Genomic DNA, 288,358 nt, shown 5'->3' with positions numbered 1-288,358 from the left:
CATAATTTGTACATTCCTAGCAAGAAATAGAGGATTATAATAAAAATTAAAAGTGAAATATACAGACAGAATGAGATTAAATAAAAGCCAATAATGAAGGACAATCTGAAGAAATTCTCTCCTAATTCACAGATTTAGGATCACCATACAACAAGAAATTCATTCTAGAACTGGAGTCAATCCAAGTGAGAGGATGATCAAAGACACCAGTATATTTGCATGAAAGGACTAAAACACTAGCCCTCCCCAGTGTGAAAAGACAGGCCAAAAGTAGAACTATTTTGTTGTATAAAATCAAGAAGGGTTTGGAAAACATGAAGACAGATTTACTCGCCATATCTTTTCATACTTGTACCAAGGAATAGCCCTAGTGGCTCAGAGATAATTTTAGGAAAACCAAAATGTACAGCTTTACACAGTAAGTGATAAACATGTAAACAGTTTCCCTAAGGAAAAAAAGAGGATTTGGATAAAATCATGAATGATACAGTCATTGGAGCTGAACCCTTTTAAATCCACCACACAACATTGGCACCACACTGACCTAAGTAGTTTCCTATGGGATCACCAGGAGGGTTTGCTGATCTGAAAGACTGTTAGTCTGCCCTAGCTCAGAGATAGAAAATGTCCCTATACAGTCATTTCAGTCAAATAAAATTAAGCAAGCTATAGTATTTTTCTACAGTCTGCAAAGGGAGCAAACAATTCTATGGTGATCAACAAAGACAAACAGAATTACTGATCTCAAACATTTCCCCTTTATAATTGCAAATGGTGCTTTGTCTTGGGTCATAACTTCATTTCTCCAGTCATTTAACAAAAATGTATTGGGCACCTTACCTACTAAGCACCAAAGACACAATTTATAAGATAATATCCATACCCTCAAAGAGCCACCAAGTATAATAAAGAGACAGATAATGTGAAAACCCTACAACTGAGGTGGTTACAAGCTTCTGTGGAAACTAACTGGAGTAGGGGATTAGGAGGAGCTTCCTGATGGCGTGTGAAAAAGGCGAGAGTGGCACTGAAGGAAAGATAACCCAACAGAGAAAACAAACCGTGCAAAGACACGGAGGCTTTACAAAACTTGGGCTATGGAGAAAATGGCAAGGAGTTGGATGATAAGTCGGGGGAAATGGTGGAAGATACAGCAGTGATGCAAGGAATTGTTCCCCAAGGTCTGACTAAAAAGGTCTCCTGTGTGAAGCTTCAAAGTGGAACACAAACCCCCAGGGCACTGTAACAGGGGACTTAATGAACAGTTCCCACCCGTTATGCCTCCAGGAAAAGGAAAGAAGGAAGGGACTGAGGGAGAGAGGGAGGGAGGAAAGAAGGAAGCAAGGAAGGAAGGAAGGAAGGATAGTTTTCTTTCTGATTTTCACTATGACCTGCTCCTTAGCACAAAGAATCCACACAGATTCCACATCAGGACAAGGACAGCATGTGAAGTTCCTCAAAATCCCCAAACAAGCCACTACTTATTACCTATGTGGTTATTCCTTGGAATTTTCACAGAGGGAAAAGTAAACCATGGTTCCAAAAGACGCATTAGTCAAATAATTCACTTACAAAGACACTCAAGATTTTATTTATTTAAAATCCCTAAAATACTAAGAATAACCCAATTGACCAAAAAAAAAAAAAAAAAAAAAACTAGCACACTCTTGAGCAAATTATAGGACACTTGAAATGTCTAAACTTAAACTGTAAAACATTTTCTTAAAATACTCTTTATTTTTATACACAGAAGGTTTGAAGTCATTGTCCCTTTACTTGAATTCAAACTGGGGGAATAGTAAATGTTATACTCTTCAAAATCTTAAACAACTATTTTTAAAACTCATGCTGTATCACGCCTTTGAATTCAGAAAGTTATATATTCAAAGGAAACTTTGGAGCACTGTTTGAAAAAAAGACTTTCTTTTCATATATTGTGTTCATGATCCAGAGTTACAGATTATCTTTTTCACAAAAAGAGATAAAATTGAAATGTCATTTTCATTCTTTTCTACTTAAATTTGGAAGGAAACTTAAGCAAAACCAACTTTTCTTCTGCTGTGAATTACATTCTAATAATAGGTTTATATTTTGAGGAAACAAAACAAAACCCTTTGCTTCTATTTCTAAATCTTTTTCCTAAAATATTATTGTTTGAAAATGTCTCAGGCTATGATAGAAATGCCAGGATGAATAGACTAAGAGACGTGGAAAAGGACACAATGAAAAGAAGAATGTGCTGAAAGACAGAAGGAGTAAGTTTTAGGGACTGAAATTTTTATTGACTTTTTTATTGTGTCACTTTTTTAAAGACTGCATATACTACTTACATGAAGACTTAGATATTTCCCCTAAACCTACCATTGCTAAAAAGGATTCACTGATATAAACTTAACTCTTCGTCTTCAGCCTAGATTGTGTAACAGATATAATGGTCAGAAATGCCAAATCCTAGCTCTGACACTGGCACAGCGAAGTTCACTTCCTGACTCCCACGGACGCTCCTAGATTTATAATAATTAGCCCTTTAACTGTCTTAAGGAAGATTCTTTCCTTTATTAAAGTCAAAGTTCAAACAAGAGTGGGCTTCTACTTTCCAAAGCTTATATCCCAATTATTCATTCAGTCCTTCAAGAAAGCTCACTGAGAACTTACTATCTGCCAGGAACTGTGCAAGAATTTGGAGAAGATATAAAATTAAGCAAGACTCAGTTCCTACTATTAGTAGGCACTGTTAATTATTTAATCTCCATCCCTCCCTTTTCTTGCTAACCAAACCTGGATTTTATTTGGGGTCAAAGTTTCCAGCCCGATTAACCTAGGCCAGTTGTTCTTAATATGGATGGTAGCAGTCCTAGGAGATGTTCTGTATATGCCGCGGCGGGGGGGGGAGCATTTTTGGTTGTCAGAAAGGTATGGAGGTCCTACTAGGAATAACTTGGCAGAGGCCAGGGACAGTAGACATACTGCTATGGGCGGGGGGGAAATCCTGTCTACTAAGAACTCTCCTATATTCCATAAAGATTTTTTTTAATGTGAAAACCTATTATTTGAGACTTGACCCTAACTCTGTTGTACATACAAATATGTACAAAAATGGTCCCTGTGCAGTTTTAATGCAAGTTGACTTTTTCAAAAAGCAACTACCATGTATATCAAGGGAGGACTATACGTGTGTTGTTCAGGATTTTACCAAGAGCTGTTCATCATTTCAGTGAAACACCGATGACTACGCTGCCCCTGGAACTGGAAACACTGTCACCACGCCCCTGGGCCCATCTGCATTTGTTGCTGTCACATTCACCCTGCAAGCATCTGACTACTTCATTATGTCAGCTAGTGCAGTCATGCCTGGGAATGTATGTTCTGAAGTACTTTATTATAAAGTACTTTCCTTTAATGGTTCCTTTACATGACAGTTAGGATAGCACACTGATTTACTTGAAAATATGTGGAAGCATATTACCTATGATACTTAATTCAGGATAATAAAGCAAGCATTATAAATTATTTGTTTTGCTTTTTTGTTTTTTAAAAGAGGCATTGCATCTAATAAGATGGAGAACTAGTGATTTAAGTGAATTCAACAATTCTCTTCCTCACTCTTCCAGCCTACCTTTTAGCCAGAGGAGGCCCTGTGACCCAGTTCTACTCAAAGATACTCAAATAGAAGCAGCTGACAAGAAAATGGCCACAATTCTAGAGCTGCATCAGCTACTTTGTAACCATGGGGGCAAGTCCAAGAATACTGGTCCTGACATCACTGAGCAGCTAAACCAACACCAGCACCACCAATTTGTCTGTTACACGAGAAAAATAAACTCCATTTGTTATAGCCACTGTTAGCTGGATTTTCTATTCCTTATAGCTGTGATTACATTTCCAACTGCTATAGTACTTTCAGGGCCTCTTGGGGATCCATAATTAAGTATAGTGTTTACACTAATTAACACCATAAGCGTAATAGGGAAGAACAAATCTGACTCCATATTGGATCTGTTTCTTTTACTTTAACCTTTGTATTCTATTGCTTTTCTTCAAGTTAAGAATGTTGCCTATAGCCTGAAATATACAGGATAGCCCATTCTCAAGGTTCTGCCCTTTAAAGGTTTAACACTTTTCCTTTCACATAGAGATAAAAAGTTGCAGAACAGAGAATAACACTTGTCTTGTTGGAGGTTTACAGGAACACTGTGACCTGATCTAAGAGGGCAGCTGCAAGGACAAAGGATTCCGACACCAAGAAGTTTGCAGCAACCAACAACACCCCCTCCCTTTTGAGTATAAAAGAAGTCTGAATTCTGACTCTGGTAAGACAGTTCTCTGGGACACTAATCCACCACCTTCTTGGTCTACTGGCATTCCAAATAAAGTCACTAGTCCTTGCCCCAGCAACTCTTCTCGACTGGTTGGCCTGTTGTGTGGCGAGCAGTACAAGCTTGTACTCAGTAACATAAGCAAGGCCTAGGAGCCGGCATCTGGTCTACCTAGACTTCCCATGTGCACCTAAACTCTAACTATCCAACACCAAACTCAGAATCTTCCCTTCCAAACCTGCTTTTGTTCCCCGCCTCTAGTCAGTAAGTTAGAAACTGCGGTGTGTTGTTGGAGTCTTCCCTCTCCCTCAGGGAAACAGGTGAAACAGCTGGCAAGTCCTGTAACTCCACCTTCAGATTCTTTCTTCACCCATTTCCCTCCTCTCCACACTTACTATCACTCCCCTAGCTCGGAACCTCATTATCCTTCATCTGAAACCCTTCCTCTTACATCTCCCTGCCTTAACCTCGGGTCCCTTTCCAATCCGTGTTTCATGCTGCCACCAGCTTTATCGAGGGAACCAAATGGAATGACTCTTTGGCTGAAAGCATCTGTTGCCCCGTTTACTGGTCAGTGCTCTCAATGCGGCTTTCCTCACAAGCCTTCCCTGTCGTTCCCCTCCCCTCCGACGGTGCAGCCCTAATGGGTGTTTACCATTCCTTGAAGTCACAGAACACTCTTTACACCGAATTTTGCTCTGCCAAAAATGCCCTTTCATCTTTTCTCCACTTGGAGAAATCATGATCATGACCAAGGTCCTGCTCATCTGTCCCCAGCTCCAGACAGAACCATTTGCTGCCTTTTCAGTAGTGCACTGCATGCTACATGTCTTTGTGTCTGTCACCCTGCTGGACTATAGACATCACTTAATAGCAATAATATTTTATTTTATAAAATTCACCAAGCACGTTCTCTGAAAGGAATGTGTTTTGTATACTAAGCAAATAGCACAATACCTGTCAATAAATATTTATAGAATAAATGAATAAATTCATCAAACAAGTAGTTATATTTCACAACAGAAGTATACGGCTCTGATTCATCACTTTAATGATTACTTTTCCTGCATTAGACACTAGAGTTTATAGTGTCATATAAAGTTTATAGTGTCACAGCATATTCACAACTTTCTTTCATAAAGGGAGTCAAGAGACCTGGGACTGGGTCCTGGCTGTCCCTCTCTAGACGCATGGACCTTGAACAATTGATTCGAAGTCTCTCTTTATGTGTTAAATAAAGGGTTGCATTCCAGCTCTAACACTCTATTATGGATTTTCTTAAATATTTAATATCAATCACACTTTTCTTTACACTCCATATTAGCACATGAATAAATCACCTTATCCCATTTTGTCTCCTCCCACCAGCCAACTGAAATTGAACTCACAAAGGTCATTAAGGATGCCCTTGTTCCTAAATCCAATAAAAACATTTCAGTTCCTTTCGTACTTAACATCTGGAACACTTAACATTGTGGACAGCCTCTCCTTTTCCAAATACTCTTCTTTCTATATTTCTACTCTCCTTCCCAATCTTTTCTGTAGGGTCCCTTTTTTCCACCTACCCTTTAAAGTTTATTATTTCCTAGGGCTTTCTCCCATGAGCCACGATAATAAGGCTTCATTAAATGTGTCTGCCACTTAACATGTCATCCTGAATAAGGTATGGGCATTGAGGAAACAAGGGAGGAGGACTGACGGAAGAGAGACAAATCCTAACAGCTGTGCAAAGAACCCAGTGTATGATGTTCCTCTTTCTTCTGGCAGTTAGTACAGTAACAGTGGGTTAGTGAGTTCACTATTAGAGCAGGGCAAATGGTACACTGACTGGCAGTCCCGTTCGCACAGGGAATCAATCCCAGGAGCTCTGGGATGGAAGGTGTGGGAGTAACAACCTGCTGAGAGAGGTCTACCAGTAGACCGTTCTCCTCCCACTGGCCACACTGAATACCCATGGCCCCTCTCTACAGATGTCAAGTGACCCTCCCTCTCTTATCCTGTCTCATCCCACCAGGATAAGCCACAGGGCTGACTCACTTTGTGTCCCTGACATTTTACGGCTTACCAGTGAGCAGTTTGGGGAAATTGTAAGAAAATTAATTGGGCTCACTTTGTTCGTTCTTTTTCCGAACTTCTTCGTCCCTTTCTTGAATATATAAAACAATGAAGCCTAAATTCCTACTGTTCAAAAGTAGGCATCTTTGTCACACAGCCGAATGTAACTGACTTCTGACCTACATCATTATGGGATGAAGAGGAATAAATATGAAGCTCCCTTACGTGCTACTTAAGTGAAACCATATGATTAAAATTCCAGTAACTGAAATCAACCACGAATCTAGGACAAACTTCGTATTCTTGGTTTGCAAAATCCTACTGAAACCCCAACTGTGTGTGCGACGGCTCCTGGTCCCTTTGTTAGCTGAGGATGCTGGGCTGACAGTGAGGGTGGATGCCCTTGAGAACAGAGGTCCCTGATCTGTGACTGCCACATGTGCACACGTCTGCAGTCGGTGGCCATACCAAGGACATACGGTCAACAAAAGTACAGACAAATCACGAAGAATGCAGTTCACACCCTTTGGGGCCGAATACAAAGTAGGTAACCACAGACGTAAGTAATTCTGAGGCCTTATGATCTGAGAGAACTGAAAAAGGGGACAAAAGGACATGGGATTTTAGTCTCATAAAGTCCCAGCTTTCTAGAACTTGGACCCCCAACATAAGAGTAATAATAGGAAGTGCTTTATTTCTGTCAATAAAACCAGTGAAGCATTTGTCTTCGATCTGGTGATATTACAAAACTAGTACAAGGCACGGCAGCCTCTTCCAGAGGCAAGGGAGAGAATACGGCCCTCCTTGAATCAGACAAAATACGGAAGTCTTCTAGAGACTCAGCCTCAGAAACCTATCAAGCTAGAGATATATAGATTTAATTACTCGTTGCCAATATAGGTTTACAGTAAATTGACTGTATTAATGTGTTTTTATTGCTAAAGAGCATGTTTCCCCCATGTATCTTCCCCTGAACTAGTTAATAACAAGTTCCAAGGAACACTCTGGTAGAGATATTAGTAATTTCCTTCAGAACATGCCTTTTAGTTTCCCTCACTTTAGCCAGGCTCCCCCATTCCATAAACACAAAAGCAGAAAGACCCTCATTGAATCCTGCTGCAAACACAGTTCTTATTACAGCCCAAGCCAGGGAGGCCTGTTCAGCAAGTCACTTACTGCAAAATTTGCTATTAAACCCGTCAAACAGACATGTATGAAAACGCGGCCTCGCTAAACAGCTGTTAAGTTTCACGAGCTTAAAAAGAAAATACCATCTAGCTATACACTGTTAGCTCAACAGAGACTCACCATTCGGTTTTAAAATCTGATCTGCCGGTACACTTTTCCCTAAATCCTAACATTTGCTCTCTGCTATGAGATGGCTGCCGCACGGCACCATCAGCAAACACAGGCTGAGAGTGCACACACACACTTGACAACAGTGTGTGCTCCCTCCTCCTGAAATGGGAGCACGCAGCATCTGTTACTTCAGGCTCTTGCACAGGGAAAAGAGCACCTCTCAGTCGTGTAGAGAGGAAATTAATGTACAGATCCCTTCCTGTCCCAATGGTCAGATATTGATCAAAGGTGGCAAAAGAGAAGAGTTACGCCAAATAGATTCACAGTAATGGAGCTAAAACAATTATTCAAAGTACTTAATCGGTCAATGTAAAATAAAACTCTTGTAGCACTCCATCAGTGCACAGCCAGCCAAATTATCCTGCGGAGAAGGAACATTCATAAAACAAGTTTTCTCCAAAGTGGAGAAAGCAAGGTGATACAGCAGATGTTTGACAGCAGGAAATGAAAAAGGTAGTTTTAAAAAATAAAAAAAGGAATTAGCGAAACACGTAGAGAGAGATGAGTTCGGAGTGTGGAACAAAGACAATGGGGAAAATATATCCCAGTCCAGAGGTGAGAAGGGAGGAGAAAGGAACCATAAGGAGGCATGGGACAACAGCTGAGAGTGACTTTTCTTAACAGGCAATTTCTAAATCCAAAGAGTATCTTTTTTAAAAGATAATCACACTTATCAGGATACTGTATGATTTAAAGGATCATGTAGACAGACTTAAAGGAAAGATTCTTGGATCCCAGATAGAAACTGCAGAAGAAAAAGGGAGAAGAGAACCAGTTACCTCTGGGGAGAGACGAAAACAGCTTGGGAGGAGGACAGAGAAATAAAAGGTACCACAGCTTGTCTCAATTTTGGTGATTTTTTTTCCCGATATCTGACTCAAATGATGAAAAACCCATAGTCAGGTCACTCAAGTCATTGTTATGGGAAATGAGGTGAGGAAACACTAAGTTGGGAATAATCGCCCATAATTGCCTAGAGGTCTACTAAATCCGTGAAGGATCAGACTATTTCCTAAATGCAGTGCGTTTGATTTCCCTCCAGAGGATGCAGGAAATTGTACCCTTTGAAACAGATGAGAAGTTTTGGATAACATCAGATTCTATTGGAAAGCCCCCGGGGTAATGAGTCGGCAGCTCTGCAGCCTGCACAATAGTGTCTGATACGTTTAGTAGCAGATGAGGGGAAGTTTGTTGTGACAGCTGTGCAGAAAAACAAGTCTGAAGGTTAGGTGGATTTGCAACATGAGAAGGTGGTTTGGGCTTGGAAAAAGCAAAGGCGTCTTCAGATGGGAAGAGCACACAGAAAAATGAACAAGAGAAAACGCAGAACAGCAGAAGTAAAGGTGCCAGTGGTATGGAGTTCTTGGCACTGTTTCCACATCAGAAAGGCCTGCTCACCAGTCAGAATGTCCCACAAACACAGTTAGTTGTACCATTCACTTTTATGGCAGTTAAGGCCTAGCCAAGCGTGGGAATAACGTACTGCTTGCAAGATACCTAGAAACAGAGTAAACTTGAGTTACACTCGAAGATGATTCTCCTCTCTGCTTGTCCTCCCCTGAGACCAGCATCCAGGCCTCTGTTCTCTCCCCTCCGTCCCTAAGGCAATCTCCTCTCACGCTCCGCATAGATGATGGCTGCTGCCTGCCCTCCCCGGCTGGTGTTCTGTTCAGCACAGCCCTCGGTGCTACATTTGTTTCCCATCTTCCCTCCGCCACCACCACTTGCTCAGAGGCCAGCCACTTCCCTAACGAAGTGTCACAGGCAGGACAAGAAAGACCTTGTGTTGTACATGAGGATGGTCCAGACGAGCATCAGAGGGAAAAGACCCTAATGAACTGGAAGCAGGAAGATAAACACCAAGTGACAGAGATGGTGGCTGAAAACCCTCCAGATATAACCTCTCTGTGGTCTGCTACGGAAGTCAAGTTCCTGGCTTGATGCAGGCAGGAGGGAGGAAAAAAGGAAGGAAGAAAACCATACTGACCCTCGCCCCAGCAAATGATTGGGCTACGTGTTTTCATATATATCATCTGATTTAACCCTCATAAGCAGCCACTGAGGGAAATAATAATTACTTCCAAAACGGAGGTTCAGAGAACGTAAGTGATTTGCTTATGTGATTTGAGTGATCTGCTCATTGTCATTTGGGTACTAAGAAGCAGAACTTTTCCTCTGCTTCTTTGAAGAGGTAACTCTGCCTCAACTTTTTTTTTTTTTTTTGCGGTACGCGGGCCTCTCACTGTTGTGGTTTCTCCCATTGCGGAGCACAGGCTCCGGACGCGCAGGCTCAGCGGCCATGGCTCACGGGTCCAGCCACTCCGCGGCATGTGGGATCCTCCCGGACCGGGGCACGAACCCATGTCCCCTGCATCGGCAGGCGGACTCCCAACCACTGCGCCACCAAGGAAGCCCTGCCTCAACTTCTGGAAAGCCTTTGCCTGACTTGAGAGTTTGGGTTGCGTGATCCTCCTACAGGTCCCAGTGCTACTCTGTCCCAAGTACAGAGTACATATCATGGTACATATCACTCTGCATTATAATTGCCTGCATTATAATTGCCTGTTTCTCAATCTCCACCTCTAGGCTGAAGGCTCACCGAAGGCAAAGGCTGTGGTTCAGTGTCCCTCAGTGCTAAATACAATGCCTGCTCGATACGTGCTTGAGGGATGCTGGCCAGAAATGAGAGTCCCCACCCCATGCTGTCTCTAAATAATAGTGCCTGGAATTTTAATTTAGCCAAGTGCTTAGCAAAATGAAAAAGAGAAGTTACAAAGACTAAATGTGTCCTACTTTCAAGCTCCACTGTATAGTCTCAATGGTACTAATGCTATTATGTGGAACATGGTTATGGACTTGTGAAAGAATAGGGTGTTTAAATGCAAGTGACTATACAATACTGTAGTACTTGCTATTCCCTGGTTGAAAATGAATGTTAGGTGGAAATGTTTATGTCTGACAGTAGGTTTTTTCCAGGTTCTTTTCTGTAGAGTACTAAGAAACACTGGTAAGCCCTGCTTTCACTCTTGGAGTCCCACAGACACCAATCATTCACACTCAATATCACAACTTCAAAATGTTTAATGTGCTCTGAAGTTTGGTGGGTTCTTTCTTTTAGAGATGGAAACAAGAAGAGAGCCAAATTACCTTAGCCCATGTTTTTGGAAGATATTCTGGTTTCTGCACTGTAGAACCCATGCAATTGTTCCAGCAATCCTATTCCAATGCCTGTTTCCAAAGTAAAAAATACATGACTTGACCACCAGGAATGTGTGTATGTACTAAGTCCAAGTCCAGAGCAGAGTGGCTCTGCCTGAGCTATCACCCCTGATGCCCCATCAATTAGTAACGTCTAATCAACCCAGAAAACCAGAGAAAAGAGGTCAGCCGAACAACTAAGTCCAGACTGAAGCAAATCTGCTTCTAGTTACTTTTCTCTCTTGTTCCAAACACATCTAGGTACAGACTTTAATAAAGGCATGTGCAAAGGCTGGTTTTACTGAATTCCACACCCAGTGGGGATAGCAAATCGTGGACTTAAGTAGTCTCTAGCAACTAGAACCAACGCTGAACATGCATTTAACTCAAAGGTACTGAACTCTACGAAAAATGCTCAACCTTTCTCAATTTGTCTTGGCATTTTGTGGTTCCATGCTGTATTCCAGGGCTACCAACACAATTAGGAGTCTCTTCTCAGTCTCCTGACTGCCTGGATTGGGTATTTCCTGAAGTGTACAAGAAAGAGTCACTCGAATGCTGCTGGGACAGTGGCAATTCTAATAGGCCTGAAAGCTGATTGCTATACTCTTGTATTTTTCACCTTATTCTTTGAGTCTTCATACCATTAGTCCAAGTGTTTTCAACCACTGTTTAAAGCAGGTTTGTTGAGGTATAATTAACATACAATAAACTGCACATATTTAAAATATACAATTTGATAAGTTTTGACATATGTTTAAATTCACGGGACCATCACCACAATTAAGATAATGAACATATTCATTCAAACTCCCAAAAGTTTCTTCATGTCCATTGATAACCCCTCCCTCCTACTCCACCTTGAACCCTTTTACCTTTGGCCCAAGGAAACCGCTGATCTGCTTTCTGTTAATATATATTAGTTGGCATTTCATAGAATTTTGTATAAATGGAAGCACAGAGTATGTATTCTTCTTATGTCTGGCTTCTATTACCCATCATAATTATTCTGAGATCCGTCCATGTTGTAACATGTACAGATAGTTCATTCCTTTTTATTGCTGAGCAGAATTCCACTGTCGGGATGTATCACAGTTAAGGTATCCAACCATCTGTTGATGGATATTTGGGTTGTCTCCAGTTTAGGGCTGTGACAAATAAAACTGCCATAAACATTTGTGTAAAACTCTTTATATGAATATATGCCCTAGCAACAGAATGGCTGGACCATATATGTATGTTTAACTTCTTTTTAAACTGCCAAATTGTTTTCCAAAGTGGTTGTGCCATTTCACATTCCCACTAATGATATATGAGTGTCCTAGTTCTGCCATATCTCTGCCACACTTGATATGGTCAGTCTTTTTTTATTTTCCTAATGGTGGCATTGTGGTTTTATTTTATATTTCTCTAGTGACTGACCATATTGAGTATATTTTCATGTGCTTATTTGCCAACCACATACCTCTTTTGGTGAAGTATCTATTCACATCTTTTGCCTGTTTTTTATTGGGTTATTTTCTTAATAGTTAGATCTCAGAGCTCTTTATATATTCTGGATATAAGTTCTGTATCAGATCTATGACTTCCAAATATATATATATATGTATATATTCCCCATCTGTGATTTGCCTTTTTATTTTCTTAGCAGTGTCTTTTGAAGAGCAGAAGTTTTCAGTTTTGAAAAAGTCTAATTTATCAATTTTTCCCTAAAACGTATTATAAAGCTAATGTAATCAAGACAGTATGGTATTAGAGTAAAGACAGACTAATAGAGCAGAATAAAGACTACCTAAATGAACATTTATATGGATGGACAGTTGTTTTTCAACAAAGGTACAAAGGCATTTCAGTAGAGAAAGGAGGTTATTTTCAGCAAACGATGCTAAAACAACTGAATACACATACACACACACACACCAAAAAAAAAAAAAAACAGGAAAAAAGAACCCACTTCAATCCATGTATTATGGGCTCAATTATTTCCCCCCCAAAAATTCATATGTTGAAGTCCTCACTCCCAGTACTTCAGGATGTGACTGTTATTTAGAGAGAGGGTCTCTAGAGGGGTAATTAAGTTAAAATGAGGTCATACGGGTGGTCCTTAATCCAACATGACTGGTGTCCTTATTAGAAGAAGTTAGTTCACAGATATGCACAGGGTGAAGACAGCCACCCACAAGCAAAGGAGAAAGGCCTCAGAAAAAAACCAACCCTGCATACCCCACCCTTGGACTTCTGGCCTCCAAAATTGTGAGGAAATAAATTTATTGTTAAAGCCACCCAGTCTGTGGTGCTTTCTTATGGCAGCCTTAACAAACACCGTAACTCTCATCATATACAAAACTTGACTCAAAATGGGTCATAGACCTAGATTTAAAACTTAAAACTATAAAAGCTTCTATAAGAAAATATTTGTGACCTCGGGTTATACAAAGATTTCTAAGATACGATACAAAAAGTAGGATTCATAAAGGAAAAATTGATGTTAGATTTCATCCACGTTTTAAGCATTTTTCCTTTAAAGAGTGTAATGCAGAGCACCTATATATATATAGAACAGGTATAAAGAGAGCTGCTTTTGAAGGGGGCAAGGATTCTGGGTGGTTTCCTTAGTCCTTCTTTCACCTTCCTTTGTGGTCTCTAAGACAGTTCTGCAGAACACAGGGCCCAAAGAATAAAACATGGAAACCACTGGATTTTATTAACAGGATGTTTGGATCTGCCCAAAATAATAACCACTAGCTTTTACTGAGAGGCTATTTATGTGTTATGTAATGTGATAGCAGCTTTTTTATATTTTTTCTCTTTTAATCCCATGAGGTAGGTGTTATTTACATTCACGCATGAGGAAAATTAAGGCTCTCAGAGCTGGTACCTTTCACAGCTGGAATCTGAACCCAGTTCTGACCCCCAAGTCCATGATCTTTCAGGGACACCTCACAGTATCTTGAAATCAAACATAAAAGATAAGAACCTGGGCTTTGTGTGGACATAAACCAGTTGTACAAAATAACTGTCAATTCTAAAAAATGAAATGATTTCCCTAGAAAAATAAACTCTAGCTAAAAATAATATATTATAAACATCCAGATATACTTCCTATAAAGCCACATCAGCACGTGATAGTGTGCTATAGGGCAAAGTTTTTTGGTAAGCCCCTCTCCCAGACACACACATGCCTTCCCTGCTATCAAGCAAGTGGTACATGGGGGGCTGCAGTTGATAAATTCCATTTGTTTAAAGGCCTGGGTAGTTTACTGTCCTCAGTTCAGAAGACGAGTAGGATAGTAGAACGGTTATGAATATATTAATATCATACAAAGAATAAAGAGACTGAGCCCTGATTAGGTTTGATGCTATTAGTAGAGGTAACAGTTAAAACAATATCTAGGGGCTTCCCTGGTGGCACAGCGGTTGAGAGTCCGCCTGCCGATGCAGGGGACACGGGTTTGTGCCCGGGTCTGGGAAGATCCCACGTGCCGCGGAGCGGCTGGGCCCGTGAGCCGTGGCCGCTGAGCCTGCGCGTCCGGAGCCTGTGCTCCGCAACGGGAGAGGCCACAACAGTGAGAGGCCCGCGTACCGCAAAAAAAAACAAACAAAAACAACAACAACAACAACAAAAATCTAATCCCTATCAAGTCCTAAGGACTTAATATCACATTATCTCATTTAATTCTCACAACTCTGTGAGCTAGGTATCAATAATGTTGTGTTATAGATGGTAAAGAGACTTAGGATAAATGATGAGGTCAAGGTCACACAGTAAATGAGGAACAGAGTCACAATTTGCACCCAGATCTGTGACTGCAGAGCTGGTTCTCTGAACAGCTGCTGTAATCTACTTCTGTCAGGTAGAGTGAGAGCAAAGAAAACAGAAAAGCTCTCCACCCTCTCCATTGTCCCTCCTCTCCAGTTCCCTGGGGTAGGGTAATCACTCCCCTGGTCATCCTACAGACCCTACAGAGGGGGCTCCCCATTGGAGAAGTCAACCCCGGGCTGCTGGGAGAGGAAAATGAGGGGTGCTGGATGGATGGTGCAGACAGCCCTGACCCCGGAGGTGGTGAAGTCACGTCTGTGGGCAATTTGTCTGTATGGCAGTTTATCTGCATATGACGGCATCACAGACTTCAGGCCGGCTTGTGCATATCAAGCAGACAGGCCGCCAAAAACCCAGCCTGGCCAGCCCTCCTTCTAAGCCATCTAAGGCCTTAGAAGGAACGGGGAAATGCTGGTCACCCATACTTCTGCACTTTGTCAACAGAGCGCTGGAGACTCAGAAGGGAGGTTCTTACCTGAGAGTCATTAACAGCTGCTTCTTCCCTATGAAGTTTTAGGCAAAATCCTCAGCCACACAACAGTTTAATCAACACACATCCTGAGACTTTTACGGCTTTAGTTTTTCTCGTTAGAAGGTTTCGCCTCTCTCCAACATAATTACAAGTTCCGTATTTTTGCCCTAAGGCTAAAATGTAAATCGTTTCCTGGTATACCACAACTTCCCAGCACTGACTATGTAAGGCAAGGCTGCATAGCATTTAAAATTAAAAACATCATTTTCCTGAGTGTGTGTGTGTGTCATTATGATGTTTACCAATGTGTTTTTGCTGGTTAAGTCCCAGTTCTTATGCATTTCATTTCAGGCAAAGGCCTGCTGGCATCAGGACATAAGCTAAGCAATTTACCCTAAAACTTGCCAGTTTTCCTTCTCTTTGGATTCTCTGAGTTCCCTCAGAGCATACTTTATGGGTCTCCAGAATACTGATTCTAACACCTATAACCCTATAACCAGCAGGGGCTAAATTCATCTCTGTTGGTTAAAGTCCTCCTTTGGTCCCTGAGAAATGCCGCTCCCACTCAATTAGCCCTGAGAGCATCGTCATTGACAGGGCTGGGTAAAAATCCTGACCCCTCCACTTACAAGCTTGCACAAACGTCTTTCACCTCTCTGAACCTGTGTCTCCTCCTTCACAGTGTGGGAATGATAATATCAGACTCACAGAGTTCTCAAAAGTGACACAGGTTTCTAACAGACACTGGGCATAAAATCAGTGCTTAGTAAATGTTAGCTCCTTTCACCTTCTCTGCGCTTCTTATTCACGCAGCTCCCAATTCTACCCCTGACAATAGACCCCAGATCTGCAGGAGTCGTAGGGAGGAGAATGAGGTTTGTCATCACAGCTCAGGAAATCATTAGAAATGGAACAGCCTTTTAAAAGCTAGACTGTGTTGAACAACCTCCCAGGCTCTGTCCAATAAAACTAAGAGGGAGCCACGTGGCTAAGAGTTTGGCTTCTGAAATCAGAGAAACCTGGGTTCAAGCTGCAGCCCTCTCAGGACTAGCTTTGTGACCTTGACCAAGTTACCTCACCTCTCTAAACTGCAGGTGCCTTGTGTGTAATTGGGGAGATAATAGTAGTGGCCTGCTCTGCAGCGTTAGCAAGAGTATTAAATGACAACATGAATATAAAGGGTCTAACACAGTAGCCAGCCTGCTGTAAATACTCAGTGTTAGTGAGCATTTCCTTTACTAACAGTGCCAGGCAGCACACCCTTGTCATACAAGCCAGAGACATGGCTCCTTGTCAGCATGCTGCCACCTTACTCGCGGCGTAACTGTTCTGCACCTCAGTCTCCTCATCCATAAAATAGTAATGAGATGGGCTTCCCTGGTGGCGCAGTGGTTGAGAGTCCGCCTGCCGATGCAGGGGACGCGGGTTCGTGCCCCGGTCTGGGAAGATCCCACATGTCGCGGGGCGGCTGGGACCCTGAGCCATGGCCGCTGAGCCTGCGCGTCCGGAGCCTGTGCTCCGCAACGGGAGAGGCCACAACAGTGAGAGGCCCGCGTACCGCAAAAAAAATAAAAATAATAATAATAATAATGGCCATAAAGCACCGTGAAAAATATGGTATAGAAATTTTAGAAGTTATGATTATTATCATACAAAATGCTATAGAAATGCTAATGGATGCTAATCATAAGGTTCTTAAGTTCATCCAAAAAGCAACTTGGTCTGAATAGGGCTTAACTGAGTGCGAAAATCAATCAATCAATCAATCAATCAATCAATTAACCCAGAAGCAACCGTTAGTCAGGAAATCACACTTCAAAGAAGGGTTTTAATGCTTCATACATATTTATGTGGTCTATTTCTGACTTTGGAAATCAACAGCCCATTTTTCTAATACTAAAATCTCTTCTCTCACTGGAGCCTTGGGGGAAAGAGAAGAAAGAAAACAAGAGAATAAATTGAGCCCTGTGAAGTCAAATTAAAGGTAGGACAGGGATGGAGCAAGGTGAGCCAGCCCACCCCGCAGAGCCCTGGAGCAGCACACTTACTGGCTTCGTCCCAGGAGACAGGATAATGCAACACATTGTTCCCCCACCAGAACACCAGAAAGCAAGGGGATGAGGCCTCCACAGTAGGTGCCTGGGTTCCAACTTCTCCTTAGGAAACATTACTCAGAGCTTTCCTTTTCCAGGGTTTAGCTTTGGTGGGAGAAAGAGGAGTAGGAGTTCATTTATATCCCCTTCAAGAAGCTTATCAGTAAGTATGTATTGAACATCTACTGTATGGGAAATATGGAGAGTTAACACTTAGCTCTCACCTTCAAGGAAGTAGCTCACAGTCTAATTGGTGATTCAATACCTGAGACAATCATCAATGCAAGTGATAAGCCGGGATGTGGAAGCAATAAGAAGACTGGTAAAGGAGTTCTAGCGTGAAAAAGTTGGAAGATAACCCAAGATGAGTTAAGTGAGAGAGAATTCAGCCCCTGAGAATGAATTAATAACACAAAAATAAATATAAAATATGAAAAGCTAATAATAATAGTAATAATAATAACTAAAGAGAAAGCCAAAAGCCACCTGAGATCCCTAACTCATCAAAATTTAGTAACAGGCTAATGACTGGTCTTCTTAGCATGGTAGTAGGCTAGATGTGCATAACAGGGCTTCTCCTCACTTCTCATTATAAAAACCACACACACACACAAACACACACACACACACATAATGACTGGCAAAGTACAGAAGCCAAAGATCAGAAGGAAGAGTCACTCACTGTGACACTGTATTAAATTCCATTTAATACAGCCTCAGTGGGAGTGGGTTAGGAAGAACATCCTTAGACCGTACATCACAGGCTTCATCTTCACAGCCGGACAGAAAGAATGGTCCCAAAGAACACAGGCAAAGATCTCAATCACCTCTAGAGTCAGCACCAAATTTCAGAATACAGGGGCTTCAGTGGTCAGAAAGATGGTCAGCAACAGCATCCAGTTCTATGAGAACTCTCTTTTCTGCAGTCATGGACTCCTACCCAAACCAGTCTTCCCGTCCTATCAGCTCTGCCTGCACTACTTTGCTAAGAGACCTCGGCTCTCCTAACCTAGCAAGATTATAGATATAGGTGGAAGCACAGTTTTTTAGAAAAAGTATTACAAATAGGAGCAAAGACAGGAAGAGTTCACATTCTGGAAGAGCATGTTAAAGAGTAGTTAACATTTTACACTATTTAAATAACTGCATATCGCATGTAACCTTATCGTTAAAAAAAATGCAAGGGTTGTATTAAGAGGATATTAACTGTCCATCTAAATCCTTGATAGATGAATGCCTGCTAGACATAAAAATAAGAAATAAAGAAAACATGAATTAAATTTTTACATTAAATCTGAGCAGAAGAATGGGAACAGTTAAGTGGAGTGAAAAATGATTCACCTATTCTTTTTGTCAATAAAAACAAAGGCTGGCTAGATCTCACACAATTCAAGAATAAAAAGTAGAAAAAGAGGGCTTCCCTGGTGGCGCAGTGGTTAGTAATCTGCCTGCCAATGCAGGGGACTTGGCTTTGAGCCCTCGTCCGGGAAGATCCCACATGCCGTGGAGCAACCGAGCCCGTGCGCCACAACAAGAGAAGCCACTGCAGTGAGAAGCCCGCACACCTCAACGAAGAGTGGACCCCACTCGCCACAACTGGAGAGGGCCCACGCACAGCAAAGAAGACCCAATGCAGCCAAAAATAAATTAATTAATTTTTAAAAAAAAGTAGAAAAGGAGCCAGTAATGGGCTTATGAAAAACAAAAAGCCTCCAGCAAAAGAAAAATGAATAATATCCTAAAACTGCAAAGAAAGAGAAACTAAAAACAGTTTTCTGCAAGTGAAAAATTAAATCCTATTTTGTCATCTTCATAAAGACATAAAAGGTCACCATCTCTATGAAACAAGATCAGAACACACGCTCAGATTAGAGAACAAGCTGCCAAAAGACTTGGCTAAAATATGAAGATATAAGAAACCCAAAGGGCAATCAGGGATGTTAAAACATACTAACCACAATGAAGAATAGAATGACACTGCAGAAAATAGAATTTGTGACAGAGTAGCACTTCTCAAATTTTCAAGTGCTCCTGAATCCCTTAAGGGCCTTGTTAAAATATAAATTCTGATTCAGCAGTTTTGGAGGGGGACCCAAATTCTGCATTCCTAACAAGTTCCTGATGATGTTGAAACTGCTGCCGCATAGACCATGTACATGGCAAAAATACAGAGGACAAGCTTGAAACATTCTCCCAGAATACAGAGAAACAAAAAAATACACAAAGGAAGATGGTAGGTAGGACGAACACAGAATATATATCCAAGGTACTGTAGTTACGCTAGATTTTAAAAGAAAAAGACAGTGTTTTGGTTTGACCCAAAATCATTGAGAAAAATCATACCTAAATAAATTACACACACACAGACATACACACACGCATATACCAGATCCAGGCAACAAAACAACTGCTACAAAGGCAAACAGGGAGGGAAAAGGAAGGAAAGAAGCAAAAGGCTGCTCTTAGACCAGCCCACCCTAAATATAAGGAACAAAAAAGGTATCAATTTACACACAGATTTTAGAGAAAAAAACTGTGCCCAAAGAATATGACACCCAGACAAGCTACTGTGTGTGTCGCAAAGCAGTAGAACAATATTTTCAGATGTGAATATGCTTAGCAAAAGCATGACATACCCACACTCCCTGAGAATGCTACTTAAAGACATTCTGGGGCTTCCCTGGTGGCACATTGGTTAAGAATCCGCCTGCCAACGCAGGGAACACGGGTTCAAGCCCTGGTCCAGGAAGATCCCACATGCCGTGGAGCAACTAAGCCCGTGCGCCACAACTACTGAGCCTGCACTCTAGAGCCTGCGAACCACTACTACTGAAGCCCGTGCACCTAGAGCCCACATTCCGCAACAAGAGAAGCCACTGCAATGAGAAGCCCGGGCACCGCAATGAAGAGTGGCCCCCGCTCACCGCAACTAGAGAAAGCCCACGCACAGCAACAAAGACCCAATGCAGCCAAAAATAAATAAATAAATTATTTTTAAAAAGACATTCTGCCTTAAGGGTCTAATCAAAATTAAGAACTGATTAATAGGAAAATCACAGTATTAAAGGACTGTTAGCATTAATCCAACTCAAGGCTGCTTACAAATCTAAAAGAAAATGAGGTATAAACTAATAGGCTGAATAAAGCTATACCAGGCAAAAGTAGAAAAAGAGAAGGGGAAGATGGTATTGTACATACAAAACATAAAGGAATTCAAGACAAAAATTATTAACTCGAAAGAGGGTTACTTTCAGAAGGTTTTCTTTTCTTTTTGTTTATGGTTTCCTTTGCTGTACAAAAGCTTTTAAGTTTAATTAGGTCCCATTTGTTTATTTGTATTTTCATTATTCTAGGAGGTGGATCGAAAAATATCTTGCAATTTATGTCAGAGATTGTTCTCCCTATGTTCTTCTCTAAAAGTTTTATAGTATCTGGCCTTACATTGAGGTCTTTAATGCTTTTTTTTTTTTTTTTTTTTTTTTTGCAGTACGTGGGCCTCTCACTGTTGTGGCCTCTTCCATTGTGGAGCACAGGATCCAAACATGCAGGCTCAGAGGCCATGGCTCACAGGCCCAGCCGCTCCACGGCACGTTGGATCCTCCCAGACCGGGGCATGAACACGTGTCCCCTGCATCAGCAGGCGGACTCTCAACCACTGCGCCACCAGGGAATCCCCCTTTAATCCATTTTGAGTTTATTTTTCTGCATGGTGTTAGGGTGTGCTCTGATTTCATTCTTTTACATGTAGCTGTCAAGTTTTCCCAGCACCACTTATTGAAGAGACTGTCTTTTCTCCAATGTATATCCTTGCCCCCTTTGTCATAGATTAGGTGACCATAGGTGCATGGGTTTATCTCTGGACTTTCTATCCTGTTCCATTGAACTATATTTCTGTTTTTGTGCCAGTACCATGCTGTTTTGATTACTGTAGCTTTGTAGTATAATCTGAAGTCAGGAAGCCTGATTCCTCCAACTCTGTTTTTCTCTCTCAAAATTGCTTTGGTTATTCGGGGTCTTTTGTGTTTGCATACAAACTATAAAATTTTTTGTTCTAATTCTGTGAAAAATGCCATTGGTAGTTTGATAGGGACTGCACTGAATCTGTAGATTGCTTTGGGTAGCACAGTGATTTGCACAATATTGATTCTTCTAATTCAAGAACATGGTATATCTCTCCATCCGTTTGTGTCATCTTTTATTTCTTTCATTCCGTATCTTATAGTTTTCTGAGAGAAAATATTTGCAGACAAAGCAACCGACAAGGGAATAATCTCCAAAATATACAAACAGCCCATGCAGCTCAATATCAAAAAAACAAACAACCCAATCAAAAAATGGGCAGAAGACCTAAATAGACATTTCTCCAAAGCAGACATACAGATGGCTTCAAAAGTACATGAATAGATGCTCAACATCACTAATTATCAGAGAAATACAAATCAAAACTATGATGAGGTATCACCTCACACCAGTCAGAATGACCATCATCAAAATCTCTACAAACAGTAAATGCTGGAGAGGGTGTGGAGAAAAGGGAACCCTCCTACACTGTTGGTGGGAATGCAAACTGGTAGAGCCACTATGGATAACAGTATGGAGGTTCCTTTAAAAAATGAAAATAGAGCTAACATATGATCCAGAAATCCCACTCCTGGGCATATATCTGGAGAAAACCATAATTCAAGAAGATACATGCACCCCAATGTTCATTTCAGCACTATTCACAATAGCCAGGACATGGAAGCAACCTAAATGTCCATCAACAGAGGAATGGATAAAAAAGATGTGGTACATATATACAGTGGAATATTACTCAGCCATAGAAAAGAACAAAATAATACCATTTGCAGCAACATGGATGGACCTAGAGATTCTCATACTGAGTGAAGTAAGTCAGACCGAGAAAGACAAAAATCATATGATATTGCTTATATGTGGAATCTAAGAAAAGGGTACAAATGAGCTTATCTACAAAACAGAAATAGAGTTACAGATGTAGAAAATAAATGTATGGTTACTGCGGGTAAGAGGACGGAAGGATAAATTGAAAGATTGGGATTGACATGTACACGCTACTATATATAAAATAGATAACTAATAAGTACCTCTTGTATAGCACAGGGAACTCTACTCAATACTCTGTAATGGCCTATAGAAGAAAAGAATCTAAAAATGAGTTGACATATGTATTTGTATAATAAGTTCACTTTGTTGTATACCTGAAACTAACACAACATTGTAAATCAATTATACCCCAATAAGAATTTTAAAAAAAGAAAAAAGCTCACTTAATATTGAAAAAAAATACAATGCAGATTTATTTCCATATCAGAAAGCACACTAATTACTTACAAATAACACTTTTTCCTCCTGCAAGCCAACTAAAATGACAATTTCAAAAAGCACAACAAAAGCAAATAAAAGCAAAAAGTAACTGAAGAAATAATAGAATAAAAACTTTCAAACCTGAAGATATCTGTCTTTAGGTTAAAAGAATTCAGAAATGTTCACCAGGATAAATACAAAAAGCAATTCTTAGTTACATTTGACAAAATTCACAATACTGAAGTTAAAAAGAAAATATTAGAAACTTCCAGAAGGAATAATTCAGGTTACCTAGAAAGTAAAGACAATCAGAGTGGCATCAGACTTTTTATCAGGAATGGTACATGCTAACAGACAAATGAAAAGATAAAGGAGCAATACTTTCAAATTGCTAAGAAGAAATTATTTTAAATCTAGGATTCTATACCTAGCAGAATATCAGTCAAGCATTAGGTCAAAACAAAGACATTTTCAGAAAAGCAAGGACCTAGAAAGTTTATCTTTGATGTACCTTTCCTGGAAAAAGCAAATCACTTGAATATGAACCGCAGAGGGAAAAAATGGAATAAAAAGAGAGGAATGTACAGGAGGTAAGGAATAGTGGAACAAAGTATGGAAGGTTTATTATAACTAGAGAACAAAATGCTCTAAACCTTCCCCAACTAAAAGTGATAACATAGTTGGATGGTAGAGAAAGAGAGACAAAAAGAATGTTAAATTGGGAAATTCGTTTCTTCATCTTAAATAACAAGTCAAAAAATGTTTAAAAATAATGAATCAAGAAGTTTCAGTTTAACTATTTTTTTAATTATAAAGGTTGTTTAAAAATTAAAATTAGGAGGAATTTGAGGAGAGGTAAAGGTAGTATAAATAATTTAAACCTTAGTCTTTTATATTGAAAAATCAATACATAATATCAACAGTTAATAAATTAAGAATGAAAGATAAAAACATTATTAAAGGTATGGAAATAACCACTAGAAGAAATAAAAATAGTTTAAAAATATTCAAAAATAATTACCACTTAAGTGTGACATTGCAGGTGGGGAGTCTGAAAAAATATTTTACTTTTCATTTGATGTCCTTCTCTATTACTTGACTTCTTATTTCCAGGTAAAGGTATTACTTTTAGGATTTTTCTAAAGAAGTAAAAGTTAGAATCTAGAATAAATATATAGGAATCATTAAGCTTTATGTGCCAAATATTATGGGATAAAATATAAAACAAAAATTATCAGGAATATAAATAAAAATTGACAAAAGTTCAATTTGAAAAAGAAAGTAATTTACTACTCTCTATAATAATATATCAAGTAAACCACAATAAACAAAAATTGTTTTGAATTAATAATTATATACTTTGGGCCTCTAAAGCCAATACAATTTAAAATATCTATGAAATATTTATAAAAATTGACCATGTAATTGATCATATGATGAATATCAGGACTTTCCAAACAGTATAAATTATAGACTACATTTTCTAATCACAATGCAATAAAAATAGAAATTAATAACAAAATAATTTAATATCTTGTGAAAAAAGAGTTTTAAAACCATAGTCCAATTATTGTACCAAATGAAAAATTAAATTAAAAGTAGATCCTCTATGAAACAGAAATAGAGTTACAGATGTAGAAAACAAACATCATTACCAGAGGGTAAGGAGAGGGGGGATAAACTGGGAGATTGGGATTGACGTATATGCACTACTATATACAAAATAGATAACTAGTAAGGACCTACTATATAGCACATGGAACTCTACTCAATACTCTGTAATGCCCTATATGGGAAAAGAATCTAAAAGGAGTGGATATATGTATATTTATAACTGATTCACTTTGCTGTACACCTGAAACTAACACATTATAAATCAGCTATACTTCAATAAAAAAATTTTTTTTAACGTAGATCCTATTTAAACCTAATGAAAATAAAAACTAACTATAAATTTATGCATTCCTGACAAAGCCACTTAGAGTAGCTCTGGAACAAAACATAAGGAATTGGGAACTGTAGTTGTTTCCTGATGAGCAGATGACTGGGGCAGGGGAAGGAAGGAGACTCAATTTTTTGTGCAAGTCTTTTTGTAAACTTTGAATGTTGCACCATGTGTATAAAGGAACACAAAATACGTAACTATTTCAAAATCAAATTAATAGACTTAAATATTTTTATTACTAACCAAGAATTTTGTTTCAATGAACTATTCAATCAACTTAAGAAGCTAGAAAAGAAAGAAAAAAACAACTGCAAGAAACACAGGAAGAATAAAATAACAATCTAAGCAGAAAACTAATGAATTTTAAAAGAATAAAATAAACAGATGGATAGACAGGTGGGTAAATAGATAAGTAGAAGGGGTGATTAGTTGGGAAAAATTGACAAAGTTCTGACAAACCTAAATAAAAAAGAAAGAAACAAAATTAGAAAGGAAATAGAAAATAAAAGAATTCACCATTTACAGAGTGCCATACACTGTGTTTCAAATATTTGGCATAGATCATTTCTTTCTATTGTATTTACCAACACGTAAGTAAACATGTCTTAAGAATTAAAGAGAATTCTACACATAATTACATTTTAACAAATTTAGAAATCTCAATAACATGAACAATTTTCTAGAAGTATGAATTAATAAAAAAATTTATTCAATGGAGTAAGAAAGCTGAATATCCATGGAAGACACTGCAAATGTTATCAAGAGATAATTTGTAAAACTGGCTCTAGAACCAGACAGTGCTATGGGCAAGACCTTGAAAGTTTTCAAGAGACTGATTAACGTCCACATTGTATAATCTATTCCAGAGCATATAAAATTATGAAAAACTATCCCAATTCACTTTACAAGGTTAACATAACTCGAATGCCAAAATACGAAAATGACTAGTATATTCCAAAGACGGTTCTGTGGACATTAGTGTCATTTTCTGAGAGGGAAGGTCCATTGTGGACTAGTTTGGAAAACACTCTCTCAGAAATTTACAGCATGTATTAGCATATTGAAGTCTTTGAGAGGCCAGAAGCAAAGAAATTCGTTTAAATGTTTTTATCTGTCTTTCTCAAATGTGTTTGACCATCGAACCCTTTTTGTTCCTCATAATATTCCTTTTTAGAAAACACTTCAATTAATGGTACTCCAGACATGATTCATTTATGGATACAGTTGTGAAAATCCTAAATGAGGAACCAGCGAAATTAAGTCAAGTATATTAAAACAATAAGCCAGCACAATCAAGTAGGGATTACCTCAGGAATACAGGATTATTTAATATGAGAAAGTATGTTAATATAACACATTAAACAACACTAGGTGAAATGAGAAAGAGCGCATAATTATCAAAAAGGACAAAAGATCATTTGATAAAATTCAACACCTTTTTTTCTGATTTTTAAGCCTCCTAGTGATCTAGGAAGCAAAGTGTATTTCTTAATCTCTCAGACCAATTGCCAATCCCTTTTAGCAGCAAATTACTAAAATTGCTGTCATTAAAATCAGGAAAAGGTAAGGATGTCCAGGATCACTACTAACATTCAAGAAAAGAAAAAAGATATGTAAATATTTGAAAAGGGGATTGCACTCCCTTCAGCAGCACATATACTAAAAAATTGAAAATAGAACAGAAATTATAATTATTTGCACAAGATGACTGTTTTCCTAGAAAAATAAGAGAATCAAAAAACTATTGAAACTAATAATAACACTCAACAAATTGGCTATTATATTGGCTAAGTATAAAATATATATATATTCAAGATTATATATATATATAAAATATATATATATTCAAGATTATATATATATATATATATATCAAAATATATATTCAAGATTCAGTTTTCTATATACTAGCAATAACCAATTAGAAAATGTAACAAGGGGAAGGTCTAAATTCACAATAGCTACAAACTATAAATTACTTAAGTAAAACCCTGAGAGATGAAACAGAAAATTTTAAATGTTTTGGAGGGTAGACTAAATAATGGAAAATGTCAATTATTCCCAAATAAATGTATATTTCTGGAATAATGCCAAGCATTGAGTATGGCAAAACTTGTGCATGAAGATAGTTATGGTAAAAAAAGAAAAAGTAAAATCAGTGGAAATGTACCCAAACCAGATATTGAATTGTGTAATTATCTTTTAATTAATTAAAACAGTATAATACCAATGTAAGAATCAATAGACAGATCAGTGCAACAAAACAAACAGGCCTGAAATAGACTCATATATTATAACTTAATATACGACAAAGTACACATCACAAGCCCACATGGAAAAAATGGATTACTCTATAAGTGATTTGTGTAAAACTATTTCGGAATTAAAAAAATCAACTTATGGTCTCACTTCAAACCATACAAAAATGGATTTTCAATAAATCTTAGAATTATGAAAATATATTTTTGAACAGAATAGATAAATATTTGCCAAATTTTAGAGAGGAAGAATATTCTAGACCTTATAGCCACTGGAAGGGCTCACAGGATGATGAAATGACATGGGATCATGAAACCTGACTCTCAAAACCTTTAATGAAATGAGCAAAAATAATTTAATGACCAGCCAGAAATCACCAACAACACCCAGAAAAAGGAAGCGGCACAACCTCACACTAAGGAAGGCATGGAACCTCATAAACTGGTGTCTGAGAAGTGAAAACCAGGGAAGGAGAAAAGATCTCAAGAAAAACTAAAAACAGCTGTCCTGCAGAAGCAGTTCCAGTAGAACAAGATGAAGGAATAAAATTCAGAAAAATCTCCCTGATATTACCTAATAATGCCAAGTTGGGAGTAAAGTTGCTTTCCTACTCTTTCACTCATTTAATTTGCTAATATATACGATACATTTATTCTATTCCAAGTACTATTCATTCAATCCAGAGAATACCAATCTGAATGAATTATCCTTTCTATAGGTAACAATTTTGAAAAAAATTATTATCTCTTTGTAAGTCAAGCATTATAGGCTCTCTGTAGAAAATTTGTAACATTAAGATAAATCAAAAGAGGACTTCCCTGGCAGTCCAGTGGTTAAGACTCCGCACTTCTACTGCAGGGGTCAAAAGTTCCATCCCTGGCCAGGAAACTAAGATCCCATATGCTGAGCCACAGGGCCAAAAAAAAAAAAAAAAGATAAATAAAAAGAAAAAATTTCTCAGTGTACAACTCCCCATAACTGTTTGGTCCACATATACATAAATATATATGTTTTACAAAATTTAATCATAATCCGGGCTTCCCTGGGGGCACAGAATCCACCTGCCAATGCAGGGGACACGGGTTCGAGCCCTGGTCTGGGAAGATCCCACATGCCACAGGGCAACTAAGCCTGTGCGCCACACTACTGGGCCTGTGCTCTAGAGCCCGCAAGACACAACTACTGAAGCCCACGAGCCACAACTACTAAAGCCTGCAAGACACAACTACTGAAGCCTGCACACCTAGAGCCGGTGCTCCGCAACAAGAGGTGCCACCACAATGAGAAGCCCACGCACCGCAAGAAGAGTAGCCCCCGCTCGCCGCAACTAAAGAAAGCCCGTGCACAGTGACGAAGACCCAATACAGCCAAAAATAAATTAATTAATTAAAAATAAATTCATCATAATCTACCCACGGTTTCATGGACAGCTCTTTTTTTTAAAATATTTATTTTATTTATTTATTTGGCTGCGCTGGGTCTTAGTTGCGGCATGCAGGATTTCGTTGTGGCATGTGGGATCTTCGTGTGGCATGCAGGATCTTTAGTTGTGGCATACGAACTCTTAGTTGTGGCATGAGAGATCTAGTTCCTTGACCAGGGATCAAACCGGGGCCCTCTGCATTGGGAGTGCAGATACTTAGCCACTGGACCACCAGGGAAGTCCCCATGGACAGCTCTTTTTAATATATCATGTACCTCTTTCCTTTTCAATAAATATAACTCTATATTATTACTTAAATGCCTGTGTAACATTCCCCTGTATAAATCCATTTATTTGATCAGTTCTCTATTTTTGGACCTTTAGATTGATTCCAAATAAATATATTTATACAAACATCTCAGATTATTCCATTAAGAAAAATAGGGAAAAAAAAAAAGCAAAAGAAAAATTCTTAGAAGTGGAATTGGTGAGAAAAGTAAGTGTAAACATGCTTAAGATGTTTAACACACACTGCAAAACCGCACTCTAGAAAGGCTGTACCAAATTACACTTCTGTCCTCACCAACAGTGTAAACTGCCTCTTCCCTCACACCCGAGCCAACCCCCAGTACTAAGATACTTTCTTGACCACTGTGCCCTTACATTTCCGTCGTTCTCAAGCTCTTTACCAGACCTGAACTAAGCCTCTTTCCTGAGTTCCTCACTGGCAGCGAGCACCCCTTCCAAGCTGTAGGCTTCCTCCCTCTTCCTTCTAGTCCTAGAAGGTCTGTACTGTTTACTGACAAATCATCTCAGCAATTTTTCAGGTCAGAATGAAAGATTATGAATTCCTGAGTTCTGGTACTTACTAGTTGAGACACTCAAACACTAGCCCCAATCCAGACTTGAGACAGACACAAGTCTATTAAATTAAGAAGGTAGTTCCAAGCTTTTCAAATAGCCATCATCACATCACACTCAATATGTGAATTTTTCTTGATTGCTCTTTGACAGAGTTAAACTATTTCCCAGAGCAAGGAGAGAAGTCAGATCACTTGGCCGGTCTGTCATTGTTAAGTGGGTCCCTATAAGATCCTGTGTTCCAGGTACTACAAAATAAGGTAAGAAGGATAAATTTCTTAAAGAACAAATATCTTAGTCAAAAGAAATTTTTCATTTAACATCAGTTATTGAACATCACTTTATGCCAGACCCCACAGAGGCACTTAGGTATAAAGCAGAATAAAAAACATAACCTAGCAAGAGAGACAGAAACAGAATAATAATAATTATAGTTAGTGTTATTATGTTCAATATGAATTATAAAAAAGTATAGACAAATATCCCAAGTAACATGGAAAACATATAGGAGAGAGTACTTCATTGGATCTGTAGGCATCAGAAAAGGCTTCACAGAGAAGGTGACAAATCCACTGAGTCTTGAACAGTGAGTAGGAGTTCTTCAAGAAGAGAAGCTTCAGAAAGGCATTCGAGAAAGAAAAAACCACAGGAACACAGACCCTGCTACTTCACAGAGAACCCTGGTGCTGCACAAACTGAATCAAGGTAGTTTATTGTTTAAGCCATGAATGGCAATCTGGTACAACAAATCTTTTTCCTGAAGTAATATATAGGATATTCTTAATTTTAAGTTATTCTTGCATTAAAATGTTTTGGTACTTTTTTCCTCCAGTTTTATTGAAATATAATTGACATAAAGCACTGTATAAGTTTAAGCACAATGATTTGACACTACACATACCATGAAATGATTACCACAATAAGTTTAGTGAAAATCCATCATCGAATATAGACACAAAAGAAAAGAAAAACTACGTTTCCTTGTGATGAGAACTCTTAGAATTTATTCTCTTACCACCTTCACATATAGCACACAGCAGTGTTCATTATATTGATCACGTACATTACATCCCTGGCACTTATTTATCTTATAACTGGACATCTGCACATTTTGTCTGCCTTCATCCAATTCCTTCTCCTCCTACCCTCTACCTCTGGTAATCACAGATCTGATGTTTATTTGTTGAAGTGTAATTGACCTCAACACTGTGTTAGTTCCTGGTGCACAACACAGTGATTCAATATTTCTGTACATTTCAGAATGGTCCCCATGATAAGTCTAGTTACCATCTGTCATCATACAAAGATATTACATACTCTTTGTAATATCTTACTCTTTGAATATATTACTATACTCTCCATGCTGTACATGTTATCCCCACAACTCATTTATTTTGTAATTTGGAGGGGTTTTTTTAATTTTTATTTTATATTGGAAAATAGTTGATTTACAATGTTGTGTTAGTTTCAGGTGTACAGCAAAGTGACTTAGTAATACATATACATATATCTACTCTTTTTCAGATTCTTTTCCCATAAAGATTATTACAGAGTATTGAATAGAGTTCCCTCTGCTATACAGTAGGTCCTTGTTGATTATCTATTTTATATATAGTAGTATATATATGTCAATCCCAACCTCTTAATTTATCCCTCCCTCACCTTTCCCCTTTGGTAATCATAAATTTGTTTTTTAAGTCTGTGAGTCTGTTTCTGTTTTGTAAATAAGTTCATTTAGATCATTTTTTAGATTCCACATATAAGTGGTATGATAGGATATTTGTCTTTCTCTTTCTGACTTACTTCACTCTGTATGACATTCTCCAGGTCCATCTATATCTCCACAAATGACCCAATTTCATTCCTTTTTATGGAGGAGTAATATTCCATGGTATATATGTACCACATCTTCTTTATCCATTCATCTGTCAATGGGCATTTAGGTTGCTTCCATGACCTGGCTATTGTAAATAATGCTGCAATGAACATTGGGGTACATGCATTTTTTTTTTTTTTTTTTTTTTTGCGGTATGCGGGCCTCTCACTGTTGTGGCCTCTCCCGTTGCAGAGCACAGGCTCCAGACGCGCAGGCCCAGCGGCCATGGCTCACGGGCCCAGCCGCTCTGCGGCATGTGGGACCCTCCCGGACCGGGGCACGAACCCGTGTCCCCTGCATCGGCAGGCAGACTCTCAACCACTGCACCACCAGGGAAGCCCTTCTGCCCATGTTTTGATTGGGTTGTTTGTTTTTTTAATATTGAGCTGCATGAGCTGTTTATATATTTTGCAGATTAATCCTTTGTCCATTGATTTGTTTGCAAATATTTTCTCCCACTCTGAGAGTTGTATTTTCATCTTGTTTATAGTTTCCTTTGCTGTGCAAAAGCTTTTAAGTTTCATTACGTCCCATTTGTTTATTTTTCTTTTTATTTTCATTACTCTAGGAAGTGGATCCAAAAAGAGATTGCTGTGATTTATGTCAAAGAGTGTCCTGCCTGTTTTCCTCTAAGAGTTTCATAGTATCCAGTTTTACATTTAGGTCTTTAATCCATTTTGAGTTTATTTTTGTGTATGGTGTTAGAGAGTGTTCTAATTTCATTCTTTTACATGGTGCTATCCAGTTTTCCCAGCACCACTTACTGAAGAGACTGTCTTTTCTCGCTTGTATATTCTTGCCTCCTTTGTCATCAATTAATTGACCATAGGTTCATGCGTTTATTTCTGGACTTTCTATCCCGTTCCATTCATCTATAAGTCTGTCTTTGTGCCAGTGCCATACTGTTTTGATTTACTTTTCTGAAGTCAGGGAGCCTAATTCCTCCAGCTCCATTTTTCTTTCTCAAGATCGCTTTGCCTATTCAGGGTCTTTCGTGGAAGTTAATTTTCCTCGTCTATTCTTTTGTACTTGTTTCCAATTTTCTAATAGCAAGAAGTAGCAAACAGTAAAAATAAATACACAAAAATATTAAGTAAAAAAATTAAAAAGCCAAAGCAAGCACTAAGTCTAGTGCTTGCTTTCTTATAAATAAATCCTCATGGTTTAATGTTTTAGCATATTTTCTATGAATAAGATTGTCTCTGGATCCAATGATGAAGTAAAATATAAAACTATTTCATATTAAAAAGAAATTAGGAAAAGGATGACTGACTCTAGGTAATCAGCTACCTGCACTAGTTTGAGAACCAAAGGATTCCTAGATGGATGAATGGTGAAAATTTGGGAGATAAAACTACAAAGGTAAGGTATGAGGCAGTACTTGAAAAGTTCTAGTAAGTCATGCTGAGAAATTGTGCTTTATAACACAAAGAAATAACATATCAATTGTGTGAGGGACTTCTTTGCGTTTGTTATTTTACAGACAACAAAACCCCTGCAGATAATAGCATAAAGGATGAGTTTGCGTGAGAAGAGATTGAAAGTCACTGTAGTTATGCAGGAAAAAAACAGGACCAAAGCAGATAAGTTGGGAGAGACAGACATAAATAATGAAAATTATATACTGTCATCACATACTAATTAGATGGTTTCTGGCAAATCTAAAACAACTAGAGTCTTTGACATTAAAGAAGAGCGATCAGTTATGGCCGACAGGTACATGAAAAAGTGCTCAACATCACTAATCATCAGGGAAATGTAAATCAAAACCAAAATGAGATATCACCTCACACCTGTTAGGATGGGTATTATCAAAAAAGACAAAGATAAATGTTATCAAGGATGTGTAGAAAAGAGAAACTTCGTACACTCTTGTGGGAATGTAAATTGGTGCAGCCACCATGGAAAACAGTACGGATTTTCCTCAAAAAACTAAAAACAGAACTACCATATGATCTAGGAATTCCACTTCCGGGTATTTATCTGAAGGAATTGAAATCAGGATCTCAAAGAGACATCTGCGTTCCCATGCACTGCAGCATTTTTCACAATAGCCAAGATATGGAAACAACGTAAATGTCCATGGATAAAGAAAATGTAGTATTTACAGTCAATGTAATACTATTCAGCCTTATATAAAGGAAATCCTACCATTTGCAACAATGTAAATAAACCTGGAGGACATTACACTAAGTGAAATAAGCCAGAGACAGAAGAATGAATACATGATTCTACTTATATGAAGAATCTAAAATAGTCAGACTCATAGAAGCAGAGAATAGAATGGTGGTTACACCAGGGGCTGGGAGAAGGGGGAAATGGGGCAATGTTGGTTCAAGAAGACAAAGTTTCAGTTATGCAAGATGAGTAAGTCCTAGAGATCTACTACTGTACAGCATAGTGCCTATAGTTAACAATACTGTATTATATACTTATAAATTTGTTGAGAGTGTAATCTAATGTTGTGTTCTTAGGAGGGAGGGGTGAAGGAAGAGAGGAAGGGAGGAAGGAAGAGAGGAAGGGAAGAAAGGAGGGAGGAAGAGGAAGCTTTTGGAGGTGATGGATACATTTACGGCACTGACTGCGGTGATGGTCTCAAAAGTGTATGCTTATCTCCAAACCCACCAAGTTGCATACATTAAATATATTCAGCTTTTGTATGTCAGAAGAAAAGCTTTATACACAAAAAAAGAGGAGTAAGGAAACCTCTGCCAAAATTAAATCCACAATTGCTATCTTTCTTTTTTGTCTTTCTCACTCAGAAAATCATAGGACGTCAAAGGTAGAAGGAACCTCATTCTGAGGTGCTCAAACTTCAGTGCACATGCTTGGTCAGCTTGTTAAAAGGAAGATATCTGAGTCCCACCCCCAGAGGTTCCAATCCTGTAGGCCTGTGTGGAGTCCAGGAATCTCGACTTTTAACAAGCCACCCTAGTAATTCGGATACGTATTCAAAGAACATATTCCGAGAATCGCTGATCTGGTACAAGCCCCTCAACCGCCAGATGAGAAAGCTGAGGCCAGGACAATAAAAGTCATGAATCTAACCTCAGGAAGTTCCAGAGTTCAAACCCTACGTTCCCAATTCCCAGTAATCTTTACACTACACATCTCTTACTGCCCCAAACAACCCAAAGTCAGTGTGGGCCAACTAGATGAAACTGGAATAACCAATCTATAAGAGACACAGGGTCAAATTCTGAAAGCAAGAATTTTTGGGGAGTGGCTTTGGTCTCATGCATGCAGGTGACAGCACATTCACCTCAGCAGGAGACCCTTCTCAAAGTGTGTTCACATTCTGGTAGGCTGTTCACAGCCATTCTTCTTTCCATGCCTTGGGCAGCACTTGGTTGGCCCATTCCAACAATGAGCTCAGAAAATTGCAAATACCCCAAACCCCAGGTATCAGCCATGTCACATAACTAAACTCTTAAGAGTAAGAAACTGGTGGGAAATATTTTGCAACACAGCATTTGACCCCCACAGCATTAGAGCTGTGGGGCTGAAAGATGCTAACTACTTACAATTCACAACCTCCTTATGCCTCAGTTTCTTCACGTATCAAAAGGCCATAATGAGACCTTTCCTACACACCTCAGAGACATGCTGTAGGAAGCAGGTAGCTGTGAAACTGCTTTTACAAGTTTTAAAAGGACTATACGAAAAGGTAAAATCCTTTCTTGTCTACTTCAGCTGCCACTATTGGATACTTTGAGAGGTCCAGGCACAAGGAGAAGCATCTGGAAGAAATTTGCTTTTGGCTGGGCTTTGAAAGGAGAAGTGATTACTGATGGAGTGACGGTGAGGATAAAGAAAATAAGGTGGACAGAAGCAGAGACCACAGGGTGGGCAGTCTGATAAGACTGCTGACAGAAATTAACTTTTTTTTTTTTTTCACTCCTATGGGCTCTTGGCCTTCATAAGGCAGAATGTACCAAGAAAGTAAGACACAGAGTAAAGACCTTTTTTCTCTAATTCCGGCTACTTACTAAAAGCTATCTATAAGATAATATTTCGTTTTTAAAACATTGTATTTAAAATTAGGTATAGCTTGATTGTTAAAGGTTTTAATGTGAGGAGGTGTGCTGATATTAAAGGGAGTTTCTCAGCTATTGCATCTCTTGACTCCAGCATTTCAAATTAACAAACCTTATGCTGCATTCATGTTTTCACTCTATAAAATACATGACTTGTTTTTCTCCTATCTAAACAGGCCAAGTCAACTTTCATCAAGTCATCATCAAACAGCATTTTATTAAGCCACCACCTGTGCACATCATATAACACTGCAGTGAGTTAAGGAGCCTGAGTGAAGAAAGGACAAGTTCACATCGCAGCTAATTCCCAAAAGTAGGGAGAGTTTTGAAAAGCATCCACTTGTTAAGCTTTGGCACAGTTTCAATAAGATGATGGAAACTGAACTAGACCTTACTGGTCATCTAATTCAAGCATCTGTTCTTTTATTTTAACATCTTTATTGGAGTATAATTGCTTTACAATGGTGTGTTAGTTTCTGCTTTATAACAAACTGAATCAGTTATACATATACATATGTCCCCATATGTCTTCCCTATTGCATCTCCCTCCCTCCCACCCTTCCTATCCCACCCCTCTAGGTGGTCACAAAGCACCGAGATGATCTCCCTGTGCTATGTGGCTGCTTCCCACTAGCTATCTATTTGACATTTGGTAGTGTATATATGTCCATGCCACTCTCGCACTTTGTCCCACCTTACCCTTCCCCCTCCCCGTGTCCTCAAGACCATTCTCTAGCAGGTCTGCATCTTTATTCCCGTCTTGCCCCTAGATTCTTCATGACCACTTTTTTATTTTTTTTAGATTCCATATATATGTGTTAGCATACAGTATTTGTTTTTCTCTTTCTAACTTACTTCAGTCTGTATGACAGACTCTATGTCCATCCACCTCACTACAAACAATTCCGTTTCGTTTCTTTTTATGGTTGAGTAATATGTCATTGTATATATGCGCCACATCTTCTTTATCCATTCATCTGTCAATGGACACTTACGTTGCTTCCATGTCCTGGCTATTGTAAACAGAGCTGCAATGAACATTGTGGTACATGATTTTTGAATTATGGTTTCCTCAGGGTATATGCCCAGTAGTGGGATTGCTGGGTCGTATGGTAGTTCTACTTTTAGTTTTTTAAGGAACCTCCATACTGTTCTGCACAGTGGCTGTATAAATTTACATTCCCACCAACAGTGCAAGAGGGTTCCCTTTCCTCCACACCCTCTCCACCATTTACTGTTTGTAGATTTTTTGATGATGGCCATTCTGACCAGTGTGAGATATCTCATCGTAGTTTTGATTTGCATTTCTCTAATCATTAATGATGTTAAGCATTCTTTCATGTGTTTGTTGGCAATCTGTATATCTTCTTTGGAGAAATGTCTATTTACGTCTTCTGCCCATTTCTGGATTGGGTTGTTTGTTTTTTTGATATTGAGCTGCATGAGCTGCTTGTAAATTTTGGAGATTAATCCTTGGTCAGTTGCTTCATTTGCAAATATTTTCTCCCATTCTGAGGGTTGTCTTTTCTTCTTGTTTATGGTCTCCTTTGCTGTGCAAAAGCTTTTAAGTTTCATTAGGTCCCATTTGCTTATTTTTGCTTTTATTTCCATTTCTCTAGAAGGTGGGTCAAAAAGGATCTTGCTGTGATTTGTCATAGAGTGTTCTGCCTATGTTTTCCTCTAAGAGTTTGATAGTGTCTGGCCTTACATTTAGGTCTTTAATCCATTTTGAGTTTATTTTTGTGTATGGTGTTAGGGAGTGTTCTAATTTCATTCTTTTATGTGTAGCTGTCCAGTTTTCCCAGAACCACTTATTGAAGAGGCTATCTTTTCTCCATTATATATTCTTGCCTCCTTTATCAAAGATAAGGTGACCATATGTGTGTGGGTTTACTTCTGGGCTTTCTATCCTGTTCCATTGATCTATCTTTCTGTTTTTGTGCCAGTACCATACTGTCTTGATTACTGTAGCTTTGTAGTATAGTCTGAAGTCAAGGAGCCTGATTCCTCCAGCTCTGTTTTTCGTTCTCAATATTGCTTTGGCTATTCGGAGTCTTTTGTGTTTCCATACAAATTGTGAAATTTTTTGTTCTAGTTCTGTGAAAAATGTCAGTGGTCGTTTGATAGGGATAGCACTGAATCTGTAGATTGCTTTGGGTAGTAGAGTCCTTTTCACAGTGTTGATTCTTCCAATCCAAGAATATGGTATATCTCTCCATCTATTTGTATCATCTTTAATTTCTTTCATCAGTGTCTTATAATTTTCTGCATACAGGTCTTGTCTCCTTAGGTAGGTTTGTTCCTAGGTATTTTATTCTTTTTGTTGCAATGGTAAATGGGAGAGTTTTCTTAATTTCACGTTCAGATTTTGCATCATTAGTGTATAGGAATGCCAGAGATTTCTGTACATTAAGTTTGTATCCTGCTACTTTACCAAATTCATTGATTAGATCTAGTCGTTTTCTGGTAGCTTCCTTAGGATTCGCTATGTATAGTATCATGTCATCTGCAGTGACAGCTTTACTTCTTCTTTTCCAGTTTGGATTCCTTTTATTTCTTTTTCTTCTCTGATTGCTGTGGCTAAAACTTTCAAAACTACGTTGAATAAGAGTGGTGAGAGTGGGCAACCTTGTCTTGTTCCTGATCTTAGTGGAAATGCTTTCAGTTTTTCAACATTGAGGATGATGTTGGCTGTGGGTTTGTCATATATGGCCTTTATTATGTTGAGGAAAGTTCCCTCTATGCCTACTTTCTGCAGGGCTTTTATCATAAATGGGTGTTGAATTTTGTCGAAAGCTTTCTCTGCATCGATTGAGATGATCATATGGTTTTTCTCCTTCAATTTGTTAATATGGTGCATCACGTTGATTGATTTGCGTATATTGAAGAATCCTTGCATTCCTGGGGTAAACTCCACTTGATCATGGTGTAAGATCCTTTTAATGTGCTGTTGGATTCTGTTTGCTAGCATTTTGTTGAGGATTTTTGCATCTATGTTAATCAGTGATATTGGCCTTTCTTTGTGACAATCTTTGTCTGGTTTTGGTACCAGGTGGCCTTGTAGAATGAGTTTGGGAGTGTTCCCCCCTCTGCTATATTTTGGAAGAGTTTGAGAAGGAAAGGTGTGAGCTCTTCTCTAAATGTTTGACAGAATTTGCCTGTGAAGCCATCTGGTCCTGGGCTTTTGTTTGTTGGAAGATTTTTAATCACAGTTTCAATTTCAGTGCTTGTGATTGGTCTGTTCATATTTTCTATTTCTTCCTGGTTCAGTCTTGGAAGGTTGTGCATTTCTAAGAATTTGTCCATTTCTTCCAGGTTGTCCATTTTATTGGCATATAGTTGCTTGTAGTAATCTCTCATGATCCTTTGTATTTGTGCAATGTCAGTTGTTACTTCTCCTTTTTCATTTCTAATTCTATTGATTTGAGTCTTCTCCTTTTTTTTCTTGATAAGTCTGGCTAATGGTTTATCAAATTTTTTTATCTTCTCAGCAAGCATCTGTTCTAAAGTACAACTTCTCACTCAAAGTAAAACACCCACTGCCATAGCCTTAATTTATGACTACCCTCTCTCTGCTTGGAAATGTCCAAAAATGGGATGCTTACCACCCCAAATGATAGGCCATTATATTTTTTATCAATTTTAATTAAAATAATGTTCTTTTATTTGCTGTTTACCTGTTCACCTCCCTGCAATATACCTTAATGAAAAAAGCAAGAGTTTTAGAGTCATACTGGATTGAGTACAATCCCCAATTCTGCCAATTACCAGTTGTTTGACCTTGAGTATCTTCTTTAAGCTCTCTGATCCTCGATTTCCTCACCTATAAAATGAAAACAATAACCGCCTACCTTAGTGGTTTGTTGTGTGAAGTAAACTATGTATGTGAAAAGTAAATTATATGTGAAAAGTGTTTAGCACTGTACATGGCACTTAACAGCTGCTCAGTGAACAAAGTATTATTCCACTCATTTGTTCTAGCTCTGTCATTTGCTGCTAACGTTTTAATTCCTCTTTTATATGCATATAAGAGTTGCTTAAACATATGATGATGGTGAACTTCTTCTTTCCTAACACTGGTCCTTAACCATCTCCAGTTCCTGCCTTGTGTTCTGTTGCCATTTAATCCCAAGTCACTACCCTGTTGGGGTCATAGGGATAGTCCAACAGAATGGGCTATAGGTAGGGGATTGGGTTATTTAGTGACTTGGAACATCTTTCAACCAAAGGATATGATACAATCCAGATAAACACTTCAAACCATGACAAGACGGAAGAAATAAATCCAAATACAGGCATAACTCATTTTATTTTACTTCGCTTTACTGCACCTCACAGATATTATATTTTTCAAAATTGAAGGTTACTCTGCATCAAGTAAACTCTATCAGTGCCATTTTTCCAATAGCGTTTACTCATGTCATGTCTCTGTGTCACATTTTGGTAATTCTGATAATATTTCAAACTTTTTGAGTATTATTTGTTACGGTGATCTGTGATCAGTGACCTTTGATGCTACTGTTATAATTGTTTTGGGGCACCACAAACTGCACCCACTTAAGATGGCAAACTGACTCAATAAATGGTGTGTGTGTTCTCACCGCTCCAGACTCTCTCCCTTTCCTTGGGCCTCCTTATGCCCTAAGACAAAACAATATTGAAATTAGGCAAATTAATAGTCCTACAATGGCCTCTAAGCACTTGTTCAAGTAAAAGGAAGAGTGGCACATCTCTCACTGTAAATCAAAAGCTAGAAACGATTATTATGCTTAATGAGGAAGACACATCAAAAGCAAAGAGAGGTCAAAAGCTAGGCCTCTTGCACCAGTTAGCCAAGTTGTGAATGAATGCAAAGGAAAAGTTCTTGAAAGAAACTAAAAGTGCTACTCCAGTGAACATACCAATGATAAGAAAGTGAAATACCCTTATTGCCCATATGAAGCAAGTTTGAGTGATCTAGATAGAAGATAGTATCAGCCACAACATTACCTTAAGCCAAAGCCTAATACAAAGCAAGGTCCTAACTCTCTTCAATTCTGTGAAGGCTGAGGAAGGCGAGAAAGCTGCAGAAGAAAAATTTGAAGCTAGCAGAAGTTGGTTCTTGAGCTTTATGGAAAGAAGCCGTCTCCATAACATAAAAGTACAAGGTGAAGCAGCTAGTGCTGATGTAGAGGCCGCAGAAGTTAGCTAGAAGATCTAACTAAGATCATTCGTGAAGGTGGCTACACTAAACAACAGATTTTTAATGCAGATGAAACAGCCTTCTATCGGAAGAAGATGCCATCTGGGACTTGCATAGCTAGAGAAGAGAAGTCAATGCCTAATTTAAAAGCTTCAAAGGACAGGCTGACTCTCTTATTAGGGGCTAATGAAGCTAGTGACTTGAAGTTGAATGAAGTTTAAATGACCATTTCAAAAATCCTAAGGCCCTTAAGAATTATGCTAAATCTATACTGCCTGTGCTCCTTAAATGGAACAATAAAGCCTGGATGACAGCACATCTGTTCACAACATGGTTTACTGAATATTTTAAGCCCACTGTTGAGACCTACTGCTCAGAAAAAAAGATTCCTTTCAAAATATTACTGTTCATTGACAATGCACCTGGTTACCCAAGAGCTGTTATGGAGATGTATAATAAGATTAATGTTGTTTTCATGTCTGCTAGCACAACATCCATGCTGCAGCCCATGGATTGAGGAGTCATTTCCACTTCCAAGTCTTAATTATTTAAGAAATATATTGTAAAGTTATAGCTGCCATGGGTAGTAATTCCTCTGGTGGATCTAAGCAAAGTAAATTGAAAACCTTCTGGAAATGATTACCATTCTAGATGACATTAAGAACATTCGTGATTCATGGGAAGAGGTCAAAATATCAACATTCACAGGAATCTGGAAGAAGTTGATTCCAATCCTCATGGAATGACTTTGAGGGGCTCAAGACTTCAGTGGAGGAAGTAACTGCAGATGTGGTGGAAATAGCAAGAGAATTAGAATTAAAAGTGGAACCTGAAGATGTGAATAAATTTTTGCAATCTCATGATAAAACTTTCACAGATGAGAAGTTGCTTCTTATGGATGAGCAAAGAAAGTGGTTTCTTGAGATGGAATCTATTCCTCGTGAAGATACTGTGAAGATTGTTGAAATGACAACAAAGAATTTAGACTGTTACATCCACTAAGTTGATAAAGCAGCAGCAGGGTTTGACAGGATCAACTCCAGTTTTGAAAGAACTTCTACTGTAGGTAAAATGCTATCAAACAGCATTGTATTTTACAGAGAAATCGTTCCTGAAAGGAAGTATCAATCAATGCAGCAAACTTCACTGTTGTCGTATTTTAAGAAATTCCCACAGCCTCCCCAGCCTTCAGTAACCACCACCCTGATCAGTCAGCAGCCACCAACACTGAAGCAAGACCCTACACCAGCAAAAACATTACAACCTGATGAAGGCTCAGATGATGGTTAACATTATTTAGCAACAGAGTAATTTTTAATTAAGGTAGATACGTTGTTTTTGGAGATATAATGCTATTATTGAACACTTAACAGACTACAGTATAGTGTAAACCTAACTTCTATATGCACTGGAAAGCCAAAAATTTCATGTGACTTGCTTCATTGTGATATTTGCTTTATTGCAGTGGTCTGGAACAGAACCTGAAATATCTCCAAGGTATGCCTGTATAACGTTAATCACAATCAATGTAAATGGACTTTACTGTCTGGTTAAAAGACAAATATTGTCAGACCGGAGTAAAAAATAAAATACAACTCTAAGTTATTTGTGAGGGACACACCTAAAGCTTAACACACATGAATTTAATGTAAAGTTTATGAAAAAGATATATCAAAAAACACTAATTAAAAAAAAATTGGTAAAGCTGTATCAATATCAGACAAAATCGATTTAAAGGCAAAAGGATTATTGATATGAAGAGAATCATTACCAAAAATGCTCAGTTCACTAGGAATATATAACAATTTTACATGTATATGCACTTAATTACATGGATTCAAAAGTATATAGAGCAAAAGAAAATGTCTGAACTAAGAGAAATGGGCAAATCCTCATAATAATGGAAGATTTTAACATACCTCCTCAGTAACTGACATATCAAGCAAAAACAACAACAAAATCAGTAATGATATAAAAATCTGAACAACACAACAAACTTGATCTACTGTGTACGTATGAGACAATACATTCAACAACTTGAGAATATACATTCTCTTCAAGCACACATGGTTATAAAAATTAACCACATTCCGGGCCATAAAATAGATCTCAACAAATTTCAGATTCTCTTATCTCACATACTATGTTATCTGAAAGCAAATAGTTAAATTAAAAATCAGTAGCAAGAAGAACTATAAAAGGAAATTACATATTTGAAATCCAAAAACACCCTTCTAAATTACCCAGTGGTTATAGAAGAATTAAAATTAGAAAATACATAGAACTGAACGATAACAGAAATACTACTGATCAAAACACATGAAATGCAGCGACAGACATTCATAACTTTGGAATAGTGTAGAATGTACTTAAATGAGATTTTAGAAAGCAGAAACCATAAAGGAAAAGATCAGTTAATTTACTATGTCAAAGTTAATCATCTTGATTCATAGAAAGACCATAGAATGACTGAGGAGGAAAAAAGCCACAAACTGGGAGAAAATAGTAGCAATACAAATACCATCAAAAGCATTAGGACCTAGAATACAGAAGAATCTCAAAGAACAGAAGAGGAAAAGATGAACAATCCAACAGAAAAATGTGAAAAGTCACTTCGTAGAAAGGGAAACAGGAATGGTGAATTAAAAGATGTTCACCTTCATTAGGAATTAGGAAATTGTAAATTTAAATCACAAGATACCATTCACACCATAATACTGGCAAACACACAAAAGTCTGATAATAAGTATGGGAGATAACATGGAACAAAAGAAGAAATCCTACACTCTGGAAAACAATTTGGAATTATATGGTAAATCTGAACATGCACATACCTACAACTCCCTTTCTGGCATGGAAAACTGAGCAGTGTTACTGAACCAGTACCACTGCATACAGCAGTGTGCCTTGTAATTAGTACCTCTTAGAGGTACACAGTATCCCTACATGTAAAAACATACAGAGCAAGCCTGTCAGTGACAATTACTGAACTGGAGAACACCAGAGAAGACTTGGGGAGAAAAATCATCAGTTTATATTTCAACATTTTTCACAGAGAATACAGTCTAGTTAAAATTAAACCTTAAGCTCACAATTCTATACTCTCCTTACTCAGAAATTTTGTCTACGAATAATATAGTCACTAGCTACATTTAGCTACTGAGCACTTGAAATATGGCTACTGCAAACTGAGATGTGCTATAATTGCAATCTACCTCCTAGATTTCAAAGACTAAGTACAAAGAAGAAAAAAAGAGTATGAAATACCTCACTAATTATTTATATTGATTACATGTTGAAATAATATTTTTACATTGGATTAAATAAAATATATTACTAAAAATGTATTTCACCTGTATTTTATTTAAATATTTGTTTAAATATTAAATAAATACATTTCAATACATTTAAATATTAAATGTATTTTATTTAAATAAAAATGTATTTTATTTTTATTTTTTAATGTGGCTACTACAAAATTCAAACTTAGTATGGAGCTCACATGCTATTTCTATTGAACGGGGCTGTTCTCAGAACTATCTGAACCACGTATTCATTATTATCCATGTCTTCATTAAGTAATGATGGATTGAAAAAGTTCATTGTTAAAACTGGTGAAAGGGAAATAAAAATGTGCCTCACACTGAAAAGTCAGGACCATAACAAAGGAAGTCATTTGTCTGCATGCAAAGTGAGGAATTGAAATCCCTGTACTCCGCAAATTTCACCTCTTCACCAACACAGAGAATAGTCACAAGTGCACAGACATTGAGACCTCACCAATGTCTTATCTTTGGTAGGAATGGAAGGGACTTTTAAATGTCCTGGCAATGAGGAGGTATAACAAAAAGGGAGTTTAGTGATATTAAGCTGAAACTTAAGTCCTGTCTTTAAAACAGGTTTGAAACAGAAGCCTTGTGCTGAGATTTGAAGAAGTCTATATAAAACACTCTGTACACCACTCTGCCCCAGCCATCCAATCTGTACCTGAAATTCTGAAAATGCCTTTGTTAACAGATGGATGCATTAGTTGGGGTTCACGGGGGACTTCTTTTCAAATGTATATACTCATAGCGCGATAAAATGAGTCCTACCATTGATCTCACATAGAACTTGATCTGAGCTATCTTCATCAGATTCTTTCCTCAGACAACTCACTAACACTGAGGCATTAAAAAAATATTTTTTTCTGGAAGGAGGAATGCTAAAAAAAACATTGCCTTGCAGGGGGTGCTCTCACTGGGACACTTTGGGCAAGTGAACTCTGACAGCAGAGCCACATGGGGGCCCTGCTCAGAACCTGGATGTGAGTGGAGGTGTGCCAGACAGCACGGGGATACAGGAGGATAACATGAGAAGAGGCCGCCGTAGAGACAGCAACACATTTTACCAGAAACTGCCTTGGTTTCAATTTCAAATTACCAAAAGACTGTATTGCCCCAAATAAGCATTTTCCACTTTTTACTTCTTGGAAGTGTTCTTTGTCATCTGTTTGTTAAGAACGGAAATAAAAAATACAACTACTATGTTAAAGTGGGTTAGCAACCAAACTTACATATTTTGGATAATAACATGTCAATAAGATAATTCAAAAAAAAAATTTTCGGGGACTTTCCCTGGCAGTCCAGTGGTTAAGACTATGCGCTTCCACTGCAGCGAGCACGAGTTCGATCCCTGGTCGGGGAACTAAGTTCCCACGTGCCGCGTGGCACGGCCATCAATAAATAAATTAATTAATTAAATTAACCATTCTAAAAAAAAAAATTTTAACATACTAAAGATAACCCACAGTGAGCCCGCCAAACATCCTAATTGGCTCAAACACCTATTTTAATAGGGTGCTATTCCTCCATTTATCCAGAGCCAGAAAGAAAAGGTTCTTCACTGTGAACGCTGAGGAAACTAAAAAGCATTTTTCATTCTGTAGAGGTCGGGGGTGTGCAAAGAACATGATGTGGAAATTGATGTCAGCTTGTGAAAGATAAACAGGAAATACCACCTATGGCCATGTTGAGACTTGAGAAACACTAGTTCAGTGTCATTGAGATAGGGCCAAACCCAAATGAGTTTTTCCTTTAACAGATTTTAGATACTTTTGATTTGTGTATTCTACTCAACGTTATTCAATTACAGATCATCTAACTCTGTAATTCCCCAAGCCTCTGACTTCTCTGTCATCTCCCCGAACGCGTCCAGTCATTTCACTACTTACCAAAGTCTGGCTGGGAAGAATGAGGGCGAGGAGGAAGCTAAATTCATATCAGTCAATTACACTTCTTAGCAACACTGAAAAATATTCACAAAGGAAAAAGTGAGGTGTCTATATGACCTGGGAGTTTTGTTTAACCACACTGGAATACCAAAATGGGGAAGAATATGTTCGTGTTTTTACATACCTGCTTCAAAATCCACTGTTCTTTTAACAAAAATATTTTCATCAAAAAATGCTCCCTCGGGCTTCCCTGTTGGCGCAGTGGTTGAGAGTCCGCCTGCCGATGCAGGGGACACGGGTTCGTGCCCCGGTCCGGGAAGATCCCACATGCCGCGGAGCGGCTAGGCCCGGAAGCCACGGACGCTGAGCCTGCGCGTCCGGAGCCTGTGCTCCGCAACGGGAGAGGCCACAACAGTGAGAGGCCGCATACCGTAAAAAAAAAAAAAAAAATGCTCCCTCATCCATGAACCTGCACCTCTGTCTGGTCCACAGAGATCTCCTTCCCACATCAAACCTCCCAACCCCCGGCCCATCCACCACCGCTATTTACAGACCCTCATACCATTTTCATTCTCATGAAAACAGGTTTGTGCCTGATTCCCTCTCCACTGATTATCTCAGTTCATTCACGTTACAGAGTATTTCCTGAGACATTTCATGGAAGCTCCTGGCTCCTCCTTCGTCATTCAACAAGGAACAACTCCTCCCCCACCCCGTCTGGTCCCGTGATGCTACAAGTCAATCAAGAAGTTTGGACCCATCATATGTAGAGGAAATCCCTGTTCATCCTACAGTACAAGTACAATACAAAGGTAACTGAAAGTTCCCAGATTAAACCAAACCATCAATCCCACGCCAGAACAGACCTGAAAGCTTATGGTGGATTCCAGGAAAGCCTGAAGTATCCAAGGAGCCAACCTGTATTAAGAGTACACTAGCTTATATCCAACGTTCATTTTCATTAACAAGTTGTGAGACAGGTATTATCTCTAACTAAGAGATAAAGGAACTGAGGCTCAGAGAGTTTAGCTATAGTTGTCCAAAGTCACACAGTTAATAAGTGACAGAGACACGGTTCAGATCAAGGTCTAGATGGTTAAAATCCAGTAAACTCTAGATCAGTGATTTTTTTGAACAGTCTTCCTCTTTGGAGCTTAGTTCTAGGCAGATGCTGCTATAAGAAGGAAGTGAGAGTTTGGAAAAAATTAGTAATGCAGGTGGTAAATGGTGCCCAATGAGCAAGGTTTCAGAACTATCTTAGATGAAGAACCTCCACTTTTATCTTTTTTATGCACTGGAATTCCATAAAGTTTAATGGAGGTAGGAAGGACAATTGAATATGTCTTTTCTTTTTTTAAAGTTAATGTATATACAGTTTATTGCTCTAGGTCAGTAGGTCTCAAACGTAGATGCACATTAGAATCACCTGGGGAGCCTTTAAAACTCCTGTTGCCATGGCCACATCTGAGACAAATTACATCAGAATTTCTGAGGGTGGGACCCAGGCATCAGTAGCTTTGTAAAGCTTCCCACGTGACACCATTCAAGTTTCAGATCCCCTGCTCCAGGTTAGGAATGCTAAGGATTGAGTAGTTTTCTAAAACCTTTAAGATTAGAAAGATTTTACAGGCCCTCTGACAACCACCAGTCTTTTGGGGGAAGGAGAAAAGAGATGAGCTGGACCATCTCACTGTTTCCCTCCCTGTACTAAGCTTTCTTCTTTGGCTGTGTTCATCTTCCCAAGTCTAATATCCTAATGTCTGTCATCAGCTTCTCCCAAGACACTTGGTCCTCTGCAGTTGTCTATTCCAAATTTGGTTTCTTGCTACCCCCAAGAGAGATGAGCTGACTTCAGGAGAGGAGAAGAAGCTCAAGCTTTCAGGCCACTGGTAATTTTCTATGGCCTTCTCATAGCTTTAGTTTCCTTTCATCTTCCCGTCTCTTCGTTTTAACTTGTTCTATTCAGGATATGTTATTTAAAATATATGTCCAGTAGGGTCATTATATCCTCAAGCTCTGTGCTAGCCTAGCAAAGAGAAAAAATTAGCTGATTCCTTCTGAAAGGACTATGGTCCTGAGTGTTCACATGCGTCTGTCAGCTCTGACAGGGGGCAAGACACGGGAACATGGAACACTGCCACTGCCTTCGTATTTATCCTCCTCATTATCCGAGGCCCTCTGTGTACAGGGTCTCCCAACTGCTAACAATCTCCGGACCCAAGGCCATTTTCAATATCAAATAAAGCATCAAAACTCATCCTGAAATATCAGACAAATTCAGGAGATGAGACATGGTATAAGCCAACTGGCTTGTCTCTTCAACAAGTCAATGTCCTGTGTTCACACAAACAAACACACACATACACACAAAAGCAAGGATGAGGAAAGACTGTTCTAAGCTCAAAGAGGCTGAAGAGACATAAGAATGAAGTGAAAGGCACTGGCCCTGATTAGATCCTGAACTGAACAAACCAACTACAAAAGATACTTTGGAGACAAATGGGAAATTTGAATATGGATCAAGTATTAGATGATATTAAGGAATTTCAGCACATTTTAATAAGAGCAATAATAGTATATGGTACTGCAGGAAACAGTCATATTTTTAGAGAAATATGTAGGGATGATATAACACTAGCAATAAAACAAAAATGATGAGGCAAATATGGCAAAATGTTGACAATTATTAAATCCAGATGATGTGTATATAGATATTCAGTATTATATGCTAACTACTTTGTTTGAAGTTTTTCATAATAAAAAATCATTTTTTAAATTCTCATCCCTGAAAAATAGGCACAGCTAGAAAATACTCTTTCCTATAATGAAGACTTCCATAGGAAAATGCTCAGGAGATGTGAAACCAGGATGTCCAAATATACAAGGTGTGTAAGGCAGCCACAGGATGAGTGTCTACACTATGCCCAAGACAACTCTCTCCACCCTTTTACCCACCCTGCATGGGAAAAGTGTTGTCTCAAGGTGCACACGCATGGCTTCACACCTAACAAGGAATCACACAGAGCTCTCTAGCATACTCAGAGTTCCATGGAGGTCCACCCCAGCTCCGTCAGCTGTAAGACTCCCTGTCATTTCCCAGATTTCTTGGAAGCCATTGGTTTCCACTGGTTATTTAAATTTGTGTGACGGGTATTACATCTGTTGTGATGCAAACGTTCTCCCCATATGTAGGTAATCTAGGTGCTGATTCCATCCACAAATGACATAATACATCCAACAGGACACGCGCTTTGAGTTCCTTTTTCGCCTAGTGATGAAGGATTTCTCACTCTCTAATCTGATTTTTCTTGAGCCTGAAACCGTACATTTGCCAGACAGGCTGAGCCAGGAGTCCCTCCTTCGGCTTAGTTAACAGACCTGTATGGGGATCAAACATATGACCCTGTGCTCTAATGAACTCCACTAGCTCAATCTCAGGGACCACATCTATAATCCCACACCTGGAAGACCAGCACAGCTGGCTCAGAAAATATTTCTGAAACTGACTTAAGAAGAGAGAAAACTCTGTGATTTATAAAGTGCTTTCTTGGTTTCCCAAGATGATACTGACCACATCTACCCTCAGAATGTGTCAAATAATCCCAAGGAAGGCAAAGGTTTTCTGTTTCAAGGCTATGCCCAAAATGCTCAAAAGCCTAAAATCCACCAATCAAAAGGTAGAGAAAATTCTAAGACGGTTAAACACCTTTTTTTATAAATTAAAAAAAACGGACTGCTCTTTAGCCTATCAATCTATTAGGATAAGAGGAGGGAAAATCCAATTTCTAATTACACTGGAGTCACCTGACTCACATTAGAGCACAATGAAGCAGAGAAACCCTAAAGCGCAAAGAGGTTTAAGAGTCACTGAATAATAAAATGCTGGCCTTGGGCTTCCCTGGTGGCGCAGCGGTTGAGAGTCTGCCTGCCGATGCAGGGGACGCGGGTTCATGCCCCGGTCCAGGAAGATGCCACATGCTGCAGAGCGGCTGGGCCCGTGAGCCATGGCCGCTGAGCCTGCGCGTCCGGCGCCTGTGCTCCACAACGGGAGAGGCCACAGCAGTGAGAGGCCCGCATACCGCAAAAAAAAAAAAAAAATGCTGGCCTCTTTTACTTTTTCAACATAATATATCCTTCCATATAACATTTCTCTTCTACTAAAAGTATCAAAACAAGTCAGGCCTCCCAAGCACCAGCATTTGGTAAAAGTACTTAAGACAAGCAGTAAGGCTAAGAGCTCAGACATTGTCCTGCCTGTTCTCAGTACCAGATGACTGGGAAGTCAAGGTTAACATGACAGCCATTTCAATGAACTATCACCCCAAGAGGTAGGTGACACCCGGGTAGGAACAGCAGATAGGGGCTGAGACCAGGCAGTAGCCAAAGCACAGGGCAGATAAGCCAAACTTTGAGGCAGAGGTGACAAATGAGTGATCTGTGGGCTGCATCCCGGTCAGATATATTTTGTTTGGCCTGCACAGTGTTTTTCCAAATATCAGAACAATTAGCGACATTAAAAGGTCAGGAGATTTCACATAAAAATCTGGATTTCTATTTTTTTTCTGGAAAAATCAGAAGACATGGGAGCAGCCCCACGAGAAGTGGCTAACCGGTCATCAGGTCACCATAGTCCCGCTTCTCCTGATGGTGTCACACGAATCCTGGGTCACTCATTAGTGTTCCCATCCTGGATCAAATAAGCATTTGAATGTGTCATCCCTGGTTCAAGGAGCCCTCAGCTGCCAAAGGTGAGAAAAGACCACGTATCTGGAAGTCAGTGAGTCTGTGAGTTACCTTTTTACAACATTTAGCTGCAAGCTAGGGGTCTTTTGAAGCCGGAAAACTAGGTGAGATGTCAAAGAACTGTCAGGACTCAAGGAGCTAGAAAAATCAAGACAGCAGCACCACAGAACACAGCAGTGAGACTAACTCTGAACAGGCACTAACAGTGTTTTTATACCTATGTCAGAAGCAGGACCTGCTAACCAGACCAATTCAAACTTCTGTCCTGGAGATGCCATCAACAGCGGTTTTCACTCTTCAAGGATACTACAAAGGTGCCCATACAGAGAGGGAGGGATGGGGTAATAAAACAGGGACCAAGTAGATAGGGATCCAGCGCTAGCCCTCTTAAACCACAGCTGCTCCCTTTATGTGTTTTATAAATTGAGCGTCCTCCTAAGATTTCATTTGTTGGAAAGACTTCATTGCTTATAACAAACAGAATGAGGGGAGGAGAATTTCAAAGCCACCAGTCTAAATAACACTCAACTAAGAGGATAAGTTTTCAGTCTACAGATCTTCCTCAACTTCCTCAGCTTGGGTTTAGGTCCTGATAAACCCATCGTAAACTGAAAATATCTTAAGTCAAAAATGCATTTAATATACCTAATCTACTAAACTCATAGCTTAGCCTAATCTACCTTAAAGGTGCTCAGAACACTTACATTAGCCCAGAGTTGGGCAGAATCATCCAACACGAAGCCTATTTTATACTAAAGTGTTGAATAACTCATGTAACTTATTGAATACTATACTGAAGGTGAAAAACAGAATGGTTGTCTGGGAACAGAATGACTGTAAGAATATCAATTGTCTATCCTTGTGGTTACATGGCTGACTGAAAGCTGCCCATGCTACCGCTGCCCAGCATCACCAGAAAATATTTTCCACATATCGCTAACCTGGGAAAAGATCAAAATTCAAAACTGAGTGTATGGTTTCTACTGAATACATATTGCTTTCACACTACTGTAAAGTCAAAAAATCATAAGTGGAACCACCATAAGCTGGGACGTACACATAAGGATTAATAAAACAATCCCCTGTGTCAGGGAGATCATTCGGGTCATTTAAAACACTGCTGTATTTCATTTAATATGCATGACTGGCATATTCTTGGCCAATTGTGTCAATTGAATATTTTTAAATAAAATCAATTTTTAAAAACCATTAGATCCTGATTTTAAAAGAAAGTGATTGAATTATTTACTTTAAAAAAGATATGGACTATCTGTAAAGAATGGGCATGGCTGTGTTTCAATAAAACTTTATTTACAAAAACAGCCAGCCAGCCAAATCTGGCTGCAGTTTGTCAACCCCTGCTATAGACATTTAAACTTTTCTTTTATGATCTCTGGATACATAGCCTGAAGAAGTGAAGATTAAGGAACCACAATAGCTATTCTGTATATCTGAAGAGCAGTCAAATGAAAAAGGAAATAAGCATGATCTGTTTATCTATTCATTCAACAAATAAATATTAACAGAATGCCTGTTCAGGCACCAGGCATTTTATAAGCATTGTGGATACAGCACCAGACAAGACAGATCAAATCCCCGCCTTTATACAGCATATTTCCTAAGGGAGTAAAGAGGAAAAATAGAACTGTTAAAATAATTACACTAAGCTAGTGTATGAAGCATAAAGAAGGGGTTCTGTCCTGGTACAAGGATCTCACGCTTCTCAAAAGTTCACTTTATACCACTTTGCTTTTACAAAAGACCTACATTAGTACCGGTTTTTGCTAACCAAAAGAAATTCAAAGAGGAATTTCACTTTTACGACAAAAGGCAAAACGAAAAGGTTCAGCATTTGTTTTGCAGCAAACTGTTACAGAGGCAGCACGCACCCCAAGCAGCGCACGCGGAGCAGTGAGTGGCAGCGCCAAGCTCCTTCCGTGGGAACTGCACTCAGCATCTCAGCATCAAGCCGCCATAGCTCTGAACCGTGTCTGTGAGCCTGTGTGCTTTATCTCAATTTACTTTGTGCATCTGTTAGCAAGATACGCTGTAACTGCCTTTTCGCTTTACGTCATTTTGGCTTCATAGGTTTCATAGGAATGCTCTACTTTCAGAGAGCAGGAAACCTATATTGGCCTTCCAGAAAAAGATAATTCTGTGCTGCAACCTAAGGGAAGAGCAAGAGTTATAGCCAAGTAAGGTGGGAAGTCAGGGAGGTGGGGATTCCAGACACAGGAAAATAAACATACAAAGGCAAGTGACACCAGTGCACAATTGACAACTGGAAAAGATCAGTGTGCCACATACGAGCGTTCAAGATAGGGCAACAAAACCAAAGGTGGAGAGGAAGATAGGGGATGAGTCAAGGAGGGAGGACCATGAGTCACTTTAGAGATTCTGAACTTTATCCTAAGGGTAACAGAATTCCTAAGAAGGGTTTCCAACAGTGAAATTACAGAAGAGACTGGTGTTTTAGAAAGCTCCCTCTAGAAGTTGTATGGGGGCTGAAAGTAAGGAGACCAGGAGACCAGTTAAAATGCTATTGTTTTAATCCTAGGGCAATGATTATCACCTGTACTAGCTATGGATGGGGACTAAAAGAGGTAGAGGAAGGATTTCTGCTTCCAATAGAAGTCAGAGAGACTGGAGTTACTGGTACAGGACTAACCCTCCCACCATTGCCATAGAACCATAAAACTGAATAAGGGCAACAATTTTCAGACATTGGAAAAGAAGCAGTGCAAGCCTGCAACCTCTGAGAGAAGAAAAATTTGCAAGGTGACCCCAACTGTCCAGCTCTTTGCCTAGGAACAACTTAACCAAAAACAGCAAAGTGAGCTAGAATCCAAGCAGAGCCCAGCAGGCTCACTGAATTGAGAAAACAGAGTTCTGAATTTGAAGAGTTGGAATCTGCAAGGCAGGGCACTAGAGAGAAGGAAGCTGTATAACAAAGGGCCCTGGAAGTCCATGTGGTGTCCCTGCAAGTCCTTAGCTGAGGGCTGGACTGTACAGCCCAGGTGAGACTACCTAAAGCTTCCCAGAGAGGGGCTGCCATAGGTTTGAAAAAGGAACAAAAAAACTAGAGTTTGAGCCTTGGTGGAAGACACTGGCATTCTGGTACAGCCCCGAGAGGAAAAATCTCATTATCACCTCATAAATCCCCTGGGCATCCAGCAGAAACACCAAAAAGGCTTCACCTTACGAACAGGGACCACACCCTCTGACATGTACGCTCAACAAGGATGATATCACCAAAAGGGTGAAAATTAATTCTGGGAGGAGAGAGGGAGTGAAAAACATCTTAGATGTTACACAGCTCATAAGCAGGTATATAGTTATATCTGTGGTATTAAAACTTCACAAGGGCAGTGGGGAAGTGGGGGCAGGGTCAAAGATGGGGGGAAGGAGTGAAAATGTCTAAAAAGTCTCCTTGACGGGTAATAATTTTAAAAAGATTGAGAACACTGCCTTAGAGTACAGACTACTCTAGACCTTCCCAAGAAAAGCCTAAAAGTAAACCTTAACAAGATCTTCAAAGGAAACAGAGTTTATAAATGAAGTCCCAGTAAGTTAGAGAGGCTTAGGTAAACACATAGAGCTTTCCAAAGAACCATTCTAGCAAAGCATAACCCAAGCTTATCCAAGTTCAAGGTGATCAAGTGACTTCTAAAAAAAACACTGCAACTGCCTTCAAAAAAGAAAAAATACTCCTCAGAGGAAGATATTTTCAGAGGAAGATAACAGACCACATAATATCTAAAATGTATCACCTGCAATATCTAGCATACAATCAAAAATTGCTAGATCTGCAAAGAAAAAGGAAAATGTGGTCCATAGTTAAGAAAAGAGTAATCAATAGAAACTGACCCCAAGATGGCCCAGGTGTTGGATTTATCAAAAACTTGTAAATAATTATTATAAACGTGTTCAAGAAATTAAACGAAAATATATATGCTCAGAGAATTCAAGAAAAAAATATGGTTTTCATTATTAAACAAATGAGACTATAAGTAGAGGAATGGAAACTATTAAAAAATTTTACATTCTAGGACTGAAAAGTATAGTTACTAAAACGAAAAACGTAGAGAGACCTGAGGGATATTTTAGGAGTTGTATATTTTAGGATATCTAATAGTGGTGAACAGAGAGACAGGACTCTGAAAAATTTTGCTCAGACAACTGTGTGGGTGGTAGCACCATTTCTTGAGATAGTAACACCATAGGAAAAGTATGTCTACATTGTTCCAAAAGTCAGAACCAGAGGGCTACTGTGTAGAGATGATAAAGGACCAGATGATAGGATGATAAAACAATTAAAGCTATACAACAGTGCAACTGATTTTGTTGCTAAGTAGGGAGTACCCTTCATAGGAAACTATTGACAGACACTAAATGAACTATAGATTCTACAGAATAGAATAATACTTTACGGGATAGAAGATTGGGCTAGGTATCATATGAGGTTCCTTTTAAAGTTAAATTTCTATTGTTCTCAAATCATTATGAGAACTGTACTGTGGTGAATGAAAAACAGGTGTAGGCTCAACAAATAATGTGAAAAAGATGTATAGGGCTTAGCCTGCCCTTTCACTAGATGGCTCCATATTCACAAGACGTTGTGGTATGCAGAATAAAGCACTCCTAAAGATGTCCAACTCTTAATCTCTAAACCTATGAATATGTTAGGTTACACAGAAAAGAGGAATTAGGGTTGCTAACCATCTGACTTTTAAACAGGGAGATTATCCTGGATTATCCAGGTGAACCCAGCGTCATCAGAAGGGTCCTTAAAAGAGGAAGAGAGAGACAGAAGAAGAGAGTCAGAGGGAGACAGAACTATGGAAGAAAGGGACAGACAGATGTAACATTGCATTAAAATGGAGGGGGGGACCCATGAACCAAGGAATGTGGGCTGCTTTTAAAAGCTAGAAAGAGCAAGGAAGTGGATTCTCCCCAGGGCCTCCAGAAAAGAAAGCAGCCTTGCCAGCACTTTGATTTTAGCCCCGTGAGACCTATGCCAGACTTCTAGCCCACAGAACTGTAAGAAAATAAAATCGTATTGTTTAACCCACTAATTTTATAATAATTTTTTAAATGCAGCAGTAGGAAGCTAATACAATGATCTAGAATTGTGCCATCTAAGATAGTAGCCACTATGCACATGTGATTACTTAAGTTAATTAAAATGAAATAAAAATTAAAATTCAGTTTCTCAGTCACAACAGCCACATGGCCAGCGGCCACTGTACTGGACAGTGCAGACAAACACTTCCGTTATCACAGAAAGTTCTACTGATCTCCTCAGTGACTCTCTTCAATTATGCTTTCAGGCCTATAACTTTGTGCAGGGCTGTTTTTAAAGCCATAAGCCTCCTTTTCTTTCCTAGGTCAAAAGTAAAAACTATATGTATCCTGGAGAAAATAAATAAAATGTCATAGATATAACTAAATCAAATAAGTTCTGGGCCTATTACAAAAAAAGAAATGCCATTCTGGTTCTACCGAGTCAAACCATGGGCTTTGTGGAAGATATTTTCATTGAGCTCAAAGGTTTTTATTTCAGTTTTCTCCTATATTTGTGGCTATTCCAGAAGGTTATAGTTGTAAGAAATAGGCAAATTGAGTAGCAAGATCACTACTGCAATTTAAAATTTGCAAAAATGTAAAAGGGATGTAAGTAATGACTATTGAATAAAACAAAATCAAAATCACATCCTCCTCTATAACTTTGCTGGGTTTTATTCACAGTACTAATATAATGAAACCTGAAGACGTAAAGCAAGTTAGTGTCGATGAATGAGGTCATGTTATTCAAAATTATACTACTGCTTATCAATCATAACTTCCCATTTTAACATTAGGCTGTCATCTTAAATGTATGCCTTCAAATGTTTTAAAAATTGGTCTTCACTCGTGTAGACAGAACTTCATATTCATCTTGATTTGAAATCAGTGGAATTTATTTTGTTGAAAGTCCCCCTCCAAAGTAGCCCCTAAGACTCTCTACCCCCAGGGCTTCCCTGGTGGCGCAGTTGGTTGAGAGTCCGCCTGCCGATGCAGGGGACACAGGTTCATGCCCCGGTCCGGGAGAGGCCACAACAGTGAGAGGCCCGCGTACCTCAAAAAAAAAGACTCTCTACCCCAACACCCTCCACACACTCACCCCCCCCAACCCTCAAAAGCTAAGTCCCACTCTTTCCAGTCACACAGGTCATGCTGATGCTTTTCACCAAAGCTAACAAAATGCCCAATCATCCAAGTCACTCTGGAGATGAGAAACATAACAGGCAGAGGCTGAAAAACACATAGCTGGCTTAAAAGTACAGAGGCATTGGTTCAAAACCAGGGACTTAAGAAAAATTCCCCAGGTCAAGTAAGCATAAAATTCCACAGGTTAAGAACAAAACAGTAAGTCTCGAGAAAAGAAAATTCAGGCAGCAAAGATCACGAATTAAAGCACGGTCCAGGCAACAAGGACTGGATCACTAGCTGACAGCAACGTTTCAATATTGCAGCTGTTGCTTCAGCCCAGGAAAAAGAGCCAATCTCCAAACATGGACATGGCAGGCTATGCTAGCACAGACACCCCCGCAGGAATGAGGAATGATGGGAGGGCAGCATGGCCCACTCACCTTCGCACATCGATCATATTAGCATCGTTAGAGCCATTATCACAGAGAATACAGAAACCTCATTCGTTATCAAAGGTAAAAATTGTATGAAATGAAGTAATATATTTCAGAATGGAACATGGAGAAGAGCATCACTAACCATACAAAACTATAATTAAAACCTGAGTAAAATAACGCCTATAATTGTGAAACATACCCCTGGGATTCTTTGGGCAAAGGAAAAAGAAGGATCCATACAGTTAGGGAAAGTGGCAGTACACAATCAAGAAGGAGATGGAAGACTTCCCTGGGCAGTCCTGTGGTTAGGACTCTGCACTTTCACTGCAGGGGACATGGCTTCGATCCCTGGTCCAGGGAACTAAGATCCCTCAAGCCACGCAGCACAGCCAGAGAAAAAAGAGGAGATGGAAAAGAGAGAAAAGGCCTACTGGTAGACCTGAGCAGGCCAACGTTCTGAGATGGATACCAGACTGTGATGCAGCAGCTTCTGCAAATAACTTCTAGCAGCCACAGGTCTTAGAATAGGAGCAAATCCATGCAAAGGCACCATAGATGAAGAATTTGGATTCCTCTGCCCCCAGAAAGCTTCCCATATGCTTGCTGATACCTGAAAGTCACCATTTCAGTTATAGACAAAATTCTTAAAATTAAGTGTCTACGGTTGCCATACAGAGAAGCTATGTGAGAAAAACTCTGCTTTCCATTCTTACTCATCTTTCCTAAGGAGGATCTTTATTCCCACTCACACAGACATATTCCTTGGCTACTAAGCTGTCAGTGTGCCAGATGCTAGGGTCTCAAGCATCTAGTTTTAAAAGACAAAGTCCCGGCTCTCAAGGACAATAGAAGGAATGGACAAGAAAATGAATCATTAAAATATGGTAAATTAAGTTGAATTCCAGTAGAGAGATTAGGCTCGAGGTAGATGCAACTATCTTTGGGCAACTGACAACAAAACTGTTTAGAGAGGCTATAGAAATTGGTGTCAATAACTCAGCCCCCCCTGCTTTTAAGATTCTTCCCTGTTCATCCTTTTCGTCAAGTCTTTAAAGTTGAAGTTCCCCACGACTGAGACTCTCTTTTTTGAAGTCTATACTCTCTCCCTAACCAATTCATCAATACCCTTGACTTCAAATACCATCTACAGTGCTGTCACTCAAATGTGTATATTCACTTCAGACCTCTTCTCTGAACCCAATAACATGTATACACAATCGTCTATTTGACATCCCCAACTGGAGATGTTTTACAGGTACTTCGACTTCAAGATTTCCAAAACTGAATGCCTGATCTTCAGAACCACAAAAGGTCACACTTATTTGTCTCCCTCCAATCTACAGAGCCACAAGATTGATTTCCTGTTTGCAGTTCTTCAATTGCTTCCCACTGCTCATGGGATAAAACTTTAAATCCCTACACACAGCCTGAAATCCCTCAATGTCCTGCCCTCTCCTGCCTTTATAGGCTCTTCTCATGTATTCCCCTACTCTTGAACTCCAGATATGTTGACTTTATCTCACACACTCCAACATGCCATGCTTTGTCCTGATTCCTCTGCCTGGGTTATACCCTCCTTGCTGCCTTCAGTCTATTCTTACTTCTTCAGAGTTCAGTTCAATCAGTATTTTCTTAAAGACACATTCCTGATTCCTTGCACTAAGTCAAAATCTCTAGGAATACACTTCATAGCATCACCACAATTATAATTAAATAAGGACAAACATTTATTAAGCACCCACTATTAGACCAAACACTAGTCTAGGTGATGAAAATTCAGCAACAGGAAAACAAGGTCTCCACTCTCTTGGAGCTACATATCTATATGAAAAGAGAGACAGACAATAAGCAAATAGACCCCCCCGAAAAGCAAGATAATGTTATGTAATAATATGGGGACAATCAAACAGGTGATGTGAGAGAAACAGGCTGGGTTAGGAACAAGGCCAAAGGAGAGAGTACTTCTCTAATCGGATTGTTCAGGGTCTGCTTTTCCTGAAGGAATGTAAACTTCAAAGGGCAGAGGCTTTGTCTGTTGTTATATCCCAAGTGCCTGGACATAACAGGTACTCAATGAATACTGAAGGAATAAATTATGAAATGTATTGCTTTCTACGTAGGACTATTTTCCAATATGCCACAGAACAGCTGCAATCTCAGGGAAGTCACATTTTTTATATTATAAATGACAGCACCGAAATACTTGTTCAACATACTTGTTGAACAGATGAATAAATGAAACAAAAATTTCCAGTTCCATAGGTCCCCGGGCATTTATAAGGTTCTTCAGGGGCCAGAATCCCTTACATAATCTACCTCTCCAAGTCGGTGATTCTTGACCTCTGAACCCAACAACAGCCAAACAGACCACAGGGTATCCACACAAGTAGCTGATAACCTCCTGGTTTATCAAAGTGCTCTTGGTAAGTGAATAGTGCACTCTTATCCAAGCCAAATGGACCTTAATCTTATCAGACAGGACTGAGGGAAATAAACAATCTATACGGCAAACCATAAAATTCCACAGAAAGTCCCAATAGCCAGATTGGGGAACTGGACTATATACTATACACGAATAGCATATAATCAACTAGAAGGCAACTTAAAGGTTTTATGGCTTACCTAAAAAGAAAGAAAACACTGATTCCCAGATCAATTCATGTATTTCTCAAGATGTCGAATACTAGACTAGGTTACCTTGTAGATATGAAGCATTCACTTATTCATTTATGCACTCATTCATTCTATAAGCATTTACTGAGCACCAACCGCTTGCTAGGGACCATGTAAGATATTGTGTATGGGATTTTATGAAGTGAGGAAACAAAACCTGTATAGCAGAGTGGCAGTGTTTAGCAAATCGACAACATGGCTTAGAATGATGGCTGTATGTCTAGCCAAACTTAGATGGTAAGGAGATATCTGTTATCATCTTTGCCAGAAAGAGATATATAATTGAGTCTCATTATTCATGGTAGTTACGGTCTATAAAGTCGCCACAAACACTGAACCATAGCACACTAAATCATGGCTCCTAGGGAAATACAGGGTTAGATTCCCGTGACCCTCCGGTTACAATGTTTTGTTTGTTTGTTTGTGTTTTTTATTTTATTTTATTTATTTATTTTTGGCTGTGTTGGGTCTTCGTTTCTGTGCGAGGGCTTTTTCGGCGAGCGGGGGCCACTCCTCATCGTGGTGCGCGGGCCTCTCACTGTCACGGCCTCTCCCGTCGCGGAGCACAGGCTCCAGACGCGCAGGCTCAGTAGTTGTGTGGCTCAAGGGCCCAGTTGCTCCGCGGCATGCGGGAACCTCCCAGACCAGGGCTCAAACCCGTGTCCCCTGCATTGGCAGGCAGACTCTCAACCACTGCACCACCAGGGAAGCCCTAGGTTACAATGTTTTTGTCAACTTATCAATATACAACTTTGTTTTATGTGTGTTTCTTTTAAAGGTACCACATATAACACCTATGGATTCATTAACATCGAACTTACAGCCAATAGCACTGTAACTCATGCCTGAACGAAGCTTATCTAACACGTGTACTTTCCACGTAAGGCCTCCTTGCACTTAGGAACACTGGACAGGACTTCAGCACTATACTTGAGGGCCATTTTAAACAGTGTAATCACCCCCCAAAAAAAGCACAAAAATGTGAAAAATATGGCATGAAATAGACCACAAAAGACACTTGTTTACAGTATGAGTGAAGAGGGAAGGAAAGAGAGGGGAAGGGAGGGGAAGGGAAGGAAGCGACCATCCACAGGCAGAAGGAGCCTTCCTGTGAACTCCGCAACTCTGCAACTGCCCCTTCCCATGCCAGCCAGGGACTAGAGCGTTGCCATCTTGCCAGCACTTCAGTTTTCAGTGGGTCACCAAAGAATCCAGGCTCCAGACAAAGTAAAGAGAGAGACAAGGATCCAGGCGAGAATGACAATCCCAAAGCGGGGGTCTCCTCAGAGCAAACCTCCCACGTGCATGGCTGAGCTAGAGGATGAGGGGAGGAAGACTGGGCCCAGGCCAGTGAGTAGAAGGGGACAGATACAATGGCCACCACACAAACAAAAGCTCCTTGGGTTGGGGATAGGGAAACAGTCGGGAGCAAAGACACTCAAGCCAACCCCAAGTGGCAGGGCTTTAGCTGGCAACATGAAAACCCCCTCCTGCCAAGGTTGCCAAGGAACACGCTTGCAAAGCTGAGAGCACGCCATTCAGAGCATCTTCCCAGTGAAACGTGTGGGGCACGTCTGCAGGCTGGCAGCAGCCTGGCCTCAAATGTCCTCTTTCGAGCTTCCTCATCGTTCTGATCAGGACAAGAGGCCCTTTTTCACGGTCTTCATGGTATTAGATTCCAGTTAGATACGTTTAAACTTCCAAATTAAGCAGAAAAATGCTTTGAAACTGTACTGCCTTCATTGAAAAAGATAGTTTGGGATTTAGAAAACATTAAAAACTTAGCAGAGGCTTCCCTGGTGGCACAGTGGTTGAGAGTCCGCCTGCCGATGCAGGGGACGCGGGTTCGTGCCCCGGTCTGGGAAGATCCCACATGCCACGGAGCGGCTGGGCCCGTGAGCCACGGCCACTGAGCCTGCGTGTCCGGAGCCTGTGCTCCACAATGGGAGAGGCCATGACAGTGAGAGGCCCACGTACCAAAAAAAAAAAAAAAAGTCAAAAAACAGAAAACCCCCACCAGATTCGACACAGTCTAACTAACTGCAAACGACATTTGACAGCTACCTTGGCCGTTAGTTCTTGACTTATCGCATCTGTCTCGAGTTATAGTAATAACCACCTTTCAAGGATCTATGCTGGGGCCATCACGCGAGACACTTCCTAGAACTTCTTTCATTTCATCTTCCCCCAAATGTCTGGGAGGTTGACATTCCAACCCATCCCCATTTCACAGTTAAGAAAACTGTGCGGAAAGTAATTTGCCAAAAATCATGTGGAAAGTAAGTGGTTGAGCAAGGTCCCAAGCCCAAGTCAGCCTGACTTTAATATCTATATCCTCTCTGTTATATTGTATATAACCAGGTAATTGTATGGTCTGCACTCAATGGAACACGGACTTGAGATGGTTTTATTTTCCCCAGTCCCTCCTGCCACTTGTGCTACAAAGCACCATACCTTACGGTCCCTTAGTAACATCTGGGTGGATTCCACAACTTTCCAATCACTTTCAGTTATTAGAAGAGTCTCATTCCAGTTTTTAAGATTCAGACCTATTTTATTTTTAGTTTAAAGCGCTCCCTCTTCCATCTCCCCAGGGCCAGCCCCGCTTCAGGGCAGGTAGGGGCTTAGAGGGAGCAGAGGCCCTGGTCTGCTCCTCCCCCCTCTCCACGCTCCTGGTAGAGAGGAGACATGCTTAGCGTCCAGGGTACCTCCTCCCTTCCCCACCTCCCAGGCTTCCGTCAGCCAGTGCTTCGGAGCAGAGAGAGTGAGATCCATGAGGTGGCGGGGCTTGACCTCTCAGGCCAGCTGCCTGTGAGAGGCGGACAGCTTCAGGAGTCTATTCGAGTGTCCTCGTGGTCTTCGCTAATTTGCCAGTTTCTACCAAGAAGGTGCATGTGGTTTACTTGCAGAGATGCCTTGCTTCACTTCATCTCCGTCCGGGAATGAGAATGCTCTCAGAGAGTGGGGCAACTGTGTTTCCATGTTGTCTCTGTCAGAGGTCCATGCCCCCAAGCATCTGCCCCATCCCCTAACTAGATGTCACCTGATCATCCCCATGCCTCCCATTCTGCATTCTATGCTTCTTCTGTGAAGCCACAGGAACCATGAAAATCCTCTTCTGGGCCTTCCAGGTAGGGTGGGGGAGTTCCTCTGCCTTCTTAGACACCTTACTTACCCTGCGGTGTCTCTATCAGCTTTGGCAGACTACCAGAGCCAGGCAAGAAGCAGCCATCGGTCTCCAAGTTCACATATGCCCCTACACTTCAGGGAGCCATGCCAGCCTCTCTCCTTCCTTCCCCACACTTAGCTCCACTCCATGCTAATGACAGCACCAAGGAGGGCCTCTGCTGCCCCATCTCATCCACCATCTAGCCAGGGTGAGAAGCCAGTCTCCTGGGACACCCCCAGGCTCTCATCAAGTAGTCCACATTTCACAGGGCTTTGAGGTCAGCAGGAAGTTGCCATGGGGAAGGGAGGGAAACACCATAACATTCGGATATTTGGTCAGCAACTCATAACTGTAACTTTCTCCTCTCTACCCCGTATCTTCTTTTATCATTTGGGAAGGGATGGGGGAGGTATGAGGTGATAGTTTAGAATGGGAACAGTTTGGCCACCTCTTACTGAGCTCTGGGGAAGTGTCTGACTCCACTTATTTGCATCTCACTTTAAAATAAGAGGTGTGGGGCTTCCCTGGTGGCGCAGTGGTTGAGAGTCTGCCTGCCGATGCAGGGGACACGGGTTCGTGCCCCAGTCCGGGAGGATCCCACATGCCGCGGAGCGGCTGGGCCCGTGAGCCATGGCCACTGAGCCTGCACGTCTGGAGCCTGTGCTCCGCAACGGGGAAGGCCACAACAGTGAGAGGCCCGCGTACCGCAAAAAAAAAAAAAAAAAAAAAAAACTCTAGTAATCAAATAAATTCAACCCATATTTTCCCTCAATATCTTCCTTGGCCTCCATTCTCTACCAGAATCATATCTCCCAAAAGATTAAACCTCTTCCATACAGCAGAGCCCAGAAGACCCTGACCCCATACTTTACCGGTTCTGGGGGTCAAGGCTCTGCTCTCCCCTTCTCTGGCATTTTCGCTCACGGAACCACCCCTGAAGGAGACATCCAGAGGGAGAACGTCCCTCTTCCTGCCAAGTAAACTCAGCCCTACTTGTCCAGATCCTGTCTACCTTGACCAGTGTCATGGCACCCCTCACTCTTACATCTCTAGTCCCTGTCTCCAAACTGTTTCCTTCCACTCTCTCACCTGGTGCTACAAATCTTCTCTGCCTGGTAACAGAGTTCCTTGACTGGACCACCTGCTCGACTTGCCATTCATTCCATTCCTTCCTTTTATTGCCACGCTTGTCACTACGGCTCCATTTCCTCCCCGCCCTCCTCCTCCTAATTCTCTGCAATGTGCCTTTCAAGGCCCTCCAACCAGTCACACAGCCACAGTGCTGCGATGTGTTATTTAACATCAGGAACTCCAGGTGGCCAAAAGGCCCTTCTCCTGACCTCTCTGAGCTATGGGTTTTAAGGGTCAATCATGCTTCTCAAAATTTTCTCCCACTTTCACCCCCATGACACCAATCTATCCTGGTTCTCCCATCTCTGGTGGCCCCTTCTCTGTATTCTTAACAGACTCCTCTCTGTCTCCTTCCTTCCCTCCTTCCTTCCTTTAACCCTATTAAGGCCAAGTCTCACAACAAAATGAATGGTGGCTCTCACTGTGACGTATGGTAAAAACTCACAGGCTATGGAAGGCTCACCCTTTATTAAGAGCTACAACTTCAGGACTTTCCTGGCGGTCCAGTGGTTGGGACTCCAGGCTTCCACTGCAGGGGGCATGGGTTTGATCCCTGGTCGGGGAACTAGGATCCTGCATGGCATGCAGTGTGGCCAAAACAACAACAACAACAAAAAAAAAACTACAGCTTTATTCAGAATAGTCCTAATATTCACTTACAAGTAAGTACGCAATCTTGCACTTCTACCGAAAGCCTGAAGGAGTCAGCCAGACCAGAACACTCATTTGTTGTTTCAAGCTTGTCTTAGGTACATTCCTGCCTTTACTAATGTCATAGTCACTGTTGGAATGCCCTCTTTCTCAGTCATATTGTACCCTTCCTTTCAGATTCAGCTCAAGATTCATTTCCCAGAGACAACTCCAACCACAGAGACCTTGCCCTTCTCCAGAATTATAGGACTTATTAATAGCATCACTGTCTTACATTTAATCATATGCAATTGTGTGTTTTTATAAATCCCAGCTCCTTCACTGGTTTCCAAAGGAAATCCACTCCACAAACTTTTATCGTGAGTTTTATGGTTTTACTAATATAGAGAAAGAGAATAAGGAAGGGTCACATTGCAGAGAACACAGAATTTCACATGAGAAATACCCATTTGGCTTTCCTCTCCCTAAAGCCACCTCTCACACCACCATCGATGACCCTCTTGGCCATCCTGCCTTTTAAATTCATTCTTGCAGAAACTTGAGGACTAGCCCGGCCTTGGAGCCTAATTCTTGCCCAAACTTATCAAAGCATCATCTCAAAAAAGACATTTCTCCTAGCAAAGTAATTCTTACACCAGTTACCAAGATGCTCCACTTTTTTAACTTATTTTTTAAACTTGTATCATTGTTCAAATGCAGTTCTTAAGTCCGCAACTAAATTATAAACATATTGAGGAATACTGATAATTATTATTATTAGTAGTAGTAGTAGTAATGATACTAATAGTGATAGTAAACACTCTGAAACCTCTAGAACAGTGTTATTCACAAAGGTAGTATTCTGTAAAGGTCTGAACGTACGAAGGGAGGTGAGGCAAATAGAAACACCAGTGTAGTGGATTAAACCCCAAAAAGTTTGGTACATATCTTAACACCCAGAACCTAACTGAAACCTTACTTGGAAAAAGGACCTTTGTGGATATAAAGTTAAGGATCCTGAGATGAAAGCAGCCTGAATTACTTGGAGGGTCTTAGATTTAATGACAAGTGTCCTCATAAGAGACAGAATAAGAGATGCAGAACACAAAGGATAAGGCCACGTGAAGATGGACGTAGAGATGGGGAATTATGTAGCCACAAGCTAAGGAATGCGTGGAGCCACCAAAAGCTGGTACATGCAGGAGGATTCTCCTCTAGAGTCTCGAGAGGGAGCACAGCCCTGCCAACACCTTGATTTGAGACTTCTGCCCTCCAAAACTATGAAGGAATAAATTTCTGTTCTTTTGAGTCACCAACTTCGTGGTAATTTAGCAGCTCTAGGAAACAAATACAACCAGCTTCTACAGATTTATTCTTCCACTAGAAAAATATTCCTCAAGAGGTTGTTATATACAAAATAGACACTGTGCTAGCATTTTAGATACATAAAGATGTCTTACACATGGATCTTGCCTTGGGAAAGTTTATATTCCTAAAGCAATTATGGTTACCTCCTGGATTTGGGGTGTCAGTTGCTAGCAGGACATTTTATTTTGTGTTTCATAAAAGGCCACAGATATAGTCATATATTTATGTCATGAGAACAGGAAGTCATAATGTGGCTCTTAAAAGATACGTGGGAAGAGTACTCTAGGCCAGCTTTTCCTAATTCCTGCCATTATCAGGAGAGACCGTGAGAGTCTGAACAAGTCAACAACTCCAGCATTCAAAAAAGCATCATTCCCCTTGCATTAGACATGTCAACCTGTGTCACAGCTCAAACAGGGGTACAGAAAGATGTCAAAGGGAGCACTTGTGGCTACAGATCTGAGACAAAATCAGCAGAGGACAGTTTTCCAAAGTGCCGCACGCTGATAGAAAAAACTAACAACCTCTTGCTTGTAATGAATAGTAGAAGCATGAAGTGGCAGCGGATTTCCTGGACCAAACTTAGCACAAAAGAAAGAAGGTGGCTGGGAATAAACAACAAACTAAATATACAAGCCATATTTTCAGAAAGCTAAAGATGAAGGATTGGGGAAGAAAGTAAAAGCTAAAAAACCATACTCACCCATAAAATCCCATGTCACAAAGGACAATAGTTGTTAGCCTGGAACATGGCATTAGTCCCTCTCCCTTACAAACCTTATACAAATAACTGATCCAGAAAGTACATGCCTCATTTAAAGATGACTATAAAAAAGAAGGGAAGGGAATTCCCTGGCATTCCAATGGTTAGGACTCAGCACTTTCACTGCCAGGGCCTGGGTTCGATCCCCGGTCAGGGAACTAAGATCCTGCAAGCCACATGGCACAGCCAAAAAAAAAAAAAAAAATTACATAAAAGCCACAGAGGAGGAAAAAAAAAGTGACATAAAAAAAATATTGCCACAGAACAGATAAAAACCGTGGCCAAATATAATGTCACAAAACCAAAACTAAGCAAACGCCTCTATAAAACAAAAACTCAATGTAAATATACAAGAGCTCAAGTTAAATAAAGGAAATAGAAAGAGATGAATTATATATTGATAAAATTCATAAACAGAAGAGAAAAATCAAACCATCAGAGAAATGAAAATCATATTTGAGACAGCCCAAAGAGACTGCTGAAAACAAAGTAAGGATCATGAAGGACACAAATGAGAAAAGTGGTAAGACTGAACTGTAAATGCAAGTTAAAAATAATTACGACAAAAATAAAAATTTTAAATGGTTACAGCTAAAATGAAATATATGGAATTCAAAAAATGGAACCGAACATATGCATAGCTAGTGTCCCCAAAGAGCATAATCAAAACAATGGAACAGGATTCAATCCATATTTATTTCCCTGTCTAGAGAAAAATTCTCAAGGAAAGACATTAAGACCGAGTATTTTGTATCCCACAAAACTGTTGCTGAAGTATAATGACAGCTGACATTTTCTGAGCATGCAAGGACCCAAATAATTGATTCCCTCCCTCCTCTTCACCATCCCTAGAAGAAATGCTAGTACATTAACTTCAGCCAATCAAGAAATAAATGAAAAAACTCTGGCAAAAATGACGAATAGTAGTACTGAAGTCACAACAACTAAGACCAAAAAAATATATACAGATTATGGTTATAGTATTGAATGAATAAGTTATAAGCCCTAATATGTAGCAATTTATAATCAACAAGTTAAGAGAACAAGGGGGCAAGAAAGTGGTAATATCCTTCTGCTGGTTCCCTCATCTTAAAAAGGCAGGGATAGCAGACACCAATGTGTAGGTCCCACCTACACACATCTATCCTCCCCTGCTTCTTTGTTGGTAGAGCTAGGAGGGGCTCTCCCCTGACCCAGGGAACGGATGTAAGCCAGGCTTTGTAAGTCTATTTGCCTTAATAATAACGCTTTAGCATGAACATGTGATTCAATTCTAGCCAATGAGGCATGAGGAGTCATTTGTTTCTTTGCTCTTATGAAGAAATGTGAGAAGCCAAAACAGCACATTCTTCTCTCTCTTGCCATAGCTTCATAGCTACCCCATGCCTATAATCAAACCAAAAAGAGATAACCATGAAGATAAAGCCTACATGCTGAGAACTGCAAAGTGGAAAGATGGAAAAACCTAGGTACTGAAGACACTGTTGAGATACTAGAACTATCCTTCCTCTGGACATTTATTATTGAGATAACAAATGTCTTTATTGATTAAGCAATGGATTTTTAGTTACTCATTGATGAAAACATTCTGATATACTAGCAGTCAAAAGATATCATTTAAAACCGATAAATCAAGCATTAGAATTATACATTTTAAATATATGAAATGTATTTAAATGTAGAATTATATTAAATGTAAAGAGATAGACACAAAGAAATATAATGCCATCAACTTGGGGGTGGAGGTAGTGGAAAGAAGTGGGAATTGCCAAGTTCATCAGTGTTCATAGTGAGAAGAGAAAGAACTATGTAAAGATATGGTCATAAGGGTAACTGTTAGAACAAAAATACAAATCTTCCAAATTATCATAAAATACACACATACCCATAAAAGCAGAAATACAGTTCAAATTGTAAATTTAAAAACAAACAAAAAATGACAGAACTGAAAGCTGACATTTATTTCCAAAAATGCACATGGCCCAAACCTATTAAAAGAAAAAAAGGACTCAGACTGAATCTCAAAGCAAAATCCAACTATCTGCTGCATATAAGAGGAGGTTGAAAATAAAAGGAAGGGCAAAGGCTCTAACAGGCCATAGCAAATAAAAGAAAACAAAGTTCATGTTATTAACATCAGATGAGTCTGAATGCAGAGTAAAATGCCTTAAATGAAAAAAAAGAAACTCTATAATGTTAAACAGTACAATCCACAATGAAGACTAATTGTTACAAATATCTAAGTACCCAACAATATAGCATTGCTATAAAGAAAAACCTACAAAAAATTCAAGTTTTAAACTAGAAAATATAATCTCAGCAATAGGAAACTTAAATTCTTTTCTTTCAGTACATCACAGAACAAGCAGACAAAATATATCTCAGAATAAAGAAAACATAAATAAGATAATGTATTCCTAAGTGATATACTCTGAAAATAGAGAATACACCTTCTTTCCAAGTTCCCATGATACATTTACAAAACTGACTGACTATCTGGAAACAAAGAAAACTTTAGCAAGTTCCAAAAAAGGAGAAGCAATATAGACATCTGTGTCCCAATGCAGTAAAACTTTAAAATAACAAAACTAGAACATAAAAAATACCCTACCATGAGATATTTTAAAATTCTGTTAACTTTTGGAACCTTCCTACACTGTAGGTGGGAATGTATGTTGGTACAGCCAGTACGGAAAACAGTATGGAGGCTCCTCAGAAAACTAAGAATAGAACTACCATATGATCCAGCAATCCCACTACTGGGAATATACCCAGACAAAACTATAATTCAAAAAGATACATGCACCCCTATGTTCATAGCAGCACTGTTCCCAATAGCCAAAACCTGGAAACAACCTAAATGTCCATCGACAGATGAATGGATGAAGATGTGGTACATATATACAATGGAATACTACTCAACCATAAAAAAAGAACGAAATAATACCATTTGCAAAAACGTGGATGAAACTAGAGATTATCATACTAAGTGAAGTAAGTCAGAAAGAGAAAGACAAATACCATATGATACCACTTACATGTGGAATCTAAAATATGGCACAAAAGAACCCACCTACAAAACAGAAACAGACTCATAGACATAGAGAACAGACTTGTGGTTGCCAAGGGGGAGGGGGAGAGCTAGAGGGTTGGACTGGGAGTTTGGGGTTGGTAGATGCAAACTATTACATTTAGAATGAATAAACAACAAGGTCCTAATGTATAGCACAGGGAACTATATTCAGTATGCTGTGATAAACCATAATAGGAAAGAATATTAAAAAAGAATGTATATATGTATAAAACTGAGTCACTTTGCTGTACAGCAGAAATTGGTACCACACTGTAAATCAACTATACTTTGATATAAATAAATAAATAAATAAATAAAATTCTGTTAACTTTTGCATCAAAGATGAAATCAAAACTGAAGATGTAGAATATCTAGAAGATAATGATAGAAAAAGAACTACATAGATTTAAAACACTATATAGAAGAACAGGATAACTATATTATTTAGAGGATATAGCTAAAAATATTAAGAAACAAGGAAGAATGAAAGAGATGATTTAAGCACTCAACTCAAGAAGGTAAAATAAAGGAAAGAACGAGAAGACAGTAGGAAGAAATTAATAAAAATAAATATTGAAATTAATGAATTAGAAAAACAGAACATGGTAGAATTAACAAGTAAACCAAACTACTGTTTCTTGGGTGAAGGGGAAGGGGGGAATACAAAAGAAAACCTTTAACTTGCCTAATTTTTTTAGTTAGGAGGAAAGAAACAATGATGAGAAAAATCACAAAACATAAGAAATTAAAAGAATCCTAAAACACCATTTTGCTAATTCCATGTGAGTAAATTTGAGAACTAAGATGAAATAGATTACTTTCTAAGAAATCTCACCCCAGATGGGGATGAAAATTTAACAGACTAAAGTCCATAGAAAAAGTAGGACAAGTTGTCAAACATTTACTCCTACCAAAATAGTTCAACACACAGCTGGTTTCACAAGGGGAATCCTGCCAAATCCTTAAGAAACAGATAATCCCAAGGCCATTTAAAGTGTTTCAGAGCACAGACAAAGAAGAAAAGCCCTCAAAATTATATTTATGAAGATATAAAACTCCAATAAAGGTAGTATAGAAAAAAGAAAACTACAGCCCAAACTCATTTATGAATTCTGATGAAAACTTCTAGATGAATACTTGCAAACAGAATCCAGGATCACATTAAAGTATATTAATACCATTACCAAGTGGAGTTTATTCCCAAAATAAAAGAATAATTCAAAACTTAAAAATTGATTCAATAATTTTCCATTTTCATAATAAAAAAGAAAATTAAATGACCATCTCCATAGACTGTGAAAAAGCTTTTACTGAGGTGCAAAGGAAATCCTTGGAAAAGGAGCTCCAAACAAGAAAGCTCAGTGTAGTCAAGCAGAATTGGTAGCAGCAACAGGACCCAAAGTGAGCTTCTAAAAGCATTCAGGACAATGAAAAACACAGGAATGGTGCCCTGAGAACCCTCTTGAGTTCACTGTTTTCTCACCAGTTTGGAGGGCCATTGAACCAAGGCAGCCCTAGAGCCCCCGTGGAAGGGACCTTACCAAGTGGTCATGACCCTGACACTGCTGTGAAACTAGTGGTCATGACCACTGATACTGCTGTGAAACTAGAAGCTTTGTGTACACATCTCACAGCTAAAGAAGGCTTCACCTGACACCTATACAAACTCTGAAGACCTCCGAATCAAATGATAAGGAAGAGAAGTAGTTGACATCAAGGTAGATTGATTCTACCCAAGATTCTGGGTCAAATTTTCATACTTTCACTAAACACGAAACCCTTTCTTGTTCTTCTTTCCTTTATTCTGGCACTGACCTGGAAAGATAATGCCATCATCTGTATCTCCCAGGGCATTGCTGGGGGATGGGGGAGGGGTAACCTCTGGAATTTAGCATAACGCTTTATTTCAGGCTAGGGAAAATCTAACTGACCCCAGACTTGAAGGGGCAATTATGCCCTGACAGGATTTATCTTTGTCTGGGGTGGTTATCATTCTCCTTGAACCTAGATGGTTAGTGCACAGCTGGGCAATGCCTTTTAGGTTATCTAGCTGTGCCCCTAACTGTTCTAGAAAGGACCCATTGGGATGCTTTCCATGATTCAAGGTTCACTAACCTTGGTAGGGCCCTACTTCCCTGGTTAGGAATTAATACAAATGACAATATGATCAGGAACCCTTCCTTAACTCTTAGAGACATTGTAGATTCTGTTGCTAGGCACTAGCTGCCCAACAAAAATCTTTAAGATTCTCTGGCTAAGGGTGTTCTTGATAATTAGATAGCCCTTGATTCTCTTTTAGCTGAGCAAGGAGGTGTCTACACTGTGGCCAACACCACCTGCTGTACCTGGATTGACACTTCTGAGGAAGTTGAAACTCAGTTACATAAGATCATGAAACAACCTACTTGGCTTAAAAGAGTGACTTCTTCAGTAGGGTCTTCCTTTGATTGGTTTGAGTCTTAGGGACCATGGCTCCAAAGTGCACGAGAAACATAGGGAATTATCCTGCTTATTATAATCATGATAATCTTCCTGGAGCACTGTATTCTCTCAATAATTTTAAATCTATGCTCACGGCCGCTAAGCAGCAGGCAATGATCTCCCTAAGAGGGGAACATTGGAAAAGAAATGAAGAGAATGACCAACTTAAGACATGTGAACCTGGAACTGTGGTCTACGGATGTCATGGGAATTAAGCAAAAATACCGTGCCACACCAAGGAACAACAGAGCTTCAGAGTGGTAGCTGAGAGTGATGCTAATACCTTAATTTATCACATCTCTCAATCAAGCTGAGAGTTTGACCAAAAGGGAGGAATTATTAAAGAGAAAACCATAGGCCCAAAATGGTGTTACTTGTGCCAAAGCCCACGTCAGCAAACCAAGACTTAATACCTGATTTAATTGCAGTTTCAACCTTCCCCAGGAATGTAATCTTAATCAACCAGTCTGAAATTTTCCTGTGAGAACCAAGAAGGTAATCTGTCACACGTGAGCCCTTCCGCATCCACCCCTCGCCACCACCACAGGAAGAAGAGTCAATCTGCATGACAAAACCCTTGACAATCCCTTGCCCCACAAAAGAAGGTGTCCTGACCTAAAAATAATCCTTTCTTTTCTTTTACTAATAGCTCCCCGTGCCCCACCTTTCCTGGGAGCGCTCTTCTAGTTTGCTAGATGGGATGCCATCAGATTCATGAATTGTTGAATAAAGACAATTAGATGTTCAAAAAAAAAAAGAAAGGAAGAAAAGGAAGGAACGGAGGGAGGGAGGGAGGAGAAAGAAAAGTTTTTGCTAAAATTCAACATCCTTTTTGACAAAAATTCTTACTGTATACTATACTAAGAATAGATGAATTCTCACTTAACATGATAAACTATCCCTATTGCATCTCAAAAGCCAGCATATCATGCTTAATGAAAACACTATTAGAATTCTTATTAAAGTCAAGTTGAAGACAAGGATGTCTACTATGACCACTATTAATTTTTTGAGGGTCTTGGATAATAAAATATAAAAAATTATTACCCAATATTTGTAGACAATAAAAAATAATTAGGTATAAAATTTCAAAGGATAAGGTAAAATTATCATTATTTTCGGATAATATGATTAGTTACCAGGACAACACTGGAGAACCAACTGAAAAACTATATAATCAACAATTCACTAAAGTAGATAAATATAAACATAACATAGTGACATAACTACTCTTCATATACACAGACAAGACTGATAGGAGTTTTAAAGAAAGAGTACATTGCAACCAGAAGTTAAAATAGCTAGTTTCAGGTGTACAGCAAAGTGATTCAGTTATACATATACATCTATTCATTCTTTTTAAGCTTCTTTTCTCATATAGGTTATCACAGAATACTGAGTATATAGTAGGTCCTTGCTGGTTATCTATCTTATACATAGTAGTATGTGTGTGTTCATCCCAAGCTCCTGATTTATCCCTCCCCCCTCACCTTTCCCCTTTGGTAACCATAAGTTTGTTTTTGATATCAGTAGATCTGTTTCTGTTTCATAAATAAGTTCATTTCTATCTTTTCTTTTTAATTAGATTCCACATATAAGTGATACCATATGCTATTTGTCTTTCTCTATCTGACTTACTTCACTTAGTATGATAATCTCTAGGTCCATCCATGTTGCTGCAAATGGCATTATTTCATTCTTATTTATGGCTAAGTAATATTCCACTGTATAGATGTACCACATCTTCTTTATCCATTCCTCTGTCAATGGACATTTAGGTTGCTTCCATGTCTTGGCTATCGTAAACAGTGATGCAATGAACATTGGGGTGCATGTATCCTTTCAGATCATGGTTTTCTCAGGATATATGCCCAGAAGTAGGACTGCTGGACCATATGGTAGTTCGATTTTTAGTTTTTTAAGGAACCTCCATACTGTTCTCCATAGTGGCTCCATACCAATTTACATTTCCACCAATAGTGTGGGAGGGTTCCCTTTTTCTCCACACCCTCTCCAGCATTTATTGTTTGCAGACATTTTGGTGATGGTCGTTCTGACCGGTGTGAGGTGATACCTCATGGTAGTTTGGATTTGCATTTCTCTAATACTTAGCAATGTTGAGCACCTTTTCATGTGCATTTTGGCCATCTGTATGTCTTCTTTGGAGAAATGTCTATTTAGATCTTCTGCCCAATTTCTGATTGAGTTGTTTGTTTTTTGACATTGAGCTGCATGAGCTGTTTGTATATTTTGGAGATTAATCCCTTGTCGGTTGCATCCTTTGCAAATATTTTCTCCCATTCTGTGGGTTGTCTTTTCATTTTGTTTATGACAATGCTTCTAAAAAGAGACAAAAGATATGAACAGACAGTTCACAGAAAATACAAATGGCTCTTAAATTTAGGAAAAGATGCTCAACATCATTCATGATGAGATAAAAACCAAAACAGTATACAATTTCCCTCCATCAGACTGCTAAACATCATAAGCTTTGGTACACATGGTGGTGACAAGGGAATAGGGAAATAGGCACAGTTACATATTGCTGCTGGGAGTGTACAATTTCTACAGAGAGCATGCACTTTTTAACACAAGAATTCCTCTTCTAGAAATTATCCTATAGATATACTCAAACAAAATGATCTATACACAAGGATATTCATTTTGATATAGCTTATAATAGCAGAAGTTTTTGGAAAAGCCTATATGCCTGTGTATAGTAGATTAAGTAAATTAGGGTGCATCGTAAGGTAAAACATGAAGCTATTAAAAAGAATGAAGTGCTCTCTCTGAACAAATATTGAAGAGCCTCAAGATGAAATGTCAGAAAAACAAAACAAGGCACAGAAAAAAAGTGTATAGTAAGCTACCCTTTAACTACCAAAAACAAAAGAATATGCTGTCTCCTGAAGGATACACAAGACACTGATAACAAGGGGTACCTCTTAGAACAGGGGCGCCTCTCAGGAGAGTAACCCAGCAGCTTAGAGCAGGAAGAATAGGAAAAGTGACATTTCACTACACACCCTTTTTGAGTGGTGTTCCACTTGCATATATTGCCTCAAAAACTATAAAAATTTAAAGCCTTCTTTACATGCTTTCTTGTATCTGGCATGTATCTTCTCAAATTCTCAACAAATCTGCACTTAGTGTCTGTTCTTCTAAAGAGGGTGTCACCTTTGTGGGTATTCTTGTTTTGTTCCAGGGACAGGCCAGATAAATTCCATGTTTAAGGGTATCAGTGTTTCAATTTTCAATGTGATTATGATCTCGAGGATAAAAAAACAAAACAGATGATACCGCCTCCTTTTTAAAAGCCCTTTAAACCATTTCCGTTCTTAAGCAAATCTGTTGCCAAACATCAAAAGGTGTCTTTCTACCTTTACATCCAAAGATAAACTGTTTTTCAAGGGCACTCCTTATTTTACTAAAAACAAAATAAAAATCAAGATTCCCACTTTTGTGGGATGGAGCTGTATCAGGGTACAAAGGGAATGTCTCCTTCTTCAAACAAAAGAAAAGAAAGATTTTGTTCACATTTTGTTTGAATCTCTTTCTTCTTTAGAACTGCTATGCCAAGTTTCAACCCGAAAATATGTGCCTGTCATGGATGTGCTGACAGACCTTTATCTAGAGAAACGTTTATCTAATGCAATAATTCTTAGCCAAGTAAGACAGGTAGTTTTCCATCATTTTAAAGTCTCTGCAAACATTCCTTAAGGAAACTGATAACCTTGGTACCACTAATTTAGGGTAATATAAAAGTTTGACTTGGGTCATGAAGTCTTAGAGACTACAAAACAGTACTATTCGGCCATGTAGACCTGCCTTTAATGAGATTAAACAATCTCCATAAATCCACAAAAGTGTTTTAAACACAACATCATTAAGGAAAAAACAAAAAGTTCAGAAAATCCAAGCATTTCAGTCCCTTCTACTTCTCAGAATCCTTCCTCTTACAGAACCTCTTCTGTTTCCAACTGGTTTTTCCAGTTGGAGGAATCCAAGGTGTAACAGGTATTCTGGGTATTTCGCCATGTTGAAAATTTTAAGATACCATGGTAATGGTTGGTATATTATTGCTTTACCTACTAAAATAGATCTCCTATGATCAGTTTCATTGTTTCTAGTCCAACAATTATTTTAGATACAAGACTGCTTTCATTACAAGACTCTTATCTCCCACTCCTCCACCTCCACTATCTTAAAAGTAACAGAGGGCTTCCCTGGTGGCGCAGTGTTTGAGAGTCCTCCTGCCAATGCAGGGGACACGGGTTCGTGCCCCGGTCCGGGAAGAGCCCACATGCCGCTGAGCGGCTGGGCCCGTGAGCCACGGCCGCAGAGCCTGCGCGTCCAGACCCTGTGCTCCGCAACGGGAGAGGCCACAACAGTGAGAGGCCCACGTACTGCAAAAAAAAAAAAAGAAAGAAAAGAAAGAGGGCTAGTTCAGCTCTGAATTCAAACAATTGTACAAGTGCTTGTTCTCAAGATAGCCTTCGAAGTTTGGCTCATAGTCTAGGTGGCCTTTCCATTTTGTCACATAGGATATTAAAAGGATGTGTACTCAAGGGATGAGAGTTAAGAAAATCAGTAATTTTTACAGTTTTGTCAAGGATATTCTTAAAGGAAAGTGGATTAAAATCTGGTGGTGAAGAATTCAATGGCTGTGAGCACAGGTGGGCACCACGCCGGCTGAGTGTCAGCAGCTCATGCCCACTTGCTTTTGTACCGTCCGTGCACATGTCAACAAATGAAAAAAGCAAACACCACCTTACTCTTATTAAGAAGAGAGAAGACCCCTGGAAGGGGTTGTGGGCCACCCTTGGGGTCTGCGGATGGGGAGATGCCTGGGCTATTTCTACCTGTGCTACCAGTGAGAGTCCTGCGTACCGCAAAAAAAAAAAAAAAAAAAAGTAACAGAAAAGTCTCATCCGGTGTTGTGTACGTGTGGTTTGGGGTTTCTTTTCTTTTTTTCAGCCTAACCACCCTTTTCCCCAGTTGCAGCCCTAACTTAGCATTTTATTGCTAAGTTGCTTCATTGTGGTATTTGAGCTGCTTCCTTACTAGCAAGGCAATGTGGTACTCACACCAAAGCTAGCTGTCAAACAGGATGTTCCCCTGCTTAAAGCCCTCAAATTGTTCCCCATCTCGCTCAGAGTAAGAGGCAAAGTCCTCAGGATGCCCACAAGGCCCCTGCTACTTTCAGACCTCTTCTCTACTACTCCCTCCCTCTACTCCAGTCACTCTGACCTCCTTGCTAAAGTACAAGGTTCCCAGCTCAGAACCTCGGTACTAACTGTTCCCTCTGTCTGGAACACTCTTACACAGAAGGAACATAGTACCTTCAAGGCTATGCTCAAAATTCCCTTTTCAGTGAATCTTTCCTTGACCACCAGATTCAAAATTCCCATGACTCCCTGCTCTAGCAGTCCTTTTCCTCCTCCCTCAATTTATTTTCTGCATAGAACGTGTCACTTCTCAACATACTATAAAATTAACGTACCCATTTAGCTTATAGTCCATATTCCCAGTCTAAAATGGAAACTCTATGAGGGCAGGGATTTTCATCTGTTTTATTCACTGCTGTATCCGCACTACCTAGAACAATATCAGGCACATGGTAGGTACCAGGGCTGTTACACAGAACGGAGCTGACTATGTAATACACGACCCCAGAGGACATCATTCACATGGTCTAGGAGTAGCGCAATGGTGCAGTCCTGTCCAGGCACCTGGAGTTTGTTAACTACCTGCCTTGTCATCTGTAACACAGCAGCTTTCACAAATGGCTTCAGATGTCCATAAAGCTTTATTTTTGCCTCCTTTTTACTTTTACGGTTTCATTTTTATTATGTAGTAAGCTGGTATTGGATACTGCATAGAAAAACAATTATCTGGTTCTATAAAAGCAAAAATCTTCATCTATTACACCTGAATCTGTAAGAATTACTCTAAACCATAAGATCTGATAGAATCTATTTTTCTGCCACATCCCTGAATACCAGAGTAGTGAATTACCACTCTAGCTAAAACTTAGTTGTTTTAACTAGATCAAGAAAATTAACTAATAATTAGGAAAAAATCTAAAATGCTAAACTTTCATATATTCCATAAATACAAGTCAAGAAAAAGTTGGCAAGAATTTTAATTTCTTTTTTCCCTAATTTTTGGAAATGAGTTGTAGATTCTTCATTCATTTCAAGCTCTAGAATTACTTGGAAGAATTCTTTTAAATGTAATCCATTACAATAAACCTCAAATCGATAGGTTTCTTGTTGCAGCTGCCAAACCTTAGCTACGCCATTTGTTTTTCTTTTGTTTTCCATAATTCACATGGATTTGACAATACAATGGTTAGTAATGTAGTGAAGCTACATATCCTGAGAGAGGGTATTCTTCTTGGCAAGCTAAGAGCTGAATAGGATTACAAATGCCACTTTACACTACCGTGTAGCTCTTACGGTTTACAATGGAACATTAGAAATATTGAAAAAGAAGAATTATGTCCAGTCCCTAAGACATACTTGCACATGCTTTTCACAAACACACACACAAACACTCACTCACACTTTAGTTTGTATATACTGTATATTGGATGCTTCTATATTGTATTCCTCATCATTCCAGCCACCACAATGCTGATTGATTTTCAAATACTGAACTAGTCTTGATTCCTGGAATAAACCTTCCTTGGTCATGACGTACAGTTTTTTTTCTGTGTTGCTGAATTCTATTTGCTAATATTTTGTTAAGGATTTTGTGTCTATATTCATGAGGGACATTGGTCTGTAGTTCTCTTTTTTGTACTGTTTTTGCCATTTGGTATCACAGTAATACTAGATTCATAAAATGATTTGGGAAATGTTCCCTTCTATTTTGGGGACTGATATGAATTCTTCTTTAAACATTTGGTAGAATTCTCTATAGTGAAACCATCTGGGGCTAGAGATTTCTTTCTTAGGAGTTTCTAAATTATCAATTCAATTTCCTTTATAGTTATAAGGCTATTCAAATTATTTGTTACATATTGAGTAAATTGTGATAGTTTGTGTTTTACAAGGAAGTGGTCTGTTTCTTCTACACTGTCAAATTTATGTATGTAAAATTGCTTGCAGTATGTAGTCCCTTATTAACCTCTTACTGTCTACAGATTTCCTGCTTCAGTCCCGGTACTGCTATCTGTGTCTTCTCATTTCTGTGCTTTTTGTTGGTAATTTTACTGTTAAAATGGCCTCAAGCATAGTGCTGAAGTGCTGTCTACTCCTCCTAAGTAAAAGAAGCTATGATTTGCTTTACAGAGAAAACGTGTGCTAGATAAGCTTTGATCAAATATGAATCACAGTGCAGGTGGCAGTGAGTTCAAAGTTAATGAATCAACAATATATACTCAGTAAGGTGTCTTTAAACAGAAACACATAAAACAAGAATATGTATTGAGCAGTTGACAAAAATGTGAACACAGGCTCACAGGAACCTAACCCTGCATTTCCCTTAGAAGCAGCAGTTCAGTATTTGCTAATTCAGCATTCATAGTAACTTTATTAGCTACCAAAAATAATGATAATCAACTGTTTATAATTTTCCATCCTTTTATTTTCAACCTGCTCATATTGTTATATTTGAAATGAGTTTCTTGTAGACAGTATACAGTGGAGCACATGTTTTTAATTGTCCCTGCCAGTCTCTGTTTTTTAATTGCTATATATACACCATTTACATTTAACGTAATTCCTGATATGTTAGAACTTAACACTGCTGTTTTACTTTTTGTTTTCTATTTTTCCTCTCTGCTTTTTGTTTCTGTTTTTATTCCCCCTGCCTGCCTGTGAGTTACTTGAACATTTTTTAGAATTCCATTTTTAATTATCTGTAGTGTTTTCAAGTATACCTCTTTGCATAGCTTTTTTAGTGGTTGTAATAGGTGTAACATCATATATATATATACATCACCTATATATCATATATATCATATATATATCATCACTGGTAAAATATTTTACCAGTTTGAGTGACGTATAGAAAACTTACCTATTATGTCCCTTTACTTCTCCATGTTTATAATATAATTTTCTTAAATATTTTCTCTACATACATTTAGAATCACATTTAGAGAGTGTCAACAGTTTTCACCTCAATCATCAAACATAATTAAGAAAACTCAAGAGGAAAACAAAAGCCAATTGTATTTACTGACATATTTGTTTATCATGTTCTTTCTTTCCTTCCTAATATTCCTTATTTTAGTGTTTCCTTTCTGTTCAGAGAACCTCTTTTAGCCATTCTTTTAGGGTAGGTCTGCTTAAGGTTGTTTCTTTTACCTGAGAATGTCTTGATTTTCCCTTTATTCCTGAAGGATATTTTTGCTGGATATAATATCTAAGTTAACAGTTATTTTCTTTCAGCACCCAGAAAATACTGTGCCATCATCTTCTGACCTCCATAGTCTCTAGTGAGAAATATACTCTCATTCTAATTATTTTTCCCCTAAGGGTAAGGTGTCATTTTGCTCTGGCTGCTTTCAAGGTTCTTTTCTTTGTCTTTAGTTTTCAGAAGTTTAATTATGCTGTGTGTTGGCAGAGATCCAGTAGAGTTTATCCTGTTGGAAGTTTACTCAGCTTCTTGAATCTCTAGGTTTATGTCTCTTATCAAATTTGGGAAGTTTGCAGCCATTATTTCTTTGAGAGTTTTTTTCAACTCTGATTTCTTTCTCCTCTCCTGAAACACTGACAGCATGAACGTTAGAATGTTAGAATAGAATGTTGAATGTTAGAATAGAATGTTGTACTATCTTTCTTATAGTACAATGGCCTCCTGAGGCTCTGTTCCTTTTTTTTTCCAGTCTGTTTTTTCCCTGTTGGTCAGATTGGGCAATTTCTATTGCTCTATCATCCATTTTACTGATTCCTTCTTCTGTCGCCTCTGTTCTGCATTGAGGCCATTCATTGAGATTTTTATTTTGCTTACAGTATTTTTCATATATAAAATTTCCATTAGATTTTTCTTTATATCTTCTATTTCTTTACTGAGACTTTCTATTTTTCCCTGAGGCTTTCTATTTTTTCATCTGTTTCAAGCATGTTTGTAATTGCTCATTAAAGCATTGTTATCTGGCTGTGTTAAAGTCCTTGTCAGATAATTCTAAAATTTCTGTCATCGTGGTATTGGCATCTATTGATTTTCTTTTTTCATTCAGTTTGAGATCTCCCTGGCTCTTTTGTTATGACAAGTGATTTTCAACTGAAACACAGACATTGTTGCATTATGAGACTCTGGATCTTTTTGAAACCTCCTATTTTAGCTGGTTTCTTCTGATACCACTGCAGTGGAGGAAGTGGGTAGGAGATGTTGCTGCTGCAACACTGTCAGTGGAGGTAGCAGTACAGGTTCCCCACTTGGCCTCCACAGACACTCAAAGAGCGGGGTCTCCTTATAAATTCTGAAGGAGGACTGGAGTTTCAGATACCCCACGTGGTCTTCACTAACTATGTAGTGAGATGGTCTCACTACTGCTGACAATGGTGAAAGTACTGACTCTCCAGGATATCCCCTCTGACACCATGCCAGCAGGTAAGTGGAGGGGTACATTGTTGCCGAATGGGTCATAGTCCCTGCTCCCCACATGGTCTCTACTTACTCTACAGGTGGGGCTGGGGGTGGGGAGGCTCATTAGTGGCTGGTGGGTATGAAAGTCCTGACTCCCTGCTTGGTCTTCTGTGACACCAGCCAGGAGGCATGTTGGGATACCCTGCCTAAGCTATCCACTCAGTCTTTTTTGAGTGGATAGATGGGTAGAAGTCTAAGCTATCCACTCAGTCTTTGTTGACATGGGTCACACAGTGGGCTACATATTTTTCTGTAATGTTTGACTGGAATAGAGTGATTACTTTCTAAAAATCTTCTGTCTTGCTAGACTCTCCCTTTCCTGGTCCTTTGACTAGAGAGAGCCAGCTTTTGTTGGGTTTTTTTGTTTGTTTGTTTTTTGTCTGTACTCATTGGTATTTCCAAGTTGCCAGCTTTTTCAGCTCCAAGTCTGAGATATATGACACAAAAAGAAAACCCAAGGAACTCGGGTCCCAATGTCCCTAGCTGGTCTACCTTCTTTCCACCTTTCAGAGTCTTATTATGTTTGAGTAGGTAGGTAGATAGATGGATAGATAGATAGACAGACAGACATAGGTTTTTAGATTTTTTTAGTTGTACGCAGCAGGATAAATAGGAAAAAGTACATCTACCCCATCTTCCCAGAAGTGGAAACTCTCCAGCATGTTAATTTTTAACAACACACTGTGTAAAATACAAAATTGTAACAAAGCGAACAAGAGTGTCAAAGCTACCTCCCTGCCCACTTCATTTTTTTCCTGAATGTTATCTCCTCTGTGAATCCTTTCCTGAACTATCAGGTCAGAATGAATTGCTCCTTTCTTTGTATGCCCACAGCATACTATTTACTTTTCTATAATGCCTTATAATCAACCAATGATGTCATCGTTGGTCATTTAAGCAAAGCAAATTAAGGATGTGGACCATGTGGACTTCCCTAGTGGCGCAGTGGCTAAGAATCCACCTGTCAGTGTAGGGGACACGGGTTCAACCCCTGGTCCGGGAAGATCCCACATGCCATGGAGCAACTAAGCCTGAGCGCCACAATTACTGAGCCTGTGCTCTAGAGCCCACGAGCCACAACTACTGAAGCCCACATGCCTAGAGCCCATGCTCCGCAACAAGAGAAGCCACCACAATAAAAAGCCCGTGCACAGCAACAAACAGTAGCCCCCACTTGCTGCAACTAGAGAAAGCCCGCGAGCAGCAACAAAGACCCAATGCAGCCAAAAATAAATAAATAAATAAATTTATTAAAGAAAAGGATGAGAACCATGTCATAGTCATGTTTTGATTCTCAATGTCTGAATGTCTAATAGGTTACATGTATTACAATAACTCACGCAGTGTGGGGCATATAGAGGATACTCAATAAATATTTGTTGACCGAATAAGTGAACAAATGAATGTTTATTGAGCACTTGCCATATGTTCCAGAACTCAATAAGGGTTTGTTAAATTGGACTAAATTGTTTCCACATCTGTCAGTCTAATCAATGCACAATTATTTCTTCCTATGGGGAAAAGAGAAGCTCACTAAGCATATCCAAAGTGCAATTATTGCAGGTTAGCACTTTTACTTAATTAACAAGTAATTAACTACCAACTATTTATTTAAACCTATATGACCAGAACTATGCATGGTATAAAGATAGTGAAAGTCAGGATTCCTGTCCTCAGAAGTATAAAATACATCGTGGAGACTGAAAGATAAGCAAAAATTAAAGAGTAAATAATCAGTAGTGAAAAATGAAGTATAAGAAAAAAAAGAGAATATAGGTGACCTGAATAATTAAGAAGGACTTCACAAAAGAGGCAGGACTTCAGTCAGGCCTTTAAAAAAAATGGTTAAGATTTAGTTGCCAGGAGAGAAAAGAGAAGGGCATTTCAGGTTTAGGAACCGTAGAGAAAGATAGAACCAAATGTGGGCTAAGCGTGGGGATAGAGAGGAATTCACTTTAAAAGAGGAGATAAGGCTGAAAATTAGAGTTTGGAAAAGACTTAGAATTCATACAGCATAGAAAGAGAAATAAAGAAACCACCATCATCTGAACATTACAGTTTACAAAGATTTTTCAAACAAGCACTTTCTCATTTAAGCCACAAAATGTCTCTAATGAAATGCAGAGGAGGAACATGAAGTGACTTGAATTTAGATTCAGACATTCACCCTTGTGCCATGTACACACCATTCTCTCTATATAATGTTCAAATAACTGGGGGTAGGGGGGTGATCCTGGGGAGTAGGAAGATACTTAGCAGGATGACCTGGTTCCTCTTCTCACAGGTTGTGTTGAATGTCCTCTTCTACAACTTTCTAGCACCCTCTGCTTACCCCCTTCAAAGTTTACCACAATCTGAATCAAAATTATCCAGACTATCTCACTAGTCTTAAAGCTTTTCAAGGGAAAGATCAATGTCTTTCCACCCAGTATACAGTAAAAGCTCAATAAAATGCTTTTGAGCTTTTAAAGTGAACTGTGTTTTCTTCATCCTTGTATCCCCACCACTCAGCACATGTGTGGCACAGAGAAGCAGCTAGATAGACACTGGCTAAGTGAAGAGCCTCCTGCAATAGACTGAATGTGTCCCTCTAAAATGCATATGTTGGAATCCTATCCATAATGTGATGGTATTAGGAGGTGGGACCTTTGATAGGTAATTAGGTCATGAGGGTAGAGCCCTCATGAACGGAATTAGTGCCCTTATAAAAGGGCACCTTCTTCTTTTGCCATGTGAGGACACTATGAGAAAGTGGCAGTTTGCAACCCAGAAGAGGGTCCTCAGCAGAACCTGACCATGCTGCTACCTTGAACTCAGATTTCTAGCCTCCAGACTGTGAGAAGTAAACTTCTGCTGTGCATAAGCCACCCAGTCTATGGCGCTTTGTCACAGCAGTCAGAACTAACTAAGACACTTCCTCGTCTCCAGTCTGACTGTACTTCTATCCACCCAACTCACCATTGCAGATTAATCTTGGTTCAAAACCTCAATTGGTAATTAATGATTCCAACAATGCTTTCATTAGCACCTTAGAATACCTTTGCTTTTCCTCCTCACCCAAGTTGCCAATTCTTCAAAACTAATTTTGAACTTTCTCTGTACGTGCTGCATAACACCATCATCGACATTTACTTAATCATGCCAAATATCTCCATATGAACTAAAGGCTGTCTGATCTCAGCTGGGTCCCTTGCATTGCCCAGCAACCCTTATATTTATCTTCAACTGACCCCTATCAAATTCCCCACAGCAGCTGCTACAAAGTTTTTCCACTCTCCTTAAGCCCCAGATTCAACCCCTACTCCCCTCATGCTCAGCAAAAGCTCTCCTCTTCTACATAACTGAGAATACGATATTATGACCATGAGATGACTTGGCTTTCTTCGTCCTCAACTCGTAACCCTTCTATCCCTTTATCTATACCGCTCTTCTCAGCTCACGTCCCAGTGAAAGAAGTGCTCACCCTCCTTTCCAAAGCCAAATTCTCTCTCCATACTGTACCAATTATTGGGAGGCAGAGATACTGAATAATATCCTCCAAACTGACAAGGAACTTTGAGACAGAAAAACAAAGCAGGCAATTCCATAAAGTGCAATTATGAAGTTTGTCGTGGGTAACGTACACACAGGCAGGAAGGATCAGGCCGACGGGATGATCCAGAGGCATTCGCAGCTGCACTTTGCACCATGGAAAGGGGTACCGGGGGATCTAAAGGGGCCAGAGCTAAACACGGAATCTGACTACCAAGTGAGAAGCATGACCACACCGACGGGGACCGGGGATTTTCCCCTCCCCCAGGGATCTCAGGACCATTAACCATCTGTGTCAGCATAAGGCATTCTTCCAGTTTCCACATCAGATGAAGACAAGGGTAAAAGTTGATGGGGAACATACCCTTGTAAGTTAAGCTAATGCTGAGTCACACAGAAAGGGGAGGGGGGAGGGCTGTGGACCTAAGATGGAGATGACAAAATGGAGTCAGCGTGGTTCAGCCACACACGGCCATGCCACGTGGCTTGCGCACCTTAGTTCCCCAACCAGGGATTGAACCTGGGCCACGGCAGTGTAAGCACTGAGTCCTAACCACTGGGCCACCAGGGAATTCCCTTAAGAAGAATTGTGTCTGAACAAGAAGGACAAGATTGGGTCCAGAAAGGAAGAGCATACAACAGCATCAGCTGAAACTCCTTCCCCGTCAGAAAGGCCGGGCTGACACCAGGTCAGCTGAGGAAGTGTTTAATTGGACATTTTGAGAATCTAATGTCATGTATGCAGATGCCAATGTTTGAAATGTTTGAGTTGTTTACAGTGTAGTCTGTGCCAGAACACAGCCTCCCATTATTCCGCTGGGCCCAGTTTCTAAAGATGTTTCAGGGCTCTCTGAGTCTTGTCAATTTCCACATCCAAAGGCTCATTTGTGTTTTCAAGGCAGCGTCATTCTTCCCCTCACGAGCAGACATCAGTCCTTCCCCTGCCAATATCTGTCACTGCCTGCTCTGGTTCAGAAAAGGCTTTGGAGAAATGATTTGAGAGGCAATTACTCCATCTCTAGAAATTTTAGTAGTTTGGGGAAAACTAACACAAAGGAAAAGTCAGACTCTTGATCCCTGCCTGGAAGTTGGGTCTCAGCTGATGTAATTATTTCGAGAACTGTTTCTGTTATTCACTGACCCAGGGAAACACAGCTTATTATTAGCTCAGCGAATAGACAATTCCACCTTAACATACCCCCTATAGGGCAGCAGTTCTTGATCGGGAGGATAAACAAGGATACACCACAACTGGACACTAGGGAATCCGTTCATCTTTAAGAACTGAACCATCCACACTCTGCCTTGAAAATGCAAAGCAAAAAAATATTGTCATTATCACAAATTGTTATGATGCCTTCACTATATCCTCTTCCTATTATCAAATACCTTCTTCAAGAAAAAATTTTACATGTTTAAAGTCCTAAATTGGAAATACACATGAAGACTATTGTTCATGTATCATGTTAAGGATGCTCAATTCAAGAATAAAAATTTGCCACTAGTTTTACATTGGATAAGCTTATTTGTTTTATCCAGTGGTCTCCATTGGATAAAAAGTCATAAGAAAATTATTAGCATTTATTAATGAGTTCATTCATTTATTCATACTACAGACATTGATTGACTACCTATTATGCTCAGAACAACTGCAACTGTTTCAGATATACAGAGATAAAGAATATGTCGTCCTAGGCCTTAGGAAGCCAGTGAAAGAGGAAGGCAAATGACTGCGATACAGAGACAAAAGGAAACAGGTTCTCAGGTACTAACAATAAAGTACAGTTGACCCTTGAACAACACGGGTATGAACTGTGTCTGTCCACTTATATGTGGATTTTTTTCAATCAATACTGCAGGTACTACAGGATCGAAGGTTAGCTGAATCTGAGGATGCAGAACCACAGACGGGTGGGGCTCACTGTAAAGTTACTCTCGGATTGCCGACTGCTGTGGGGTTGGTGCCCCTAACCCCCAAGCTGTTCAAGGGTCAACTGTAATGATAAAGTATTGCAGGATGATCACAGGAGAGAACAAGGAAGCAATAACGGAGAAGATGATATTCCAGCTCAGCCTTGCAGGATAGATGAATTTGCATAGTTGTATGGTGGGAAGGGTATTTAAAGAACAACCATGAGCAAAGATGTGAACATTTATAATATGTTCCCCAGAAATGATTTAAAAAAAAAAATTCTGGCGTATAAAAAGCTGAAGTATTATAAAGCACTAGGGAGAAATTTAAACATACACATGCATACAAGAAGTGTATTCCCAGTCCCATTTCAGACATAGTGATTCAGAACCCACAGGGTTAGGTGGGGGCCAGGAATCAGTATTTTTCAAATCTTCCCAGGTCGTGATGTGCACTCATGATGTGATCTGATACACAAATATAGAATACATGGAGGGATCTAGTAGGTGTTATGGGCTGAACTGTGCCCCACCACAGTTCATATGTTTAAGCTCTACTACCCAGTACCGCAGAATGTGACTATATTTGGAGATAAGGACTTTAAAGAGGTAATTAAGTTAAAATGAGGGCACGGGGGGTGGGGCTAATACCATCTGACTGAGGTCCTTATAAGAAGAGGACATTTGGACACACAGAGACACCAGGGATGCACATGAACAGAAAGAAAATGACCATGTGAGGAAACAGCAAGAAGATGGGCATCTGCAAGCCAAGGAGAGAAGCCTCAGAAGAAATCAAACCTGCTGACACCTTGATCTTGGACGTCCAGCCTCTAGAACTGTGAAAAAATACAGTTCTACTGTCTAAGCCACCCACTCTATGGTATTTTGTTTTGTCAGGCCTAGCGAACTAATACAGTAAGTGAATGCACCAGGAACGTACCGAGAAATACCTTTCAATGCCATATTAGGAGTTTAGACTTTATTAGGAGTTTAGACTTTATTCCGCAGACAATTTCTCAAAATGTAGGTCTTTTGAGAAGGGAAGTAATATGATTCAGCCTATGATCCAGCTCTTGAAGCAGTGTGGAAGACGAAGTAATTTAAAAAATTCTGCCTGGCCAAGGCAAGAGACAATAACGGATATGACTAGAGTCGTGATAGAAAGGATGGGGGAATAAAAAACAAAACAGAAAATTTCAGGTGCTATCACAGGTAGGCACAACAGCATTTGGTGACTTGATAATGTGGGAAGATGAGGAAAAGGGAAGAGTTAAGGCTAACCTCCCAGATTTTGATCCTGTTTTGTACCCTATATTTCAGATACATCACATTACCTACTATCTCATAGACTGAGATGCCATTAACCAAAATAGAAAACCCAGAAAGCATATTTGGGAATGAAATTGATGAGTTGAAAACCAGAGAACAGAAATCAGAAGAACGTCAAGTGTAGAGCTAGAGATCTCTTGAGAACAGAGGAGCTCTTTAGAGCCACATGGCAATGAGAGCACTGAGCTCACTTCCGTCATCACTCCTGTCCTTACAGCAACGAATAAAATGAGCAAACGGAAAACCAATGACTCTCCTTGGAGCAGAGACGTGAGAGTGCAAAGCAAACCACCACTCTAAAATCTAGAGAGACAGGAAAATCCAGAGAGTCACAGCCCAGATCTGCTTATCTGGAGCAGAAGCCACTGGACCCATAAAGTCTAGGAATACCTAAACAGTAATTTTGCCAAATTGCTGGAGACTGAGTATGGCCTACCTTGAGAGTGAGAAACTCCTAAGGCCACAGTCTTGGGGAAGGAGGGGGGTGATTTCCAACAATTTCAGGTAATCACAAAACAGCTATTACAAAGGTGCAAAGACAGGAGGGAACATACCAATGAAAAAACTAATGATGATAGTGGCTAATATTGACTGAGCAGGCCTGTCCTAAATGTTTATATTTCTTAACCCTACAGCAAACCTAGAGGATAATGCATTGGTTTTCTATTGCTGCTGTAACAAATTACCACAAAATTGGTGGCTTAAACAATACAAAGTTATTATCTTACAGTTCTGTAGGTCAGAAATCCAGCACTGGACTCACCAGGTAAAATCAAAGTGTTGGCAGGGCTGCATTCCTTCCGGGGGCTCTAGGGAAGGATCTTTGCCTTTTTCAGATCCTAATGGCCACCCACATTCCTTGTCTCATGGCCTCCTTCCTCCATCTTCAAAGCTGACAACATTGCATCTCTCTGGTCATTCTTCCATAGTCACATCTCCCTAACTCTCTGATCCTCTTCTGCCCCCCTCTCCCACTGTTAATTAGGCCCACCACATAATCCAGGATATGGATTTCAAGTCAGATAATGAGCAATCTTAATTCCATCCACAGCCTTAATTCTCCTTTGCCACATAACCTATCATATTCACAGGTTCCAGGGATTAGGGCACGGGCATCTTTGGGGGAGGACATTATTCTGCCTACCACTGATAGTTATAATTAGTTTTCCCATTTTACAAAGGAAGAAAGTGAGGCATAGAGAGGATATGTAATTGGTCCAAGGTCACACAAGCGTTGGTGACAGAGCTGAAATCTGAACCCAAGAAACTGACTTCCGATCCTATTGTCTTAACTGTTAAACTACAGCAAATACAGGGTGCTAGTGATGGTTAGTTTAAGTGGTAAACCCTAAAATTCAGGCTGAATAAGTAGTGGAATGAAGTCTGAAGAGTGCTGGCTTCCACGATTTGCCCTCTGCTTCCCAAAGAACTAAACTGGGGTTTGGGATCCTCCGTTCATTCCCTCGTCTTCCTATGGCCCCCGGTTTTCTATAAGTCTTATCTCAGAAAAGCTAATGAAAAGAAAAACCCTATAAAAGAACAGCCAGATGCTTCAGATGGTAAATTTTGCGATACAGTACACACGGTATTAATGATTTAGAACATTAAGCAAATGTAACAAATGCATCTTCAGATGAGTCACCGATAACATAGATCCAAAGTATTTTGATAATAGTAAAAGAACCTCAAAACGATGTTCTGGGAACAAAAGGGACATATGAAGGTGGAAGATTCATTCTATGAGCCACTTGACAGCATCGTGAAAGAGAAGATGTTTTCTCTTTACCATTTCAACCAATTACAAAGCTAACTGAAAACATGGGCTAAACCAGAGGATCAAGGCACAAGACCAGCAGGCCTCTCGAATTCACTGAATTCTTCGTTAAACGTTTTTTACAATCTTTCATAAAGGCTCGAAGAAGAAATGAATTTTCTGTGAATAAGAGACCATATATACACATATATAATCATATATCTTACACATATATATTCATATATAACATAAAGAATTTTTTGATAAACCTTTAATATACCATATTATTGAAACTTTCTATATCCCTGTTCACCCTTATGAATTATATTCCTCAACCTCATGAATTACATTATTCAAATCTTACCATTTGGCTTTTGTCTGCTTGATTTGTCATATAAACAACAGATCTTAAAGTCTCCTATAAATTGTTTTGGTCAAGTCAGACAGAGAAAGACAAATATATGTTATTGCTTATATGTGGAATCTAAAAAAAGGCTACAAATGAACTTATTTACAAACAGAAATAGAGTCACAGATGTAGCAAACAAACTATGGTTACCAAGGGGGAAGGGAGGAAGGGATAAACTGTGAGACTGGGATTGACATATACACACTATTATATATAAAAGAGATAAGCAATAAGGACCGACTGTATAGCAAAGGGAACTCTACTCAATACTCTGTAATGACCTACATGGGAAAAGAATCTAAAAAAAGAGTGGATACATGTATATGTATAACTGATTCACTTCGCTGTACAGCAGAAACTAATACAACATAGTAAATCAACTATACTCTAATAAAAATTAATTTTTTTAAATTGTTTTGGTCATTTTCTCATACTTCTGACCATTTCCTTTATATTCTTTGAAGATAAATATGTTTAAATGCCTGGCCCATAAAATGTCACAGCTATTCTGTCTTCCTTATAGATTTTATCTTTTATCAACTCTAGATCTGGTATAATGCTCTTTGCTTTGAATTACACTTGGTTTCTTTTTAATAATGATGTGGAACCCAAGGTCCGTAAAGGTTTCTGGTTTTCCCACCCCGGCCCACTATGTTGATAGATTTACACTGATGACTGTCTCTTGTGGGTCCCACCAGGGGCAGTGCCAGTGCTGGGCTTTTCTCTCCATTTCCCAGCTGAGCTGTGGCCAGTGTCCTACCTGTAGGTGCTTCATAAGAAGCAAAGGTAGCTAGATGGATTTAATTGAAAATCATTACTTTCAATGTGCTGTAAATGGCCTCAAATAATTAGAGGATCCAGGTCCAGGTCCCCATTTTCTTACTTGATACTCAACTTGGAAAAGTCTTCACATATAATACGATCAATGTAGACATAGCTTACTGCAGATGTATCTTGCTTTAAGCAAACCCCATATTGAAAGTCTGGATTTATCCAGATAATATGTTAAGGAATGATTAATAGTTCACTTTGTAAAGAGGTTATTTGCCTCTTGGAAGATTTAGTCCTAAGATTTTTTTATATTGCAAACTCTCCTATTACATTTTAAGTATTATTTGGTTTCCACAGCAATTCTCTATATACAACCCTTCATAACCATCCCTACTGCACATAGCAGAGTTGGTGCTAAGGATCCTTTCCACCACTGCCTGTCTCCCCAGAGATCTTGGCTCTGTTGGCCTTCAAATATCATCTGCTTTAGCCTTACTTTTACATGATGGACATGGTGGGAGGTGGAGGGGACTCATCATAAAACGCCAAGGTTCCAAGGCAAAGCAAGGTTCCGATACAATGGACAGAGCAGTGGGCTGAAACTCAGAAGGCCTAGAGTTCTTGCCAGTTATGGGATCTGAGGCAAACTACAGCCCCCTTAACACCCAGATTTTCAGTTTACAAAAGAAAGATAATAGTGCCTGCCTGCACATGCTTCTGAGGGTTCATATAAAAATTATTTTTAAATATAAGGTGCTATGCTAATATACCCTTTTTTCCAAGCAAGTCTAATGCCACGACCCTAAGAGAACACTACATCAATCTAACTTTTTCTGTTAGCAGCTGTTTCTCACAGAATTCGTTAAAAGTTCTGAAAATTCCTCCTAATCATTATCCTTTTCATTTTATCTCACTCTACTTGTTATTCTTCCCTTAGTTCAAAGTCTCCCAACACCTTCTCTGCAAAATAAGATCAAACCCTCTGCACAGCACCTCGAAACAATCACCTATCTGTCTCTCCCTGACAAGGTGAATGAGATGAGAAAGCAAAGCTTGTGATATTCTTACCACTAAAGAAATACGTTCTTTGGAAGAGCCAGCTCAAATTTCCTCTCTGTATTCCAAATCTGCCTACACCTGTGCTTTAAGCAACCAGTCCTCTCTGCTACACTCCTGCCATTTGCTCATCTTTGTGCCTTTCAACCACTCCTGTCTGTGTTGCTCTGTTTTGGTTTCTCTTGGTGGTTTATAATAACCCCTCATTGTCTGAGTATCTAACTTTGTTCCTTCACTAGAACTTACATAATATTTAGAGTTCTAAAGATCTCACCTGAAATATAAGGGTCATTAAGTCTAATGTGGTTTTTTTCCTTCTTTTTAACTGTTTTATTGAACTGATCTGTCTTTTTAGACTGTGGACCTGTCGTAAAGTTTGGCCAGTCTTGGCTATATATGACGTCACAGTACAGCTACAGTCAAGGTTGTACACCAGGGCTCTCCCCTGGATGTTCCAAAGTTGTCTCACTGTCTTTCTGCCAGAACCTCTTCCTCATCTGGTGTTCATTACCCTCATTAGTGGCATCTCCATCCACCCAGGTAAGCAATTCCAAAACCTCAGAATTATTTTCAACCTTATTTCCCATATGCAGCTAGTCATTAAATCCTGCCTTCCCTATATTCTGAATATCTCTCCAACTTACACTAGTTTACACCCTTATCCTATTTCATTTGGACTATAGCAACATCATCCTCACTTTCTTCTGGCCTCCTTGGCTTTTCCCTCTCTAGCTCCTCTGAAATACTATTGCTGGAGCTATTTTCTAAAGGAAATCCAATCATAGCACTCCTCTGCTTAAAAATTCAGCTTAAAAACTCTTAAAGATTATCTAGGCTGTGATAAACCCTGAAAAACATGACATTCAAGGACCTTCCTTCTCTGGCCCCAACCTCACAAGACCTCTTTACTACAGACGCACCCAACCTGTCTCCCCCTGGGAGTGCCACGCTCAGACTGCCTCCATTTCTTTGCCCATGTAGTTCTCTGTGCTTAGAACAAACACCCTTCTCCCTCCTCTTGGCTTTCAGCCTTCGAAATCCAGTTCAAAATTCACCTGCTCTGCGAAGTCTTCCTAAATTCTGACCATACCTCTCTCCTGGGAGAATGAGTGGCCACTACTTCCACATCACCCTGTGCTGCAATTATTTGTGGATGGGTCACTTTCCTACGTAAACTCGGTATCTCATTCATCTTTACCTGGCACACAGTATGCACTCATTAAATGTTTACTGAAATTAATATGCGCTGAGTAAAAGAACAACTAAAGAAAAATTCCATAGATCTAGAAGCACACCAGTCCTCCTTCTTAGCTGCATTAAAGAAACAGGGCCCAGGGATAAAGAAAAGGACTAATAATCTGATGTAGCAAACACATGAATGGGTTGTTTGTTTTTAAAACCTAAGTGGCTTAGGGAGGGCAGGGGGAGAAGAAAGTATATTTTAAAGCTCTAGCTCCAGGGCAAGTAATAAAAATTGTTGCTTTAATGTTTTTTTTCATAATATTGTGAGCAATGGGAAGGTCTATTCCATCACACCGGCCTTCAGGGCAGAAAGTTTCAGCCTCCTGAGCTAAGTCAAACTGGCACTGGCTCTCTGTTTTTCGAGCAGCCCCAACTGGTCTCTGCCTTCTATGAGACTAAACTTGACTGACAAAGAAGAAACAAAATAATTTCCCAGTTACTTTATGGGCCTCTCTTTTCCGCTTTTGCACTTGTCAATTAATTATAAGCGTGCTGGAAATTCGTCTCACATTTCTGCCCCTACATTACACTGAGGTAGGCATTGTACTCTGTCTGCGTTAGGAGTTGTCATTAGGTTGGGAGGCAGCAACTAGCCCAAGAAACAACACTGTTTAGTACTCAGAGTTTGAAGCCCTTAGATGCCACTCACTCACATAGCTTTTGATGTCATCCTTTTTATACTCCCTGGACTGTTAAATCTGAACACGTTTAAAATTAGGATGCATGTGCATCTAGGTCAAAATATCAGAGTCTAGAGTACCAATGGAACTCAATAATTTTCAAAATGATAAAACAAACAATTCTCTACAGTTCAGTCTTAATCATTCCACCCCTGAGCTCCCATTCTAAATTTACTTACCCACAATGCCCAAGAGTTTAATATACTACCTGGAACACACACAGAGACCACATTTGACAACATTACAAGGCTTTCCTAGCAGGGATTGTCTGTATTTCTGGCAGAAATCCTGCCTCCATCTACCTGTGTTTTGAATGCCTGACTTTCCCATTTCCCAAGCACTGTTTCCATTTAGGAAGGTTGAATAGGGATTACAACTGTACCTAGCACTTAGGTTTATAGCGAGGAATAAAAGGGGCAATACAAGTAAAAAGGTTAAATATAACGGTGCTTGGCGAGTGGTCAGTGCCCCATAAACATCACCTCTGTTACATTCCATGCCGGAACCACATGTGACCCCATAATTGGATCTTTGAGAAAAGAATCAGAGAAAGTTGGTCTTTTTCACCAAGCACCATGTTTGACTTCACTTCTCCCAATAGACTTGAAAGAACTGAAGTAGGTAACATTAATTTTACTTTACTTAACATGTTTGGGACTTTGTGTTTGTGAAATGTAGCATGCAAGAAATATTCCAATATGTACGTAAAATGACTTTTTAAGTGCCTTTTAAAAATCTCTAAGGTCCTTCCGTTTCCAAAATGTTGTGATCTATGATAACTAATCTCAAATGCAGGCAAATTAATAGTGATATAACTCCCTAGATATACTGAAAATATATCAGGCTGGTTGTACTGGAAACAAGTTAGACCCAGGACCAGGAACCTGGGGCAATGCACAAAACAATCTTGCCCTTCTTTCTCCCCTCCAGCCCACAGTCTATAATTCTCATCTCAAGCTCCCAGGTCCTTTTGTAGCAGATGTGGAGAGGATGAGGAATGAGTTGGAATTTGCAGAGAAAACAGTGGAGCCAAAATTCTACAGAATCCCAAGAGGAGCAGCTGAAGTGAGCAGGCTTCATGAAATCACCTGCAATTTCACCTTTTAACCGATAAAAGAGAATCCTAGAAGTCTAACTCAAGAAGGGGCCCTACCTAACCTCCTGCATCTTGGAGATTAAGAAACTGAGACCTAAAGAGATCAAGTAACACATCTAAAGTCATCCAGCTTTTCTGAAACCTGGGTCTGGAAACCTAGAAGTGATGCAGTGACCAATCGAATTAAAGCAGTCTCAACCTATGTCACTTCCAAAGTGTCTGCACACCGATAAATGTCTCTCTTTTCCTCTCTGAACTATATTCAACCTTCTACGGTCACCCACAAACCAGCCAGCACTTGTCTCAGGAAGACAGACAAGATCCTCCACAATCCTGAATTCAAAGAGACATCTGGTTTTACAAACAAGTTACTAAAAGCAGAGTCATGTGGTACTACCTTCAGATTCATCCTTATCTTTCAGAAATACATTAAATAATATTATAGTGACAATGATTCTCCAAAGTAGAAAACAAAACTCAAGAAAAAAAAAAAAAAGCCTAGGCATACTTTGCTTTAAGTAATGCATATAGGAAAATCTACTTAGAGTGGAAATATGAGGGGGTGCTTCTGGTGATTATTTTCTTTTGAAACAGCATAGAATAAAACTTTTAAGTAGCCACAGTCAGAATGACTCCATTTACAAGAGTGCCACATTCACACAGCTTTTGGGAAACTACCAGAAGATAAGAGTTGTAAGCCCGTGTCTCCACTGCCTCCTTGTCGTGTGTATTTATATCCATTCATGTATTCCTTCATTCAGCTCTACTTCATGTGTACTCATTCATTAATTCACCAGTTCTCCCTCATAGAAACTCACTCATTCATTCAATTGCTCACTTGAGTACTACCGAGTACCTGAGAAGTCCGACAGGGGCTTTGCCCTCGTGTAACTTAAGAGCCTACGTGGAGCCTAGACGTACACACCAAAAATGAAAGTACAAGATAAAAGGCGAAAAGAACCACAAAGGAGACCCGATAAAGCAACCTGGAGGCTCAGGGGAACTAGGTACTGGTTCCAGATGCAGGCGAGGGAAGCTCCTGGGCGGCTTGGGGCGGGGCACCTCCCCTCCCCGAGACAAGAGAGAAAAGGAGACATCACGCCTGGCTCACGGCTCTCCGTGCACAGCATCTCCCTCTATCCCGGCGGCCGCACGCGCCCCCCCCCCCCGCCCCATTGCTTGGCCCTTGTCGCGGAAGCCGCACGCCCTGCCCGTCTCCCGGTGGCCTCCCTACCCTGTCCGTCAGTCGCTCCCACGAATGGGTGACTTGGGAAGTCCACACCGGTGCCGGCAACGCCTAGGCCCGCCCGCCGGGAGGAGCCGGGCCCAGCAGCCCGTGGGCAAGGCCCGGCCCGCGGCGCACGAACCTGGTCGACCGTTCGGCCTGCGGCGGCGGCGGCGGCGGCGGCGGAGGCGGCGCCCAGGGTCACGCTGCCGGGTATCTGCGGTTCTGCCCGCTGCGCACTGAGCGGGAAGGCGGGGCGCAGCGGCCCGGGACGCTGGGCGCGGGCGGGAGGGCCCGGCGGGGCGCCGCCCCCACCACGCCCGCAGGCCTCGCTGCGCCTCGGGAGACCTGAGGGCGGCGGGCCGACCAGCTGGTGCCTCACCTTCTGGCTCTGGCTCCCGTTAGAAAATCAGTGTCCCACCCTGGGTCCTGGGCCCCGCGGCCTTGCTTCTTTATTTAGGGGCCAAAGCGCCCGAGCGTCGCTCTCAGGCCCTCGCGGGTCTCTGGCCGGCGGAGGTTTCAAGAGCTGTAACCTCCGGTGGGCCGAAGGTTTTGGCCGAGGTGTCCTGTGCTTTCATGAGTGGCCGTGCAGGTAGGGAAGGAAGGGGTTGTGGAGCTGGAAGGAAAGCGTGAAAGGTGTTTTTCTGTCTCTGCGCCTGCATAAGGGCGTCTGGAAACCCCATGCTTTGTAAGCGTGGATAGGACACGCGGTTATTAAACCGTTATTGTCCCATCCTGCCGGGCAGGATTGTTAAGAGGTGGTGATGATGGAAGGTGGACAAGAGGACCCGAACTGGGAGATCAGAAAGAGTCCTGTCTCTTTGGTTTATGCGTTAATTATATGAGGGTGCCCAAGAAGAAAGGAGACTCACCTGATTACCCGGCGTAGCTTATCTCAACGAGTCACTCGCATCGCTGGTCACAAAGCGTGTGCTCACGTAGTTTCAATGTTTTCTGTTTTGATAAATTTGAATTCCTTTGTTTAACCACACTTTTCTCAAATACAAACAGTTATCTTTGTGAAACACGGAGCAATTCAGGTCTCCTCTTTAACCAGGAAAAAAAAAAAAACCTTTTAATTAAAAGAAAAAACACGTGCTCACTGGGAACTTAAAAAAGTACAAAATTTGCAATGTCCATTTACATGCATACACTTGACCCCCAGTTAACAATCTCTCTAAACTTTAGTAACCCCGTTGCCCACCGAATAAAGTGTGAACTCAGACATTCAAAGTAGTTCCTCACAATGTGACCCTGGCCCACCTTTCCAGGATCATCTCTATGGTGCTATAACCAGCTCCATTGAATTACTTTTTTCTCAAACTACCTGAGGTAAAGGACAAGTTTTATTATTTCCGATAAGTTATGGACTGTCATTCTTGTAATATAAATTAAAAACTTGCTAGAAAAGTGAAAAAAGACATAAAAAACTACAAGCCCCAATTTTCATTACAGGTATATAACAGGCATACAAAAATAAAATTACTGTCAATTTATTTTTGTGTTCTTTTAATTTCTAAGTGTTTACTCTCAATTTCTATATTTATCTCATCCCAGGCCAGTAAAAACAGTTCATAGATTCACACTGATGACCATACTTAAAAGTGCCTTTTGACTTTGGGGCCTTTTATTCCTTCAGTGCCAATCAAAGTTCTTCTCACTCAAGGTTCAATTCGTAACGTTATAATAACAATAATGGCTTCACATTTATTGGGTACTTTATGCCAAGACTTCACATGCATTAACTGTGAATTCTTATCAACTCTATGAGTTAGGTATTATTATTATTCCCACTTTACAGATCAAGAAACTGAGGATTAGGGAAGTCAAATCACAAAGCTAGTGAGGTGCAGAGTTAGCACTCTGACCTAAGCAGGCCTATACCGTCCACCTTGAGGTGAGCCCTCCTCCATAAAGCCTCCGCATTTGCTTTGGAGTTGAAATGAATCACCCCTTGGTCCCTCTACTACATTTTTCCCCCACTGGTTTGTGTTTATTGTTTTTTGGGGGTTTTTTGGCCACACCACGCGGCTTGTGTGATCTTAGTTCCCCGACCAGGGATTGAACCTGGCTCCCGCAGTGAAAGCCTAACCACTGGACCGCCAGGGAATTCCCCTCCACCCCCGCACCCTTGTCTTTTATTGATGTCTGGCGTTAAGCTTTAAGATCCTGAGTCACTGTCATTTGTGTATCTCCACACCTTTCAGTGCTGCTTTCTCCAACTGGAATTTCCTTTATGCTTTATAAAAGGTCTGGCAGAGTAGGTATTATTTGATCACCATTTAACCCATGAGGAAATTGAGGCACAGAGAAGTCACTAATAAGATGCTAGTAAGTCGCGGAGTCAGCCTTCCAAGCCAGGCGACCAGGCTCCAGAGTTGATTTCTGAACCACCACGCTATAATGATTTTCCACTGCACCATGAGGTCTTCCTGATCAAAACACTTCACTGACTTTCCATGACTCTTAGGATAAAGACGAAACTCTTTGGTGGGACCTACAAAACTCTGGGTGGCCTCCACTCTGCAGCTGCCTCTCCCAGCAAGCTTCCTGGTTCCTGTCTGCCATGCTTGTCCTATTTCCCTTGCCCCTGGGGGTCATGTTCCCTCCAACCATAGCACATGTTGTTCCCTGAACCTGGAATGTCCCCTCATCTGGTTCCTACCTAAACCTAAACTTATCCTTCATCCAATTTTAGCTCAGGAAATCCTTCCTAGACTAGGTCAAATATCCTATTAAAGAGTTTTAAAGCGTTTTTAGGTCTTAACATAATTATCATTTTAAATGTAGTTTATGTGGATATTTGACTACGGTCAGTCTCACACATTCAACACTGTCAGCTCCATGATGGCAAGGATTATCTTATTTTCCCACCTTTATATCCTCAGCGACAAGAACAATATCTGACATATAGTAGGCAGTGGGTAAACATTCACTGAATGAATGAAGTAAATGGTGTTCCAAGTGTTATGAAAATATAGGAGGCGCACAGCGTTGTTCCAGTAAATGTTTATTGATCAGTTAAAAAAAAAAAATCCTGGTTTGTACCATTTGTCAATTTCCCTGATGCGAATACTCCCATGATGGCCAGTTTTGAGATGCCAACACTACGTCCCACAATGCTGAAACCGGGACGTGATGCGAACAATCGTCTTTGAGAGCCTGTTCCAGTTGGCTCCGGCACACCCCTGGAAGGGCACCAAAGTTAGTGGGACAGAGAGTGGCTCACAAAGCCCAGGCAAGCTGCCCAGAGATCTAAACTAAGACCTCAAGTATGAATAGAAGACAGGTTTGGGAGGTGGATGTGTATGTGGGACAAATAATTGGCAAAGTGGGTGGGACTAGAGAAGAAAAAGGAGAACAGTGTAAATTTATAACCATTGCGAGTTTTTTCAAGTATTTTTTTTAAAATGGACTGTGGTGAGTAGCCAATCACTGTGAAATTTAAATGCCTTTGGGTACATTTAGAAGAGTGATGTAACAGTTTTATTTTGAAATGCCAATATTCGCAATGCTGGAGATTGTATTCTTTGTAACTACTATACTTACAATGAAAACTATAGAAGTAATTTTTTTAATGTGCCGAGGAATACAGTAGCAAAAACATTTGAAGACCATGGGTTTACATGACCTAGAAGTTAAAGTCTGGCTCTGCCGTTTGTTAGCTGTTAGCCACGGACAAGTTGTTTAACTTCTCTAAGCGTTAATTATTTTATCTATAAAATGGGAAATAATAAACCTGCTTTGTGAATTAGATTGAATAAATTTTATAAAAATTCCTAGCAAGCCTGGCACTCCAGCCTGGTACTCAATAAATGGTACACAATGGTACTCAATGTTAACAATAGCTAATATTTCTTAATCACTTACTATATGCTAAGCACTGAGCTAATGCAATTTAATTTTCATAGGACTCTCTGAGGTAGGTTTCTATGAATCATAGGTGAAGAAACTGAGGCACAAAACAGTGTCATTTTGTTAAGTACTTTACAAAACAGTTGCTTAATGGTAGAGTCATCATTCAAAATCAAGTAGTTTGACTCTAGAGCCTTCCCTGGAAACCACTAGACCTTACTTTTCTTCCCTAGAGGCTCCTCTTGCCCATCCAGGAACCTGGGTTACTATCAGGATTTAAGAATAATTCTCATTTATAAGTGGAACTTTTCAGTGTGCTAGGGGTCTCTTACTATTTTTTCTCATTACTGACTTTCCAACCCTTTGTACATTACTTCACACAGAGAAAATGATATCTGCAGGAAACAATGGATTGAAGGATTGAGGTATCTCACTGTAGGAGTGACCAGCCCAGTAATCTCATTCTCTTCAATCCTGGCTTGACCACCCTTGAAGGTTGTGTAGAACCCACGCCTCCCTACACATGTAATTCATTCCCAGCATGCAGTGTGCCAAGGCACACAGATTGGGCAGCTCTAGTATAGGTACTACTGAAGAGAGTTCTACACCTTCTTTTCCCCTTGACATGGGCTTGCAGGAATAACTGTTGGGTCCTTATTTTGGTGGGTCCTGATCAACTTGGCATGATGGAAAAATGTTTTTTTGTCAAAGTTGGCACTATCAGAATATTGCAATTAGGGAAGATATTATAATCAAATGCTATCTGTCAGCTAGAAAAAGTCAATGTTGTTTTGATTCTTCAAAGAATGCAATAAGAAGCATTGCTTATTCTCTTTCATCACTCACTCCTAACTACTCTCCCAGGTATATGAAAAAAGAAGTCTACCTAAATATGAATGGCTGAAACTTATACCAAGACACTTATCTTGTCTACTGAGAATCCAATGGCAAAAAAAAAAAAAAAAAAATGCATGTCATAGTAATTAAAAGCAGTACAGGATCAATGGATTTTGATCATATTTCTCTGTTTCTATGCAATCATTTTTAAATAAGACTACATTAAATAGTATAAAGAGTCTGCTGGTAATTATGAATGCTAAATACCTGTATAACTCAATGACTTTTCAAAGTGAACACACCTGTATAATCAACACAAAGATCAAGAAACAATATTACCAGTAGCACCAAAACCCCCTTCTTGCCCTTTCCAGTTACCACCCATACCCACAAGGATACCCCCTGACTTCTAACACCATAGATTAGGTTATTTTTGAATTTTATGTAAATGGAATCATACAGTTTATATTATTTTCTGACTCCTTTTATTTAAAAATGTTTGATGGCATAGAGACAGACTTATAGACAAATGGCTTAGAACAGAGAGCCCAGAAATAAATCATCATGTATATGGCCAGATGTTCTTTGACAAGGGTGCTAAGACCACACAATGAGGAAAGGACAGTCTCTTCAACAAATGGTGCTGGGAACCTGGACATCCACATGCAAACAAATGAAATTTGACTATTACCTTATACCATATACAAAAATTAACTCAAGATGAATTGAAGACCTAAATGCAAGACATAAAGCTATAAAAATCCTAGAAGAAAACACAGGGAAAAAACTTCATGACACTGGGTTCGGCAATGATTACTTGGATATGACACCAAAAGCACAGGCAATAGTAGCAAAAATAGATTAATTGGACTTCATCAAAATTTAAAACTTCTGTGCATTGAAGGACACAATCAACAGAGTGAAAATTTATCCCTGAAGGACAGGAGAAAATATTTGCAAATCATATATCTGATAAGGGGCTCACACCCAAAATGTATAAAAATTCCTATAACTCAAAAACAACAACAAAACCAAATAGCTGGATTTAAAATGGGCAAAGAACTTGAACAAACATTTCTCCAAAGATAACGTACAAATGGCCAATAAGCATATGAAAAGATGCTCAACATAACCACAATGAGATTCCACCTCATACCCATTAGGATGGCTACTGTTTAAAAAAACAAAAAACTGAAAATAGCAAGTGTTGGCAAGGATATGAAGAAATTGGAACTGTTGTGCCATGTTGGTTGGAATGTAAAACGGTGCAGCCACTATAGAAAATGGTTTGATGGTGACTCAAAATGGTAAAAATAGAATTACCATAGGATCCAGATATCCCACTTCTGGTTATATATCCAAAAGAATTGAAAGCAGAGTCTCAGAGAGATATTTGCTCACCCATGTTCATAGCAGCATTATTCACAAGAGCCAAGAAGTGAAGCAACCCAAAAGTCCATCAAGATGAATAAATAAACAAAATTCAGTATATACATCCAATGGATATCATTCAGCCTTAAAAAGGAAAGAAATCCTGTCACATGCACAACATAGATGAACCTTGAGGACATTATGCTAAGTGAAATAAGCCACTCACAAGAAGACAAATATACGTAAGATTCCACTTATATAAGCTATCTAAAGTAGTCAAATCCATAGAAACAGAAAGTAGAATGATGGTTGCCTGGGGCTAGCAGAAAGAGGAAATAGGGAGTTGTTGTTTAATGGGTACAGTTTTTCAGTTTTGCAGGATGAAAAAGATCTGGAGACGTATTGTGCAACATTGCAAGTACACCTAATGCTACTGAACTGTACACTTAAAATGTACACTTAATATATTTTGTTACATGTTTTTTTACCATAATTAAAAACTTTTTAATGTATGTTTGGGAGATTCATTCATATTATTGTACATAGCTATGATTCACTCAGTCTCATTGCTATTCCATTATATACATATACCACAATATATTTACTTATTCTACTGTTGATGGGCATTTGGGAAGTATCTAGTTGGGGCTATTGCAATTAGTGTTACACATAGTATTTTAAAACAAGGAAAATAAAAACCTACCAGATTTTTAGGGCTTAGAAGGCATTCAGAGAACACTCATAATGTATTTTGAATACGTTAATGTATCCTCACTCTAAGTTTGTATATCCAACTGCTAACTACTCCACTTGAATATCCAACAGATGTCTTGAACTTATCGTGTCTGTATCTGCTTTACCTGCAACCTTCTTCACATCCGTTAGCAACTCCATCCTTCTAGTTGCCCAGGTCAAAAACTTTGGTAACATCTTGACTCCTTTCTTTCTCTCACACCCACATTCAAGTCATCAGTAAATAATGATGGCTCTACTTTCAAACTAAATCCAGAATCTGACCACTTTCTATTATCTCTGTTGTTATCATTCTGGTCTACACCACTGTCACCTCTTGCTTAGATTAACCTCTTGGATAGTCTGTCTTTGGCACCTGCCACTCCCATCCTTCCCCCAACCACCCAATCTATTCTCATCGCAACAGCTAGAGGGACTCTGAGGCACATTATATTTTCCAAAGATAGAAATAATAATACCTCCCATACCACATACTCTTTTGCAGTGTGAGCTTTGCCATTCCCCCACAAGAAGTGGAGTCTACAACACCTCTTACGAATCTGGGCTGACCTCAAAGACTTGCTTGAACAATGGCAGAAGTAACATTCTGGGATTTCCACAGCTAGTTCCTAAGAACCCTTGCTGCTTTGGTCTTTTGGAAGTCTTGCCTTTGGAATGCTTCCCCTAGGAACCTACCTTCCATGCTTGAGAAGCTCAAGCCACATGGAGAAGCCACATGTGGGTGTTTCAGTCAATACTCAAGCTGTGAGAATCAAATGTGAGAATCAAATGTCATCTGACTGCAAGAACTCAAGGCAGAACTGCCCAACTCAGCCCAGTCAATTCACAGAACCACGAGAGATAACAATAAATTGTTTTAAGTCACTACATTTTGGGATGGTTTGTCACAACAGTAGATAATGGGAACAGAACTTCTAAACAGTGAAAGTCAGATAATGTCATCCTGTTCAAAATCCTCCAGTGGCTTCCCATTGTACCCGGAGAGTAAAGGTTCTTATAACAGCCTACAAGATGCTGCATGATGTAGCCTCCATCCTCGCTTCCTTTCTTCAGGGTTACTCTGCTCCATCCATACTGCTTTCATTTTTGCCACTTCTTAAACACTCCCACATTAGGAACTTTGCGCTAGTTGCTCCTCTTTCCTAGACATCTACTTAACCAACTCTCCTCGGTCACTTCCTTTAAGTTTTGGATCAAATCTCATCTTCTCTATGAGGTTAACCCTGACCACCCATTTAATATAGTAACCAGCCCCCAATCTCCCTTACCCTGCTCTACTTCTTTTCCCATAGCACTTATCATTTTCCAACATACTATATAATAATATTTATTTATTATGTTTATTGTATACCTTCTGAAAATTCCTCAAGGGCAGGGAGTTTTCCTTTTTTCCTTTTTTACCTACTGTATTCCCAGCGCCTAGACCACTGTCTGACACACAGTAGGCACTCAATAAATATTTGTGTTGTAAGTCCTAGTAATAGTTGAGACTGAGCTGGCCAGGATAACCGGGAGAGTAAAGTAAGTGGACTTGCAGGCCATGTAAGAACAGAGAGGTAAAATTAAGTATAAGGGAATGGATTATACTTCCAGAATCCTAATCACCAGCTGTTCCTCCACTCCCAGCAGAGTACCGCACTATGGTAGAAACCATGCTTGAAATAAAGCATTCAGCTCATGTAAGAAACCCAAAATGGTAACGTGTCCCATAAGTCAAAGCCAATGTATGAGTTGAGCTAAACTTCATTATAATACTGTTCCTAATTATAGTGAATCACAGCCAAACTACATTCCCCAAAACCAAATAAATATAGAATACAGCAGGTGGTGGCCCTGTTTTCCAACACCAGAATTTCAAAGGAATTGCTTGATATTTATTTTGAATGTGCTATTCTGCAGTTATCTGATTAACAATTTAGTTTTCCCAGAATTGCAGGACCAAATCCAGTTGGGCTTTTTTTCTTGGTCTTGTTGGTCATGAGATATTACTATACCTTTAAAACATAATGATAGTTTAGGATCTTCTAAAATATTAGCCAAGAAAACTAAGCCTGACTCTCCAGGTCGATAGAGTATTAATTTCAAATTGTCTATAAACTTGTAGATTGGAACAATGAAGTGCATCAAAGAAGGAAAGATATATTTGAATGCTTTAAAACAATTATATAACTTCCATACTTGAAAAACTTCCTAAAATGCAAATGATTAATAAACAAAAATATTCAACTTCACCAGTAATCAAAAAAGGCAAATTTAATAAGGAGTCTTTTCAAGTAAGGTGGTCAACATATTTTTAACGTTGACCATGGTGTGGGCTTTCTCATACATTGCAAATGAGAATATATATTATCAGTACCTTTTAGACAGCAGTTTAAAAATATATACAAAAATAACAAACTGTACAAAGATATTTTAAAGTGTGTATTTTTTGTTAGTCTGACAACATTGATCCAAAAATGTATAATGGCTCAAACAAAATAAAAGTTTTCTTCTTGTTCACATGATTTTCCTGAACTGCTTCAGGTTTTAGTTGTGTGTGTGTGTGTGTGTGTGTGTGTGTGTGTGTTTGAGAGAGAGAGAGAGAGAAAGATAGATGCTCCATCCAATCACTCAGGACCCTGGAAATTCATGGATCCTTGGCCCAATTTAATGGAGATGTTGAGAGTCATTCTACAGAGTTGGAGAGAATACATAGGAGTCTGCGTGTAATGTTCTGTGGCCAGGCCTGGAAGTGGCTCTCATTCCCCTGGCCAGAACTCAGTCACGTTGGCACACATCACTGCAAGGAGGGTCGGGAAATGTATCTGGATGTGTTTTCCAGGAAGAAGGGGCAATGTGTTTGCTGAACAGCTCACAGTCTTTGTCGCCCAGTAATGCACTTCTAGAAATCTCTTCTAAGGAAATGATTATACAGGCAGCAGATTAATTTAGTATAATAAAACACTGACAATATATCAGATGACTAATAATACCAGAATAATTCACAAATTTATGTACATTCACAAAGTGAAATATCATACAGCAATTAAAAATCAGGCTTGGGCTTCCCTGGTGGTGCAGTGGTTGAGAGTCCGCCTGCCGATGCAGGGGACATGGGTTCGTGCTCCGGTCCGGGAAGATCCCACATGCCGCGGAGCGGCTGGGCCCGTGAGCCATGGCCGCTGAGCCTGCGCATCCGGAGCCTGTGCTCCGCGACGGGAGAGGCCACGACAGTGAGAGGCCCGCGTACCGCAAAAAAAAAAAAAAAATCAGGCTTAAAAAATAATTCTTCATGACATGGGAAATATCAGCATATAATTTTAAATTGAAAAGCTTGATACATGGCCATAGTTACAATGCTTTAATTATATAAATATATGTATTTCATCATATATCATACATCTGCCCCCAAACAAGGATATGATTAAGTAGGCAATACTCTCATTGCTGTGTAATAATATCAATATTATGAATACACTTATGCTTAATATTACACTTAATAATATTACACTTAATATTATATTCACAAGGATTAAAACAGTAGAAAATGCTTTTGTTATAATATTAAAGTCTGTTATAATATTAAAGCAGGAAAAATGCTTTATATGATTAACTGTGTAAAAAAATCCTGAAAAACTTGGAAATGAAATGAACCAAAATGTTAACAATGGTTGTCTCTCTATGATGGGTTGAGTGTGTCTATTTCTTCTTTTTTCTTGCATGAAATTTCTAATTTTTCTAGAACTAACTTTTATTACTTTTACATTGAAAACAATTTACCTCCTCATACAGATTGATCAGTCAGAGGACATCCTTTAATAAAATTGAGTCTCTACTGGAAGGTTGTGGTAACAATCCTAGAAACAGAAGGTAGAGCTTTCTTGCATCCTCTGCCTCTTAGGAAAGAGGAAGGGGACAATCACTAGTCATCGGCACTGATCTTATCTCCCTGAAGATCTGGCTGTACAGTAACCCTTGAACCTGGGAGTAGGGGGAGGAGAGGACACCAAGGGAACGTCAGTAACTGGTGCTGAAAGATCCCCCAAACATTGGAATAGGGCCTGAGCTATGAGTGTCCTGCCAGAGCCCCTTTGCTGAACCTCTCTGTCCAGTTCCTGTGACAAGGGGTGGTGGTATTGGGAAGCAGAAGAGGAGAGCACCTGACTTTCCCCAACATCACCAAGGAATCTAGCTGCTTTATTTGACTTCACAGTGACTGCTTGTTACAGTAGAACAATAACTAAGCTAACTCTCAAAAGACATGAATTCTGACTCTACTAACCCTTAGCTGTGTGGCTCCAGTTCCAACTCCAGTTCTGAATTGCTGAGAGTCGTTCAGCATATACCACAGCACTCCAGGCCTCTGCCTTTATTTCCCTAACTTCTGGAAGTACTGCTGGCACACAATCAGCCTGCAGCTGTTAGCCCTCTTCCAGCATTTCCTTTGTTGCAGTTGCCTTATTCATGGAGTGCTTCCTTACTTCTTAGCACAAAAAGAGGGTGTGATGTATTAGGGAAATAGGGAAGAAATTATAAGAACATTGGGATTGAGGGGCTGTGCAAAGACAATAGACAGCGGTTGAGAATGATTAATGTGTAATCAAGAGATAAGTGTGAAAGCCAAGAGTGCTCCTTTGGTGGCATATAAAGAGGTTTCATTGCTACACAGGAGAGCAGGAAAAGCTGATGACCCTCCTTAATCATTAGAGAAGAGCTTCGAAGAAGGTAAAATTCTCACCCTAGGCAGGTTTCCTATGCAAAGGTCAGGACTCTGGTTGAGCTGTGCTGGACCTTGTACAGGAATAAGGGGTTATTCCCAGAGTTGAGGCAGAATCTGATTACTATGTACCGACAGGAGCTCGATCAATATGGTACTGTCCCTAATGATGCAGGATCAAGGAGGGCAGAACACAGAGATTAATAAGAGAGAGTTTGTCAACATGGTAGCACTTTCTCCTGAGATAGGATTTAACATATGGCAAGGACCTCACAAGAGGATACTCATATGCAGCTAGGTTAGTTTTTTGGGAATCTCGGAAAAAGTGATGCCCCGCACTACAAGTGCCAGATCTGCCAAGGCAGATGGTTTAGGAAGGGATCAAAGGTTCAGAGAGGTGGGCATACTAGATAGATTACCTAAGGCTAGAAAGTCCACCAGCCAACCATTTACCAAAGCAATAAGGATGGGCTAATGAGAGGGGCAAGAACTCCAAGATAATAGAGGTCAGGTAGCTGCAGTTAAATGTCAGACGGAGGTGTGTCCAATGATCAAAATGTAAAATTGTGGCAGTAGGTTCAGAGTGACACAGAGATCTACAGGATGTAGGGGTGGTGGTCCCCGCTGTATCTCCATTTAATTTTCAGCCTGGTTCCCTCAAAAGTTAAATAAAGTTAGAGGATGACAGTGCACTGTTGTAAACTCAGTCAAATAGTAACCTGAGTGAAGCTGCAGTTCCATGTGGTACCTTTGCTTGAGCAGATTATCATGGTCTTAGACATGTGGTATGCTGCCATTAATCAGATACATGTATTCTCTTCCATTCTCATTAGAAAGGAAGATGAGAAAAAAAGTCATGTTCATTTAGAACGAACAGTCTTACCCCAGGGCTATGTTAATTCTACCATCCTCTGTCGTAATATAGTACAAAAACACGTAGGCCAGCTGGACATCTCACAGAACTTTGCACTGGTCCACTATAGCAGTCACATGATACTCATTGGACAGGATGAGCAAAAAAGGCTGAGAGGTAGCAATACTGTAAGACACATGAGCTCTAGAGAGTGGGAAGTAAACCTAAACAAGATGAAGGGACCCACTACATCAGTAAAATACTTGATGAGTGGTCTGGAGTGTGCTGGGACATCCCTCCAAAGTAAAAGGCAGATTATTGAATCTTGCGTTTCCCACCACAGAGAAGAAAGCACAATGCTTGGTAGACTTCTTTGGTTCCTTGAGTCAACATTTCTATAACTAGGGATTCTCTATCTCATATACTGAGGGACAAAAAATGCTGCCAGGTTTGAGCGGGACCAGAGCAGGAAAAGGCTCTTCAGCAGATCCAGACTGCAGTAAGCACTGCCCTGAAGTTGGGCCACACAACCAGGCAAACGCTATGATACTGGATTTATCAGTGTGGGAAAACACACCATAGAGAATTTATGGAAATTCCTAATGAAAGAACCACAACATAGTCCCCCAGGATTCTGGAACAGGTCTATGTCACCTTCAAAGAAATACAATACACACTTCGAAAACAGATGGCCTTCCCAGACCACATTCCTAGTGAGGAAAACTGGAAAGACCCAGCCTAGCTTCAGAGCTTCCCATAGAGTTGGCTTCTGTCTTATCCTGCTTTCTTCCCTGCCCTTTCTTTCCACAGATGTTGATCCCTCCAGCCCTCCCTTATAATATTTCTGCATGGTAATTTCTCTCTTAGAGTCTGCATCCTGGAAAACCCAACCTGTGATAGGTGTTGTGTTGGTTGGTTTTAAGCATATTGTATGATTTCATTATAACCTCTGCAAATGATTCCAGTTGGACCCTGGTCGAACAAACACTGCTGAGTTTAAATACTTTTCTGCTTCCTTTGAAAATTCTTATGGACAGTATGTCCTGAATCCAAACAAGAATTTACTTAAAACATAGTAGCAGCCACCTCATACGTCATACCCTTAAGGATGTCAAAAAAAATTAAAATATTAGAAAGAATGTGGAGAAATTGAAGCTTTCATGCACTGTTGGTGGGAATGTAAAATGGTAGTGCCATTATGGAAAACAGTATGGTAGCTCCTCAAAAAACTACAAAATAGAATTACTATATGATCCAGTAATTGTACTTCCAGGTATTCAAGGGGATCAGAATGGAGGTTCCTCAAAAAACTAAAAATAGTCTTGCCATATGATCCAGCAATCCCACTCCTGGGCATATATCCTGCCAAAACTATAGTTTGACAAGATGCCTGCACTCCTAGGTTCATGGCAGCACTGTTTACAATAGCCAAGACATGGAAACAACCTAAGTGTCCATCGACAGATGAATGGATAAAGAAGATGTGAGATATATATATATATATATAATTGAATATATATATACATATATATGTATATACACAATGGAATATTACTCAGCCATAAAAAAGAATGAAATAATATCATTTGCAGCAACATGGATGGACCTAGAGATTATCATACTAATTGAAGTAAGTCAGACAAGGACAAATACCCTATGATACCACTTATTTGTGGAATCTAAAATATGACATAAATGAACTTATCTATGAAAGAGAAACAGACTCATAGACATAGAGAACAGACTTGCGGTTGCCAAGGGGGAGGGAAGGATTTGGAGTTTGGGGTTAGCAGATGCAAACTTTTATGTATATGTAGAACTGAATCACTTTGCTGTACACCAAAAACTAATACAACATTGTAAATCAACTATACTTCAATAAAATAAAATTTTAAAGGAAAAGAATGCGCTACCAAAAAAATATGCCACTTTAGCGTAAGGATTAATTTGAGCTGAAGACAATTGACAAACAGCAGGTGCAGGGGAAAGCTCTCTACCCTCCCCTTTCTGCCTAAAGGGAGAGTACAAATTTTCCTTTGTGAAGAAGTCCCCACACCCCTCTCCTGTACCAAGAGAAGGAAAACAACCTTCATTGCTAGAGATGGCACTAGAATGAACCTGCACAAACAAACCTTATTAAAATAATACTTATCTTCCAGCATCTATTTACCTTCCTACAGTTTACCTCCCCCCAAATCCAAAACCTCTTTTCTTTTATTTTGGCAAGTCTCCACAAATTTATTGCTCTTTGTTAAAATAGTATACAAGCCCCTGGGTCTAACCGCTTCTTTGGGTCTTCACTTCTTTTCTATGAAGTCCTCTATATGCATACATAGTAAACCATTTCTCTTGTTAGCCTGTCTTCCGGCAGTTGAATTTTCAGGGTCCCAGTCACCAAAGAAGGTAGAGGAAAAAGATTTTTTTCCTCCCCTGCAGTTTATACCCAAGAGAATTGAAAATAGATTTTTATATACCCATATTCATAGTGGTATTATTCACAGTAGCCCCAAACTGGAAACAACCCAAGTCTCCACTGACAGATGAATGGGTAAACAAAACGTGTTGCGTACATAAAATGAAATATTGTTCAGGCTTAGAAAGAAGGAAAATTTGATGCATGCTATAAGGATAAACCGTAAGGACATTATGCTGAGTAAAATAAGCCAGTCATAAAAAGAAAATTACTGTATAATTCCACTTATATGAAGTCCCTAGGGTAGTCAAGCTCATAGAGACAGAACGTAGAATGGTGGTTGCTAGGGGATGGGGGTAAGGGAGAATGGGGAGTTACTGTTTAAGGGATATAGAATTTCAGGTTTGCAAGAGGAAAAGCATTCTATGGATGAACGATGATGATGGTAGTAAAACAACGTGAATGTACTTAGTGTCATTAAACTGTATACCTAAAAATGGTTAAGATGGTAAATTTTGTGGTATATGCGTTTTGTGACAACTAAAATTTCAAAAAACAAAAACAGAGTGGCAGCCTTTAAGTAGTTGTACAGTTAAAATCCTTCTCTTATTGAGGGAAAAGAGCCTCTTCTTAAAGATACAGATGGATTTCTTAGTTTGGGAATGTTTTAAGTGATTGCTTGATATCTCATGTTTTTGTTTAGTATTCATTTCTTGCAGGGGTTGTCCTCTGCCTAGCGTTGTGCTGGAGTCCAGGAATCAAGGACAAATGAAACACTGTCTCTGCTCTCAAGGAGATTAGAGGCAGGTGGAAGAGACAAGCATGTGAAAAGACGGTTTTAATATGATGTGACAAGGGCTAGACCAAAGGTGAGCACATCTAAGGGGGCATCTACATCATACTGGAGGGCAGAGGAAGCTTCCTGAAAGAGGTGATGTTTTGCTTCATCTTGAAGAATGATTAGAATTAATTAGGCAGAGGAGTCAAGACATTCTAGGAAGAGGCTGCCGTGTACACAAAGACACGGAGGTGTGAAACACGACGACCTATGTGGGGAGGGAACGTAATAAGTGTGCGGAGGAGATACAGTGGACAGTTAGGCAAGGATCAGATCCAAGACTGTTTGGAGATCAGTTAGAGTGTGGACTTTATCATAAAATCTACAGGGAGCTTTTATAAGCAGAATAATTACATCCCCATTTCAGGACAATGCAATATTTCCACAGTGGATAAAAAGTGTTTTAAGAGATTGTTTCAGCCAGCTATTGATGTATAACAAACCATCCTAGCGTCATAAAAGAACTCATTTATTCTTGCTCACATGTCGTTGGCCAGGCCTATACTAGGCTGGGCTTAGCTGGCTTCTCTGCTTCAACCTGCAAGTCTGTCTGGGCTCAGTTCCTCACTGTCCATGGACCTCACATCTGTTCCATGTGTGTTAATTCTGGGACCTGGGATAAAGGGGAAGTACTACCTATGGGGGCTTCTTCTCATCCTCCTTGGAGCAGTTGACCATCCAGGGCATCTTCTTTCCATGGCAATGGCAGAAGCCCCAGAGAGAAGGCAGAAACTGTGATTCTCTTAAGGCCTGGGATCAGAACAGGGACATAATGATGTCCACCCACATTCCATTGGGCAAAGCAAGTCATATAGCTGAGTCCAAAGACAAGAGGCAGGGAAGTACACCATGCCTCTAGTGAGAGAAACTGTAAACTCACTTGTAAAGAATGTAGATACAAGGAGAGGTGAAAAATTGGGGTCAACAGTTCAATCCACAATAGAGGCCATTTTTACTCAATACTTAGAGGCTACAGACAGACTATTATTTAATATCTCTGTGGCCTTCTACAAGTTATTTAAAACTCTCTAGACATCAGGTTTCTCATCCATAAAATCTAGATTTGTATCTCCCCCATCTTGTGATTGCAAGACTCGCATGTGATATTGTCCATGGACTTTGCATTTGGGGCACCACTGCTAGTTATATGTAGCATGCCATGACTCTATGGATAAGAGCTATGGGGAGAGAGATCAGTGGTTTGACTTTGGTGCTGCAAAGTCAACATATTGGAGAGAAACAAAAATTCAGTAGAGGGGCTTCCCTGGTGGCGCAGTGGTTGAGAGTCCGCCTGCCGATGCAGGGGACACGGGTTCGAGCCCCGGTCCGGGGGATCCCACATGCCGCGGAGCTGCTGGGCCGGTGAGCCATGGCCGCTGAGCCTGCGCGTCCGGAGCCTGTGCTCCACAACCAGAGAGGCCACAACAGTGAGAGGCCTGCGTACCGCAAAAAAAAAAAAAAGTAGAACCCAGAATACAGTATTCCCCTAAGATGACTATTAACATCCTCTCTGAGGCATAGACATATATACACCACCAAACGTAAGGTAGATAGCTAGTGGGAAGCAGTTGCATAGCACAGGGAGATCAGCTCGGTGCTTTGTGACCGCCTGGAGGGGTGGGATAGGGAGGATGGGAGGGAGGGAGACGCCAGAGGGAAGAGATATGGGAACATATGTATATGTATAACTGATTCACTTTGTTATAAAGCAGAAACTAACACACCATTGTAAAGCAATTATACTCCAATAAAGATGTAAAAAAAAACAAAAACAAAAAATAAAACACCCTCTCTGCTGGCAACTACAACTTTTTGTCTTTGGGGAAAGATGTGTCTCCCAGAAGAAAGCCAGCCAAATGATATGTGTTTGGTCTGACAGTTCTTTTACACATCCACTTTATTCCTTGGCAGTTTGAATTTTTGGTTCATGAATAAGAGAGGCATTTACCCCAGAAGTGTCTAGGACAAAGTTGGGCAGGAGGCAAGTGGAAAAAGCACCTCCTGGCATTGCTTTCGAGATGTTCTCCTTGAGTCTGTAGCTACTGCTCTGTCCAGATGGCCTCCCTTGGCTGAAGCATTGTGCCAAAGACAATACCCAAAGCGTTCTTATTTATCTTCTCAGATTGAGAGCAACTGGCCCAACATCACACAGCTCTTCGGACCCAATTCTCTTGAATCGCACTGCAATGCTCTTTCTCCTATTGGTATAAATTAGATAGGCAAAAGGCTAAGCTGCTGTATAAAAGACACCACAAAACATAGAAACTCAAATAATATTGACATTCATTTCTCTCTCATATTGTCCAGAGATGGGCAGGCAGTCAAAATGGGTTGGAGGCTGAAGTCCAAGTGGACATCCAGGAATGCAGGTTTCTTTTATTTTCTTGCTTCAACATCCTCAAGCAGCCCTTCCCAATTGAGAGAATTAAGCCTTAATGCTTTAAAGCATCCATTGTAGTAATGAATTAACCTTTCTCTTATGTATCTATAGCTTTGTACCATCCTTAGAATAATGGAGATAAGAGTTACTTAAAAGCAGAAACTAACACACCATTGTAAAGCAATTATACTCCAATAAAGATGTTAAAAAAAAAGTTACTTAAATCATTTTCTGTAAGGTTTATTTCTCTTCCAGGAACGCCACTTGAGATAGGCTGCTAGAGTGTGGGTCTTACCCCGTGGGTGAAGCCGGACCCCAGCACCACATCTGCACATTCTAATCCACGGGAAGGTAGACAAAAAACGGGAGAGAAAGGGGATTCTTAATCAACTGACCTGGGAGTTGCACGCATTACTTCTGCTCACACCTGATTGGCCAAAATATAATTTCACTGCCACATTTAGCTACAGTGGTGCTGGGGAAAGCAGTTTCTACCTTGGCAGCCATAGGCACAGCTGAAACTTCTGGGGATTCTATTACTAATAGGAAGAAGGATGGAATAAACAGGGAGACCATTATCAGTCTCTGCCACATTTGACTATTATTCACTAGAGAGTAAGTTTCATGAGAGCAGGAACGGTGACTCACTCACTAAGGACGAATAAATAAGTATATATATTTTTAGCATAGTATCCAATACGTAGAAGATTGGATTCCTTTTATTTATATCACATTAAGGTAGCTCAGAGGACTGTCTGAAATTATAATTTTCAAAAGACCCAAGGACTAAATACTTCAGGGAATACTTACTCAACATTTTTTTTTTTTTTTTTTGGCAGGGGAGGGAGGGTAAACTTGATTTGCCCTGAGGTAAGTTTCTCATTGTTAGTTGTTGTTGTTGTTGTTGTTTGGAGTATAATTGCTTTACAATGTTGTGTTAGTTTCTGCTGTACAATGAGGTGAATCAGCTCTATGTATACCTATATCCCCTCCCTCTTGGACCTCCCTCCCACCCCACCCACCATGTTAGTTTTAATTATTGATTACTTTGACTTTCAAATGTTCAGGATCAATTTTTGGACTTTCATAAACCTGCAGAAGAAAAACTCTTTCCTCAACTGTGACACAAAGGGGACTGTTAGGATATGAAAATTATATGGAATAAAGGAGCTGGTATTTGTAAAAAGCACTTAAAATGATGCTTGGCACATGGTGAGTGCTATATAAGTGTTATAGATGATAGAAGATAAATGATGATAGATAGATAGATTAGAGATAGATGGAATGAAGGAAACACAATGAGAATCAACCTGATATTATCTGCCTTATTTGTGAGTATATTCTAACGTTTTCTACTAAAGGCAGAAACTGTCACTAGGCCTCTTGGGCAGGAGACATCTCACCAGAAATGTGAAGATTCATTTCTTTGCTTGGCCAAGGGCTGGATGTACTTTGCCTACTCTATGTACTGGAGTCAAGGTAACTCTTACCGATCTCTTTGTGGACGCTAAAATGACAAGCAAAAGTGGATGAGAGTGGACATTGGTTTAGCAGGTAGAGACAGCGCCTGACTCAGAAGGAGGCCAGTGCCATAGCAAGAAACTTTAGGAGTCCTCAGACCTAGTCTTCTGAGGTCATTCTCAGGCACATTAGAGATCATCTAGCACACAGACTACTTCAGGACATAAGATGTAAAATGTGTCCACCCCTGGTTTTGGCAGAGCAGTCTGGAGTAGACGCATGGTTTGGCCCACCTTCCATGCATCCATGCTCCATTCCTCTGCAACAGCACTTTGCTGCCCTTCTAGGGATCCACTGCTCTCTCTTTCCACATGGTTTTCGTACAGTTGTGGCCAACTCTCCACCATACCCAGAATGAGTACGCCATCTTCCTAACCAGGTGACTGGTTTGGAAGCGGGTATATGACTCAAACTGAACTAGAGTCTTCCTTAAAATGTAATGCAGGCACTGGAAGAGAGAGGGTGGATTCTTCTGGCCAGATAAAGGAAAGCGGAAGCTGATCTATTTGAAAACATCTCTCCTAGCGCTAGAAAGGACATATGTGGTGAAAAAATGCAGCCAAACCAAAGAGGGAGGCAGGGTTGAGCCGATATCAGTTGGAAAGTACTGATACAATTTGAACGCCAAGATCCAGTTGTTCCTGAAGCTAGATTTGCCCCTTTCAGCTACATGCACCAATAACTTCCTTTTTTTTTTTTTTTTTCAGTACGCGGGCCTCTCACTGTTGTGGCCTCTCCCGTTGCGGAGCACAGGCTCCGGATATGCAGGCCCAGCGGCCGTGGCTCACAGGCCAAGCCGCTCCATGGCATGTGGGATCCTTCCAGACCGGGGCACGAACCCGTGTCCCCTGCATCGACAGGCGGACTCTCAACCACTGCGCCACCAGGGAAGCCCTAACTTCCCTTTTTATTTAAGCTTATTTTAGCTAGTGTTTCTGCCATTTGCTTCTAAGAGAGTCCTGATTCATAGAGTACATGATTTGGTTGGATTACCTTAGCAGGTGTAAGGGCTAAGCTCACCCATGGCTGACACTGCTGAGGACCTAGAGACAGCTCCTAGTTACGTCCCACTGGTTCAGAAAATTGCACCAGGTTCCACTTTGTACTTTCCACTCTAAAACTTCTTCTCTGGTTCCTTATCTCTACTTCTGTCCTGTGGTCTGGTGCCTGGATCTCTTTGGATTGACACTTCATGATACATTGAGCCTGGACGCCTATTTCAGGCTTACCCTGAATGCAGTTCCTCCAAAAACCCTGGGCTGCACCCTTTGTATCCCATGGGCCAATGTCTCCAACCTTTGCACCCGGCCCAGGACCCCTGAGCCAGACCTCTCTCTATAAGCGAGAACCACTGAGTCATTTTGTTTCCATCCTGTGGGCCCTTTGTTTCCTTGCATGGGCCCCTTAATACGTGTTCCCCTTCTTTTGGTGGTGTTGCCCTTGGCTTTAATTGATGTTATTCAGGAAATCCAAAGGTCAAAACTTCCTCTATAGCCGAACAAAATATTCAGACTATTTTTCCCAGATTTGTTAATAGGAATTTTTGATGGGAAAGCATAGAAAGAATAAGCTTTTACAGAGAGGTTAGTCATTCAAATAAGGAAGTCTTAAAAATCTGTTTTGCATAAGGCACTCTGGCCACTTTTAGCCTTACATAAGACTTTTAGCCTATGGGAGTATGTTCCTATTGTAGACTCAATTGTGTCCCCTCGAATTTCTTCCTAAGCCCCAGTGCCTCAAAATGTAACTGTATTTGGAGATAGAATCTTTAAAGAAGTAATTAAGTTAAAAAGAAGTCATTAGGGTGGGCCCTAATCCCATACGTCTGGTGTCCTTATTGCAAGAAGCGATTAGGACAGATAAACAAAAGGAAGACAAAGTGAAGACATGGGGAGAAGATGGCCGTCTCTAAGCCAAAGAAAGAGGGCTCCGAAGAAACCAGCCCTGAGGACACCTTGATCTTGAACTCCTAATCTCTAGAACAGTGAGAAAATAATGTCTGTTTTTTAAACCACCCAGTCTGTGGTACCTTGTTATGGGTTCCCTTGCAAACTAATCAGTTCCCTACTAATTATTAGCAAACTGGCATCTCTCTTCACCAAATTCCTTGGGAAAGAACAATAGAAATCTTTTCCTGGCTCTGTCTCAAAAAATACCCACAGGAAAGAAACCCATGGCATTTGTGGAATTACTACTAAACACTTTCTTATCCAGCCAGTAATAAAGGTGGGGATCTGGGGTCTTGATCATTGGTGGGAGAGGATGACAGTACAGTATTCTCTTCCTCCAGTGTCAATTGTGGCCCCTCTTCCTTCTCTTCTTTCCCTTCCTCTCTCCTTCCCGAACAATTTGTGCAACAGCCATTAGATAGAGCTGAGCAAGTAAAGTGTGTGTGTGTGTGTTTAGGGCCTGGGGGGAGGGTAAGCTGTGGTGGCCCAGAGGAGGGTGCTAGTGTCTGAGTGGAAGAAGGAGGGTGCCCACACAAGGGCTAAGCCTAGCACAGGGTAGCCTGGCCCGGGAAGGATGAAGAGGGCATTTATGTAGATGAGCTGCCCGTGTAAGGAGCTGAAGGCTGAGTGGGGTGAGGCAAGTCTCCACGTGGGAGGGTGACCCCGTGTGGGGTGTCATGGCCAGAACAAGGTGAGGAGGATGTGTCTTCCCCACAGAGGTGCAACCCAGTGTAAGACATTAAAGCCTGAGCAGAGTGAGGAAGATGTCCACATTGAGGGGGGTGGAGGGGAGGCTGGGACGGGGTTGGAGCCCCAGTGGGGTGAGGAGGTTGCCCAGACAGAAGGGCGAGGTGGTGTGAAGTGGCAGGGCTTGAGCTGGGTGAAAAAGGACATCCACATGGAGCCCAAGTGGTATAAGGAGGACAGATGAGAGACTGGTTACATAGAGGTGGGTTGATTAAATAAGAAAATGTATTAAGGACAAGGAAAGCTAGATGTCTCACGGTTGGAGAAGGACATTACAAATATGGAAAAGGGAAGACTAGAGTGAACCCTGGTGCTGGATTAGAGGTGGAGGTGATGGTGTGAACACATAATTTTCAAGACAGATATATAGAGGATAAACAGATAGATAGACGATAGATAGAAAGCTGATAGATAGATGATAGATAAAAAAAATGTAAGTGTGTACATGCACAAATACACATTCCCTAGCTCTGCGCATTGAGAGGATCTGGGAGTAGTGATACTCCAATATCAGTGAGCATCCTAAGTGCCTAGATTTTGGTTTCTAAACACTATTCTCCACTAAAAGACACCAGGGATCCTTGGATAAAGGGCTGATGCCAGAGCTGGGCTAGGAAAAGTACAAGATAACCCTGAAACCTCGTTTTGTACCAGAAAGTTAAAAAGTGATCAAAGAATTGAGAGACATGTCACATCAAAAAGACACAGAAGCCAGCTCGAAGGGACTCCCACTAGGCAAATATGGAACAATAATAAGCATGAAAATAAAGATAGTTATAGATTATGACCCATTAAATAAAAGAGGAATTCATGAACCTATACTGACATAAATAAATAACAAATTGAAGGTGTGATAAGAAACAGGATAATGCGGGGCTTCCCTGGTGGCACAGTGGTTAAGAATCCGCCTGCCAATGCAGGGGACACAGGTTCGAGCCCTGGTCCGGGAAGATTCCACATGCCGCGGAGCTACTAAGCCCGTGCACCACAACTACTGAGCCTGCGCTCTAGAGTCCGCACGCCACAGCTACTGAAGCCCTCCAGCCAGAGCCCATGAGCCACAACTACTGAAGCCCACATGCCTAGAGCCCGTGCTCCACAACAAGAGAAGCCACCGCAATGACAAGCCCATGCACCACAAGGAAGAGTAGCCCCCTCTCGTTGCAACTAGAGAAAGCCCTCACGCAGCAACGAAGGCCCAATGCAACCAAAAATAAATAAATAAATAAATTTATTTTAAAAAAAGAAAACAGTAATAAGATAATGAGATAGTTCGCTAGTCTTAAAGTGCCTCCCAATTAGATACTGACTAATTACAAAGAGAAAGATGCCTGGGTGGCAGACACTACATTAATGGTTATTGTTAACAGCATCAGTAATGGGACAAATCTAAATCTTAGGACACCTGATGGGATGTAGTGAGAAGAATGCAACATCAGTTCTGTGATATTTCTGCCAAAGATGCATAGCCTGAATCTAATCATGAAGACACATCAGACAAATCTAAATGGAGGGACATTATACAAAATAACTAGCCTCCAATCTCCACCAAGGTCAAAGTCATGAAAGTCAAGGAGAGATTGAAAAATGTTCCATATCAAAGGAGACTAAAGAGATGCGACACCAAAACTCCACACGTTATTCCAGACTGAATCCTTCATCTGAAAGGCTTTTTACTGGGGTAATTAAAGACACTTGAAGGAGGTCTGACGATTAGATGGTAGTGATGGGTCGATGTTAATTTCCTGATTTGATGGGGGTATTGTGGTTATGTAGGAGAATGTCTTTTGTCGGAAATATACACGTAAGTGTCTGGATGTGATGGGGCATCATGTCAGCAACTCACTCTCACATACTTCAGAAAAAAAATACAAATTATTTGTACTGTGACTTCTCTGTAAATTTACGATTGTTTCCAAATTAAAAAAAAAGAAAGGTCAAAGGATGCAGGACAACTGGCCCAGTCTCTTCAAAGAATCTGTGTCATGAAAACAGGGATAGATTAAAAGAGGCTTATGGGACATGACGAGCAGATGCAAACACGGTCTTGGATGAGATTCAAATTTGGATAAACAGCAACAAAGCACATTTTGGAGATGATTGGGTAATATAAATATGGTTTATTATTAGATGAGATGAAATGTGTTGAAATGGAAAAATGGACATCATCGACCAGAAAAGAAAAAAAAAGCAGGTAATAGAACAGCGGTAAGCATCATGTGATCTGATTTTGCGGAAAAAAGAGAGATACAAGTAAAGTTCTAGAAGGATAAATACTAACCATAGTACTAGTACTCACTGAGCGGCGGGAATACGTTTTTATTCTCTTACTTTTGCTTGTCTTTATTTTCTAATATACAATAGTGTCTATGCCCTTTTTCTGTGGTAGTAAAAGATAATTTTTAAGCAAAATTTAAATAACAGAATTAGGGGGAAAAGCATCAATGGGGTCAGTGTATACAACTTTGAATAACCCACATTTTTATCCTCTGGGACATGTTAATGTTACAGAAGACGTTTGGACAAAGTCCCTGAAGTATCTCCTTGTCTCTGGCATAGGGTCATCACCTCGGCTGCATGTAGCTGAGAGGTGCCTAAGGGTGTGTCTGGCTGTACCAGTCCATTTTAATATCATATAGAAACATTTCAGTTATCTCACCTGTAAAACTGGAACTAACACCCCGCCACAGAAGGTTATTGGGAGTGCTAAATGAGTTAATACATTTGTAAAGTGTTAAATAAATTATTAATAGATACCAATAGCACCTCATTTATACAACTACAAAATTTGTGATCATCTCATTTTTTTGTTTCATAGAGAGAATAAAAGGAAACAGATATAGCCTCCCAGTTCAGATCGGAACATGGCATTTATTTTAATTCATGAGCTCTTATATTGTACCTTCTGTATGCTAGGCACTATTCTAAGGGCTTTACAAAGAATACATTTTTTTTTTTTTTTTTTTTTGCGGTACGCGGGCCTCTCACTGCTGTGGCCTCTCCCGTTGCGGAGCACAGGCTCCGAACGCGCAGGCTCAGCGGCCATGGCTCAGGGGCCCAGCCGCTCCGCGGCATGTGGGATCTTCCCGGACCGGGGCACGAACCCGTGTCCCCTGCGTCGGCAGGTGGACTCTCAACCACTGCGCCACCAGGGAAGCCCCTAGATAGACCAAACTTTTTTAACAACATGGCTGATTCAGAACAATTATGGCCTCAAGACCAGTGTCCCGCTGGGCAAAGGATAGTGAACAGGTTTTATCTCCCAACTCAATTCCAATCAATGACTGTGGCTGCACAGAACTCAGACCACTGTCTGGAGAAGAATTCTGAGATTGGCCTTAGCAGGAAAGGATGCCAGTGTCAATTAATGATGTCTTCCATGAATGGAGAAGCAGGAAGAGAGGCCCCAAAGCAAGGCATTTGCCATCTCTGCTCCAGACCCTTTCACACCCTGACACTAAGCTGTAAGGTAAGGCTTGTGACCCTGTCTCTGGAGAGGTCTCAATCTAGAGTCCAGAGGAATCCAGGGAGTGGAAGAAAGGGACAGGACTGGGATTCTGAGAGCAGAAACTGCTCGAGGCTTCCATTGACAGCGTGGGGGGCCCGGTGAAACTAGTGGCTGAGACTTCTCTGCTGGGGTGACAACAGCTGTTCAGAATTATGGGTAACTTGCAAGTTGAAAATTTGTGTGTCAGCCACGCCAGCCTAGCCCTTCCTCACAGTCACAAACGTCACCCCAGTGATCCACACCCCAGCAAGCCCAAGGGAGGCAAGTCTTTGTCTACCCTCGTGGCATTTCAAGAAGTTGTCAGATGGTTAAATGATTCATTCCAGGTCATACAGTGAGATCAGTCATGAGTTATATATAAAAGCAATGTCAGAGTAGGATGAAAACGAGTACAGAGAACCCAGCAAGATGATCCCACAAACCACCAGCTTGCGCACAGGGCTGTTAAGCTAGGGTTTGGGATGGGTGGCCCTTGCTCACACTGCTGAGGTTTGCAGAGAGGGACATTAGAATGTGAAATAGACTTTGCGTGTGGTTTGCTGAGGATTATTGCTCAAGATAAACTAGAAAAAGTTAATTCTATAAAGCTAAAAGTGAGTCCCAGGCTAGGTTGCATTTGAGAGAGTACTGTAGCCCAGCAGGCCCCCGAAATGTCATGTCAGCTTTCAAAGGCATTTCACAGTTGCCGCGACAGCACCGCTGGAATAAAGCCAAGAAGTTTTAGAAGCAGCCCGGTCCCTTAGACACAGACGACAGCGCCAAGAACAAAATAAAAAAGGGCCGTGGCATCTGGGTCCTACAGCTGCCAAATCATATCCGTTCACCGTGCCAAAGTCATCCTCAGAAAACTTCCCAGTGAGAGGCCCAGTGGCCCAGCAAGCTACAAAATCGCCTATGATCCAGGCAAGCCGTGGGTTCCAGTTCTCCAGCTTCTGCCAAGATTGCCAGGGAGACCTGATTAAGCAAGTCAGTAGGATGAATTCTTGTTCATAAAATGGACACTCCACTCCTAGCGTGTGTGTGTGTGTGTGTGTGTGTGAGAGAGAGAGAGAGAGAGAGACAGACAAAGAGACAAGGAGAGACAGAGAGTGCACTAGAAGGCAATGATGAAATGAACAAAAAAATGTTTTAGGGAATTCCCTGGCAGTCCAGTGGTTGGGACTCCATGCCAAGGGTGTAGGGTCAATTGATTCCTGGTCCGGGAACTAAGGTCCTACAAGCCACATGGCAATCAATCAATCAATCAATCAATCAATAAATACAGTTTTTTACAAATTGTCCAGAAGATAGGGTTAACATCATTAAATAAACTAAAAAGAGGAGTGGGGAGAAAAAGAAGATGCTGGCCATCTCCTTATGCCTTCTCCCAGTACAGCAGGAAACTGACACAGGGACTGAAATCCCTCCCTGAAGGAAGGAAAGTCCTGCCTTCCTCTGCTGAAAAGGTAAAAGAAAGCAAAGCAAAACTCAGAAAAGTTAGCCAAGCCAGGCAGAACCTTCTCTCCCACCTGCACATCTGCCTTGGGCTTTTCTTTTTTGCAGATGGTTGCAAGAAAACAGATGGCTGTAGAGGCCTGAATTCTAAATTTATGAATGGAAATTTGAACAGATGTTAGCCATCAAGATGGCATATAAGAATTTTTTTTCATACCGTGTTTACAGCCCAGCCTCCTTCACATAAATGGGAGAGGGGGTCATAAAAAGGGTAGTTTTTGATCTCAGGACAGCATAGATCCAGCTTGGTGATAATATGGTACAATAATGGAAATATTGAGAGAAGAAAGCAAGAAAACACTAATCAGCTCCCTGTATAAATGCTAAATATTTATCTGCAAGATGATAGAATATATCTGCAAGAAAACCGTTAACCCACCAAGAGCACATCCTGTGTTTTAAGTGGGTGACGCTCAAACCCAGGGTCTTAACAAATATCTGTGAGTACCTAGTTGCTTGGATTCTGTTTGGATTTTTGATGTGATATAGATTCCTTGGCTTGCTTTGCTTTGGCTGAATGTCCCAGACATATGGGGCCTTAGTAAATTTCAGGGAGGAATGAGTAAGAGCTAGTAAGAGATCTGATGATATGGGCATTCGTCCATCATCCAATGCTAGGAACTGGGCTAGGTGCTCAGGGTGGGTGGGAAGCCACAAAATGAATCAAACCTGATCTAGGCCCCCAGCACGGAGAGCTGAAGGAAAAAGCAGGTATGTAACACAAGGCTGGAACGAGGTATATGTTGAAGGTTATGGGGGTGAAAAGAAAGGAGTGGGGTTGATTGGGGAATGGATCATGACGGTGGTTCCTGATATCCTAAGAAGGGAAGAGTCAGGAGCTTGTGGCCATCTGGGAGAAGAGTATCACCCAGGCTTTGTTAGCAATTTCTGTTGACTACACCTTCAAAACATGGGGTGGCCATAAAGTCTGGGAGCATGAATCATATAATGTGATCAGGTGTTATAATATAATGTCAATAAACCATTTATTATGTATTCACTTAGATTTCCAGACTTTGCAGCCAGTTTGGCTCACCAGTATACATCACTTCTCACCACTGCCATCACCGTGGTTCTCTCTCTCCTGGAGGACTGCAACAGCCTCGCTAGTCTCCCTGCTTGTGTTTTTGCCTACATCTATCACCCACAGCCAATCTATTCTCGACACAATAATCAAAGCAATCCTTTGGAAGCAGTGGTTCTCAAAGTGGGGTCCTTGCTGGGAAAGTTGTTGAAAATACAAATTCTTGGGTTCTCTTCACCTATAGAATCAGAAACTCTGGAGGTAGCGTCCAGAAATCTGTGTTTTGATTCTGACGCGTGCTAAGGTTTGAGAGCGAATTGTAAGCATAGGTGAGTTAATGTCACTCTTTGGATCAAAATCCTGCAACTCTCCAAGGCCATTACAAAGCTACAAGGCCATCCATATACCATCTGGCCTGTGGACCTTTCACTGACTGCCCATCACTCTAGTCTCTAGCTCACTTGCTCCTTGGCTATACTCAAGGTCTTGGCATTTACTGTTCCTTTGGCCTGGAATGTTGCCCATTCCTCAGGCCTCCTACCCCACCTATCACCTTCACCCCCCTCAAATGTCACTTTCCTGTTGATACAATACATATTCATGGTCTGTCTCTTCCCACTAGAATGGAAGTTACTTGAGAGCCAGGATGTTGTTTTGTTGACTCCTGTGTTCTCAGGGCTTGAACTGTGTGCCTCGTACATAGTGAGTGCCCAGGAAACAGCTGGTGAATGAATGAATAAATGATCCTGTATTGAGGTCCTACCACATGCCAGATATTGTTCTAGGTGCATCTCCTCATTGAATGTGCCTCACTGAATTCCCACAAGGCATACGGTGTATGTTATCATCTTTATTTTACACAGGAAAAAGTGAACTAAATGCGAAAAAGAAGAGTAACAGATACTAAAAAATTAAAAAAGGAAAGGACTGAGATACGAGGTTATCAGAAAAGGAAACTTTTCATAATCCCCAAGTTCTGGGTCTGACATGGAGCCAGATCCATCTACATTTTGTACCAACTTTACTGGTTTTCCTTGAAATTGGTCTGGGCAGAGGACACGCCAGCTTACTCTGGTATTTGCCTAAGCAGCATGTAATTAAAGAGGCAAAATCCTGCTTTCAATGATCCCAGGACAAGGCTACAAGTAGGAGAATTGCTGTTTTGTTTGCTGACATATTCCCATTGGAAACACAGATGATAGAGATATTTCCTGAATATTCAAATCGTTCTTACTCTTCCCATTACTTCTTTCAGTTTTAAAAACAGTTCGTAGTGTATGTTGTTAACGACCTGGTAGAAGTGGATACTTGAACATGCTTATTAATGTGCTCGAAAATGAGCTCTCTATCAAGCCTCACGGGGATTTGTTTTTCCCCTGGCCATTAAAAATTGTGTTCTCTGCCAGCCATCTGCCGAAACGAAAATCCAGTCCTGTGACCAGCGCTAAAAGAGTGAATCTGGTAGTGATTCATCTACAAAGAAAGACTGCGAGCGGCCGACCCAGGGCCGTGGTCCTTCTCTCTCTGTGCACATCTCCAGATGATCTCATTTAGTCCCATGGCTTTTAACACCATCTACATGCTGTTCGCTCCTGTGTCATCAGTCGGGGTCCAGGAAGGAAAATAGAACCCATGCCGGGTAACACAATGGAAGGAATTTATCCAGGGAATTAGTTCCAAAGATGTTGGAAAAGCCGTGTGGGTAAACCGGGGAGGGTGAGATAACCCAGAGTAGAGCAACAGCGGGAAGCTGTGACCCTCCCTGAGGCTGGAGAGACAAAAGGGCCACAGCGGTGTTTATGAGAGTTTAGGAAAAGTGGGAGCAGGGAACTTGGAGGAGAGTCGGACCAGTGGTATCTCAAACCATAGAGGAGACTCATTAATGCTACAGATGCTGCCCAAAGCAGGGAGGGGGGAAAGAACGCTGGCTTTTCCATTCCTCCTGACCTTTAGTGTTCTGCCAGTACCTTCCATTGGCCAGATTTCCCCAGGAGCCAGCTGGCAGGGAAGTTTGGGAAATGTAGTTTGCATGGGTCACCCCCACTTCAATACAGAGCAGAGCAGGGAAGAGAGGGAAATGAATCAGAGTGCCAACAGGCAACGATGGACACTGTTCCCAAATTAACATCTCCAGCTCAGACCCCTTCCCTGAGCTGCAGATTCTTACATTCAGTTGTTCACCTGACACCTCCACTTGGGTGTCTAATAGTTCTAACTTAACAAGTTTCGAAAGGAACTTGTTTTACCAGCCAACTCCCCACGATATTCTCCTTCTCAGAATGTGGATCACCCAGCTCAGCCAGAAATATGGGTGATCTTTGATTCCCTTCTTTCCTTCCTCCCTATTCCTTCCAACCTTTTAGCAAGACCCACTGATTCCGTCTCCCAAACAGTACCTCTCCAGTCTTCTGAGCCTTCACTGTTACCACCTTAGGCCAAACCACCATCATTGCTCTGACAGGGAACAAGAATGACATCCTAACTGGCCATGGTACTCTACTCCCCACCCCGTCTCCTTCCAACGCATCGTCCGGGGGTCAGTTCCTGAAGGCCTGGGGGGCAAGTGTAAGGAGTCAGGACTTTATTCTAAGTGCTCTAGGAGCCACTGAAGGGAGTGACATAAATAATTTATACCATAAAGAGATCAGCTTAGCTTCTTTGTGGGAAATAAAACGTAAGGGCCAAAAAGTGGAAGGGAGACCGATTCGGAGGCAGTCACACTCCTCAGCCCGCTTACCCCAGCTCTCCCACACCTATTCACTTGCTTGGAAGCCGCTCCCCCTCTCCCTGTGCCTGCAACATGCCAAGCCCCTTACCTCCTTAAGGCTGTCCACAGTCTGGAACGCTAGTCTTGATGTTAGCACAGCCAGCTCCACATCATTCAGTCCCTACCCTCTCAGAGAACTTTCCTGACTAGGCGGTAGTAATGACAGCTCTTCGCAAACGTCCCATCCCTCTCCATAGCGGCACAAAGTAGGATTGCAATTCTCTGCACCTGGGCGGTTAGTTGTAGCCACGTGACGTGCTCTGGCCAATGAAACGTGGGTGGAAGCGATATACGGCACCACTGGGTGGAAGCCTGCGAGCCACTGTGTGTTTCGCCACGATTTTTCTTCGGCCACAGAGACTGGCAGCGTACCAGATAAGAGCTCCTCCACTGGCCTGAGACCCAGACTTAGAATGATGATCGTTCAGGGCAGAATTCTCCGCCAACCTACGGACACGTGAAATGAGCGAGAAATCAATCTTCCCTGTTTTAAGTTGCTGAGGCTTTGAGATGGTGACTGGAGCATACCTAGCCCATCCGGGTTGAAAGAGTCCCTCAGTCCCTTACATCAGCCTGCTTCAGGGCCATCGTGGAAATGCCACCAAGTGATCATTTCTACTTGCTGGTTTTATTCATTAATTTTGTTTCCCCTCTGCACCCCTCTCCAAACCCCATGAGAGCAGGATCCCTGTTTACCTAGCTTCTAGAAGAGAGCCCAGGACAAGTCACTAGGCAAGTATCTGTTGATTAAACCTCCGGTGCCTTGCACCCAGCATCTGTGCCTTATGTGTGAGTTGCCAAGGCAACTGGAATGAATGGGTCTTGCACTCAGCACGTCTGGAGCATCGAGGCCTAAAGCTTCACTCTGCTATTTACCGCTTAGGACAGTTGCTTGGGTTACACCCTTCTCAATTCACAGGAAACCAAGTTTCCCAAAGTCACCATGATTCCTTAGTCAGAAAAAGCTCTGCTAAAGACCACGTGCAGCAGATAAGCAAAAAGGAATGAAACCTTGGAACCATAAATCATGAGAGTGAAGCCGCCCAGAGTTAGGAGACAAGAGTGGAACAAAATTCACTTTGATACTATTTTACCAATGTTACTTGGCAGACAGTTGTTCTATCTTTTTTACAGTTTTCCATGCCAGCTAAATCTAATTCCCCAGAAATGACCACACCTCCAATTTCACTCTGGTCATAAAATACTGGCATTGAAAAAACCTTAGTGATTACTTAATTCAGACAACTCCATGTATCAGCTGGCTTGATTCCCCTTATCTGGAAACCTCTTAGGGTCTGTTTTCTGCCAGAGGCTTAGAACGTAAAATTCAAGTTAGAGATTGTTTTGTTTAACGTCATTGCCTTTTTAAACCAAATAGATTTTAAAACATTTTTTTTCTAGCATTCCATTATATAATTATAATAAAGCGGTAAAGAAGATCCTGATGATAAAATTAACCCTGCAATAGTTTTAGGTTTTACATTTTTGCTCCTCACTTAAAATTTTTCCTTCAGGTTTCAAAATGTCTGAGATATTGAAGAAATAAACTCTTAAAAACTACGAAGTTATTACCGCATCTGTTCTTTCAGGAACTAGCACCCTTTGGTTCTTTAGGGCAGCCAGAAATTAATTATGTTCTACTTATTTAGCTTAGTCTCTTAGACCCTAGACAAACGGGCTACATCCTCAGTAAGCAAGTGCATTTTGTCTAACTTGCCAAAAAAAGAGAGCAAATATCAATTCACTAAACATTTGATCTGAAACTATCAACTTTTAATGTTAATAGATGGCAACTTCTGCAATCTTGTCCAGACGAAATTCAATGTTATTAACCAGGTCCTAATGCGGAAGTTCAGGTACTAGGCACTTGCAGGTGAAACTTTTTAAAAAAATGAGCTCATACCATTTCCCCCACATGCTGAAAATGGGACAGTTTGAATATTGCAAGTCTCTCAAACAAAGCCATATTCATTCACATGCAGGAAGTCATTTAGATGTGGTTAAGGAAACAGGAAATTTTCGCATTGGCTTTAATATTTCTATTTTACCAAAATTTTCCTGAACTTGGTAATCATCACTAATACTTCTTATAGTACTATTTACTGCATCTTAAAAATAAAATAACTAAGCAGAAAATGTACAGTTGAAGAAAACTGGATGTCAGTCTATACAATGATTTCTTACTTTCAGCACGACAGACTTTATTTTGGCACTTTAACAAATATTTTGCTTTACAGCAGTGACAAAATATTTGCCAGAAATCTCCTTTTCCTGGCATGGATATTCCAAGCAGTTGTTATTCTACGAACTGAATTTCGCTATGCTTTGCACAGTTAGAGGTATACCCACTACATTCTTAACCTCCGTAACCGAGGGACTTTGTGCGGTTTTAAGAAGGTGCTATCACTTCCTTTTAATCACTTCAAAGTGGACTGATTGTGCAAGTGACTGGACAGGAATTTGAGAATTAAGGCCATTAAGAATTGACGTAAACACTGTTCCGAGTGCTGCATTAAAAAAAATTTTTTTTTAATGAGTTCTGTGGCAATTCCGGGGAATGTTCTCTAAATGAAGGATTCATACTTCATTAAAAGTAAATTACATGTTGGAAAGGTGGCTGTTTTTGCTGTCTTCCTACTTTGGCCACTCACAGTTTAAAACAAAATTGGTGGCAAAATAGAAAAAGGAAATGTTCAGTTGGAAGGCAGTCCCCAGACAGGGTACTCTCGTATTTCCAGCTCTTCCTCAGGCATCGCTGCTTTCTGGCAATTGCATTCCTAAGCAGTGAGGCCCTCCTTTGAATGCACAGAGCCTCCCTGCCTGACTCTTCTTCCCTACAGTGTGAACTATGGTATTCCATCTATTACCTCTTCGGTTAAGCTTCAGGAGAGATTTGGAGCAGTTTCGAAGGTAAAACAATCTACAGGACTAAACCGTAGACACCGATGTCAGGAAAGGCCCCTTTAGTCCTTGGGAATTTATGGTCCTAAGAGTTATTTGCAAGAGCAGGCATTCGTCTCAATATTGCCATCAGCTATCTCCATAAAGGTTGCAGAAGTCACAATTCCCTGTCTGGCGGCCTTTCGATATCTACATTCAAACATACACAGGATGATACATTCAGATTTCCTCTGGCCAATTCACAAGTGAATCTGGTGATAAACAGCGTCATCACTGAGCTCTTTGGTTTTTGATTTACAGACACTGTGGAACACTCAGAAATCAAACCCACAACATCCTTGAGAGCAGACGGTCGTTAGCAAAGCGGAGGTGTACATTTGACCGAAAATGTACAAAATTTATAACAGTGACATTTTCAATATTAGGCCACATGATTTATTCAGTAGTTTTTATGTTCTCAAATTACAATTTACGTCTATTCGTAAGACTACAAAAGTTACCATTATAATCGTCTGTTCTTATAAAATACCAACTTTTTTTTTTAACTGTTATATATACTCATTAACACCAGTCTGCGAAGAGTTACATAGAATCATAGGCACTTCAAAGGCTTAAAAAGATGTTTACAACTTAAATGCATTTTTAAGAACAAAAACTGATTTTTTCCTTAAGTCCCTACTCGTACCTTCAAATTGCAAGAAATTAACAAATACAGTGGCCAAAGGAATCTGCAGCAACTTCTCAAAATACTGTTATCATCTTTGGGTTTGCTGAGGCTTGTCAGTAACTCAAATCCTCCCAAAAGAAGATCTGATTAGACAGACAGGACTAAACAGTTTTGCGGTGATAATCCAATTTTACACGTTAATTCGCTGTTGCAAATCTGCCTGAAGCTACAGGTAATGAAAAACAAAGCAAGTGTAAAACGGATAGTCCGACACTTAAAAATTTATACAAAGTGGAGGTTAAAGTTGATGTATTTGAAAATCACATATACACTAAATTACCGTTATCTGAAATATCCAAAGACAAAACTGCACCGTAACAGCTACAAAAGGCATAGAGTTTTGTTTCGTTTTCAAGGGGACAAGAGGGGCGAGCAGAGGAGAGGGGAGCAACAGATAAATTAACAAAGTAAGACGAACTTGGTAAGGTCAATCTGAGACATGCAGACTCAAATGAAACAGCTTTCATCTTCAAACCGTAGGGTAAAAACAATCTTTTCATATTTGCACATAAAAGTTTAAACCGATTCCATGAACATTGAGGGTTTTTATAACATAATATTTTGCCACTGCTATTCACAGAACACTGCAGATGTTAACTTTGAATTTTATGTTGTTCTAAAGAAATACATGAAAAGTTTTAAATACAATGGGATTTTATCATTAAAGTGCCAGAATGGCTCTTTAATGAAAAAAAACAAAAAAACAAAGATCTTCATTATTCTATGCAAAAGCTTTATTTTTAAAAGTTCAGTGATCTCATAAATAGAGACACTAAATGGGAGTTTTCACGCATAAAACTCCTTAGTAGGTGCTTTCTGATAAGCAGCACTGGATGGTTTGCGTTCTCCAAGGTCGTAACTTCCTTCATCCTTCTTTCTCATGCGATACACCAACAGCAGGATAAGGAAAATTGCAAAGAGAAAGCCGATAACTCCGCCAGCAATGACAGCTGAAACACACCAGAAGGAAGATTACTCTTAGAAGAGATTCAAGGGTGGCAGAAATTAGCTTTGTCAAGCCCAATCTATCTACACTTTCCTAAAAAGCTTAATTTAAAAACCCCAAAACTGGATTCAATGAAGCAACCAGGTAATTATGCAAATCTGACATTCCTCAGGAGGTATAATACTTTCTTTGATTAATCTTAATAATATTCCCCAAAAGCCTCAATAAGAAAAACCTGGCTGTGACCTCAACTAATTCCGTACTTTAAAACTCTTGAGTCTTTTCGGTATTCACATTCTGTAGTCTAATCTTCTAATTGCTTTTTTCAATGAAAACACAAAACATGATATAATCGACTTAAATTCTGTAAAGGAAAATAAATATGAAAAAAGCATGCAAATTTCCTTTCTAGTCTTAGATTTGGGACTATCCTCTTTCAGGGATCAAGTGTTGTACAGACATAGAGAACAGATTTGTGGTTGCCAAGTGGGGCGGGGAGTCGGGGGGGGGGATGGACTGGGAGTTTGGGATTAGCAGGTGCGAACTATTATATACATGTATAACTGAATCGTTTTGCTGTACACCAGAAACTAACACAGCATTGTAAATGTAAATGTATACTTTAATAAGATAAAAATTTTTAAAAAGGATTAAGTGTTCTAAAATCTTGCACATCTTCCCCTTTAAAATCAAATGTTAATACCTTCATCAGTAAGTTACGATTAGAGACAACATCCTTTAATACCTTGGGCGCTATATCAATGGCCCTCTCCATAAAGAACCTTTCCTTCTCTTAAATTTGTTTTGAAATCAGGATGATGAATGACTTGGATCAAGACTGATTGATTTTCATATTCTGCCACCCCCGACGCCCCATTGTTCCGGACCAACTCAGGCCTTAACTTTCTTCTTCTTGCCTCTCCCCACCCCGCCCAAAAGGCTGGCCGAGGGGGTAGGCTGAGGGAGCTGACAGAAAATAAAGACAACATTTGCCTAACTCTTGCCTCTCCCTCTGGAATGAGACAGGTGCCCAACATGGTTTTCAGTACTAAGGTAACATCCAGCAAGCTTTGCCGATACCTCTGAATATCACTTAGGCAAACACAGGCCTATTTAAGGACCTGCCACCTGATCCCCACTGGGCTACTCACCTGCCAGGACTTCTGTTCGTTTAAACAGATTGTCTGAGTGCTTCTCAGTATACACATTTGTAGCCTCTTCAGCTGGGTCCATTTTCCTTTCTGAGTCAGAGAGGTGAACTTTTTCCTTATCAATTTCTTCAGGTGACTGGGGAAGGAAAAAAAGATTATGAAGATTTTCTTTTAATGTGCTGGAAAGAAGAAATAGTAGATGAGCACATTCCCAAGTTCGTTCTTTGCAAACACTGAGTTTAGGAAAGAATTGCAATAATCGCTTTGTGTGGTGTGCAGACAGTGGGTGAGTCCTACGGTGGACCCACGTTGTTCATGGTTTTATGTAACACCCATCACATGTATAGGCAAAATGGATAGTTAGTGAGTTCATCATCATCCTAATGACATGGTTAGGTTGTTTTAGTCGACATTTCGTAAGATCTCTTTCTCACCTCCCTTCTGACTTTAGGCCACCACCCCCTCTGGCTGCTCCAACCCAACAGCACTGCCCCAATTCTCCTCACTCCTTTATCATCTTTTTGCCACACAGGGCACTGTGATGACAGCTTCCTTGTTGGCATTCTCTCCAAGTGTTCTCCCAGGGCTCTGCCTGCTACCACTCTGTGGGGAGCAGCCCCCAGGTTTCATCTGTAATGCTCCCCTCTATTTATTCACTCTTACAACACCTTCACCAAACCCTGGATTACAAAGAGCTTCAGGGGGCCTGGGTTCTGCAAGTAGCTCCTATGTGGTCCTGATCAAGTCATACCACTTTTCTGGACTTCATTTTCTGTATCTGTCCAATGAATGGCACTCTCAGGTCCCTGAGCACCCTGCAAGTCTAAAGTACACTCTTCTCATAGAAAGCCCATCGCTATTTGGATACCTGGTAGAAGGACAGACAACTTGACAGATGAGAGAATGACTCTAATCTAGGAGCCTTTTCACTATGCATTAGCAGTCAGGGAAGGGTTAGGAAAGGGAAGAGAAAAATAGGTTAATACTCAGGTTTGTGACTAGAGAAAGAGGAAAGCAAGTTCTGGTGGCGAATGAGGGGAGAATAAGTAGCGATTGTGATATCAGAGACTGAATTTAACTCATCCGTATCATCTTTGTCCCATTATTATGACAGATCACATGAGTCCCCTCAGGTTTTTTCAGTCCCTAAAATCATTTGAGGGAGTTGACATTCCCTCTGACTCAGCTTCTGATCCAGTAGCCAGGAAGGAGCTTACATTTCAGGGGCTCTGCGGGTGTGGGAACAGGGGGTCTCCACAGAACTGGGGCCACCACGGACTCACAGGAACGGTCCACCAGTGTACAAACTTCCAGGTGCTCTGGCTGGAACATTCGCTCTTTAAATTTAAAAGTTTTATTGTATCAAAGTAAGAGCTTGACTAATAAGAATTCTTCCAATAGTATAGAACTAACCTGAAATACCTTAACTCCTGTAGAGATATACAAAGTGAAAGTACGAAAAGGCAGCAGAGATAATTACATTAAGCCAATTAAAGACCTGTCACATCCGTGTCTGGTTGTTTGGATGCCATGGAAATGCGATGGAAGTAAAAGATGACGAGCAGTGCTCTGCTTGAACAAACAACCGTGTTCTTTTTATTCTGTCACATAAATTTATAACAAACTAGACAGAATATCTATCACAGTGACATTAATGCCACAGTGACGCCCATTCAAAAGCAAAGTCTACTTTAATGGTATCATAGAGGCAACGTTTAGTTTAGCTGTGCCATGTAACGACAAAATAGAAAATTTAATCACCAGTATTAATATTATTCATTATCAGTATTATCATGATAAGTACCCTGAAAAGTGTTTGACACAATGAGTAGCACTCAGTAAATCTCCCACAAGTGGATGATTTTTTTTTTTTTTTTTTTTTTGCGGTACGCGGGCCTCTCGCTGTTGTGGCCTCTCCCGTTGCGGAGCACAGGCTCCGGACGCGCAGGCTCAGCGGCCATGGCTCACGGGCACAGCCGCTCCGCAGCATGTGGGATCTTCCCGGACCGGGGCACGAACCCGTGTCCCCTGCATCGGCAGGCGGACTCTCAACCACTGCGCCACCAGGGAAGCCCAAGGATGTATTTTTATTATTACTACATCGAACACAAATGATACCAGGAATACATTGAAAGATTTGGGGGTCCTTAATTTCTGAGCTCATCTGCCAAACATCTGTCTTCTTTATTTTAATCTGACACAATTACTTCCTTAAAACCAATTCTTAAAAACTTAAACCAATTTTCAATTCATTGTTGTCAACTGACCAGAGAGCTCTACGTCAAACTAGGTTTTGCTCAGGATAAACTCCACCATGAAAAGCCAAAACTGAATTTCTTGTCTCACGCTAGTGAGTCCTAATGGTTCTTAACGGTTCTTGACTTCAAGGGATTCAGTTATGACAAGTGGTCAAATAAACAAAGCCAGATGCATCTTTCAGCAGCCACACTGGATGACCTACCCTCAGCTGCACCTGTTACGTTTCATTGCCCCTCTTCTCCCTTCTTCCTTTCACTCACTGAACCGAATCCATTTCTGGAGCAGCTACCGTGCACGGAGCCAGGTGTGTCTGCCTCAGTGCTCAGAGCTTCTCCCTCCTTTCCTATTGCCTGGCCTGTGAAGTCAGTGTACTGCTAACGGCAACGAACCCTTCTCCATCCGACAAACAGCACTCCAGTCTGGAGAGGCCTGACCTGACTGCTCCACATCTGCAGAAACCCATCCAGCCTGTCCCTCACCACCCTGTGCCCAGGCACCGGGAGGATGGAGGGCGAGGGGAAGAACAACTGCACTCTGGGAAGGGGAGGAGCGTCAATGGGCAGGAAGCCTGCGTGCGTTCCGGCCTGCAGAGGGGTGCTCCTTACTCGGGAGAAGGCCCGTCCCTACCTTCGTGACACAGCCTTCCACAGCCCTTCTGCTGCTAAAGCTTAGCTGCACCTCATTTCTAACCAGCAGACGGGTGAGCTCCAAGAGGGGGCACTTGTGTTTCCAAGTTCTCATAAGCAGCGTGCTACCCCCAGGCCGCCTGCAAAGCCTCCTGCTGCTGTCACTCCACAGGCTCACCTGGTCAACTGCCTCGGTCTTTCCTGCTCTAACCAAATTCAATGAAGGCTTACAAAATGCTCACTGGCTCTCAGGTGCCATGCCGCATGCCCTCACATTTAACCTTCTGAAGGATCCATCAGGAATGTGCTCAGAGAAGCTAAGAAACTTGACCAGATCTAGGATTTGAAACCTAGGCCTTCTTCAGACTTTAACATGCATTTTCCAACTTAAACAGCTTACCTAGTAGTGGGTAGTCAGCTAGTTGCAGCAGCGTGCTACTAAGGCCAAAATCACTGGTGTCACAGTTTCCATTAACTAGTAGCTTTGCTCTGTTCTAAGGCCAAAGACCTTATTTCTTAGTAAGTCAGCTCTCAGAATGAATATAGGGATGTACCCGCATTCATCATTATCATTGGAAGACGTCAGGGTTTACACACCACTGAAGGTGGGCCTGAAAAAACTCCGGAAAAACACTTATTGAGACTGGTACCCGGAGCCTCCCTAGTCCATAACCTGTTTCAGCAGATGTAAAAGTTCACAGTGGTTTTAACTCAGAACAAATTCTTTACGAAATAAAAACAAATTTTCTTAGCATAAGGCAAATAAACTGAAAAGGTTTTGCTTCTTAACTGGGCTATGAGTTCCTTAAGAAGGAGTACCCTGTAAAAAAGATTCGTTTACAAGCTACGCCTGGGTGATAAAAGTACTAGGGAGAATTAGCTATCAAGCCATGAACAGACGTGGAAGCACCGTAAATGCATGTTACTAAGTGAGAGAAGCCCATCTGAAAAGACTACACACTGCATGATTCTAACTATGCAACATTTTGGAAAGGCATAACTATGGAGGCAGTAAAAAGATGAGTGGTTTCTAGGGGCTGGGGCAGGAGGGATGATACGTAGGGTATAGAGCATTGTAGGACAGCGAAACTATTCTGTAGGCTACAATAATGGTGGGCACATGCCCATTATATATTTGTCAGAACTGACAGGATGTACATCATCATGAGTGAACCCTAAGGTAAAACTCTGGACCCTGGGAGACTATGACCTGTCAGTGTAGGTTCATCAGTTGTAAGAAGTGTACTCCTCTGGCACCGGATGTTGATGGGAGGAGGCTGTGCATGTGTGGGAGTCTATGGGAACTCTGCGTACTTCCCACTCAATTTCCTGTGAACCTAAACCTGCTCTGAAAAATAAAGTCTATCTAACAGCAACAACAAAAAAAGCAGTAGGTGGGCAAATGTCAAAACGATCATAAAGAGTAAGGGAGAGCCATTTACGATACAATGAAAAGACCATTTGTCCTTACACAGTTTTAAAGGGCACCTCTCAAAAGGCACAGTCTGGGGCTTCCCTGGTGGTGCAGTGGTTGAGAGTCCGCCTGCCGATGCAGGGGACACGGGTTCGTGCCCCGGTCTGGGAAGATCCCACATGCCGCGGAGCGGCTGGGCCCGTGAGCCATGGCCGCTGAGCCTGCGTGTCCGGAGCCTGTGCTCCGCAACAGGAGAGGCCACAGCGGTGAGAGGCCCGCGTACCGCAAAAAACAAACAAACAAACAAACAAAAAAAGGCACAGTCTGTACAATTTTTTAAAAAAATGCACATTTACAATAACCTGAGAATGCAATGGAAAACAAAACACACCTTTGTCTGAGCGGGGATCTTATTCTGTATCTTGTTCAGAGTCGTGGTTTCCACTCTCGGAGCAGCAATAGTGAACGGAATCTTTGGAAGGGGTCGAGATGTGGTCAGCTCTGGACTCTCTCCGTCCTCATCAGCTCCTGGCAAAATAAGCAAAGACGAGCTAAGCACACGAATCAGGACACAGATTTCTACAGTATCAGACAACATTGTCTAAGGTTGACGATGACAGAGCCATGTTCTTTCAAAATACCCGCTCCTCAAGAGCTTAGCACAAACCTTCCTGCAGTCTTCATAGCAGTGAAGAGTGATTTCAAGGTGGATCTGTGGGGAGACTGGCATTTTTTCTATATTATTATTATCCTGAATGCTCTCAAGTAGCCCTTCTTTTACTTCCAGTTCAGTCTGTCCTACTCAAGAGATTTCTTCCCTTCTATGCCGAAAGGTGCTACATTTTCCATTTTAAAACATAACAACAACAAAAAAGGAACACTGACCCTTTATCTGTGTGAGCTGCTGTCCTCTCTCCCCTTTTTACAACCAGATTTTTCTAACGGTGGTGTGCAGACTCACCGGCCTCTTCCCTCACCATCTACTCCACTCTGTGCTCTACTCCCCCTAGTCAGGTATTCCCTGTCACCACACTACTGGTACTGTTTTGTTAAGGTCACCATTCCCCTCCACGTTCCATATCCAGTGGCATTTTCCAGAGTCCTCATCTAATTGAACCTCCTAGCGCCATTGGACGCTTGTCAACTCTCACCTCCTCCTTGATATACTACCTTTGGGTTTCTGTGGCTTTGACTTCCTGGCTTTCTCCCCTCCCCTCCCTGGCTATTTCTAAGTCTCCTTTTCAGGCTCATTCTCTTCTACCTGGACACAAAATATGAAGAGTTCCTTAAGGTTGAGCCCTAGGCTGCTTCTTACTCCACACTTTCTCTCTCACCCATGGCTTCAATTACCATCTAAAGACAAATGAAACCTAAGTTGACATCGTTAGCTTCTACCAATCCTCTGAAATGTGGACCTACATATCCACTGGCCTACTTGGCATTTTCACTTGAATGACTCAAAGGTACTATATACATCTCTATCATGTTCAAAATACAACTCACGGAACAGACTTGTGGTTGCCAAGGGACGGGGGGGTTGGGGAGGGAAGGACTGGGAGTTTGGGATTAGCAGATGCAAACTATTATATAGAGAATGGATAAACAACAAAGTCCTACTGTATAGCACAGAGAGCTATATTCAATATCTTGTGATAAACTATAATGGAAAAGAATATTGAAAAAGAATGTGCGTGTGTATATATCTAATTATATACTGAATCACTTTGCTGTACAGCAGAAATTAACACAACATTGTAAATCAACTATACTTCAAAAAAATTTAAAAAAAAATAGAACTCATGATCTCCTTGCCTCTCCCCTCTACAAACCTGGTCTTCTCCCCACATTATCTTGCAGTGAATGGAACCCTCCATTCCTATAAATCACAGCTCTGGCCCCCTCCCCTCCTCCTTACCACCACATTGAATCCATCACCCAGTTCTGTGGATTTTACCTTTTTATTACGTCTCCACTCTTACACCTTTCTATGGTTCCAGGGCCACCACCCTCATCCAAACCACTGTAATCTTCTTATCAGTCACTGTACCTACCTTCTTCCTAACAGCTCCCTTTCAGTCCACTGTCCACAAGCTGGCTGTGACCACATCATCCTCCTGTTTAAAGCTATTACAATGGCACTCCACTGATTTCAAGGTGAATATAAAATGCCTCAACCTAGCCTTGTGTGGTCCAGCCCTGGCCTACCTTTCCAGCTTCCTACAGCATCATTTTCCCTGCTGTCCCCTGTGCTCCAGCTGTGGTCCCCAATCTTTGGCCAGAAGCCTTTGCTTAGTTAATTCCTATCTCACCTCCAGACCTCAGCACAAATGTCATTCCTTGGAGAAGGTCTCCCTTCCATATTAGATTAGAGTCTTCGTTAAATGGTTTTCTAACACCACCTTTCTTACCCTAAGACTGCATTTATCAAAAGTTTGTAATGATGCATTTGTTTGTGTAATGATTGACTGAAGTTTCCCCTACAAGACTGAAGCTCTATATGGCCAAGGGATTGTCCGCCAAGTGCCTAACAGAGTCCCAACACTTCCAGACTCTGACCCAGGTTTTGTGCAGTAAGGACTGACCACTGACTGCCAGCTGGGCACTATGTTTTTTTGTTCGTTTGTTTTGCTTTTTTATCAGAAGAATTTGAGAATTTCTCACAGTCAAATATAACATTCTTTTTTTTTTTAACATCTTTATTGGAGTATAATTGCTTTACAATGGTGTGTTGGTTTCTGCTGTATAACAAAGTGAATCAGCTGTACATATACATATATCCCCATATCTCCTCCCTCTTGCATCTCCCTCCCATTCTCTCTATCCCACCCCTCTAGGTGGTCACAAAGCACCGAGCTGATCTCCCTGTGCTATGTGGCTGCTTCCCACTAGCTATCTATTCTACATTTGGTAGTGTATATACGTCCATGCCGCTCTCTCACTTCGTCCCAGCTTCCCCTTCCCCCTCCCCGTGTCCTCAAGTCCATCCCCTACGTCTGCATATTTATTCCTGTCCTGCCCCTAGGCAATCTTGAGAAAGAAACACAGAGATGGAGGAATTAGCCTCCCGGACTTCAGACTATAACATTCTTTTCTTATAACATTCTTTTTAAGCTGACCACGCGTCAAATTTGTAACAACTGAAAAAAAAAACCTCAAAGTTTGTAACTCGAACTAACCTGCTTCCTCGGACAGGAACAAAGGATGAATAGCCCCCAATTCCTCACAGAAGCATGTTACAAAACAAGCGGTTCAAAAAGCAAGAGGTGAGATACTGGAAATAGTGCAAAGCTATGAACAAGGCTCATTTGAAAAATATTTTGATATATCGACTGCCTCTGGCACGTACACTCATTATACAGAGAAGAAATGGTGAGGGTCTATTGGAATAAATATTGGATTTGGCATTAAACACACTTAGTACTGATTCTGGCATTTATTATCTCTGTGACCTTGGGCAAATAACGCTTGAGTCAGTTTCTTCACCTGTAAAACGGGGATAACAACAACTAAGTCTCAGAGGTACAAACATAATAGGTATATTTGAAAGCATTCTGTATACATAAAATGTTACATAAATGTAAGTCAGTAATAATGATGGCTCCAAGTACACTGCTCTTTCATATCAGTCTCCCCCCCGATTTTCCATCAAAGTTTTATACATATGATTGATTTGCTTCTTACAAACAAAATTCAACGAGAAATGAAAAATTTTCAATTAAGGGCTTTCAAGACTCCCTTGGTTCACAAGAATTACAAATACGAACTGCCAAATTAGGAGTGTGGAGAATTTGTCGTGAGAGAAGAGATTTTGTAAAGTAGAAAATTCCCTCAAGTTGGTGCTTCTTAAATTAGAGACAGGTGAGTCACCCACCTCAGGGGCTCTTCCACTGCATTTATTATCTTTATTAAAAAGATTGACCCTCCTGCCCAAACCAGAAATCTGGGGACCCCCTTTCAGCCCACTTTGCCTGAGACATCCTAGCCCAGAGCCCAAAGCTCGTTTCCACCTGGGAAACTCCTGCTTACACTTTTACGCCCAGAATCAGTGTCATCCCCTTTCCATCCATCGTGGAACTGTTTCTTTCTCTATGTTTCCACTGTTCACTAAGTCTCTTCTTTTTTAAAAAATAACATTTTCTTCTACTTATAAAAAGAATACATGTTTTTAAAAAATACATTTTTCATAGATGATATTGGGAAACAGAAATACAGGAAGGAATAAATAAAATTATTCCACCACCAGAGAAAGCATCATTAGATTGTATTTACTGAAGTGTTCCTAGCACCTAGAATGGTGTCTGTTCCCCCGTATTATGGGTCATTATTAAATAGTTGTGGAAAGAATTGAATAAATATCTGCATATCATCTCATCTCCTAATGAGTTTTTTATCTCTTAGATGACTGTTCCACCCTCCAAGGACTCTTGCACTCTCAGAATGTTCCTTTTTCAAAGTATCCTCTTCTTGTTTCAACGTTAAAGAGCTTTATCTCTCCAACCGTAATAAGTTTTTCAGTAAGTTCTCTTCTCACTGTGAGTTTCTGTTCTCTTCCAATTTGGGGGTGTGGGAAGGTCTCTATCTTTCAGAAGTTACAGGTTCTCCTGTAAATGTCTGGGGAGCCTTGGTTGTCTTCTCGTATTTAAGAAGGAAAGGCTGAGAAGCTGACTAGAAGTTCTGAGCACACAGGAGAGCGCTGTCAAATGGTAGCATCATCAGTTAGATAGACTTGTGTGTTTTGTTGGAGAAATTGCCAATGCCAGTGTCTTGTAGTTGTTTCCTTTGAGTTGGTCCAATTTCCTGGAGAGGGTAAAGGCCAGCCCGTCAGTGTTCCAGGAACTGACTGGGAGAAGACAACTGGGAATATTTCCGCATTAAACAACTCTTAATCTAAGAACTTGTATTTCCTGTTTTCAGTGTGGTGTCCCTTGTCCCATCTGTGCCTGGTACACTCCCAGTCCAAAGACCCTCTGTTTTATCTTCCCCAGATGATATACCTCCAGTTTTCTCCTGAGGTTGGGAGCATCAGCCCCTTTGCTGCGTTATGGTGGGAAGGAATTAGGGAATCTACCTGCATCTTGAACAGACTTTCAACCAATCATCCTGAGTTTAGTACCATTTTCATGCTCCATCTAGTGTCATGAATTCTGGGGCCCTATGGGGATTCTACTGTGTAAAGTGGTTGCCTCTTGGCTCTCCCCACCCCCACTACTGGCTAACTCAGCTTTCTCACGTCTGCCAAGTCTGTTACTACTAGCCCATCTGCTTCTCAGCTTTCAAAACATTATGGCCTTTGTCTCCTGTACTGTTTTGTTCGTCCTTGTGAGTTTAGGCCCAATTCCTTTATTGTTGGTTTAGTTGCGTATTGAAAGGTATGTGTGTTCAATCTGCCACCTTTAACCAGAACTCTGCACTTCACTCTTACATTTTTGTTGTATAGCACCTTCTTATGTTATATACCCATGACATGGTATAACAATTATTTTTTTCTCATGTCTACATTTTTCTCATCAGACTCTTGGTTCCTTGAGGACAAGAACCTAGTTTTTCATCTGTGTCCCAAGAACATGACCTAGTGTCTGGTCCACGGTGAATGCCCATGAAACATTTAAGTGAATGGTTGAAGTTTTCATGTCTGCCAATGTCCACCCCTGAGTGCACATATATAGTCTGGTACCATCTTCTCAGCTGGGAAGCACCCTCTAGGCCTCTGGCCATTTTTCTCCAGTCTCTTTGCTCTTCCACTGGATAGCATGATGGGAGTGAGGACAGAGGGAACGAAACCCTCTGGCCAAAACCTGGGGGATCCCAGTCTCCAGCTGGGACTGGGCATCAGCTAGGCAGGGTCTCCTCATTCTGGAGTAGAGTTTTAAGACACAAGGAGGCAGTAGAGCAAAGGAGTGAAAGAGAACACACTCTCAAGCCCAACTCCCTGGCCCCTATCCCAGCTCCATTTCTTTCCAACAGTGTGATCTGAGGCAAGTTATTCAATCTCCCTGAGCCTCAGGTTTTTTCATGTGAAAAACGGAGATAATACAATCTCTCTTTACAGAGATATTAGAAGACTAGGAACAGTGCCTGACACGCAGTAAGGGCTTTACAAATTTTAGTTACAGCTTCTATTACCTTTAAGCTGAAAATCAACATCCCCAGTGCAATGCAAGGAGGTTTCCAAAATCCAGAATGATACACTTCTTTTTAAAAAAAAAAATTTATTTATTTTTAAAATTTATTTTATTTTTGGCTGCGTTGGGTTTTCGTTGCTGCACGCGGGCTTTCTCTAGTTGCGGTGAGCCGGGGCTACTCTTCATTGCAGTATGAGGGCTTCTCATTGAGATGGCTTCTCTTGCTGTGGAGCATGGGCTCTAGGCACACGGGCTTCAGTAGTTGCAGCACACGGGCTCAGTAGCTGTGGCTCACGGGCTCTAGAGTGCAGGCTCAGTAGTTGTGGCGCAGAGGCTTAGTTGTTCTGCGGTATGTGGGATCTTACCAGACCAGGGCTCAAACCTGTGTACCCTGCATTGGCAGGTGGATTCTTAACCACTGTGCCACCAGGGAAGCCCCAGAATGATACCCTTCTTCGTAGCAATGATCTGCCTAAGGCTGGAGCCAAGGCAGAAGCAACGTGGGCCCGCATTTAAGCCTCAGCTCGATCCGTCTGATGAGTGGTTCAGGATTTCAAATGACCCACTCCAATCCCCTTTCACCTGGATGGGGGGGAGTGGGGGAGGGGAGGTGCTGCCAGAGGAGCAGGACTGAACCTGAGTCCTTTATATTAAACTTAGGGACACTCTTGGCAGAAGTCAGCAAAATGACTTGGACAATCTCCACAAATCTCTAACAACTCTTAGATTCTAAGATCTGTGAAATGGGGACCAAAATGTATCCATATTTATTATTTCCTGGGACATTTTGAAGAAGACAGTTACAAAGCACTATTGAGGTGCTAACGAGAAAGAAGAGCGCCATGAGTGAACGGTATTAATAGAGTTGTGGACTATGGAGAAGAACTTTTCACACTCTTCCCGCGTGTGCGTTATATACCACGTTCCCCAGAATAACTATTTCTACATGAGGGCTATTTTTACACGAGGACTGCATTGTAAGCTCATTGTTACTAGGTCAGCCACCACCCCTCTTGTCTTTCTCAGTCTTGCTGTTTCCCAACCTAAAACACTCACTCTTATGTAGCTAGAGCTCTCCCAAAGACACAACTGATGTTAATTTCCTCTGGGTCATTCTGAAGCCCAGGCCGATCTGATTGTGAGACATCGACGTTCAGCGTAACTTTTACCAAATGTTGAACATAAAATGAAAACTCAGATCAAGGAAGATCCTGGATAAGACTTGCCTAGCACGCTGCTGACTTTGAGTTCCTGACTGGATCATTAACATATGCACAAGCTCTTCTTTCTCTGCTACCTGGGGGCCAATCCTGGCACAGGTGAAACATTTCCCAGGTATGGTAGACTGCAAAATTGGCCAAATCCTTCATTCCCCCTTGTATCCACATCCTCTGCAATGTGGCCCTGCAGCTCTTTTCATTAAGAGGCGGACTCCGGCCTGGCCTTATAGCTGGCTCTGACCCATCAAATATGGTAGTGAAACTGTGCCAGTTTTAAGCCTTGGCTTCAAAAGATTTTGCTCAATCCTGCTTGCTGTCTTGGGATCTCTGCCTCCTCCCTGTGGACAAATGGCTGGCCTTCTGGAGGATGAAAGACCCCATGACCAGAGCCAAGTCTGTCCCATTGCCCCAGAGATATGACAGAATCTAGAGATCAGCAAAGCTGCAAACCCAACCTGCAACTGACCGTTGACATGTGAGGGAGCCCAGTCAGGCCAGCCTAAATTGCCACCCTGCAGAGTAATGAGCTAAATAAAATGACTGTTGTTTTCAGCCACTACCCTTCGGGGTGGTTTGTTACGAGTCATTACCGCGGTGATAGATAACTGATACACCACTGGAGTTGAGGATATCACTGTACAATCATTTTACCTGGCTACTACGTTCTCCCTCCTGCGTTTGAGCAATACACTAGGAGTAAGAAAGTGTAACTCTTCTTGGTCTCACCTATAATCTTTAAGGTAGGGTTGGCAGCTGTGTGAAACCAGTGTCTCAGGGATCTCTTTAAGGGTGGTTTCCATGACATCGCCCTGAAAGCCTTAATAATAAAATGAAAAGCTAACGTTGACAGAACACTGACTACATGCCAAGCAGCATACTCTGAGAGCTACAGATGTGTCAACCCCGTAAGCCTCACGACAAACCTATGTGGGAGGGCCTATTATTACCTTCCATTCTATAAATGAGGAAACTGAGGTCCAGCCATGTTAAATACATTCCCAAGATCTCACAGCTCAAGTGGAGGGGAGCTAGAATTCACACCCAGATGCTGTGACTCCACAGGGCATGCTCTTAACCATCGTGCATACTGCCTGTCTCCTTGAAGTAAGTTCCACTAGTGTGTGTGTGTGTGTGTGTGTGTGTGTGTGTGTGTGTGTGCGCGTGCGCACACATGCACTTACACAAGCACAGAGAACAGAGGTGAGTGTGGACGTAGCCTGCCTTACCCGAGCCTGATGCAGAAGCATAGTCATCGTCATCAATAGGATACACTCCTGAAGCTTCTTCAATGGAGCTGTTGTCAAGGTACATGTCTTTATCAGACGTCAGCTCCGCCCGCTGAGAAAGGAGAGAGAAGGGATTCAGGATGATGAGAAATTAGGACATGAGCTTGTTCAAGTCACTGTGCAGGTTTACATCTCAGCGACTCCCCGTCCCTCTTCCCTGTTCCTTGGAACCCACCTTTCTAGCCCTACTCCTCCTTAGGACACCCTGACAACTCATATTACGTCAAGGGCTGATCACAGATAAATGCCCCCGAGGGAAGCCTACAGAACCTAACTCAGTAACACGAAGATAGCTCAGAGGCCGAAGTGCCTATCACGGGCTGACCTCCTTACATCCCACTAAACCTGTCTGAGTTCCAGGGCCCCCCAGTGCTAGTTGGAACCATCTCAGGCATTCCTGTTGTCGCAAAGTCACCGTGAGGCCCCTTTACTGGAAAAGTTACAAGACATTCAAATCATTTAAGGCTTTCTTGGGGATGTATTAGGGTGTTGGGCAAAATCACTACCCAAGGATCCGTCAAGGTCCCTTGGATGTCTGCAGGCCCGGCCACACTCAGAGAGGCATCACCGCAGCCAGGAGCTCGTGGCGGCGGGCAGGCTGTCACAGGGCTTCCTGCCACAGCCCAGACGCGTGCAGATGCCAGCACCATACCTCTCGAGGAGCAGGGCCTGCGAGGCTCATGGACCAGGGCGACAGCCCACCGTGAGCCGCGTCTGGGGCTCACAGGCTTAGCAGAGCCTTAATGACAAATGCAGATAAACCCACACGAGCACATTCTTTTTATATTCCTGGCACTTGGTAACAGCAAATCACACAGTGAATACGGAGAGGGATCATTCACTAAGTCGACCAGTTCCACAGCTTCTTAGCTCTTCGGTAAGCATTTTAGTATTACAGTTCAACCTAATCCTACCAAGAGATCAAGTCGCATGAACTGGAGGCCGAGTAGATGTATAATTTTTTTCTTAAATGGTTTCAGTAAATTGATGTTTTACCACCAGTATCAAATGGAATGTCTCTTCCTAATAGGAATGACAAAAAATGTTTCCCTCACTACAGAGGCTTTCATTAGATTCCCTTCAAAGCCTTCTGTCCCAGCTGTCACTGGGACTGCAACCTTCCTAGGAGGATGCTGGCCGCGCCCCATCACAGCACGTCTTCCCTCAGGTTTCGGCCGCTGGCTGGAGAGGCTGAAGGGTCCTCAACCCGAGTCCGTGTTCTCCAGGCGTCAGGGACAACTGACGGGAAGGTATGGGCGCCCACTCTGTGTGAGCCGCCACGTCGGCACATTCTGAGAACTGAGACTTTAATCAGGGACTGGTTTCCCAGTGGCCTGGCCCGCAGGCACTGAGTGGCCACCCTGTGCCAAGAGTGTGCTGGAGTTTCCTACTAGAACAGCCAGAGCTTAACTCCGCCCTCTGAGGCCATTCTGCGTGACACGGGTCTCCAAGGCTCTCCCCAGTCCAGGCCTCAGGTGTTTTCCCAAGCTTGTGAACCGACCGTATCAGGAGCCCTGGTCTCCACAGCCCCACCGTCAGCGTCGCCGAGCCACAGTATGCAGTCAGCTCCTTTGAGCGTGAGGACTGCACCTCCTACATCTTCAGTCCACCCCAACTCCCCACAATCATGTATCTGGCGTATAGTACACGCTCAGTAAACACTGCTTGGGCTGTTTCGTTTGTTGTCCTGCTTGTATTAAACTTTGTCCTGTGAACCTCATCTGCAGGACGCTGTCGTTCTTTCTCTCAAATCCTGTCTACAAAACAGGCTCTGACTTCTTCAGTCCTTCCATGTCCCCTCGTTCCAAACTACTATTTTGGATTTTGTAGCCTATGAACAGTTTAAGACAAACTCTCAGTGTTATTTATTTTTTATATATATACATTTTTAAATTTTATTTATTTTATTTTTTGGGCTGTGTTGGGTCTTTGTTTCTGCGCGCGGGCTTCTCATCGCGGTGGCTTCTCTTGTTGTGGAGCATGGGCTATAGGCAGGCGGGCTTCAGTAGTTGTGGCATGCAGGCTCAGTAGTTGTGGCGCATGGGCTCTAGAGGACAGGCTCAGTAGTTGCGGCTTACAGGTTTAGTTGCCCTGCGGCATGTGGGATCTTCCCGGACCAGGGCCTGAACCCGTGTCCCCTGCATTGTCAGGCGGATTCTCAACCACTGCGTCACCAGGGAAGCACTCAGTGTTATTTTAAATTGTTGCCCCTCAGCAGAGCACACTTGGAGAAGGCAGGGCCTCAAATGCCCTGTGTGTGCTCCCTGGGCCTCTAAGACTGCATGGGGACTCAATAAATATTTGCCAATTGAGATTACCGAAAACAAATTGGCCTTCGACTCAGGCTTCAGAGATAACACATGTCACAAGACCCCTAAAGTTGAAATCTTTCCATCTGAAGCCTGGGAGATCACTGGCCCCAAACCTCCCACACACATGGCATGGCACCTGGCTTAAGTGACCTCGAGTCTTAAAAGCAGAAACCTGTTTGCCTTTTCTTAACATTGAACGCCTTTTTCCTCCTGGCTCGGTTAAAGAAGTTTGAGGTGGCACCGGCCACACGAAGATATTTAATCCCTCCTTGTAAACTGAATTTCTATTCATTAGGTGACCCAGTTGTCGGATGGACATGTCTGTCACACTCACAGGCAGATGGGCCAAAAACGCCTCCAGAGGATTCTGGCCACCGCACAGTCCAACCACACGGGGAGGCTTGACAAGCAAGTCACTTCTCCGGGACAACCGGCTCCTTAGGAAGAAGCTTTCAGACCTGAATTACTATAAGACTTGGGGTCAGGATGCGTGTAGAGAAGCTGGCTTGCCCTCAGGCTCTGCGGAGCTCCAGGGTGGTCCTGTGGCTGACGGGATGTTTAATGTGCTCAAAGGCAGCTAAAAATATTTGTTCCTCCAGCATCCGGTGTGGTGCAAATAATGATGACCTCACACTAAAAGTTAACTCCTGCTCTGATGTCAGGGGCACAAGCACCTAAGAGGAATTACCAATATCTATCCTTCTATAGAGCCCAATTGAAGCAGACTCCTTTTCGCTCGGTAGCAGATACTGCTCAAAGAAACACCTCCACTGTCTTTCCTTTTAAACAAAAACCACCTTCACACACATGATAATTCCTTCGGTGAAGCCTCCGCAGTCTGTGGAAAGGATTGCTGCAGTTAACATGCCCGGAGAGGAAAAAGAATTCTGCGTTGACATTCCTTGGGGGCAAGATGTGCATCTCTAGAAAGCCAAGAGAAGGGGTGACTCAAGGCTACTGCTTCTACACCAGCCAACTGCGATGTGCCTCACGAAGCAGAAAACCCCAAGACACACTGAACGCTCTCGTGTTTGAGGAGACAGAGCCACTGGATGAAAGGAACCAGGAGGAAATGGACAGAGGCACAGCCCAGGGTGCGGAGATGCAGCCTGACGGTAGGATTTCCTAATTCATTTGTTTCACTTGGGACCAGCCATCTCTACGAGGCAGCGCCAATACTGTTGGCTAACAGGGCTCAGAGTACAAGCTGGAAGAAAAACAAAGCTGGTCTCTCAGACCTCTCTCCCTTTGGCTGATGCAAGACATGCATGCAGGAGAGCAAAGGGAAGTTCTAGAGAGTAGCTGGGTACACGAGAAGGAAAACTGACTGCAGGACCAAACGGAGGTTCAACCATGGAAACGGAGCTCTAAGTTGCCTTCATAGAGGAAGCAGCTCCTCCCAGAGGAGAAGGCCCACTGCCTGAGTGCTGGGTCCCCACACATCTGGAAGGCAGGCAAGGTAACACGTTTGTCTCCCAACTCCATCCCTTCTTTTCTAGCCTTCGAACTGCAGCAACCTCATCATGCTGGGTCCAGACCATTACAGAGGCCTCCGTACTTAGCCACCGCTCAAGACGTTGTCTTTGAACCCACTGTCTGCTGAGGGACTATTCTTAAATATGATCGCATTGCTCCCCCGCTGGAAAGAAACCTTTTAGTGGCTCCCTATCACCTATAGGATGAAAGAAAAATGCCTTTTCCCTGAAAGAATACCAGATGACCTCACCTGCATTTCCAGTGTCAGCTGCTGCCACTTCCTCTGCCCAAACCCTGGGCTCCATGACCAAAAAAACTCCACTCAGAGACCTGGGGACACCAATTTCCTTTATACAAAACCCCTAAGAGGAAATACACTCCTCTAAGGACAGAAAATCGAGGAAAACAATGGTGATCTAGGCCTCACAAACATGAGAATGGTGAAAACTAACATTCTGACAAGACGGTTCGGCCCAAACATACATGGTATTTGTAATAAAAATGAACAGAGAAAATGTTGATCCAGTGCCTGGAAGACCACAAGTGCGCTAATCTCGATTTTAGTAAGCAATATCACAAACCTGCCCGCTTTCTCAGCAAAGAAAATCGTGGGATGGCAACTGAACAAATCTACTTGTTGGTTTTTTCTTGTGAGGTAAAGCTTACATCGAACAAATACCATGTTTCAAAGTGCCAGGGTGGAAATCTTTTATTTAGAAATTAGAGGTCTTCCTTGAAAGATACACTGCCTTATCTACTAGATGAATGTCCTCTAAATGCCTTAAACTGGTGCAACCGATAAACAGCGGTCAAGATAATTAAAGCTCAAAGCAGTAGGTGTTAAATTCACCTCATGGTGGAAACTTAGGTTGATAACAAAGTCAGAAAGTAGAAAACCTAACTATTCATGGATACCACTCCCAGACCCAAGCTTCAGAAAATTATCCTTTGGACAGAAAAATTAAATATTCATGTGGCCTGCTATGACATTCTAAATCACATCTTAGATAACAAACACCTGGATGGTGTCTCAGTTTTAGGATAAAGGCACATCCAGTCCTGACTTAGACTCAAATGTATATTAAATTTTATGGAGATTACAAAGCACCAAACTGGCTGTAACTTTACCTTATTTTTCCAGAGGTGACTTAATAAACTATTTTATTACTAGCTAACACACACTGTAAAAGAAATAATAGTTGACATTTTCTCCCACATAGTCTCACAGAGATGATACACTTGCCCTTACGATGAACTTGGCAATTCTGGCTTAGGTAGAGCCCAAAGGAACATATAATCTTAGAGCTTGACTGGGCACTACAGGTATCCAGGTGACCTATTTATTTCAAAAGTGAAGACACAGAACACCACAGTGGCAAAGTCTCTTAAAATCACCCGGTCTAGTTGGTGGCCAAACTAGAGTCCCAAAGCTTTGCCTCCTAATTCTTACTATTGCACTGTAATGTCCTACAACATGAAGCTATCAGAGCCAGTCAGCCTGGGGTTCAAAAGGATTAGCTGTAGCTAATGGTTAAGTGTTTATTATGTGCCACGCGTTCTGTGCTAAGTGTTTATAAGCACTGGCACATTGAATCATCTCAACAATCTCCACTGCTGACCAAGGAACTGAGGCTTGTCCAAAGACAGGCAGCTCAGAAGTGGCGAGCAGGGGTCCACGTCCAAATCTGGGCTTCAAAGTGTGTGGTCATTGAGAGTGCTGGCCGTGCTGTGCCTCCCCCCAGCCCCCCTTGTGATTCACACACAATAAAGGTCCTGAGAAGAATTGTAATAAAGAGTCCTGCTGAACTCTGCTTGATCCAGGACTTTCAAACTTTGGCCATGGAAATTCTCCAACACCCCCCCTCCCCGAAAATCTATTTAACATCTTTTAGAACTAGTATTCTTGGCATCACAGATGGGGAAAAAAATCTGTGTGAAGAGTTAGAATTCTAGCTTAACAATTTCTTCTCTGCCTAACTTCTTGCAAACTGCCCATGTGAAGGATGCCAACTGCCATTCATTCATTTTTAGTAATACCTTCATCTCTATCAGATGTCCCATCCAAACCAAAGATGTAATGGAAGGAAAGAAGCCTATGTTTCTTGTTGGGAAAAGATACTGCTGTCCTTGAATATGTGAGATATGACTGCATTATATATTTCCAGGCAAATGCTAATGTATTTACCAAACACTTGTTTACAGAAAACTACCTGGTACCTACCAATGTCCTTGGCATATTCTACTAACCTGTATATAATTCCCACAAAAGCTGAGGTCAAAGGTGAGGTCACACATGAAAGCAAATTCTTAAATCCTTACTTAAGAAATCCTTAAGAAAGATCTTTAGCTCAGACCTGTTTCAAACACCTAGACTAGTCCTTAATTACTAGTCCTTTTAGCTTTTTGCTAAAGTCTCTAACTTTAAGAAACACTTCAGCATACCTTCCATAAAGTGGGGATTTAGTTTAAATTATTTACTGGTGCATATTAGGAAAATAAATCCAATGCTGAAAAGAAAAAATCAGGTTTATGAAGGTAGAATCACATTTGGGTGTGAGTGAGGCAAAAAGATGACTGGGCTGCTCGTAAAAACGTCACATCAGAAAATAAATTCTAAAAAAAGTCAAATCATCGGCAACTGTGGAAAATTTCAACTGTTCCATGAACCTTTTGAAACAAACCAAAGCACGACAGATGACAGAATTCCTACCGTATCTATTTACAATCCTGCAGGTCTGAACCACTCATTTGGAATTGACCAGTCATGGCGGATTTTCCTGCTGGACACTGTAAACAGAGTGGGAATCTTATCTCACCACTTAGAATGTACGTTCCTTGAAGAGGTCCAGGAACCAGGAGCAGATCTGATGTTTTCTGTATCCCCTACTGCTTTAGAGCCAGCATACGGTAAAGGTTCAAGAAAGAGTACGAGAGGTCACATTTTTCTGAAAGGCTAAACCCAAGCTTTAAGCCATTTGGTGAAAGGAAATAACCATGTATTTTAAATGTTAGCTGGTTACCTCACATCAAGGAAAACTCAATCGATGTACTCTTACTAGGTCTCTTTTTAAAAAGGGAGATCTGGGGGCTTCCCTGGTGGCGCAGTGGTTGAGAGTCCGCCTGCCGATGCAGGGGACACGGGTTCGTGCCCCAGTCCGGGAAGATCCCACATGCCGCGGAGCGGCTGGGCCCGTGAGCCATGGCCGCTGGGCCTGCGCGTCCGGAGCCTGTGCTCCGCAACGGGAGAGGCCACACAGTGAGAGGCCCGCGTACCTAAAAAATTAAAAAAAGTTTAAAAAAAAGGAGATCTGGAATTCAGCCTTTTACTGTGAGGAGAACTAACAGAAAGATAAGTATGACCTTAGAAGAATCCACCAACTCATTACGAATGCCTCCAATGAGCCGGGTACAGCGCTAGTCTCTGGAGAACATTTAAATGGCTGAAAAGTGTTTTAAAAAGTAACACTGAGTTAGTGTACTTCACAGTAGAAATTTTCCTCTTTGTTTAAAAAAAAGAACTGAATGTGGTTCAAAGTACTTAGATTTTCTAGCCAACAAAGCTCAAATAAAATCTTTCTCTAATAAAACGCTCAGTCCAATAATCAGCGTGTTAAAAAAAACAACAGCAAAATAATCTTGCCAAAGGATTACTTGACTCATCTCAATTTATATTTATGAGTCAACAGAATCCATATCATTTTCACCAAACATGCCTCACTGTAGGTGTATTGGTGCAGCTGGAGCTTCAAAATTATTTTTCTCCCTACAACGTTTGTCTGTTGAGTCTACGGGAGGGTACCTGGCTCAGTAAGTGGTTTGTTGGGTAAATTTCAACCATCCTCTCAGATAGGAGGACCCAGAAAATCCTGTACACTTATTTAACTGAATGATGCAACCCTCCTCTGCCCCCAAGCATTACGACACACAGAACAGGCAGGATGCAGGTCCCCAGTCCCATTTCTCTTTAATCTAGACCTTGGTAACAATGAACAGCCCTGATTACACAGACTCGTTGAGAATATGCTCATCTACCGATAATCATACCACTGGCATATCACTCTACAAGCCCCCATGTTCCAAAGCCCTTAGTTTCTATAAGCCACCATTTCATGAAGAAAAGCCCTCAACTAAATAAACCAAGCAGAAAGAAATCTAAACCTTGCACCCAATTTCTTGACATACTTTATGCTTTGTCACCTAGAGAAACTACAGGGACTGCTAATTAAATGCAAAATCTCTCACCTGGAGAGAGTTCTCACTTTATGTCCTTTCATAACTTCTGAATTTCGAAACATCTATACTACAAAAATTCAATCAATATGTTTTTCTTTTTAAATCCTCTTCCTGAGATTGGTTTACTGCTAATAGTAAACAAAAACCAGTCTTCCTCTCCGGGAGCAAGGAAGTCAACTGGAAGGTAGGGGGTTAGGGGTAGGTAATGGGGGACAAAAGCGGAACACACCAACACTTCTTACTTCTGTTTGTGGTGAAGCGTTCGGATTCTTGATCCAGAGAGAGAAGGGAAACCACCTTTGTCTCGAATTAAATTTGTTGGCTACAAAAACAGGGCTCTGTGAAGCAATGTATATTAAAGCAACGCTTGGGATGCAGAGTGGGATTATGTTGAATATGCATGACACACAAAAGGAAAATGTTCATGACTTACAGATGTGCTCCAAGTTGTGCTTTCTTCCTTTTTTGGAATATCAAACAGAGGGAAGCAAGAGGTTTGCAGCCATGTTATCATAGCACTGCTGCCTCTCCCCCTCCCAAACTAGAATATTCCAGTTTTTATTTTGCCATCCATACGACCACAGTTTAGACTAGGGTAAAAATAGAAGTCGTGTGGGCCTAACCTGAAAACTCCCAAGTGCTGGAGAGGGTCAGTATTAATATATTCTAACTGAAATAACGAGATTCTGTTTCCTGGTGGCGTTTGACAGGAAGGGGGCGGTGGGAAAGAGATTTGGAATTTATTTCTCATTCAGAAGTGTTTTGTAAAAACTACCATCATGGAACAGACTCCAAAGTAAGCACAGGAAGCCAACAGGCTCTGGTTTAGATTTAATAATTCACTCAAAAGGCTTTTCATCTGCTACAATTTTAGGCCCCAAGGCACAACCACATATACTCTCCACCCTATACGGGAGCTGACAGAGTGCCACAGGACACCTACGGGACAGAAAAATGGGAAAGACCAGTCCAAAGGGCACACCACGCCCTTCCAGGCTCCAGCTGATGCTGGAGAATGAACCTGCTCTTGGCAGTGAGCGGAGGTTGGTGGATGGAATTTCCAACTGAGCCTGTATTTCAGGTCTAAGCTAGCACTGAGTTTGAACCTTGATAGGAATATGGGAAGCTTTACTGCGGGCCTGTCAAGAGAAGCTTTATTTAAAAGATGCCAACTAAAAGAAATGGGCACAAGTCCTTTGGGAAGCACACTGGCAATGTGTTTTAAGAAGATATGAAATCTTTCTTACCATCTGACCAGGTATTTCTACTCTCAGGAATTATCCTAAGGAAATATTCTAAAAAGAAGGAGAGGTGGTATGGGAACATACGTACATGTATAACTGATTCACTTTGTTATAAAGCAGAAACTAACACACCATTGTAAAGCAATTATACCCCAATAAAGATGCTAAAAAAAAAAGAGAGGTGGGGTGTTTACTACTGCATTAAAGCGAACTCCCTGAGACAACCTAAATGCAACCCTAGAGGGGTAGCTATGTCAATTGTGTATGACACGTTAATTTCTCAACACAGCCATTAAAAATCATATACCACAGAACAATGAGTAAAAAGTTTAGACAACACACTATATTTAAAAAGCATATATTGCTTTAATATTTTCTAATATTACAACTCTTAAAATTTCATATCATTTGGTTAAGCATTGAAAGGTGAGTGGAAAAATGAAGAGGGTTAATTGGTGAGGGTGGTGGCTTGTGAATGATTTCATTCCTAATTGATATTATTGTTATATTTTCCAACATATATATGCCGCTAAAGGCACAGAAAGCACAAGATCAATGGAAAGGGCCAGCGACCAGCTTCCAAACATCAACAGTAACTTCTAACAGTTAATGCATTCAAACAGACAGGTACATACATACATAACGAACCTAAAGAAAGCATCATGGAAGTATATGGGTGTATAAGTGACAAACACTAACAAAAAAAGTGAACACTTCAGAAAAGTGCCACAGAATCATACCACAGTGCTTGGGCCACTTCCGATCCAGTTTAACTGAAACCATAAAGGCAAAAGGTACAGTAAAATGGATATTTAGTCACAAGATTCTAGGTTCTAAAATGTCCTGGGTCTAATTACCCATCTCATTAGCTACTCTTTGCTCTTGAGTTATTTAAAGCAAGGAAGACACTCCACATCACGGTGAGGCTGCCGGTGCCCCAGTCAACAAGCTCCTTTCCAGCTTAGTCCCCACCTGCAGTGGCCACTACCTGACCTGGGAGCACTGTGCCCCCGACACATCTCCAGGGCTGATGTGCCAGTGAGCCCCCAAGATGTTTCGCATTGTTCCTGGTTTTCAGAGTCCATTCTGTTACACTGATCTCGTCTGTCTGCAAGGGGAGCCTCTTGTTCTATCTCTCCTTCTGCTGATTCCAGAGAGCCTTGGATTGGCACAGTGACTACCTGATCTAGGAGACTTTTTCAGTGAAGAAAATGACATGCGGCTACTTCCTTACGCTGGAAGACTGAGAATGTGTCAGTACTTATCTAAATAAAAGGAACAAAGCTACACAGAGAGGGATACACCCAAAGGGGATGAGAACACGGATTTCAAAAGTGGAGTCAAGGGCTTCCCTGATGGCACAGTGGTTGGGAGTCCGCCTGCCGATGCAGGGGACACGGGTTCGTGCCCCGGTCTGGGAAGATCCCACATGCTGCGGAGCGGCTGGGCCCGTGAGCCACGGCCGCTGAGCCTGCGCGTCCAGAGCCTGTGCTCCGCAACGGGAGAGGCCACCACAGTGAGAGGCCCGCATACCGCAAAAAAAAAAAAAAAAAAGTGGAGTCAAGCTGTTCTGAACATGGGCTTTTTTTAAATTTTTAATTTTATGTTGGAGTATTGTTGATTAACAATGTTGTGTTAGCTTCAGGTGTACAGCAAAGTGATTCAGCTATACATATACATGTATCTATTCTTTTTCAAATTCTTTTCCCATGTAGGTTATTAAAGAACATTGAGCAGAGCTCCCCGTGCTATACAGTAGGTGCTTGTTGTCTATTTTAAATATAGCAATGTGTACATGAACAGTGGGCTTTTAACACCTAGTGCCAAGTCATAGCGGCGGCTGCACCGTATGCCGAAGGATTATTCACATTCTTGATTATCTACTGGAAAAACACTCTGCTTCTGCCCAAGGCACATAGCCCCTGGCCCTGTATTTCTTCTTGTTATATAAAGGAACTGTTCATGACCGAACTTTCCAACCAGTAAACAATGAAGGCCAAGCAGCTTTTAAAGAAATGATTTCCTTGATGGGGGGGGGGGGGGAAGTTTAAAGGTTTTAGAGTCCCATTATGAAATCCACTGTGGACCCTGCATGGAATTTCCCAAGAAACGAAGCCTGAGCTCCCAGACAAAAGCACCTGTTTCACAAGGACCGTTTACTGTCACGTGACCTGTGCCATCTCTCAAGCGAATGCATTTTAGAAAGCGCTCCTGTTGGTGTTCTCAAGTGTTGTTTATGAGTCATTTATCTGAAGATAACATTTACAGTCTTGTCATAGGAAGAGGAAAGGAGATGTGTGGATAGTCATATTTTTTTCCAAAAACAGTAAACACTTTATTGGCTGTTCAAATTAACATGTGGGCAAAGCCTTCAAAAATCCAAAAGGTAACCTAATCCACCCCAGTGCTGCCTGTCTTTCTGATCTACCTCCATCAGAATCTATCTATGAAGACATTCTGACATTCTGCTGATGGAATTGTAACTCTTATTCTTAAACTACGAGGATGTCAAAGATGAAGGGAAAAACAGAGCCTGCAAGATGGTAAAATTACATACTCAGTTAAAAGATAATAGTTAAGAAGCTCTTTAGAGAATATATTGAAAAGAGCCTGTCATTATTTTTTGCACCCAAATGAGGCCAATTCAGGGTAATTCGCTAGTGATAATTAAAAGTCTCAGCTGGAACACACATTCATAAGTGCCATTTCATAGGAGACACAGCACTTCGTTTTCTAAAAATATGGGAGATAAGGAAAAGCAAATAGTTACGAGTCAAAAACATATCAGATCATCGCAAGGAATATTTTTTTTTTTTCTCCAGGTGAATCCAGTAATAAAAGCAGCTTACTAGCTGATTCCATCAGTTCTGAAGCAAGCCATACCAAAAGCCTCTGAGGTGATTTCGCACCCAAGTGTGCTCAATTATTTTCTAAAAATTCCCACATTCCCCAGGATCTTTCCTTCTTCCCAAATTACTGGGCCACCCCATGCCTGCAAATGCCTTCTGCAAAGCAACCAATGGCAAGATCTATGTAAAAAGCCCCGCCTTTCCTGATGACAGCCGCCTGGAGCTACTTGTTACATCTTCATTTCCTAGAGAGCACAGGGTCTTACTGAGAATTAAAGCCCGGGGAGCCCAGTCCACATTCATGGTCTCTCACTTGGGTCCTGTCACAGTCTTTTGAGATGGGGCCGGTTTCGAATAGATGGAACTGCTCCAGGCACCCCGCTGCCACATAGTGCCTCTGCCCACAGAGTAGAGTTTATTATTTAATTGGTACAAGATCAGCAGGCAGCCTGAGAAGAACTCTCTCCTGGGGCTCAAGAGTAAGAGACCCAAGGAAGATGCGGCCACTCCTCACTGGCCTCCAGGCCACAGCTGAGGATGTGGAAGCTAGGGGGCTATCAGTTTCTATTCCTCCTAACTTGGGCTGGACCTACCTGCCTTTGGCCAACGCTCTGCAACAGAGATATATGGATACTTCCATCTCTCTCTTCCAGCCGCTTACACACGGCTGGTAGAAAAACCACTTGCTTCTTGCCCCTCCTGCTTTGGAGGCTGAGGGATTCGGCTGTCTGACGGCAGCTGCCAGGGTAACCTCTTCGGCATGCAAGCCAACAACCCCTCACCTAATAGCCTTTCCCCGCCTGGCTGCCCTGGCGCGCCGGTGCGGCCACAAGCCCTTCATTCAAGTGGTCACACGGCAGCGCAGCCCCCGTGGAAATCCGCTTGGAACTGTTCCAGCTCATACCAAAGAAGGAGGCTTCTAATACAGATTGTTCTTTTAAAAATCCTTTACAAAAACAGCTGTAGTCAATCGTGCTGGGGGGCTCTGTAAAAAGCTGCCACTCGGAAAGCCCTCATATTGATTCTTTCCCCTTGCATGGCTTTTAAGAGAGCAATCCCATGGGAAGAAACCGTAATCAATTTCTTGAGACTTTGCTAACATGAAACAGTGTCTAAATTAAAATATACTTTTTAAAATGAAAGGAAAACCATAGTAAATATAAGAAATCCATCCGTTACCCTGCCTTTTATTCAAGGGCCAATGTGTTTGTCTTCAAAGAAAAGTCAGTTGAACAAATGCAATAATTATTAAATACTGATTAAATCTCAGCAACTCTTCTAAGAGTTGTTTAGCAGGTGACCCTAGCCGAAAGATTAAAGGGAAATCTGTCTTCATTTGAGGTCTGGCATTTCCAATTCTTCATTTGCAAGATAATATGCCATTTTCTCTGTGCCTATTCTTAGAGAAAACTATCAATTCTAAGCCTGTGTTTACAGACAGTCATGATTCCAAGTGGTCACATCCTGAATGGACGTCCAAATACCAGAATATTTTAAGTCTTTTCATAGGAATTCTGGTAGATATATTATTCTGTCAAATTTGCCTTTCCACATGTGGCCCTCTTAGAAACCCAAGCATGTCAAAAGGTGAAAAATCAATATTTAAAGCTACAATGTGCAAACAGAGCAATTTGGTGTTTTCAGATGAAAATTATATTAAAAACCCTCACCAACATCACCAGCCAATTTCTAGATTAAGCATTAAGGAAAAGCACAATTTCATATAATGTCTGTTATCTGTACTTCTATTTAGAAGAAAAAAACCTGAAGACTTTATTGAAATGCCATACATAAAATGCATACAGAATTCAAATCTAAGTAGACTGAAAAAACCCATAACACCCTGTGTCAGCATGGCACTCACCACGTGAATGAAATTAGATCTGATCACATCCAAAGAGCTGGCAAAAAAGAAAAAAAACAAGAAAACTTAACTGTCATTTGCTTTGCTCCCAAATAAGAGGAATCTCAATTTCAAGGGAATGAGCTACAATTTCTGTGGCAAATATCTGATATCTGATATCACATTCCTGGCACCCAAGGACCATAGGCGTTTACTCAGGGGTGGGTATACAATTTGCAGATTTATTAGTTGAGAAGTTTAACTCCCTCTCCACACCCAACCCAACCCCTCAAATTAGAGAAGGCCCCTGCTTTTTCACCAAACTAAATAAGTAAGAACTCAGAGTTCTATAAAACTCCGTAACACTAGCTGATCAAGGGACTAAACCGTTGGCAAGCTAGGCCTCCTGGGGTTGTCACACAAGGAGGATTTCACAGCTTCACTGGCCTGGGCAGCCTTTTTAATCCCCAGTAAGTTATTTTAAGCAACTTTTCTCCAGCAAACAAATCTCTGGCCTTCCTCTCTTCCATTGTAAAATTGTTACAGCTCAGAAACAGCTAAGCATTAAGGAGAAACCAGAATTGGCCTGGTCAACTCATTTCAGTCCCCTCCTTCCATTTGAATGCTCTAGATCAGGGCCGTCCGATACAATTGTCTGTGATGATGACAATGTTTAAGACATGCCTTGTCCAAAATGGGAGGCACTAGTCACATATAGCTATCGAGCAATTGAAATGTGGCTGGTGCAACAGAGGCACTGAATTTTTTATTTTATTTACTTTTAATCAATTGAAATTGAAATAGCCACACGTGGCTAGTGGCTACTACGATGGACAGCGCAGTGCTAGGGAGAATGTTTAAACTGTTGTTGGAAGCCTGGGCATATCAAAGCTGTCTGCAGCTGCTGGGCTAAGCCGCCGTGGGGTTAAATGCTCTCTCCTTAAACAATAACTGCATATTAGCAGAAATCAATGCCTAACACAGAACTGCCTTTTCCATCACAACACTCCCTTTGCACTACACACCTGTCAGAAAAAGTAAGGATTCAATCTAACTAAGTCATTTAACAACTACTGATTTACCAAACACCTACTATGTGCCGGAATGGTCTATCATCTATTTAAAAATAACGACGACCTAGAGGGGTGGGATAGGGAGGGTGGGAGGGAGGCTCAAGAGGGAGGGGATATGGGGATATATGTATATGTATAGCTGATTCACTTTGTTATACAGCAGAAACTAACACACCATTGTAAAGCAATTACACTCCAATAAAGATGTATTTTAAAAAATAAATAAATAAAACAGTAAGCTTTGTGGATAAGCAAAGTGTGGTAGCGCCGAACAGTGGAATAGTATTCAGCGACAAGATAAAATGAGCTATCAAGCCAGTAAAAGACAAGGAGGAAACTTACATGCATATTACTAAGTGAAAGAAGCCAGTCTGTACACACCGTACGATTCCAACTATATGACCTTCTGGAAGAGGCAACACGATGGAGACAGTAAAGCATCAGGTGTTCGGGGGGAAGGAGGGACCGAGGAACAGATGGAAAGTGAGATTTTTAGGACAGTGAAACTATCCTGTGTGAAGCTGTAATGGTAGATACATGACATTAAGCATTTGTCAAAACCAACAGAATGTACAACACGAAGTGTGAACCTTAATGTACACCGTGGACTATAGCTAATGATAACGTACCAATATTGGTTCATTAATTGTAACCAATGTATGCAATAATAAGGGAAGTGGGCAGGGGTCTGGGGGATATATAAAACTATATACTATCTTTTCAATTATTCTGTAAATCTTAACATGTACTCCCCCAAAATAAAGTCTATTAATTATCACGACGTCCAAGTCTCTGGTGAATTCCTAAGGCCTGCCCATGTACCTGTGCTGAGCTATGCTCCTTTCTAGAATAAAAACACACGTTTTTTGGCAAACCAGCACAAACGAGATGGTTCCTGGGTACTACCAACGTGCGTATGTGGCTGCCTCACACCAATGACAATTAGGTTCACGAAAGAAATGAGACCTTCCCGACTTCTAGGAGTGATAAGTGGCCCATTCACAGTGGTGATGGGTGTCCGCATTCATGCTTATTCATTCACTTTTGCCTACACTTGCTGCATCAAGCAAGTAAGGGAACTGCCAACAACAGACAGGCAAATGCAGTCTTCTCCTGGGGAACTGTCTACATGATTAACAACGTCTGCACCACTGTTCTATCCACTGAGCCATCACAGTCATCCAGATATTCTCTGATGCATTAATAAACTACCAGGAATAAAAACTCTAGTATACTCTGTTTTTCTGTTTGTTTGTTTTATTAATTGTAAAAGACATTCTTAGGACAACTGGGGAAAACTGAATGTGGACTGGATATTAGAAAATATTATGGAGTATTAGTTCATCACTACTGGGCCAAGAAAGTGCTGTTTTCCTAACAAGGGGGAAGAGTGAACTGCACTTGACTGAAAATTAAGTTGGCTTCAACTAAGTGGACCCACAGAAGACGGCATGGGAGGAGGGGAGGTGATCAGACAAATCTTCTAGGAGAAAAGAAGGCCATGAACTTGAGAGATAAACTACAGCCCTAAAGAGTTTCCACCTCTGAAGACAGAAAAGGGGAAGACATAGGGGTAAGAGAGGCATTGTCATAAGGGGGGGAAATCCAGTCTAGGTAAGGAACTCCCTTATCAGAACCACGTGTGCAGATAAACTCTTTGGGGTCCTTTCTTCGGACAAACAAGTAGGACGGGAGCAGGCCACCTTTATATATGGGGGCTTCACTGGAATTCATCTGTGTATTCAAAAGCCTAAAGCAACAGAACTGGAGACAAAAGTTATAGGCTGTGAGCACCAGGAAACAAAACTTGGCCTTCTTGAGCATGTGAGTAACGGGGAGGTTATTAAACAGCTGTGTCAAGAGAATGGAATTCAGAACTTCATTCCCATCTCCATCCTCACCGACCCCTTCATTTAATTCAATGAGAAATTGGTGGTGGTGCCAAATCCTACTAATCTTTATATATTAACACATGAAAAGGGCAACTTGCAAATTCAAGCTGTGCGCTTCTGATTTGTGTCCTTTTCTGATGGCGTTATACTTCGGTAAAAAGTTGACTGAAACACACCAGCATAAAGAGAGCAACCTATGTCTTAGAGAATAAATCCTTTTCCCTAGTCACAGCCTTCTCTTTCAGACAAGTCTGCGTTTCCAAGATCCGTAACAGGTGGATCATGGGGTCCTTTTTCAGGCACTTCTATATATCTGAGCACGAAACTCAGAGATGTCAACACTTGCTTGGGAACATACTTAGCAGGTTTTGCATCTTTTTCTGGGGTGGGGGGGGGGACAAAGCAAATCCCCATAGTTCTCATGAAGGAGAGAGGCTTGGATTTCTAGTGGTTTCAAACATACATGTAATGCAATAAGTTTTCCATGCTTCTTGAGTTTTCCAGAGCATAACATATGGAGGGAAGCGTTAAATGTCTTTCTCACAAAACAATAAGACTAGACTAACGTCTCACAACCTTCTGTGGAAAGCTGTCAGATGACTCTGGACAAGTGTGATTCCAGCCACAACAGGCGTAGTGGTAAGCGCCTATGGACTGTAGGGCCAGCAGGTCTGGCTTTGTCACTTTTCGGCTGATGGAGATGGTAGGCCTGGTAACCATGGGTAATCACTCTCAGCTGGTTGTTGATGGGGTGGGGGTGGGGGGAGGGTGGCTGCTTCTGCAGGGAATATTTAGGGACAATGATGATGTAAATTCTGAACAGTCAAATGGCAACTCTGGATAAATTCCTGGTGGGACAGCTGCTGCTGTATATACTTGAACCTCAGGTAGGCTTTCTTGCTGTGATGAAGTGGATGAATTGTGGTGACAGTGACCTCATTTCTCTTCACCCCAAGTTCCCAGGGGCAGACTCCAGGCCTCCTGCTGGCTCACCTACCAACCCAGGGTCTTCCCCTGAAGATCCAGTCTGCGTCCAGCCTTGCCACCCCCCGAGAGGCACTGGAGACATGAGAGGACCCTGGGCTAAAGATGCTGGCCATGCAGTATCCACTGAAGTCAAGAGTTAATTCGTTCACTTCTTGAGCACCTACTGTGTGCAGGATGCCATGTGAGGTGCTGAGACCACGAAGCTGAAGTGGGTTGACACCAGCTAGGCATGGCAGCAGGGGGGGGTCTGAGGGGCAGGAGGGAAGAGGGGAAACTGGGGACAGAGAACCAAGACATTTAGGGGACCCAGACAGGATGGGGAATTACTCAGAGGAGCCCCAGTTCTGCACGGTGGAGGGTAGCGTGTGTGTCCAGGAACAGGAATGATAGTGAGATGAGGCTATGGAAAGGGTCAGGTCATGAAGGGCCTTTGGGGAGAAACTAAAGAATTTATATTTATTCTGTAAGCAAATGAAGGACTTCAAGGAGAAGTTCAGATTTGTGCTTTTGGACATATGAGGCTGGATATAGTGCAGATGATGGATTAGAGGGGCTGGACTGGAGCCACGGCTGATGAGTCAAATTATGGCAGCAATTATGTAAGAAGTCTAAGGCAGAGAGATTGGAAAGGACAGAGTCGGTGGTATTAACGTGGGTAGCATCTGCAGGACCTGCCAATTGAATGAATGAGGGGAAAGAGGCTATAATGATATTTTAAAAATGACAACAGTAGCTGCTATCCTTGTTGAGCATTTGTGTGCCAAATGTAAATGGATGAGACCCCAAAATACTCCCAACACCCTGTAAGACAGGTATCCGCCCCATTTTACAGCTGTGGAACCCTGAGCCCTAGCGATCACATGGTGTGTCCACCATCACGCACCGTATAATCCTAACATCCAGGTTTCGTCAAAGGAGGGGTAGAGTCTTTCACTGACTCAGAAATACAGGAGGAAGCAGGCATGCGGCTCACACAGCAAGGTGGTTCGAGACATGATGAGTTTGGTGACCACGCAAGCAGGACGTGCCAGTGGGAGGTACTAGACAGAGAATCAGAAATACCTGATGGATGATGGGTTCCTCCCCTTATGTTGAATGACCAGATCCTTATAGACCACTGGGCCACGTGCCAGAAAGTTAGGCAACATGTGAGTTAGAAGGGGCTGAAGACAATCCAACCTGAAGTCAGCACACCTGGACGGAAACTCGGAGGCGGAGCCTCCTTACCTGTAAGATGAGAAAATAACGACGCCCATCTCCCAGGTTTCATGGGAAGATTAAAGAGAGGCAATGTGTGAAACAGCTACTGTAAACTGTAAAGTAAAAAACCCAATGCATGACTATTTATAATTGTGTAGACACATTTGCTCTTTTAGGCAGATCCGGTACCTGCTGAAAAAAAGTGACTGTTCTTCGAACTCAAGCTACTCTGGGGAATCACACGGCTTTCTTAGTCTGTGTCATAATGAAGCCTGGGGGTCACAATGATCTGGTAACTTGGATATAAAACAAACCAAATGAAGCTGATCAGGACTGAAGAATAAAGGAAAAGCTCTGTTACTACTCTAAACCCAACTCCACCTCCATATAAACTATCCACATAAGGAGTTCCTCATGTGGTTAGAAAGTGGGGAATGAATGTAGTTCATGACTTCTATTAGTTGACCATTTGACAGTCAACAAAGATGACACAACAGTGACCCCACAGAAACAGATCACAATATGCAGAGCTGAGAGATCTTCTAGGAATTATGGGACAGATTTTTGCTTTGTGGCCCAGATATCAATACTTACATAACATGCCTCTACCGTTTTTAGAAAATTAGCTTGCACAGCACCTAGGCTACCAGGAAAAGATGTCTAGTCATCCCAGGGGAGCACAACGCATCCAGTAACTTTTAAAACTCCACATAGCCTGAGGAATCCACACTCACCTCTTCCCCTCACACCACCTGAGATGCCCAGAGCCACTTAGAAGCGTTTGGTTGGGGAGTTCAAACAGGACCCAGACCACTTCCACAAAAGACCAGAGCCCACGGCGGTAATCATTATTGCTGGCTGGACCCACTGGTCCCCAGCAGGTGGCCAGAGAGGTTTCAAAGCCCAGAGAATGTTTTCACTAAACGAAAGATTTTTAGGTATTAACCATCTCCCCCTCTAATATGAACAAACATTTTCCACCAGGGGCTCGGGTATCAAAGACTATTAAGAAAAAGATTTGTCCCGCAGCACCTCCCATGGGGTCTCCTCTCATCGTCCCAGGCCCCCTGCTCCGGGAAAGGTGGTAATAACATAACGAGGCCACCAAGGTGGGTGCGGGATGCAGAGCATGGCCACGAGATGACCTGAGCCAGCACCGACGGCCTTAATACATGGATGAACCACCCAACTTGCCTTCCTAACCACCCTCCCCTACGGGGAAGGCCACCCCTTCAATCTTCTTATCCTGAGTCAAGCCCTTTCCAGAAGGAAAAGTCTCCCTGTGCAATAATAATAAACGCCCGCAATGACTTGATAGAGACAAGAGATCCAAAGGTGCTAATGATACTATTATCTTTCCCTCCACGTTCCAAAAGCCACAAAGGTGGCAAAGACAAAGGTTTATAAAACAGGAAACATTCAAGAGACTGCGTTCAGAATCTTTTTATGATTTGTGACAGTGTCAGTCTGTGGCCAGCTAGGTTTTCTTCCATTTCAACACAGATTTGCTATCAGGCGTAGTGCTCTGCAAGCTCTCAGAGGAAGGGTGCTGTCCTCTGTGGCGCCCATCAAAGAACAAGTAATTAGAAACAATGAAGTGCGTTCTTTGCTCGCAGGAAGGGCATAACAAATCCCAGGATTAGGTTCCATCAGATGAAACTGCCATTTTGTAGGTCAGAAATATTAGCAATTTTGTATGGTGTCGTCTATACAGACTTTGCATTTTTTTTTATTGCTTTGTTTCTCATCTCAAGTTGAGCAGAAGTAGTATCTGAACTCTTCACCATGGCTCATAAGACTCTGCATGACCTGGGACCCCCACCTCCATCCTCATCTCACCCGCCTCCCCAAGCATTCAAACTTGTTCCCACCCCAGGACCTTGGCACCAGCTCTTCATCTGACTGAAACTCTTCCCTCATGCTTCTGTGTGGTCAATTCCTTCTCATTTCAGAGGACTCATCTTTTCTTTTCGAAGATCTCCTCAAAAAAGCCTTTCCTGACCATCTTACCCACCACTCGCTATCCCAACATAGTCCAATAAGAATACAATGCGAACCACACACGTGATTTTAAATTTTTAGTAGTCAGTGGCATTAAGTACATTCATATTGTCAAGTAACTATCACTACCATCCATCTCCAGACTTTTTTCATCATCCCAAACTGAAACTCTATACCCATCAAACAATAATTCCCCATTTCTTGCCCCTCCAGCCCCTGGCAACCATCATTCTACTTTCTATCTCTAGGAATCCAATTATTCCTCATATAAGTGAAATATACAATATTTGTCCTTTAGGGCCTAGCGTATCTCACCTGTCATTTATTTAGTATATTTTATTTAATCTAATATATAAACAATTTATTTTAAGATGTAATCAATGTAAAAATTGAGATATTGATAATTTTCTTTTCGTATTAAGTCTCTAAACTGCAGTGTGTATCTTACACAGCACTTCACAGTGTGGACTGGCCACGTCTCTAGGGCTCAATGGGCACGTGGCGAGCGGCTGCCGTAGTGGATAGTACAGGTCTATCACATCACCTTTTAAACTTTTTTCACTTACTTTTCTCTAGCCAAAATTATTTTTTTCTTTATATGTCTATGTGCTGTTTTGTCTCCCCCCAGCATAATATAAGTTCCTCAAGGCAGGGCCTGTGTCTTCTGTTTTTTTGTTTTGTTTTGTTTTCTGCTCTAAGCCGAGCATATATTAAATAGAACAGAATCATTTAAATATTCCTAGACTAAGGTCTTTAGAGCAGATGCTTTTACAAGTGGAAGACTCCATCTCCAAAATATCACCGAGATCCTCTACTATCTGGAATAGGAGCATCCCTGGGGACCACCAGTAATCAAATGTTCCCTTTTACAGGAAGACTCAGGGCAGCATGGACAGTGGTTAAGAGCCTGGACTCAGCCTTGTCTGGCCCTGCCACTTACCATCTAGGGGTCCTCCCTGAAGCTCAGGTTCCTCATCTATAAAGTGGGGATGATCCTAATAGTGCCGACCCCGCAGGGTTGCTATGAACCTTAAATCAGTTAATATTTGTAAAGCACTTTGAACAGTGCCTGGCACATAGGAGGCGCTCCGCCTGTTTGTTAAGTCAATAAATCACGCTGATATGTCTTGCCAGTGCCGGGTCAGGGATGACTGCTCTGCTCCAGGCATCTCCCTCCTTTGCACAGTCCATCTACACAACAGTGCCAGGATTACTTTACACGGGCACACACTCCCCTGCTTAGAGCACTAACAACCTCCACTGGCTCCAGGAGCTAGTCTAAACTCCGAAGCAGGGCAAGCAGGGAGCAAAGTGGGTGAGAACAAGACTCTGGATCCAAAAGACTAGGGCTGGGCCAGGCTCTGCACTTATAAGCAACCTGTGAGGACCGATTCAACTTCTGTGCCTCAGGTTCTCCATCTATAAAACAAATAGTACCTACTTTCTGGGTTGTTGAACAATTAGAGGTGTTAATACAAATCAAGTCCTTTTATAGTGCATGGCACATAATAAGCATTCAGTAAATAACTATGATTATTACATTATTAACTATTATTATTATTTAAAACTTACGTTTTAAAGGTATATTATGAAAAACAAATTCGTTCGAGGTGCTTCCCCCCCTTTTGTTTAAACCAACTGAATTCCAACCTTTATAGCTTCATTTAGCAAATATGTAAGCACCTACTAGGTGCAGGGCCCTGTGTCTACATGACCCTTCCTCTCACGGGAGCTTACAGTCAGGTAAGAGTCACTTATAATCCAGGGGGTAGCTGTCTGCTATGGGTGGTAAACTGTACTCTAGGACCCCACAATGAGGGAATCTAACCCAGCCCTGGGATGCGGGGGTCAGGGAAAGGCCTTCATGGAGCAAAGGATAGCTAGGCTGAGATAATAAGAAGGAAAAAGGGGGATTGAGAACGAAAGACCATTCTACCTAAGCACCGGCCACATGTAAGTCCTCACCTTTCCCTGGTCACACAATGACTTTTCATTACTCCTTATGACTTTTACTTATATTACACTCTGATTTATGTCTGCCTACCCCAACAGATGAAGAGTTCCCCTCATCACCTGCTTCCCTACTAAGCACAGAAAACATTCAGTAAATGTTTATTGAATGAATTCACTTCTCCCCTATTCTTCCTTATGAGTAAAGACCCACTTTCCCAAAATGGCAGCCTAAGCTATGGTCCTACAGCAGGGCTACACCAACCAGCTCCTGGCTTCAGCAGACCCGTGCTCAGTTTACAGTAGCAAACCAGTTCACATTCTACAAACCTGCAGATACAAGAAAAGATGGCTCTAACTCAATCACTGTGGTATGTATTTCTCACCTATGAATAAAGAACACCAAGTGAGAGTTCCACCTCCAGGTTTTCCCTCAGGCAAGTCATTGAACCTCTCTGACCCAGATACATCACCCCCTCCAGCCACGTTGCTTGTCTAGCTAATACAGACAGAGCTTCACGGCTCTATCACCGCGTACTAATCCAACCGTTTTAGCAACTGGATGATTGTTTAGTATCTTCAACAAGTTCTGATTACGTTTTAAAGGTATATTATGAAAAACAAATTCGTTCGAGGTGTTTCCTCCCCTTTTGTTTAAACCAACTTGTTGGACTGGCTAACAATGTTATTCATTATAGTTACCATTTCATTTTTCACCCCCACAAGACGTATTCTTTCACTATACGACGTATTCTTTCACTATAAGAATACAAGACGTATTCTTTCACTATAAGTTACCATTTCATTTTTCACCCCCACAAGACGTATTCTTTCACTCCCAATGTAATTAAGAACTTCTGAGGAAGAGAGGAAAAACCCACAGGCTTCGTTGCAGACAGAGGGTTTACCTGACCCCTAACTCATATAACTTTTAAGACAAAGCAAAGAAAACGGAGACAATTCTCCTTTAAGTGTAGAATAAGCTTTACTGGCATGTTAGATAAAGAGTTGGCAATTTATGTCTCTACAAGGAAACAGTGGGAAAAATATGGACATTCAGTGTGCAGGAGACCTAGGTTTGAATGACAGCAAGAGTTCACAGGAGTTTCCCCTGCTAAAAAGTGAAGATTATACCCCCTACAATGGTAAAATGACACCTGCACATAAAGTGTCTTAACAGTGCCTGGCACATAGTAGGTACTCAAAAGATGTTACTCCCGCTCCACTTCTCAGAATACAGCTGGGAAATGAGGCTTTTATGGCAAAAATAAGTTTAGGAAAAAATATCTATGACAACTAAATTATCCTTGTGAACACTCAATCAGATTAAAGATGGCAGAACGCACCAAAACTTAAGACTTTCATAACAGGACACCATTTTCTCTTCAAACTGCAATTGAGAAATGAGAATTCTTCCCTATCTTTTTGCTACTAGAATTCTTGAAGTCAGCCTTTGATGACATTTGATAGATATACTTGAACATACACACACAAACACGTATACAGACCCCCTCCCTAAATATAAGTGCTTACAAAGGAAAGTATGAAAATAATGCCCATGCTTCTCAAATTGCAAGGTCAGAATGACTTTAAAACAAACAAAATCTTAGGGAAAGTAAGATCAGCAAAAATATTTTCTGGTATGTTATATATGCTTATTAATTGTCTTTCACATAAAACTAATAAGTACAATAGTTATTATAAAGGCTTCTTTAGACATGTAAAATATGCCCAGATAAACTCTATTATGGTTCACGTTTCATTATTTTTCCAGGAATGTTGTGAGTAGAATGATGAAAACCCTTTCACAATATTCCTTATCATTCTAATGAATTAGCTGTAGCCTTTGCTTTCAGAGCCATAATAATATTAATGGTTTTATAACTCCAAAGCATTAGGATGAATTAAATGCTCTTAAGTAATCAAGAAATAATTAAAGGCCAGGAGAGAGTTTAAGTGTTTAAGTTCATGAATTTACCAAAATCCACTCCAATGCTCTTACATGAAATGTGCTTTTAAATTAAAATCCCATATTTCTTTAAGAGAAAGCATCTAAGAAACCCACAATAAAGTCAGCCAATATAATAAACATATAATATAACCACGACGATTATCATGATAAACACCAGACATTTCATTTGGCTGCTTTACATCTATGCCACACTTTCATGTCATCCAGGGAGATGCTCCCCACACCCAGGTGAGGGAGTCAATGCTCCCAGCACCCAGATGAGGCAGGCCAGGCAGTGGGCATCACTGACATCCAAAAGGGTGCTCTCTCTTTTTCTCCGCCATCCTGGTGTGTGCAGTAGAATCTGTTCCTCACCAGGTCTACTCACAAGATTTTCAGGATCAAGTGATTCCTAGCCAAGAAACAAAACAGAATTGTCCCAATTCCCCAATGGATTTGGATGAAAACTTGTAATAAAATCAAGTACAAATCCAAGAGGAGACACTGGAGAAGAACCAAGCTGGGTCTATAAGGAGTTGCGCATAAGCTGGCACACATATTTACGCTGTTACCAAGGTCACTTGTATCTTAACGTATCACTCTGAAAACATTGCTACTATCTGAACAGCCGGATGTGCTTTATCGGGAAAATGATTTTTTCTCTTCGTTTCAATGTTTCTGCACTAGTGGGCTGGCTTGGTAATAAATACGTTAAGACCTTTTGTTTGGAAAAAAAAAAAAAGAAAAGAATGTGAGTCTACAGAGTCCTACTCAAGATCGCACGGCTACTAAGTGACATAAGAGGCGGGAAAGAAAGCAGACTCAAGCCCAGGTCTTCAGGGCGCCACGCCCACGGTGTTCTTCACTCACAGTATGAGTCTTCTGGGGCTAACAACCCAGATATTTCAACTGGCTGCAGAACTTCAACTCCACAACTTCTGGGTCATTGATTCCTCAATTTTCCACCCCTGGACCTTCACCTTCTGCACTCAGGGGAAACATCATTACATTCTAAATGTCTCCAATTTCTTCATGGCAGTTATCTATGAGGCTTTTTTGATCAGACACACCTGGGGTTTGAGGAAGGAAATGCAGTTTTCCCCAATCTTTGTGTGATGTGGGTGTGATGGATGTCAGGGAAAACTGAAACACAGCCACAAGGTGACACTCTCAACACTACAGTCATAGGAGCAGCTCCTGCTGGTGTCACAGAGGTTCACTTCTGACTCCCCTTCTCCCAGCACTGCCCACCCTGTCCTCACCCTAATGGACAAGACCACATAAGAACACAGTGTTAGGAGGTACGTGTTTTACACTCAGTTTGTCCAAAACCCTACTAAACTAAGACTCAACCTAAGTTCATTTCTTCTGCATAGAGAAGCAAGGAAGATTTTTTTCAGTATGATGATCCCATAGGACCTGAGATATCTTCTGAATAAAAGATCAAGTCAGATTCAGGGTGGTTTCAGCAATCAGTGTGATTCATCAGGACCTCACTGCACTTAACTATAAAATGAGAGACTGAGCATCTCTAATAAAACTTTCACCTCTAGAAAAAATTCTGACAATTTAAAAAAGTTGATGACTTACAAAGAGCAAATGTACCCACTTAGCCAGACTATTACTAAACAAAAATCTCATTTCTAAAACAAACTTCAGAAACAAGATCTTAGTGTATTAATGCATACTATTCTTTCATATAATCATTCATTCATATAATATTCATTCATAAAAAACTGTAACTAAAATACTTGATAACGTTTTATGCCTTTACTGTAATGCTTAACACACTGTAATTTTCCTAGAAACTACTTTCCTTTCCTCAATGTACAATTTTTAAAAAATAAATAAATACACCTGGGCAGAAAAAGATACCTACCTACCCTTTGATAAGCTTGCTAACTTATCAAAGTTTATGAAGTGGAGTGAACAATGGACAGAGAAAGACTAAAAGGCAACAGAAGACAAGTCAGTTTTCCAAAGGATCACAAAGTTCAACTCCCAAAGCAATGGGCAAGGCGCTTTCCCAAAGCACTGGCAGGGCTGACCTCGTCACTTACTTACGGGAAACAATAAAACTTGTAAAGATAAACCACAGAAAAAAAATCTAAAATCTGATGGCATTTCCTTGGAATGTTTTATTTTGGGTTAGATATCAAAAGTCCAGAGGTGGGTAAGGGAAACATCTTAGGTACGTTCATACAACAGCAAGCACTCTTCAGGCTTTCCCTTTAGAATCCTTCACAAATGGAGCCCCATTAAATGAGAGGTCCTTTACCTCTCTGTGTGAAGCCAGGCCACAGGGAAGCAACGTTTAAGGGACTGCAGGCTAGACCTGCAGAATGTAACTGCAATGAGAAGAGGAGTGAAATCTGTCAGGTATTGATTACCTTTTCAGGAGTCCCAAACACCCTCCTCGAACTGCATTCACCCTTGGACCTGCCCTTGCAAAGTTAAAAGCATGAAAAGTGCCTCTTAACAGGTTGCAGGCCACCTCTCTCTTTTCCCACCCCTACTGATGGTACTACAGGCGGCTTACACAACCATTTGAAATGGGACAAGGGCAGATCCCTACATTTAAAAACAAGACTAAAATGTAAAACCTTCTCGCTAGGACAGATGAGGACACCTGAGTCTTTCACAGGGTGTAATTACCAAGCCACCAAGCTACAAGATTATGCCTAGGCCTGGTAACAGAAAGAACAACCAAGACGCTGGCAAAGCATCAGTACACAGGCCTGTAGTTTGGTAATTGGCAGTTGATGGGCTGTAGAGCCTGTTGGTCTGTAATGACAGAGCGAGGTCATCGGTGGCCTGAGAGTAAAGATGACAAGTGTCCTCATCCAGTATGTAGAGAGGAAACAGAAGTATAACCCTCAATTCAACAGTGCTTTCACAGGCAAAGGGCCTGTCAGATGGCATAGAGTAAGAGCTCAAATTATACAGTTTTTAAAGTTCAAAACTCAATTTTAGCACTGTTGTAAACAAACTCCAGTGCACAGATCTGAATAACTGACAACCTTCTTAAGAGTTAAATTTATCCTTTAACCCAAATGTATTAAACATGGATGGTAATACTTCCACATCAGCTTTGAAAATTGCTTAGAAGAGCGGTTCTCAAGGTATAAGGTGGAGCTCTGTACCACCAGCATCGGCATCACCTGGGTACTTGTTAGAACTATAAATTCTCAGACCCCACCCCAGACCTACTGAAACAGAAACTCCAGGGTGGGATGCAGTGATCCGTGCTGTAACCAGCCTACCAGGTGGGTCTGATGCCCACTGAAGTTTGAAGACCACTAGCTTAGAAGAGAATGAAGACACAAAAGTGAAAAAGTATAAGATATTTATAGGAAACAGGGGTACGGAAAGAACACTCAGCTTAGTTAGGTAGCAAACAGCATGAAGGAATGTACCAGAAATAAAAATGAAAGTTAGGTAGAGAAGCCAGGATATGCAAGTTGGTTGAGTGCCGGCCTAGGAAGCCCAAACTCTAGCTGGGAATTGTGAGCTCTTGAAAGTTTGGGGGCAGGAAGTGAGAGCGTGAGAAGGGTGGGTTAGGAAAAGCTGGGAAGACTTGACAGAAAGCTGTCAAGAAGGCTACTCTACAGCAAGGTAATGAAATATGGACATGGGAGGGATTTGTAAGGTGTCAGGACTGGAAGTTTCAGTAAGACTTGGCAACAGAGACATCTCACTGACACCCTTTATAGAAAAAGCAATGAAAAAGATAAGTTTGGGAGAAGACCAGCCAATGTCGCTTTCGGTGTTTGAGGTACCAACAGAGTGTCCAAGGAAAATGTCTATCAGGTGATTAGAACAGTGAAAGAGAAAAGAGCATAGAGCCAGAAAAACAAACCAGGGATGAGGCGTGCATGTGAAAATGATGATGTGAAGCTACAGAGTTAAGTGATATTGCAGGGGGAAATGTAAAGTGAAAAAAAAAAAAAAAAAAAAGAATGGAACTCTTACAGTGAACTGGCCCCTCTCTTTTTTTTTTTTTTTTTTTTTTTTTTTTTGCGGTACGCGGGCCTCTCACTGTTGTGGCCTCTCCCGCTGCGGAGCACAGGCTCCGGACGCGCAGGCTCAGCGGCCATGGCTCACGGGCCCAGCCGCTCCGCGGCATCCTCCCAGACCGGGGCATGAACCCGTGTCCCCTGCATCGGCAGGCGGACTCTCAACCACTGCGCCACCAGGGAAGCCCTGGCCCCTCTCTTACATTCACTAACCTATCATCAAATGAACCTTGACCTCCGTGGGAGAACCATTCAAGTCCCCAAATAGGAAATCTGGAATTTAGATCAGCCTGCAGATACAGAGAGAGAAGTGGGGTAATTTAAGCACAAAAGCTCTGCTTGAAAACAATCCTAATTTTATTTTAGGTTTCACTAGAATGACGAATTGAAGGTGAGGACTACCAATTATATTTGTATCAATGGAATCCCTGGTTCTAGTAGTTACTCATTCTCGCTGATAATTATCTTACCAGTGAGAATGAGTGTGCTATGAACGGGTAGCCTGCAGAAGAGAGGGAAACGAGGCTTGGACTCATTGTTATTCTACTGATGCAGAGCCTCTGGTAACAATCAGTCCTTTCCTCAGAAACTCCCAGAGCTCCCAAGACCCACAGGGAGCGTCCTCCCTGCCAGCCCCCTGCCATCCCGACTCCCCCGTGAACCACTGCCTTCAGAAGGCCTGCCAAGAACAAGCAAGGGAGGCAAGGCAGCTCCGGCAAACATACTGCCTCTGTCACTTACCTTTAAGTCACTGAAAGGTTGTGGCCCAGAAACAGACCGGCAGAAACACAGCTGACCCTTGAACAATGCAGAGGTTACGGGCGACAACCCTCCTCACAGTTGAAAAATCCACCTGTAACTTACAGTTGGCCCTCTGTATCCCTGGCCCCCCATATCCATTGTTGCCAGTATCCTCTGCATCTGCCTGTCACGCCAACGATTCAACCTACCACGGACCATGCAGTAGTGCAGTATTATATTTTACTACTGAAAAAAATCCACGTATAAGTGAACCCGCACGATTCAAACCCATGTTGTTTAAGGGTCAACTGTAGAGTCAGTTGATTTTTAACAAAGAGGCAAAGGCAGTACAATGGAGAAAAAACATCTTTTTGACAAATGGTGCTAGAACAGCTGGACATCCACCTGCCCCCCCCCCAAAAAAAAGTCTAGACACAGACCTTACACCCTTCACAAAAATTAACTCAAAATGGATTATAGACCTAAATGTAAAACACAAAACTATAAAACTCCTAGAAGATAACATAGGAGAAAATCTAAACGACTTTGTATATGAGAATGACTTTTTAGAGACAACACCAAAAGCACAGTCCATGGAGGAAATAATTGATAACAATTCATTAAAATTTAAAACTTCTGCCCTGTAAAAGACACTGCCAAGTGTCTTTGAAGACAAGCCACAGACTGGGAGAAAATATTTACAGAAGATATATCTGGTAAAGAACTATGATCCAAAGGTTGTGCAGCAAGTGGTCTTATTTGACAGGGGCCACCTGGCCGTTCTGTGTTTACTAGCCTTGATCCGCTTTCTGCTCGTTTTTTCTCCCCATCGCGACCCTCTGGCTTTTGTTCTTAGATCCTTTTACTGCCGGTACTCAAATATTTTCCCACAATAATAAACATTTCCAACTAAGGGAAGGAACTGGTAAAATAGGTATGATAAGGCAAAAATTTTCTTTTTCGATATGGTAAGAACTTTGTTAAATCTACTAAGGGATGCCGCACCACGGGGCCATGGAACCACGATGAAATAAACAACAGCGGAGCAATATCAAGCGGCTCGTGAGTAGCAGCTACCTGGAGAATAAACTCAATCAAGGCCATCCCACTCACCTTGCACAGTCAGGCTGTTGTGAATTCCCACTTCTCCACAGTCCTTTGGGAATCCAATGCTTGTTTATACAAGGGTTCTAAAATGGGCAGGGGCTTCCCTGGTGGCGCAGTGGTTGAGAGTCCGCCTGCCGATGCAGGGGACACGGGTTCGTGCCCCGGTCCGGGAGGATCCCACATGCCGCGGAGCGGCTGGGCCCGTGAGCCGTGGCCGCTGGGCCTGCGCGTCCGGAGCCTGTGCTCCGCAACGGGAGAGGCCACAACACTGAGAGGCCCGCATACCACAAAAATAAATAAATTAATTAATTAAATTAAATTAAATGGGCAGGACCAGGGCGGGTGGTGCTTACAATATGACAGATGCTCTGGTTGTTTTCTCTTTTTCTCACCAGCTCTCTCTTTCAAGGACACTACCCTTCATTTCTTCTCTATGTGAAATGTGTGTACATTTCTATACCTAGAAGAAAATCCACCTTGCTTGGCCAAACACATACTGGGCACACTTTGACATGGATACTAAAACTTGGAGGGTAAGTAAACACACTTCAAGCTGATGGCTGTGTTTTCCTGCCAATGTGTGGGACTGTTCACTCCAGCTTTGAAGAGCTATTTTATCTCTCTTTTAAAAGACCAAGGGCTCTTAATCTAGTACGCAGGGAGTATATGGATGGTTTTAAGGGAGCCATCAGCCTCCTGATTTTTTAAAAAATGAAATCAAGTGTATGTGTACAGCTTTCATCAAATTCTTAAAGGAGTTTGTGATCCAAAAATAGCCCAAGTACCACTACACTAGGTTCTGCAGGGATATCCAGAAACACTTCTTCCATCTTAAAAGTCAAACCCTAGAGTCACATAAATAATAAAACTATAGCTTTAAAAACATAAACTCTGTCCTTTTATATGCAAACATTTGTTACGCATCATATTATGTTCCACCAACTATTTTAAAGGATGAATATTTGAGACCCTTTAGTAATTCAGTTACACACCTCCTGTGGAACAATGAACACATACATCACTTAACACTTTTATATAAACATCCTTTAATCTTCACAAAAAGCTGTGAAGTAGATATTATTCATGTTTCAAAAGTATGAAAACAGACTTACAAAGTTAAAGTTTTTTCTCAAGGTCATAGTACTAGTAAGCTGGGGTTTGAACCTAGGTCTTCTGATGCCGAAATCTGTGGTAACGTTCTGTAAAATACTAGTTTTGTTTTTTGTTTTTTGGTTTTTTTTGCAGTACGCAGGCCTCTCACTGCCGTGGCCTCTCCCGCTGCGGAGCACAGGCTCCGGACGCGCAGGCTCAGCGGCCATGGCTCACTGGACCAGCCGCTCCGCGGCATGTGGGATCTTCCCGGACTGGGACACGAACCCACGTCCCCTGCATCAGCAGGCAGACCCTCAACCACTGCGCCACCAGGGAAGCCCTCTGTATAATGATAATGCTAGTTTAAAAAATATCAATGAGACCGAAATTTGATTAGTGGTTGCCTAGAGTTGAGGAGGGGGGAGATGGAGAGAAGAGGTGAGAACTGCTGGGCGGTGGGGGGTATGACTGCTAATGAATACAGGTTGTTTTTCAGGGGCCTGATGAAAAAGTTCCCAAATTAGAATGTGGTGATGGTCGTACCCCTGAGCTGTGTACTTTTTAGATGGATGAACTATACGGCATGTGAATTACATCTCAGTAAAGCTGTTAAAAAGTCAATTAAAAACTAAGGGAAGGAATCAATTTTCAATATTTTGTCAGCTTTAAGATCAAAGTAAATACAACTCAAAAACTCACGGAGGTATTTTGTTTCCCCAAGTATTTACAATTCATTTCACATTAGGAAGTTCAGTACTAACTGGAAGAGAAAAGATGGCTTTACTATTCCTGGATTAATTCCAGCCTGGTTAGAATTTGGCTGCAGAACTCCTTAGTTTCCTCCCCTCCTGTAGAGTGGGGACTGAACTACTTATTTACACTCTAACTTAGAGAGGGATAAAAATGGAGACAAAAGCCTAATACTCAGAAAGGTTTAATCCCTAAATCATTACTGGTCATTAGGGATATAGAAACAGCAAGTTATACTAATGTCATGAGAAGTACTCATGAACACAGCATTTTTTTTTTTTTTTTTTGCGGTAGCGGGCCCCCTCACCACTGTGGCCCCTCCCGGGCAGCGCACAGGCTCCGGACGCGCAGGCCCAGCGGTCATGGCTCAGGGGCCCAGCCGCTCCGCGGCACGCGGGATCCTCCCGGACCGAGGCACGAACCCGTGTCCCCCGCATCGGTAGGCGGACTCCCAACCACTGCGCCACCAGGGAAGCCCTCAACCTTATTTTTAAACCACAGTTTCATTCTTTCACTTCTCTTTTCAGAAATGTTCAATGGTCTCTTATTATTTATCTTATTAAATCCCATATCCTCTGCCTGGCCTCACACCCCACCTCATTTCCCACCTATTATAATAGCCTCAAGGTCGGTCACCCTCCTCAGTCTCACACTCAACTCCATCTCCAAATTAGTGGAGATTCGCCAGCAATCGCTTCCATTCTCTCCTCTAGCCTTCAAACTCCTAAATCTTTTAAGCCCCACCTCAAATCTCACCTCCTTCTTAGCCATTCAGCATTGACTCTCCTCTCTCACATCATTACATCCTATCTATAGTCACCACCAGACCTTGTACCAAATACGGCAACCTTGTTTCCACCATCATTCTTTGGGGAGGAGGTCCCACATGATAAGCACCTAGACCAGAACTGAGTATAAGGTAGATAACTTAGTCATTAAATTACCATGAGTAGACTTACTCCCCAACTCCAGTAAGTCATGTGAAACAGTCTAAAAATAGACCAGTTCCTCTACTAGCAATCCATGAAATAATCTGGAAATTATAAGTGACATTTAAGATAATGTGTGATTTAAGAGTTTTCTATTGAGGTGCTTTACTAATATATAAAAAATTCATATGATTTATGGAAATGCTTCAAAAACGGATATTTGATTTATATGGACTTATCCCATTTAAAAATCACATCGTTCTTCCATTCAATAAATATTTCAGAGCACCCACTAGGTGTCAGGAACTTAATCATCAGAATTCAAGCCAATTTCAAGAGGTAAAATTCAGAAATGCAGCATCGTTACATTCACTTTGAAAAGATTTCCTCCGTACACATCAAGGATGCAACTGAAGACAACAGCCGACACAGGCGCCGACACAGGCAACATCGCTACCAATGAAGGTCCACCAGCTTCCTGCCACAAGGCCACCATCCGCCATCTCTTTTGCTTGAGTATTGTTCCTGGTTACCCAAACCTTGAGCCTGAATCACAAATCCTCTTCTCTCCCAAGAACCAGGGCAAATCCAGTTACTTTCCTCTCCACCCACCAGAAAAGCAGCGTGTCTGAACCCTGGCAAACCATTTCTAAATGACACACATCTCTACCCTACACTTACAATCTCCTCAACCGCCAAGAACAGGATGGATCCTTCTCAGACGGGTTTCATGCAATTAGAACTGCTAACTACTCATGCGTATGGGCTTTATTTACAAAGTACATGAGTGTAGACACGGTTTAGACATGCCCTGACATCTATCCTCAGTATTGGTGTAATGTACTTATGTTTCACTTGTACTTGTGTATCTTCTTTAAAAAAAATCCCGGCCTGGCATTCTAGCACCTTTCTGCTACACAACACAGCTGTTACGTTGTTGGACTTGGGGTAAGTATCAAAGAGACAAAAATATTGTTTAGCGAGAAACAACACATATCCTTACATATGGAGAAACAACACTCTACATATAAAGATATGGAGTGATCGCACATATGACAAAATATTCAATTGATCCAATCTTAAAATTGGTTAAAAGTTAAAATATTCAATTGATCCAATCTTATGACATATGACATTTAAACGCACATCTGACAAAATATTCAGTTGATCCAATCTTAAAATTGGTTAAAAGTTAAAACTCCACGGCGTGAGAGCGGTAGTGTGGCCGAAGAGGAGGAATAATTTCCATGTTTAGTTTCTTTTTCTTTTAAACATAATAACATTTCTTATTATCCCCCATAGAGCAATGAGAATGATTCAAGTAGCTGATGGAAGCCACCAGGTGAAACTGCACAGCCATTTTATAGCTATTTTATAAAGCTGGCTTATATGTCGTTAACCTCTCAGATGATCAGCCCCAGAGAGGGAAACATAATGGTGAAAAATCTGAACTAACATTACAAAAATAATCCAAACCATAAATTTTCTAATTCAAGTTGGACTTCCAAGTATGTCACTTAATCCCATTCGAATATACGTGTATGTGTGATATTCTGAGAATTCACTCCAAACAAACTATGTTTTAACAACCAAGCTCAAGAGGAAGTTGAGAGGTCCAGCTTTCACTAAGTTTAACAATTTATTACGGCTCAAGCTGGATATATATTATTCTTAGACCATGAGAAAATTTATACTATCTCAAACCTCTGCAACAGGCAAAGTACGGATGCCTCAATTTGCAGGGTCAGTAAAGGGAATCTGAGAGATGAACAAAGGAAGGACACTGGTGTAGAAAATGCTATTAAATCGGAAGAGTAAGTGTTGTCAGGAGTAACTGAGAAGTGACCTCATTTTCTGAAAACTTCCAAGACCATGAAGTATTACACGCCAGAGGGAAAACATTTTAATCTAGCCCACTTTATCAATTCCACATTTGCGTTTAAATGTTTATGCAGCTCCCTTAAATAAATACTAGTATCTATTAGCTGTGCAGTTTTACCTGGTGGTTTCCATCAGCTACTTGAATCATTCTCATTGCTCTATAAACGTGAATAAATGCTAAGATGGAGACATCAAAAAGACAACAGAGCTACAACACTTCACACCCTGTCTCGTATACAATAGATATTGGTTAACTGATTGGAGTTGGAACTAAACAAAACATTTCTAATTTGTTCAAATCAGGCCAAGTCCATACCAGCTACTTCTCTTTTTGTGGCGGGGGGCGGGGAGGCGGGGGGCTCGCTGCATGGCTTTCAGAGCAGGGACTGAACCCGGGCCACCGCAGTGAAAGTGCCTCGTCCTAACTACTGGACGCCAGGGAATTCCCATACCAGCTACTCTTAAAGGATGCTAACTGAATCCCATGAGCTCCCCATGATTCTAATGGCCTAAGAAAGGAGACAAAACAAGTCTGCGCCATCCATCCGTCCATCTACCCATCCAGGTATGTGAAACCTCTTATGTGCTGGGCACCAAGCGAATGGCTGAGAATATAATATGTGTATAGTAAATTTTTCCAACTTCTTATTTTTCTTATGCCTCAGCATCCCCCAAACAGGCTGCCAACACCTTGTCCAGGTGACCAGTTGCAGCACTACAATATAGCTGGTCTTACCATAAGTTCCCCTTCCTGCCCTTCCCCGACTGCGAGCTAGTGACATTCAGACATACCAAGGAACTCACCTCACGTCCTATACTTGTGTACTCCATCTGAGCCCAACAAAGGCACCTGCCCGTGGGTCCTCTCTCCCCCCTGGGCCCCCCACCTGCCTGGCTGAGTGTGCTCCCTGGAGCTCCTCTCACACGGTCCCCTGAGTGGTACGCGGGGCCTCCCTCTTCTGGGACCTGTGAGTGTAGTAACTCCTTTAATTTCATATGCCTCTCCAGGGGTAACTTCTGCTGCCATTTGTGATGATCCTTAAAGACCCCACAAGGAGGCCATACTCCCCCATTGATAACACAGGGTGCAAAACTGGACAAAATCCCCATCCTCTGGAGCTTGGTCTAATGAGAGACAATCAAGCACCATGAAAGTAAATTGTAGAAAAAAGTGCTTCCAAGGAGAGGTGAGCAGAGCTGTGAAAGTATGTAAGGTTTGGCTTTTTTTGGGGGTGGGGGCGGTCAAAGAAGACTTGCCCTGAGGCCTGAAGGATGCTAGGTCTTTACTAAGGCAAGAAGGAAGCAAAGGAAGAGGAAACAGGGAAGAAGAACGTTTCAAGCAGAAATAGCGGTTAATGCGAAAGTCCCTGGAGGAAGGAAGCAGCCCACGGGAGAAGCTGAAAGCTGCCCACACCGCTGGCTGACAGGAAGGCAGGCAATACAGGTCGAGAGGGCAGAGAAGTAGGCAGAGGCCAGACCTGCAGCATCTAGTTAAGGATGTGTCTTTATCTTAACATAAAAAAAGAGAAAAAACAAACCCCCCCAAAAGTTCCACGTAGCACAGTAGAAAGTGGACTGGATCCCAAATCAGACAAGTGACCCCCAGTCCCAAGTTCCAGAGCAAAATCAGGTGGGCACCGACCTCTGCCCCACTCAGTGTGTCAACGAAGATATCAAAACCTACCTCAGAGCACCTTGTGAGGAATGAATTAGGTGCAGGATGTGAAATTGCTTTGTAAAGTGTTTAGCAAATTAATAGCATTATAAGAGTATAGATTATTTTTAATTAAATGCTGTAAAAGAAACCAGGATTTGCATAAAATCTACTTTCTCCTTTTAAAATCACAAGTTAGGAAAATGTGTCCAAAGATATAATCATTTTAAGAGTAATACTCTCATACTTGTGCTTCACTGAAGGAAATGATATTTACAAAACTCAAGACCTTATTAAATTTCGGATGTTAACCTGTTCTATGACCCTTTACGGATGGATGGCCGGCTGTTCGGATATTCATTTATTATATTTCAATGCACCGGAATCTTATATCTTAAATAATCACCATGTAAACCTCCCTAGAAAAAAATATCCCTGGTATAAATCCAGAACTGTATGTCATCAATCAATTATCTCATTACACAGAGAGCTCGGAGTCAAACTAGACAGAGAGCTTACCTATTCCTGTGTACAATTAAACATAAATAAGTTGAAGTACAAGTGGCTCTCATGGTCTGAAGGCAATATCCTGAAGTACAGCAATAAAGCAGAAAGAAAAGAATACATCTGTGGTTCTTTACGATGGATAAATAGCTGTATCATCTGCTCTGTTTTTGGTGGGTGAAGTTCTTGCTGCCAAAAGAAAGCAAGCAAGAAAAAAAAAGCGAGGTGCTCTAAACTGATGTTGGGATAAGGTTAGCTTATCTCTACAGCTTCCCATTACCCTTATCTCTTCCTAAAAGGAAAACATTAAAGCAATCAAACTTTAGCAAGAGGAATGACTCAGTACACACACACACACACACACACACACACACACACACACACACACACACAGCCCTCAACTGTTTAGGCTATCTGCATATCAAACAGTGTAAACTTCTAGGTCCTTTACAGTTACAACTGCTGTAGGTATCTTCAAAAAATTATTTAAAAAAATCAAAATAATAAAACAGTATAAAATTTTATAAAAGTGCATTCTCATACAACCCATGTGTATAGTATTCTTATAGATTTGTTAACAGAACTGAATGCCTGTAATTAATATTTTCTGAAATTAATACTGGTTTACAGGGTTTAAGTCTATTTAAAAAGTGTGTCTCATAAAACACATTTTTTCTTACAAATATTTATCAAATGAAACTTATTTTATGCCTTTTAGCAATTTCTCCCTCAATGTAGAAGAGCATTTTGTAAAATAAGCGTGTCAGATTTTTGCATCATTTTTAAAATATCAACCTTGCATTACATATTAACTCCAAGCCCAAGACGGCTTTTTTTTTCATCAGTCTGATTATAAAATAGCTATTCTGGAATTCCTGAAATACCTACAAGACTTTTTCATTCAATCCCAGAAAACTCTTATAAGCTTAATGAATTGGAGAAGCATTACCCGCTAACAAAGGCAAGAAGCTTCAAGACTCCACAGGAATTTCATCATTCAGTTTTCCAATGGGGGATGGGGGAGGGGAGACCACAGTCTAGGAAAAGTTAACTAAATACACTGAAGGATTGTAAAGTATCCCTTCTACAGGAAAACAGAACCACAAAACAAAATAGAGAGACTTCAAAACAGTATGAAAATACTTTTAATTATATGTTAAAAGTTAGTGACAAAAGTCTAAAAACTCCTTTGTCCCTTTTAGCCTTGAAAGCAGAGGAAGACTGCCTATAGGTAGGACTATTAGGAAATTTTGTCCTGAGTAAAATTTAGGACTTTACAATGACGTTGAATCAGAATAAACTCTTAGATACGGCAAACACCAAATGTATTGAGTGAGTCAATCCACTGTCAAAAGACAGTGGCTGGATAGAATTCCTTCCTTTTAGATGTTGGATAGAATTCAAACAAATGCATGGTAACGACACGGCACCATTTACGTCTCTCAATTTTGAAACCCCCATTTGCCAAGATCAATAACATGGAATATAATTCAAGAACTTTAATGTATCAAAACAAAAGAGGGAAAGAAGGTCCTCGGGGCCTCTGGATAGAACAGAGTCCCAAGATGCAGCTCAGAGTAAAAACAAGTTAGAGTTTTATATTAGATACTAGAATCTGTATTTCATTCCTCGTTTCACCTGGAAGCTGAGACAGTCACTGGAACAAGGTCTGGGTGAAGCAGGGGTTCTGGCCAAGCCTCGCTGGAGAAGAGCACCATCAAATGAGAGGCAAGCCAAATACATACCAATGTGTCGCAGCTTCTGCTGAAGAATGTTGAAGTGGGTTACTTTCCCCTAATCAGGACACATCAAGCCCTCCAAGGAGGCGGCAAGAACTGGCCCCTCGCACTGCCAATCAAGTCCCTGACTCATGGGGCAGATACCCTGCCCCCCCCCTCCCCAGAGTGAACACAGGCTGATCTTGTTCAAGAAAAAGGAAGGAGGAAGAGAAGAAAACATCTGAAGGAAATGGAGATATCCAAGAAAACCTATTCCAAGAAAAAGGAAATGGGCACAAGAGGCACCCAAGTTCACGGAGGTTGGAATCAGAGCTGAAGGAGAGAAGTCTCAGAGCACTGGGCCCGCCAAACTCGCTGAGCTGGTCAAGAACTCTTTCTGTTACTGGCTTCTTTCTTGATATCTCTCCTCCGTAGATTCCCAAAATGACCTGCCTAGTCTCAGAAATAATCAAACTCAGTCACCTGAAAAGTCCATTAGAATCCAAAATTAACCACCCTAAAACTAGCTTGCACTTGATGACGAGCAGTGCAAGAGCTTAAAGGCCTTGGAGCTAGATAGGCTGGGTTAATTCCTGGTTCTACCAGCCCAGTGACTTTGGGCAAGTGACTTACCTGCCCCGGGTCTCTCTGGTTAACCCACCTGTAACCTGGGGTGGATAACAGTATGCCTGCCTCACACAATGGCAGTGAGGACTCCAGACATAGACTGCTTAGGAGAGCTGCTTGGCACCTAAGTAAGCAGTGCATAGCATTAGTTACTAGTAATTATTTACTGACAAAGTCGTCGGTTTTCTACTGTCCTATGAAGAACAGATGGGTTTGATAAGGAAAATTTTAACCACAGGCAGATTTTCTCTCTTAATCCCATTTAGTGGGTGAGAGGTGAATTTCTTGGGGCTTGTAGGAGGAATGTGATGCAACCCACAACAAGCACGTCACAGGTGTCTTCTCTGCACCTACACCACCTGCCTGGGCTAGGTGTGGGCTAAAGAAAGCCTCCCCCGGCGAACGGGCTAACGTGCTCAATGGCTAGAACCAAGCGGGAGCTTCCCAGGGACAGTCACCTACTTTTCCAGTAGCCCTGCTCGCGGGTGGAACTTGGGCGAGCGTGCTGAAATCACTGGCTGGGCAGGAAGCAAGTTCGGAGTCCTCCTCAACAGTAACCTGCGAGCTGTGTGCAACCCAGGGACCTCGTCAGACCGATGATCACGGAGACCGTGGGTAGGAACCAAGAGCTGATGATATTAGGAACTAGAAAAATGATCAGGGCGCCCATCAACAGGAAGTAATTTAACTCCAGAAGCGAGACCCACACGGGAGGCTCCTGGGGGCTCCAGACGCCAATGAGGAATAATCACAGAAGGGCGGTTGACTGTTAACGCTTGGCCAGTTTAAATAAGAATCACTGTAATATACTTCAATGGAACACTTTATTCTAGCGAAGGGAGGTCAGGGGACTTGATTTGGGCTAACAGCCTTGGAGCTAGATAGGCTGGGTTAATTCCTGGTTCTACCAGCCCAGTGACTTTCCCCAGGGTTCTAGGGCTCTGTGTGTTGGGTGGGAAACAGCCCAAGTCAGTGCACTTGTTACACATGCACAGTGGGGAGTATTAAAACTCCTTCCTCACCAGCACCACTGGCACAAGTGTGGTGCCAATAATGATAGTATAATTAGCCATTAAGCTTTCTTTTTCAGTAGAATTTGTCTCTCTCTGGGAATGACTGTTAGCATTCTCCATCAACTGCTCGAATTATCACTAGATTCTACCAAAAATCCAACAGTGAGACTGGGGCAACCATCCCGTCCTCCATTTTGATTTTAATTTTTATATTTTACATTATACCCACTTGTAAATATGAGATCGTTGACAAGCTTTTAGGGTTCAAATTTTCATGTGAGCACAGAGATCCCAGCCTATCTAAGCTGCCCACATTTGGAGGGACTATACACTACTAGGGAAACCCCAAAAGCCCACGGGTAAAATTTCAAACCGAAAAGAAAGAGAGCAGTCTCAAAGGTGAGCTGGATTTCAAAACTGATGCATCAGAAAAGTTCTTCTAACTCTATTCTTTCAGCTAAATCACTGCAACGGTTTCTAGGCTCTGGTTCAACCTAAGGAAATAGGCGTTATTTGTTTTAAACACCGCTCATTAAATTAAAAAAAATCAAATTCAGTAATATTTGAGTAATTATTTGAGTAATATTCAGTACTTACTGAGCATTTCAGTACTTACAAAGGCATTTCCGGGTATGCAAACATATGGGAGTTGTTACTATAGCCCTCAGAAGAGAAACTGATACTAGGGCTTTTAAAACCATATTGTCCCTGATAGGAGGCACCAAGGTAACAGCCTGATGAAGATACTCCAGACAAGGAGAAACAATGGGCCAATTAATAAACATTCCCCAAATTACTGGCTCCAAAGGGCCTACTCGTGAAGGACAACTGGGTCTATCTACCAGCTGTGTTAAAGCTTCCTAGTGTTGCTGTCAGGTTTGAACTTCCCCTTTCCCAACAACTCATAAGCCACTCATTTCTAAAAAGGCTGCTCAGTTCACAGCAGTTGCTGGACAGCTCTCAGAGACAGACTTCAGTCCCATTTTCAGGGTTACCTACAGATAAGTGTTTTGTTATTCACTTACACCACACCCTTCAGGAGCGCCTCAAGCCACCCAGCTGTTCAGGGGGATTGTGGTTCAAGAGCAGGAAACATACAGAAAACACTGGGAAAAACATTTTTGTTTGTTTTTTCCCCATGTCAAGGCCATTGCTTGGGAGGAAAATGAATGCAAAGGAGAAAAAGAGGGGGAAAGTTTAGAAATGCATCCAATTGGTTTCAAATAACACCCTTCCCTAAGTTTTCTTGAAGAACTAAGGATCTCAATTTCAGTATAAGGTGTTCTGTTAAACACTCCATTTTTAGATTCCTGTATTATGACTGCCCAAGAAATGTTTCTGACAGAGAATTTGAGATCCAAGAGATAAAAGGTACACAGACGCATTTGAGTTCAATTTGCTAGAACAGTGATAAGAAGGAATTGTACACAACACGTAATATGCTGCAGAAACCCATTAAATGATGTCTACTCCATGTGTGCAGTTTTCTAGGACGCTCTAAAGTTGGGAATCAGAGCTTTTTTGTTACTGTGGTCCTACTTACCACCAAAATCGACATGAAGACAGTAAACTGCATGCCCTCAAAGCTGCAAATTCCCTGTTTCGTGTTCATTGCAAAGCAGATTCTCACCTTTAAAACTGGCCGTTTAAACAGAAGGTTCAGACCAGGAATTTCATTGGTCCATTTCCGGTCATAGCTACTTCCAGTAGCGCCTCACCTTTCATGAATATTCCTGTCACTTCAAAAAGAAAAAAAAGGAAGCACTGAAATGGTGGGGTAAAATATAGGTTAAAAAACAGTGAAAGGACAGCAGCTCGCTCCCTGCAGGGAAGACTGCCTGAAGGTGAGAAGAATCCCTCTATCAAGATGGATCACGTTGTACGTCTGTCTGCAGCAAAAAGCATCTGTGATCCTTAGAACTTTCTTCCTCCTTGACCTTTCATGTTTGGGGAAAGACAAATAGTGGATATCTCAACTGCCTCTATCATTGTTGTTGTTGCTAGTGTTAGTAATAAACATCTACGAAAGCTGCAGTATAATTTGCATAAAAAGTCAAACCAGGACCCACTCAAGTCAGGCCAGATATCAAGACAAACAAAGCATCCTTTAAATACAGACCCCACAGTTTTGTGTAAGAGCCACTTTGATATCCTTGGTCAGCAGGCAAAAAAATATAATAATAATACAAAAAAACTTTACCCAGGTACACCCTGACGCCACGTATTACCATGTGCAAACCTTATGAAGAGCCCAGACTGGCCTCAAGATTGAATACTGGAATGCAGCGAATGAATACAGACCCTGACAATCGCCGGTGGCTTCTTCTATAAATAGTGGGTGGACAGCGCTGGTGGGGAGGTGGTCTCCAAGTTTATGGGTGAGCTTGAGTCATAATTAGGCCTTCTAGATCCATATTTACCGACTGTGACTCACGCCGTAAGTGGGGCTGCAGGAGTCTTTCATAGGATAAGCTACTGAACCAGATTTTTACATGTACGTCCAAGGCACCTGATGCTAGTAGACCTTTCAACAGCAGGGGAACATCACTGCCTAAATGTCGTCAACTCAAACCTTTGAGACACAGTAATAAATTGAAAATAGCCTGCGTTTCCTCCTCAACTCAGATATGAGACCATTCAATCTGACACCAAAAGGTTTTGCAAATCAACAGGCCGTTTCATTCTAGCACGGTGGCTTTTTTAAAATGGTCACACCCAGTAGAGCAGGCTACAGGCTGCGTGGAAAGTGCCAGTTCAGAAAAGCTTTGCTCTTTGTGAAGGTTCCCATCAGCAGAGGGAATTCACAGCAGGATGCTCTGCTGGGCCCATTAATCAATATATGGAAATTCAAACAAAAGGCTTGTGGAAGCCCTCTTCCCAAAAACATTTTTTAATTCCACAGAGGAATCAGAGGCGATACTCCAGTTGGTTAGAGGGCTAACCGTTCTGACAAATCTTTAATGAAACACTTGAGAAATCCATTCACACGTAGTCCTATTTCACACACCACCTTTTTCCCTCAGTTCCAAACTTGATAGCGATAACTAGTAATTCACCTCCCTGTCGTTAAAATAGCCCTTTCTTTGTACTTCAGCTGAGACCACTGAAATTGCTCCATGAGGAACAGAAAAATTCATCACACGTTCTACAAAAAGCTCCCCATTCCCCTTTCCCTCCAGTTTACTATGATGATGGCATTCCCATCACACAAAAGCAAAGGGACGGTCTTCTTCATGGAAGTCCACGGCTCCTCCATCGCTCCATACTATGGACTGGAGTCTTCTGTGTTTTCTTGGCTAATTTTTTCACTAATAGGAACTTTGTTTCATATTTTAAGAGAGAAGAGACAGAAAGCAAGCCAGCCAATCGGCCAAGTACTAAATTATCTTAACCCAAATCCTAGAAAGGGCTCCTCTGAGAACATGAGGGAGATTATGGACCCTCTCCCCCCAAATCGTGTGTCCACACAAAATTCTACAGTTTCTGGAGTTGATTCATGAAATCCTTAGGTCCGTCCAGGATTCACGGATTCCTAGTCAAACCCCAAGACTGGACCACTCTCCAATCTTAGTTTAGTTTGGATGTCTGTGAGGGACCACTGACAGACCCTTCGAGGGATGGATGAAAAGGTTTACCTTTCTAAAAAATTGCAACAGATTATGAAATGGAAAATTTCTCCGCAATTTCTGTGCAGTTTACAGCAGAGTAAACTCCTTTTTCAGCTAATATCTTCTTCCGAGTTAAACTTCTGCCCTTTAATTCCTGATTCTCCCCTCTCCCTGTCCCCTGCCTGCTTGTAACTCCTCACCAGGATTACTCAGCAGCCCTGGAACCGATCCCCCAGCCAGAGCTCTGGTCTCCCCACCTTAAACCCCAAAACCTCATCCCAAAACGGAAGGGCTGCCAAAATGTAGTCCCTGCTATCCCGTCAGCTTATCCTCTTTACTCCACAGAGCAGGCGTTCCAGCCACTGCAGGGAGTTCAAGGTCATTTGGATGTCGGTCAGGCATGCAGATGCCCAGGCCACACCCTAAATCTCAGAACACCCCAAACTGACAGAATTTCAGAGTGGGGTGCAGGAATGCGCATGTTTGCGAGCTCGCAGACATTTCCCATGCGCGCACAGTTTGTGGACCATTGCTCACAAACCATCCTCCGCTGAGGCCTGGGCAAGATCCTCCTTGCCTGCCTCCCTCCTAATATTATGTGCTCATTCTCACCTTAGACGTCTATTCTATTTCTTACCTCTACATGGAAATATTCTCCACCTACCTAAATCTTACACATTTCAAAAGGTCTATCTCAAAGCCCCTCCTTCCCCGATACTGATCTATTCGGATCTCTCTCGAGGTGAATTTTTCTCTGACCTCACACATCAGGATTACCTAGTCCTTAAAATACCAGTTATTAGCCCAGTCCTGGTGCTACAGAATTGGTGGAACATGGAGTGAAATGTACATACGTAAACGTTAAAAAATGAAACAGACGAAAAACTGAGAGAACTCTCAAAACCACCAAAATCTTGTCTGTAAAATTTCTACTTTCCAAAAGTCCTCTAAAATACTTCTGAAACCAAGGCCAGGCAGAGAAGAGTTAAAGTCTTAAACTTGCTCTCTCAGCTAATGCAACAGATGCCAGCTACCAGAGAAAAGCTAGTCAGGTGGGGACAGCTGTGCCAGGGCTTAGCCTAACAGGATATACTGACAGCACAAAGAGACCGCTCACTGAGCTTCTGGAAAAGACCTCAACTCTGCCCCTCCCCCCTCCTCACAGCAGTGTCTCAAAAACCCCTACGCCATTTCATTAAACCACAGGCCCATAAAAAGTAGTGTGGACTTAAAACTGCACATGATGACCTGCTGCATAAAAATATACAATTATTTTTTTAAAATTATGCACAAACCAGGTGATAATTATAGCGATAATAAGGCTCCCTAGAATATGCATGTGTTATAAAAAGCTTCAGTCCTCAAATCTTATGAGTGGGCATAACCATGGCTAAACCCATCCATTGATTAAAAAAAAATTAACTGCAAAGCTTCCTAGGGATATGGCAATTGTGCTAACTGCGGTGGGGACACCGAGATGAATGAGAAATGGTTCATTGCCCTTGAGTAGCTCAGCACAATCTTGTAGGAAGGAATATAATACAGAAAAATAGTGCAAAGCAGTGTGTGATAAGTGCCATGAGATTCTCAAGGTACTAGAGGAGAGAAGGAGTGATTACTAGAATCAATAGAGAAAACAGCACTGAGGCAGCAGCAGTTCACCTGGTTCTTGAGGTTAGAATTGAGAGCACAGTCAGCATGCAAGAAGGGCAAGGGCTTAAGAACACAAATGGGAAAATCCTTCTGCTCGGAATGGAATGGGATGGCAATTGAGGCAGAGCTGTCGACAGGATAACTGAACGGACGCTCCTTGGCCTCTCTTGGGTATACCCGTAGGATGGGGATGATCTTACAACGGTCAAGTCACTTTGCTGATGGGTAAACCATGTCCAATTAGCCTAAAGACACCCAGGTTATTTCTTTACTAACAATAGTGCAGCCCAACCTCAAATTAAGCCTCCATGTTAAGGAAATTGGGGAAAAAATGATATTCTGCAATAAACTAGGCGAGAAAAAGTACCAGGGAGCATCATGGCTAGACCAGTGGACGTAAAGTCAGAAGACTTGGGTTTGAGTTCAAGTTCATTTTGTCAGCTGTAACACTTGCAGTAAGTCACTCACACTCTGTTTCTTCACATGCAAAATGCAAATGATAATTTCTCCACCCAGTAAGAGTACTGTTCCAACAGCATGGATGTGAAGGAAGGTCCTCTGTAAAATTATAAAGCTCTTTCAAAATGTAAGGCAATATTACTGGATAAGTTTTGAAAAGTTTTAAATTTTATTTTTAAGTACACATTGTCGTGATTAAAAAAAAAAATAAAGACCCTCAAATAACATGATGACTGTCCACAGCAAGGCGAGTGCTAGGCTCAGGCAGAAGCAGATACCAGAGATGCCAGAGCAGAAAAATGGAAATAAACAGGATGGTGCTGAAATAGTTGGGCTGCTAGAAAACCAACCCTGAAAGCACCCTACAGCTAGTCTTTCCATTTACTTAAACAGAGACACCTCCTTAACAGAAAATCAGCTCAAACTTGTTTAAATTGAAACCTGTGACATAAAAAAATCCTAAATGATACTGGATTTAAAAAGAAAACACTTATTCTGTTCAGATTACATGATGTTCCCCTCAATAACTAAAAAGATATTACTATGGTCCTACCTAATTTCCTTCATTATCATCTTGGCTTTTTTTAAAAGCAAGGGTCAATCAATAACGAATACCCAATATACAATTATCTAAGTTAAATACATACACATATAAAACAGAATTTTAAAAGATTGAAATTCATTCTCATAGTTAAAGAAACAAATGCAAGATATTCACATCCACTTGTACGTTACAGGGAACTCTTTTGCCATTAGCCATAAAAATGTTTGAAGCTCTAAGTAAATATATTAACCTGTTAACCTGCACTAAAGGATTCTATAGTGTGACTAATTAAAATAAATCTTCATTTGATGCCATGCAGCCCTCAAGACTTTCAAATTCTAACATATTAGACTAGCACGCTTATAATTTAAGAGCCAACTAATTTTTTCCAACCAAAGAATATCTAACATGCCAGACTACACAGCTATTTCTCAAATTCCTCACCTCCTGAATCTCTAGCAGCCTAAATTTCCCTTCCTCGTTCTCCCCACCTTTCCTTAATAACTGGTTTTCTCTACATGTTCCTCCTTTTACCACAGTAGCAAAAAAATTTATCATCAACCAGGGCACTTTGGTGAGTGAAAGAGGGGAGCTATTAATAATTAAGCCAGAAAAACAGGTATAAAAAACCGGGACAGGGGCTTCCTTGGTGGCGCAGTGGTTGAGAGTCCGCCTGCCGATGCAGGGGACGCGGGTTCGTGCCCCGGTCCGGGAAGATCCCACATGCCGCGGAGCGGCTGGTCGCGTGAGCCATGGCTGCTAAGCCTGCGCGTGCGGAGCCTGTGCTCCGCAACGGGAGAGGCCACAACAGTGAGAAACCCGTGTACCAAAAAAAAAAAAAAAACCCCGGGACATTCAGTAACCCTACCTACAGCTATGATTCTAGGTAGAAGGAAAAGTCTACTCAGGAAGAGGGAGAGAAGGAAATCTCTTATTTTATAGGCTGAACTAGTATGCAAATATTCGTACACGGGAGTTTCCTGGTGGTCTACTGGTTAGGATTCAGCGCTGTCACTGCTGTGGCCTGGGTTCAATCCCTGGTGAGGGAACTGAGATCCCACAAGCTGCACAGTGTGGCCAAAATAAAAAATAAACAAAAATTTTAAAAATAAAAGACTATCTTAAAAAAAAATATTCGGACCCATCCCAGCCCTGATTTCCATCTCTGAACCATGAACAAGAAAGAAAGTTGCCCTGCTGCCCCATCTCTCCTCCTTTCTGGGGTGCAAAGTCCAGGTCAGAATGTACCTGACTGCAAATTCTTTGGGACCACTGGCAAAAGCTTGAGGCCTTGTTTGACCTCTGGTTTAAACGGAGGACTATCCTTCACTGTTAAAGAGACATTAATAACCTTCAATTAAATAGGCATTAGCAATGTCATCTTCCAACTTCAGAGGCTCATCCAAAACATTCATTAAGTGTAGTTTACTCTGCTGGGTGCTGCAAAGGTCAAAGGGCATAGCCCTCGTCCTCCCTGAATTTACAGTCCAAGAAGGAAAATGACATGGGCTATAAAGTAAGAGATACTCACACATCAAATAGAGGATACAAAAATGCAGGCCAGGGAGGAAGAACAGAGCTGGATTTGGGAACAGAGCAGAAAGCAAACCAGTTAAAGGAGAAACTGGTTCAAATGATCCCAAGGGGGCTTCCCTGGTGGCGCAGTGCTTAAGAATCCGCCAGGGGACACAGGTTCGAGCCCTAGTCCAGGAAGATCCCTCATGCCACAGAGCATCTAAGCCCGCGAGCCACAACTACTGAGCCTGCGCTCTAGAGCCCGCGAGCCACAACTACTGAGCCTGTGCTCTAGAGCCCGCGAGCCACAACTACTGAAGCCGGCGTGCCTACCACGCTCCACAACGAGAGAAGCCACCACAATGAGAAGCCTGCGCGCCACAACGAAGAGTAGCCCCCGGTCGCCGCAACTAGAGAAAGCCCGCACGCAGCAATGGAGACCCAACACAGCCAAGGAAAAAAAAAAAAATGATCCCAAGGCACTGGCTTTGGGGATGCAGCAACAAGGCAGCACTACGTGTTGTGAGGGGAAGCTGGGCAGAAGTGGGAATCAGAGAACCACGTCTGGTCCTTTTTCATAGCTCGGTTCAGGTTCACCTGAGTTTAGGACCAAATCATCCTTAACCGTGACGTGACTGTACTCCTCATCCCAGCAGCATCACACCCTCACCTCTCCTGTGAGCACCTTCAAACCTGGGCGCTTTTGTGTCAGTCACTGGAGTATAATTGGCACCCAAAAAACAGATGTCCAACAAATACCTTTTTAAAAAAAAAAAAAAAACATAAAAAGTATGCAGAACATAAAATGTATCATCTTAGCCATTTTCAAGTGTACAGTTCAGTAGTGTTTACATTCATTATGTTCTACAACCATCACTGCCATCCTCCTCCACAACTCTCTTCATCTTACAAAACTGAAACTCTGCACCCATTAAACAACTGCCCATTCCTCCTTCCCTCAGTCCTTGGCAACCACCCTCCTACTTTCTGTCTCTATAAATCTGACTGCTCTAGGTGCCTCATATGAAAGTGGAATCATACAATACTTATACTTGCCTTTTGTGACTGGCTTCTTTCACTTAGCATAATCTCCTCAAGGTTCATCCATGTAGCATGTGTCAGAATTTCCTCCCTTTTGAAGGCTGAGTAATAACCCATTGTATGTATAGACCGTGGACAGTTTTTCTATAATAAATACTTTTTGAATCGAACTAGGTGTACCTCAGAGACTAGAACACAGTCTCCGCACATGTGAGGGAGTTTTAAGTCTCTTTCTTCTTTTTTTTAACTTTATTTTTGGCTGTGTTGGGTCTTCGTTGTTGTGAGCAGGCTTTCTCTAGTTGCGGCGAGCGGGGCCTACTCTTTGTTGTGGTGCGTGGGCTTCTCATTGTGGTGGCTTCTCTTGTTGCAGAGCATGGGCTCTAGGCACGCGGGCTTCAGCAGTTGTGGCACGTGGGCTCAGTAGTTGTGGCTCGCGGGCTCTAGAGCGCAGGCTCAGTACTTGTGGCGCACGGGCTTAGTTGCTCCACGGCATGTGGGATCTTCCTGGACCAGGGCTCGAACCCGTGTTCCCCGCATTGGCAGGCAGATTCTTAACCACTGAGCCACCAGGGAAGCTCTAAGTCTCTTTCTTAGACCGGACTATTTGAAATTTCTTAGAGAAACAGAGATGAATTGGCAATTAAAAAAAAAAAATCAGGTAAGAAAATGCTTCCCGAGGCTCTCTTCTCTTACCTACCACTCAAGGAGAAGGTGGGACTTAAAAGCTCACTTGGCCTGTGTGAACTGAGATTTTTCCAGTAAACTGCCTTGGTGTTATCAGCTTATATTTTTTATAATATATATATATATTTTTAATTAATTAATTTATTTATTTATGGCTGTGTTGGGTCTTCGTTTCTGTGTGAGGGCTTTCTCTAGTTGTGGCAAGCGGGGGCCACTCTTCATTGCGGTGCGCGGACCTCTCACTATCGCGGCCTCTCTTGTTGCGGAGCACAGGCTCCAGACGTACAGGCTCAGTAATAGTGGCTCACGGACCCAGTTGCTCCGCATCATGTGGAATCTTCCCAGACCAGGGCTCGAGCCCGTGTCCCCTGCATTGGCAGGCAGATTCTCAACCACTGCGCCACCAGGGAAGGCCATCAGCTTTTATTTTAATGCTTCTGTTTCATGGCAGGAGTAAAACCTATTTTCACGGAGGCCAAGAAGGTAGCCTCTTCATCTGGAAAGAGAAGGCCGCTATGGAATGAATAAACAATTGCTAAATCTTTTCAAATCCAGACTTCCACAAACCACAGAAGTTTTTTAAAAAAAAAAAAGCTGTGTGTGGGGAGGGGCCTCTGGGCAGCCACTGTCTCCACAAGGGTGACCTCTCAAGGCGGGCAGGTGAGCACAGGGGGGGTCTGCTGAAAGCTACTGTGTACAATTCTGAGTCATCAAGGCGTTTACTGCCGCCCCTGTAGGGGCTTCCCTTTTCCTTCCTCCCTCCACCTTGAGATTCTAAACAGACATCAGAAATGCATAATCACAGACGCTGTTCATAATGAATCCGACACTTTTTCTTCCTACTCCCTGGAACTTCTTGGAAGCTTGATCTAATTATCTCAGTGAAGCTAAATATAATGACTTGTTTTAGAAGCATTTCTTCTGTGAATATGGTCTCATTTTCCCAACCATGTTAATTGGTCAGAACTCCTTCTGTTCATTCCTCTCATATGATGTCCCAAAGGGTAGGAAAGGGTTGAATTATACCTTGATCCAGAAAGGACACCTTAGAAAACTGGAAAACCTGAATAGGGGAGTGACCTATAAGACTAAGAATACCAGAAATGTCATCTAACACAAGCAAACTGGATGAATGAAAAAAAAATGGACGTAGAATGCACTGGTAGTGAAAACCTCATTAAACTCATGTCATATTGCTTTTTAATCACTAATAAGTGGTCAGGCGACTTCAAGGGAGTAGAGACCATTCCTCATGTCTCCTTTGGACCCCTGTGGTATAGTGCTAGGCAAATAACTACTGTTGATTAACACATGTTGATATATAGATTGATGTTTACTTGACTATGAGCAATAATGCAAGACTGTTGGTTCTCTTCCTTTCTTAACATAATTCAGTTATTTTTTTAAAATAAAAATTCTACCAGAAAGTGAGAGTCAACATATCCATAAATTCTTAGGTAATTTACCATGTATGCAACTCTACAAAGCACAAAATCTAGATGAGATGATCAGTAAGAAAAAATAAGTACCCCAAGATGTTTGAAGAAAATACTTTTATATCATCTCGTTCACACTTAGATGTGTTTCATCTTTGACAACATGGGAGATAAAAGATCTTCCTTTAATGTCATTTCTGCAGGAACTCCTACATGAAATTCTATGGTCAGTGCTGGCTATTACAAGTAATGCCAGGCCCTGCTTTGTTTTCTTATTTGAAAGGAAAACCAACAAATGATTACAGCATAAATTTGTTCTCTTAGCCAAAATTTATGTTTTGCTTACTTTCTTGAGACACAAACACACACAGATTAAAGAACATCCTAATGATGTTTGGGCAGCAAACCCCAAAGACAGCTCAACTTGGAACTGCCTTTCCTCTTAAAAGATCCTTATGGGGATAACAAAACTGATGGCAATCAGACCCACAAAAGTCAATGCCTTGGTCAGTGAACTGGCCTGGCTGACACAGCTGGGGACAGCACACATCCAGCTAACTGTCTGCTCTAACCGTACTTAGGGAAAATGAATTTCTTTAGCAACTGCTCATTCTGAAGACTTGAATGAATTCTTAGTATTTCATTCACAGCTCAGCAGAGAAAATCCTTCTGAAATATCAGAGCATGGGTGGCTGCAGAAGTTGCCATGGCAACTCCCCCTCCTTCAACTTTCAGCAATTAAGAAACTTAGTGGCATTTCTAACAATTTTCATGTGCAACAGAATCTGAGGCAGACAACCCTACCATATAATACAATTTTAAGGTCCTTGAAGCAATGGAAAAAATACCTATATTTGCTTAAGGGAAATTCAAATAACAAGCTTCAATCAATCCAACCTAAGCAGAAAAATTCCCCCAAAGTAACATTCATTTACAGCAAATCTTTTTTTTTTTTACTGTCTTTAGTATCTTTCATTTAAAATATTTAATGTTTGTTTTTTAAAAAGTGCATTTGTAGTTTTGATATATTTTCATATCCATTTTGTTATTTTTAGTATTATAAAACCGACTTCCAGGAATGGAAGCCCAATACATCACATAAGCTTTACATTTAACACAGCCTACAGGAAATAAGAGTTTGTGTTATGGCCATGCCTCAAGACTAAACGTTAGGGAACCAATTAGGTCTAAAGTCAGAGGTCACTTGTAAATAAAAAGATTTTAAAGACATACTTTTAAGTGTATTAGCCCTTAAGGAATAGGAGAATGAACTTTTACTCCCCTAAATTATCCTTAAAATTCATGGCTAGGTTATAGGCCCACTACAAAATACTAGGCTCATTAAAATAGCATTTGAAACCAGTACAAAATAAATAGCCCAAAGCAAAAATCTTTCAGAAGAAAAGTTATTAGTTTCTTTCAATTTCCCTGAACACCTAAAACCAATGATTTCTGTGCAGTCTTTTTGACATGATAACCACCTGATTTGCCTGATTTGCTATTTCCCCCCCACAGAGAACCCTGCTAGCCCTCAAGAGTACTCCACTGCGTGCCTCTATTCCTTAAGTATATTGTTTTCAGAAATTTTGGAGAACTCTGTGACATCTCTGAGATACCTGGACACTGTGAGATCCCGTGAACTTCAGGCTGGGGATCTCAAGCAGCCCAAGAGACTTCTAGAATACAGGCAAGAGTTCAAACTCCAAGGGGTTTAAAATAAGGCTTATTTTTTCTCTTATCTTAAAAAAAATTAGAAATTCCAGAACCACGAGCTTTCTCTGTTACTCTGAACCATTTATAAATTCTCTTGGTAAGGAAGAAAAACCTAACTGTCACAGTACAATCTTTTTAGCCCCCTCAAATTTATCAAAATGTCATTAGAATTAATCAAGTTCCACCATTTTTCATAACAGTAGACCCCCTACAAAAGTACTGCTAACGTACCAATATTAGGAGGCATGCTATCTAACAAAAGATGGAGGGTTCCTTCACTAGTTTATGAAGATAGATGGACTGGCTGGTTGACTAGCTATTTTATTACAGCCTGCCACTGTCAGCTTGGACTGGCTACCGAAGATTCTGGTATAAAAGTCCTCAACGAGGGACCTGAGGTTTGATGAGCTTCCCAAACAACAACGCACAGACAGATTTCCAGTGCTCTGGTCAACGGCAGACTCTTTCTCTAATTGAACAGAGGGAAAGCACATAGGAACCAATCCTAATTAGGCTCCTGGAGGCCAGGGTTCCCTCCCAACCTGGTACACCTGTATTTCTCGAAGCGCCCACATGGATGGAGCACAAGCTCCACGTAGCTGGGACTGTGCCCATGTCACTCGCTGCTGCAACCCCAGCACCTACAGCGCTGCCAGACACACACAAGGCACTCAATAAATACGATGACCACCCACATCCAGCAGGTACTCAGGAAATATCACGGAGCCATCAGTGTAATCCCTATGTGGGAGCATTCTGGCCGTAACCAGCCTTCACGTAATTATTCCTATCCAGAGCTGTGGCAGCCCCTAGTTCTGTCTTTCGGGAGGGAAATGAAAGGAAGAAACAAAAAGAAGAAAAAGAAAAGTTGGCATGAGCCATTCTATTTTCAGATTTCTCACCCATGAATCAGATTCCTCGTGGGGCAAGTCCATGTCATCTGATTACTTCGGTGCTCTCCATGGACATTTCCAGAAGTGTTCATAGTCGATGAACACAAATCATTCCTGATTGCGTTTTCCCCTTCAACATCATGCCTTTGAGCTGCATGAAAACGCCTTTTCTACGTTTCATAAAACTGCCTGATGTAACACTTAACTGCTGAACGACCATCTTTTTATAGTGTCAATCTCCCAAATCAAAGTAATAGGTATGTATCTCATGCCCTGACATCACAGAGCCCCCTAATAACTGTCAGACTCTCCTCTTAACCTGAGGCCATTTTCCTTTCAAGGAAGTCAAACCAAGGCCTCGGGAGGTGCCTAGGAAGCCTCTCTCATTCCCGCGGACGCTCCTAAAGCCAAAAGATGCCCCTGCAGGAGCAAGTTACAACAGTGTCACTGGTACAGGTATGCACAGGGTTGTCAGCCCTCAGAATAGGGATGCTCAGCTAAATCTGAATTTCAAATAATGAATACTTTTTAGTATAAGTATGTCCCACTTAGTGCATAGGATGTACTCATGTTAAAAAAAATTTGGTGTTTATCTGAAATCACATTTTAACTGAGAGTCCTGTATTTTATCTGTCAACCCTATGGGTGAGGGGGTAGGACAGTGAGACAGCAAAGAAGCGCAGTGAGGCTAGAGACTGTGATGAGGGGACTGAGAACTTGGGTGACAAAACTAAAGGGGCTGAAATAACTTAGAATGATGCTCAAAAAGTTTGTGGGGGAAGAGGGCAGAAGACGACGAACCTGAGAACGATTCATTGAAAGCCACCATGGCAAGGCCACTGGAGTGAAACAGCCTCCCATGGGCCACCACACAAGACTGCCCAAAGACAAAGGCAAAAAAATGCATTCCGAGTTCATTGTTGCACTCTGGCATCAATGAACTCAGAAGAGAGAAGTCACATTCATGGCATGCAGTCTACATTCCAGGCACCTAGCTAGTCTCTTACACCATATCCCTGATGGCTCACAACACCTCTAGCAGTTGGCTCCCACCTGGAGGACTGTCAGAGAAGGTGAAGGCACAGCCCGGGATGTACTCAGTCATATGTGGGCCAGAAGCCATCTAGATTATTGGTACTTGCAGTCTTCGGAAAGCCGGAAGTTGGGACCTTTATCCCTCCTTCTTATTCCACGATATTCTGCAAAATAATGACTAGAATTTCATGTTAACTATGGGGAAAAATATATTTACCCATGTCCCAGGAGGTGGGCTTTCTTTTTTCCCCCCCAAATATGAAAGCCCAACAAAAAGCCCCCTCAAAAGGCAGCCAGTTGGTGCCTGGCAAGAGTCACACTCCCTGGGGTCCCAAGCACTCAGGTGACTGCTGTTTATATAAAAGGTGTAAGTCTGAGACTAACAAATTACGGTAGTTCTTAGCTACACCTGAAGACCCCAACTGCTGCCTTCTCAATGACAATCGTGGCAAATAATAACAACAACTAACATTTATTGTGGGTTTACTATGTGCCAGATGTTATTCTTAAGTCTTGGCATTTATAAAAAGTACTGAATCTGTGCAACAAGCCTAGCAGACAGGTATTATTATTCCCCCACTGTATAGATGAGAAAAAGGAGTCAGAGAGAGATTAAGGAACTTCAAGGTCATATACCTGTTAGTGGCAGGTGATACTGGTCCAGAGCTACACATCTAAAGGTAACGATGGAACAACTCGATGTGATGTCACAACTCTAGCATGCCATAAATTGTCCTAAATTGGCACACAGAGTTTGTAGTTCAGTCAAGGAACTGAAAATGAGATGCTGTGTTCCAGTGCCCATCTCGACTGGCACACACGTGGACGTACATAAGGCTGAACCAAGCCATGAATATACTAGAATCATTGAGTCATATTAAATAGTCGGTCAGTAAACATAAGGATGGAGGTGATGGTGGTTCATGATGATATTAACATTTTTCATCTCCTTTTCCATCTTACTTTTATCTCTTGAATTTCAAGAGCAAGATAACTCCCAAACTTACAGGTTTTAAAGGTTGAGTACATCTTTTTTTTTTTTTTTTTTTTTTTGCGGTACGCGGGCCTCTCACTGTTGTGGCCTCTCCCGCTGCGGAGCACAGGCTCCGGACGCGCAGGCTCAGCGGCCATGGCTCACGGGACCAGCCGCTCCGCGGCGTGTGGGATCTTCCCGGACTGGGGCACAAACCCGTGTCCCCTGTATCGGCAGGCAGACTCTCAACCACTGCGCCACCAGGGAAGCCCTTGAGTACATTTTCGATTTGTGTAAATAAAATATTTTAAAATGGTTTGGTGTTTTTTACGTATACTGGACTGTTTTTAGTTTCATAACCTTCATTTTGCTGTTTGTTTAAGCAACCTTTTATTCTTTGGATTGTTGAAAAGAAATATTCGTATAATTTCCTACTCTTAAGCATGTACTTCTCTTTTATATAATAGGGCAAAGAGTACATTTTCGATTTGTGTAAATAAAATATTTTAAAATGGTTTGGTGTTTTTTACGTATACTGGACTGTTTTTAGTTTCATAACCTTCATTTTGCTGTTTTTTTAAGCAACCTTTTATTCTTTGGATTGTTGAAAAGAAATATTCGTATAATTTCCTACTCTTAAGCATGTACTTCTCTTTTATATAATAGGGCAAAGAGTACATTTTCGATTTGTGTAAATAAAATATTTTAAAATGGTTTGGTGTTTTTTACGTATACTGGACTGTTTTTAGTTTCATAACCTTCATTTTACTGTTTTTTTAAGCAACCTTTTATTCTTTGGATTGTTGAAAAGAAATATTCGTATAATTTCCTACTCTTAAGCATGTACTTCTCTTTTATATAATAGGGCAAAGAGATAATAAACCTCTGGGAAAACGTGCCTTATAAAAGGTCTTCATGGTCCTTAATGATCTTGAAAAAGATCATTCTATGTAAAAAAGAAGTCATTTCAGACTCCGACATGCTCCAAATTCTATCTACTATAACACATCACTAATTCATTGTATGACCTTGAACAAGCTATTTCACCTCTCTGGGTCTCAGTGTAAACACAGACGTCTCATTTGTAAAATGGGAGGGTTGGTTCAGATCACAGTTCCCCAACTGGGATGCGCTGGCACAGCTGTGCCAGGATTCTGATGCCCCTGGGCCCTCAGGGCATCTGGACAGAGCCCACTCTGGAGGCCCCAGAACCATTACCTCCAGCCAAAAGCGACCATTTGTTTCCCGGCAGCGGGCTGTGCAAACCGTTTCAATGTGTGCCATGATGTGAAAATGGCTGGGAAGCGCTGGATAAGATGACCTCAGGGTCCATACTACCTCCGACATTTTGTAACACCAAATTTTAAGTCTGAGCTACTGCCAGTGGCCAGCTACTAAGTGATTCTATCACCTGCAATGCGGAGCATGGTGCTGTATAATCAGGAAGCACTCAACAAATTTGTTACAATGGCTCAAAGTGCAGTGGCATCACTTAAGAAAACGACATTACTTTAAAAATTAAATATATAATTACAATGTTCTTTACTAGGGTTTTACCGACTGGAAATTTCGATTACTTAATACCTTAGTTTGTTATCTCTGCTCAGAATGTCAAAGCACCCTGTAGGACCCTAAAGTGTTCTATAAAAGAAAGTAATCTATATTTAGTACAGTTTTAATATAAACAATATGATAGTATATTCTACACTTTATAAGTAATTACTATATGCCACAGTAGGCTCACTATTAATCAATCTAAAATTTTGCTTAAGAATTATAATGGCACGTCTCATTTCCCATGCGCCCGCCACTCCCATGGCTTAGACAAAGCAATTACATTTTTCAGAAAATTAAAATGTTTGGAGTCAATCAAAAGTACCTGTTTAAGAAGCCAGAGAAAATAGGGTTTAAACAGATTTAATGTCTATAATGTTTATCCTCAAAGTAAAGCAAAGCCAACAAAGGGTGAAAAAAAGCCCACGTTCCCCAATCTGATTTAAACTAATAGGTTGGAAAGTTCCAGGCAACTCATTATTACCAGAAAGATGTAAATAAGCAGGTGGGGGCTGGCAGAGGAAAAACAATAATGACTAAGGAAGGAGGAGGGCTGCCATATAAAGGACAGGTTAACAGAATCTCCATCACTTAGCTGAGCGGGCACAAGGGACATCTAACTAAATCCACACCGGGGATCAAGAAGAACAAAGAAAGAAGGATTATTCCGTAATTCCAGAGATCCCAGGGAAGGGAAAAGACAGAGAAGAGAGCATCTGGGGAGGAATATGGGGCAGAAGACTTTTCTGGTGAGCTACCCTTGAGTAAGGAGAAGGCTTCTAACTCCCTTGACAGATAAGTCTTCTGCTTAAAGATTACTTCTCACACCTTAAACCAGCCTGAGCAAGAAACCCTGGGATGAAAATGCCCAGGGATATTTACATAAAGAGAAATGGGTCCGGGTTTGGTGTTTTACTTTTGTTAGAATCTTAACACTGACAGCCGCAAGTGGCCACCTGTACTTATGGAGTTTTGGAATATAAGGACGGCTACAGGGAGAATTTGTTTTTAAAGACTATTCTTCTGTTAAACTTAACCCATTCCTAACACAGCAAATTTAAAAGATATAGAACATTATAAATAAGAGAATAAAATTACCCACCACCAGAAACAATTACTGATAACATTCTGATGTATTTTCCACCATTCATTTTTTAACACGCTATTGAATATTGAGTGGAAAGGATGAGTGGTTTATTATGATATTTGAAATTATCTCCTTCTCCACCTAGCTTTCACCTCTTGAATTTAAGAACAGAACAACTTGCTTCACACAGGTTTGATGCATTACGTGTGATTTGTGGTAGTATTTGCACGACTCACTGGGGGAAAGAAATGGCTGCTGTTGGCTGGAAGTGACGGACCTGTGGCCTCCACCACAGGCTCTGTCCAGCTGCCCTGAAGGTTCAGGGGCATCAGAATCTCGGCACAGCTGTAGCACGGCATCCCAGTTGGGAAACTGTGAGCTAACCCAACTCTCGCATTTTTACAGATGAGGATACTGAGACCCAGAGAGGTAAAGCAGCTTGTTCAAAGTCACCCCGTGGGGCTTCCCTGGTGGCACAGCAGATAAGAATCCGCCTGCCAATGCAGGGGACATGGGTTCGAGCCCTGCTCCGGGAAGATCTCACATGCCGCGGAGCAACTAAGCCGGTGTGCCACAACTACTGAGCCTGCGCTCTAGAGCCCGTGAGCCACAACTACTGAAGCCCACGCGCCTAGAGCCCGTGCTCCGCAACAAGAGAAGCCACTGCAATGAGAAGCCCGCGCACCGCAATGAAGAGTAGCTCCCGCTCGCTGCAACTAGAGAAAGCCCGCGCACAGCAACAAAGACCCAATGCAGCCAAATTAAAAAGAAAAACAAAAAACAAAGTCACCCTGCGACTTACAATGTGAACATTTCAGAAACTGGAGTCTAGGATGACTTGTTTTTTACATAGGATGCCTCATTATGATCTTCTAGAATATTAAGGATCATAAATCCCCTTCATAAGGCATGTTTTCCCCGATGGTTTATCTCTTTGCCATATTTTATATGGAGAAATAAATGATTAATAGAAGTAAATTATAGATATCTCTCTTTTGGACAACCCAAAGGCCAAAAGGCCTTTGTTATTTTAAAAAACAACAACAAAACTAAGATGAAAAACCAGGGTTATAAAACTAAAATTAGAGATTTTCATTTTGAAATAATTTACACTAGTTTTGAAATAGTAACATTCCCCCAGTATATGTAAAATCCAAACCACTTAAAAATATCTAGAATTTATTTTAAATTACATTTCTTTCTAGAAAGGATGTATCCTAATGTATATAGAAAGGATGTATCCTAATGCAAATACCAAGTGGGTATTTGCATTTTCTAAAGCTTGTCTAATATAGGATAGAACAATGAACACTTGTTTGGGTTTGTATTTTTTGGTACTAGTGATCATTACTGTCATTTGTAATTCCTTGGTAAAAGGAATAATTTTCTATATTCAAGTTGAGAAATCACTAAGTTTCTTGCTTTCAGGCTTTAAAAGATATCCTTCTTCAGAGATCAAATATCCTTTTTTTCTGTTTTATATAAAAATATATAACCCAAACCACATGAATATATTTTGGTGATGACCTGAGGCAAGGATCTAAATAGGTTGTGTATGTTTTTTTTTAAACTATCCAATTTCACGACCTCCTTTACCAGATAATCTGGACCTTCCCCCAAGGACTTATCATGGAATTGCTATTCCACACTGAAAACTTCTGAGAGGTGTTATTCTGTTTGATTGTTTGAATATTTTTACTCCCACATCATCCTCTTTTATTATACCTTTACAGTAAGTTTTAATCTCCAGTAGTACAAGTCCCCGTCTCATTCCTTTTCCAAAGTAAAATATATATATGTGTGTGTATATATGTGTGTACCTATACAAACATATATATTCTTTCAGATAAACAATAGGATCAGTTGAAAAACACTTTTTATTGAATAGAGTTTTGAAGACTATATGCAAAGAACTCTTAACATCTCAATTTGCTCTGGTCACTTAACATGAATTATTGCACTCCTGTTCCAAACATTCAATGACTTTTTTTTTTTTTTTTTAGTGTACCTTGCTGACTTGTCCCAAATATATTGATTCTCAGCTCATCTGGAGACTCAGCACATAGCTGGTTTTAAAACTCCCTGTTTTTAAACCCAGCAGATCTAATTCCACCTGGCAGATTTGAGCCCCTCCCCCTCCCCCCCACCAAATAGCGTGCAGGGCTGCCCAAGGAGGCCCTGGGGTATCACACAGCGGAGGCACCAAGGCCAGATCAGAGGGCCCTGTGCCGCGGCAGCAAGGAGTGCGGACTTCACTGGGGGCGATAGGAAGCCGCTGAGGGCACTTAAGTAGTAAGGAAAGTGCCGTGATCAGATTTCTCTTTTAGAAGGATAAATTTAGCCGTGAGAGTGGACAGCTAGCTTAGTGTAAAAGCATCCAACAGAGGCACAAGAACAGCTGGGAATCTCCCGCAGTACCTGTTCTAGACAAGCAGTGACCAGGACAATGGCAACGGAAAACAAAGAATGATTTTGGTGATATTTATAGCACTGCAGCATCGCCTCTATTGCTATGTAGGGTACATCTGAACGCTCCAGAAGCAGAAATAATGAAGCTCGAAACTTGTCGCCAGGCATGGTCTCTCCCCACATGTCAGTAAGCACACTGTCCCTCTTCCCCTTGAGGTACATTCGCTCGACCAGTATTCACTGAGCACCTACTACGGGTCAGGCACCATGCTAGCTGTTGAAATAAATCCTGGATGGGTCAGTGCCAAAAATCAGCAGGTGTCACAAGAGAACGAAGGATATGACTCTGACATCCAAACACCAAGTGTTAGGAACCGGCGTCACCCGGACATCAGGAAGACTGTTGCACGGAGCCACCATCTTCCAGAGGACACCTGTCTCTCCACTGCAGGCCAGTGGCCAGGCCCCCATCTCCCCCTGCAGATCCGGGAGCCCTGTGAGTGCCTTTCAAGCCTTCCTTGAAGCGGTATCACCATCCCGGTTTTACGGATGGATCAACAGAGACAAGCGAAATCAGGCGCCCCGACCGTGGCTACATGCAGGGGGATCAAAACAGAACCCAATTTTGGATTCCCTGGCTTGCCCACGTTGTCTTCGTGATGTATCCCAAGTACTTACGAAGGCCCTTAATTCTCATGAAGAAAAAGGAAGGGCTTTTCCCCACTTTTTGCTCACTGTTTAATCTCCTCCCCTTGATGGGGGTGTGGTTTCCACAGCTCTCTGGGCACAATCCACCCACTGTTAACAGGAGACCACCCTCTTGGCACTCGTGTCATCTAGAAAGAAGTTTCTCTATTTCCCCCATAGCACTGAAAACAGACTAGAGACATCTGCTCCACCTTTTTTTTTTTTTTTTTTTTTTTTTTTTTTTTTGCGGTACGCGGGCCTCTCACTGTTGTGGCCTCTCCCGTTGTGGAGCACAGGCTCCGGACGCGCAGGCCCAGCGGCCATGGCTCACGGGCCCAGCTGCTCCGCGGCCATGCGGGATCTTCCCGGACCGGGGCAGGAACCCGCGTCCCCTGCATCGGCAGGCGGACTCCCAACCACTGCGCCACCAGAGAAGCCCTGCTCCACCTCTTTAACGTCAAGGAAAGGAGTGAAGAAATTTCTGCATGTAAGGCGTAACAAGAATCACATATTGTTATATAATAACAGGGTGGTTTTAGCAACTGCTTTAAGGAGATCAGCTCTGTACATCGAGCATGTAAACTTGTAACTTTTTCTCTGGCTTATGTAAAATGATTTTTGATACTTCATTTTCTGTAAGACTTAAAAGTCTGCATTCCCTTTAAAGATTCCTATGTTTAAAATCAGGAATCACAAATAATCAGTATGTACTCACTGAATTCTAACCTCCTTAGACCTATAACAAAAATAGGTACAAAGCCACTTTGGGGAGGCTGCCAGGCCCAAAACATCAAGAAAGGCAAAACATGCCTCCCACTACCCGTCATGTCCAAGAGTCAAGGCCACGTCTACCATCTGACGCTTCATAAACTTCAGACCGAATGCTCAGTTTTGCTAAGCCTGTCCTTCAACCTCGTGAGGAGACTGCTTTCCTCACCTGTGAAACAAGGTCAGTGATGCCCACCCCACACAGTTACTGTGAGGAATGACCTTGATAAGTGTGAGAAAAGCTCTGTAAGTTATGAAGAGCCATGAAAACATCCTAGATCCTTGCCTCTGGAGGCACTGTGACTGCTCCCCTTTCAGTTACATGAGTTAGTTGTCTTAATCTGATTTTACTTACGGAGAAACTAAGGCCAGACAATGCTTTTTCCAGGGCAGGTGGGCATATCTAACAAATCAAGAGAAAGCCCCCAGAAATGAATAAAGACTGGGGAATCCAATAGTAAGGTATGATCTTAGAGGAGTCTAACCCTTCCAAGCACCGCGGTTTCAATCTGTCAGAGTTCAACAAACCTGCCTGGAGGGTAGACCAGCAGAGGAAGATTTTATCACAAGAAAGCTTTAAGCCGAAGACAAAGACTGAAGGAATTGGGCCTGACTTCTAGCTCCCAGGGCAAGAACCTTGTCCCTGCTCCCTAAGCGGCCCACAGATAATGCAGTCCAACCAAGACAGCAGGGGTAGGAGGCAGTGCAGCCTCAGTCTAACAGGAAGGGGGGCTCTGTCGAGGAACTTGTCCAGTGACCTAAGTGGACGGCCCAGTGCTACAGGGAACGAGGCCGACCAGTATTAACCAAGCACAGCTGGGAGGCTGAACATGGAGCTGCTGTGGAAAGAAGGCCGCATCAACCCCAAGGAGGGCATCTTCCAAGTGAGAGGCAGAAGCTTCTCCAGGATGACCAAGTTCAAGACAAGGCCATCTCCTGCCCTAAGTGACATCATACCCAAACCAGAAGCCTCACCACTGCTTGCCTCCAGATTGGCCAAAGATGAGAGTGAGGATGCCGTAGGGAGAAGGAACGGGCAGCCAGGAACACTCAGGGGCACTTGGGCAGAGGGAGAAACCATGACTGGGATTTGCCTGAAGAAGGGAGAGCAGGCGTTCCAGCCACTTCTCTGGAGTAAGTTGAAGGACAAAGTCCAATTTTATATTATTGTGACCTAATTCCTCTGATATCCCCCAAGCTCACATGGAAATTCGGATGACTTGTTAAATAATGGCCCAAGTCTTGTCTCCCGCAGATTCTGATACCATAAAAGACTGTAATTATTGGAAAGTCTTCAGACCTCACAGCTTTTCAACAGTGAGCAGTACACCACACAAAAATAAGAACCATCCGCCACCCACTGAAGTGCACATGACACTCCATTAGGTCCCATTAAACAGCCCAGTGAAGTCTAAGGGATTTATTAGGTGTAACCACAGCCATGCTCTGACTCCTATTGGAAAGGCAGAGAGGGAGGAGGGATGGTTTTCAAATATTTCTCGAGCACGTTGATAACAAGCCTTGCAGCGCTGGCTCATTATTCCCAGCCGCCCTGCAATCATTAACCCGGGCAGCGGGAGCGGGGTTGGGGGGGGAAGCGGCGGGGGGGGGGGGGGGGGGGGAGGGGGAGTGGCGCGGAGGGGGGCTGTCAGACAAAGGCACCCAGTCCCCCGCCCAAGAAGCCTTCCTGATGCTGCCTCCAGCTGTGACTTGCAGGAAGCCCTAACGTCTACATCTGAAACGAGGAGAGCTGAGACCCTAAACTGGAATAGCTAAGTGAAATTAGTTCTGACTGGTTTTCATTAAATCTTTTTAGCCAATTGTCAGTGTGCTTCAGAGGGAAAAAAAAAATTATATATATATATATATATATATATATATATATATATATACACCCCACATGTTCAACAGATGTAGGCTGAATCAAAGCCGAGCTGAGCACAGCAGCAGTGAGCTGCAACTCCCCCAAACAAAAGGTCAGCCACAGATAATGACATCCCCCGAGTGATATATGTGCACATTAGAAAGTTAAATTTCATGAAAAGAATGTCCAATAAAGCCATCAATTTTATTTTTGGTTCATCTGGCTTCAGTTTCTGCCTCCGGTCGTTGGGCTCGAGGAAAACAGCCCCGGGCAGGCACCTGGATTCACTTGGGGACGGGGACCCTGGTCCGTGAACTATGACATTCCACACATACTTTCCCAAAGCGAGCACTGAAAGGCCTGCTCCCTACTTCTTAGCTCACTGTCTGTACAACATTCCCTGCCCTTTGATGTGAAAGAAAAATACTCTGCTTTACAACATTCCCTTCGACGGGGCTTTTTCTGAAAGAAGCCCAAACATCCCCACCCTTGTGGCCACCCTGTCGGTCCCAACACCTTGGGAATGAACGGCTATCTGAATGTTACAAACATTTGGAACGAGTTTACATCCACTAAATCCTGTTACCCTGGTAATATTTAAGGGGAGAGAGATCATTAGCAGAATTCCGCACAATTTTCCTTGAAAAAAGCCTACCTCTTTTGGGGGTGGTGAGGGTGGATTCTAATCCCACATAGTTAAGAATTCCTCCATCCTTCTTAAAGTGCCAGAGTAATTTGCTTTTAAACGCACATTTAAACCAACATTTTATAATGTTGCTGCTGTTTTCAGTGAGTTTCCTCCCCTTCCTACCAGGCATTTCGGGCTAGAATAGCCGTCCTGTACAGTCACCTCCTACTGAATAATTATAATAGTGGGCCAATTAAACTAATCACCTTTCCATGTATTTTTATCCGGCTTACAGATGTAAATCTCCCCCAGAACGCCAAGAATGAAAGGCTCCTCTCTAACAGTACCTAGGACTCTGAGTACCTCTCCTGGAAGAGGCCCAAGGCACCAGGGGCAAGCTTAACTCCCAGCCAAAATTAATAAGTCACATTTTCAAACATGGGACATTCATGTATATTCACCATACATTCCTCTTTCTTCTTCAAGGAAATCTAAAGGACCTCCCGGTATTATTCCTTCACTGCTTCTACACTTCAAAAGCCTGAACTTCATGTTAATGTGGTTTAGCTGAAGCAGCTAAACGACACTGAATCCTCTAAAAAGAGATTACAGACGATGACAGCGCGATGCAATGTGGGATTTTTAGCTGCTCGGAAATCCATTGTACACATTTTTGGAAGAAAAGAAAAAATATTTTTTTAAGAGACTTCAAATTCAGAGGTTTATCATTGCAGTGTGAGCTATTTGCTACGGAGCAACTGAATTAATAACTCCTCGGAGAAACTTCTCCTGATGAATTACGCAGAATCTTCTGGCTCTGCAAGGGAGGACACATTGCCATTCAAAGGCCAAGTGACAAGCAGTGAAAGGGAAAAATTCCAACCCTAGGCAGAGAGCAGCAGGTGGCAAAGACACTTCATTTGTGTGAAACTAATCCAGAAATAGACATGTACATCCCCTTCCCAGAGAAAGCTTCCACCTAAAGAAGGTTGCTTCTGGGCAAGGTGACAATTTGGAGGCAGTACATACACAAAATTCATCTTATGCTACACATCCTGAAACTGACCATTCTGCTCAAAATATCCAATTAGAGAGACTAATAACTATCTCAAATAAAGATCACAGATCCCTAAGATCCCCTCTCTTATGAGTCTAAATGGCTCTTCAAAAAGTTTTATAATATATCATAAACTGGAATAATTGCCTTCAGAGAAAATCACTTTAGTTGCCTCCTTTGATATCATTACAGCATTAGAATAGCATTGAGAAAGTGTTTCTCAAAGGAACAAAGAGCCACTGCTATCAATTAAGGGAAACAAAGGAGGAAAGGATTCATTACCTTTTGATAACCTTCTCTTTCCAAAGTTCCCAAAACTCTGTCTTTGGTGAAGAAGAAGGATAATAATATATAGCTTCTTCTTGTGCCCTAACTTTTCTCCAGTCGAGGGGGAAAAAAAATCAGGTAACTACTTGAAAAATTCACTTGCAGGCAACAGGTACTTCAAAAGCTTGTCAATCAATAAACGGACTCAGGCATGTCCTAATTAGACCACTAAATAAAAGGCATTCCCAAGGCATAGCTCTAAAAGAAGACTCTCACATTTGCCTGTTTGGGATATGCTCCAGACCTCCCGTCAACCCCTTTATTTTCAGCTATAGACGTCACCAAAATCCTAGAAAGAGAATAAATGCAAAGAAAGACATTCCACTGTTATCTCAGTAGTGTATCCTAAATGTAGTATTTTCTTTTAAGTCTTGCAGAAAGGATGCTGAGACATAGAAAAGGATGCTCAGCTCACACGCAACATAACCTTTAAAAGTGAATAAAGTAATTAAAAACCCCACTATTAAAAAGTATAAAAATAGGTTCCAGGGACTTTCCTGGTGGTGCAGTGGTTAAGAATCTGACCGCCAATGCAGGGCACACGGGTTTGAGCCCTGGTCCGGGAAGATCCCACATGCCGCGGAGCAACTAAGCCCGTGCACCACAACTACTGAGCCTGCTCTCTAGAGCCCGCGTGCCTAGAGCCTGTGCTCCGCAACAAGAGAAGCCACCGCAATGAGAAGCCTGCGCACCGCAACGAAGAGTAGCCCCCGCTCGACGCAACTAAAGAAAGCCCGCGCGCAGCAACAGACCCAACGCAGCCAAAAATAAATAAATAAATTTATATTAAAAAATAATAGGTTCCAAATCCACTTGCCATGTTAGTGAATAAGATCATCCTGATTTTTCTCTCTTCCTTAGTCAAACACCCTTGTAGGTCAACAATGATACCCAGTTCCATTATACCAAACAAAACTCTACCAGTTCAGTCCTTTAACTGGCCAAGAAGGGAAAGCATTCACATTTCAGTGACATCCCTGGATTTAATGTATTATTTCCTACAAGAAATTCGCTTCCCAACCTTTAAAAGGAAGAAAAATGGGGATCTTGTTTCAACTACAGAGCAGGGAAAATTATCACTTCCCAACACAAATGTGAAACAAACAGCCACACATTACTCTCCAAGAACTCTAGACAGCCATCTTCTTTGACGAAGCCTTTTGTTACCTGGACACCGTTAGGCTCAAGGACCCCACACACATTCTTCAGCACAGATAATGTGAGCCCACCTACCTTCTCCAGACTGGAGGCCATAAATCCTCAGAGGTGGCAGCCCTGCTCCAGACACCACCATTGTTGAACAAAAGAGTTCTTTATGTAAACATCCTTCCTAGTTTTCAGAACAGTCTTCCTAGACTCAAACTTTCCCTCCCAACACCTCTCTAATATGCCTGTTCTGTCTTTAGGAATCATACACAGAATTTACTGGAATAATCTATATACTGGTCCAGTTATTAGGATTTACACACTGAGGAAACACTACTGCTTTAAAGAAAAATCTGAATGTGGCTGGTTAGCTCATAACTCCAAATGCTTTTTTAAAGTCTCTTCTCTTTCGGCTCAATTTTCAAAAATATACAACGTATTACGTATATTAATGTGAGAATCGTGTCATTAAGAATGTGGTGCTGCAGGGAGATCAGCTCGGTGCTTTGTGACCGCCTGGAGGGGTGGGACAGGGAGGGCGGGAGGGAGGGAGGGAGACGGAAGAGGGAGGAGATATGGGAACATATGTATATGTATGACTGATTCACTTTGTTGTAAAGCAGAAACTAACACACCACTGTAAAGCAATTATACTCCAATAAAGATGTAAAAAAAAAACAGCAGAGAAAACTTGGAGAAAAAAATCTACTGCTTCCCAACCCTAAATTCAAGGGCAAAATATGTGCCTTTGACTGTCATTCGCCTAAGTTAATTATCGGCAGAGTTAATTATTCCATTCTCCAGACCACTGTGAATGCAATTTAGGGAATAAAAAGCCATAATAATTTTCCTGAGGCTTCTGAGAGAGTGGCCACAGGACTCCTGTAATCATATTATGAGCACGCAAAGCCTCAGGGTTGTGCCAACAATTGAGAAGTTTGTACCAAGAAATGAAGAGAAATAAAGGGGGGTCTCTTGCTATCATTTGACTCTTGAATAAAGCTATGCCTGAGACATATTTGCTTTTGGATTATTCAGCTCTGTGAACCTCAGAATTCTTTAAGCTAAGTTAAATAATTAGTTGAAAGAAAAATGCAACTTTGATAGATGTTGGTGCAACATCTTGCTAACTTAGGTATTATTTCCTTCAACATGTACATCAAATTTCTTCTCTACATGGGTGTCAAAATGTTGTAATTAAAAAATTTCCTTATTTAAGAACCTTAAAAAAAAAAAAAGAAAAAGAAAGAATGTGGTGCTCTACAAAACAGCTGTAATCCGGGGGCGAAGAGACCTGGATTTCAGTCCTGACTAGTTCTCTTTGGGCAAGTCACTTAACTTCCCCAAGCCTCTGCTCCTTCGTCTGTAAAATTAAAGGGTCTTAAAAGGCACAACGCAGTTCCGAACTTCTGCAATCAGGTTGCTTCCTAGATTGTTTTCTCAAATCCAATCTTCAAAAGCTCCACCTTCTTTTGACCTCCATATTGTTTTGGCTTTTGCCCTTGGGTGTGCAGGGGAAGAGTCTTTTGTTTAAAAGACAGCCCTGATGTTCCCCAGGGGCCCAAGGGTTAAGGCAGGTCTCCCGGAGCAGGATGTGCATAATCAAACTCAGACAGCAGCTGCGGAGTTGGAGATAATCCTAAAAGGACTACTTCAGACCTCCTCTTTCTCTCACAGTGAAACTGCCTGGCACCAGGCCTGTTCCGGCTGTTTGGACCTTATGTTTTCGGCACATTGCAAACAACATCTTCTGTGGATTCAACTCTCAAAATGCCAATGGATTTTTCTGTTTTGCTTTTTCAAGCTGGCTCTCCAGAAGCAAATACTTAAAAGACATAAGCATGCACAGTGTCCACACGTTCATCATATATAAACAGCTCGGGATGAAAAAAAGAGAGTCTTTGAGGGGCAGGGAGGTAGGGCTCCTTATTAAAGGGATTCTTACTGTCCCTCTGTTCACTTGGACAGACAATCTTTCATGAAATAGCAAAAGTGACTAAAACAACAAAAATCACCCATTTAGAAATTGCTAAATTTATGGATCTCACACTAATTCCTAATAGTGACCTAGTGTTTCCACAAAGTCAGAACCTCTCTCCACTTCACTTCCATGGCCCTCTGAAGTAAAAACAATTCCAACTTGCTCCCCTGGAAATACAATGTGAACAACAGCTTAGCTTTGTAAAATGCGTTCTATTTGTAGATTCAAGAGAGCTTTTTACAATGTGTTCTTTTAAAAGCAAAAAGGTTGTCATTACAAAGTTTTCTTGGCAGGATTCTTATACCAGCTCTACCTGGCAAAAGTTTTCATGTTCCAGGAAGTCCTGTGGGAAAAGTGAAGAGGATGTGCTATGAGAATCACTTAGTTTCAGAACACAAGTGTGGACTGCCGCAGCCAAATTAGTGGTCTGTGTGAATTATAAGAAGCTATCAATTTGTTCATAAAATTAAAGTTCTACCACTAACTTCTAAAAATAACATAAATTAGGATTTACATTTCTTTGACATGAAATGTAAATTTAAGATTCTTTTTTCTCCCCAAGGTATCCAAGGTAAAAGAGGTATCTTTTAACAATTTGATGTAATTACATGTTCTCATATGAGATCTATTTTGTCGTTGCTTTAAAGTTTCTCAGGAGGGGTGCTGGGAAGATGGCGGAAGAGTAAGACGCGGAGATCACCTTCCTCCCCACAGATACACCAGAAATACATCTACACGTGGAACAACTCCCACAGAACACCTACTGAATGCTGGCAGAAGACATCAAGCCTCCCAAAAGGCAAGAAACTCCCCACGTACATGGGTAGGGCAAAAGAAAAAAAAAAAAACAGAGACAAAAGAATACGGACGGGACCTGCACCAGTGGGAGGGAGCTGTGAAGGAGGAAAGGTTTCCACACACTAGAAACCCCTTCATGAGCGGAGACTGCGGGTGGCAGAGGGGGAAGCTTCGAAGCCGCGGAGGAGAGCACAGCAACAGGGGTGCGGAGAGCAAAGCGGGGAGATTCCTGCACAGAGGATCGGTGCCAACCGGCACTCACCAGCCCGAGAGGCTTGTCTGCTCACCCGCCGGGGTGGGCGGGGCTGGGAGCTGAGGCTCGGGCTTCGGTCGGAGCGCAGGGAGAGGACTGGGGTTGGCGGCTTAAACACAGCCTGAAGGGGTTAGTGCACCACGGCTGGCTGGGAGGGAGTCCGGGGAAAAGTCTGCACCTGCCGAAGAGGCAAAAGACTTTTTCTTCCCTCTTTGTTTCCTAGTGCGCTAGGAGAGGGGTTTAAGAGCGCTGCTTAAAGGAGCTCCAGAGACGGGCGTGAGCCGCAGCTAAAAGCGCGGACCGCAGGGACGGGCGCGAGCCGCGTCTAAAAGCGCGGACCCCAGAGACGGGCGGGAGACTCTAAGGCTGCTGCTGCCGCCACCAAGGGGCCTGTGTGCGAGCACAGGTCACTATCCACATCCCTCTTCCTGGGAGCCTGTGCAGCCCGCCACTGCCAGGGTCCCGGGATCCAGGGACAACTTCCCCGGGAGAACGCACGGCGCGCCTCAGGCTGGTGCAACGTCACGCCGGCTGTCCTGTCTGAGTGAAGAACAGATGCCCTCCAGCGACCTACACTCAGAGGCGGGGCCAAATCCAAAGCTGAGCCCCTGGGAGCTGTGAGAACAAAGAAGAGAAAGGGAAATCTCCCCCAGCAGCCTCAGAAGCAGCGGATTAAAGCTCCACAATCAACTTGATGTACCTGCATCTGTGGAGTACCTGAATAGACAACGAATCACCCCAAATTGAGGAGGTGGGCTTTGAGAGCAAGATCTATGATTTTTTTTCCCCTTTTCCTCTTTTTGTGAATGTGTATGTGTATGCTCCTGTGTGAGATCTTGTCTGTATAGCTTTGCTTCCACCATTTGTCCTAGGGTTCTATCCGTCCATTGTTTTTTTTTAAAAAAAATTTTTTTCTTAATAATTAATTTTAATAACTTTATTATACTTTACCTTCTCTTTCTTTCTTTCCTTCCTTCCTTCCTTCCTTCCTTCCCTCCCTCCTTTAGACAACGAATCATCCCAAATTGAGGAGGTGGACTTTGAGAGCAAGATTTATGAGTTTTTCCCCTTTACCTCTTTTTGTGAGGGTGTATGTGTATGCTCCTGTGTGAGATCTTGTCTGTAGAGCTTTGTTTCCACCATTTGTCCTAAGGTTCTATCCGTCCCTTTTTTTTTCTAAATAATTATTTTTAATTCAATAACTTTATTATACTTTATTTATTTTACTGTATCTTCTTTCTTTCTGTCTTTTTTCCTTCCTTCCCTCCTTCCTTCCTTCCTCCCTCCTTTCTTGCCTACTTTCCTTCTTTTCTTTCTTTCGTTTCTTCCTTCCTTCCCCTCCCTTCCTTCCTTCCTTCCTCCCTTCCTCCCTCCCTCCCTCCCTCCCTTCCTTCTTCTAATTCTCTCTACTTTTTCTCCCTTTTATTCTGAGCCATGTGGATGAAAGGCTCTTGGTGCTCCAGCCAGGAGCCAGGGCTCTGCCTCTGAGGTGGGAGAGCCAACTTCAGGACACTGGTCAACAAGAGACCTCACAGCTCCACATAATATCAAATGGCGAAAATCTCCCAGAGATCTCCATCTTAACACCAGCACCCAGCTTCACTCAACGACCAGCAAGCCACAGTGCTGGACAACCTATGCCAAACAACTAGCAAGACAGGAACACAACCCCACCCATTAGCAGAGAGGCTGCCTAAAATCATAATAAATCCACAGACACCCCAAAACACACCACCAGACATGGACCTGCCCACTAGAGAGACAAGAGCCAGCCTCATCCACCACAACACAGGCACTAGTCCCCTCCACCAGGAAGCCTACACAACCCACTGAACCAACCTTAGCCACTGGAGACAGACATCAAAAACAACTGGAACTAAGAACGTGCAGCCTGCAAAAAGGAGACCCCAAACACAGTAAGATAAGTAAAATGAGAAGACAGAAAAACAGCAGATGAAGGAGCAAGATAAAAATGCACCAGACCTAACAAATGAAGAGGAAATAGGCAGTCTACCTGAAAAAGAATTCAGAATAATGATAGTAAAGATGATCCAAAATCTTGGAAATAGAATGGACAAAATGCAAGAAACATTTAACAAGGATCTAGAAGAAATAAAGATGAAACAAGCAACGATGAACAACACAATAAATGAAATTAAAAATACTCTAGATGGAATCAATAGCAGAATAACTGAGGCAGAAGAACGGATAAGTGACCTGGAAGATAAAATAGTGGAAATAACTACTGCAGAGCAGAATAAAGAAAAAAGAATGAAAAGAACTGAGGACAGTCTCAGAGACCTCTGGGACAACATTAAACGCACCAACATTTGAATTATAGGGGTTCCAGAAGAAGAAGAGAAAAAGAAAGGGACAGAAAATATTTGAAGAGACTATAGTTGAAAACTTCCCTAATATGGGAAAGGAAATAGTTAATCAAGTCCAGGAAGCACAGAGAGTCCCATACAAGATGAATACAAGGAGAAATACGCCAAGACACATATTAATCAAACTGTCAAAAATTAAAAACAAAGAAAGCATATTAAAAGCACCAAGGGAAAAACAAAAAATAACACACAAGGGAATCCCCATAAGGTTAACAGCTGATCTCTCAGCAGAAACCCTACAAGCCAGAAGCGAGTGGCAGGACATACTGAAAGTGATGAAGGAGAAAAACCTGCAACCAAGACTACTCTACCCAGCAAGGATCTCATTCAGATTTGACGGAGAAATTAAAACCTTTACAGACAAGCAAAAGCTGAGAGAGTTCAGCACCACCAAACCAGCTTTACAACAAATGCTAAAGGAACTTCTCTAGACAAGAAACACAAGAGAAGGAAAAGACCTATAATAACGAACCCAAAACAATTTAGAAAATGGGAATAGGAACATACATATCAATAATTACTTAAATGTAAATGGACTAAATGCTCCCACCAAAAGACATAGACTGGCTGAATGGATACAAAAACAAGACCCATATATATGCTGTCTACAAGAGACCCACTTCAGACCTAGAGACACATACAGACTGAAAGTAAGGGGATGGAAAAAGATATTCCATGCAAATGGAAACCGAAAGAAAGCTGGTGTAGCAATTCTCATATCAGACAAAATAGACTTTAAAATAAAGACTATTAGAAGAGACAAAGCAGGACACTACATAATGATCAAGGGATCGATCCAAGAAGAAGATATAACAATTGTAAATATTTATGCACCCAACACAGGAGCACCTCAATACATAAGGCAAAAACTAACAGCCATAAAAAGGGAAATCGACAGTAACACAATCATAGTAGGGGACTTTAACACCCCACTTTCACCAATGCACAGATCATCCAAAATGAAAATAAATAAGGAAACACAAGCTTTAAATGATACATTAAGCAAGATGGACTTAATTGATATTTATAGGACAATCCATCCAAAAACAACAGAATACACATTTTTCTCAAGTGCTCATGGAACATTCTCCAGGATAGATTATATCTTGGGTCACAAATCAAGCCTTGGTAAATTGAAGAAAACTGAAATTGTATCAAGTATCTTTTCCGACCACAACACCATGAGACTAGATATCAATTACAGGAAAAGATCTGTAAAAAATACAAAAACATGGAGGCTAAACAATACACTACTTAATAACAAAGTGATCACTGAAGAAATCAAAGAGGAAATTAAAAATACCTAGAAACAAATGACAATGGAGACACAATGACCCAAAACCTATGGGATGCAGCAAAAGCAGTTCTAAGGGGGAAGTTTATAGCAATACAAGCCCACCTTAAGAAGCAGGAAACATCTCGAATAAACAACCTAACCTTGCACCTCAAGCAATTAGAGAAAGAAGAACAAAAAAACCCCCCAAAGTCAGCAGAAGGAAAGAAATCATAAAAATCAGATCAGAAATAAATAAAAAAGAAATGACGGAAACAATAGCAAAGATCAATAAAACTAAAAGCTGTTCTTTTGAGAAGATAAACAAAATAGATAAACCATTAGCCAGACTCATCAAGAAAAAAAGGGAGAAGACTCAAATCAATCGAATTAGAAATGAAAAAGGAGAAGTAACAACTGACACTGCAGAAATAAAAAAGATCATGAGAGATTACTACAAGCAACTCTATGCCAATAAAATGGACAATCTGGAAGAAATGGACAAATTCTTAGAAATGCACAACCTGCCAAGATGGAATCAGGAAGAAATAGAAAATATGAACAGACCAATCACAAGCACTGAAACTGAAACTGTGATTAAAAATCTTCCAACAAACAAAAGCCCAGGAGCAGATGGCTTCATAGGCAAATTCTATCAAACATTTAGAGAAGAGCTAACACCTATCCTTCTCAAACTCTTCCAAAATATAGCAGAGGGAGGAACACTCCCAAATTCCTTCTACAAGGCCACCATTACCTTGATACCAAAACCAGACAAGGATGTCACAAAGAAAGAAAACTACAGGCCAATATCACTGATGAACATAGATGCAAAAATCCTCAACAAAATACTAGCAAACAGAATCCAACAGCACATTAAAAGGATCACACACCATGATCAAGTGGGGTTTATTCCAGGAATGCAAGGATTCTTCAATATACGCAAATCTATCAATGTGATAAACCATATTAACAAATTGAAGGAGAAAAACCATATGATCATCTCAATAGATGCAGAGAAAGCTTTTGACAAAATTCAACACCCATTTATGATAAAAACCCTCCAGAAAGCAGGCATAGAGGGAACTTTCCTCAACATAATAAAGGCCATATATGACAAGCCCACAGCCAACATCATCCTCAATGGTGAAAAACTGAAAGCATTTCCACTAAGATCAGGAACAAGACAAGCTTGCCCACTCTCACCACTCTTATTCAACATAGTTTTGGAAGTCCTAGCCACAGCAATCAGAGAAGAAAAGGAAATAAAAGGAATCCAAATCGGAAAAGAAGAAGTAAAGCTGTCACTGTTTGCAAATGACATGACACTATACATAGAGAATCCTAAAGATGCTACCAGAAAACTACTAGAGCTAATCAATGAATTTGGTAAAGTAGCAGGATACAAAATTAATGCACAGAAATCTCTGGCATTCCTATATACTAATGATGAAAAATCTGAAAGTGAAATCAAGAAAACACTCCCATTTACCATTGCAACAAAAAGAATAAAATATCTAGGAATAAACCTACCTAAGGAGACAAAAGATCTGTATGCAGAAAATTAGAAGACACTGATGAAAGAAATTAAAGATGATACAAATAGATGGAGAGATATACCATGTTCTTGGATTGGAAGAATCAACATTGTGAAAATGACTCTACTACCCAAAGCAATCTACAGATTCAATGCAATCCCTATCAAACTACCACTGGCATTTTTCACAGAACTAGAACAAAAAATTTCACAATTTGTATGGAAACACAAAAGACCCCGAAGAGCCAAAGCAATCTTGAGAACGAAAAACGGAGCTGGAGGAATCAGGCTCCCTGACTTCAGACTATACTACAAAGCTACAGTAATCAAGACAGTATGGTACTGGCACAAAAACAGAAAGATAGATCAATGGAACAGGATAGAATGCCCAGAGATAAACCCATGCACATATGGACACCTTATCTTTGATAAAGGTGGCAGGAATGTACAGTGAAGAAAAGACAGCCTCTTCAATAAGTGGTGCTGGGAAAACTGGACAGGTACATGTAAAAGTATGAGATTAGATCACTCCCTAACACCATACACAAAAATAAGCTCAAAATGGATTAAAGACCTAAATGTAAGGCCAGAAACTATCAAACTCTCAGAGGAAAACATAGGCAGAACACTCTATGATATAAAACACAGCAAGATCCTTTTTGACCCACCTCCTAGAGAAATGGAAATAAAAACAAAAATAAACAAATGGGACCTAATGAAACTTCAAAGCTTTTGCACAGCAAAGGAAACCATAAACAAGACCAAAAGACAACCCTCAGAATGGGAGAAAATATTTGCAAATGAAGCAACCGACAAAGGATTAATTTCCAAAATTTACAAGCAGCTCATGCAGCTCAATAACAAGAAATCAAACAACCCAATCCAAAAATGGGCAGAAGACCTAAATAGACATTTCTCCAAAGAAGATATACAGACTGCCAACAAACACATGAAAGAATGCTCAACATCATCAATCATTAGAGAAATGCAAATCAAAACTACAATGAGATATCATCTCACACCAGTCAGAAGGGCCATCATCAAAAAATCTAGAAACAATAAATGCTGGAGAGGGTGTGAAGAAAAGGGAACACTCTTGCACTGCTGGTGGGAATGTGAATTGGTTCAGCCACTATGGAGAACAGTATGGAGGTTCCTTAAAAAACTACAAATAGAACTACCATATGATCCAGCAATCCCACTACTGGGCATATACCCTGAGAAAACCAAAATTAAAAAAGAGTCATGTACCAAAATATTCATTGCAGCTCTATTTACAATAGCCCGGAGATGGAAACAACCTAAGTGTCCATCATCGGATGAATGGATAAAGAAGATGTGGCACATATATACAATGGAATATTACTCAGCCATAAAAAGAAATGAAATTGAGCTATTTGTAATGAGGTGGATAGACCTAGAGTCTGTCATACAGAGTGAAGTCAGTCAGAAAGAGAAAGACAAATACCGTATGCTAACACATATATATGGAATTTAAGGAAAAAAAACTGTCATGAAGAACCTAGGAGTAAGACAGGAATAAAGACACAGACCTACTGGAGAACGGACTTGAGGATAATGGGAGGGGGAAGGGTGAGCTGTGACAGGGCGAGAGAGAGGCATGGACATATATACACTAACAAACGTAAAGTAGATAGCTAGTGGGAAGCAGCCGCATGGCACAGGGATATCGGCTCGGTGCTTTGTGACCGCCTGGAGGGGTGGCATAGGGACGGTGGGAGGGAGGGAGACGCAAGAGGGAAGAGATATGGGAACATATGTATATGTATAACTGATTCACTTTGTTATAAAGCAAAAACTAACACACCATTGTAAAGCAATTATACCCCAATAAAGATGTTAAAAAAAAAAGAATAAAATTACAAAAAGTGACATTAGCAACCATTCTAGAAGAAGCACACAGCCTCTGTAGAAATACAAGTAAATTCGCTCTTTTTCCTTAAAGGAGCATTCAAGTGCATTTTGTGCATTTTTACAGTAATGAAAGAGAGTGCCCTTCAGTCAATTTTCAGAACCTGGTACAAATTATTATATTTTCTCCCTTTAAATGTCAAGGGCAAAAAGTGGAGGGCTCCCCCGCCACCCAAAGCCAAGCGCCTGGGCCAGCAGTGGGAGCTGAAGGATCCCCTGTGCTCAGAACACACGGGCGCCCTGCGAGGCCCCAGGTCCGCGAGGCCCCGGGTGGGTCCGCGAGGCCCCGAGTGAGTCCGCGAGGCCCCGGCCTGGCTCGCGCAGAACCTCGTGCCCAGAGGTTATGACGCCCCACGAACCGTCACACACCCCGATGCCAACGGTCGCCTAGCGCCGTAAGCTTCGCGTCTACTGACTTCGAGGCCTCCCAGAAGCCAAAGCCCGTCGAAAATCCGACCCCGCTGACCCGCTAGCATGGGCAGCTACCTGAGCATGTACCTGGACACGGCCGAGGCCACGCAGCCAGCCCACGTCCGGAAGTGCCAGTCCCCATGGTTGCCACGCACCGGGTCCGCCCACGGCACCTACTTCCCGATGGACCGGGACGGGCGCCCAATCCTGTCCTTCCGCCGCCGCCGCCAGGATCATGAGCTCTGGTTACGCTGCAGGCGGCCGCTCCCCGCCGCCCTGCGCCGCTGGAAGTACTACCCAGTCCGCGGGTACTCGGCGCCCCAGGGCTGGAGGCGCTTTCCCAGCGGGCCGCCCCTCCGCACCTCCTCGGGGCTGGGATTTTCCGGCCATGGCAACGGTTTCACGATGAGGTCCCGGTGCACCGTCCGCCTCTCCTGCCACACGCAGAGCCTGGTGGACATCCGTACCCCCCCCGTTGAAAGCCTAAACAGCTTGTCCCCGTGTCCGCCCAGCCAGGAGTCCCCAGACCCCTGTGCCATGGAGACCGAGCTGACGGCCCTCAGCCGACGCGAGGAAGGACAAAGGCGGCTCGACGGGCCTCTCAGGTCTGAGAGCCCCGAGCCCAGGCTGTCGGCCTTCCGGCCCGTGATGAGGAATGGAGTGGTCCCTGTCTTTGTGCCCAGGCCGGGGCCTCTGATAAGAAGCACCTGCTCCGGGTGCAAGCGCCTCCGAGAAGAGGACACTGAGCCCCAGCCTGATTAGCAGCCCTGCCTGAGCCTTCCCCGTCTGCCGCCCACCCTGCTGTGAGGCCCCCCCCACCCCCCACCCGCCCAGGGCACAGTCACAGAGCCTCACTGGAGAGATGGGGGCGGATCAGCACTCCCGGGCCTGGGTCTCCTGCAGCCTGACATCCCCCTTGAGTCCTGAGAGCCAGGGCCACCTCCTCCTGACACTCAAACCCATTTCTTTTCCCCAGCTGACCCCTGCCCTACCCCTGCCTGAGTCACTGGCACGGACCGCCAGGCCAGCTCCCTCCACTCCAGCCAGAAGCTGCCAAGCCCCAGAGCCACCTCTCCTACCTGCAGAGCCCGCCCCGAGGAAGCACCGCTGACGTCCAGGCCTGCACTCCCTCCTGCCCACCCACCCTTGCTGCCTTTGCCCCTGAGAAGACCCTTCTCAGGAAGGCGTGCTTCTCCCCTATTGCCCACTTCATACAGTTTAAAGATTGTTCTTACTTTAAATAATACTGAAATAGCTTCATTATCCTAAAAAAAAAAAAAAAAAAAAGTTTCTCAGAATACTACTTCCATCCAAATCACTGTTCAAGAATACATGTTTTTTAATACTTATTCTCTCTCTCTCTTTTTTTCTTCTTTGTGTCTGCGCCTCATGGCATGTGGTATCTTAGTTCCCTGACCAGGGATGTAACCGCGCCCCCTGCAGTGGAAACACAGAGTCTTAACCACTGTGTCCAATACTTATTCTCTAATAAATATTTATCACTTAGAAAAATTTCTCTAAGATGGAGCCATGGAGCACGAACTCCACCAATAACTTGTCTTAATACTTTGGAATTTGAAGACTTCACAAAAAGCAAGGTGGGAGGGATAAATAACTTATAAAAATCAGCTTTCTGATTTGGGTCTACTATCCAGGGAATAGAAAGAGGGTTTTTTTGTTTGTTTGTTTTTTGTTTTTTGCGGTACGCGGGCCTCTCACTGTTGTGGCCTCTCCCATTGCGGAGCATAGGCTCCGGACGCGCAGGCTCAGCGGCCATGGCTCACAGGCCCAGCCACTCCGCGGCATGTGGGATCTTCCCGGACCGGGGCACGAACCCGTGTCCCCTGCATCGGCAGGTGGACTCTCAACCACTGCCCCACCAGGGAAGCCTTAGAAAGTGTTTTTTATCCCAAGGAAGTAATGAACGCCACAATGGGGTTCAGCCCCCATTCACAAGCGCTTAATTCAAGCTCACTTCCTCTTCTAACAAGGCTCCCATCTCCATTAGGTAGGGTCCAACTGCAGGGGCCACATCTGAGGCCCCAAGCTCCCCAGATATGCTTGATCCCGGCTCATGGTACTCACTGCATCTGCTCAAGGGCTCTGTAGTGAGGATGTCTGGATGGATTTTGTTGAGTATGGGCTGGTTTTGTGTATGTCCTTTTAGGTGGAAGACATTCAAATCAAACCATGGAAACCATTCTAACAAATTGGCAAGACAAGGCAAGACACGCACACTTCCTGACTGAAAACTAGGATGGACCCCCACCTAATGTTCCACTGGAAGACGCTGCCGGACTTCAGATCAAAAAAATTTAGTGGATTAAAACTAACAACTTAAGAGGTGAACCATATTGTTCCTAATTATTATTACCACTATATTCATGCACCAGCTGTGAACAATTAAAAGCCTTTATTTCTAAAATTCCCACAAACCCAAGAATAAAATTAAGACATTTCTGAAAGATGTTTCACCTATTTATCTGTAAGTTAACTGCTCTCAAGGTAAGGCAGTCTCTCTAACTATATCCACAAGGCAGAAGTACACAGTGTCACAGCAAAATTTTGTTTTTTCCTTTTTCTATGTCACACATTTTGTCGTTAAAAATTAAAATAACCAAGAAATATTATGAAAGCACACGACTAGGCTTTTTATACCATTAAACTAAGAGAACTGATCACTTCAATCCCACCGTTTATGTGCTTCCCAGCCTCTTCTCACCAGAATCACCAATAGAGAACATTAGTAGGACACATCTTTACTCTTTCAACTATATGTGTAGGCGACAATGATAAAACATACCATTTTTTAAAGGGTGGCCAGGCACAAAAATCACACAATTTCAAGCTGACTTGGGGAGAAGCATCAGATTGTACTCAAGCTCCTTCATTTCACAGCTTAAAGAACCCAGGCTCAGACACTGTAGGCAGGGTAGAGGCAGTCAGAGCTCAGGAAGGCCACTTAACCAAGTTTTTACCGGCAAGGCTAAGCCAGGGACCAGAGACCTAAAATGTGCTCCACTCCAAACATTCAGAAGTGCATTCCATTTCAGAAGGGAGAAAAACAGAATAAAAACTGACAGCAATCCAACCACTCTGCTACCTACCCTTTGTATCCCTGGCAAGTGGGCTCAACGAGGCTTGAGGGACCTCATGGCCAAGTCTCCTGATAGAGTTAATGTCTTACATTCCTACTTTTTAATTCATCCCATTTCCTAACCACCTAAATTAAAGCCAAAGGAAAGACATCCATCACAACCAAGTTTGTTTGAAGATTCCCTTCCATAGGTGTGTCTATAGAGAGACACACATTATTTATGTACATAAATATGTACATATAGTACTTACAGATCATACAGATAAATGGAATAAAATCAAGAGTTCAAAAATAAAGCCTTACCTTTATGGTCAACTGATTTTTGACAACGGTGCCAAGACAATTCAATGGGGGAAAGAATAGTCTTTTTAATAAAATGTGTTGAACCAACTAGAAACTACATGCAAAAAAAAAAAAAAAGTGTACCCCTACTCCACAACACATGCAAAAATTAATAATTAACTCAAAATGGATTACAAACCTAAACCTAAGAGCTAAAAACATAAAACTATTAGAACACATAGGAGTAAAGCTTTGCAACCTTCAGTGAGGAAACAGTTCCTTACATGTGACACCAAAAGCAACAAATGAAAAATTAGATAAACAGGACTTAATAAAAATTAATACTTCTGTGCTTCAAAGTACACTACCAAGAGGATGAAAAGGCAATCCACAGAATGGGAGAAAATATTTACAAACTGAACATCTGATAAAGGACTTGCATTAAGAACATATAAAGAACCCTCGAAACTCAGTAATAATAAGACAAATAACCCAATTTTTAAATGGGCAAAGGATTTAAACAGACATTACTCCAAAGAGGAAATACAAGTGGCTAATAGGAACACAAAAAGATGCTCGACATCATTAGTCATTAAATGCAAAACCACAGTGAGGTACCATGTCACCCCCCACTAGAATGACTATGATCAAAAAGGACAGAAAATAACAAGTATTAGCAAAGATGCAGAGAACCCTTCCTTGTGCACCACTGGTGGGAATGTAAAATATTCCAGCCACTTTGGAAAACACTTTGGCAGTTCCTCAAAATGTTAAACATAGAGTTACTATATGACCCAGCAATTCCACGCCTAGGTATACAGCCAAGGGACACAAAACAACATGTCCACTCACAAACCTATACAAGAATTTTCGAAACAGCATTGTTCATAACTGCCCAAAAGTTGAAACAACCCAAATGTCCATCAACTGATGAATGGGTAAACAAAATTTGGTACCTCCATACAACGGAATATTATTCAGCAATAAAAGAGAAATGCAGTACTCATCCAGGCACCAATATGAATGAACCTTGAAAAGTTTATGCTAAGTGAAAGAAATTGGTCATGAAAGACCACATATTATATGACTTCACTTACACACAATGTCCAGAATAGACAAATCTATAGAGACAATCTATAAAGACAGAAGGTAGATTAATGGTTACCTAGGACTTGGTGGGGATGGAACTAGAGGTCACTGTAGATGGGCAGAGGGTTTCCTTTGGAGGTGATGAAAATGTTCTAAAATCAAATTGGGGCAAAGGTTGCACAACTGTGAAAATACTAAAAATCACTAAACTGTACACGTTAAATGGGTGACTTTGTGGTATGTGAGTTATAGCTTAAGAAAGCTATTAAATTCTATGTATATATGTACCTCAACTGCAAGCAGCATAAAAGACAGACTGTTTGCCAGTGATCCTATTGCACAGCCAAATAAACTATTTTTTAATAACTAAATAATTTCCCGACAATGCAAGGTATGTTTTGATCCTGAGCTCAGTGTCAAATTTTGCATTTTGTAGAGGACCTCAGACCAGAACTAAAAACACCAAAAAGGTTATTAGCATAGAGGTGGGGTCCACAGAAAGTCCTTCCAAGCTTTCTAGTTTTTTGGCCAAAAGCAGTTCATTCTGTAACTTCAGTGTGTTTAGACATTAAAATGCAGAGTCAAGGGTGGGAACCAAGAACGTGCATTTTTAACAAACCCCCCTTTCTCTCCCCCAAGATGATTCCAATCCAGGCAGTGTGAGGACAGCACTTTAGGCAAGGAGACCCATCCACCTGGAAAGCCTCCTCTGGGCAGTCCTGGAGCTAATGAGCTATAAATCGGTGGGCCAGTCGTGATCACAGTTGGGCAGCATTTTTCATACTAATGCTTGCCATCAATTTCATAGGCATTTGGGAGATAGTCAAATTTGAAACTCTGTGGATAAATCATGCTGGGTGAAATGCTCGCCTTTAGAAGAGGAGGTTCAGTCACTCCTTGAGACCCCCAGAATACCATGCTTGAGCTACTCAAAGTCTCAGCATCTTTCTAGAGTGCATTCACTTGCACAGTTTTTAACAGAACTATTAGATTCCAGGACAAAGAAACTGTACAGTGTGTAATATTCAGAGCCCAAAAATGAGGAAAAAAATCGGCTGGGAATTGCCATCCACAGAACAAGGACAGCTGGCCTTCACACCCCAGTTGTTTCCTGTCTCTAACAGGTGGAGAACATTCTCCCTACTGTGAGAACTTCACCTCCTACTCCAGCTTCTATTTCCCATACTCGAAGCAACCTCCACCCTCCTATCTGGGAGGAAGAAATCTGAGCTATAACAGCTAGATGGAGTGGCATCCCTGAGAGGAAATGGTTAGTCATGAAAGATTATAGCATCCTAAATGACAACTGTAACCAATTTACTTGGCTGACAAAGGAGAAGAGAATAGAGCAAAATGTTAAAATGTGGACTGGAATTTCAAAAACTTCATTCCAAGGCAATAGGTAGAGAGGAGAAAAAAATTATTTCCTTAAAAAAAAAAAAAAGAGTGCAGCCATTATAGAACTATAGCACATTTGGTGGCAGAGATCGGGGGGGTTTACAAATGGGGGAAATGAGACAAAAGAGGTTGAGTGATGTGCCAGAGGTCACTGCTGGTTACTGGCAGAGAAAGGCCAGCTTATAAGAACCCAAGTCTTCTGGCTACCTGGCCAGCATTCTCTTGCTTCATGCAGAATAAAGAAGTAAACATGAACGGGGTGCTATTTGGACAAGAGTAAAGAGGTAGAGAAATGGTTCCTAACCTAGAGTCCTTCTGCCCATCATTTGTTTCAGTGGTGTTTTTCACAGTGGTTGCTTAAGCCTCATAAGGAAAGCTTTGTGCTATGTCCCATGGGTCATGGGTGATCATGACGCAGCATGACCATCTCATCCAGTCGAAGAAGAGGTACTTGGTGCATGTCACAAAGTGATGGGGGAATGAATGCTTCGGAGGCTAAGCCTACCTTCCACATCCCTGACAGCCTGGGACAGTGGCCTCTTTGCCTGATACTCCTCATGCTGGCTTGGAGACCGTCCACCTCTCCTCCTTTGAAGACTCTTCCACTGCCCTCAAGTCCTGGCTCCTTGCTGTGACTTGAGTTTGCCTCATCTCCCAGGTCCACACCTCTCTGGCTCACATCAGACAGTCATGCTGGCCATTCTGCCTGATTTAAGTACCTGTCAGGGTCACTTGAAGTTTGAGGCAATGGCAAATTTCAATTGCTACTTGTCCCCTCAAGTTGGCAAATAGACATCTTGCCAACAGTTTAACAGAAAATTGGCCCTAGAGTGCCATACTCCTTCAACTAAGGCAACAAATGATGTCTAGTCTAAGACCAAGTTATCAGGAAATAAAATATATTTTAAGTTGTTTGGCGTTTAACTTCAAAATATTATAAGAACAATAGAATCTAAAGTTAGAAGGAAGCTATACAGGTCAGCTCATTTCCCAGCCAGCTAATGCTTCGAATCTCCTCTAAAAATCCCAAAAGGCCATCCAAGCACATGCTTACTTACCTCCAGGCTGGGGCCCTCACTACTTCTGAAGTGGTCTATTCCATCCCCGCCTGCCTTTTAGAAAGGGCTTCCTTTTATTCAATCAACATCTGTCTCTTTGGAAGCTACCACCCCTTTCATTCCTAATTGTCCAAAAGGATATAAGATCCAAGAAGGCAAAGGGTCAGATGTAAGTCATCACATTATATCTTCTTAGTGCTCGTTAGATGATGACGCTTTCCAGAAAATGTTTTTATTATTGTTTTTTAAATTTCCAGTAAAATAAATACAAGCTCTTGCACATGTAGATGCTAAAAGAAAGTAGTTTTATATGAAATAAATTAAAAGGCTTTCCTGAATGAATACTAAACACATCTGCGAATAGTTTATGGTATGGAACTTGTTTGAATCTTCTAGGTTTTCTGTCTCTATTTATACCTCAAGGCACAAAACAACACAAGCGGTCTGGTAAAGACTCACAGAGTAGTTAATGCCCAGGGAGAAAAATGGCAAACACTACGAGGCATCTCTTAATATTTATTAAACCAACAATAGTGTTTTGGGTAAATCTTATTAACGCAATACACAAAGTTCTGGGCAAATGAAATTTTAATTCATTTATATCAGATGTACCTGCAATCCACATTTTTATTAAAAAGGACAAGAATGCAATAAGCATTCAGTTAAGAGGCTTGGAAATAGCATGTTATTTTGAATATTATGCATTATTTTTCTATCATTTAACTGTTACAACTTTTTTTTAACATGGTATACTTTTAAAATGCTCCTATTTCCTAGAATTCAACAACATAGCATTTCTTCTAAAGTTTGTGGAAAAGTCTGCATTCTGGAAATCACCTCAAATCTTCTATGTAATGAGTAAGTTATTTTATATATATATATATATATATATATATATATTAAAGGAAACAAAACCTTCAGAATGAGAGGTAAACACAGCACAATTCATCATTTTTATAACACTCATCACTGTTTGATCATGGCCTCTATTTATACAATCTTTTGCAGATAAGATGCAAACTATTTCATTTAGAATATTTAAAAAAAAGTTTACCCATCAGTCAAAGATAAACAAATGTATCTTTTCCTTTATCAATATTTACCAATCATTAAAATAAGACATCAAAAGTACATTGCTGCAGTCTCCTATGTTTATTAAACTCATCAAAATATTTGTTTTTAAGTGCCTTTTATCTAATGTGCCAATAATCTTCAAATATTCCATACACGACTAAGTTGACAGTAAATACTCCCCCACCCCTGGCTTTAGCACCCCCAAGTTCTCCACTTCCCTTTCTTGTCTAGGTCCAAATGCCAGTTAAAAGAGTAAGCTCACTGTATACTATGCCTGCTACTTAATTTGTCACTAAATAGATGAATACTGGAGTTTTTACCTGGACGAAGGGCAATGCCTGAACCCACATCCAAGTTACGACCTCCACTTCCAAGTTATGACCCCCTCCCTTCCAAGATATGACCCCCCTTCCAAGATATGAACCTACTTCCAAGATATGGTCATCAGGAGTGTAAGCCCCAAGGCAAACTGTTGTGTGTGTCAAATATCTTACCCTGGCAAAATCAGGTAAGGTGAAGGTCAGGCTTGAAAGAGGAGAGAAAAGTTACTGTAGTAAGAGCCAGAGCACAGGTGAAGGGAAAAAAAGGTGTCCCATTTTGACAGCATTCATTCTCCTCCCTCAGGTAACAGTCACTCCATTTTTATCTGGGGAGCCGATCCTTTCCTGTCACAGTCCAAGGGGATTCAGGCTCTTCCTCCACTTGTAGTTCCAGGGATGATGCATATTACCTAGGCCAGAGGCAGTCAGGTCAAGCCAATCAAGAGTCAATGACGGGGGGGCTTCCCTGGTGGCACAGTGGTTGAGAGTCCGCCTGCCGATGCAGGGGACACGGGTTCGTGCCCCGGTCCAGGAAGATCCCACATGCCGCGGAGCGGCTGGGCCCGTGAGCCATGGCCGCTGAGCCTGCGCGTCCGGAGCCTGTGCTCCGCAACGGGAGAGGCCACAGCAGTGAGAGGCCCGCGTACCGCAAAAAAAAAAGGAGTCAATGACAGGACTTCCCTGGTGGCCCAGTGGTTATGAATCTGCCTGCCAATGCAGGGGACACGGGTTCGAGCCCTGTTCCAGGAAGATCCCACATGCCGCAGAGCAACTAAGCCCGTGTGCCACAACTACTGAGCCTGTGTTCTAGAGCCCGTGCTCTGCAACAAGAAAAGCCACTGCCATGAGAAGCCCACGCACCGCAACGAAGAGAAGCCCCCGCTCGCTGCAACTAGAGAAAGCCCACGCACAGCAACAACAAAGACCCGACACAGCCAAATAAATAAATAAATTTATATTTAAAAAAAAGAGTTACTGAAAAGCTATTTTCGGATTCTTACTAGAATAACTGGGAAAGAGAAGCTCTTTCTACGACAACTGCTGAGAAGACAGGCTGTTTGCTAACCTGAAGTTGCCATACCCCATCTTGCCACCACAAGGGGAGTGGTTTCTCCTGGTTGTCGTCAATATCCAAAATCGTCCCTTCTTTAGTAATACGACCTCTCCAGATTCTTACTAGGCACGTGGCTGCCCACGTAGAGACATTTCCCAACCAGCACTGCATCTTGTGTAGCCATGACTATACTCTGACCAATGGGATGTAAGTGGAAGTGACGCTACGCTTCCAGGCTGTGGCCTAAGGAGGAATGTGCATGTCCACCCTTTGACTCTTCCTCCTGGCTGGGAGACAGGAAGGATGAAGCAGCCACCTTGGAGCCACAGATAAGAGCTGCATGGGAACATGGTAAAACCATCCCACCAGCTCTGTCTTTGGACTGTTATGTCAAAGGGAAATAAAACAGCTATTTTAAGCCACTATATTTGGGGAAATCTCTTTTTAACAACAGCTGAGCTGTTACCTTAATTAGAAGAAGTCCTGGGAGTAAACCTAAGAAAGGAAAGTTGCACTGAAAGACATGTAAAACCCAAGACCTGATACTTAAGCCTCTTTTTTTTTTTTTTTTTTTTTTTTTTTTGCGGTACGCGGGCTTCTCACTGCTATGGCCTCTCCCGTTGCAGAGCACAGGCTCTGGACGCACAGGCTCAGCGGCCATGGCTCACAGGCCCAGCCGCTCCACGGCATGTGGGATCTTCCCGGACCGGGGCACGAACCCGTGTCCCCTGCATCGGCAGGCGGACTCTCAACCACTGCGCCACCAGGGAAGCCCCTGATACTTAAGCCTCTTGATGCAGCCCAGCCTGAAGACAAAACTGCTCCTGGACTTCTCCATTATCTTAGCCAAAAAGTTTCTTTTTATTTCTTATGCCAGTCTGAATTGGGAGTTTTATTACTTGCACTGGGGAGTGTCTTAACTGCTTAAATGATGATGGCTTATGGGCTACTGTTATACCTCATGGTCCCAGGATCTCCTAAGCAGTAGCTATCGAGCCATCCCTTGCGTCTTCATCAGTGCCTGCTTCCCTGAGTCAACACCGGACAGAAGCCAAAGCAGCTATTCTGCCTCCCCTCAAAACTGTAAATTAAGGGCATTCTAGGGACTGACTTCTTTAAAGGAAACTCACTATTTCTATAAAGTAGTGTTTTACCAACTATAATGTGGCTATGAGTCACCGAGAGTCTTGTTAAAACGCAAATTAGAAGTCAGCAGTCTCAGATGGGGTTTGGGGTTCTATATTTCTAATGAGCTCCCAGGTGATGTGCAGGCTGCTGGTCCAGTGCCCACATTTTGAGTAGCAGCGCCCTAAAGCAGTGGTCTGCAAGCCTGCCTGCACAGTAGAAACACCAAGGCAGCTTTAAAGAAAAAAAAAACACTGATATCTGGGGCCCACCACTAGGGGCCCTCCTTTAGTGGTGCCTGTACCATCAGGGATGAGAACCATTTCTCAGTAGTTCTCAAATTCTAGCATGCCACAAAAATCACCCGAAGGGCTTTTCAAAACTCAGATTGCTGGGCCCCACCCCCAGATTTCTGATTTGGTTGGACTGGAGTATGGCCCAGAACCCACATTTCTAACAAGATCCTAGGTGATAAAGATGCCGCGATCCATCCACACTTTAAGAACCGCTCGTCCAAAGCTCGAGTTAATGACTCCTGCGACAGACCTCAATTTCCACTGAGAACAAATGCCTTTATCTGCCAATTTTATTCTATTAATGCTCCGGAACATCTATCAGGGGATACACTGGGGGAGGGGAGTAGAATTCACATTTCCACTTCCTTGATTTCTAAGACTAGTCTCTGTGCACGCTTAATACTTTGTAAAGACAGATTTAACCCTATTGTCGCCAAAATAATAAACAGTAACGATACATTTTCTTCTGGATATTACAGACTCATTGGGTTTAAAAGCCTATGAATCATAGCAAATGGCTCCCTTTCACAGCTTGCTCAGAATAATACTTCTTCCATCTGTATTGTAGGACAGATACATGTTGAGTGGTAGTTTCGAAAGGGTGAGCATTTTAATGTTATCCTGCAGAGCTGTTTTTAAAAGCTTTGAGAACTCCAGCATTCTTAAACAAGGTTTTTTTCCCCCTGAGTCAATTAAAGAGATCCTCTTTTATTCGAGGGATGGAAAATTGTGTTCAGAGTTGAGTGAGGGCAAACATGCTCCCAAATTAGATATCTGAACAAAGTAAACTATGAATAGATTAGATAATGGGCTGCTGCTTTTCTACTTAAGAAAGAACTAAAGACAACTCAGATGTCTTATTCACAGGACAGCCTAAAGCACTCTCTCTTCCCAACTCCAACCGGAAACAGCCTATTTCCATGGAATTAATTCGACTTGAACCAGGTTCAAGTAGCTGAAGTGCAGTTACAATAAGAGGGCCGTCATTAAGACACGTGTGCTCGGCTTATACATGACCAGGACGTTCAGACAAGCCCTAGAATACATTTTCAATCAGTAAAACACACCATCTCTCTGCTCAAAGCGTGAACTCAGGCAAATCTAATAAGCTGACCCAACATGCTTTTCTGCCACCAGGCCAAGAGGACAGGCATCCTTTGTTCCACCAAGCAGAGCTTTCAAAAGGCAAGGGAAATATTTCAAAATTTTTAAGACATCCTTAGATGAATTTCATTTATACATGTATAATCTTCTGTCTAAAGACCTCTCAAATGGCATCCTCATCCACCAACATAATTATCAGAAGAGTATAACCCAAGAGAAAGAGATGTTGAAGAGAAGGGTAGAAGAGGAAAAAGCTCGGATGGAGCGAGCACTTCCCAATTCTACACAGCTTAGACTGTGCCGGGAAGCCACTGTACTCCACGCGGCTGGGTCACAGGCCGTGGAGGGCATGGTTTAAGAAGACAAAATCTTGAGTGCCCGACTTCCTCTGGAGCTGGAGGAGATGACAAAAACACCCAAAACAGTTCTCTTCTCAAATCTTCTAGAAGTTAGAATCACCTGGGGAGCTTTCCAGCTGGCTGGGCCCCATCCCCAGAGATTCTGGTTTAATTGGTTCTGGGTGGGGCGCGGGTACAGAGAGCTTTGAAAAGCTCCCTGAATGAGTTGAATGTGCAGGAAAAGCTGAGAACCACTGACCTAGAACCTGCTCTTCACTCTCCAGATGAGAACAAGAGCTGAGGAGATAAAACACCACCTCTTTTCACCAAAAAACAACAGCTACGAAGAAAAAGAAAAAAATTCAGCCTCTCCTTTTGTCTTTCCCATCTGGTCAGTGGCACCATCATTCTTCTCTGTCTCAGTTTCAAAACCTCAAAAGAGGATGCTTTCTTCTTTGATCAGCACACCTAATTAGCCATCCATTTCAATTAGCGTCAGCAGGAGGCTAGTGCCTATTCTACACCAGGCACTCTCCTAAATGCTGGACGTGCAGGAACTCTAATCCTCATAGCATCTCGATGAGCTGCTACTGTGACTCATCTTCTTTTCACAGATGAGAAAACTGAGGCCCAGAGAGACTAAGCAACCTGCTGAAAGCCCTACAGCCAGACACCAGCAGATCTGGTATTTAAAGAGATTCCTATTCATTCTACACTCAGTTCTCCCATTCTCTCCACAGACAGAAGCTTGGGGAGAGAAGCCTTTGAGGTAAGATGCTAAATGTTGGTAAAGAAATCAGGAAATGTGTGACCTAGAATATTAGCCCAACAATGCAAATGAAGGGTGTGACCCATCACTAACGGGGGCTGCACCCATCAGATGGCTTTAAAAAGTGATTATACATTTAAACACTCTCACTGCTCTCTTGAAAGATTAGAGTATCAAGCCAGGGCTATTTAAAGCTAGAAAAACTGAGGATCTGACTTCTGCTCTGTCACCTAAAATACAGCCATGGCAAGTAATACCGCCTAGCAGTTGTGAGACAATTATAGGCAATAAATGGGAAATGCCTACCATAGTTCTAAGCACACAGTAGGAGATCACTGTAGTAATTTCTCATGTTATTGTCTTTTAACAAAATTCAATTCTTAAAAATATCATCCCACAGGCTTATTTTCTGAAAAACTAGGACTCAAATATATTCATGTTATTACACTAAGATTGACGTCAGTACTCGAGAGAAAAATGTTAGAAGGTTATCCAATGCTGGCAAAAAGTGCTTCTACCTGGGCCCTCAGTTCCACAGACATTTTTCCCTGAAGGCTCTGACATAATTTTAGTATAAAAATCCAAAGAATGTTCTTCTCCCCTCAACCTACAACAGCAGTTTGCTACCTACATAAAATGTGGTAGTAATTCATGAGGATTTCGCTTCCAGTTTTGATTCTTATCTCCATGAAGTTTTTATCTCCTTTTCTGCCTGCAAGTCTCCACAATCTTCCCAAGATTTACAAATCAACTTGACTTCAGTCTCTCTCTCTCTGGGTCTTCCAGATCCTAGTGCTCTCAGGCCTCCTCCCCTAATCAGCCCAAAGGTACACAGACAATAAAGAAGTTAGCAGGAGCACATCTTTTGCTGGAAATTCTGAAATTATCTCAACATCACTTTAAATATTCATTTTGCGCAAAACACACTGATGCAGAGTATATAACATATAATGTATGTTCCACTTGAATTTCATTTATTTATCAAACATGCGGCAGAAGTAAGTGTATTAGGTGCTAATCATTAGTGTAGGGAATAAGGGAGAGGACGGAGCCAAAAAGGGAATGTGTTATGGTAAGAAGAAAACAGCAACAAATCAGATAGCCTGGGCCCAACGTGTAACTCCATCACTAACTAACTATGTGATCTTGGACAAGTCAATTCTAGCTCCAAAACCCACTGTTACATACTGAAAAGGCAGAATCCAAAAGAACACGGTGAAAATCATCCCAACACTTGTATATCTCTTTCATTCATCAGCTAAGACTATTTGATCAACTGAACACATAGTATAAGGTCTAGCTCTCCCCTTTAAGAGTCCAAAGCTTATAAAGTATGGAGAATTAAACTGGATGAAATGTAAGATTTCTTTCTCCCGTGATATAAATATCAATAGCCTATACAGGTTCTAAACAATTTCTTGCTCTTTGTGTCTTTTGTACATTTTAATATTCGGAAGTCTTCGCTTGCAGAGCAGGTGAAGGAAAACTAAAAAGTATGAAAATCCAGTGTCTAATTCTGGTTTCTCTCTAGCACACTGTGCCACTTCAGGGAAGGCTTTTTTCTAGGAAAGCAGTAACTTCTCTTCTACAAGGGGTTCTTCTTATCCTTCTCAACTGTAGTTCTTGTGCAGTTTTGATTGCTAGATACATTTAACTAGATTCAGACAAAAACAAACTGATCCATAGTTTACAAAGAATGCATATGTTAAATATGGGCTCAACCCAGGTGCAATTACCCTAAACAATCAAAAGGTAGATAATAGTTGCTTGAAGGTAGGTATCATGTCATTTCTTTTTAATCTGCAAGACAAGCAAGAGCTTTGCCCTTGTTTGATGTGCAGTAACATGAGTTAACTATTAACTGACTTACCAAATATAAAACTTCATCCAATAACTAATCAGGACAATTACAAAATCGTATCAACTCAAAAATAAACAAAATACTCAAACCAAAATACTCTGCACTCTTATCTAAATGAGTTCAGAGGTGAGACATAAATGAAGTTAAGATTTTAATTCATTAGTAAACCTAACAGATAAATCAGTGTTTATAAGACCTCCTTTAAGCATTTTACAATTATAATCCCAAGTTCTATGTTAGATTTTTCAAATCTCAACTAAATTTCCAACCCGTATGCAAGTCTATTTTGAGCTTTACTTGAATGTAATCCAGGAAACGGATGATGCAGGAAAGAAAAAATATAATTCAGCATCACACCCTGCTTGGTGAAAAATAAACTGGTCATAAATGTGTGAAAATATATGTCCCTTGGTGGGCTTCCCTGGTGGCGCAGTGGTTGAGAGTCCGCCTGCCTATCCAGGGGATGCGGGTTCGCGCCCCCGGTCCTGGAAGATCCCACATGCCGCGGAGCGGCTGGGCCCGTGAGCCACAGCCGCTGAGCCTGCGCATCCAGAACCTGTGCTCCGCAACAGGAGGGGCCACAACAGTGAAAGGCCCGCGTACAAAAAAAAATATATATATATATATATATATATGTCCCTTGGTGCCAAGGGTCAGAATGCAAGCAAGAAACAAGAAACATGCACACATATTTGTGCATATATAATATACTTGGGAATCATGAAACTTAAAGCTGAAAGGAAAGAGGATCAAATGAGTTTATAACACCTACTTTGGGTTAGGTTTTTTGTTAGTTTTCAGTCATTACTGAGGCTAATCTTCAAAATTAACCCAAAAGCAAAATATTATAATTCCCAATTTTACACTGAGAAAAACGAGCTCAGAGATGATAAGAAACTTCCCCAAGGTCATGTGGCTTTTAGGTGGTAATACCAGAAACTGAACTACAGCATACCTGACTCATCATCATACCCTTCAATATCATCTCCTGTGTTATCTTAATTGGGGAGGGCACACAAGTGAAACATGACAATGCTAGAACTACAACTTAATGTGAATTAGGATCTATCTATGTTATGACCCATAATTTACTGCACTGTCACACACCTGTCATCCATGCAGAGACTGTTGCCTAACAACTCAGTACACAGTGGCTTTTTGGTTCCTAAACATGTCAAATGTATTGAGTCCTCAGCACAGATGTACTAACCCTAATACAGTAAGCCTTCAGTTAACCAGATATTAGACCTTTATATTAACAGTTTTGTAAATTTTTATCAGAAGCTTTTCTGAATCTGTTGAGATGACCATACTGTTATCTCCCTTAAACTGTTAATAACTGCATTGCTTTCTGATGCTAAAGCATTCCTTGGATAAACCCTACTTGAACTCATCATTATTCTTTTAATAAGCTGCTGTACTCAGTTTGATAACATTCTATTTAAAATTGTGGGACAGGGAGGGTGGGAGGGAGATGCAAGGGGGAGGAGATATGGGGATATATGTATATGTATAGCTGATTCACTTTGTTATAAAGCAGAAACGAACACACCATTGTAAAGCAATTATACTCCAATGAAGATGTTTAAAAAGTAAATAATAAAATAAAAATTTGGCATCTATGATCACAAGTGAAACTGGCCTAAAGATTTGTTTTCTTGTGCTTTCCTTGTCTGGTTTTGACACAGAATAATGCCAACCTCATGAAATCTTCTGTCATTCTCTAAGCTTTGGAACAAGTATCTGTTCCTCGAAGGATCAGCAAAACTTATTTGTAAAACCATCTAGGTCTGGTGGCATTTTTTTTAAGGTTTTTTTTTCTTTTTTTTTTGATGTGGACCATTTTTTTAAAGCCTTTATTGAATTTTTGTTACAATATTTTTTATGTTTTGGCTTTTTTGGCCGTGAGGCATGTGGGACCTTAGCTCCCTGACCAGGGATCGAACTCGCACCCCCTGCATTGGAAGGCGAAGTCTCAACCACTGGACTGCTACGGAAGTCCCCTGGTGCCATTTTTTTAAATGGAATTTTTTGTTGAGATAATTGTAGATTCACATGCAGTTGTAAGAAATAACACAGAGACTTCTGGTACCCTTTACCCAGTTTACCCCAATGGTAACATTTTATAAATATAAAAACAAGGACACTGACATTGATACAATTGACCAATCTTATTCAGATTTCCCCAGGTTTTTTGAGGTTATTTTTGCGGTACGCGGGCCTCTCACTCTTGTGGCCTCTCCCAGTGCCGAGCACAGGCTCCGGACGCACAGGCTCAGCGGCCATGGCTCACGGGCCCAGCCGCTCCGTGGCATGTGGGATCTTCCCGGACCGAGGCACAAACCTGTATCCCCTGCATCGGCAGGCGGACTCTCAACCACTGTGCCACCAGGGAAACCCCAGTTTTCCCCAGTTTTACCTGTACTCACTTGTGTTTGCGTCTGTGTGTATTTAGTCCTATGCAATTTCATCAATGCACAGGTTTGTGGATACATAAATACATAGTATATACATATATGTGTAGATATATTTAAATTTATTCAATATAACCAGGGTTTTACTATACATAGTTTTTTTATTAAAGTATCATTGATTTACAACGTTGTCTATATGTAGTTTTATGTCTGACTTTTTTTTCTATTATAAAAAGAGTTTCCAAGTTATAAACATTCTTCCAATATATTTTTAATGGTTGTATGATAATTCATGTATAATTCAGAATCTTTTATTTAACCATTCCTCTAGTATTATACACGTAGGTTGTTTCCATTTTTTTAACTATTATAAGTAAAGCTTCAATAAATACATTTACCCAGCTACGATTATTTCCTTTGGAGAGATTTGTAAAGATAAAATTACTGGAGAAACTTTTCATGGGCCAGAAATAATCAATGACATATTCTCTCACATCACCCACATTTAGAGAAAAGGGTGAGTACAGGCATACTTTGTTTTATTGTGCTTCAAAGATATAGCATTTCTTTTAAATTAAAGGTTTGCAGCAACCCTACGTCTCGCAAGTCTATCGGCGCCAGTTTTCCACCAGCTTTTGCTCACTTCGTGTCTCTGTGTCACATTTTGGTAATTCTCACAATATTCAAACATTTTCATTAGTAATATATTTGTTATGGTGATCTGTGATCAGTGATCTTTGATGTTACCATTGTAATTGTTTTGGGGACGAGCCTCGGCCATATAAAACAACAAACTTAATAACTGTTGGATGTATTCTGACTGCTCCACGGAGAAGTTCCCCACCTCTCTCCCTCTCCTTGGGCCCCCCTATCCCCTGAGATACAACAATATAGAAATTAGGCCAATTAGTAACCCTACAGTGGCCTCTACATGTTCAAGTGAAAGAGTCTCTCACTTTAAATCAAAGGCTAGACATGATTGAACTTAGTGAGGAAGGCATCTCAAAAGCCGAGAGAGGCCGAAAGCTAGGCCTCTTGTGCCAAACAGTTAGCCAAGCTGTGAAAGCAAAGAAAAAGTTCTTAAAGGAAATGAAAGTGCTACTCAGGTGAACACACAAACGATAACAAAGCAAAACAACCTTATTGCTGATATGGAGAAAGTTTAATGGTCTGGTTAGAAGGTCAAACCAGACACAACATTCCCTTAAGCCAAAGCTTAATCCAGGGCAAGGCCCTGACTCTCTTCGAGTCTATGAAGGCTGAGAAAGGTGAGGAAGCCGCAGAAGAAAAGTTTGAAGCTAGCAGAGGTTGGTTCGTGAGGTTTAAGAAAAGAAGCCGTCTCCGTAACGTAAAAGTACAAAGTGAAGCGGCAAGTGCTGATGTAGAAACTGCAGCAAGTTGTCCAGAAGATCTGAGATAATTCATGAAGGTGGCTACACTAAACAACAGATTTTCCATGTAGATGAAACAGCCTTCTATTGGAAGAAGATGCCATCTAGGACTTGCATAGGTACAGAGGAGAAGTCAGTGCCTCGTTTCAAAGTTTCAAAGGATAGGCTGACTCCCTTGTTAGGAGTTAATGCAGCTGGTGACTTAAAGCTGAAGCCAATGCTCATCTACCATTCAGAAAATTTTATGGCCCTTAAGAATTATGTTAAACCTACTCTGCCTGTGCTCTGCAAATGGAATCACAAAGCCTGGATGACAGCACATCTGTTTACAACATGGTTTACTTAATCTTAAGCCCACTGTTGAGACCTACTGCTCAGAAAAAAAAGATTCCTTTCAAAATATTACTGTTCATTGACAATGCACCTGGTCACCCAAGAGCTCTGATGAAGATGTACAAAGAGAGTAATGTTGTTTTCATGCCTACAAGCACAACATCCATTTTGCAGCCCATGGGTCATTTCAACTTTCATGTCTCACTATTTAAAAAACACATTTTGTAGGGCCATAGACAGTGATTCCTCTGATGGATCTGGACAAAGCAAATTGAAAACCTTCTGGAATGGATTTACCATTCTAGATGCCATTAAGAACATTTGTTAAAATATCAACATTCACAGGAGTTTGGAAGAAGTTGATTCCAACCCTTTGAGAGGATGACTTTGAGGGGTTCAAGACTTCAGTGGAGGAAGTAATTGCAGATGTGGTGGAAATAGCAAGAGAACTAGAATTAGAAGTGGGACCTGACGATATGAGTGAATTGCTGCACTCTCATGATAAAACGTGAATGGATGGGGAGTTGCTTCTTACGGATGAGCAAAGAAAGTGGTTTCTTGAGATAGAATCTACTCCTGGTGAAGATCGTTGAAATGACAACAAAGGATTTAGAATATGACACAAACCAAGTTGATACAGCAGCCCCAGGGTATGACAGGATTGACTCCAGTTTTGAAAGAAGTTCTACTGTGGGTAAAATTATCATACAGCACCAAATACTACAGAGAAATCATGAAAGGAAGAGTCAACCTACGCGGCAAACTTCACTGTTGTCTTATTTTAAGAAATTCCCAGTCACCCCAGCCTTCAGTAACCACCACCCTAATCAGTCAGCAACCACCAACATCCAGGCAAGACCCTCCACTGGCAAAAAGATTACAATTCGCTGAAGGCTCACATGATGGTTAGCATTTTTAGCAATAAAATATTTTTTAATTACGATAATGTACACTGATTTTTTTAGACACAACACACTACATTTAACAGAATACAGTATAGTATAAACATACTTTTATACGCACTGGGAAACCGAAAAACTCATGTGGCTCACTTTATTGTGATATTCGCTTTACTGCAATCTTTGCTTTTTTGTGGTGGTCTGGAACCAAACCCATAGTATCTCCCAGTATATCTACACAAAAATGTCCCCAGTATCTCGAGGTAGAGCTAGGCCTCCCCAAGTCAGGGAAAGAACCCCAGCTATGAAAACGCAGGCTCAATCGTGTAGTTTCCAGGCCACCCTCTGGGCTGGAGCTTATCAGATGTGCCCATAGAGTGTCCAGCCCCGACTCTTCAGGGAAGCAGAAAACAGAACACGAGTAACTAACATGTGACACAGAGTGTGAAGATGCCACTGTGTTAAAAGCTCCAGTGTGTTCTGTCCCACGTAATCCTAAGAACCTATTTGATGATATTCCATTTTACAGATGAGAAAACTGAGCACAGAGAGGTTTAGAAACTTGCCCAAGTTTACACAGTAAGTGGATTCTAACCCAGGCAAGTCTTAACTCCAGAGCCCAGGCTCTGAACCACTGTACCATACTGCCTGCTCATTTAGACTCTTGCTATGGTCTCTACAGCACTGATGCTGGGCTCCGGTGCTATAGAAAGGAACCAAAGGGAAGGCAGTTAAAGGCCCCTCTCTGGAAATGAAGGTCAAGGCCAGAAACCAAATGAGAAGCCTGAGACCCTCAGTGGCTTATGCTTCAAAAGCCCTCCAGATGACATCAACAAGTCATGTTGTCTTCTTTCTAAATGAAAGTGAGTTCCATCACATCAACTGCTCTTGCTGCTACATTAGCTTATATCAGAAAAAAGATGGGAAAACACTAGATATTAGATCATGAATATTCAGAGCAATGTATATAATCCCAGTACATGGTGAATAGTTAGCTCAAGTTAACTGATTACCACCAGCATTTTACCAGTAGCATTACATTTCTGTAATGTGAATAAATTCCTTGCTCCAGTAATAAAATAGTAAGTATTTGGCAGGAGCTTAATAACTACTTATTGATTAGGTTAATCTTAACATTGCTCCAACCATACCCTGAAGCATATAGAAAAAAATAAATATTAAAGACAGAAAGTTCTTCTAGTTCCCTTTATCATTTTATAGATGGGAAAGCTGAGGTCCCACAGGGATTAAGATTGTTAATTACATGTGTGCAAAGCCTCTCTTTTGCCTTCAATTCTGTACATTTATTTTCACTATCTTTATATTTAACAATACATTGTACAAAAATACATATTTAACTCTTACTCTTTTCATGATAAGAACTTTAAAAATACAATTTTCCTTTACTATTTGTATATCTTGCTCCGTGTGTCATTCTTACCGTGAGACTAACCTCTATTAATTGTACATATTCCTTAGACATCTGTACTATTTGTATTTAATATACCTGTATAAAGATAAGAAAACATCAAAATGCTTTGTAAAGGACACATTTTACTGCATCTTTGTGACATTTTTCACAGAACAGATTCAACAACAGAGGAGAGAAATGTGAAAACATATCTTGTCTTTAATAATATTTTTCTATAGCTTGGAGTCCAACACCATGACCTGACTCTCACATCACCGACTGGGGTACCAGTTGGCCTCACTGCTGATTCAAATGGGAAATCTTCAATGACTTTCTCCTAGTCCCACCAATTCTTTGAGATACCCAAGAAAAACAGATGTACACAGTCTATTTCAACAGTATCCTTTCCTACTCAGAGGCAATCACCCCTCTAGCCTTATTGTTAAAACTGACGTTGCCCTAGAAACAGACTCATCAAAATGCAATGGAAATTTTTAATAGTAGGACCCACATCTCAAATTGCTAAGAGAAGAAATTCTTCCATGCATTTCTACTCTTACAAAATAAAAATCCTCACTATTGCTACTCACAGCTGCCCAACATTCCCTGACCTCCCATGCCACCTCATTCTAGATACCCAGTGGCACATAAGCATGCGATGCCGCTGTAACTCTCTCCTTCCGACCTGCTGGAATTTCAACTCAGCCAAAGGACATGGACACGGGAGGAAGCAGAAATGCACACTGATGGGAGGCACTGGATTTTTTTTATTCTTCAACACCACAATGTTGATGAAACTGAGGTCGAGAGTCAAAACTTGCAAACTAACCCAGGTCCACCCCCAAGCTGGTAGATTCAGCTGACCCCAGACCGCACTGTCTTCAGTGGCCAGGGCAAAGGGGAGCTTCAGCAGGACCAGCTGACCCTGACTGCCCCAGCCATGGGCACCTGCCCTTAAGTACAGAGCATCAACAGGTGTTTACTGCAGGGGTCAAAGGTGTGGAAACAAGGACCTTCCCCTCAAATAGTGCCAATCTCCAAAACATCAGAGGGCTAAGGGGCCTCAAGAATATCATATATGGCTCTCTCATTTCATAGTCAAGAAAACAGCCCAAGAAAGAAGAAGGAAAAAAAACAACACTTACTTTCTGTGCCTCAGGTACCACTCCCATGCTCCCTCATTTTAGCCTCACAACAATCCTGTTATAAAGGCATTTTCAGGCGCAATTTATATGCACACGCACATATGTATTTTTTAAGTGACTCAAAGTGTCAGTATCTTGTCCAAGTCCTAACACGGAGTAAGTGGCAAAGTACCAACATCTCCCCCACCCAAACCCTTTATCTCTACGCTGGTCCCTCAGGGTCACAAAGCTTCTTATCCCTGGGAGCCCCAGGACTAACACAAAATAGCACGTAGAAGGGGTAAAGTGTGTGACTAGACCAGTGGTTCCCAAATGTAGCTAATTCATTAGCATCATCTGAGATGCTTTATAAAAATACAAATCCCCCGACCCCCTTTAGGCTTCTGATTGTTAGAAGGCCCTGAAATCTCTATTTTTTACATACTTACATTGATTCTGATTGTCAGTCTGCCTTACTCTTTACAGAAAGAGAAAAACAATGGCTAGATCAGTCATGAAAGGCTGTCTGGAGCTTGGATCTGAATCAACAGAATTTAAAAGGAGAAACACTGAAGAGGTGGCTATGTCCAGGGAGCGTTCACAAAAGTGAGATGAGTGGGCGAGGGCGGGGAGACGTGATGGAGAGGGATGGGGGCAGGGGGGTGGGACTAACTAGGAAGGAGCGATATTCTGGAGCATCATATAAATCGGGCAGAGGTATTTAGACTCCACACCATGAGAACAAGAAAACACAATCCAAGTGGCACAGGGTAAATCAAACAGCAGGTGAGCATCTGGGCCAGGAAGGGCAATGGCAAGGCTGTTGACATGGGGCACGTGCTGGCAAGGTGCCAACAAAGAAGAACCTGAAGGGGAACACTTCCTGGCTGCCTGGATGGATTACGCCTTTATCCTGAGCACTCAGTACAATAGATGCTGAATAAATATCATGGACTGAACAACATGTAGGTACCTATAGTGGCCAACTGGTCACGAAAGTCAACAAAGATGAACGGGTCAAGGACGGGACTTCAGGATTCAAATCCGATTCAAATCTAGAATTAAGATGATGGTACTGGCAGAGGTGACTAAAAAAGAGTAGCTTGTTTTCAGCGAAAGCTCTCCTTCATTACTTCTTGCTTTTCTCTAAAACTTTATTTTGGCTTCTGGTGCATGAAAGAATTAGGTGGTTTTGAAATACCGGAATGTACCTTCGACAGTGACATGAACAGCAGGTCTTCTGTCTTGGGAAGAAAAAAACGATGGGCAAGATCTTTTGGGTTGATTTTTGGCAAAGGAGGAGAGACAATCTCGTGAGAATCTAAACTCAGATGACATTCTTCACATGACCTAAGATCACTGCCAGCTGACATGCCGATAGCACCGTGGCGTTAAGCCACCGGACTCCCTGTAAACCTGAATTGACAGAGCTGGCCGGGCTCTGTGTGGCTCGGTCAGCCTCAGGCTTTGCCAACCTGAGGAGACTCAGGGCCCCCTGAAGCTGGCCGGTCAGGTCTCTGGGGGCTTCTAGGAGACTTGAGAACTAGTTCTACGCAGGTAAAAAATTAGATGATCTTTTGAAATCCCTTCCAAACTAATGATTATTCAAGGTGCCTTGTGTGTAATCATATTCCACAGTTCCTCAAATGGCAAGCACCTTCAAAATTTTACATTCCAGGTCCCAGAAGCAGGAGTTGGAGCATGTACTCAAATTCCTCTGTATGCCCATCTTCCACAAGCCTGGCCTTAATAAGATCTTTCCTTCTCAAGTGACATCTACCTACTGCTAATATCCAACTAACAGAGAAAGAGCCCTTATTTCTCTAAGATTCCCTAGCAAGTACGATTTGCCAGATTACTAGAGCAGCCAAAATGTATTTTTTTAAAGAACTGCAAAAGGTTATATGGTTCCAATTTAATTTTTCCTTCAAATGCAAGCTTTCCAATGCCTGCCTTTCATAATACACTGAGACGTAATGCATGGGGTCCAAATGACTTGACGGTTTCTTTTAATTTACACACATCTAAGCATGTGCAAAACATTCCACTAGTTCAAAACGCTTCCTTTTCTTAAACATACTTCCAGTTCAAATTACGTGTTTATGGCAGTCTGCGATGTATTATTTCTGAAGATAAACAGTCATGTAAAAAATTGATAGAAAAGCAACAGCATATCACTACTGCCACACTCTGTCAGTCTTTCCTCTCTCATGCCGGTGGGAGGTATAAATGCACCGCCATGACCAGGCTCGCCCTGCTGTCTCCAGCGTCCAGAAAGGCAGGGCCACAAGTTCCTCTCCACAGACAGCTTTGAGCCTTGGTTGCTGAGAACCTCTTTTTTCCCCCCCTTGAACTTAGTACAAAACTCAAGAATGCACTAACTGGAGATGTTTTTCCTTTTAAAAATGAGAGGCTTTACGCTCAGATGATCACTACTTCTAACTCCCAGAAAACAGTTGCAGTTTTCCAATTAAAATTAGAAGTACTGGAAATAAGGTACTCTAATAACTAAATGTTGAAAAGTGAAGTTCGCATACATTTATGCTGCTACATGTGAAACAGAGGCTGCAAAGTAATTTAAATGGACTATTGGCTGTCCTGGGCCTTGAAAAAGCTTCTATTGAGAAAAATTGACTCACTGCCTAACAAAGACTCTCTGCTACAGTCTTCAAGTTGACATTTTAAAAATATCTAATCACCCTTTTGAATGATATTCCAATTACTGAAAACAGTATCTACCACAGTGAAACAGCTCACTTGGAAAGCATCCAATTCTGGTTGGAAATGAGAAATATTAGAACCCCAAAGGCACAGAGTTGGGGGTAGAGGTGTCACCAGAGAAGACAGGTATAGTTCAGCCAAAAAGCTTCCTTAAGAAGCACTGTCAGAGGGAGATCAGCTCGGTGCTTTGTGTCCACCTAGAGGGGTGGGATAGGGAGGGTGGGAGGGAGACGCAAGAGGGAGGGATATGGGGATATATGTATACATATAGCTGATTCACTTTGTTATACAGCAGAAACTAACACACCATTGTAAAGCAATTATACTCCAATAAAGATGTTAAAAAAAAAAAAGCACTGTCAGATTTATGCAAAACTCCAAGGAGATATTATTCCTCTAGAATCCCCAAACATCAACACTTTCTAGCAAATTTATGAACAGGATGCAGCAAAAAAGGAACCTCCTTAATCCTGTACAGCTTTTTAGGCAGGCAGGCTTCTCCTGAAAATCTTTAGATGGAGTTCTCCCTTTGCCCTGTTTTGCAACAAGATGAGCAATAATGTTTTTCTGAAATAAACAGAGAATCTCTCCCTTTCGGTGTGCAAAGAGCCAAAGTTCATAACTGGCTGGGAGATTACCAATCCCAAGGGATAAAACGATCATTTGCCAAAGAGAAATGCTGATAAGTTTCGGAGTTCTATTCTACAGTCGGAGCACCCAAATTCTCATCTACTGTGTTCAGTTTACAATCCTACTTGCTCTCCAATCTCGCCTAACGTTTGGGCACCTGCTAGCACACAAAGAGGCTCCCACACCGATGAAAAATGCCCATCTGCTGCTGAGTGCCAAAGAGGTTTCCCAATCCTAAATCGCATCAACTCAAAAAAGTGGGCTGGGGTGGGGGGAGAAGGGAGAAATAACACGCCAAAGGAGAGGAGGAAAAACTCACAAAACCACCTCTAAAGATGACATTATTTGTCTTCGAAGAGGCGGTTCAGTTTATTAGAAATGGACAAGTTATTCGGTGGCAAAGGGAGGAGATATGGGGAACTGGAAGGGACAGAAACAGCTGCACTCCCTAACCGAGGCCCCGGACCGCACTGAGGCTGCAGACGGGATCGCGGACAAAGCTCAGGGCGCCCAGGTAGGGGCCGCCAAGCACAAGTGAAAGCCCAGGAGGCAGTTCTCTTTAGAGGGCGCTCATTGGGCGTCTTAAGGAAACAAGCTCCAACCCCCCGAAACGCGACCCAGAGGAGGAGAAACCAAGTTCCCACGGCCGAGGCCGGGGAGGGAGGCTGGGTGCCCGCAGCCGGCCCCGCCAGAGAAGAGACTCCTCCGGGCCTCGGGGTACTCCCGCCGGGTCCCACGCAAGCATGGCGGGATGGAAGCCTCGGTCTCCGAGCGGCCGGGCGACCCGAGGCCGATCGACCCGAGGCCGATCACAGTGTCACAGTACCCCGCCTCGCCCCGCTGCTGCACTCGAGTGCAATCCATACTGAAATGCCCTCCTGTCCCTAAGGGCCCGCGAGCTGCCCCCCGCCTCGCAGGAAGCACGGGTCGCCGCACCACCGGGAGTCCAGCGGCCCGCACCCCGGCATTTTCGGGCGCGTTCCGCTCACCCACCGCGGGACCGAGGACTGCCCTCCGCCGGTAGCGTTTCCACGTAGTGTCTGCTCCCTTGCCCCAGCCAGAGGAACATCAAACAAAAGAACTTTTTGCAAACTTTCCTCTCCGGACACTCAAGGGTTTCTTAAAGCTGAGCCCCATCTCCCCAGAACCTGCATTCAATCGAGTAGGAAAGCTGGCGTGGGGGTTGGGTGGGGGGATGGTGTGCAGGAGAAGGGACCCCAAAGTTTCCAGGGCGTCTCCGGGTCTCGGGGAGCGCGCGGAGGGGACCAGTTTCCTCGCAGCCCTATCCGGGCTTCCTCTCTCCGGCCACCCTTCCCCATCGGTCCCTCCCGGCCACGCAGCAAGACCCTCCGACTGCGAAGAAGTTGGGAGTGACTTCAGGGGCCTCTGCGGTTCGACAAAACTGCAGTACTCTTGCCCTCATCCTGGGGGACCTCGGGACAACTCCAGCGAGCGGCGCTTTTCTGCGGGAAGCGAAGGGGGAGAGGAGTGGAGGAGCGAGCTCATTTGTCCCAGCAGATCCCCGGGGGCCGAGGGGCACGTCTGGGAGTGGGGGGCATCCCCCAGGTGGCGCTCCCCGATTCCCCGCGGGCTCTGCGGACTCTGCTCGGTCTCTGCACCCTAAGCGGCGCGCGCGTCCCCAGCCTGGCCCACTCACCGACTCCGCCGACACGCAGGCCACCAAGCCCAAGGTGAGCAGGATCCAAGCGCGCCGCATATTCCCCGGGGCCCGGCTGCTCCCAGCCGCCGCTTTACAACGAGGGAAAAACGAAGTCTCTCGCCCAGCGCCCGGCGCAGCCTGCGCAGAAGGACCGGAGCAGAGCAGCCGCAGCGACCGCGACTCGGGCTCGGGAGCTCGGGCTCCGGGCTCTCGCTTCCTCCTGCTGCGCCTGCGGCTGCGCCCCGGGAACGCGGCGCCTTCTCACTTGTTGGTTCCTACAGAACCGATGCCTAGCTGTTGCTCCGGTGAGGCAGCTCTCTGGAGCTCTTCTTGCTCTGCTGTTGTTGTACTCCTCCGCGGACTCCTTCCCCGTGTCGCGGCTCCGTTTCTGATTTTTGAGGAATAAATTAGGTGCCCTGGAATGTAGCTGCAGCTTAAGTTTGGGTACAGAGCGGTGGGAGCGCCTGATCCGCGCGGCTGGAGCTCCCGGAGTATCTGGAGAGAAGCGCGTCGGAGCGGAGCTAGTGGCTCAGCGGCTGCGCCCCTCCTCCTCCCGCGCCGCCGCCTCCCTCCCAGGGTCCTCCTCCCTTTCTCCTCCTCCTCTTCTCCTACCGCTCTCAGCCTCCCTCCGGAGCCCGCTTCTCCGGGCTTCTCCCAGCGTCTCGAGGAGGGGAGGCGGCAGTGTGACTCCCAGCTACACCCGGGAGAAATTCCTACAGGATTACGCCCGGATTGGCAGCTCCAGGGGCCAGTGGCCACCAGCAGCTCCGCGCTGTGGCTGCTCTGGGTCTGCGCGTCCGCAGTCTGTGCTCCAGTGCTCTAGTATTCCTTCATTTTCTGACTCCCTTACACCCCCCCCCCCATTCTCTCCCCCTTTTTCTCTCTCCTCCTCCGTGCTCCTTTTTTCTCTATTTTCTTTTCTCTTCACTTTCACTTTTCTGGAGAAAGATCGGTGAAGCGACGAGAGACATGTTTAGCTTTTCTGCCTGTGAGAATCAGACCAGTACGAAGAAACTGCTTTGAGAGTTGGAAAAACACACGAAGTTTACAGATGCCTTCAAGCAATGTGAAATTTTCATAAAATGGCTAGTTCATGAAAATTGTATTTTAAAAAAGAAGACAATAAATATATTAAATGTGTATTGAGTATTTCCCACCCTCCCTAACCCCACCCCACCCCCCCCTCAAAAAAAAGGAAGTGAAAGAAAACTCCCATAAACCCAAAATGCGACACTTTCCAAAGCTCAGAATTTCATTAAGGGCTTAAATACCATTTTTGCCTCACACACAGTTTAAGCCCCTAACGCATTTTATAGGCTCCATTTCAGCATAGAGGTGTTAACGTTTGGAAGCTACAAATAGGGCAATTTGATGAGAAATTGGATAGAGATCCTGAATAATAACAGATTTAAGAGAACTTAAAAGGAAAAAGTAATTTCAAGTTTGAAGAAAATAATGAGCATGTATTTCCTGAATGGAAGTAATCTACCTGAAATATTTTCCTGTGAAATCTTTTTTTTCAATTCTGTGTCTATAGTACACTACAGAACATGGCCAATGCATACTCCCTTCCAGTTTCTAGCACGATTTTTCTCTCTGACTTCTGAAGTAGATAATTCTATGGAGCCATTCTGCTCCTAGAATGCCCACTCTAGGAAACCAGGGATCTTTCTGTCTTGTTCACCACTGTATTCTCATTCTGACTGCATAAAGATACACAATAAATATTTCTTGGATAAACTTTCATCTAAAACTCAATCTATACTGCATAAGAGTTGTGAGTCTTTAAGAAACATAGATGTAGATATATAGATACTAGACCTTGAGATTTTTTGAACTTATATTTCAAAATATAAGTTTTGAAATTTAGAGAAATTTAGAGAACTGGAGAGAATTTTAGAGAACACAACCTCTGAGACGTCAGCCTCTTTGGTTTTAAGTCCCAACTACCAGGCTCCCAACAAGCAAATCTAAGTCATTGGCAGCCAAGAAGTAATTTGGAAAAATGGAAGAGTAGGCAAAAAAGAAAGAAAAGAAAAAGATCAGGAGACTGGGCGTTGTAACATCAGGATGTTTCTGATTCCACAGAAACTGAGCTGGCACCTGGGTGGGTCAATGTGGGTCTGGCTTGGTTTTTGGAAGAATGAGCTACGACTATATTTTTAAGATGGATTCTTTGTGGGTTGAACACGGCTGAACATGGCCGTTCCTACTTCTGCAGGGCTGCCAAACTAGGGGCCACTGTCATCCTGTAATTTGGATGAAAGTAATATTCGCCCCTGCTGCAGAAAAGGGTCCAGCTACACACGCTAAGTCAGCAGCTTCTAAGGAGGGAAACTGAACCCGGGTCTATGGGTTTCGGATCCTGTGGGTTCGGTAGAATTTATTTGTGGGTTGAAGAATTTCTTGAGAAGGGGAGACTTCTGAAAGGAGTTTTCCAAAGGACAATGAACAATGTGAGAGAAATGCACAAAGCCATAAAATGTCACCTCTACTCCCAAAAGAGATCTAGTCCGCTCTCCAGGCTTTGGGCAAGGTCATACCCCTTTTCTCCCCAGCAGTTAAGAACCCATCAAATAAATTAGAATTCCAGTGAAAGGGGAAAATGCACTTCTCCACTGGCTTTCACAGCTATTGCTGTTTATTGGGGCATCCACCTAACAAGAAACATGGTGGTTGCTCTCTGATTCAGCTTGGGCAGGCAGTGATAAAAATGAATTAGCAGATGCATCTGTTGAAGGAATGTAGCTGTGCACCTGAAGACATACCCCAAGGCTCTTGGTGTTTATGAGACTCTCAGTGACTGGGTATTTTTTTTTTTTTTTTTAGTGTTTTATTTTTTAAATTTTTTTTTTATTTTTTATTTTTTTATTTTTTATTTTTTAATTTTTTAATTTTTTTTAATTTTTTTAATTTTATTTTTATTTTATTTTTTTTATTTTTTTTATTTTTTTTTAGACTGGGTATTTTTTAATCAATGGTCATGTAGCATTGAGAGTTTATGTAATAAGGCGATGGTACTATTTTGACAGTCACAGAATATCAGATATATGATAACAAATAAATATTCAAGTTCTTGTGCTCAAATGCATGAACAGTTGTGGTCAAAGGATAATCTGACTGTGTAAAAATCACGAAGAGTGAAAGCACTTACACAAGAGCTGGCTACAAAAAAGTTACCCATGCTGAGTGGGGGTGGGCCTCGTCCCCCGGTGTTAGAAGCACGTCTAAACTTGGAAATGATGAAGGCCTGTGTCTTAGTCTGTTTGGGCTGCTATAAGAAAAATATCATAGACTGGGTGGCTTATAAACAACAAAAATGTATTTCTCATAGTTCTGGAGGCTGAGGAGTCCAAGACCAAGGCACTGGCAGATTCAGTGTCTGGTGAGAGCAGGCTTCTTGGTTCATCATAGACAGCTGTCTTTTCATTGTGTCCTCATTGTGGTAAAAGAGGTGAGAGAGTTCTCTGGAGCCTCTTGTAAGGATGCAAGTCCTATCCATGAGGGCTATGCTCTCATGACCTAAACACCTCCCAAAAGGCCCCACCACCATGTACCATCACCTTGGAGATTAGGGTTTCAACATATGTACTTTGCGGGGGACACAGACATTCAGTCTATAGTCACCTATTTGTTTTGCTAACTGGAGTATTTTTAACCTGATGAGGACTAAAATTCAGTAGAATTTTGTGGAATATATCTAACTAAGTGTAGCTTGTGACTAGGGCCAGAGGCTCCTCTCTAATATATGTTTTCAAGTCCTTCATTTGAGGACTGTGCTTTGAGGGGCACAGCAAATACAAAAGCAAAACTCATCACTTCCCAAATAGTGTCACTGATTGCTAAAAAATAAACACCCTTCCTCAAGAATCTTAGAAGAAAATATAACAAATGAACAGAATATAGAGACTAACATGCAGAAATATAAAAAATAAGAAATAATGAGAACCAGACAACATGAAATAATAAAAACGAAAGCTACTAGAAACATATTTTTAAACCCAAGCTGACACATTGGATTCTATCATTATGGTATCTAAGGATATCATATGATAACTGTGGACAAGCAGGTGTATGTTCCAGGGTGATCTGTCACAGCAGGAAACTGCAGAGGGACAAATATGCCACTTGGTTGTTCTCAGTTGTTCTTCCACTCACCATCCCCTGGAAAGTTCCCAGGGGTCCAGGCTAGAAATCCATTTACTAGCATCAGTCCTGATTAAATTCACTTGAATTATGATAGAACCTGAGACTAAGAGGAAATCCAGCTAGCCAGCTATTAATTACCCATGCTAATAATGGCAAGTGAGCGGAGACCATGATAAAAATCTACCAGCAATCCAAAAAATCTATTCTTAGCCTCAGTCTTTCCACTATTCTCTCCATTCACCTCTGTCAACCCTTTGCCAGGGAAGTTGGCTGATTTGAGTCTTATAATTTGATTCGGTGCTAATGTTGAACAAAATTGTCACATTTTGGGCAGCAGGGCACAGGCAGGAAAGTCAAAATTGTATAATACATAAATTGTCCCCTGAATAAAACAGGAGGCAAAACATTCTTATCAGTTTACCTAACAGAGTGGCATGGTTCTTGAAAGACTGGCAAAACTTGACATTCACTCACTTGATAAACATACGTGGATCACCTGGCACATGCCAGGTACCCATGGGGTAGGAACATGAATTTTCTTGAAATGTGTTAGAGTTAATACATTTTACACTAAGAGTGTTCCTCAAGTCACAAGTCTGTGACTAAGGTCCAAGTCAAACTTCATCCTATGAAAATGGAAAGAAAGCATTATTTACGGACTGCATCGTTCTTGGGAATCAAACAACATTTTCCTAAGAGCCATACTTGGATATGTGAATTTAGAAAGGTTCCATTAAGGCATCTTGAAATTATTTGCATCGCATTTGTATATGTCCAGCTGGACAGGAATATCTCATCTTGGCTGATTTTATGTAAAATGTTACTTCTCTTGTTACTACTGTCTGTTGACTATTACTTTGATGGCAGCAAGCCATTCCCCCTTTACTATTCTTAGAGATCCATCCTCTCCAAGGCCCTGGAGGGGAACCCTACATACTATATACTAAATGATCCCACACTTCCTTGCTCACAATTATTCAGACCAGGGCTGGATGTGGGGGGAAGCAATTTATTAGTGGGCCAGCAGACCTTCAGATCATTTAAACCAGGAAACTCAGAGTCTAACTCCACTGTACATTGACCTGGGAGTCATCCAAAACCGGTAGGGGGTCCTTGTGTGCTGAAATAGAAGTGGCTGATCTGCAGTAGAAAGAATAAAGCAAGTGAACAGAGAGAATCAGAAATAGAGAACACTTGACTCCAGAATAATGTAGGTTCCTGATTTTTTTCCAGTTCCTTTCCTAGCCTCTTTGGAGACCCAAGTCAACTTGATTCCTTCAGGATCCATGAGATACTCTGGTATCTTAAGGTAAATTCTTCATTTTTTCCTTAGCTCGTTTGAGAGGATTTCTGTTCCTGGTAAACAAGCGATCCCAAAGACAGAGCTGAAAATGAGGCAGAGTTTTGACTACCTTACCTTCACCTGGAATAGAATAGAATCCTTGTCATTTAGTGCTTTATACACATATATGAGTAAAGAACAGTTAATGAAGACAAGCTGCTATAAAAACTATTTAGATTTTCAGAAAAAATTTAGGAAAAAATGTGTTTAAATTATTGAATTACCTTAGGGAAAATATTTTCCCCACTCAGTAGAGTTAGGTGTCTTAAAATTTCTAGAAGCAGAATAGAATACATAGATACTTCTCTGAATAGAATAGTATTAATACTGGGACCACCTGCAGGTTAATGCTGGAAATTGCTTCACTGAACATTTTTCTAAAAGATCTAGAAGGCAAGGTGTACAAACATCCAGGTGTGAAACGTTACAAAATTCTTTCAGGTAGTGAAATGTGAAGAAGGTAGTATGGTCATGCCTGGGTGAGTTGTTAAGTAACCCAATACATTCAGGAGACAGAATGCAGCCTCTTACACCTGCAGTTAGGGGAGGCTGTACACTATAGCGGGTAATAGCTCAGGCTTTGGCGACAGACAGACTGGAGTTTGAATCCCAATTCCACCCCTTACTCTGTGTGTGTGTGTGTGTGTGTGTGTGTGTGTGTGTGTGTGTTTCGTATTATTTACTCATTTATTTATTTTTGGCTGTGTTGGGTCTTCGTTGAGGCACATGGGCTTTCTCTAGTCACGGCGAGCGGGGGCTACTCTTCGTTGCGGTGCATGGGCTTCTCATTGCGGTGGCTTCTCTTGTTGTGGAGCACGGGCTCTAGGCGCACAGGCTCAGTAGTTGTGGCACACGGGCTTTGTTGCTCTGCGGCATGTGAGATCTTCCTGGACCAGGGCTCGAACCCGTATCCCCTGCATTGGCAGGCAGATTCTTAACCACTGCGCCACCAGGGAAGTCCCCTTACTGTGTTTTAAGAGGCCTTGACACCCGAGCAGGCCACTGAATCTAAGCCTCGGTTTCCTCATCTGTAGATTGGAAATATAGGGTTAATGTGTGGAATCTGTGAGCTAGTGCATCAAAGAGGTTATCGAGTTACTTTGTACATAGTGAATTTCCAATAAAGGCAGGCTGTCTCAATAAATGCCAATTGTTATTATTAGTATTTCCTCTGCCTGGAATAACCTATCTGTTCTCCCAATTCTCTGGCTAATTCCTACTTGCCCCTTCAGTGTCAGTTTAGAAGTGTCCTCACTGGCAAACATTTGAATACCTATTATGTATCACACACCTCCTCCAGGTAACCTTTCCTGATCCACCTCAACTGAGTAAAATACCTTTAAGACAATTAATTCTCGGGGTTTCTCTGGTGGCGCAGTGGTTAAGAATCCACCTGCCAATGCAGGGGACATGGGTTTGTGCCCTGGTCCAGAAAGATCCCATATGCCATGGAGCCACTAAGCCCGTGCGCCACAACTACTGAGCCTGCGCTCTAGAGCCCGCAAGCCACAACTACTGAGCCCGTGTGCAGCAACTACTGAAGCCTGTGTGCTTAGGGCCTGTGCTTCACAACAAGAGAGGCTACCGCAATGAGAAGCCCGCACACCCAAACGCGTAGTAGCCCGTGCTCGCTGCAACTAGAGAAAGCCCATGTGCCGCAACGAAGACCCAACACAGCCAAAAATAAAGAAAGAAAGAAAATAAAGAAATCGGAGAAAGGAAAATTTTTAAAAAGACAATTAATTCTCACCTATTAATTATAACCTAAGATAGAATACTTGAGTATTAATAAAATTTGCTCATAGAAACATGTTCTGTTGTGGCTAAAAGTACAAACAAAAAACTGAACAGCATCAGTAAGGGCATAGGAAACAAGAGTACCCATCAATCTACCTTTAAAAACATGGGCACCATAACAAGTTTAAACCTGAATAAAAACCTAGGGAAAGAGTGTAAAAATCTAAAGTTGCAAATTCTGAAATAAAAGTAAAGAGAATTGAATTGTTAAAACAAACAAAACAATCTCACTAGTTTGAATTCAGATAGAAATAAGGAAAATGCTTCTGGGAAGGAAAAAAATACAATCTATCATAAAGTCAGAACTGAATGTGTCTGATGTTTGCTCTTTTTTCTTGTAGCTGTTAGTGATTCATGAAGCAAAGGAAGGGAAGTTCTCTGCAGATTTCACTCCAGGGTTGCATTGTAAAAGCAGCTCTTCATGCTGCCAACTCACCACACGCCAGCACCCCAAGATGACCTATGTGAACAGCCCAGTCTGGATGTCTCCCTTTCCCTCCCTTCTCATGTAACCCTGTATGGATACACACACACACATACATGACACACACGTGAGTTTTTTGTGTTTATTTTGTTCTTACTGTTTTACAAAATAGTATCCATTAAACACTTTCTTCATCTTGTAGAAATTCCTTCAAGTCACTTGACAGAACTTTCATGCATTTTTTTTAATGGTTGCATATTTCCCTTTGGTGTGGGTATTTCCTACTCGATTCAGCCATTTCCCTATAATAGGCATTCATTCTGTTTCCAGTTGTTTCCTACAAACAATCTTACAGGAAATACCTTTTATATATTTCCTTAATTCATGGTGATTTTCTTTCTGAGGGCTAGATTCCCAAGAGTGGGATTGTTGGGTTGCAAAGTGTAAACATTTTTAATTTTATCAGATGTTGTTCGACAGTTTCATGACAACAAAAAGTTTTCACACTTCCACCAGTGATGCTTGAGATCGTGCTTTTCCTTTCTATATGTCACAGCCAGCAATAGATGTTAGCTTTCTTTTTAGCCGTTTGATAAGTATGAAGTGACAGCTCATTGCTAGTGTTATGTGCATTTTTCTGAGTTCTAGAGCTTTAGAGCATCTTTTTGTGTATTTGTTATATTTGGAATTGGCCCTTCGTGAATTATCTGTTGATATCCTTTTCCCATTTTCTACATGGCAACATGCCTTTTTCTTATAAGAGCTCTTGCATGATTGCTATAAATATATCCATCTACAACTATGGTATTCATCCATCTTACATATATTTTTATATATACTACAATCTATTTCCAATTCTCTATTCTATCCACTGATCTATTTGCCTGTTTCTATGTCATACCATACTCATTTAATTACCTTGAAGATATAGTACCTTCTGAAATTTCCAAAACCTTTATTGCTACTCTCCCTAACATCACATTGTTTTCTTTTCTTTTCCACACATTTTTTGGACATCTTTGGGTATTTTTTCATCCATATAAGTTCGAAGAATATTTTAGACAATAAAATAAACCATTTTAGAGGGACGTTCAAGACGGCGGAGGAGTAAGACATGGAGGTCACCTTTCTCCCCATAAATACATCAAAAATATATCTACATGTGGAACAACTCTTACAGAACACCCACTAAATGCTGGCAGAAGACCTCAGACTTCCTAAAAGGCAGGAAAACCCCCACATACCTGGGTAGAGCAAAAGAAAAAAGAAAAAATAGGGATGGGACCTGCACCTCTGGGAGGGAGCTGTAAAGGAGGAAAAGTTTCCACACACTAAGAAGCCCCTTCACTGGTGGGGACAGGGGGTGGCCGGGGGGGAAGCTTTGGAGCCACGGAGGAGAGTGCAGCAACAGGGGTGCAGAGGGCAAAGCGGAGAGATTCCCACACAAAGTATCGGTGCCAACCACCACTCACCAGCCTGAGACACTTGTCTGCTCACCCTTCGGGATGGGTGGGAGCTGGGAGCTGAGGCTTGGGCTTTGGAGGTCAGACCCCAGGGAGAGGACTGGGGTTGGCTGTGTGAACACAGCCTGAAGGGGGCTTGTGTGCCACAACCAGCTGGAAGGGAGTGGGGGAAAAAATCTGGACCTGCTGAAGAGGCCTTTTGTTTCGGGGTGTGTGAGAAGAGGGGATTCCTGCTCCATGTGCCCACAGAAGGCAGAGCACCGCTTAAGTGAACTTGAGAGATGGGTGCGAGCAGTGGCTATCAGCTCGGACAGCAGAGACAGGCATGAACTGCTAATGCTGCTGCCGCGGCCACCAAGAATCCTGTGTGCAAGCACAGGTCACTACCCACACCTTCACCTGGAGCCTGTGCAGCCCGCCACTGCCAGGGTCCCATGATCCAGGGACAACATCCTCTGGAGAACACACAGCACACCTCAGGCTGTTGCAATGTCGTGCTGGCCTCTGCCACCACAGGCTTGCACACATTCCAGTTATGACTACTTACCCCTCCCTCCTCCCAGCCTGAGTGAGCAGGAGAGCCCTAATCAGCCTCTGCTTTAACCCCCTCCTGTCTAGGCGGGAACAGATGCCTGAGGGTGGCCTACATGCAGAGGCAGCGCCAAAACCAAAGCTGAACCCCAGGAGCTGTGCGAAAAAAGAATAGAAAGGGAAATCTCTCCCAGCAGCCTCAGGAGCAGCAGATTAAATCCACACAATCAACTTGATAAATGTGGCATCTCTGAAATACCTGAATAGACAACGAATGTTCCCAAAATTGACGTGGTGGACTGTGGGAGCGACTGGAGACTTGGGGTTTACATTCTGCGTCTGATTTGTTTCTGGTTTTATGTTTAACTTAGTTTAGTTTTTAGTGCTTGTTATCATTGCTGAATTTGTTTATTGGTTTTGTTGCTCACTTCCTTTTTAAAATTTTTAATTCTTTATTTATTTATTTTATCCTTTTTTCTATTTTTGTGAGTGTGTATGTGTATGTTTCTTTGTGTGATTTTGTCTGTTTAGTTTTGCTTTTCCCATTTGCCTTGGGATTCTATCTGTTCGTTCTTTTCTTTTCTTTTTCATCCTTTTCTTCGGAGCCATGTGGCTGGCAGGGTCTCTGTACCCCGGCCAGTTGTTAGGCCTAAGTCTCCGAGGTGGGAGAGCCAAGTCCAGGACATTGGAACACCAGCGACCTCCTGGCCCCACGCAATATCAATCAGCGAGAGCTCTCCCAGAGATCTCCATCTCAACACTAAGACCCAGATCCACCCAATGGCTAGCAAGCTCCAGTGCTGGAAGCCCCATGCCAAACAACTAGCAAGATACGAACACAACCCCACCTATTAGCAGAGAGGCTGCCTAAAGTCATACTAAGCTCACAGACACCCCAAAACACACCACCGGACCTGGCCCTGCCCACCAGAAGGACAAGATCCAGCCCCACCCACCAGAACAGAGGCACCAGTCCCCTCCACCAGGAAGCCTACACATGCACTGAAACAAACTTACCTACTGGGAGCAGACACCAAAAACAATGGGAACCGTGAACTTACAGCCTGAGAAACGGAGACCCCAAACACAGTAAGTTAAACAAAATGAGAAGACAGAGAAATACACAGCAGATGAATAAGCAAGCTAAAAACCCACCAGACCAAACAAATGAAGATGAAATAGGCAGTCTACCTGAAAAAGAATTCAGAGTAATGACAGTAAACATGATCCAAAATCTTGGAAATAGAATGGAGAAAATACAAGAAACATTTAACAAGGAACTAGAAGAACTAAAGAGCAAACAAACAATGACGAACAACACAATAAATGAAATTAAAAATTTTCTGGAAGGAATCAATAGCAGAATAACTGAGAGAGAAGAACGGATAAGTGACCTGGAAGATAAAATGGTGGAAATAACTACCACACAGAAGAATAAAGGAAAAAGAATGGAAAGAATTGAGGACAACTCAGAGACCTCGGGACAATGTTAAATGCACCAACATTCGAATTATAGGGGCCGCAGAAGAAGAGGAGAAAAAAACGGGACTGAGGAAATATTTGAAGAGATTATAGTTGAAAACTTCCCTAATATGGGAAAGGAAATAGTCAATCAAGTCCAGGAGGAGCAGAAAGTACCATACAGGATAAATCCAAGGAGAAACATGCCAAGACACATATTAATCAAACTATCAAAAATTAAATACAGAGAAAAAATATTAAAAGCAACAAGGGAAAAACAACACTTAACATACAAGGGAATCTCCATAAGGTTAACAGCTGATCTTTCAGCAGAAACTCTGCAAGCCAGAACGGAGTGGCAGGACATATTTAAAGTGATGAAAGGGAAAAACCTACAACCAAGATTGCTATACCCAGCAAGGATCTCATTCAGATTCAGCAGAGAAATTAAAACCATTACATACAAGCAAAAGCTAAGAGAATCCAGCACCACCAAACCAGCTCTACAACAAATGCTAAAGGAAGTTCTCTAGGCAGGAAGAACAAGGGAAGGAAATGACTTACAATAACAAATTACAAACAATTAAGAGAATGGTAATAGGAACATACATATCGATAACTACCTTAAATGTAAATGGATGAAATGCTCCAACCAAAAGACATAGACTGGCTGTATGGATACAATAACAAGACCCGTACATATGTTGTCTACAAGACACCCACTTCAGACCTAGGGACACATACAGACTGAAAGTGATGGGATGGAAAAAGATATTCCATGCAAATGAACATCAAAGGAAAGCTGGAGTAGCAATTCTCATATCAGACAAAATAGACTTTAACATAAAGACTATTACAAGAGACAAAGAAGGACACTACATAATGATCAAGGGATCAATCCAAGAAGAAGATATAACAACTGTAAATATTTATGCATCCAAGATAGGAGCACCTCAATACATAAGGCAAATGCTAACAGCCATAAAATGGGAAATCGACAGTAACACAATCATAGTAGGGGACTTTAACACCCCACTTTCACCAATGGACATATCATCCAAAATGAAAATAAATAAGGCAACACAAGCTTTAAATGATACATTAAACAATATGGACTTAATTGATACTTATAGGACATTCCATCCAAAACCAGCAGATTACACTTTCTTCTCAAGTGCTCATGGAATATTCTCCAGGATAGATCACATCTTGGATCACAAATCAAGCCCTGGTAAATTTAAGAAAATTGAAATCATATCAAGTATCTTTTCTGACCACAATGCTATGAGACTAGATATGAACTACAGGAAAATAACTGTAAAAAACACAAAAACTTGGAGGCTAAACAATACACTACTAAATAACCAAGAGATCACTGAAGAAATCAAAGAGGAAATCAAAAATTACCTAGAAACAAATGACAATCAAAACACAACAACCCAAAACCTATAGGATGCAGCAAAAGCAGTTCTAAGAGAGAATTTTATAGCAATACAATCCTACCTCAAGAATCAAGAAACATCTCAGGGCTTCCCTGGTGTCACAGTGGTTGAGAGTCCACCTGCCGATGCAGGGGACACGGGTTCATGCCCGGGTCCTGGAGGATCCCACATGCCGCAGAGCGGTTAGGCCCGTGAGCCATTGCCACTGAGCCTGCACGTCCAGAGCCTGTGCTTCACAACAGGAGAGGCCACAACAGTGAGAGGCCCGCATACTGCAAAAAAAAAATAAAATAAAATAAACATCTCAAATAAACAACCTAACCTTACAATTAAAGCAATTAGAGAAAGAAGAACAAAACCCCTGAAAGTTAGCAGAAAGAAAGAAATCATAAAGATCAGGTAAGAAAAACTGAAAGAATGTTGTTTTCAGAGACAGTAGTCTGCCACCTTCTCGGTCTGTCAGCTTGCTGAATAAAGTCATACTCCTTGCCTCAAAAAAATAAAAAGAAGAGAAAAGGAAAAAAAAGAAGTAAATGAAAAAGAAATGAAGGAAATGATAGCAAGGATCAATAAAACTAAAACCTGGTTCCTTGAGAAGTTAAAAAAAATGATAAGCCATTAACCAGACTCATCAAGAAAAAAAGGGAGAAGACTCAAATGAATAGAAATAGAAATGAAAAAGGAGAAGTAACAACTGACACTGTAGAAATACAAAGGATCATGAGCGATTACTACAAGCAACTATATGCCAATAAAATGGACAACCTGGAGGAAATGCACAAATTCTTAGAAAAGCACAACCTTCTACAACTGAACCAGGAAGAAACAGAAAATATAAAGAGACCAATCACAAGCACTGAAATTGAGACTGTGACTAAAAATCTTTCAACAAACAAAAGCCCAGGACCAGATGGCTTCACAGGTGAATTCTATCAAACATTTAGAGAAAAGATAACACCTATACTTCTCAAACTCTTCCAAAATATAGCAGAAGGAGGAACACTCCCAAACTCGTTCTATGAGGCCACCATCACCCTGATAACAAAACCAGACAAAGATGCCATAAAAAAAGAAAACTACAGGCCAATATCACTGATGAACATAGATGCAAAAATCCTCAACAAAATACTAGCAAACAGAATCCAACAGCACATTAAAAGGATCATGCACCATGATCAAGTGGGGTTTATCCCAGGAATGCAAGGATTCTTCAATATATGCAAATCAATCAATGCGATAAACCATATTAACAAACTGAAGGAGAAAAACCGTATGATCATCTCAATAGATGCAGAAAAAGCTTTCAACAAAATTCAACAACGATTTATGATAAAAACCCTCCAGAAAGTAGGCATGGAGGGAACTTACCTCAACATAATAAAGGCCATATATGACAAACCCACAGCCAACATTGTTCTCAATGTGAAAAACTGAAACCATTTCCACTAATATCAGGAACAAGACAAGGTTGCCCACTCTCACCACTGTTATTCAACATAGTTTTGGAAGTTTTCACCACAGCAATCAGAGAAGAAAAAGAAATAAAAGGATTCCAAATGGGAAAAGAAGAAGTAAAACTGTCACTGTTTGCTGATGACATGATACTATACATACAGAATCCTAAAGATGCTACCAGAAAACTACTAGAGCTAATCAATGAATTTGATAAAGTAGCAGGATACAAAATTAATGCACAGAAATCTCTTGCATTCCTATACACCAATGATGAAAAATCTGAAAGGGAAATTAAGGAAACACTCCCATTTACCACTGCAGCAAACAGAATAAAATACCTAGGAATAAACCTACCTAAGGAGACAAAAGACCTATATGCACAAAACTATAAGACACTGATGAAAGAAATTAAAGATGATACAAACAGATGGAGAGATATACCATGTTCTTGGATTGGAAGAATCAACATTGTGAAAATTATTCTACTACCCAAAGCAATCTACAGATTCAATGCAATCCCTATCAAACTACCAATGGCATTTTTCACAGAACTAGAATAAAATATTTCACAATTTGTATGGAAACACAAAAGACCTGGAAAAGCCAAAGCAAGAAAAATGGAGCTGTTGGAATCAGGCTCCCTGACTTCAGGCTATACCACAAAGCTGCAGTAATCAAAACAGTATGGTACTGGCACAAAAACAGAAATATAGATCAATGGAACAGGATATAAAGCCTAGAGATAAACCCATGCACATATGGTCACCTTACTTTTGATAAAGGAGGCAAGAATATACAATGGAGAAAAGGCAGCCTCTTCAATAAGTGGTGCTGGGAAAACTGGACAGCTACATGTAAAAGAATGAAATTACAACATTCTCTAACACCGTACACAAAAGTAAACTCAAAATGGATTAAAGACCTAAATGTAAGGCCAGACACTATCAAACTCTTAGAGGAAAACATAGGCAGAACACTCTATGACATAAATCACAGCAAGATCCTTTTTGACCCACCTCTTAGAGAAATGGAAATAAAAGCAAAAATAAACAAATGGGACCTAATGAAACTTAAAAGCTTTTGCACAGCAAAGGAAACCATAAACAAGACCAAAAGACAACCCTCAGAATGGGAGAAATTATTTGCAATCAAAGCAACTGACAAAGGATTAATCTCGAAAATATACAAGCAGCTTGTGCAGCTCAATATCAAAAAACAAACAACCCAATCCAAAACTGGGCAGAAGACCTAAACAGACATTTCTCCAACGAAGATATACAGATTGCCAACAAACACATGAAAGGATGCTCAACATCACTAATCATTAGAGAAATGCAAATCAAAACTACAATGAGGTATCACCTCACACCAGTCAGAATGGCTATCATCAAAAAATCTACAAACAATACATGCTGGACAGGGTGTGGAGAAAAGGGAACCTTCGTGCACTGTTGGTGGGAATGTAAATTGATACAGCCACTATGGAGAACAGTATGGAGGTTCCTTAAAAAACTAAAAATAGAACTACCATGTGACCCCACAATCCCACACCTGGGCATATATCTGGAGAAAAACATGGTCTGAAAGGATTCATGTACCCCAGTGTTCATTGCAGCACTGTTTATAAAAGCCAAGACATGGAAGCAACCTAAATGTCCATCGACAGAAGAATGGATAAGGAAAATGTGGTACATATATACAATGGAATATTACTCAGCCATAAAAAAGAACGAAATAATGCCATTTGCAGCAACATGGATGGACCTAGAGATTGTCATACTGAGTGAAGTAAGTCAGACAGAGAAAGATAATATGATATCGCTTATATGTGGAATCTAAAAAGAAATGATAAAAATGAATGTATTTACAAAACAGAAATGGACTCACAGACTTACAGAATGAGCTTATGGTTACCTGTGGGGGAAGGGTGGAGGGAAGGGATAATTAGGGAGTTTGGGATTGACATGTACAGATAACCAACAAGGACCTACTGTATAGCACAGAGAAGTCTGCTCAATGTTAAGTGGCAGCCTGGATGGGAGGGGAGTCTGGGGGAGAATGGATACATGTATATGTATGGCCGAGTCAAACTATCACAACATTGTTAATCAGCTATACTCCCATATAAAATAAAAAGTTAAAGAAATTTTTAAACAAATAAAAAGACTTTTCATAATATTGAAGTGTCATTTAGTCAGGAAAACATAATAATCCTGAATATTTATGCAACTAGTACCAGAGCTTCAAAAGACATGAAGAAAAACTGTCAGAACTAAAGGAAGACAATCATAGCTGGATATTTTAACACTCTTTTATCAGTAATTGATACAAGAAATAGATTTTAAAAATCAGTAAGGAGGTAGAAGATATGAACAAAACTACCAATCAACTTAACCTTATTGACATTTACAGAACACTATACCCAACCACTGCAGAATATACATTCTTTTCAAGGGACATTCACTAAGGTACACCATAACCTTTGACATAAAGTAAGTATCCTTAAATTTCAGAAGTGATTTAAATCATGCAGAATATGTTCTCTGGCCACAGTAGAAACTACTCAGAAACTAATAACAAATTAAAAAGTAATAACAATTAGATACTTAGAAAAGGCCCAAACTTTTGGAAATTAAACGGCATAATTTTAAACCAATAAGTCAAAGAAGAAATCATAAGATACATGAGAAAGACTTTTCAAGTGAATGAAAATTCTGTATCAAGGTTTATGAAATATAACTAAAGCAGTGTTTAGAGAGAAATGCATAACTTTCAATACTTATATTAGAAACAAAGAAAGTTTTCAAATCAACTCCCTAAATTTCCAGCTTAAAAAGCAAAATGAACTGAAATGGGTAGAAAGAAGGAAAATAGTAAAGTCAGGAATAATAATATAGAAAATAGACAAACAGTAAAGAAAATTAACAAAGCAAAATGTCAGTTCTTTGAAAACATTAATGAAAGTATTAATCCCTGAAGCAAGACTGATTAAGAAAAAAAGTAGACCCATAAGCAAAAATGAAAAACTCAAAGAACTATGAAGTCATTGCTGCTAATTAGGGGAAGTGTGCACTGGTGTGCTGTTGGGTATAAAGCTAAAAGCCTAAGAAGTCATTTTTCTAGGCTCACCACTGTTTTATGAGAAAAACATTGAAGTATTTTCTTTTCTGCCCATTTTCTCAACTGTAAGCCAAAAAGGAAACAGTAAGAAGAGATAAAGTGGGGAGAGGTGGATAAACGTACCGTTAAGTAGTAGAATCTGTGAATGGAGATTTGTCAATACTTTATAATACTTGAAATATCATAAAAGCACAAATAAACCCATTGTAAAAACACTTGTTTTATTTTTTTATTTCTTTTGGATGTATATATACAAAACCGGGTTAATCATAATCCTTGGTGCACAAACACTGTCCTCTTTGGTCTGGGCATAACTATCTTTTTTCTTTTCAGTTATTTATGTCTTTAATTATTTAATAAAAACCTAAGAACCTGCCATGCAATCTAAGATCTACAACTATCCCTAAATTAAACTTTTCTATGTGCTGCCTTCCTCAACTACAGAAAAAACTATTATCCTGAATTTGGTTTATCATTTTTAAATATATGCTTAAACAATATGTTGTCTAGTTTTGCTTGTTTTATTTTTTTATAATTTTTATCATTGTGTTCTCAATTTGCAGCATTTTTAAAAATTTATTTATTTTTTATTTTAATTATTTTTGGCTGAGTTGGGTCTTCGTTGCTGTGCACAGGCTTCTCATTGCAGTGGCTTCTCTTGTTGTGGAGCACGGGCTCTAGGCTTGCGAGCTTCAGTAGTTGTGGCTCGCGGGCTCTAGAGCGCAGGGTCAGTAGTTGGGGCACACAGGCTTTGTTGCTCCGCAGCATGTGGGATCTTCCCGGACCAGGGATTGAACCCATGTCCCCTGCATTGGCAGGCAGATTCTTAACCACTGTACCACCAGGGAAGTCCCAGTTTTGCTTATTTTATATCTCAGACTTGTTTTTCTTATTCAATGTTGTGTTACTAAAATTCATGCATGTTGTTGTAGTTATAGTTCACTCATTCTATTGAGTGAATATGTCACAGAATAATTTATCTATTCTTCTAGTGTGAACATCCATTTTTTTCTATCCCCCAAAATATGAGTGTTTGTGTAATGCACTAGTATATGCCTAGGAGTAGAATTGCTGTGTCATGAGACATGACTTTATAAGATGTTGCCTAAGTGTTTTCCAGAATGAATGTATCAATTTACACTCCTATTTGCAATGTACAAGTGATCCTGTTGATTCATATCCTTTCCAATATTTGGTATTGTCAGATTTCTTAATTTTTGCCAATTAAGTTGGTATAAAATGGTATCTCACAGTCTTGATTTGCATTGCCCGTTTATGTTACCTCTTCTGTGAAATGACTCTTCATTTCTTTTTCCTGTTTTTCTATTGTATTATTTGTGTTTTTCCTATTAACTTGAAGGAGTTCTGTGTATATCTTAATAACAATATTGTCTGTTATATGTGCTCCAGATACCTTCCCTCAGTCTTACCTTTTCACTTTTGAAAGGTCTCTTTTGATGAGCTGAAGTTGTTTTAATGTAGTTGAATTGCTCAAGCTTTTATTTTATGGCCAGCACATTTTGACATATTTAAAAGATCTATGGTCAGAAAGATAATCACCTACAGAACTCTAAAAGTTTTGCATTTGACAAACAAATAATTCATATATTGATAAAATTGATTTTTGTGTTTGGTATGAGGGAGGGATCCAATTTCACTTTGTTTCCCTTTATAGGTAATTGAGTCTGTCTTTATTGTTTTCAGGTAGGAAAAGTGACAGGAAGTCTAAGAAGAAAATCTCGCAACAGATATTTTTCTTATTGGAGTCAAAGGGAGAGAAGGCCATGTCACCCATTTGAAAGGACACAAATCTAATGTAATGTCCAGATTTATCATCAGATTGCAGGAATGGGAAGAGCCTTCAGAGTTATATCATTTATCACTCAGCCTCCAGAGATGCTTCAACTGAATCTCTCAGGACAAATTAGTACCTGACTCACATTTTGACATATCTCTGGGAAACTATTTCTCATTCCAACCCTTGATTGTTTTTCTTAGGAAACTTCTCCTCTGCCTAGTCATAGAATCATGCTGATTTCCTTTACACTAAACCCTACTGGAAAATAATTTATTGTAATAATTGTTTGCACATGGATCACAAATCTCCCCAACGATCAAAAACTCAGATTAGTTTAAATTAGCATTATAGATAAACGTTTTGAATCCTTGCCCATTATAACTTTCACCGGCCTATAAAACAGTTGCCTCTCTTTTGGACCAACAAGAGAGTCAGAGCACTGCTGTGGTGATGGCAGGGGTCATTAATAGCATAGAGAATATTGGTGGGGGTTTTTTCAATTGAAAAATATCACAACCATTTAATTTTATTGAAGTCTAACTCAATTTATTTTTGCCCTCCTAGAGGAGGGAATAAATACAGGAGTAGAGTTAGAAATGGTAACTGTTTTACACGATAACAACAGCAACAAAAACCGAAAGATGAGTTGCAGATTATGAGTTTAAACCTAATTCTCAGGTTTTGGAACTTCTTTAGATAACAGGGAAACAAGGGGCAGAAATAATTAAATAGGCTGTGGTTCCATTTTAGCCAACTACATGCAGAAAATAGTACAAGAAAGCCCTTCTGACAATTCAAATACAAGATCATACTCTTGGATAGATATTTTATTAGTAATAAAAGTGATAATTGTCTTCATATTTGTAAAGAATTAAGATAAAAGTAAGCCAGGGGAGGGTGGGACGGAGGGAGACGCAGGAGGGAGGAGATGTGGGAGCATGTGTATATGTATGGCTGATTCACTTTGCTGTGGGGCAGAAACTGACACACCATTGTAAAGCAATTATACTCCAATAAAGATGTAAAAAAAAAAAAAAGTAAGCCAGGAAACCTACCCCAACCTGCTAATTCTGAGAAAACCGTAAATTATTTCATTTCTTTCTATCATGTTCTAGTGTTCTTCTTCCCTGGTGAAGTTTTCTTCTTGCTACGTCTCAATTTGCTTGCCTTTAACGTTCTCATTGCAGATCCTTTGTCATTGGCTGACAAAGCATACTTTTTTTTTAAGGGCAGGGTTTGAGTTATGGTTTTCCTGCGCAGCTTTAGTGCTCTCAAGATAGGTACACGAGAAGTGAGTCATAAAGGCACACATCAGTTTTAGATAGAAGTTGTTGATGATGGCTTTATTGCTTTTATGGACAACTGGAAACAGCAATGCACATTTAAGGGTGGGGATAGAGAGATGATATGTAAACATCTAATTTCCTTTTCTTTTTTTTAACATTTTTTTTGGAGTATAATTGCTTTACAATGTTGTGTTAGTTTCTGCTGTATAACAAAGTGAATCAGCTATATGTATACATATATCCCCATATCCCCTCCCTCTTGTGTCTCCCTCCCACTGGCCTCCCTATCCCAATCCTCTAGGTGGTCACAAAATCTCTTATATAGCAATGCTGCTAATAGCAATCGAAATGAAGCCTTAACTGAGGCTTGTTCTGAAATCATTCAAATGCTGAAACAGACTTTAAAACTGGAGGCTGCATTCTCTGAGAATTAGTAAATGGACTAGAAGTTATATTTCTGTTTTTGTTTTATGTTCAAAGACGTATACTCACAACTTCCACCCCCCCCCCCATTATACTGGAAGGTAAACAAGCTCTTTTGGGTTCAGATCAAAGAGTTCTTGGGTTCTTGCTTTGCCTCTCATAATGTGATGAGTTTTGAACAAATCACTCTATTTTTCTTCTGTTTTTGTTACGATATTAAATGCAGATGACCAACATGTTTTACAAGGTTTTTGTTAGAAATAAAAATACTTCAGTATGTTTAACTACTACATGCTGTGTTCACTAGCATGATTCCTCATTTACCCTTGAAGTAATTTAGGAGGTATCTGGATTCTGGTGCATCTCCATTCTTGGTTTAGAACTAAAAAGAGCAAAGCAAATAATTATAAAAAAGACTATATGAAAGCCCAAAGCATATATTAATGTATATTTTTAAGAGAGAAATGAGAGGAAGGAGTAAAAGCATCTTTTGTCATTTTCCTCCAAGTTTCAACTTTATACCCTAAGAAAGCAAAAATCAAAGAATTACACTGGGGCTGTCCAACTGAGTGTCAAAACATACATGCCAGTGTGTTTCTGAGTGAGAAGTAGACAGAGGCAGGTAAGGAGTCCCTTCTAACTCCCCCTTTCATACGTAAGCACCTCTGGTCCAGGGTGGAAGACCTGCAGCCTTTCAGCCACCCTGGCAGGGCCAGGTTCTCCAGGTGGTACCCAGCAGGGCTGGAGTGACTGTGTTGTCGAACTGAGTCAGTTTAGGGCCAGTTCCCACAATTCAGTTTGGTTTGTGTTTGGTTCCTGGCAACGGTCCAGGAAAGGTAAGAAACTGGTGGGTAAGAAAGAAGGGGATGAAGAAGCAGATGTGTAGTGGAGAGTCACTAATTACCATTTTTCTGTCCTATTCAGCGGCAAATGATTGGTCTTTGTTGGTTGTTCTTATGTGCTGGGGAAGACACTGTCCTTCAGATTCTTTACTTTTTTTTATTGAGTATAGTTGATTTACAATGTTGTATTAATTTCTGCTGTACAGCAAAGTGATTCAGCTATATATATGTGTATATATATATATATATATATATATATATATATACACACACACATTCTTTTTTTAAAATATTCTTTTCCATTATGGTTTATCATAGGATACTGAATATAGTTCTCTGTGCTATACGGTAGGACCTGTTGTTCACTGTCCTTTAGATTTGCTATCTGCGCCTCCAATGGAATATATAGTCAGTGTCTTTTTCAGTGAATTCATATGATATTCTTATGACTCCCAGAATAGCTTGCCAATGGCCATAGTTCTTTTGTTTAAAAATAGAAAATGTGTGTGTGGGAAGCATCTGTATGGATGGTGGGAGAGAAGAGTTTGAATGGGGGCAGGAGTTGTGTTGGGTAGCAGAGGATGTCAGGAAGAACAGAAGCATGTAAACCACAGAAAATGTAATGAATTAAAATTCTGAGACACAATGGCAATAAATGCTTACATATTAAGCAGTATATCACCTAAAGGGAAAATAAAACAAAAAGATCATAGTATGAATTGCTGAGATGTCTCAGAACTTAATGGTTTATTTTGTCTTTTTTCTTTTAATGTATTCAGGAAAAACTACAAACCTAATTTTACTTGTCTTAGAAACTTTTTATTTGGTTTCCAGGTGCAAAAAAATCTGAGCTTTTAAGTTTTACTTTTAACATTGAGGACCTAAGGCGTAGAAGCATTATTGCTTTTGAGCAAAAAAAAAAAAATGACTTTGTGACAACTAAGGTTGAATTGAAAATACTGTTACACATACTGCGTACATAGGACACAAGCCTGGTCTGAAAGGATGCTTTTTTGATTAGGTGCATACAACCGGAATTTTGGCCCAGGTTAGTCTGGGATGCCTTCCCTGCTCCTCCAGCCCAAATCTCTCCTTCTTCTGCAATCCCATAGCTTCTTATTATCATCTTCCAGGTCACCTATCATGTGCCCTAAACAGTCCCTACTAAGTGTCTTGAGAACTTAAGCCACATTTTAGATTAAGTTCTGTAGAAACAGAGACAAAGACAGAATTTCATGTGCAAGTGATACCTTGAAGGAGTTCTCTCAGGAGGCATCTGTAGGGTAGTGAAGGCAGCAGGACAGGGAGGGGGAAGCATGTGGTTTCCATCAGATCCTCTCAAGCTTTGGAGCATAAATTGTACTGTAGAGTCTGTCCTACCTTGAAACAAGAGAGCAAGACATTTATACCCTTCCCTTGGGTTCCTGACTTTGGATGAGGGTATCTTAACTTTGGGCAAGGTGGCTTCCATTGCCCAAGGGCAATCCTCTGGACAAGGTTGTAGGGGTGAGCCTTAGCCAAAGCCACAGCAGAAGCTAGGGGGACAAGCACATCAACCAGCAGGTAAAAGGGATTCCAAGGGATCTGGGTGAGGGTCTGATATCTGTTTCAAATTGGTATGGGAATCAGCATCTTGCTTCCAGAATGGTGGGAGCATTCTGGAGCAGAATTAACTGAAATACAGACAGACCTGGGTCTAGGGTTGAGGGCTCACTTGGCAGGAACCAACATGGACTAATCAAGGCCTAAGACTAGATGATAATAATAAGAGTAACCACAATAATAACTAATAGTTATATCGTGTTTACTGCATGCCAGGCCCTGTTCTAAGCCCTTTACTTAAATGAACATATTTATTCTTCACAATAACCCAAAGAAGTAGGTACTGATCTTATTCCCAATTTACAGATGAGAACATTAATGTACAGATGAGGAAGTAGCCATTTGTGGAGAGGTTCCATAAGTTCACTAAGGTTACAAAGCCAACAGGTGACTGAGCCGAGTTTTGAATCCAGGCAGTTTCTACTCTGAGTCCCTGTGCTCTATATCACCTCTCGGTATCACTGTTGCCTCTGCTTTCCAGAATTTAGTTACCATGCCAGCAAAGTGGGGATGGTGTGTATTAGTCTCCTATTGCTGCTATAATAAATTATCACAAACTTAGTGGCTTAAAACAACACCCACTTATGATTTTACAGGAGATTGGAAGTCTAAAATGGGGTTTCATCAGGCTAAAATCAAGGTATCAACTCAGCAGGCTTCCTTCTGGAGGATTTAGGGGAGAATCTGTTTCCTTGCCTTTTCCAGCTTCTAGAAATCTTCTACGTTCCCTGCTTCATGGCCTCTTCTTCTTTCTTCAAAGCCATCAAAGTAGCATCAGCAAATCTCTCTCTCACTCTGACTCTCCAGCCTCCCTCTTTTAAATTATAAGAACCCTTAGTAATTACATCAGGCCACCCAGATAATCCAGGATAATCTTCCCATCACAAGATCCTTAATCATATCTGCAAAGTTCCTTCTGTTAAGAAACTTTAGCATATTCATAGGTTCTGGGCATTAGGATGTGGACATCTTTGGGGGCCACTACTCTGCCCACCACAGAGTGGCAAGGAGCTGTCTCAGATTTAGTTTTGGCCACCTAGCCCAGCAGAAAGAAGGTTTAATATATTTTTTTATTTTAATTATGGAAGAATAAACTCACATTTCTTTCACATCTAAGTTTATCAACTGATATTCATACCTGGCACTATGGCTTGTATACACATCTTATAAACCACACTTATTCATTCATCCATTTAACAAACATTTATTTACCACCTGCCATAGACTGTTACATGAAAGAAACGATCTTCTATTATGTTTTAGCCACTTTACATTTTGAGGTCAACTTGTTGGGGTCTAGGCTACTCCAACTAGTACAACTAAGTTTGAAGTGCAACTTTAAACGTGAGTACTAGAGGGTAGGTTCCTCAAAGTCTAGCAGATGCCTTGTTATTTGGGTTAGATCATCTGTAATTTTTAAAAATTTTGATTAAACACACATAACATAAAATTTACCATCATAACCATCTTTAAGTGCGCATACAGTTCAGTAGTGTTGAGTATATTCACATTGTTGTGAAAGAGGTCTCCAGAACTTTTTCATCTTGCAAAAGTGAAATTCTATACCCATTAAACAATGGCTCTCTACTTCCTGCTCCCCACACCGCTGGCAACCACCATTCTGCATTCTGATTCTATGAGTTTAACTACTCTTGATGCCTCATATAAGTGGAATCATACAGAATTTATCTTTTTGTGACTGGTTTATTTCAATTAACAAAACGTCTTCTAGGTTCGACCATGTTTTAGCATGTGTCAGAATTTCCTTCTTTTTTAAGACTGAGTAATATTCCACTGTATGTATATCCTACATTTTGTTGACCCATTCATCAGTCGATGCACATTTGAGTTGCTTGTCTGTAACTCTTTCAGGGTCTAGGAGCCATCTCTACAGGAGGAGGACCTCACAGGCAACACTGGAGTTTGGCTTTTTATTTCTTCACCTCCTACAGACTCTTGCCACTAACTGCATTCTTTTTTCTTTGCCTCATCTTTATTTTAAAAATTTTTTTATTTTCATACAGTTTTTGAAGTTACTTTCCATTTACAGTTATTAAAAAATATTGGCTATATTCCCTGTTTTGTACAATACCTCCTTGAGCCTACCTACACCCAGTAGTTTATACCTCTCACTCCCCCACCCCTACCAAATGCATTCTAATTCTGAAATGACAAATTCAGGGATTTAGGAATGGTTGTTGAATCAAAGTATGTACAGATGCAAAATATGTTTAAAAAAAAGTACTTGAGGGGCTTCCCTGCAAAATATAGGGAGAAATGTACTAATGACTCCTCAAGTACTTTTTTTTTTTTTCTGCGGTACGCGGGCCTCTCACTGTTGCGGCCTCTCTGGTTGCGGAGCACAGGCTCTGGACGTGCAGGCTCAGCGACCATGGCTCACAGGCCCAGCCGCTCCACGGCATGCGGGATCCTCCCAGACCGGGGCACAAACCCGTGACCCCTGCATCAGCAGGCGGACTCTCAACCACTGCGCCACCAGGGAAGCCCCAACCCATATTTTTTGAGAGTGAACTGCCTAATAGCTAGTTGTGAGAATTTAATGAGGTATAACTCATGCAAAACTTAATTAGAAATCATGTAAAACTTACTTAGAACACTGGCACATATATTAAGTGCTCCAAAATGTTAGTTCTTTTACTAGACAATATTCTGCTTGTATAAGCAGAATAACAAAATATGCAAAATAATCTCCAAAAATAAGTCTCTAAGACATGATTCTTCCACTTCCTTAAACAGGGCCAGTCCCTGGTGAAATTATGGACTTGCTCCTAATAATTCCCTTACTCACTTTGCAGACCTGCTACTCTTCACACTTCCAGAGTCCTTGGGCTAGAGTACTTCTGTCCCCTCATGTCCCATCACCCTGTCTACTCAAGATGCCTCATGTGGCCCTCATACAGACCTACCATCTTTGAGCAGAAGATAAAATATCTACCTGTACTGTGTCCTATGTCCATAAGATCCCAACTGAATTATTAGCTAATCTGAAAGAACTTGTTTATACCAGATCTACAAGTCTTTCCTAAGAATCCTCATTTTTAATCAAGATGTCACCATTTTGGAAACACATTCTCCTCTTACGGCATGACTGTCAGCCAGACCTCTACCACTCCTGATTCAGAGCACATGGAGGACGGGGTTTGTAATCTTGGTTCTGCAGTCCTGTGACCTGGCTCAGAAACCCAAATCCACAACTTGTGCATGGCTCTGTGGTCTAGCACAAATTAATTACTTTTCCTAATTAGAACTTGTTCATCTGTAATTGAAGATAATATGTACTTTCTAAAAGTCATTGGAAGGATTATTTTAAAAGTAGATGTAAAGCATTTAGCATAGGGTGGGGCATATAGGGTACACATACCAACTGGTAGAGGTATGGCTGTCTAGATAAATGAGTGGATATCTAGACAGTAAGTTTCATGTGTCCGGGTCACTCTCTCATTAACATGTATGTTGATCTCATCTCCTTATTATGGCTGTAAGCTCCTTGAAGACCCTACCTTCTGCTTAATTTTTTTCCCCCATTGCTAAGGTTGACTTGGTTCCCAGATCTTTCAAGGAACCTTTCCTGATCTCTTTGAGGTACCGTGGTCGGGACCATGCATTCATTTTCTGGATTGGACTGTATGGCCAGCAGAATAACATAAAAGTTCAGGCTATGCTCCCTGGAGTCCAACAAAATATAATTCTGCCACATACTCATTGTGTGGTCCTGGACAGATTATTTAAGCCCAATAAGCCCCAGTTTCCTAGGATGTGTATGTGACCAGTAGAAATTCCTACCTCATAAGGGCTGATGTGAGAATTAAATAAGACTGTGTGTGTAAAAGATGTGACAGAATGCCTGGTGTATAATAAATGCCAATAAATGTTCATCGATATCATCATGCTCAACATCATCATCGTCATCATCGTCATTGTCATTATCTTCCTCCTCATAATGCTAGAAAACTAGCCCTAATATTGAGCATATAGGTCTCATTCCTTCATTTAGACCATTGCTTAAGGATCATCAACTATACCAAGAACAGTGATGGGCGCTGTAGGATATAAAGATGAATGAGCATGCCGCTGAAATCACTTTGCTCACTCAATGAAGGAGACAAACACATAGACAAAGCGGTGAGTTAAGTGACAGTGGTGGTGGCAGCAGGGAGCAGGGTAGAAGGAGGATTCTCTGGATGAATTGAATGGGCCTAGATGTGCTCTCTGGAAAGGCTGACCCATCATTTCCATTTCCTCTCAGATTGTGAATGTATGTTTTGTCCAGGACTGGGGAAAACACTCTACCTTTGCTGCCTGGCTCTTAACAGAGGCTGCCTGGGAGGGCTTCAGGACAAATGGGAGGAAAATGTGACATCATGACACAGGAAGAGATGTTCTGGAACAGGTGGAACTCTGTAGTTACCCTCTGGACCCTGAGGCTGGCAGTGACAGTGTTGGATTTGGGGCAGGCCCTCACTCATTCATTCATTCATTCATTCATCCAACTGTCTCTGAAACTTCTTGAGGACAGTCTCTCATTAGTGTCAGTGGTTGGGCTCCTACATAAACATGTGATGCATGTTTACAAACACTCCAAACCTTCTGTCAACTATTTACTTTTTAAAGGTTTGTTTATCTTCTATGTTTACAAATTATGATGCTATATACAGACTTTCATGTATAGAGAAGAGAGCACATGATTTGAGTCATAAAACTTAGATTTTCATCACAGTTCTGCTTTGGATGTCACTTTAACTTTCTGGGCCACACTTTTCTCATCTGTAAAATGGGAGTGACATCATTGATATTATCATTGCTGTTATTAAAAAGAATACATTTTACATTTGTAACTGTTATTTTTCTTAAAGAATAGATTGGTGAAAAATCAGTGGATAAAACGTCTTGATTTGCCAGCTGCTGGTCAGTACACATGTTTAAATCACACTAAAAATGTGATTTGCTCTAGATATGCTCTAGAATGCTCAAATAGGGTGCCCAAGAGTGGCGGTCTCCAACATTTTTGGCACCAGGGACCGGTTTCGTGGAAGACAGTTTTTCCACGGACTTAGACAGGGGCATGGTTCAGGAGGTAATGCGAGTGATTGGCCCTCTGCTCACCTCCTGCTGTGCGGTCCAGTTCCTAACAGGCTGTGGACCGGTATAGGTCTGCAGCCCCGGGGGTTGGGTACCCCTGCCCTAGAGTATCAAGGTGCAGTGATAGTTTTGCCAGTCAGTGATAGGCATTGCATACAGGCCTCATCATTTTTAGCATTTTATTACAAATGTTAAATGAGAACATTGATTAAAGAGATTCTGAATGTGGTTTTTAATAAAGCAGAAGACGGCTGGCCTCTGTTGGCCAGATAGGAGGATATGAGTGGAGGGTGACTTTGATCTTTGAAGAAATTTATACAGAAGGATAAGAAAGGAAGAAGAGGAAGGAGCCACAATATTAAGGAAAAAAAAAACATCAGTTAATGAGGAGCCAGGGCAAGAAATAGATTCCAAGTCCAGTTCCGTGTCTGTGGCCAGGGAAATTGATCTAAATGCCATTAGAAATGCATTATATTGAGTTCTATTAATATTTGGGTTTTGCCTGAGCAGAAAAATGCTGTAGAATTTCTAACTCTATTAACCTTGAGATCTTCATTTCTGAGCAGGGGAGGGTTCAAATTATTTTACATGTTTGTAATATTCCAATTAAATTTAACCTTGAGATGAAATTTGCATTTGGGGAAATAATAAGAGTTAGAATCCGATCGTTCTGGATATTAATTCCTCTGCAGCATTACAGAGAGGCCAAGCCTCTCCAAGGCTGCTCCCAGCCAATAGCTGAGCATGGTGAGGCGTGGGGATATAAGAATCCTGGTGATTCCTACCCAACATGGGGCTCCTCTAGCGGGAAAGTTTTGTTCCAGAATTTCCCCCATAAACCTGGCTGAGATTTTCTCAGACCTGTGCTACAGTCTGAGTCTTCTCCTACTTAAACTTCCTTCCTTACCCGCTTCTTTCACCGTGTCAGACCTTTTGCAGCATCATGACCTGAAGGCTTTCCCTGTTACTCCTGTTCCCTCTCCCTTTCAGCCTCTATAGAAATTGCACGCAATAAAACTTTTGTAGGGGCTTCCCTGGTGGCGCAGTGGTTGGGGGTCCGTCTGCTGATGCAGGGGACGCGGGTTCGTGTCCCGGTCCTGGAGGATCCCACGTGCCACGGAGCGGCTGGGCCCGTGGGCCATGGTCGCTGAGCCTGCGCCTCCGGAGCCTGTGCTCCGCAACGGGAGAGGCCACAACAGTGAGAGGCCCGCGTACCACAAAAAAAAAACCAAAAAAACCCACTTTCGCACTTTTAAATCAATGTTGACATCTGCTTCTTGGCAGGCTTGAACTGACACAGATCCTCAGAGGTCTTTTGTGAAGATTAAATGAGATCATTCACATAAGGTGCTTGGCATGGTGTTGGACTCCTAGCAAAATCACATTGAAAACTGGCTGATGAAATTCTGAGGAAGAAGAATAAAGTTAGAGGAATCACACTACTTGATTGTAAGACTTGCTATAAAGCTACAGATATCAAGACAGTGGAGGCATTGGTGAAGGGATAGAGACACATCAGTCAATGGAAGAGAATAAAGAACTCAGAAATAGACCCACACAGATACAACCAATTGATTTTTGACAAAGGTGTAAAAGCAGTTCAATGGAGAAAGGATGGTCTTTTCAACAAACTATGTTGGAACGATTGGACATCCATAGGCAAAAAAAAGAGAAGCTTGACCTAAGTTCACACCTTATACAAAACTTAACTCAAAATAGATCATAGATCTAAAACTATAAAACTTTTAGAAGAAAACACAGGAGGAAATATTTGTAACTTGGTGTTTTTAGATATGACACAAAAGCATGATACATGAAAGACTATAATCAAGTTAGATTTCATCAAAAGTAAAAACTTTTTGTCAATGAAATATATTGTTAAGAGAATGAAGATAGGAGCGACAAACTGGGAGAAAATATTGGCAAGTTAAATATTCTACAAATGATTTATATCCAGAATATGTTAAGAGAATGAAGATAGGAGCTACAAACTGGGAGAAAATATTGGCAAGTTAAATATTCTACAAATGATTTATATCCAGAATATATAAGAACCCCAAATACTCAACAGTAAGAAAACAAACAAATGAATTAAAACACAGGCAAAAGATGAACAGATACTTCACCAGAGAGGATACAAAGATGGCAAAGAAGTATAAGAAAAGATGTTCAACATTATTAACCATCAGGAAAATGCAAATTGAGGTCACAATGAGATATTACTGCATGTCTAGTAGAATGGTTAAAATAAAAATTACTGACAATACAGCCTGCTGATAAGGATGCAGAACAACTGGAACTCTCATTCATAGTTGATGGGAATGCAAAATAGTACAGCCACTCTGGAACCTTCCCATATGAGCCAGCAACTTTCCCATATGAGCCAGCAATCCCACTCCTGGGCATTTACCTTAGAAAAATGAAAACTTGTGTTCATATAAAAATCTGTACACAAATATTTAGAGAAGCTCTATTCTTTTTTTTTTTTTTTTTTTTTTTGCGGTACGCGGGCCTCTCACTGTTGCGGCCTCTCCTGTTGCGGAGAACAGGCTCCAGACGCGCAGGCTCAGCGGCCATGGCTCACGGGCCCAGCCGCTCCGCGGCATGTGGGATCTTCCCGGACCAGGGCACGAACCCGTGTCCCCTGCATCGGCAGGCGGACTCTCAACCACTGCGCCACCAGGGAAGCCCGAGAAGCTCTATTCTTAATTGAAACTGGAAACAACCCAAATGTCCTTCCACAAATGATGCATAAACTGTGGTAGGGGCATGCAATGGAATACTACTCAGCAACGAAAAGAAGCCAACTATTAATACACGCAACAACTTGGATGTATCTCAAGGCATTATTCTGAGTGAAAGAAAATCTCAAAATGTTACACACTATATTATTCCATTTATATGACAGTCTCTAAAAGACAAAACTGTAGTGATACAGAACTGATCAGTGTCCGGGGGATGGGGTTGGGGAGGGTGTGACTATAAAGGGGCAGCATGAGGGAGTTTTCTGAGGTGATGGATTTGTTCTGTATCCTGATTGTGGTGGTGGGTATGTGAATCCCTACATATACTAAAATGCATAGCACTGTACACACACACACACACACACACACACACACACACACAGGGTGATTTACTACATGAGAATATTTTTTATTTTATTTTATTAATTTATTTATCTATTTTGGCTGTGTTGGGTCTTAGTTGCATCAGGGAGGATTCTCACTGTGGCATTCGGGATCTTTTGTTGCGGCACGCAAGCTTAGTTGTCCCACGGCATGTGGGATCTTAGTTCCCTGACCAGGGATCGAACCCGCATCCCTGCATTGTAAGGCGGATTCTTTACCACTGAACCACAAGGGAAGTCCCCCTTCCATGAGAATTTTAAAAATAAAATTAATTTAAAAATTAGTCATTAATGGTATTGATATCACTGAATGTTTGTTACATAAATAATAGTTGCACTGATCGTTGTCTAATTGTTTTAAGTGTTCCTGTTTTTCACTTCCCACACCCTGCTAAACCTATCATCAGGCTCATGCTTGCTGTGTTCTAAAACGTCATTCAGTCCCATGGTCAGACTAGGAAGATTTTGTTCAGAAAATTGGTTCAGCAAAGGATAGCTATCGATTGCTATGAAGATCGCATAGTCGATTTACTGGAAGTTAGTAATGATGACAGTGATGATGCTGATTATGATAACGGTGTTCTGAAGCTCTGGAGCATTTTCTCAATGGTTCATACGTGTAAGAAGAGCCTAAGAGATATTAACATTAACTCTTCCCATTGGCATGAAAGTCAGCAAGTCATGGCTCAAAATGTGGTGAGGACTTCCTGGGGAATCCCTGGAGTGACACATCACTGTTGCTTTGAGGAACTAAATGATTCTTTTGGCTTCCTAGAAAAACTCTCAGTGGGTCTGCATGGGAGAGTGGAAGCCACAGAAATAACTGTGAGGCTTGATTCATCACCTTTTTGCTTGTCACTTTCTAATCAAGCCCTGGCTTTTTGTCAGTGGCTGACCCTGCTTCTGATGATTGGGCCGTGTTGTCACCAGTTTCCGCTGGATGGCAGATGGTTGGCCCTAGCCCAGTGGCAGAACATAAAGGCTGGCATGGAGGTACCTGGGTACCATTTGTATATGGAAAGTGTAGCCACTGGACCATCTTCCCCCACTTTGGATTGTCAGTTTTTCTCCAAAGCCCACCCAGCTCACCTACCATCCACAGGCCCGCTCTGAGTTCGGAGTCCCTACACGAGGCTAACGATTCCCTGGTGGAACATAGAATTCCACAAACCTTATTTATGCATTCATTGAAAGCCCATCCAGCTTTAAAGGAAAGTTCACTAAGGATAGAAATGTGAATTTTGTGTGTACAGAGAATACTGTGGGTGTCCCTTGGATGACATCATACTGTACAACAGATTCCCAAAGTGATTTCTCAGTGTGTTTTCCAAAAGAGAAGTGTTCGACAACACTGGTATCAAAATAAGAAAAATTAACGACACTGAGTAATTATCTTTTTCATTTGTCAAATTGGCAAAGAATAAGAAATGCTCTTGTCCATACCTTCACTCTGCAAGTTCACAGCTTGACTGGTCTAATTCTCACGTCCAGCCGGTGCCTTCTTCCTGCACACAGCCTCATATTTTAATTTACTGTTATTTATTTACTATTATTGAATAAAGCTTAATGCTTTTCTATTATAAAAGCAATATGTGCTCTGTTCAGAAAATAGATAAAATACCAAAAACTGCAAGCAAGCAAAAACAATTACCTGTAGAGAACAGATTTGTGGTTGCCAAGGGGGAGGAAGTTGGAGAAGGGATGGAGTGGGAGGTTGGGATTAGCAGATGTAAGCTATTATACAGAGAATGGATACACAACAAGGTCCCACTATATAGCATAGAGAATTATATTCAATATCCTATGATAAACCATAAAGGAAAAGAATTTTTAAAAATTACCTCTAGGGGGCTTCCCTGGTGGCGCAGTGGTTGAGAGTCCGCCTGCCGATGCAGGGGACACGGGTTCGTGCCCCGGTCTGGGAGGATCCCACATGCCGCGAAGAGGCTGGGCCCGTGAGCCATGGCCGCTGAGCCTGCGCGTCCAGAGCCTGTGCTCCGCAACGGGAGAGGCCACAGCACTGAGAGGCCCGCGTACCGCAAAAAAAAAAAAAAAAAAAAAAAAATTACCTGTAGTCTCAATAGCCATAGCCGATCACTGTTGAAAGGTCGAAGATATTCCTCACAACTGCTTTTGTAAGGCGCACGTGTTATTTTTAAATAGAGTTAGTATGACATTAAATATAGTATTCTGTAGCTTACTTTTATTTTCATGTAACATCTTATCACGCATAGTCTTGTTCTTACACATTCACATCATTTAAGCAGGGCAGTTGGCAGTTCTGTCCCCAGTGATAGTCATAATGCTTCATCATATAAACACTCATCCCCATGGCTGTCCCACTGCCAGGTTAATTTCCTTACTCTGTTAAGACTTTTGTGCTCTCTCTTTCTGTCCGCTGCCACAGGGAGAGGGAGAATTAATGTTTACGTGGGGTTTTCACTTCCGGTTAAAAGCTTTACAGCTGACAAACATCTCCCTACCTTAAAGGGCCTCTTGGGATGAAATTCTGTGTCTCTTAGAGAGCCTAGGATGTGTCCACGGAACACCCTGGCATCCTCGCAGCAAATTTCCAACAGGAGAGGAGATACTCATCTGGGTCTAGTGTTACCAACCTTATTAATGCCTAATTTCTTCTCTGAAATAACACCACCTGCCACAGTTTAGAGTTTTGTTTTCTAAAGGCCTCCTCAATGTTTTCTGGAATACCCAAGAAAAACAAATGCCTCTTTGCTACAATCTGTCAAATCGGCTTCCTGCAAAATAATGACAATAGAGGATTCCAGCTGCTCCACTAAGTCTCAGAAATGACATAACCTTGTTGAATCTCATTCAGACCTGTGCTTCAAAATTAAGAAAGAATAAAATTATAAAACTTTACTGCACATCTGAAGACAATGCAGAAAAAATGCAAAGTATCTTGAATTTACAAAAAAGGATCTTAAAGGATCTTGAAGACCCAACCCAAGCACTCTCGTTCAGGGAAGGCTTCCTGGAAGAGGTGATATCTGAGTTGAAGAGTAAAGGATGAGTGAGTTAACTGGGGTGGGGTGGGGGGCAAAGAGTGAGACCGTCTTGGCAAGGAGTGTGATATGAGCAAAGGTACAGAAGCAAGAAGTAGGGAGGTGAATCTGTTCAGTGTTCTGCTATTAAAGAATAAAGTACAAGGTGGTGTGGGGGGCAGAGGGAGATTGGTCATAAGTGAGACTAGAAACCTAGGGAGGGAACAAAAGAAAAAACTCACACTGGTCCAGGCTGAACACACAATGTTCTATTCCAGTGGGATTTATTGATTTGGTGACTCTGTCTGCCACAATTTTGTACAATATGAAAACTCTTACATGTAAACTGAAATATGAACAAATGTTTTTTTTTTTTTTTTTTTCGGTACGCGGGCCTCTCACTGTTGTGGCCTCTCCCGTTGCGGAGCACAGGCTCCGGGCGCGGAGGCTCAACGGCCATGGCTCACGGGCCCAGCCGCTCCGCGGCATGTGGGATCTTCCCGGACCGGGGCACGAACCCGTGTCCCCTGCATCTGCAGGCGGACTCTCAACCACTGCGCCACCAGGGAAGCCCTGAACAAATGTTTTTAAGCAATTTTTACTCCCCAAATTTCTCCTTCTCAATAAGAACCTATCTTCAAATATTTTCTATCCTTTCTTGATGTAGAGTTTTGTGTAAGTTTATGTCATTTGTAAGTTTCACCCTAATGGTAAGAAATAAGCTTATATTTGAATTAGGGTATACATGTACATATATATACAAGCATGTGTGTGTGTGTGTGTGTGTGTGTGTGTGTGTATTTGTAAGGTGGCACAATAGATATACTTTGTACTTCATTCCCTAAATATCCTTTCATATCTCTGTGGCTTGATGCATGCTGTTCCTATGCCTGAATGCCTTTCCTCCTAATCCTTTCCCGCCTGATAAATTCTTGCATATCCTTCAAACCCAGTGCCCCCTCCTTGAAGCCATCCATCATGGCCCTGGCTGTGTTCATTGTTCCATCTGTGCTCCCAGATCATTTTCTATCACTTTTGTAGCACTTAAGACAGTAGTTCTCAACTGTGGCTGTATGGTAAAAACATTGGGGTTGCTTTGCAAAAATACCCTTGCTTGGACTCCACCCCTAGGGATTTTGATGTCATTAGTCTGGGGTGGGGTCCAGGGATCAGTATTTTCCAGGTTCAAATGTGAATCAAAATTGAGAATCATGACTTATCTAACACTAACTTAACTTTATTTCACGAATTTTGAAATGTTGTAGTTTTATTTTCATTCAGTTCAAAATATTTTCTGATTTCTTTTGAAACTTGCTCTTTGATCCATGGATTATTTAGTAGGATATTCTTTAATTTCCAAGTATTTGAATATTTTCAGTTATATTTTTGTTATTGATATCTAATTTAATTCCATTATGGCCAGAGAACTTACATTGTATGCTGTTAATTCGTTTAAATGATTTAAGGTTTGCAATAGAACCCAGAATATG

At 41.5% G+C, this 288,358-nt stretch overlaps 2 protein-coding genes across 3 annotated transcripts in view; both read right to left on the bottom strand.

Annotated features, from left to right (window-relative positions):
* CPQ (carboxypeptidase Q) overlaps window positions 1-96,867 on the bottom strand; it is a 463,292-nt gene extending 366,425 nt beyond the window's left edge. Inside the window, exons 1-2 of one of the 2 annotated variants that reach the window (XM_082858693.1) lie at window positions 45,618-46,029; window positions 45,434-45,507 (exon numbers count right to left, since the gene is read on the bottom strand). In XM_082858693.1, coding sequence (XP_082714819.1) covers window positions 45,434-45,480 — 47 coding nt within the window. In that variant the 5' untranslated portion in view covers window positions 45,481-45,507; window positions 45,618-46,029. Of the gene's footprint in view, window positions 1-45,433; window positions 45,508-45,617; window positions 46,030-96,711 lie in introns of those variants that run through there. The other variant, XM_082858694.1, reaches the window with a different exon arrangement.
* A 34,154-nt stretch (window positions 96,868-131,021) lies between these two features.
* SDC2 (syndecan 2) lies at window positions 131,022-253,022 on the bottom strand. The gene is made up of 5 exons (XM_082858709.1): window positions 252,502-253,022; window positions 146,301-146,412; window positions 138,124-138,260; window positions 133,434-133,569; window positions 131,022-132,286 (listed from the first exon to the last, which is right to left on the bottom strand). Exons 1-5 carry the CDS (start codon window positions 252,559-252,561, stop codon window positions 132,123-132,125), a joined length of 609 nt encoding a protein of 202 aa, XP_082714835.1. The 5' UTR covers window positions 252,562-253,022; the 3' UTR covers window positions 131,022-132,122.
* Window positions 253,023-288,358: the final 35,336 nt, after the last annotated feature.

This window comes from Leucopleurus acutus, assembly GCF_964270905.1.
Source record: "Leucopleurus acutus genome assembly, chromosome: 17".
Classification (NCBI taxonomy): Eukaryota; Metazoa; Chordata; class Mammalia; order Artiodactyla; family Delphinidae; genus Leucopleurus; species Leucopleurus acutus.
Note: the sequence above shows the minus strand (reverse complement) of the source record. Positions and strands in the feature narration are given on the sequence as shown.

Excerpts from the sequence above, each read along its gene's own strand:
- SDC2 (XM_082858709.1), bottom strand. The coding sequence starts at position 252,561 with ATGCGGCGCGCTTGGATCCTGCTCACCTTGGGCTTGGTGGCCTGCGTG. Across the intron at positions 138,261-146,300 it reads TGCTTCTGCATCAGGCTCGG|GAGCTGATGAGGACGGAGAG; the intron begins GTAAGGCAGGCT and ends TTATTTTGCCAG. Across the intron at positions 132,287-133,433 it reads ACGAACAGAAGTCCTGGCAG|CTGTCATTGCTGGCGGAGTT; the intron begins GTGAGTAGCCCA and ends GGTGTGTTTCAG.